Source organism: Aquarana catesbeiana, linkage group LG12, assembly GCF_042186555.1.
Source record: "Aquarana catesbeiana isolate 2022-GZ linkage group LG12, ASM4218655v1, whole genome shotgun sequence".
Taxonomy (NCBI): domain Eukaryota; kingdom Metazoa; phylum Chordata; class Amphibia; order Anura; family Ranidae; genus Aquarana; species Aquarana catesbeiana.
Window position 1 is genome coordinate 187,153,819 of NC_133335.1, and position 288,358 is coordinate 187,442,176.

Consider the following 288,358-nt stretch of genomic DNA (forward strand, 5'->3'; position numbering starts at 1 on the left):
AAGACTTGGTCGAGTGGATGACCAAGCCGTCCTCATCCTCCTCATCCTCTCTCACCCATGCCCAGGGTGCTTTGTCTGGCAAAGCAGCGGCCTCTTCCCTCAGCTCAATGTCATCAGTGACTCCTTCCCTAGCTCCACCATGTCCTCATGAGGATTCCCTCGAACTGTTTGACCACAGTGTTGGGTACATGCTCCAGGAGGATGCCCAGCGTTTGGAAGGCTCTGATGACGATACTGAGCTCGATGAAGGCAGTAACATGAGCGCGGACAGAGGGGGTGCCCAAGAAGGACAGCAATCTGGCAGTCATGCTCCCCCTGCTGCAGCATACTGCCAGGTTTGCTCCAGTGATGAGGAGGGAGGGGATGATGAGGTCACTGACTCAACGTGGGTGCCTGATAGGAGAGAGGAGGAGGAGGAGGAGGAGGAGGAGGAGGAGGAGGAGGCGGCAGCACATCACCAACGAGGCAGGATGCCCTCCAGGGGCCAGCCTAAGGGCAGCACATTGACTGCATCACACCCCAAAGCTCCACATGTGCAGGGCGCTGCAGTCTCTGCGCGTTATTCAAAAAGTTCTTTGGTGTGGGCCTTTTTTGAGACGAGTGCATCAGATCGCACCGCTGCTATTTGCAACATATGTCTCAAGCGTATCTCGCGTGGCCAAAATATCTCCCGCTTGGGTACCACATGCTTGACCAGACATATGTTGACCTGCCATGCAGTTCGTTGGCAAGCGTATCTAAAAGACCCACACCAAAGAACAAAGAGGATCTCTCCTTGCTCCTCATCAGCTGAGATTTCCAACCCCACTAGACCTTCAGTCCTCTCTGAGACCTGCAGTGAGAGGAATGAAGGTGTAGAATTAGGTGTGTCACAGCCAAGTACTTGTGGGCAATCTGCTTTTGGTACACCGACGTCAGATTGTACCAGGCAAATTTCCCTGCCCCAGCTGCTGCACCGCCGAAAGAAGTTTGCTCCCAGCCATCCACATGCCCAGCGGTTGAATGCTAGCTTGGCAAAATTGCTAGCACTTCAACTGCTGCCTTTTCAGTTGGTAGACTCTGCCCCCTTCCGTGAGTTTGTGGAATGTGCGGTTCCTCAGTGGCAGGTACCCAAACGCCACTTTTTCTCACGGAAGGCGATTCCGGCTCTCTACCGGCATGTGGAAGGCAATGTCCATGCCTCGCTGGACAGGGCGGTCAGCGGTAAGGTGCATATTACCGCTGACTCATGGTCCAGCAGGCATGGACAGGGACGTTACCTAAGTTTCACGGCGCATTGGGTGACTCTGCTGGCAGCTGGGAAGGATGCAGGACAAGGTGCAGTAGTGTTGGAGGTTGTTCCGCCACCACGCCTCCAAAATGCTGATTGTGACACACCTCTCTCCTCCACCCCCTCCTCTTCTTCTTCCTCCATGGCCTCTTCCTCGGAACCAGCGGTGCTCCGTAGGCGTTCAAGGGGCTACGCAAGTACGCAGGCCAAAAGATGCCATGCGGTGCTTGAGCTGGTGTGCTTGGGGGACAGGAGCCACACTGGGGCAGAGGTTCTGTCAGCTCTGCAGGGGCAGGTTCAGAGGTGGTTGACGCCACGCCAACTTAAGGCAGGAATGGTGGTTTGCGACAATGGCACCAACCTCCTCTCTGCCCTCCGACAGGGACAAATGACCCATGTGCCCTGTTTGGCTCACGTCCTTAACTTGGTGGTGCAGCGGTTCTTGGGCAGGTACCCGGGCTTACAGGATGTCCTGAGGCAGGCCAGGAAAGTCTGTGTGCATTTCCGCCGGTCATATAATGCCAGTGCTCGGCTGACGGACCTCCAAAAGGAGTTTAACCTGCCCAAGAACCGCCTAATCTGTGACATGCCCACCAGGTGGAACTCAACGTTGGCCATGCTGCAGCGGCTGCACACGCAGCAGAGGGCCATCAATGAGTACCTGTGCGACTATGGCACCAGGACAGGGTCAGGGGAGCTTGGTTTTTTTTCCCCACGCCAGTGGGCCATGATCAGGGATGCATGCACTGTCCTGTCACCATTCGAGGAGGCCACGAGGATGGTGAGCAGTGACAGTGCATGCATCAGTGACACTGTCCCCCTTGTCCACCTGTTGGAGCACACGCTGCGTGGAATAATGGACAGGGCACTTGAGGCAGAACAGAGGCAGGAAGAGGAGGACTTCCTTAGCTCTCAAGGCCCCCTTTATCCAGACAGTGTTCCTGCGTGCCCGCCGATCACACAGGAAGAGGACGAGGAGGAAGAGGAGGAGGAGGAAGATTGTGTCAGTATGGAGGTGGAGCCTGGCACTCAGCATCAGCAGCAGTCTTTAAGGGATCAGTCCCAAGAAACACATGGACTTGTACGTGGCTGGGAGGAGGTGGCTGCGGACCATGTCGTTCTTAGTGACCCAGAGGACTCCGGACCGAATGCCTCAGCAAACCTACGCTGCATGGCCTCCCTGATCCTGCAAAGCCTGCGTAAGGATCCTCGTATTCGTGGTATCAAGGAGAAGGACCAATACTGGCTGGCAACCCTCCTTGATCCACGTTACAAGGGTAAGGTTGCGGACCTTATCTTGCCATCGCAGAGGGAGCAGAGGATGAAACATCTTCGGGAGGCCTTGCAGAAAGGTCTGTGCAACGCGTTCCCAGAGACTGGGAGGTTACAAACTCCTGTTTCTGGACAACGTGTTGCTGAGGCTTCGGTCAGTCAAAGAAGGAGCGGTGGAGAAGGTGGCCGTCTGACCGATGCGTTCAGACAATTTTTTGGTCCGCAGCCCCAAGGTATGATCGGTTCCAGCAACCATCGCCAGCGTCTGTTTTACATGGTGCAGGAATACCTAGGGGCAAGATCAGACTTGGACACCTTTCCCACCGAAAATCCTCTGGGTTACTGGGTCTTGAGGATGGATCACTGGCCAGAGCTTGCACAGTATGCAATTGAGCTACTGGCCTGTCCTGCATCCAGCGTTCTTTCGGAACGCACATTCAGTGCTGCTGGAGGCGTGGTAACCGATCACAGGGTGCGTCTGTCCACCGACTCGGTCGATCGGCTGACCTTCATAAAAATGAATGAGTCTTGGATCACCACCAGCTACCAAGCACCTGATGCTGATGTAACCGAATAATTTTTTTTGAAATCTCAGATCCCTTCAAAGACTGCCTATGCTGATGCTGAGTGACTATCCCTGAGTAATTATCCTCTTCCTCCTCAATCATCACGCTGATAGCTTGTAAGAACATTTTTGGTTCTGGGCGCCACCACCAGTGCCTAAGGCACAATTTTTCAGCCCCTGTTTAACAGGGGCGTGTAATTACAATTTTTGATGTAATACTTTGCAGCAGGGCTCGTTCCTGCATTCCAACTAGAGTGTCTGTGAGGGGTTGCAGTGTTGTGGCACCAGCACCAGTGCCTAGGGCCCAATTTTTCTGCCCCTGTCTAACAGGGGCGTGTAATTACAATTTTTGATGCAATACTTTGCAGCAGGGCTCGTTCCTGCGTTCCAACTAGAGTGTCTGTGAGGGGTTGCAGTGTTGTGGCACCAGCACCAGTGCCTAAGGCCCAATTTTTCTGCCCCTGTCTAACAGGGGCGTGTAATTACAATTTTTGATGCAATACTTTGCAGCAGGGCTCGTTCCTGCGTTCCAACTAGAGTGTCTGTGAGGGGTTGCAGTGTTGTGGCACCAGCACCAGTGCCTAAGGCCCAATTTTTCTGCCCCTGTCTAACAGGGGCGTGTAATTACAATTTTTGAAGCAATAATTTGCAGCAGGGCTCGTTCCTGCGTTCCAACTAGAGTGTCTGTGAGGGGTTGCAGTGTTGTGGCACCAGCACCAGTGCCTAAGGCCTAATTTTTCAGCTCCTGTTCAACAGGGGCATGTAATTACAATTCTTGATCTAATATTTCACAGCAGGGCCCTGTGAGGGCTTACAGTGTTGTGGCCACAGCAACACCTAAGGCCCAAATTTCTGCTGAGTATATAGGGCAGGACCCTACTTTCAAACATCTAACTTACAAACGACTCCTACTTGCAAACGGAAGGAGACAACAGGAAGTGAGATGAAATCTACCCCTAGGAAGGGAAATTCTCTCCTGTAAGAGTTAATATGGGAAAACAATTTCTCCTTTCCACTGATGCTTTCCAATCCTTGTTCCACAAAAAAACCCAAATTTTCAAAAAACATTTTTCATTGGGACAAAAAAGTGAGGTGAAATCTTCTGAAGAGGAGGAAAGACAGCAAAACAAATGTCACAGGGGTGATAACCCTTCCCTATGTTTTCCAAAAAGCTTAGAAAAGATTTTTTGGCTGGAGCTAAACACGTTAAAAATGTTCAAAATTACAAACAGATTCTACTTAACAACAAACCTACAGTCCCTGTCTTGTTTGCACTGCTGTTCAGAGTATATAGGGCCTGGTGGCCCCACACCTTTCCTTATTTTAATTTGGGTGCGGGGTTCCCCTTAATATCCATACAAGACCCAAAGGGACTGGTAATGGACTGGGGGGTACCCATGCCGTTTGTCTCACTGATTTTCATCCATATTGCCATGACCCGACATGACATTAAACCCGCAAGCAGTTTTAAATGAGATTTTTTCCTTTAAAAATGACATTTGGTGCAGGGACTGTTCTAAACATGGGAAACACGCGTCACTTTACAGGCATACTATAGACACCCCCCAGGTACGATATTTAAAGGAATATTTCACTTTTTTTTTTTTACTTTAAGCATCATTAAAATCACTGCTCCCGAAAAAACGGCCGTTTTTAAAAGTTTTTTTTGCATTGATACATGTCCCCTGGGGTAGGACCCGGGTCCCCAAACCCTTTTTAGGACAATACCATGCAAATTAGCCTTTAAAATGAGCACTTTTGATTTCGAACGTTCGAGTCCCATAGACGTCAATGGGGTTCTAACGTTCGTGCGAACTTTTGGTCCGTTCGCGGGTTCTGGTGCGAACCGAACCGGGGGGTGTTCGGCTCATCCCTATTAAAAAGCTTAATATTGTAAAAAGTATAAATAGTAGTAAAAAAGTTCCATCATTCGCTGAAAGAGCTGAACATTTTTTTCAAAAGTAATTTTTTTTTTCAAAAATGAATTTTTTTTAATCAAAAATGATTTTTTTTTCTTCAAAAATGATTTTTTTTTTCAAAAGTAATTTTTTTTTTCAAAGGTAATTTTTTTTTTCAAAAATGAATTTTTTTATTTCAAAAATATTTTTTTTTTCGAAATTATTATTTTTTTTTAAAGTAATTTTTTTTTCAAAAATAATTTTTTTTTTCAAAAATATTTTTTTTTTCAAATATATTTTTTTTTCAAAAATAATTTTTTTTTTAAAAGTAATTTTTTTTTTCAAAAATATTTTTTTTTTCAAAAATAATTTTTTTTTTTTCAAAAATATTTTTTTTTTTTCAAAAATGATTTTTTTTTTTCAAAAATTATTTTTTTACTTTTTTCAAAAATATTTTTTTTTTTCAAAAATATTTTTTTTTTTTACATGGGGCGGTCATAATGTTTTGGCTGATCATGGGGTGGTCATAATGTGTTGGCTGATCATGGGGTTGTCAGCTTTTGTCACTTCCCACTCTAGTTTTGAACATTTAGCCATTCATTCCTATGGGACCAATTTCGCCGCAAAAACTTCATTTCGTGGACCATTCGGCAAAACATTCCACAAAGTAATAACACACCAATCGGGAACAATCCGCTCGTTTCGGTATATTATTTGTCTCTGTAGTGTGAAAACTGTGGGAGGAGTCTACAAGCATTATCAAGTCTAGCAGATGAAGTCACATGCATTTGGAGTGTCTCAGCATCTTGTGTTTACAACCACTGTTTCCTAGCAACGCTCATGCCCTGTTTATGCTTCCCAAATACTGCTTCATCAAAACTGCCCCATCAGAATTACCCCATCAAAACTGCCCCATCATATTCCTCTATTATAAATCTGTACATGGTGTGTCTGTCCCCTCCCCCAGGCTCTGTAATCAGCTGAGATGCTCCAGCCACCTTCCCCCCTGTGTATAACAGAAGCTTTGGTAACCATGGCAACAAAACAAACACTAACAGTACACTCTGATTAATGGCTAAAATTTCCTGAAATGACCTCTAAACAAATGGCCGTATTTTAAAAATTATACATCCTACAGCGAAGATCTTTATATTGTGAGAATCACAAGACCCAGACCTAGATTTTGATGTATAGTATGTCTCTGAAATATTAAAAATGAAGGCACAGTCGCAGTTTAGAAATTGCCCTTCAAATTTGGAGGGGGCTAGAGTGTAGTTTCAATGAATGTCAATGGACGGCGTGAGTTGCAAACAAATGGTCATATTGTGAAAACTATCAGGACTATGGCTTAGCCGTGGACATGTTTAGTGGCAGCAGGGATAGCTGAACGTTTTGATATAAGTTTTGTGTAGGTGGGCGTGAAAATGAGGGAGTGGCGGCAGTTTAGAAATCATGTTCTAATTTTCCAGCTTTTGTCATCTCCCACTCTAGTTTCCCCATTCATTCCTATGGGACCAATTTCGCCGCAAAAACGACGATATTTCGTGAACCATTCGGCGAAACGTTCCACAAAGTAATAGCACACCATTCGGAAACAATCCGCACGTTTCGGTATATTACTTGTCTATGTAGTGTAAAAACTGTGGGAGGAGTTAGGGTGGTAAATTTGGCTATAATAATAAGAATAATATATATGTGAGATAACAGTAAGTGGTCTTGCTATGCAAGAACACTTAACTAGAAAAGCTACAATTTCTGGGGAAATTGTGTGACGTGTTCTTGCCTCTACAACTGGAGTGGGCGGAATAACTAGGTGGAGTGGCTTGAGTAACTGTGAAAAGTGTTAAAAAGCTTAATATTTTAAAAAGTATAAATAGTAGTAAAAAAGTTGAAGTCCCATCATTAGCTGAAAGAGCTGAACATTTTTTTCAAAAATTATTTTTTTTAAATGATTTTTTTTTTAAATGATTTTTTTTTCAAAAATTATTTTTTTTTCAAAAATGATTTTTTTTATTTTTTCAAAAATATTTTTTTTTTTCAAAAATAAATTTTTTTTTCTCAATAATATTTTTTTTTTTCAAATATTTTTTTTTTCAAAAATAATTTTTTTTTTTCAAAAATATATATTTTTTTTTCAAAAATGATTTTTTTTTTTCAAAAATGATTTTTTTTTTTCAAAAATGATTTTTTTTTTTCGAAAATATTTTTTTTTTATGGGGCGGTCATAATGTTTTGGCTGATCATGGGGTTGTCAGCTTTTGTCACCTCCCACTCTAGTTTTGAACATTTCGCCATTCATTCCTATGGGACCAATTTCGTCGCAAAAACGACGATATTTCGTGAACCATTCGGGGAAACGTTCCAGAAAGTAATAGCACACCAGTTAAATGACATTGAGGCCGGATTCACACTGGTATATTTCAGCTTTTCACAAAGTTCCACAAGGTAATAGCACACCAATTAAATGACATTGAACATTTCACCATTCATTCCTATGGGACCAATATTGCCGCAAAAACGACGATATTTCGTGAACCATTCGGCGAAAAAAGTTCCACAAAGTAATAGCACACCAATTAAATGACATTGAACATTTCGCCATTCATTCCTATGGGACCAATTTCGCCGCAAAAACGACGATATTTCGTGAACCATTCGGCGAAACGTTTCACAAAATAATAGCACACCATTCGGGAACAATCCGCACGTTTCGGTATATTACTTGTCTATGTAGTGTAAAAACTGTGGGAGGAGTTAGGGTGGTAAATTTGGCTATAATAATAATAAGAAGAAGAAGAATAATATATATGTGAGATAACAGTAAGTGGTCTTGCTAGGCAAGAACACTTAATAATATATATGTGAGATAACAGTAAGTGGTCTTGCTATGCAAGAACACTTAACTAGAAAAGCTACAATTTCTGGGGAAATTGTGAAAAGTGTTCTTGCCTCGACAACTGGAGTGGGCGGAGTAACTGGGTGGAGTTGCTTGAGTAACTGTGAAAAGTGTTAAAAAGCTTAGTATTTTAAAAAGTATAAATAGTAGTAAAAAAGTTGAAGTCTCATCATTAGCTGAAAGAGCTGAACATTTTTTTCAAAAATTATGAATTTTTTTTCAAAAATTATGAATTTTTTTTTCAAAAATATATATTTTTTTCAAAAATATATATATTTTTTTCAAAAATAAATTTTTTTTTCAAAAATATATTTTTTTTTCCAAAAATGATTTTATTTTATTTTTTTCAAAAATGATTTTATTTTTTTTTTTCAAAAATAATGTTTTTTTTTTTCAAAAATGATTTTTTATTTTTAAAAAAATTTTTTTTTTTTTTTACATGGGGCGGTCATAATGTTTTGGCTGATCATGGGGTGGTCATAATGTTTTGGCTGATCATGGGGTTGTCAGCTTTTGTCACCTCCCACTCTAGTTTTGAACATTTCGCCATTCATTCCTATGGGACCAATTTCGCCGCAAAAACGACGATATTTCGTGGACCATTCGGCGAAACGTTCCACAAAGTAATAGCACACCAATCGGGAACAATCCGCACATTTCAGTATATTACTTGTCTCTGTAGTGTAAAAACTGTGGGAGGAGTCTACAAGCATTATCAAGTCTAGCAGATGAAGTCACATGCATTTGGGGTGTCTCAGCATCTTGTGTTTACAACCACTGTTTCCTAGCAACGCTCATGCCCTGTTTATGCTTCACAAATACTGCTCAATACACAATAGACAGGATAATGATAGATTTAACAACTGTGCAGTAATTCAAATGGCCGTATTTTAAAAACTATAAATCCTACAGTGAAGATCTTTATATTGTGAGAATCAGAAGACCCAGACCTAGATTTTGATACATAGTATGTCTCTGAAATATTTAAAATGTAGGCACAGTCGCAGTTTAGAAATTGCCCTTCAAATTTGAAGGGGCTAGAGTGTAGTTTCAATGAATGTCAATGGACGGCGTGAGCTGCAAACAAATGGTCATATTGTGAAAACTATCAGGACTATGGCTTAGCCGTGGACATGTTTAGTGGCAGCAGGGATAGCTGAACGTTTTGATATAAGATTTGTGTAGGTGGGCTTGAAAATGACGGAGTGGCGGCAGTTTAGAAATCATGGTCTGATTTTTAATGCTTTTGTCATCTCCCACTCTAGTTTCCCCATTCATTCCTATGGGACCAATTTCGCCGCAAAAACAACGATATTTCGTGAACCATTCGGCGAAACGTTCCACAAAATAATAGCACACCATTCGGGAACAATCCGCACGTTTCGGTATATTACTTGTCTATGTAGTGTAAAAACTGTGGGAGGAGTTAGGGTGGTAAATTTGGCTATAATAAGAATAATATATATGTGAGATAACAGTAAGTGGTCTTGCTATGCAAGAACACTTAATAATATATATGTGAGATAACAGTAAGTTGTCTTGCTATGCAAGAACACTTAATAATAATATATATGTGAGATAACAGTAAGTGGTCTTGCTATGCAAGAACACTTAATAAGAATAATATATATGTGAGATAACAGTAAGTGGTCTTGCTATGCAAGAACAATTAATAATAAGAATAATAAGAATATATATGTGAGATAACAGTAAGTGGTCTTGCTATGCAAGAACACTTAACTAGAAAAGCTACAATTTCTGGGGAAATTGTGAAAAGTGTTCTTGCCTCTACAACTGGAGTGTGCCGAGTAACTGGGTTGAGTGGCTTGAGTAATTGTGTGGTTGGAGTGGCAGGAATAACTGTAAAAAGTGTTAAAAAGCTTAATATTTTAAAAAGTATAAATAGTAGTAAAAAAGTTGAAGTCCCATCATTAGCTGAAAGAGCTGAACATTTTTTTCTTCAAAAATTATTTTTTTTTTTTTAAATGTTTTTTTTTCAAAAATGATTGTTAAATTTTTATTTTTTTTTTCATGGGGTGATCATAATGTTTTGGCTGATCATGTTGTGGTCATAATGTTTTGGCTGATCGTGGGATGGACATAATGTTTAGGCTGATCATGAGGGGGTCATAATGTTTTGGCTGATTATGGCGTGGTCATAATGATTTGGCTGATTATGGCGTGGTCATAATGATTTGGCTGATTATGGCGTGGTCATAATGGTTTGGCTGATCGTGGGGTGGACATAATGTTTTGGCTGACCATGGGGCGGTCATAATGATTTGGCTGATTATGGCGTGGTCATAATGTTTTGGCTGATCATGGGGGGTCATAATGTTTTGGCTGATAATGGGGTGGTCATAATGTTTTGGCTGATCATGTTGTGGTCATAATGGTTTGGCTGATCGTGGGGTGGACATAATGTTTTGGCTGATAATGGGGTGGTCATAATGTTTTGGCTGATCATGTTGTGGTCATAATGGTTTAGCTGATCGTGGGGTGGACATAATGTTTTGGCTGATCATGGGGGGGTCATAATGTTTTGGCTGATTATGGCGTGGTCATAATGATTTGGCTGATTATGGCGTGGTCATAATGTTTTGGCTGATCATGGGGGGGTCATAATGATTTGGCTGATTATGGCGTGGTCATAATATTTTGGCTGATCATGGGGGGTCATAATGATTTGGCTGATCATGGGGGGGTCATAATGATTTGGCTGATTATGGCGTGGTCATAATGTTTTGGCTGATCATGGGGGGGTCATAATGGTTTGGTTGATCATGGGGGGGTCATAATGTTTTGGCTGATCATGTTGTGGTCATAATGTTTTGGCTGATCATGGGGCGGTCATAATGATTTGGCTGATTATGGCGTGGTCATAATATTTTGGCTGATCATGGGGGGGTCATAATGTTTTGGTTGATCATGGGGGGGTCATAATGTTTTGGTTGATCATGGGGGGTCATAATGTTTTGGTTGATCATGGGGGGTCATAATGTTTTGGCTGATCATGTTGTGGTCATAATGTTTTGGCTGATCATGGGGCGGTCATAATGATTTGGCTGCTTATGGCGTGGTCATAATATTTTGGCTGATCATGGGGAGGTCATAATGTTTTGGTTGATCATGGGGGGGTCATAATGTTTTGGCTGATCATGGGGCGGTCATAATGATTTGGCTGATTATGGCGCGGTCATAATGTTTTGGCTGATCATGTTGTGGTCATAATGGTTTGGTTGATCATGGGGGGGTCATAATGTTTTGGCTGATCATGGGGGGGTCATAATTTTTTGGCTGATAATGGGGTGGTCATAATGTTTTGGCTGATCATGTTGTGGTCATAATGGTTTGGCTGATCGTGGGGAGAACATAATGTTTTGGGTGATCATGGGGGGGTCATAATGTTTTGGCTGATCGTGGGATGGACATAATGTTTAGGCTGATCATGAGGGGGTCATAATGTTTTGGCTGATTATGGCGTGGTCATAATGATTTGGCTGATTATGGCGTGGTCATAATGATTTGGCTGATTATGGCGTGGTCATAATGGTTTGGCTGATTATGGCGTGGTCATAATGGTTTGGCTGATCGTGGGGTGGACATAATGTTTTGGCTGACCATGGGGCGGTCATAATGATTTGGCTGATTATGGCGTGGTCATAATGTTTTGGCTGATCATGGGGGGTCATAATGTTTTGGCTGATAATGGGGTGGTCATAATGTTTTGGCTGATCATGTTGTGGTCATAATGGTTTGGCTGATAATTGCCCCATTAAAACTGCCCCATCAGAATTGCCCTATCAAAACTGCCCCATCATATTCCTCTATTATAAATCAGTACATGGTGTGTCTGTCCCCTCCCCTGGGCTCTGTAATCAGAGCTGAGATGCTCCAGCCACCTCCCCCCCTGTGTATAACAGAAGCTTTGGTAACCATGGCAACAAAACAAACACAGTACACTCTGATTAATGGCTAAAATTTCCTGAAATGACCTCTAAACAAAAACCTTTTTCTCAAAATCCTACAGCGAAGATCTTTATATTGTGAGAATCACAAGACCCAGACCTAGATTTTGATGTATAGTAAGTCTCTGAAATATTAAAAATGGAGGCACAGTCGCAGTTTAGAAATTGCCCTTCAAATTTGAAGGGGCTAGAGTGTAGTTTCAATGAATGTCAATGGACGGCGTGAGTTGCAAACAAATGGTCATATTGTGAAAACTATCAGGACTATGGCTTAGCCGTGGACATGTTTAGTGGCAGCAGGGATAGCTGAACGTTTTGATATAAGATTTGTGTAGGTGGGCTTGAAAAAGAGGGAGTGGCGGCAGTTTAGAAATCATGTTCTGATTTTTCAGCTTTTGTCACCTCCCACTCTAGCTTCCCCATTCATTCCTATGGGACCAATTTCGCCGCAAAAACAACGATATTTTGTGAACCATTTGGCGAAACGTTCCACAAAATAATAGCACACCATTCGGGAACAATCCGCACGTTTCGGTATATTACTTGTCTATGTAGTGTAAAAATTGTGGGAGGAGTTAGGGTGGTAAATTTGGCTATAATAATAATAAGAACTAGAAAAGGTACAATTTCTGGGGAAATTGTGAAAGTGTTCTTGCCTCTACAACTGGAGTGGGCGGAGTAACTGGGTGGGGTGGAGTGGCTTGAGTAACTGTGAAAAGTGTTAAAAAGCTTAATATTTTAAAAGTATAAATAGTAGTAAAAAAGTTCCATCATTCGCTGAAAGAGCTGAACATTTTTTTCAAAAGTAATTTTTTTTTTCAAAAATGAATTTTTTTATTTCAAAAATAATTTTTTTTTCGAAATTATTATTTTTTTTAAAGTAATTTTTTTTTCAAAAATAATTTTTTTTTTAAAAGAAATTTTTTTTTCAAAAATATTTTTTTTTTTCAAAAATATTTTTTTTTTCAAAAATATATATATTTTTTTTTTTTCAAAAATGATTTTTTTTTTTTCAAAAATTATTTTTTTACTTTTTTCAAAAAAAATTTTTTTTTTCAAAAATATTTTTTTTTTTACATGGGGCGGTCATAATGTTTTGGCTGATCATGGGGTGGTCATAATGTTTTGGCTGATCATGGGGTTGTCAGCTTTTGTCACTTCCTACTCTAGTTTTGAACATTTCGCCATTCATTCCTATGGGACCAATTTCGCCGCAAAAACGTCATTTCGTGGACCATTCGGCAAAACATTCCACAAAGTAATAACACACCAATCGGGAACAATCCGCTCGTTTCGGTATATTATTTGTCTCTGTAGTGTGAAAACTGTGGGAGGAGTCTACAAGCATTATCAAGTCTAGCAGATGAAGTCACATGCATTTGGAGTGTCTCAGCATCTTGTGTTTACAACCACTGTTTCCTAGCAACGCTCATGCCCTGTTTATGCTTCCCAAATACTGCTTCATCAAAACTGCCCCATCAGAATTACCCCATCAAAACTGCCCCATCATATTACTCTATTATAAATCAGTACATGGTGTGTCTGTCCCCTCCCCCGGGCTCTGTAATCAGCTGAGATGCTCCAGCCACCTTCCCCCCTGTGTATAACAGAAGCTTTGGTAACCATGGCAACAAAACAAACACTAACAGTACACTCTGATTAATGGCTAAAATTTCCTGAAATGACCTCTAAACAAATGGCCGTATTTTAAAAACTATACATCCTACAGTGAAGATCTTTATATTGTGAGAATCACAAGACCCGGACCTAGATTTTGATGTATAGTATGTCTCTGAAATATTAAAAATGAAGGCACAGTCGCAGTTTAGAAATTGCCCTTCAAATTTGGAGGGGGCTAGAGTGTAGTTTCAATGAATGTCAATGGACGGCGTGAGTTGCAAACAAATGGTCATATTGTGAAAACTATCAGGACTATGGCTTAGCTGTGGACATGTTTAGTGGCAGCAGGGATAGCTGAACGTTTTGATATAAGATTTGTGTAGGTGGGCTTGAAAATGAGGGAGTGGCGGCAGTTTAGAAATCATGTTCTGATTTTCCAGCTTTTGTCATCTCCCACTCTAGTTTCCCCATTCATTCCTATGGGACCAATTTCGCCGCAAAAACGACGATATTTCGTGAACCATTCGGCGAAACGTTCCACAAAGTAATAGCACACCATTCGGGAACAATCCGCACGTTTCGGTATATTACTTGTCTATGTAGTGTAAAAACTGTGGGAGGAGTTAGGGTGGTAAATTTGGCTATAATAATAAGAATAATATATATGTGAGATAACAGTAAGTGGTCTTGCTATGCAAGAACACTTAATAACTAGAAAAGGTACAATTTCTGGGGAAATTGTGAAAGTGTTCTTGCCTCTACAACTGGAGTGGGCGGAGTAACTGGGTGGGGTGGAGTGGCTTGAGTAACTGTGAAAAGTGTTAAAAAGCTTAATATTTTAAAAAGTATAAATAGTAGTAAAAAAGTTCCATCATTTGCTGAAAGAGCTGTACATTTTTTTCAAAAGTAATTTTTTTTTTTAAAAATGAATTTTTTTTAATCAAAAATGATTTTTTTTTCTTCAAAAATGATTTTTTTTTTCATAAGTAATTTTTTTTTTCAAAGGTAATTTTTTTTTTCAAAAATGAATTTTTTTATTTCAAAAATAATTTTTTTTTCGAAATTATTATTTTTTTTAAAGTAATTTTTTTTTCAAAAATAATTTTTTTTTTTCAAAAATATTTTTTTTTTTCAAATATATTTTTTTTTCAAAAATAATTTTTTTTTTTTAAAAGTAATTTTTTTTTCAAAAATATTTTTTTTTTTCAAAAATAATTTTTTTTTTTCAAAAATATTTTTTTTTTCAAAGGTGGTAAATTTGGCTATAATAATAAGAATAATATATATGTGAGATAACAATAAGTGGTCTGGCTATGAAAGAACACTTAATAATATATATGTGAGATAACAATAAGTGGTCTTGCTATGCAAGAACACTTAATAACTAGAAAAGCTACAATTTCTGGGGAAATTGTGAAAAGTGTTCTTGCCTCTACAACTGGAGTGGGCGGAGTAACTGGATGGAGTGACTTGAGTAACTGTGAAAAGTGTTAAAAAGCTTAATATTTTAAAAAGTATAAATAGTAGTAAAAAAGTTGAAGTCCCATCATTAGCTGAAAGAGCTGAACATTTTTTTCAAAAGTTTTTTTTTTTCAAAAATGAATTATTTTTTTTCAAAAATGATTTTTTTTTTTTTAAACAAATTTTTTTTTTTCAAAAATATTTTTTTTTTCAAAAACTGCCATCAAAACTGCCCCATCAGAATTGTCCCATCAAAACTGCCCCATCATATTGCCACCATCAAAACTGCCCCATCAGAATTGCCCCATCAAAACTGCCCCATCAGAATTGCCCCATCAAAACAGCCCCATCATATTGCCACCATCAAAACTGCCCCATCAGAATTGCCCCATCATATTGCCACCATCAAAACTGCCCCATCAGAATTGCCCTATCAAAACTGCCCCATCATATTGCCACCATCAAAACTGCCCCATCATAATTGCCCCACCAAAACTGCCCCATCATATTGCCACCATCAAAACTGCCTCATCATAATTGCCCCATTAAAACGGCCCCATCAGAATTGCCCTATCAAAACTGCCCCATCATATTCCTCTATTATAAATCAGTACATGGTGTGTCTGTCCCCTCCCCCGGGCTCTGTAATCAGAGCTGAGATGCTCCAGCCACCTCCCCCCCCTGTGTATAACAGAAGCTTTGGTAACCATGGCAACAAAACAAACACAGTACACTCTGATTAATGGCTAAAATTTCCTGAAATGACCTCTAAACAAAAAGCTTTTTCCCAAAAACTATAAATCCTACAGCGAAGATCTTTATATTGTGAGAATCACAAGACCCAGACCTAGATTTTGATGTATAGTATATCTCTGAAATATTAAAAATGGAGGCACAGTTGCAGTTTAGAAATTGCCCTTCAAATTTGAAGGGGCTAGAGTGTAGTTTCAATGAATGTCAATGGACGGCATGAGTTGCAAACAAATGGTCATATTGTGAAAACTATCAGGACTATGGCTTAGCCGTGGACATGTTTAGTGGCAGCAGGGATAGCTGAACGTTTTGATATAAGATTTGTGTAGGTGGGCTTGAAAATGAGGGAGTGGTAGCAGTTTAGAAATCATGTTCTGATTTTTCAGCTTTTGTCACCTCCCACTCTAGTTTCCCCATTCATTCCTATGGGACCAATTTCGCCGCAAAAACGACGATATTTCGTGAACCATTCGGCGAAACATTCCACAAAATAATAGCACACCATTCGGGAACAATCCGCACGTTTCTGTATATTACTTGTCTATGTAGTGTAAAAACTGTGGGAGGAGTTAGGGTGGTAAATTTGGCTATAATAATAATAAGAACTAGAAAAGCTACAATTTCTGGGGAAATTGGGAAAAGTGTTCTTGCCTCTACATCTGGAGTGGGCGGAGTAACTGGGGGGAGTGGCTGGAGTAACTGTTATGTGGTTGGAGTAACTGTGGAAAGGTTGAACTGGGCAGATGGGCAGAGTAACTGTGTGGAGTGTTTGTAGTGAGTAAAGATAGTAAACATTACACTAACCAATTGATTGATCAAATTTAAAAAGTGCACAAGTGCTAATGATGTAGAAGGTAGAAATATCGGTAAATGACTTTGTCGGACACAGACTTAAGGGTTACCAGGATTTATTCCGCCCCAGCCAAAGCATAGCACCTGATGGACTCGCGTCCCAAAATCAAGTGGGTCAAAAACAGTTTACACAGTGTACATATAATTTCAATATATTGCATCACAAGCGAACTGGCGGTATATTTCCGTTATACTTTGTATTAACATTTTGAACAGTCAACTTTTTGAACTTTTTGGATACAAGGCAATTCATTAAAGCATATACTTTAAACCCTTACAAATTTTCAGTTTCTCTGCAGTTTTGCTCCTTGCTGTTTCTTTATCTGTCTTACTAATCAGCAAGCAGGCTATAGCACAGGAAGGAGAGGGTGAGTGTGATGAGGACAGATGTCTGTGATGGATGGGGGGGAGTAAGTGAGTTCAGTGTCTAACAAGTACACCGAACATGAAATATAGAGAATGATTTTTAGCTAATTGTAAATGGTCCCACATAACTAAAACTGACATAAAACTCACATAACATAAACTGACCCTCATTGCCACTTTATTATCTGTTTGATGACCACTGTCTCACAACCACTGTTTCCTGGCATCACTCATGCCCTGTTTATGAAGGCTCTAAGCGTGTTCACAACCACTGTTCAAAACACAATACACAGGATCATGATAGCTGTAATAACTGTGCAGTACTCCTGACTGGAGACACTGCTGCACCCTGGAGATGTAAATGTGATCCAACAGTGTGTTTTTTTCTGTGGTGGCTGCCCAGACCAGTTGGGTATATCCTCTTGAGTGAAGAAGGTCAGATATTGGCTTCTTTTCTCTGCACAGAAAATCTTCATTGAAATCTCCACAGAGTATTATAGGTTGGCAATCCATTATTTCCAAAGATTCCAAGAGGCCCAGCAGGTTAGTAAGGAATTGGCCAATACTGTAATCCGGTGGCCTGTAAACAACAGCGATCAAAGCTTGTACAGGGGACTCCAGTTTGACAACCAAGAACTCCAAGTCAGTCACATTGTGATGATACTGCTTTTCAAAGGTCTTGAAATGGTTTCTGACATACAAGGCGACACCTCCACCACTTTTACTTGCAATGTCAGGAAGGTTCGTGTACGAGAGGTGTCTGTTGCATTTGAACAGGTTGTAGCCCTCCAGCTGGAGACTTTCAGCAACAGAAGAGCCTGAGAGATGAGTTTCAGTGAAACATAAAACATCTCCAAGTGTCAACTCATGGTGAGATTTGATATCTTCAATGTGAGCTCGTAATCCTTCCGTGTTGTGATGGATAATTGTTAATGTTTGCTGTTTGTCTGTTGTCTGTAGAAACTTTAAGAGGGGCATAACACTTTCCAGTGATGCATTCTTCATTGAATCCAGGGAGGCTGTGATTTCAGGATCAGCAAAGATCTTCTTCTCATCAAAGTCGGTTATGTACAGTCCTTGCAGTGTAGTCGTTCTACTCAGAGCAACATAGGCCATTCCCGGTTGGAAGACCCGTTTCAATGAGACCACTGCTGACTGTATCGACATCCCCTGACACTTATGAATCGTACATGCAAAAGCCAACTTCAGGGGGAACTGCCTGCGAACAACTCCTTTCTGTCTCAGGTTTTCCTCTACCCTTTCTATGTACACCAAGTTGTCAGCATCACAAGATGACGTGTTACGGTATCTCTATCCTGCATTTGGATTGTCCAGCATAAGCCCAAGCTTGTTTACCGTAGTAGTACCATTCTCAGTCTGGATGATCATTCTTGCAATCTTGCCAAATGTCCCGTTAACAAGCCCGTCTTCTACATCAATGTTTCTTGTGATCATGATACGGGCACCTTCAGCTGCTTGCAGTGTGTCAATCAGATTGTCTTTGTGTCCTTTGAAAGGTTGGTGTTGCCTCAGCATCACTCCTGTCTTAGGGTCTTTTCTGTAATCGTCGGCATCTATGTTGGTGACGTTTGAATGGAGAACAGACACAGTTGCAGCATTGTGTTTGTGAACCTCTTTGTTGGTGGCAAATATGTGTACCACGTCATTAGGGCAGTGGGTGGGATCTGTAAAAGCCTGAGCAAGCAGAGCTTTGTCATCATTGCTTAAGGTGACAGTCTGCTTGACTCTGATTCTATTCAAAAGCTCAGCAAATGAAATGTCATCCTTCTGTCGCATGATCTCTGTCAGCGTGATCATCTGAAAGTTGTCTTTCCAGAGGTCATTGGTATTTTTCTCAAACACGCAGAGTGGCTTACTTTTTCCCAGCGGGGGGACCTGGTAAAAGTCTCCTACTGCTAGTACTGACATACCACCAAAAGGTTTCTTACTGCCTTTGATTTGCTGTAATCTCCAGTTGATGTAGGCAAACAGGGGCTTTGAAATCATTGACACCTCGTCAATAACAATGATCTCCGCATTTGACAGCTGTGCCCTCACTTCATCTATTAGATTTCCAAGTCCTTGGTAGGGTGGCTTCAAGCTTCTTGGCAACTTCAGCAGAGAATGCAAAGTGTTGCCTGAAATGTTGAAAGCTGCTGTTCCTGTAAATGCAGTTAGTAAAACGCTGGGCATGGATATGTCTGCTTCCTCACGTAGTCTGGTAAGTTTACAGAGTATCTTTGTCGCCTCAGCATAGATGCACTTTATCAGGTGTGATTTGCCTGTCCCTGCACCACCAGTGACAAAGTAATAGAATGGGTCAGGATTTAGGCCACGCACACGGTTAGTGCACCAGTCACAAACTGAGTAGAATGTCTGAGCTTGTGTCCGGTTAAGGTTTCTGTACATTTTCCAAAGGAAATCAGGGCACATTTGTGGGGCCTTCACAGTAAGCGCAATTCCACCTGTTTGTTTGTGACGTGTATACTCCGGAACATCATCTTGTTCATTCTCATGAAGTGGCTCCCCTTCTTTGCGTTCCTCTTTACATTCCAACTCAGCTTCTGGGGCAAAGGTGTTCCAAGCATCTTCAACAGGGCCGTTTTTTACAAAGTCATCCAAGACTTGTTCCACAATTTTGTTGTGTTGTTTGAACTTCTTTTGGTTGCTGGTAACAATTGCAGACACTGCTCGGATTGCTTCTTCCCCTGGTAAGCTCACACAGGCGCCTTTGTAAAAATCCTGGTGTGTTGGGAACCTTACAGTTTTCAGTGATGACTCTGAACGGTGGGGGAGGTAGAGTTTAAGCAGTCTACCGTAGTAGTTCTCGGGGTCCTTCTTCTCTGAGAAGCGTGCGTACCTGATGATTGCAGGCTTCCCTCTCGTGCGTTTTTGAATCATTCCCATTTCATTCAATAGGCTGACACGCTTGCTGTCTTCCTTTTGCTTGCCATATTCCTTCTGCTTGCCATAGACAACCCTGTAATGGGATGCAAAGTCTGCCAGACACATGGACTCAAACTCTGGTGTTTCGGGTCTGGCTCTGTATTTGTCGACAAAACTCGTCATTCACACATTAAGAGAATCGGCTGGTTTGTTCTGCAATGCACTGAGCGGGAGACTCATTTTCAGTGCGTTGTCACCAGTTGGCAGAAAAACAACCTCACGTGAGCAAGACTTCATTTTCAGGCTGCACGTACGGGCCACAGACTCCTGGGCGCTGACCTCTCTGTGTTTTGAATAAGCCTGAAGAACCTCTTTCATTTCTTCTCGTTCTGTCGCTGTTTCTGGGCTCATTTCTTTGACTATTGCTTTGAGATAGTCACTCAGCTCCCGTTCTCACTTGGATATGTAGGACAACATGTACATGATGCAACCATACTCATCAAGAATGTACTGGATGTCCATGTTGGCGTTCCAGGCCGTCAGCAAATGTGGATTGTAGTTGTTCACCCAGCAGTCCTTGACATCACGCTTCATTAGAATCACGCTTGAGGAGGTCAATGCCTGAATGTACGAGTTGTACTGATTCAAAGTCATATCACACTGTGCCAGTAGCTGTGACATGTCTTTAAGCTGCACTTTTGGGTTATTAAGCAAATCCCAGACTGGTTTCAGTTTGTTTTTGGCTGCTTGTGGTTTCATTGCACAATCTCCTTGTTCTTCTGGCATCGGGTAAGTTATCCTCGTTTTTCTAATAGGTGGCTTTGGAAATCCAAATCTGCATACTCTGTTACCTTTCTTGCATGATTTTACTTGATTTGTTGTAGCCGTATTAGTGCACTTGTGACAGAGAAAATTGAGTACTGTCCGTGATACTTTTTTTATTTGCACTAACATACAATTTTTCAGGACAAGCTTTCGGGGTATGTCCCCTTCTTCAAGGTCCAAGCAGTACTGATTCACAAATTTTTAAGCAGAATGTTAAAGAAAAAGAAGAAAAAAAAAAAAAAAGAAGAGAAAACCAAACACATACAAATCAATGGTAATAAAGATAGCAGCAGAGTTAGTGAGATAAGACAGAGGGAGAGCTAGGGGGGAATGCAAGGGGGGGGGATACTAATCACAGAGCGGTCGTAAAACTTTAGCATAATGTGTAAGGAAACCAATATCTAAATTCAGGCCATTATTCTTCGTGTCAAAAAGAAGTATTCTTAGCTCAAACGTTTTCCTTTCCTGGATAGTTCTGAAATTCCCTTTAAGAACTAAGACATTGAGGTCTTCTATGGTGTGGTCCGATTGTGAGAAATGATGTCCCACAGGTGTGCATAAACTGTCTTCTTTATGTTCTTTGATGGTATGTCTGTGCAAATTCATCCTCGCTTGCAACTTCTGTCCTGTTTCACCAACATAAGATCCTTTGCTGCACCTTTTGCATTGGATGAGGTACACAACATTACTTGAGGTACAGCTGTAAGATCCCATGATATTGAAGGTCCCATTTGCGTGTGTAACACTTTTGGATAGATTTATCTGGTTGCATAGTTTGCAGCGTTTTTTATTGCAGGGTTTGCTACCATTATTTGTGATTTCATAATCAGAGTGAAGTTTCCTGCTGATTAGTTTGTGTCTGAGGTTGGGTGGTTGTCTGAAAGCCAATAATGGGGGTTGTTGGAATATTCCTTTCAGAGTTTCATCCTCTGTTATAATGGGTTGTAAATCTTTAATTATCTTTTTGATCCCTTCAAGTGCTGGGTTGTATGTGGTGACTAGAGGTACTCGGTTATTTGTTTTTTTCTCTGTGTATTGGAGGAGATTTTCTCTTCGGGTTTTCAAGGCTGTGTTTATGCTGTTGTTTATGGTTTTGTCTTTGTAACCTTTCTTATGGAAGGAGTCTGCCAGTGTTCTGAGATGTTATTGATGTTATTTTGAATGAGATCTGCTGTGCATTTGAAGTTCTGTTACAAATCTGTGAAGTAAGGCCTGTTTGGCTTCATCAGGCAGCTGGCATGAGATGTTATGATGTATAAAGGCACACACCTTGTCATCACTGTCTTGTCCAAATATAGGAGCTCCTGCTACCCAACAGAGACAATGTATATGAGGGCTCCCTCTCGCCTGAAATTCAACCCGGTAAAAGTAATCGATAACTTCACCAATTGGCTGTGCAGGACCCAACAGCAGCTCTCGCATCAGAGCATCAACCCGTTTGTCAAACATGCGCATGGTGGTCACTGGGTTGCCTCGAAGAATGTCACACTTTTCAGCCCAGTCTAGCCCCGCAAAATCCACCTTTTGACCTTGTTGTGCCTTTATTGCCATTATTACCTCTGGCCATCTGAATTCTGCAGCAGAGAAGGTAAGAAAAAATGTTGGCTTACCCAATTGTCTGACCATGGCTAGCAAATTCTTCAGATTTTTATCCCAGTAAGCTGGACTCCCTCTCAGTGGTTGCATGAACCTTGTGGCATCTCGGTTTCGCACCAACCTCTCAACCTCACACTTGTCCTGTAGCAGCTTGTTGGATATTTTCCGTCCATCCCTGGTATTGGGTTTTCCTTTACTTAACTGGATGGACATGCTGCTTTTGGCCATGTGTATTTCTGTGACAAACTGCGCAAAGAAGAGGTAGCTTGTGTCTCTTGCAAAACGAGTATCAACACAAAAAAGCCTTGCATTGAAATACATGCTCGGGGACAGTTTGACTTGTCTTGCCTGGTCCAATGTATTCTGTCCAGTAGGGAACTGAACAGGGAAAGCCATTGCCTCAAGCCTAGGAACTTTAAAGAAGCTGACAGGTGTGTTTCCTTGTGCAGGTGCAATGCTGAATATTCCATCACCGTGTGTCAGTGCTTCCTCTCCAAGGTCAGATGGCTGCAAACAACTGTCTAGGCCAATTCCAGGTCTTAGTGCATCCTTCTCATCCTCTGCATTGGGAGGTTGTTGGTCATGGCCTTCCTGTTGCTCAGAAGCAGCCAGTAAACATGCAGACTGTACCTCTGATGGATCACAATTTTCGATGCGTTCAAGTATCTCCATCATTTCAGTTTCGTCACAACTGTCGAGTTCCATCCCATCATCATTATCATTATCATCATCAGCGATTGTCTCATCCACTCTAATTATAATGTCACTGTAGTCGGGGTGTGTGTCAATGAGTTTTGACAGACCTGCTACTACATTTCCCATGTTGACATAATGAAACAGCTGGTGGCCTTTGTAAGTCAGACGTCTTTTCAGCTTCACTCTGTGTAACTGGGATGTGCTGTGCGATCTTGGTAGAGTATTGACCGTGGTTTCCACCTCGGATGGCACACACACTACAGCGCCATGTATAGCTGCCTGTTGACCTTTGGGAAGTGTGATGATCTTGGCAAATGGCAGTATTTTGGCCAAAAGTTGTCTTTCCAGCACATTCAAATCGCAGAGCTCTGGGGGAATGGGCGCCAGCTCCATGTTGTTAGCTACAGCGATGGATGATTTGTGTCCTGCTTTTAAATGTGAATCACAGTTGTGACAAATCCATTCTTTGGTCCTTTCATCTGGTAATACGGTGCATTGTTCAGGTCCTTGACAGTGATTGTTGCACAAATGGACATATTTCCCTGTCAAACAGGCAGCAACAATGTGTAGATTCTTCTTGTAATTGCTGTGAATGCAATGTTTCACTTGGTTAGGGAAAAGGGTGCGATGACACATCGTGCACACAAATGTTGGCCCAGCTTTAATGCATTCATGGAAAGTGGATATAGCTGTCTGCATTAGGCTGTTGTCCACTGGTTGACTGCATTCCCGCATGACACGAGTCCATCGTCTGTATTTCATTCTTATTTTGAAGGCACATTGCATCTTATGGGTTATGCGAAAATCTGCTTGAGTTTGACGCTTCATTTTCATGTAACTCATGCAATGTTGCAAGTGACGTTTTCTGAAAGCAGGATCATTATGATATTTTCTGGTGATGTATTGCTTCTGCTTCAAGTTGAAATCGACATTTGTGGCATATTTTCTGGTGATGTATTGCTTCTTCTTCAAGTTGTAATCTGCATTTGTCGCATATTTTCTGGTGGTGTACTGCTTCTGCTTCAAGTTGAAATCTGCATTTGTCGCATATTTTCTGGTGATGTACTGCTTCTGCTTCAAGTTGAAATCTGCATTTGTCGCATATTTTCTGGTGATGTATTGCTTCTGCTTCAAGTTGAAATCTGCATTTGTCGCATATTTTCTGGTGATGTATTGCTTCTGCTTCAAGTTGAAATCTGCATTTGTCGCATATTTTCTGGTGATGTATTGCTTCTGCTTCAAGTTGAAATTGGCATCTGTTGCATATTTGCGAATGATATATTGCTTCTGCTTCAACTTAAAATCAGCATCTGCTCTGTATCGGCTGGTGATGTATGTCCTTTTCTTATTGGTGACAGACATCTTTGTAGCCTTGGAATCAAGCCTTCTTTCATTTCTGTGTCTTGTCTGTGTCACTTTGTTCTCCACATGCTTTGCATTATGTGGTTTGTCAGATTGCACCGGTGGGGACAGCAAACCATCTGACAGACGTCTTGCACAATGAAATGAGACTGGCATGAAGTCATACTGCAGTCCATCAATAGGGCCTCTGGTGTCTGTAAGGAGCAATTCATACAACTTATAAATCCTTGCCCCCATATCACTCAAATGTGTAAAAGTGATCATAACAGCTTTTCCTTTTCCAGTGGCAGGAAGTCCATCCTTATTTCGACTATGAGAATCAAACAGTCCATATCTCCCAGACTTGTCTCTGAACAATGCAATGCAATATGGCACTACTATAAAAAGTGCATGTGTAACATCTGCATTGAGGCACTGAAGTCTTGTGGAGAGGTCAACAAACCAACCTTGGTTGTCACCGTCTACCGTGGCTCTCATACATCCCGATAACACTGGAGATTTAACAACGTTATACTCATATTTGTCAGTGTTGAGTCTGAGGGGCACTTCTTCCATTGTCAAGTGCTGATGCTGATAGACATTTCTTTGTTTTAGCTGTTTTATTGTTGAGCCATACAAGCTGTTGCCCTTCTTCAGTATTTGATCAAGATCACCTTTTCTCACATCATCAAGCTCACTGTGGTATGCCAAAAATGTCAGAGCCATGCATGTACACTGTTTGTTCCTTAACCTTCCATAGCCATGATGACCCTGATGAAATGATGCCTGCACAGAAATCTCACTTGGTACACATGGTTCTTGCATGCCATGGTTTTCAGAAGTGCCCATCACACTGTCACTGTGCTCTTGAACTTGACACTGAGTTGAACATGAAAATGACACCACAGGTTCACTATGTACCTCCTGGGCACATTCACTGTCACAAACCTCCATATCCACTATGCTGCTGTGGGGCTCCGGATCCAGTTTAGTCCAGCGTATCTTTGCAGCTTTAGATCTCTTTCCTTTAGATGGCATGATGATATTTGTGGAAGGAGCTATAATTCCGCTCAGCGCTTTGTTCGAAGAGCTATAATTCTCCTCAGAGTTGTGTGGGAGGAGCTATAATTCACCTCACAGCGGTGTGGGAGAAACTATAATTCCCCTCAGAGTTGTGTGGGAGGAGCTATAACTTCCCTCCAAGCTGTGTGGGAGGAGCTATAATGCTATAATTGTCCTTAGAGCTGTGTGAGAGGAGCTATAATTCCCCTCAGAGCTGTGTGGGAGGAGCTATAATTCCCCTCACAGCGGTGTGGGAGAAACTATAATTCCCCTCAGAGTTGTGTGGGAGGAGCTATAATTCTCCTCAGAGTTGTGTGGGAGGAGCTATAATGCTAAGCTATAATGCTATAATTCCCCTCTGAGCTGTGTGGGAGGAGCTATAATTCCCCTCAAAGCTGTATTGGAGGAGCTATAACTTCCCTCCAAGCTGTGTGAGAGGAGCTATAATTCCCCTCAGAGCTTTGTGATTTTTTTTTTCAAAAATGTTTTATTTTTTCAAAAATGTTTTTTTTTCAAAAATGATTTTTTTTTTTTGTTTTTTCAAAAATGATTTTTTTTTAAGATTTTTTAAATGATTTTATTTTTTCAAAAATGATTTTTTTTTTAAATGATTTTTTTTTTCAAAAATATATATTTATTTTTTCAAAAAAGTTTTTTTTTTCAAAAATGATTTTTTTTTTTTTAATTTTTTTTTTTTTAATTATTTTTTTTTTCAAATTTATTTTTTTTTTTGATGGGGTGGTCATAATGTTTTGGCTGATCATTGGGGGGGTCATAATGTTAGCTTTTGTCACCTCCCACTCTAGTTTTGAACATTTCACCATTCATTCCTATGGGACCAATTTCGCCGCAAAAACAATATTTTGTGAACCATTCGGTGAAACGTTCCACAAAATAATTTTTTTTTTCATGGGGCGGTCATAATGTTTTGGCTGATCATGGGGTGGTCATAATGTTTTGGCTGATCATGGGGTTGTCAGCTTTTGTCACCTCCCACTCTAGTTTTGAACATTTCGCCATTCATTACTATGGGACCAATTTCACCGCAAAAACGACGATATTTCGTGAACCATTCGGCGAAACGTTCCACAAAGTAATAGCACACCAATTAAATGACATTGAGGCCAGATTCACACTTGTATTTTTCAGCTTTTCACAAAGTTCCACAAGGTAATAGCACACCAATTAAATGACATTGAACATTTCACCATTCATTCCTATGGGACCAATTTCGCCGCAAAAATGACGATATTTCGTGGACCATTCGGCAAAACATTCCACAAAGTAATAGCACACCAATCGGGAACAATCCGCACGTTTCGGTATATTACTTGTCTCTGTAGTGTAAAAACTGTGGGAGGAGTCTACAAGCATTATCAAGTCTAGCAGATGAAGTCACATGCATTTGGGGTGTCTCAGCATCTTGTGTTTACAACCACTGTTTCCTAGCAACGCTCATGCCCTGTTTATGCTTCACAAATACTGCTCAATACACAATAGACAGGACCATGATAGATGTAGAAACTGCAGTAATTCAAATGGCCGTATTTTAAAAACTATAAATCCTAAAATGAAATATTAAAATTAAAGGCACGGTCGCAGTTTAGATATTGCCCTTCAAATTTGAAGGGCTTAGAGTGTAGTTTCAATGAATGTCAATGGACGGTGTGAGTTGCAAACAAATGGTCATATTGTGAAAACTATCAGGACTATGGCTTAGCTGTGGACATGTTTAGTGGCAGCAGGGATAGCTGAACGTTTTGATATAAGATTTGTGTAGGTGGGCTTGAAAATAAGGGAGTGGCGGCAGTTTAGAAATCATGTTCTGATTTTTCAGCTTTTGTCACCTCCCACTCTAGTTTCCCCATTCATTCCTATGGGACCAATTTCGCCGCTAAAACAACGATATTTCGTGAACCATTTGGCGAAACGTTCCACAAAATAATAGCACACCATTCGGGAACAATCCGCACGTTTTGGTATATTACTTGTCTATGTAGTGTAAAAACTGTGGGAGGAGTTAGGGTGGTAAATTTGGCTATAATAATAATAATAAGAAGAAGAATATATATGTGAGATAACAGTAAGTGGTCTTGCTATGCAAGAACACTTAATAATATACATGTGAGATAACAGTAAGTGGTCTTGCTATGCAAGAACACTTAATAATAATATATATGTGAGATAACAGTAAGTGGTCTTGCTATGCAAGAACACTTAATAATATATATGTGAGATAACAGTAAGTGGTCTTGCTATGCAAGAACATTTAATAACTAGAAAAGCTACAATTTCTGGGGAAATTGTGAAAAGTGTTCTTGCCTCTACAACTGGAGTGGGCGGAGTAACTGGGTGGGGTGGAGTGGCTTGAGTAACTGTGAAAAGTGTTAAAAAGCTTAATATTTTAAAAAGTATAAATAGTAGTAAAACAGTTGAAGTCCCATCATTAGCTGAAAGAGCTGAACATTTTTTTCAAAAATGTTTTTTTTTTTTTTTTTTCAAAAATGATTTTTTTTTTTTTTTTCAAAAATATTTTTTTTTTTCATGGGGCGGTCATAATGTTTTGGCTGATCATGGGGTGGTCATAATGTTTTGGTTGATCATGGGGTTGTCAGTTTTTGTCACCTCCCACTCTAGTTTTGAACATTTCGCCATTCATTCCTATGGGACCAAATTCGCCTCAAAAACGACGATATTTTGTGAACCATTCGGTGAAATGTTCCACAAAATATATTTTTTTTTCATGGGGTGGTCATAATGTTTTGGCTGATCATGGGGTGGTCATAATGTTTTGGCTGATCATGGGGTTGTCAGTTTTTGTCACCTCCCACTCTAGTTTTGAACATTTCGCCATTCATTCCTATAGGACTAATTTTCGTGAACGTGATCGTGAACGACGATATTTCGTGAACCATTCGGTGAAACGTTCCACAAATTAATAGCACACCAATTAAATGACATTGATTCCGGATTCACACTGGTATTTTTCAGCTTTTCACAAAGTTCCACAAGGTAATAGCACACCAATTAAATGACATTGAACATTTCACCATTCATTCCTATGGGACCAATTTCGCCGCAAAAACGACGATATTTCGTGGACCATTCGGCGAAACGTTCCACAAAGTAATAGCACACCAATCGGGAACAATCCGCACGTTTCGGTATATTACTTGTCTCTGTAGTGTAAAAACTGTGGGAGGAGTCTACAAGCATTATCAAGTCTAGCAGATGAAGGTATGATCACATGCATTTGGGGGTCTCAGCATCTTGTGTTTACAACCACTGTTTCCTAGCAACGCTCATGCCCTGTTTATGCTTCACAAATACTGCTCAATACACAATACACAGGACCATGATAGATGTAGTAACTGTGCAGTAATTCAAATGACCGTATTTTAAAAAACTATAAATCCTACAGTGGAGATCTTTATATTGTGAGAATCACAAGACTAGGGGCTTTTTTCATGGGGCGGTCATAATGTTTTGGCTGATCATGGGGTTGTCAGCTTTTGTCACCTCCCACTCTAGTTTTGAACATTTCGCCATTCATTCCTACGGGACCAATTTCACAGCAAAAACGACGATATTTCGTGAACCATTTGGCGAAACGTTCCACAAAGTAATAGCACACCATTCGGGAACAATCCACACGTTTCGGTATATTACTTGTCTATGTAGTGTAAAAACTGTGGGAGGAGTTAGGGTGGTAAATTTGGCTATAATAATAATATATATGTGAGATAACAGTAAGTGGTCTTGCTATGCAAGAACACTTAATAAGAATAAGAATAATAATATATATGTGAGATAACAGTAAGTGGTCTTGCTATGCAAGAACACTTAATAATATATATGTGAGATAACAGTAAGTGGTCTTGCTATGCAAGAACACTTAATAACTAGAAAAGGCTACAATTTCTGGGGAAATTGTGTGAAGTGTTCTTGCCTCCACCAGTAGTCTACAAGAATTACAAAAACTGTAAAAGATATCAAACTTAAAAGATATAGCCAGATAGCTGAATATTTTGTTAAAGTTAAAGTTTGTTTGGTGTCTGTAGGTGAAAGTATGAAGGAGCTGAAACTTTTGGGAGCGGAAGAAGATTTTAAGGATCTAAAGCATGCTCCCATTGACTTCAATGTTAAAAAAAGTGTTAAAACGCTTAATATTTTAAAAAGTATAAATAGTAGAAAAAAAGTTGAAAAAGTCCCATCATCAGCTGAAAGAGACGAACATTTTAATAGTTGAATGGTTTTAATAGCTGAAAGTATGCAGAAGTTACGCAGAGCCAAAGAACATACGGAATAAAATTAAAAATAAATAAAATCGAATAACAATAGTGGGACTGCTAAAGCATTCCCACTAAACTAGAAAATGCATTTCCTGGGAAAAATGCGTGGGAATGCTTAATAGTTGAATTACTAAAACGGCTCCCATCAAAACTGCCCCATTATATTGCCACCATCAAAACTGCCCCATCATATTGCCACCATCAAAACTGCCCCCGTCATATTGCCATCAAAACTGCCCCATCAGAATTGCCACCATCAAATCTGCCCCATCAGAATTGCCCCATCAAAACTGCCCCATCATATTGCCACCATCAAAACTGCCCCATCATAATTGCCCCATCAAAACTGCCCCATCATATTCCTCTATTATAAATCAGTACATGGTGTGTCTGTCCCCTCCCCCGGGCTCTGTAATCAGAGATTATATGCTCCAGCCACCTTCCCCCTGTGTATAACAGAAGCTTTGGTAACCATGGCAACAAAAGCAACACAGTACACTCTATTTAATGGCTAAAATTTCTTGAAATGACCACTAAACAAACAGGTTTTTCACAAAAACTGTAAAAGATATCAAACTGAAAAGATATAGCCAGATAGCTGAATATTTTGTGAACATTTTAAGGTTAGTTTGGCATCTGTAGGTGAAGATATGAAGGAGCTGACACTTTTGGGAGGGGAAGAAGATTTTGAGGATCTGAAGCATGCTCCCATTGAGTTCAATGTTAAAAAAAGTGTTAAAAAGCTTAATATTTTAAAAAGTATAAATAGTAGAAAAAAAGTTGGAAAAGTCCCATCATCAACTGGAAGACGAACATTTTAATAGTTGAATGGTTTTAATAGCTGAAAGTATGCAGAAGTTACGCAGAGCCAAAAAAAAGTACGGAATAATAAATAAATACCGTATTTATCGGCGTATAACACGCACCGGCGTATAACACGCACCCCAATTTAGGAGGGAATTTTAAGGAAAAAAAACTTTTAGGAGGGAAGTTGAAGGGAAAAAAACTTACATTTAAATGCCCATCATTGCAGCCTTCTCAGTGCAGCCTTGTCAGTGCAGCCATGTCAGTGCAGCCATGTCAGTGCAGCCATGTCAGTGCAGCCTTCCCCAGTGCAGCCTTCCCCAGTGCAGCCTTCCCCAGTGCAGCCTCCCCCAGTGCAGCCTCCCCCAGTGCAGCCTTGCCCAGTGCAGCCTTCGATCCCCTGTCTTCAAAATCGCCGACCGCGATTTGAAAATGGCGCCGCCGGCGCCGAAATACACAGAGCCGGTCCTCGGCTCTTTCCGGCGGGTCTCGTTCACTTTCGGTTTCACTCGTAGTCCCGAGCGGAGCTATCCGAACCTAGCCGAGTAGGTTCAGATAGCTCCGCTCGGGACTACGAGTGGAGCCGAAAATGAACGAGAGCCGCCGGAAAGAGCCGAGGACCGGCTCTGTGTATTTCGGCGCTGGCGGCGCCATTTTCAAATCGCAGTTGGCAATTTTTGAGTTGTGCAGCTCAGGGGATCGGCGTATAACACGCACCTGCGACTTTCCCCTGATTTTAAGGGGAAAAAAGTGCGTGTTATACGCCGATAAATACGGTAAATAAAATTAAAAACTAGAAAATGCCTTTACTGGGGAAAATGCGTGGGAATGCTGAATTGCTAAAACGGCCCCCAGCAAAACTGCCCCATCATATTGCCATCAGAATTGCCCCATCAAAATTGTCCCCATCAAAACTGCCCCATCATATTGCCACCATCAAAACTGCCCCATCATATTGCCACCTTTAAAACTGCTCCATTAAAATTGTCCCCATCAAAACTGCCCCATCAAATTGCCACCATCAAAACTGCCCCATCAAAACTGCCCCATCATATTGCCACCATCAAAACTGTCCCCATCAAAACTGCCCCATCATATTGCCACCATCAAAACTGCCCCCATCATATTGCCATCAAAACTGCCCATCAAAACTGCCCCATCAAAACTGCCCTATCATATTGCCACCATCAGAATTGCCCCATCATATTGCCACCATCAGAATTGCCCCATCATATTACCACCATCAGAATTGCCCCATCAGAATTGCCCCATCAAAACTGCCCCATCATATTGCCACTATCAAAACTGCCCCCATCAAAACTGCCCCCATGATATTGCCACCATCAAAACTGCCCCCATCATATTGCCATCAAAACTGCCCCATCAAAACTGCTCTATCATATTGCCCCCATCAAACCTGCCACCATCAAAACTGCTCCATCAAAACTGGCCCATCATTTTGCCACCATCAAAACTGCCCTATCAGAATTGCCCCATCATATTCCTATATTATAAATCAGTAGATGGTGTGTCTATCCCCTCCCCCAGGCTCTGTAATCAGAGCTGAGATGCTCCAGCTGCCTCCCCCACCGCCCATCACTGTGTGTAACAGAAGCTTTGGTAACCATGGCAACAAAAGCAGCACAGTACACTCTTTAATAGCTAAAATTTCCTGAAATGACCACTAAACAAACAGCTACTTCAAAAAAACTGTAAAAGATATCAAACTGAAAAGATATAGCCAGATAGCTGAATATTTTGTGAACATTTTAAAGTTTGTTTGGTGTCTGTAGGTGAAAGTATGAAGGAGCTGAAACTTTTGGGAGCAGAAGATTTTAAGGATTTGAAGCATGCTCTCATTGACAACAAATCACATTGTCTGGGGAACTGGTTGACGAAACGTACGTCGGGAGGAGTTGACATGCTGATGTCACCACATACCAGAGTCTCTATTGGACGGGTGTTTTCTGTTTAGCCGGCCGGCTTTCCTTGCTGATTGTTTTAAAATCCTCTGTAAGTGCAATATTTATTTTATCATTAATAAATAATCTTGATGGTATAATGCTATGGCGAGCCTTTCTTTCTGGGTTTTATGTGACGGTATGTCGGAGGTCTCTGGCCCGAGAGAGTTAGCTGATCATTTATATCATCTGATGAACGCTGATTTTCCCTGAGACAACTGCTCTGTCCCTAAGACCAGCTTGGCACTCAGAGTTACCTGCCTGCCTTGGGATAAAGGCCCTGACCGGGTTTAAGGTCACAAGCTTACTTTGCTTGCTGTTTGGTAAGCCTTAATTTCTTATGGTGGTCACTTCTTGGATGCGGTGGTGGATTTGTCACGGAATTACTTTCATCATATTAGAACTTTATACTTTTTGCACCTTTTTGAATAATTCTTTGATTATTCTGTATTTAATACTTATTTATCAATCAATTTTTTGATCTTTCAATTAATCTATACCCCCTTGGGTAAGGTTCACGTTTTAGATATTGTTAACTATTAATTGAGTGATTCATTTATTAATATTGATGCTCACCAATTATCATTATTATTATTATTTTTTCACAATTTTATCAATCTTAGCACTGCTATTGTCTTTTTTCTTTATATAAAATACTGTGTGTCCCAGTTTTGCTCCATAGTGGTGTGTGGCCAACCTATTCAAATGAACATGCTGCATTATTGCAGAGCAGGTTAGTGTACAAGATAATGGGAGTCCACACAGCTGAGCATATAGATCTGAACGGATCTTCAATGTTCAGTTTTCACTGGATTGTCTGAAAAAAAATACATAATTGTGACCTTATGTGCCAGTGGTCATGAAGGCAGGGCTTTACTTCTTTGTGTCAGAGCCTCAAGAAAGGGGAAGAGTGAGCACTCATAAGGGACATCATCAAATCCCACCCCAGAGCCAGAGCCAGAGGTACCAGTGCCTTAAAGAGTAACTCCACTTTTGTTGAGAAAAAAATAATCTGGGTGATCAATGTACAGTGTAGGGATTTTAACAAACTTTGTTGCAGATTCCTACGGTTTGTTATTCTGAAGAAATAGCTGTTTGTCTATGTCCATGTGGGTGAGTTTGTATGGGAGGAGTTTCATAATCAACTGCTGCACCTGCAGGGTTCTAATGAGGAAGATGCTGTGTCTGCACCCCTTTAGACTTATTTCCCTTTGGGAGTATCTCACCACAAATTCAATTTTTGTTGCAGGGGATGCGCAAAATCTGCTCTATAAAAATCTGATTTGTGCATAATTCTGGGAAAATCAGCGAGCCAATCACACAAGAAAAAAAATGGCATATCTGGGGGGCATTCTGTATATCATCTGTGTACAGAACGCCTCCAGGTAGCCATATTGCATCGCATTTTACAGAAAATTACAGTGCTGCAGATTGAAAAGGAAAGGTCATGTTTAATAACATTTAATTACAATACGACTTGTGTCACAATTTTTCCCACAAAAGCAGAGTTACCCTTTAAATCTCACACTGCAAATATGACGCTGTAGGCACACTCACATACCAGTAAGTGCATCACTATTTTTCATAAAAAAGATACATTTTTCTGGGTACTGTATAAGCACAGCCAATTGTTGCAGACATAGTAAATCTTTATTTTTTTGAGTTCCAAGCCAATTAACAATAAAATATGTCAAGATGATACAGAGAAGAATTTTAAACATTATACTGCATATATATTGTTTATTAGACTTTTATGTTGAAGTGTTCTTCATAATTAAATTTCTTTTTAAAAATCAATATGTATTTGTTGAAAACATAGCAGTATGTCAATGAGAAGATATGACTCCAATAAACATCTGGTTACATAAGAAGTGATATGTCTCATAAACATATTGCCCTAACAAAATACCAATCTCAGCATGTTAGTACATAGGACAATCCGAAAATATAAGGGCCCAAACAAGGGCTTAATACCAGAGCTTTCATAGGGGTTAGCAAGCCGAGAAAAATGTATGGAAGGATCTGGGAAGGGGTCAGGGAGGAAGGTAAGGGGAATGAGGGAGTAGGAAAGAGGAGGATGGAGGAGAAAAAGAAAGAGAAAAAAAACAGAGCTAGAGAAGACCTTCATTCCTCATGGGGGAGGAGGGAGAAAGACAGTTAAAATCTTTCAAAACATCCCTAGTGAAGCATTGATAAAATCTGCTTTGAAAAATATGATTTACTCAAAGTGTTCTTCATAATTTTAAACAGTACTTTCCTCCTATGAAATCACAGCTAACAAAAAAATGTTCTATTGATTTGTTTTACTAGGGTGTGAAGAACAATAAATGCCAATGAATTCTCATTTTGGATACAGTGAGGAAGGATTATAACCCCTGTCAGATTTTTTCCCACCTGTTTCCCATTGGGGAGACTTTCCATTGCTTCGTGTCTCATAGCCACAAAGTGAGAGGATAGCCCTCCCAAGCGATGGAAATCTCTGGAAGTCACCAGGGTCACCAGAAGTAGTGTCCCCATTAAAAGATTTCCCCCTATTTCTGTTCTGGTGATCAATCAAAATGTGGGATTTTATTTTGCTTTCATTCTTGGTGATTATGGTCACCAGGACAAGATGAGAGGGTGAATCTCCCTAATTGGGAAACAGACACCTGACAGGTGTTCTAATCCCTTTGAAAGTGTTTGCCTTTTCTTTATACTTTATGCACTAAAATAGTAATATTAAAATAGAAGTCCACCCTAAAACTAAAATCCCTGTATCTATAGACATCCACGATCTAACACTAACCTATCTAACCCTGTAAAGAAAAAAATTAGTATATATACATTTTTTGAAGCCGATCCGACCCGAACTCCAGCAGCGGAAGCTCTGCAGAGGACACAGCAGACAACGGCTGCGAAATGAATGGGGAGTGACGTCACCCATATGCCCTGTACACACGACCGGTTTTCCCGTTTTACGAATTTCCAATGGAATTCCACTCAAGCTGTCTTGCATACACACGGTCACACCAAATTCCAGAACGTGGTGACATACAACACATACGACGGGACTAAAAAAATGGAAGTTCAATAGCCAGTAGCCAATAGCTTCCGTCTAATACTTGCTTCAGAGCATGCGTCCTTTTTGGTACGTCGGAACAGCATACAGATGAGCTGTTTTCCCAATAGGAATTGATACCTTTGTAAAAATGTAGAACATGTTCTCTTTCTAGGTCCGTCAGAATTTTCGACGTAAAAAGTCAGATGGGGCATACACATGATCGGAATATACGATGAAAAGCTCCCGTCTGACTTTTTCTGTCGGACATTCCGCTCGTGTGTACACGACAATAGAGTTAATATGGGGCTTCCTTTGTTGGATGTGTTGGATGTGTCCTCTGCACCCGCCTCCATAGCGAAGCCGCAGCTGACAGCTCAGCATGAGATCAGGTCGGAGCAGCTTCAAAAAAGGTATGTATACTGATTTCTTCTTTACTGGGTTAGTGAGTTTAGTGTTAGATCATGGATGTCTATAAATGCAGGGATTTTAGTTTTAGAGTAGACTTCTACTTTAATTGGCAGTTTCCTGACTTGGTACATGAGAGGAATAGGATTAAACTTTTAAACTGAGTAGAATGATAAAATACCAGAAGTAATGACAGGAAAACTCTTCACCCGAGATCAGTCACAACTCCGAGTATTATGAAAGCAAGATGATTTATTTTAGATGTACCGGTACAAATGGGTGATCCTTACATGCCGAGGAGAAAAGCAGAAGTCACACACGCAGCAGGATGCGTGACCTTTTTATAAGATCAACAGACAGAATCTTATTGGCTAAAAGTTCACTGGTGGCTCATGATGCATAACAGCTTTATTTGCCAATCGCAGTGTACTTTTACAGTTTATTCCCTTATATAGCAAAGCTTGAGGTTTTCTGGCCTTAGGCAGTTAGCAATCACTTTATTACTATTATAGGCGTTAGTTGAGACAAAAGACAAAAAAAAACATGTCCTTAGAAGCCATTATAAAATCAGTTTCCATTTTAGATGCAATAGTCACACAATAAACATTAAAACTTTTCTAACAAGTAACATTCTTGAGGTTGTCATATGGTATATTTTGTAATTTAAGCCAGGAATTTAAGATTCTTTTACCACAATGATCAGGAAACCCTCGAAAGTGACAGTTTTTTTGCCATCAACCACAATGTTTAATTGTTTGGAGCCTGTCATGTAAGGCTTAAATTCAATGGTCACAGTTGTCTTCTCTTTGGGCTTCAGTGAAATTCTGCATCATAAGACAAAAATGCATTTAATTTGGCTTTGTGTGACACATAATATGTTTTTAAAAATACCCTACATTTCAAGGAGTTTCACTTCCACTATCTTTGAGATCAAGCCAGCAGTGGTGAAATGCGTCAAGGTTGGTTTTTGGGCGTAGACATGATTATATGCAGTATTTTGTGGCAATCATGAAATACACGTATCAAGAGTTCAGTTTTGGAGTGGGGCTTATATTTTTTATATTTGTGACAGTCAAACTAGTTCAGATTTGCTTCTAATGGAGAGATGTGTGTGCTTTTGTTTAGCTGCATCCTCTTCTTTTCAGAGCAGAATTATCATCCCAGTCTCAGGCTAATGTTCCAATGGTGATTCTGCTGCTGGCCACACGTCACCAAGGTGCAACGACCATTTCCCACAATGGCATTGCACTAAAAAATTTCACTTGCTATGAACTTGCTTATTCTTCCTTGGTGAGGTGACAACACATCACCCATGTCACAGAAGAACCCTCATTATTGATATAGGTATGGTGGGCCAAGCCTGATCATACTATTGTAGTTCAATGTAGTAGAGATACGGAACACCAATTCAAGATAATGAAGAGGCAAGCATCCAGATTTGAATCCATCTATCAGTAATACTAGCACAAATAAGTAAAATTAGGGAGCACTTTAATCCTAAAACATTTTGACTACTTTTGTTGTATATCCTTATACCTAAAAAGGGGTACATTTTAACCTCTAAAACATGTAGTATGTCTTTAACCCTGAAGAAGGGGTGCATTTGTACCTCTGAAACATGTAGTATGTCTTTAGCCCTGAAAAAGGGGGTGCATTTTTTTAATGCCAAAACATGTAGTATGTCTTTAGCCCTGAAAAAGGGGATGCATTTTTACCCCTGAAGCATGTAGCATGTTTTCAGTCCTGTAGAAGAGGGTGCATTTCTACCCCTTATTTATGTTGTATGTCTTTATCCCTGAAAATGGGGGTGCACTTTTACCCCTGAAACATGTAGTATGACTTTAGCCCTGAGGGAGGGGGTGTATCTTTTTCCTTCAAAACATGATATCTTCTTATCTGATGTCATTATCAATAAATGGATTCAACCCTGGAAGCTTGCCTCCTCATTTGCTCTGTTTGGTGCTCTGCACCTCCAGTATATTGAAGGATTCCCCCAGGTAGGTCTTTTGTGAGTCTATTGTGAGTGGCCTTTATCTGACCTCTTATTTGGAATCCATAGACATGAAAAGCACTTTGCGATCGTATCCAGAGCCATCATAAATACCCACAGAAAATTCTGCTATAAGAACACTCCTGAAAATGCCATTACTTTTATGAACAAAAGACCAAAACACCAAGGGGTTGATTTACTAAAGGCAAATAGATTGTGCACTTTGCAAGTGCACAGTCTATTTGCCTTTAGTAAATCTACCCCAAGTGTTATTACAACTTGCACAATGCACATGAGTGTTTCAACTGCAAATGTACTTCACATGCCTCTCCTATGTCAAAGAACCAAATTGTGTAACCTAATATGCACATTTTTCCTGCCTTAATACTAGTGGAGTTGGAAAAAACACAATTTTTCCTAATTTTATTAGGAGGGAGGAGCATTCATGGGCCCAAAGGTAAGGTGAGTGCATGGGCACACCTGGGCATTGCCCAGGGGCCCCAGGTGCAAGGAGTCTTAATGATAATCTTGCATTATATCATACTTTCCAACTGTCCCGGATCTGCCGGGACAGTCAGGCTTTTACCTGTACTGTGCCCACCTGATCCCAGTATTGTGCCCTTTGTATTATGCCCCTCTGCCTCCCTCCATACTGTGCCCTCTGTGTTGATTAGTCTTTGATTTATGGCATGTTTTCTTATTGTTTAAAATTCATTTTATTGAAAGGACTAATATGTTTCATTCTATCAACTATTTATACTTAAATTCTTGAGAGTAGGTGTGTAAAATTGGAGCAGATTAGTTGGGGCCCCAGGTCATTAATTTGCCCAGGGGCCCATTAAGACAGCCCTGGGTGAGAGTCTTATTTCGAGGCCCCTCTAGAGGGTACTACCTGACCCAAAATTCTCACTTTGCCTTGCCGTATGAAAACTCATGTACAGTAGATGTCATCCATAATGGATCACTGTAGGTACATCATTCTACTTACTTCTTTTCAATCTGATCTTTAATGAGCCCACTGCCTTCTGCAAAAATTGCACAGTCTGTTAGATTCTCATTAAGGGGGTTGGTGAATGTGACTTCAGCAGTTAATGGATTATTTACAACAGCATCTCCGAGAACCTGAGAAAAAAATAAACAAAAAAAATATGGTTACTGGCCATTGTTTGGCCGATTTTCTCCCAATAAACCAATAAAAACATGAAAGACCTTCATAATAATTTTTTACACAGGTGAAACTAAATGTGAACAATTAAAGTTGACGTTTTTTTTTCCCTAATCCCTATCCCTATTCATATTGTGCTAGTATGCATCCCATACTAACACATTATGTGACACTTGCCTTAAAATGAAGCTGTTCCAGCGCCACAATGTCAGCGCTGCAGGGGCTCCCATCTTCACCCATCTTGCTTCTGGGTTTGTGGGCTCCAACTCTGTGACTGGCATGCATGCCGGAGCCACCGGTCACAGCACAGGGTTCTGAAGGAACGGCACGGGTAGCCATTCCTTCAGAGCACATGTGCCTCTGATTTCACTGGCTGCAGGTAATGTAAATATCTCCTAAACGGTGCATGTTTAAGAGATATTTACACTACCTATAGGTAAAATTCTTCCTCTTTAACCACTAGATGACCAGCCGCCTCAGTTATACTGTGGCAGGTTGACTCGCCTGGGCAAATCGCCGTAGGTATACATCGGCCGCTTTAAGATGTAGCCGATGCGCGTGCCCGGCGGCCGTGATGTTCGCCGGGCACCCACGATTGCTTCTGAGAGACACAGAACGGAGATCTGTCAATGTAAACAGACAGGTCTCCGTTCTGTCAGGGGTGAGGAGACACATCTGCTGTTCATACTAAGTATGAACAGTGATATGTCTCCTCCTTCAGGCAGTTCCATCCCCTCACAGTTAGAATCACTCCCTAGGACACACATTTAACCCCTTGATCGCCCCCTAGTGTTAACCCCTTCCCTGCCAGTGACATTTATACAGTAATCAGTGGCGATTTTTAGCTCTGATCGCTGTATAAATGTCAATGGTCCCAAAAATGTGTCAAAAGTGTCTGATCTGTCCGCCGCAATGTCACAGTCCCAATAAAAATCGCAGATCGCCGCTATTACTAGTAAAAAAAATAATAATAATAAAAATGTCATAAATATAGCTTCTATTTTGTAGATGCTATAACTTTTGCGCAAACCAATCAATATACGCTTATTCGCAATTTTTTTTTTACCAAAAATATGTAGAAGAATACATATCAACCTAAACTGAGGAAGAAATTTGTTATTTTATTTTTTTGGGGGGGATATTTATTATAGCAAATAGTAAAACAATATTGCTCTTTTTTCAAAATTGCTCTTTTTTTGTTTATAGCACAAAAATTAAAACCGCAGAGGTGATCAAATACCACCAAAAGAAAGCTCCATTTATGGGAAAAAAAGGACGTCAATTTTGTTTGGCTACAACGTCGCACGACCGCGCAATTGTCAGTTCAGTGCCGTATCCCAAAAGATGGTCTGGTCATTAAGGGGCAAATCCTTTCCGGGGCTGAAGTGGTTAAAGCTTGGCTCACAGTTGCAGTGTGATCCTGCAATGTAAAATTGCTGTTTGGCCAGGAAAAAAAAAAGTAAATAAAAACCAGGCATCAGAAGACAGTAGTAGCGCCTCCTGAAGGCCTATTAGCCATTGCTCTCGTTTCAGAGGGCAGTTTGGATCAACGCAAATAAAACAGAAGCCTAGGGGAGAAGAGGAGAGCGCTGGCGGCCAGGGGAGCAGAGGGTCAGGTAAATAAAACAGATTTTAATTACCCAATAGAGCCAAGCAAGCATTTAACCCCTGCAGTGTGGGGACAGCCCCACTGCAAACAAGCATTTTACTTTCCACAGTGATGAGCTTTAGGCTGGGTTCACACCGCAGCACAGAGCGGTTCACAGCGGGGGTCTGGTGCATCCCCGTTCAGTTTCAGGTCCGATTTTAGAATTTTTTAATTTGAATTCGGACCTGAAATGGACCAGAAGACGGACAGGACTCCTGTGCAATTTGCACCGGAGCCGTCCCCGAGATGTGTGAACGGGCTCGATAGAGAGCCGGTCACAATCTCCTGACATGCGAATTGGATGCAGGTTTCCGCGCATCCAATTCTCATCAGTGTGAACCCAGCCTTAAAGTCTAATGCTGGCTATACATATAACAATACATGATCAATCATAAATATGTTCATTTCAAATGGTTTAGCCCTTCAAAAATATTCAGTCACTTCAATAATTAAAAGGTTTAATTCAGATGAATTTGTTTGAAGTGGCATCAGGCAGTGAGTGCAATAGAGAGGTGCAAGGATGGAAAGGGAGCTGAGTTTGCCAGAGCACAGAACTAACTGGTCTCCTCTGAACTCTATACACATGAAGACGCCATTGATTTCAGTTCACTTCTTGTGTGTGTAGCCCAGTGGAGGCCCGTCTATTAGGAGCGCAGTGGCGCTGCCCCCCTAATTCATGCACCTGGTCCCTAATCTACATGCAGGGCACCGGACGCATGGATTCTAATGGGTTTATTTTTTATTTTTTTGGAGCACATGATTAGAGTCAGAGGCTCTAATTGCCTTAAAAAAAGGGTGGCCCACCCAGTTGTGTGACAATAGCAAATTAATATTCACTATTGTCTTCCTGATTCTCCTCTCGGCCAATCAGGAAGTGGGTGAGACCGAGAGAAGCGATCGTATTGGCTGCCATGCCGAGGAAAGAGGATGGAAGCCTGAGACACAGGAAGGAGCCGAAGCTGCCCGCGACCTTGCTTGCTGCCCCCCCCCCAAAAAATATACAGCACCAGCCGCCACTGTAGCCTCTCCTGCCTTTCACTCCCATTACAAACAACCTGTCCAGTGTAAGAGGTCAGCCATGACATGGAAGGAGGAAGGAGACTGAACTTCCAGCTGAGTTTGCTGCCCCCCCCCCCCCCAAAAGGTGCCAAATGTGGCAGCAAAGGGGAGGAGGAGGCAGACAAGCAGAGCTTCCCCTTTTGGGTGGCGCTCCACTTTAAATGCATTTGCTCTGCTGTGTTGGAGAAAAGGTGCAGATGCACTTTTCTATCAACTCTGAATGAATGGCTGCCTTAACGTGTTACATTTCAGCAAACAACATTATGCATGTTAATGCAACACACCAGAGCAGCAGAGCAGGCACAGCAGAGCACTTAAGGATTTTCACCTTATATATCAATAAGGGGTTATATGTTTGAGTGCTTAAGCAATGTTTTTATTTACCTTAATGTTGAGTGATGGGTTCTTTAATGTAATAACTTGGGATACAAGCAGTTCTTCTTTCTCATCCCACTTACACAGAGCTGTCACCTCTACCACCTTATCATCCAGGAGACTTTGTATATATTTGCTGTAAGGGATTTTGAATGGAATTTCTTTTTCTGAAATAGCAAATGTATCAGTACAATCATATAGTTTATGCACTTTTCTACATTATGTTTTGTGGATGCTGAGGCTTCATATAAAAGGGGACTGTGTATATTTTGTTTTTTTTGTATTCTAGATTGACTTTTCTAGAAGTGGGCAGGGTAAAAAGTAACTATATTTATTATTATATAATTATTAGTTAATAGATCCGTATTTAAAGTGGTCTGTAGGTAGGTAATGAAGAATATTTCTGACATACTACTCTCCTTTGGATGACACAGGATCTCTGAATCAGGGACGGGTGGATATTTGATAGGTCCACTCCATTCATACATCCTGTGTCATTCATAACAAACAAAAAAATACTAAAAATTTTGAAAAAATGTAAAAAAAAAATTGTTTTTTTATTTTTTTTTTTGCAAACAGGTCATTTTTTTCCTTTGCTGATGTGCGCTAATGAGGCTGCACTGATGGGCACTGATAGGCTGCACTAATTGGCACTGATGAGGCGGCACTGATGAGGCAGCACTGATAGGTGGCACTGATAGGCACTGATAGGCACTGATAGGTGGCACTGATAGGCAGCACTGATGGGTGCTGATAGGCAGCACTGATAGGTGACACTGATGAGGAGGCACTGATTGGCAACACTTATGGGCACTGATAGGTGGCACTGATGAGCACTGATTGGCAGCACTGGTGGGCACTGATTGGCAGCACTGAGGGAACTAATTGGCAGCACTGGTGGGCATTGGTGGAACTGCACTGATAATCAGGACACTGATAATCAGTGCCCTGATTATCAGTGCTGATGTCCCTTTAACATAAGCTGGTTATCGGCTTTCTTCTTCTCTCCTCTCGCTGTCATGCCCCATACACACGGTCGGGCTTTGTTCGGACATTCCGACAACAAAATCCTAGGATTTTTTCCGATGGATGTTGGCTCAAACTTGTTTTGCGTAAACACGGTCGCACAAAGTTGTCGGAATTTCCGATCGCCAAGAACGTGGTGACGTACACCACGTACGACGAGACTAGAAAAGGCCGGTTCAGAACCAAGCGTGGCACCCTTTGGGCTCCTTTTGCTAATCTCGTGTTAGTAAAAGTTTGGTGAGAGACGATTCACGCTTTTTCAGACTCGTGGCTTTCAGATCGTTTTCTGCCGTTCAGTTTGTGCTTGTGGGTTTGTATCTGCTCTTCAGTGCGTGCAGTCAGTTCGTATCAGAGTTTTCTGTGCGATCTTGCCCGCTCGTTGCTGTTTTTCAGGTCGCTCTTCACAGGCCTTGCTGTTCTTCAGTGCGTTCTGTTACTTCGTTCTGAGCAGCCGACCGTTTTCTAGCCATGTTTCGTATGCGTACTCCTCGTAGAGTTCGTGCTGTGCGGGAGCTTGGTGTTGGGGTCCTGACCTTGACACAAGTCCAGTCCATGAACAGGGTGGGGAGGAGTTCATAGACCAAGAATTGGTTGCTTCAGCGTGACCAGTTCTCTCATATGCCTTTGCTCCGTGAGATCCGTGAGAATAATCCTGATGATTTCAGGAACTTTCTCAGGATGACGGACCCCGTGTTTCACCGTCTGTTGGCTTCGCTGACCCCCTATATTAGCAGGCAGGATACCTGCATGAGGCAAGCCATCACTCCGGAGCAGAGGTTGGTCGCTACCTTGCGGTATTTGGCCACAGGGAGAAGTCTGCAGGACTTGAAGTTCTCGACAGGCATCTCCCCCCAGGCTCTGGGGATCATTATCCCAGAGACCTGTTCTGCCATCATCCAGGTCCTGCAGAAGGAGTATATGAAGGTAAGATTTTTATCCTTTTATATCACATTTTATTGTATTGAATGTTTGATAATATATTGTATTTCTTCCCTCATTCCCTAATTACCATGATTGTAATATGCTGTGAATGTCCCCTTTGTTCTCATGCATGCTGGATTTTTAGGTAATTATTATTTTATGTCCTTCATACATATTTGCCCTTCACTAACCTCCCCAGCATGGTCTTTCCTGGCCTATATTCACCTCATGTAGTCACTTAATGTATTTTATCAGCTCCATAGTAGTGCTTTACCCCAAACACCCCCTAAAATGTTTGGAATGTTATTTTTGATTTAAATTCAGGCAGAGTGCCAGAGGCTTTTTTTGTGGTGTCCCCAATTTTTTTTTAACCTTCCCCCCCAACTGCTAAGTCAGCTGATCCCAATTCTCTATCCTCAATCATCTATCTGCTGACTTTGCCAAACCCATACACACTATACCCATCTCTTTACTGGTCAGATTTATGGATGAATTCCCCAAAGCATGTAGTGCAAGGGCCTGCCTGTATACTTTTCAATGGTACTGTTTAAAGTTTTTGTATCGTATTATTATCTTGAGAGGTAATAGCAGAATGTTCAAATGTCCTCAAATGTGTACAGTGTGTATTTATATCTTTGTATTATGACACTTCTTACCTGTCCAGTGGTCTGCCAATAGTGTAACTAAGGAGGGGCTGTTCCAAGTAATACCCTGTATTTAGGCATTCATCTCTCAATGAAGTGAAGAGGGTTACCTGTCCAAGAGTTCCCCCCCCCCCCTATAATGTTAGAAATGGCCCATGAGAGGGGGGGAGGGGGAATATGATAGGTGTACCTTATACTTTGTTGTTGTTAAATTCCCCTTAGTAAATGCTATCTGGAGGTTGCCCCATAATGTTTGTGTCTAATCTGCTTGCCATGTTTCTGTGAAAAAATAGTAATGTTTATTTTTTTTTCCTCAACAGTTTCCTTCAACGCCACAGGAATGGCAGACTGTGGCCTCCCACTTTGCCCAGCGGTGGGACTTTCCTAACTGCGGAGGGGCAATTGATGGGAAACACGTCCACATCGTCCCACCACCCAACTCGGGGTCGTACTATTATAATTACAAGGGGTTTAATAGTATAGTGATGTTGGCGGTGGTGTTGGCTAATTACGAGTTCTTGTATGTGGACGTGGGGAAGAATGGCCGGATGTCCGATGGTGGAGTGATCGCCCAGACGGAGTTCTACAGGCGTCTCCAGAATGGCAGCTTGGACTTGCCACCTCCAGAGGACAATGTTGAAGGTCTCCCATTTGTGTTTGTTGCTGATGAAGCATTTGCGCTGGGGGACCACCTGATGCGGCCATTCCCGATGAGGACCCTCACCCCGGAACAGAGGGTTTTTAATTACCGGCTGGCCAGAGCCCGAAGAGTGGTGGAGAACACATTTGGAATCCTGGCCAGCCGGTTCCGATTATTTCTGACACCCATCCATATGGCGGAGTATAAACTGAACCATATAATACTTGCCTGCTGTGTTCTCCATAATTTTTTAAGAAAACATTCAGCCAACTATGCTGGCTCAGTTGGGCCTGAGGCCGGAATCCCTAATCCATCAACACTGACGGCGCTTGAAAGTGGCCGTCCTGGCTTGCCCTCCCTGAATGCCCGTGATGTCCGGTTACGCTACCTGGAGTTCTTTATGGGTAGGGGGGCTATCAATATGCCAGACAATCTGTGACACCTTTTTCAAATAAAAAACAACCAAAAGAAATTCTTTGTGGACATTTACTGCTTGTGTTTGTTTTAGCTGACCCTGACAGAAATGTGTTGAGTGCAGAAAATGTCGTGATTGGGTAACCTTATAAAAAACAGTGTTGGCTGGTACTTCCTAAATGCAAAAACACATTTCACTACAAGTGCACTTGCAACTGCACTGAACCTGCACTTGTAGTGCAAAGAGGATTTGCCCTTAGGAAATAACCCCCATTTTTGCATAAAACAGCAATTACATCACCCCAAAAGTGTTGTAGTGTTGAGACAATAATCCACACATTCTTGAGTAAGGCACTTTTTTATACCTGCACAATCACATGTGCATTTCCCCAAGGTTTTTAAAACAAACCAACATGTTTGTTGTATAACAATGTTTGCAGTAGCATTATCAAAAATCGAAATATCCATTTCAAATAAAACAGGCCTGTGTAAAACCAACAAGAAAGCCAAAAAACTTGAACTTACAAAGTTCACATATGGTAAAACCTGAAGGCTATATCAGACATGAGTATTTATGAACTGTGTTTGATATAGCGTTCAGATGGGGGGAAATCACCCCTGGAAAAGCCAAATTTGGAAGATGCACACCAATTTACGAATGTCAACATGTGCTATCTGCCATCAGGGGGGAACAAGGGACGTGTTTTGGGGGAGCAAGCCCTTCCTCAACGCTACTTTATAATTGAGGAAGGGGTTGCACCCCCAAAACGCGTCCATTGATCTCCCGTGATGGCAGATAGCACATGTTGGCACACTGTGTGCATCCTCCAAATTTGGCTTTTCTAAACATTGAAAAAATTTTGGTACGATAAAACAGGTGATTTTGTGGGGTTTAAATTCGCCCCAAAACATCAATGATGTTATTATTTTTTTTAATAACATCACTGATTTGTTGCTGGATGTTTTGCAATTGGAGATTACACCCCATGATCTCCCCGATCAGTATCTGGGCACTTTCAGATGTAAAGCGTTCTGGATCACGATCACCTAAAAAGAGATAAAGAACAAAAAAAAAGGTCTCAAAAATCTGCCACCATCCATCTCTTTTACCTGAGCCTGTGGTGCCAATCTCCACCACGTCTTCTTCTTCCTCCTGCTCTTCTTGTGTTGGTATTTCCCCTTCTTCCAGAGGGGGGGGGGTCTTTTCTCCCCTATGTAAAACAAAAATGGTATAATTAGCACACAGATATTTGATGGCAGAACTAGAAATAGGAAACATTGCTCGGAAGTGGGGTACAATTGTCTATTTTAGCAGAGTTCCAAGATGTATATTTTTTATTGCCCTTTGTCAAGCTGCAACACTTTACCTGTTTGGTACAAGCTTCACAGATGTAGCCCCCCCTATAGTATACACTGGAGCACCTGTGTGCCCCCCCTAATAAAAATGGTGTTCTTGTGTCCCACACTAGTGCTCCAGTGTCCAGATGTGAAAACAGCTGCTCAGTGTCCTCTCCTTACACAGAATCTAGTTTGCATTTCATTCTAGTAACAAACCCATCTACACAAACAAATATTTGGCATCCAAGTAGGCCCCCAAAAATGTGTGAAAATGCATATGGCCTAAACAATGGTGTTCTAGAGGCCGAAAGAAAAATGTTTGATACGAACGAATAATGTGCCCATGAACATTAAAGTTGACCTTTTTAAACGTTACAACTAATAAAAGCATATGGAGCAGAACGAACGTAATAAAGACAGAAAGAATAGGAACACAGCACAACTACTTACTTTTTTGCAGCACTCTCCGGATCTTTCGGTACTGCTCTGGCTCTCTCAACTTCAGGTCCGACCACCGCTTCCTGAGCTGATCTTTAGACCTTCGTACCCCGAAATTCCGCTCTAGACTCCTGACCACTTTCGCCATGATCTTGGCCTTTCGGATGTTCGGGTTGGGGTAAGGCCCATATTTTCCGTCATAGTCGGACTTCCTCATGATGTCGACCATCTCCAACATCTCCCCAAACGACATATTTGTGGCCTTAAAACGTCTCCTTCTGGATCGGGACGAGCCTGGATCCGCCCTTTCCTCCTCCTCCTCCTCGTTGCTACAATTAGCCCGCACCTGCTGTATGTCCGCCATCATGCTCTTCCCCCACTGCGCCGAACGAAAAGGGGCGGGGAATACACTAGAAAGAACGTCAGGGGCGGGCGGAGTTACACGCATGCGCAGTGTGTATAAAGCGTAACACGCGTGCGTATTACATTTGATCTGTGAGCGGAGGAAGGAGCATTGGACGCGCCGATCGTAAGAACGAAGGTAAGAGACAAACTTGTGCCTATACTGCTTCTAGATTGAGGCCTATATTGTAACAAGATTAGGAGAGTTTTGTGTGACATTAGGCTTTGTCTTGTGTTGTGTCTTGCAGTGAACATGGATATCTTAATGAAAGATAATGACTTCATTTCAGTATTCATAGAGATGCTAAGGGAGCTGCCCTGTCTGTGGGAGATTAAACACCCCCATTACAAGAACCAAGCAAAGAGGAAGGCAGCACTGGAGCAATTGTGTGAAATTGTGAAGCAAGTGATCCCCACGGCAGACATCACTTATTTAAAGATTTTCATTGGTGGCCTGAGGAGCACATATCTGAGGGAGCGCAATAAAGTCCTTGATTCGCAGAGATCCGGAGCAGCAGGTGACATCTATGTCCCCAGGATGTTGTACTACGACAGGCTGCACTTTCTGGCAGGCCAGACTGAACCCAGGCCATCCCTCTCCAGTCTTCCTTCCACGCTTCCTTCCCCCCCAGCTAAGGCTTCTGACGCCCAACCTGGGCCTTCCAGGCCACATGTGGAGGAGCCCAGATTGAGCCAGGTATAGCATTCCTCTAAATATTTCTGCTTGTCCAATCAATGATGTGAACTATATGTTAGTTGGGAGTACTAATTAAGGATTGTGATTGATGATGCAAAACATTACAACTATGTCCCTTTTTCATACACAGGGAAGTCTCAGCCAGGAGGTGGCCGGGCCGAGCCGGCTGGCTGATATCAAGGTCCCTCCACCCCCCCTGAAAACAGAAAGTGGCAGTAGGACGAGTGCCCTAGAGGAGGCGGCTATCAGAATCTTTTGGAGGGCTACAGAGGTCCTGGGAGCACCACACACCAGGCAGGAGAACATTGCTGCATTCATAGCCTATAAAATGCAGAGGATGGAGGAGGGCCAAAAAGCCATGTGTGAGGCCCTCATATCGGAGGCTCTGGAGAAAGGTATGAGGGGCCAAATTACACCTCACACACAGCTTTGGGATGGTCCTCCTCCTCCTCCTGCAGGTCCTACTCCTCCTCCAGGTCCTACTCCTCCTCCTGCCACATCTCCAACTGCACAGCCGGATATGAAGCATGAAAGAAAGACCAGACAGTGAGGATCCTGGATCCAGTCTGTTGGGCAAAAAAATGCAGCCTCTTGTGGTACCACAGCCTGCGGACACACATGTCATCTGCTGCTATCCAAGTCTCTGTGAATCCCGGACCAGACTGCCCTCCCTTACATATGGACTCCTCAGGCCACCAATTTTGATGTTGAAGAATTGATGTCTGCCGTGGGGGTCCCAGGCTTCGCTAATTTCTCTTGTTGATCCAGTGTTGCCTTCCTCTTTGTTTGGTTCTGATCCCTTAATAAAGGATTTTTGTTTTGAATTATACTCTCCTATGTGTTTTACTTCAAAAAGGACAGTTTGTTTGTGAGGATTCAGGTACATTTCAAATATACAATGTGAAATGAACAAGGGACACCAACAACAAACAATCTCCTTGAGATTAAATAATAAAAGATATCAATGGTGTTGGGGTAACTTGACACACAAAACACACCCAAAAATATTCTGGAGTAAAAATAAAAATAACATTGAACAAAGATCAGCCTTGGAAAAAATCCAAACATTAAAGAAAAAAAAAGGCTTAAAATCCAAAATAAAAAAAAATTAAAAAATATCAAACTGTCAGATGTGACAACTAATAACAATATATTCAGGGAATCCCACTAAAAAAACACAAATAAAAGTTTGTGAGAAGTGTGTGTGAATACGAGCAGCAAAACTACTTAATTCTTGTCACATTATAAAGAAGAAGAGAGTGCGCTGTATTAAACCATTTTTAACATTGCAGCGTGACGAAAGTGCTGTATCCATTGCGAACGCTAAGTTTACCAGAACGAGCTGTCCCGTGTTGGAATTTCTTCTGAGCATGCGTGGCACTTTGTGCGTCGGAACAGGCCACACACGGTCGGAATTGACGCGATCGGATTTTGTTGTCGGAAAATTTTATCTCCTGCTGTCCAACTTTGTGTGTCGGAAAATCCGATGGAAAATGTCCGATGGCGCCCACACACAGTCGGAATTTCCGAAAACACGCTCCGATCGGACATTGTCCATCGGAAAATCCGACCGTGTGTACGGGGCATCAGAGTGAGAAAAGAAAAGCCAATAACTAGCTTGTGCTTACATCCTGTGATCAGCTGTGATTGGCTGACAGCAGATCACATTGTAAAGGGCAGCTATGATTGACCCTTTACCTTGATCTGCGATCAGCTAAATCCGAAGGACTCGTGCAGGCAGCGTGATCACAGGAGGACATCCATGGATGCCCTACCGGCATTGGCTGACAGCAGATCACATTGTAAAGGGCAGCAATGATTGGCCCTTTACCTTGATCTGCGATCAGCTAAATCCGAAGCACTTGTGCAGGCAGCGTGATCACAGGAGGACATCCATGGATGCCCTACCGGCAAACTAAGCCTGTACTGTAGCTGTCTTTTGGCTATAGAACAGGCAGGAAGTAGTTAAAGGAGTTGTAAAGGCAGAAGGTTTTTTTATCCTAATGCATTATATGCATTAAGATAAAAAACCTTCTGTGTGCAGCAGCCTCCCCAGCAACCCCCTAATTACTTACCTAACCCCATCCCTCTCCAGCGAGGTCCAGTAATGTCTAAGCCATAGGGGACACTCCTCCTGATTGACTGAGACACAGAAGTGGCGCCATTGGCTCCCGCGGCTGTCAATCAAAGTCAGTCAGCCAATCAGGGGAGAGAGGGGGCAGGGCTGGGTCGGGGCTCTGTGTCTGAATGGACACGGAGCTGTGACTCGGCTCCAGTACACCCATAGGAAGCTGCTGACGGTGGGGGCACTCGATAGAAGGGAGGGGCCAGGAGCACAGAAGAGGGACCCAAAAAGAGAAGGATCTGGCTTGTCCTGTGAAAAACCAACTGCACAAAGGAGGTAAGTGTAACATGTTTGTTATTTTTATTTTTTTTAAATGAGCCTTTACAATCACTTTAAAGAGGAAGTAAACCCGGTGGGTTTTACTTCCTCTTTATTTCCCTTCAAAGGTAAAGCATAATGGGCTACTATGCATCACATAGTAGCCCATTATGTGTCACTTACCTGAAACCGAAGCCTGTGATGTCTCCGCTGTCCCCGCTAGCAGGGAGCGTCCATCTTTGCCCCTCTTCCTTCTAGGACCGCAAACTCCTGCTCTGTGACTGTCCGGAGTCGCGTGACGTCACACCCACGCATGCGTGCGGGAACCGCCAGTCACGACATGACCCCTATTAGAAAGGGCACGATGTGCCCTTTATAAAGTGCGCATGCATGTCATCGGCGCATGTGCCGTAGTCATCGGCGCTCGGCTTTTTCGTAAATGTCTCCTAAACCATGGAGGTTTAAGAGATATTTCCAGCACCTACAGGTAAGCCTTAATATAGGCTTACCTGTAGGTAAAAGTGGTTGTACAGGGTGTACAACCACTTTAAGTATAACTGGAATCAAAGATATTTGTTAAGGAAAATAATTTTCCAATACATAATTATATTACCTTCTTTGGAAGACATTGAAATGGACACAGATTCCATCAACAACTTTGTCATTACTCTTCGAGTGTATCCAGTGATATTGGCATTAAGATTAACTGTTATTTTTTTGTCAGCTGACGCTCCATTTGACAGTACCAATGTGAGATCAATATCTTGGCCAAGCTCTGGAGTTTGAAATTCTTTGAACTTTCCAGTTATGTCCTGTGCGTAGACTGGTCTCACTCTGCTCATCCAGGCCACCTCATTTGATTCTTCAGTTAATTCTCTTATCTCTTCTTCACTGCTTTGCGTGTTTTGCCTTCCATATAAATTTATTAGGGCATTGTGGTACGCTTCTCTTTCAGCTGCGGTGCCTATTAGAAACATAAAACAAAATAATACATTTACACAAATATCTGAAACCAGCCACAGATGGCACAGCAGATGTAGTTATCAGAGTGTTTGTATTGCCTCTTAAAGAAATATGAAATAATTACTGCATTCTAAATAATGGAGAGGCCTTGATATGAGACAACAGAGATTATAAGTGAGATGTTTCTATCAATGGGACAACCTATGTTGCCTAGAAAATCGCCATTACAGAATGGACAATTCATTTTGTGTGTTTATTTTATGAGCGCTAAGGCTAATAAAGCCAAATGTAGTGTAGCACTGCCTCCGAAGGAGCTACTTGTATTTTCCCGGGTCTCCCCTCGTTTCAGCCCTGCAGCCAGGCACACAGTATTTCCCACAGCCAGGTGCACAACTTCTGCTCGTTACTCCAACGACCAGTCTAAGGGTTGTAGTGTTTTTTTGTTGTTTTATTTTAGTTTTGGAACTTGGATAGGAGAAGGGGTATAGTAAGATACTCCATTTGAAATATTCACACTTGAGGACAGCTTTCACAGTAGAACGGTGTACAGAAGGGAGCAAAGTACACTTGTTAATTGTTTTACTTCAAAGCAGAGATATAATATTTTTTTTTTTTTTTGTCCTATGCTGTAAGGAGGTGTTTTTCTTAGGAAAATGGCCGGAGACTCCAGACGTCCAAACTTTGAAGGGGGATATCGTTGTTATGGCAGCAGCTAGCTGCCATAACCCCGGTATCCCCGTTTTCGTGCGGCGGTCCGCTTTCTGATAAAAGTGGTCCCTGCGGTGGATTCGCCTAGAGATCACTTTTATTGGTGGCAGGAGAGGGGCCCCCCCCTCCCACCGTGATCTGGTGCCCTCTGCCGCTTAAAGGAGCTGTCGGTAGAGGCGGAGGCAATCGCGTCCATCTCCCTCCTGTGCCTAGAGACGAGTGAGGCTAAGATGGCGCCCATTCGTCTCCATGACACTGCTGGGCGGAATCGATGTCAAAACGTCACTTCCGCCCACGCCTCTTAAAGGCATATTTTTCTCAATGTCATTTTTTTAAATGACTTTTTTCTTTTTTTTTTTTTATTGCATTTTAGTGTAAATATGAGATCTGAGGTCTTTTTGACCCCAGATCTCATATTTAAGAAGTCCTGTCATGCTTTTTTCTGTTACAAGGGATGTTTACATTTTTTTTTTAAAACAGTGTAAAAATAAATAAAATAATGTAAAATAAATAATAATGAAATTTTTTTTTAAAAACCCCCCCGTCCCGACAAGCTCGTGCGCAGAAGCGAACGCATACGCGAGTAGCGCCCGCATATGAAAACGGTGGTCAAACCACACATGTGAGGTATCGCCGCAATCGTTAGAGCAAGAGCAATTTTGAAGCGTGACATGTTGGGTATCAATTTACTTGGTGTAACATTATATTTCACAATGTAAAAAAAATTGGGCTAACTTTACTGTTGTCTTATTTTTTTATTCAAAAAAGTTAATTTTTTCCAAAAAAGTGCGCTTATAAGACCGCTGCGCAAATACAGTTCAAAAAAAAGTATTGCAACGACCGCCATTTTATTCTCTAGGGTGTTAGAACCCCCAAACATTATATATGTTTTTTTTCTAAGTAATTTTCTAGCAAAAAAAACTGTTTTAAACATGTAAACACCTAAAATCCAAAACAAGGCTGGTCCTTAAGTGGTTAAAGGAGAATTGTACTAAAAAAAACGATTGGTTAAACCCACAAGTGCTTTTTATTACCACTACTATTCCTTAATATTGCCTTTTCGAATTTACATATGCAGAAATTTAGATATTGGATGAAAGGTTTAGCACTGGGAAACAGTTGTTGATAGATAAGTAGTGCATTATATATACAACTATATGGATCTGACCAAAATGAGGGACAAATGAAGGGGAATGAGGGACAGAGGGACATTGCTCCAAATGAGGGACCGTCCCTCGAAATCAGGGACAGTTTGGAGGTATGGCAGATGTCTAATATAAATACCAGCACCCAGCATGCTTAGGGGCACCACTCCCTGTAATTGGCTGAGAGGACATTCATTTTCATGCTACTGATCTGCATGGGTCGCTCCTGTTCACCCAGAACCTTCCAAAGCTGCCTGGATACAGAGAAGCCAATCACAGCAGCAGCACTGTGAGTCACATGGGATACCCTCATTGAACAATTGTGGATTTCCTGTTAAGCAGAAAAGCTGCTATGTTTTACCTAGCAATCTCCTGTTAAAGCGGTGGTCCACCCACCCCTGCAAAAATTAAAAGCCAGCAGCTACACATACTGTAGCTGATGACTATTAATAATAGGATACTTACCTGTCCTGGAGTCCAGCAATGTCGGCACCGCAGCTGATGTTTCCATCAGCTGTCGGGTGCTGCCGCCATTGCCGGTAAGGGAACCCGGCAGTGAAGCATTACAGCTTCACGGTGGATCCCTACTGTGCATGCACGAGGCACTGCTACACTCTCCTACTGGCCCAGCGGCAGGGGAAGGAGGAGGGAGCCAAGCTGCTGACGTAATTGGCCGTTGCCTGGTCTCCTGGAAGTGGGCAGGGTACCTGTCAAAGATAGTTCTGCTCATTTGTCTCCTGCCCCCCGATGCCACATTTGGCACCTTTCAGAGGGGGGGAGGAGACAAATGAGCAGAACTTCCACTTTTGGGTGGAACTCCGCTTTAAGCAGGAGACCACGCTATATTGAACTATCTACATCCTAGCACCTATCTAGGAGGGGGCTACAGTAGCAAACAGCTGCAAACATTTTCAAGTCCAGCCACAGATAACAGCATTGCACCAAACAGTTAGCTTTACATTTCTACTGCCCGCACCTTGTTTTCTGGTTAGTTGTTACAACACCTTCCTTTGCCACTTTCCCCATGCTCCTAGTTAGTCCTGTCAGGTTTTGTGGCAGGACTAACTAGGAAACATCTGGTCACTTTCCTACTGCTAAAGAGGGCTCATCTAGTTTGTCACTGACAACCAGTGTAAAAAAGTGGATAGGCGGTAGCACCTATTTAAAATTGTGTGGCATCTAGTCACTTGCCTCAATTAAGTCTCTCACCACAAAGTCGGGGGGGGGACGCTATTTGTAGATCACACCTTCATGACAGCCCCTACAGATCTCCACCTAGGGTTGCCACCTGTCCGGGATTCACCCGGACAGTCCGCAAACACATTTATAAACATGATTGAAATGTCCTTTATATGTAATAATAAAATCTTTATGGAAAACTGCTAGGGATGGTACAGATTTGTGGACGATGTGTTTGCAGTGTGGGGTGGCGACACTGGAACCCTATTATTGTTTGATCAATATCTGAATTATCTTATTCCTGGTTTGAAATTCAATATGGTATACAGTGGGAAAGAAATTTCCTTCCTGGACACTAGGGATGAGCTTTCTGTTCGGGTCGAACATTGGCTGTTCATCCGTTCGTCGAAAATTGAACATTATGGGCCGTTCGCACCAAATTCGAGCGGCGCGTAACAGCTCATAATGCACTTTGGGAGCGCAGTGCATTGCTGTATGATGATTGGCCACAGCATGCACCGTGGCCTGCATGCTTTTGGCCAATCACAGCGCTAGGGTTGCCACTTGTCCGGTTTTGACCCGACCCGAACAGTACGGGTTTAGGAGCCTGTGCCCGGGTTTCCCTCTGCCTCACACCCGGACACCATTTCCAAATGACAGGGGGTACCATGGGGCCTCCTTTTACGAGCCCCAGCACACAGGGGGACCCGGACAGCAGGGGGATCGGAGTAGCGGGCAGGGGGAGCAATTACAGAACAATCAAAACATAAGGGAGACAGAGGCGACAGGCAGCTGGTGGTGGTGTGGAAGTTTTTAATAAAATAAATGCTTAAAAACAATCCACTCACTCTTCATGTCACAGCTCTATACGTCAGTCTGTGAAGTCGGCTGTCCCATTCTCCCCTCCGATCCACGCTGCTGTTATCACTGAATCGCTGGAGGAAGCCAATGATACAGAGCCACGGGGAAACTGCAGTGAGCTGTCAGCCTGGGATGCTGTGACCAATCAGAGCGTTCCGGAGGCTTAACCACTCCTCCATCATCAGAGGCTGACAGTTCACATGAGTTTCCCGCAGCTCTCTCTCCCTTATGTTTTGACTCCTCTGTGTTTGCTCCCCCCCCCCCTCTGTATTTGATAACTCAACACACAGCCATTGATGTCTAAACTGCTGGCAACAAAAGTGAGTACACCCCTAAGTGAAAATCTCCAAATTAGGTCCAATTAGCCATTTTCCCTGCCCGGTGTCATGTGACTCGCTGGTGTTACAAGGTCTCAGGTGTGAATGGGAAGCAGGTGTGTTAAATTTTGTGTTATTGCTCTCACTCTCTCATACAGGTCACTGGAAGTTCAACATGGCACCTCATGGCAAAGAACTCTTTGAGGATCTGAAAAAAAGAATTGTTGCTCTACATAAAGATGGCCTAGGCTATAAGAAGATTGCCAAGACCCTGAAACTGAGCTGCAGCACGGTGGCCAAGACTTACAACGGTTTAACAGAACAGGTTTCACTCAGAACAAGCCTCTCCATGGTCGACCAAAGAAGTTGAGTGCACGTGCTCAGCGTCATATCCAGAGGTTGTCTTTGGGAAATAGACGTATGAGTGCTGCCAGCATTGCTGAAGAGGTTGAAGGGGTGGGGGGTCAGTCTGTCAGTGATCAGACCATATGCCACACACTGCATCAAATTGCTCTGCATGGCTGTCATCCCAGAAGGAAGCCTCTTCTAAAGCTGATGCACAAGAAAGCCAGCAGTTTGCTAAAGACAAGCAGACTAAGGACATAGATTACTGGAACCATGTCCTGTGATCTGATGAGACCAAGATAAACTTATTTGGTTCAAATAGTGTCAAGCGTGTGTGGCGGCAACCAGGTGAGGAGTACAAAGACAAGTGTATGTAGCCTGCAGTCAAGCATGGTGGTGGGAGTGTCATGGTCTGGGGCTGCATGAGTGCTGCCCGCACTGGGGAGCTACCATTTATTGAGGGAACCATGAATGCCAACATGTACTGTGACATACTGATGCAGAGCATGATCCCCTCCCTTTGGAGACTGGGCCGCAGGGCAGTATTCCAACATAACGACCCCAAACACACCTCCGAGATGACCACTGACTTGCTAAAGAAACTGAGGGTAAAGGTGATGGACTGGCCAAGCATGTCTCCAGGCCTAAACCCTATTGAGTATCTGTGGGGCATCCTCAAACAGAAGGTGGAGGAGCGCAAAGTCTCTAACATGTACCAGCTCTGTGATGTCGTCATGGAGGAGTGGAAGAGGACTTCAGTGGAAACCTGTGAAGCTCTGGTGAACTCCATGCCCAAGGGGGTTAAGGCAGTGCTGGAAAATAATTGTGGCCACACAAAATCTTTGGGCCAATTTGCACATTTTCACTTTTTCACAAGGGTGTACTCACTTTTGTTGCCAGCGGTTTTGACATTAATGGCTGTGTGCTGAGTTATTTTGAGGGGGGGAACAAATTTACACTGTTATACAAGCTGTACACTCACTACTTTACATTGTAGCAAAGTGTAATTTCTTCAGTGATGTCACATGAAAAGATATAATAAAATATTTACAAAAATGTGAGGGGTGTACTCACTTTTGTGAGATACTGTATATATCCACTGTATCCAGTTTAGCTAGATCTGACTGCAGTCCGTTCCTAGTGTACTGTTTCTAATATACTTCAGGTGGTGTACACAGTACACAGTACACAATACCCTAGTGCAGTTGCCACTACTTTTCTTGTGGTGTACACAGTACAAAATACATACAGTGCACCCATAGTTGCTATTAGACTTCTGGTGGTGTACACAATACCGTGCAACTATAGTGTAGTTGCTACTACTTTTCTGGTGGTGTACACAATACAGTACACCCATAGTGGTTATTACACTTCTGTTGGTGTACACAGTACCGTGCACCCATAGTGCAGTTGCTACTACTTTTCTGGTGGTGTACACAGTACACAATACATACAGTGCATCCATAGTCGCTATTAGACTTCTGGTGGTGTACACAATACCGTGCACCCATAGTGCAGTTGCTACTACTTTTCTGGTGGTGTACACAGTACACAATACAGTGTAGTGTGGTGTTGCAAAACAAAATCCCCATCATGTCCGGAAGGCCACCAAGAAGAGGCAGAGACTCACGGGCCACTAAAAGAGGGCAAGCAGGCTCTGTGTCTGACTGAACGAAGCTGTCATGGTTGTGCAGTAATCTTTGTCTCTCAGCTTACCTCTCCTCCATGTGGTCATCTTTAGAGGCCAGCCACTCTCACCTGGCTACTTAAATAATCTCTCCTCAAAGCATGGCTCCACCCCAGCCCCTATCAGGGAACTCTATATTAACCTGTGCACTGCAAGCCTGCCTTGCTGATCAAACTTTGTGTGTTTAGCTTCCGTGTGCATCTTGCTGTGTCTTCTACGTCTGATTCCAGTTACCGATCTTGGCTTGTTCTCGACTATCCCTGCCTGCTTGTGACCCTAACCTTTGGCGTGTTCTATGTTTATCCTTGTCTGCTAGTCGCCCCGACATTTGGCTTATTCCCCTACTATCTCTGTTCTCCTGTAGCCTACTGTGGGCGTGAGCTGGGAGACCCTGGGGGTCGCGACCTGGAACCAGTTGCAGCCCAGTCCCTCCTCACCACTAGAGGCCCTAATGAACACCTGCTGGCCCTTAGACACAGCGCCTTGGGGAATCTTACGCTCTAGCCCCTGTGGGATCTGTGTATTCCCCGTGATGCCACAGGGAAGTCCCGTCAAGTCACTGTGCGTCAGAGGGGGGCGGGGTCACCGGGTGGCCCCCCCCCCATTATTTATGAACCGTCAAAAGAGGAGAAGCGTCACACAGCGGGAGCCTCCCTCCATGCCACCATGGATGCAGAGCGGCCCGGAGAAGAAGATGAAGAGAAGAAGATGAAGAGAAGAAGATGAAGAGAAGAAGATGAAGAGAAGAGCGGGAGCCTCCCTCCATGCCATCATGGATGCAGAGCAGCCCGAGGAGAAGAAGGGAAGAAGACGCCGATGCCGCGGAGGAGATGCTGGACGAGAACACCGGAGGAAGAGCCAGAAGAACCAGAAGAACCAGAAGATGGAGGAAGAAACTGAAGGAAGATAGAAGAAGCATTTAAATAAAGGAATTGTCAAAAACTGTCTCTTATCATTTTTAACATTTTTGACAGTTTTTTAGTGAAATGGTAGGGGTACATTTGTACCCCCTTACCATTTCACACAGGGGGGAGGGCCGGGATCTGGGGGTCCCCTTGTTAAAGGGGGCTTCCAGATTCCGATAAGCCCCCCGCCCGCAGACCCCCACAACCACCGGCCAGGGTTGTGGGGATGAGGCCCTTGTCCTCATCAACATGGGGACAAGGTGTTTTGGGGTTCTACCCCAAAGCACCCTCCCAATGTTGAGGGCATGTGGCATGGTACAGTTCAGGAGGGGGGGCGCTCTCTCGTCCCCCCTCTTTTCCTGCAGCCTGCCAGGTTGCATGTTTGGATAAGGGTCTGGTATGGATTTTTGGAGGGACCCCACGCCGTTTTTTTTTTTTTTTTTTTTTTTTTTTTTTTGGCGCGAGGTTCCCCTTAAAATCCATACCAGACCTGAAGGGTCTGGTGTGGAATTTATGGGGACCCCCCACGTCATTTTTTTTTATTTTGGTTCGGGGTTCCACTGTGGGGAATTCCCATGCCGTTTTTATCAATGAACTTCTATGTGTATTGTCGGACCGCCAATGCATTAATAGCCGCGAGTAGTTTTAAATGACTTTTTTTCCTTTGAAATGTCATTTTGCTGTCAGACTGTTCTAAACACGGGAAACATGCGCCCCTTTACAGGCATACTATAGACACCCCCCAGGTACGAAATTTAAAGGGATATTACACTTTTATTGTTTCACTTTAAGCATTATTAAAATCACTGCTCCCGAAAAAACGTCCGTTTTTAAAACTTTTTTTTGCATTGATCCATGTCCCCTGGGACAGGACCCAGGTCCCCAAACACTTTTTATGACAATACCATGAATATAAGCCTTTAAAATTAGCACTTTTGATTTCTCCCATAGACTTTTAAAGGGTATTCCGCGGCATTCGAATTTGCCGCGAACACCCCAAATTGTTCGCTGTTCAGCGAACTTGTGAACAGCCGATGTTCGAGTCGAACATGAGTTTGACTCAAACTCGAAGCTCATTCCTACTCCTGAAGATGTTTCATCCTCTGCTCCCTCTGTGAAGGCAGGATGAGTTTTGAAACCTTACCCTTGTAGCGTGGATCAAAAAGGGTTGCCAGCCAGTAATGATTCCTTCTCTTTGATAGCGTGTATCCTGGGTTTCTTTACGCTGCATGGCCTTCCTGATTCTGCAAAGCCTGCGAACGTTTGCAGAGGCATTCGATTCTGAGTCCTCTGGGTCACTAAGAATCACATGATCCGTAACAACCTCCTCCCAGCCATGTACAACTCCTTGGGTTTCTGGGGACTGAAAACCATCCCATTGAAGACTGCTGCTGAATGTTATCCTCCACGTCCATGCTGACACAATCCTCCTCCTCCTCTTCTTCCTGTGTGTTTGGCGGGCCTGCAGGAATAATATCTGGATAAAGAGGGCCTTGAGAAGTAAGGAAGTCCTCCTCTTCCTCACACTGTTCTGCCTCAAGTGCCCTGTCCATTATTCCATGAAGCATGTTCTCCAACAGGAAGACAAGAGGGACAGTATCACTGATGCATGCATTGTCGCTGCTCACCATCCTTGCGGCCTCCTCAAATCGTGACAGGACAGTGCATGCATCCTTGATCAGTAGCCACTGGCGTTGCCAAAAAAAGCCAAGCTCCCCTGTCCTGGTGCCATACTCACACAGGTACTCATTTATGGCCCTCTGTTGCGTGTACAGCAGCTGCAGCATTGCCAACGTTGACTTCCACCTGGTGGACATGTCACAAATGAGGTGGCTGGTGAGCAGGTTGCATTCCCTTTGAATGTCAGCCAGCTGAGCACTGGCATTGTATGACCTTTGGAAATGACCACAGACTTTTCTGGCCTGCCTCAGGAGATCTTGTAAGCCTGGGTACCTGCTCAAGAACCGCTTCACCACCAAATTCAGGATGTGTGCCAAACATGGAACATTGGTCAAGTGTCCCTGTTGGAGGGCAGAGAGAAGGTTGGTACCATTGTCGCATACAACCATTCCTGGCTGAAGCTGGCATGGCGTCAACCACCTCTGAGCCTGCCCCTGCAGAGCTGACAGAATATCTGTCCCAGTTTGGCTCCTGTCCCATAAGCAGTGGTTTAACCTTAAACTACGTAGAGGGTTCTTTACTGTAAGAGCATCAAGGATGTGGAATTCCCTTCCACAGGCGGTGGTCTCAGCAGGAGGCATCGATAGTTTCAAGAAACTATTAGATAAGCACCTGAACGACCGCAACATATATACAATGTAATACTGACATATAATCACACAAATAGGTTGGACTTGATGGACTTGTGTCTTTTTTCAACCTCACCTACTATGTACCTATGTAACTCATGCACCGCATGGCATCTTTTTGCCTGAGTGCTTGCGTAGCCCCTTGAATGCTTACGGAGCACCGCTGGTTGAGAGAACAAATCTGCAGAAGAGGCCATAGAGGAAGAAGAGGAGGGGGTTGAGGAGAGAGCTGTGGCAGAATCACAACTAGCATTTTGGAGGGGTGGTGGTGGAACAAGCTCCAACAATACAGAACCTGTCCTGCATCCTTCCCAGCTGCCAGCAGAGTTACCCAGTGCGCTGTGAAGGAAAGGTAACATCCCTGCCCATGCCTGCTAGACCATAAGTCTGCAGTAATATACACCTTACTGCTGACCGCCCTGTCCAACAAGACAAAAACATTGCCTTCCACATGCCAGTAAAGAGCTGGAATGGCCTTCCATGAAAAATAATGGCGTTTTGGAACCTTCAACTGAGGTACAGCACCTTCTACAAATTCACAAAAGGGGGCAGAGTCTACCAGCTGAAAAGGCAGTAGTTGCAGTGCTAGCAATTTGTCCCAGCTGGCATTCAAGCTAGCATTCAGACTATGCACATGGATGGCTGGGACCGAATTTCTTTTTATGGTTTAGCAACTGGGGTAGGGAAATTTGCCTGCTAAAATCAGATGGTGGTGTACTGCTAGCAGATTGGTTGTAAGTACTTGGGACACCTATTGCTATACCTTCAATCCTCTCAGTGCAGGTTTTCGAGAGGACTGGAGTAGGGTTGGAGATCCCAGATGAGGAGCAAGGAGAAGTCCGCCTTTTTCTTTGTGGTTCTACGGACTTGTTACCTTATGAGTTTATGTGAAATCTACATTAATAGCTGTAAAATATTGGAATTATGAATATATTTAATTTATATTTAATTATTTATATTTATATATTTAATTTATTTATATTTAATGAATATATTTAATTTAGCTTTTATCTATGTAGTGAGGAACATATTATCTTCACAGTAATCTCTGGTAGACCAGAGGCTTGTGACCAGTCGGTTCCATAGGCTTGTGTATACAAACAATGGGATCCAAACCTCATTGTTTTACACATACTCACTTCAAAGGATCCCATGCTGGGATATGCAATGAAGGGAGGCCAACCCATATCCAATACTTAACTTCCCGAGAGAATTCAAGTTAAGCTCCTGCTTAGAATAGTCACAAGGATTTGCATTAAAGGGGGCTGACTTATGCAAAGTATAGGGATTGGAGATGTAGCCACTCCTTAACCAGGAATAAGGAAGCTCACCAATCAGACCCATGCTATGCCAACCAATGAGGCATCAGCATGTAATGATATAGACTAGACGGTAGGGAAACACACACTTTTATAGGACAGCAACCATCAGAATGGAACCTTGGTGCAAAGGGTAATTATGGGAAAGGTCTGCATTTTACTTGTAACTAAATATGTTTGCAGATTAATGTTTTCAGGAATATACTCTGTATTTCTTCATGTAATTCTCTTATTTTAACCTAATATTTTCTTCCTTGGTGTAGACTATAGATAGATGGTTGTGTATTAGATAGACTTTCAACTACTCACCAATAAATGTTGTTATTGTGTTAAAGCTTTCACTCATGGTCAAAGAACTCTCATTTAACCCAAATAATTTCTGAGAGATATTAAATCTCAAATATAGTATACGGGGAAAAGACTGCATGGGAGGTCATCATATGTCTGGTCAAGCATGTGGTGCCCAAGCGGCTGCTGTTGTGGCCATGCTTGATCCACTTCAGACATAGGTTGCAAACAGCACGTGCGATCTGCTGCACACGTGTCCAAAAAGGCCCACACCAAGGAACTTTTCAAAATCAGCGGGGAGTCGGCAGCGCCCTGCACCTGCAGAGCTCTGCGGTGTTATGCAGTAGGGTGGCTGCCCTTAAGCTGCCCCTAGAGGACATCCTGCTTCGTTGGAGTTGTGCCTCCTCCTCCTCCTCTATTCTATCAGGCACCCAAGTAGAGTCAGTGACCTCATCATCCCCTCCCTCCTCGTCACTGGAGCAAACTTGGCACTATGCTGCAGCTGGGGGAACATGACTGTCAGTTTCTTGTCCTTCTTGGGCACCCCCTCTCTCTAGGCTTATGTTACTCCCTTCCTCAACCTGGGAGCCAACATTGGAGCCTTCAAATCGCTGCGCATCCTCCAGCAGCATGTACCCAACACTGTGGTCGAATAGTTCGGGGGACTCCTCTGTGCATGATGGTTGGGCTACGGAAGGAGTGACTGTGGACAAGGAGCCGTTGGAATAGACCGCTTTGGCAGCTGCATAGGAAGAAAAACTACTCTGAGCCTGGGTGACAGAGGATGAGGAGGATGAGGACGGCTTTGTTATCCACTCCACCAACTCTTCTGCATGTTCTGGCTCAATAACACAGCCAGCAGCAGAAAAAGGACAAGTGTGCCCCACAGCCACTGGCAGAGGATGCACCATGTCCATGACCAGCACTGTTGACTGTAGACACAGAGCCTGCTTGCCCTCTTTTAGTGGGCTGTGAGCATCTGCCTCTCCTTGGTGGCCTTCTGGACATGATGTATATTTTGTTTTGCACTACACTGTATTGTGTACACCACCAGAAAGGTAGTAGCAACTACACTACGGCTGCACTGTATTGTAATTACAATTTTTGATCTACCACCACTGCCTAAAGCCCAATTTTTTCTGCCCCTGTTTAACAGGGGCACGTAATTACAAATTTTGATCTAATATTTCACAGCAGGGCCTGTTCCTGCGCTCAACAAAAGTATCTGTGAGGCTTTACAGTGTTGTGCCGCCACCACCACCGCCTAAGGCCCAATTTTTCTGCCACTGTTTAGCAGGAGCATGCAATTACAATTCTTGATATAATATTTCACAGCAGGGCCCGTTCCAGCGCCCACCAAGAGTAACTGTGAGGGCTTACAGTGTTCTGGTACCACCAACACCTAAGGCCCAATTTTCCGCAGAGTGTATAGGGCAGGCCGTATAGGGTATACAGGCGGTCCCCTATTTTTAAACATCCGACTTACAAACAACTCCTACTTACAAACGGAGGGAGACAACGGGAAGTGAGAGGAAATCTACGCCTAGGAAGGGAAATTCTATCCTATAAGAGTTAATATGGGAAAAAGGTATCTCCACTGATGCTTTATCACCAATCCTTGTTTCCCTAATAAGCCAAAATATTCAAAAATCCAATTGCCATTGGGACAGAAAGTGAGGTGAAATCTTCTGAACAGGGGCACAAACAGCAAAAAAAAAAATGTTACAGGGGTGATAACCCTGCCCTGTATTATCCAAAAAGCTTGAAAATAGATTTTTGGGCTGGAGCTATACTTAAAAAATGTACCTGTTCCAAATTACAAACAGATTCAACCTAACAACAAACCAACAGTCCCTATCTTGTTTGTAAGCCGGGGACTGCCTGTATACTGCTGTTCAGAGTATATAGGGCCTGGGGTCCCCGCGTTTTTTTTATTTTTTGGGTTCCCCTTAATATCCATACCATACCCAATGGGCCCGGTAATGGTCTGGGGGGGGGGCAACATTACATTACAGCCGCAAGCAGTTTTAAATGACTTTTTTTTCCTTTAGAAATTTCATTTTGTGCAGGGACTGTTCTAAACACAGGAAAAATGTGCCACTTTACAGGCATACTATAGACACCCCCAGGCACGATATTTAAAGGAATATTACACTTTTATTGTTTCACTTTAAGCATTATTGAAATCACTGCTCCCGAAAAAACTGACATTTTTAAAACTTTTTTTTGCCTTGATACATGTCCCCTGGTGCAGGACCCGGGTCCCCAAACACTTTTTTTGACAATAACTTGCATATTAGACTTTAAAATTAGCACTTATGATTTTTCACGTTTTGAGTCCCATAGACTTTAATGGGGTTCGCGTGTTTGCTCAAATTTTTGGTCTGTTCGCATGTTCTGGCCGCCAACCTGAACCGGGGGGTGTTCGTCTCATCCCTACTAGACACCATGTTGAAAATCAACCAGATGAAAATTTATAGCGATCTCTGTGTTAAAAGTACAGATCGCAACCAATTGTTACATGTTGACAATTTTCACCCTCAATCTGTTTTTAATTCTATCCCTAAAAGCCAACTAATGAGGGTTCAGAGAATAGTTAGTGATCCGCAACGTCGTGAAGAGAGATTAAAAGAAATGGAAACTAAATTAATCAACAAAAATTATCCTGAAGCATCAATAAAAAATGAACGTTTAAATTTAAATAAGATTAGTACAAATAAAAAACACACTAAAAGGATACCTTTTGTTGCACAATTCCATCCGTTTTCACATATTGTGTTCAATATAATTAAGAAACACTGGAATTAATTGAGGGAAAGTTATCCCATGTAGCCTGGGGACAGGTAGCAGGTACAAAAGCTTCCTGGGATAAGCAGGCTTTCAGGCACAGATACCAGAACAAGTGAAGTAGTGACAAACAGTGAAGTGTTTAATGGTGATATTTACAAGTTTATAGAGGTGCTGTACAGTCTTCAGATAAAAAAACAAACCGAACAAAATAGCCAAACAAAAACCTAGCCATGTCTCGGCTCTAACTATACACTATGCAGGCCCTAACTACCAGACTGAGCAAGCCTACCGCTTGTCAGTTTCCACATAAACTGCCTAACAACTTTTTACCAACCTTTTTACTCACAGACCAGCGTTGTCTGTGTTTCCCAGGCAGAGAGCAAAGGCTGTCTGCTCAGGTGAGCTTAAGTTAGTCTGGGGAAGAGGACCAAGACCCAAACTGGATCATGGATCAGAGATTCCTGAATGTGTACAAGAGGAGCCTGGGAGATGTATAAACCCCGACCAGGACTTTTCCTGGCTCTCTGGGACACTCTGCTACATATCCCCCCTTGTTTCAACCCCAGGGTTGGAACACCTGTGGCCCAACAGGAGTGAACACGGGACAGGGCATCTACATTCCCCATCTCAACACCTGGCCTGTGTTTTACAGTGAAGGAGTAATCCTGTAGAGCCCAAAACCACCGGTTCACCCATCTATTAGTCTCCTTCTTTTAGGCCATCCATTTCAGGGGAGCATGGTCAGTTATTAAGTCAAACTGGCATCCTAACAAATAGTACCTGAGCGTGTCTACGGCCCACTTTATGGCTAAACATTCCTTTTCAATGACTGCATAGTTTTTCTCATGGTCATTGAGCTTTCTGCTTAGGTACACCACAGGGTGTTCTTCCCCACTGTGTACCTGTGATCGTACTGCCCCAATACCAACATCAGATGCATCCGTCTGAACCAAAAAATCTTTGGAGAAATCGGGGGAGTACAATACTGGCTTTGCACAAAGAGCCTTCTTAAGGACTTGGAAAGATTCCTCTGCTACTGAGGACCATTTCACCATTACAGAGTCTTTCCCTTTCATAAGGTCTGTCAGTCGGGCAGCTATAGTTGCAGGCTCTGACCTGCTTCTTGTTTGCAGGATCTGGCCACTCCTGGATGGCTTCTATTTTCACTTGAGGTTTTATGACACCGCAGCCAATAGTGTAGCCCAAATACTTGGCTTCCTCTAGACCAATGGCACATTTTTTTGGATTTGCCGTAAAACCTTCTTTGAAGAGGGAATCAAGGACAGCCTGGGCACAGGGCAAGTGAGACTCCCAGTAAGTGCTATGTACCACTATGTCATCTAGATAGGCTGCTGCACATAGTCGGTGGGGTCATAGGGTCCTGTCCATGGCTCTCTGAAAAGTTGCGGGGGCATTTTGCAACCCAAAAGGCATTTTTTTATATTGAAAGGAACCCTCCGGGGTCACAAATGCAGTCTTCTCTTTGGCGCTACCAGTCAGGGGTATTTACCAATAACCTTTTGTCAAGTCCAAAGTGGTCAGATAGCGAGCCTTGCCAAGTCGGTCAATAAGTTTGTCTACTCTGGGCATTGGGTACGCGTCAAACTTTGTCACTGCATTAAGCTTCCTGAAGTCGTTACAGAACCTCCAAGTGCCATCCTGTTTTGGGACTAACACGATGGGGCTAGACCAGTCACTATTGGATTCCTCAATGACATCTAGCTCCAACATTCTTTTAACTTCATCGCTGATGTCCTTTCTCCTCGCTTCAGGAATTCGGTACGGTTTGAGCTTGACACGGACCCCAGGTTCAGTGACAATATCATCCTGAACTGCTGAAGTCGTGCCAGGTAACTCTGAAAATTTCTCTCTATTCCTTATCAGGAACTCTCTAGCTTCTTGTTTTTGGGAATATGACAGGGTGTCTAGAATCGTGACCTCAGGGATCAGAGGGAACTCAGTACCCTTAGGCGTTATCGGGAGGGACCTCGCAGTTAATGCCAGGCTATCCTTCCAGGGCTTTAACAGGTTTATGTGGTAAATCTGTTCAGGCTTCCTTTTTCCTGGTTGATATACCTTGTAATTGACCTCCCCAACTCTTTCAATTACTTCAAAGGGACCCTGCCACTTAGCCAGGAACTTGCTCTCAACAGTGGGAACTAACACCAGGAAGGTGAAAAAATGTAGCTCATAGTGGACAAACATATGAAGTATTAAATTAATAATAACAAAATAAAGTCCTTAAGGAACAGTCCTTAAACTTAGTGCAAGACAATCACTGTGTGACAAATCATAAAGTCTAGAACGTAGTGTTGAAATAACAAAGTGTCAGACTGTGCCAGAACACAGAGGCAACCACTCAAGGGTGATGGATATCCAAAAAGGCTGACAAGGAAGATGTAAATCCGTGGGTGAGACCAGCATCAAAAGTAAACAGCATCAATGGGTAAGTAATAGATGGATACTCTTACCAGATCTGATGAACTCCCCTGTCAGCGAAATGGAGTCAAACAGGCAATGTGCCCGACCGGGCGGTTGAGGGTATATCCAGCCCATTGAAACTTCCAGGGTGGACTCCACTGAACCTCCAAGGATCGTCAGGGTAGGTCGGCACAGTTGGAACTCCAATTTGGAAACTTGGAAGTAAGCTAAACCACACAAGGCCAAAGCTGGATAGTCGCTCCCATCAAAGTAATATGTGGAGAGAAAAATAAGGCCTGGCTGGTATCTGTAGGATCACACAGGAGAATCTGTGTAGCAGCCCCCACGGGAGCGACTATCTAGCTTTGGCCTTGTGGACTTCCTCAGGCTCCTCCAGCTCTCCTGCCATAACTGAGAAAGGAACCCCCGGGGAGCCCTGAGAAGAGTCCCCTGAACCCACAGTGTCAGTAGTGGCCAGGAGTTCTGGCTCTGCCACTAAGTCAGCTACTGCGACCGGGTCGGGACAATCCCACAGTTTCCAAAACTTAGGGAAGTCCCAAGTGGGGCACAAGCCCGACCGGATGGGCCATAGTACCAAAGCCAGTTTCAAACTGAACAGTGGCTATAGGATACTCCCCATGTACACAGATCACAGCAACTTTTTTAGCATGAAAATTCACAGTTTGAACCATCTCAGCTGTAACCAAAGTCACTAGACTTCCAGAGTCCAGCAAGGCCGTAATAGGCTTATTATTAACAGTCATTTGGCACATGAGTTTTCCCATATTTGGCGCTGCAGCATATGAAACAGCAGCAAACATAGACTGCCTTCTAATAGATCACACTGCATTGGTTCATCTGTCAATGAACAGTTTGCTGCAACATGTCCCAGTTCTTGGCAATGAAAACACCTGATGTTTCCCCAGTTTGGTTTGCTGACAGGCAGTGGCTTCCCTTGTTTGGGACGCCAAACTTCAGTCCTGGCACCAAAAATCCCCTATTTCCTTGCCATGCTTACCACCCACTTCCCCTGGAACAGTCTTACCGGTTGCCTGAGGAGACCATGGCCTTGGGTGGAAAGTCCGTGCGGCTGTAGGGGTGGTGACCAGGCTCTCTGCAGCAAAGTACCTTTCAATGAGTTCCACCAGGTTGTCCGCCGAGTTGGGGTCTCCTTGGCTCACTCACTTCTGCAGGGGAATTGGTAGTGACCACAGGAACCGGTCCATGACCACACGCTCCACTATTTGTGGCCCAGACAGGGACTCTGTCTGTAGCCATTTCCTCACCAGATGAATTAGGTCGAACATCTGCGATCTTGGGGGCCTCTCGTCTCGAAAGAACCAGCTGTGGACTCGCTGTGCTCGAATGGCCAAGGTGACACCAAGTCGTGCCAGGATTTGCCGCTTGACCTTTTCATAGTATCCCGCTTTTGCTCACTCCAAATCATAGTAGGCCTTCTGCGATTTTCCAGAAAGCAAGGGGGCGACCTGTCCTGCCCACTGGGTTTTAGGCCAACCTTCCCTCTCAGCGGTCCGTTCAAACGTTAGCAGAAAAGCCTCTGGATCATCTGCAGTCATCTTAGAAAGAAAGTGACCCACATGGATGGCTGAGGGCTTGTCTCCAACATCATCAACTTTAGCAGGTGACCACTGTGCTAGCGTCTCCACAACCTCAGTCAAAGTTTTCCTATCCGCTTTTGCATCAGTGGCTAGCTGTTCAAACAGCCTCTGCGATTGCTCCTGTGCGATAGCATTGGCTTGCTTTAGTGCATCGTTTGTTTGCTGCTGCGCAGGGTTGGATAACACCAATTGTTTTAGGATTTCCTCCATGTTTAGTCACTCTAGGTACTGGCCTTTTAGGTAGTAACTTACTACAGCTGGTCGCAGCCTCCACCATATGTAACCTGGGGGACAGGTACAAAAGCTTCCTGGGATAAGCAGGCTTTCAAGCACAGATACCAGAACAAGTGAAGTAGTGACAAACAGTGAAGTGTTTAATGGTGATATTTACAAGTTTACAGAGGTGCTGTACAGTGTTCAGATAAAAAAACAAACTGAACAAAATAGCCAAACAAAACCCTAGCCATGTCTCGGCTCTAACTATACACTATGCAGGCCCTAACTACCAGGCTGAGCAAGCCTACCGCTTGTCAGTTTCCACATAAACTGCTTAACAGCTTTTTACCAACCTTTTTGCTCTCACAGACCAGCGTTGTCTGTGTTTCCCAGGCAGAGAGCAAAGGCTGTCTGCTCAGGTGAGCTTAAATTAGTCTGGGGAAGAGGACCAAGACCCGAACTGGGTCATGGATCAGAGATTCCTGAATGTGTACGAGAGTAGCCTGGGAGACGTATAAACCCCAAACAGAACTTTTCCTGGCTCTCTCTGGGACGCTCTGCTACACCCACCATAGAATAATTTTGGAATTTACCATTACTCCATATAGAAAGGGTAGGACTTTGAGAGATCGATTGGTAAGATCCGATCAATTTTCCCCTCTTATTCCCAGGATAACTTTTCTGGAAGCAAAAAATTTGGGATCATTTCCATGTCTATCATGTATCCAATGTAATTCCATGATAAAGGGAAAGAGTATATCACACCCACTTAAAGGCTTTGATATTCCAATCAAGGGCCACTACACCTGCCAATCATCATATGTGATTTATGTCATAAAATGTCCATGTGGATTATTATATATTGGAGAAACAACCCAAAAGGTTAAAGATCGTATAAACAGACATAGATATTCAATTATAGATAAATTAATACAATTACCACTAGCTAGACACTTTATAGAGAAGGGGCATACAACTTCCCAGTTAAAATAAATGGTGTTGGAAGGTATTAACAAAAATAGGAGAGGAGGTGATCGTGAACTCATTTTAAGAAAACATGAAGCTCATTAGATACATTTTTTTAATACTATTACTCCAAAAGGTTTAAATACAGATTTGGATCTTTATCTATTTGTATGATTTATAATGCATTATCTATAAAAGTTTTTTACAGTATCCTTTTGAATATTTAGATTATGATGTCTTTATATGTATATATTTTTTCTACAGAATGACAATGTGATGGTTCCTGAGTGAATAATGAGATGAGTTTCTACATGGTTAACCATTTGTGTATCAGTATGTGAAATCATTAATGAACGAAGGAATACAATTGTACTAATGAGCAATTAACCATAGATTGATTCCATATGTGACTTTTTTGGGAAAATGTTAAATTGCAATGTCTGTGATCAAAATGTTAGATGTGTTCTGATCTGAGGAAGGGCGTAAGCATGTAAGCCCATAATGAAAATCTTTTTGAACACTTTCTGAGATGTAATTTTACAAATCTCTGAACAAATAAACAGAGTTTTTAAGTGCAGCAATCCTCTGGACTCTTTGCTTATATGTATGGTCAGTGGGAAGACCAGATTGCTTTGCACTAACTGCAGACCGGGTGCAGCTTTCCTCAACCACATTGAAGAGATTTTATATATATAATATATATATACTCTGCATCCAGTGTAGCCTATATCTACAGTGCATTATGTGGTGTACTGTTTCTAATACACTTCAAGCGATGTGCGCATTTTATTAGATACTGTGTACACCACCTGCATTGTATTATAAACTGTACAATGGCTGCACTCTATTTTATACTGTGTACACCACCAGAAGTGTAGTAGGCACTGTACACACTGTATTAGATACTGTGTACATCGCTTGAAGTGTATTAGAAACAGTACACCACATAATGCACTGTAGATATAGGCTACACTGGATGCAGAATATATTTATATATATATATATATATATATATATATATATATATATATACTCTGCATCCAGTGTAGCCTATATCTACAGTGCATTATGTGGTGTACTGTTTCTAATACACTTCAAGCGATGTACACAGTATCTAATACAGTGTGTACAGTGCCTACTACACTTCTGGTGGTGTACACAGTATAAAATAGAGTGCAGCCATTGTACAGTTTATAATACAATGCAGGTGGTGTACACAGTATCTAATAAAATGCGTACAGTTTATACTACACTTCTGGTGATGTACACAGCACACAATACAGTGCAGCCATAAACAGTTGCTAATACAGTGCAGGCGGTGTACACAGTATCTAATACAGTGTGTACAGTTTCTACTACACTTCTGGTGGTGTACATAGTGCACAATACAGTGCAGCCATAGTACAGTTGCTAATACAGTGCAGGCAGTGTACACAGTATCTAATACAGTGTAGTGTGGTGTTGCAAAATAAAATATACATCATGTCCGGAAGGCCACCAAGGAGAGGCAGACTGTCATGGTTATGCAGTAATGTTTGTCTGTCAGCTTACCTCTCCATGTGTTCAGATTAACCACTTGCCGACCAGCCGCTGCAGTTGTACTGTGGCAGAATGGTACGGCTGGGCGAAATGACGTTATGTAGCGTCGCTTCACCCTGTGGCCACTAGGGCTCCCGCAATCGCCGCTGAGACACGGAGAACCCGGACTGTGTGTGTAAACACACAGTTTCCGGTCCTCTGTTGGGAGAAGTAACAAATCGTCTGTTCATACAGAGTATGAACAGCGATCTGTTATCTTCCCTGCACAGTCCCCATCCCCCTTCAGATAGAACACACACTAGGACACATTTAAACCCTTTACTGCCCCCTAGTGTTAACCCCTTCACTGCCAGTGACATTTTTACAGTAATCAATGCATTTTTAATCGCACTGATCGCTGTATTAATGCCAATGGTCCCAAAAATGTGTCAATATTGTCAGACTTGTCCGCTATAGTGTGGCAGTCACGATACAAATCGCAGCTCACCGGCGTAACTAGTAAAAAAAAATTAATAATAAAAATGCTATAAATCTATCCCCTATTTTGTATAACTTTTGCGCAAACCAATCAATATATGCTTATTGCTATTTTTTTACCAAAAATATGTAGAAGAATACATATCGGCCTAAACTGAGGAAAAAAAGAGGTTTTTTTTTTATATATTTTTGGGGGATATTTATTATAGCAAAAAGTAAAAAATATTGCGTTTTTTTCAAAATTGTCACTCTTTTTTATTGTTTATAGCACAAAAAATAAAAACCACAGAGGTGATCAAATACCACCAAAAGAAAGCTATTTGTAGGGAAAAAAGGATGTCCATTTTGTTTGGGTGCAACGTTGCACGACCGCGCAATTGTCAGTTAAAGCGACGCAGTGCCGAATCGCAAAAAGTGCTCTGGTCAGGAAGGGGGTAAAATTTTCCGGGGCTGAAGCGGTTAAGAGGCCAGCCACTCTCACCTGGCTGCTTAAATAATCTCTCCTTAAAGCATGGCTCTACCCCAGCCCCTATCAGGGAACTCTATATAACCTGTGCACTGCAAGCCAGCGCTGCTGATCAATATTGTGTGATTTGGCTTCCATGTGCTCATTGCTCTGTGTCCTACATCTGATCCTGTTTACCAATCGTGGCTTGTACTTGACTATCCCTGCTTGCTTGTGACCCTGACCTTTTGGCGTGTTCTCCGTCTATCCTTGTCTGCTAGTCGCCCTGACCTTTGGCTTATCTCCTTACTATCCCTTGTTGTCCTGGGCTGCTGCTTCCTCTCTGTCCTCCTGTAGCCTACCGTTAGCGTGAGCTGGGAGACCCTGGGGGCCGCGACCTGGAGTCAGTTGCAGCGCAGTCCATCCTCACCACTAGAGGCTCTGGTGAACACCTGCTGGCTCTTAGACTCCGCGCCCTGGGGAATCTTATGCTCTAGCTCCCAGTGGGATCCGTGTTGGTGCTCCAGTGGACCTGCCTTCCTGAACCACCCAGAGTTTCATCTGCAGCAGTCAACCATAGGGTCCACTACCATAGCAGTGCACTCCTGACTCCAACGGTGTGCATCTGTCACCTGGACACAGGTGACCTGACAGTTTGATCAGCCATGGACCCGGCTGACGTGCCGCTACCCGCAGAAGATCCGTTGCAGGGCATAGTCCGCAGACTTGAGACCCAGGAATCTGATCAGACCCACGTGATGCGATTCCTTCAGGATTTGGCCTCCCGTTTTGAACAGGTTTAGGCCTCCTTATGACCCGCGGTTCAACAACCTCAACCGATATCTGCTGCTGCACCTATTCCGGTCACAGCCACATCCACAAAGGATTTGCATTTATCTGCTCTGTCCCATTACTCTGGGCCTGCAGGGGGTTAATAACCAGTGCACAATTCATTTTGAACTCCAGCCCCAAAACTTCTTGTCCGATCGGCGAAGGTAGCCTATATTATATCCCTCCTGTGCGGCGAGGCATTAGCCTGGGCTGCCCCTCTGTGGGAACTGAATGATCCAGTGGTTTCTAGCCTGTCTGACTTCTTGAAACTCTTTCGGAATATCTTCGAGGAACCGTGTCGTGTCCCTTCAGCGGCCAGCACCCTTTTACGTCTCCGTCAAGAGTCCGCTTCTGTGGGACAGTACGCTCTTCATTTTCGTACTTTGACTGCTGAACTGAGCTTGAATAATGAGGCCTTAGTTGCAACCTTTTTACATGGCCTCTCTGACAGAGTGAAGGATGAATTCGTGGGAAGAACCAACCCTGCTGATCTGGACGGTGTTATCACCTTGTGTAACCAGATCGATATTCACTTTCAGGAGAGGACCCTGGAAAAAAGACGCCAGCACTCCCCGGTCTTTAGGCAGCCTGAGCTCTCTGTCCCCTCTCTTGGACTCGAGGAGCACCTCCTGCCAGCTGAGGAACCTATGCAGCTGGGCCGGACCAAGCTATCTCCCGAAGAACGTGCTAGGAACAGAACTCTGGGCTTGTGCCTCTATTGTGGGGCCAACGGTCATTTTTATGACACTTGCTCTCTTTGTCCGGAAAAACGCTCGGGGCTAATACATCTGGAAGGTGGAGTATTGGACCCTGAAATATCACCTTCACCTTCTCGTCTTCTTCTTTCTGTGTTCCTTCATGTCAGCGCTTCCTCTCATTCGGTCTTGGCATATTTGGATTCCGGAGCCGCTGGCAATTTAATGGACTGGGGAACTGCATCTTCCACGAGACTTACCCTTTTGCCCCTCACCACGCCATTGGTTGTCTTGGCGATTGATGGCACTGTTCTCCCAGGGGGCCCTATCCGCTTTCAGACCCTCCCTGTTAAGATGTCATTAGGGACACTCCATCAGGAGTGGATATCCTTTCTTGTCTTACCTAAGGCCTCAACTCCTATCATTTTGGGTCTTCCTTGGTTATGGCTCCATTCTCCACTCGTTGACTGGACTGCTAATCAGATCTTGGCTTGGGGTTCCTCCTGTTCCTTGTCCTGCCTACTCAAGGTAGCCCCAAAAGAGAAACTTCCTGTTGCCACCATCCCAGTATCTTCTGCTCTTCCCGCTGCATATAGCGATTTCTGGGATGTGTTCTGCAATAAAGGGGCTGATGTACTCTCTAGGTCATGTGGCACTCTGGATGAGGAGCCCACCTGTGAACCTGAGCCAATCATTCACTTCAGTCTGCATAACCATTTACCTTTGCCTGTCCCTAAACTCCCTTGGACGCACAGCCAAGCTAACTTGTCTGCTAGTTCCACAGTCGCTACGCCCTGCGATGCGATTGAGGTAGTCTCTACACCTGGCAATGCTATTCATTCGGCCTCTGCACCAGTTATGCCAGTCCAGCCCATGCCCAGTGGGCTTCCTGATTTTTCTTATTCAGGACCTTCTGTAACCTAGCCTCACCCTACTACTACTACGTCCATTCAAACCTATCTAAGAGGTTCAATCCATCCTTTGGATAGACTGCCTCATTCGGCCAGGTGGGGTTTTCAACCTTTTTTTTCAAGGCTCTCTGCATTCTGCTTGTGTTTCAGCTATCCAGCTTGTCTCCTGTGACACGTCACCTTCTAACCAACCTGGCTTCAGGGATCCACTGACCTTTGCCCAGTATGATGGTCCTGTGCTGCATGTCCAGGTCATCTTTAAGGGTCTGGGGAACCCTGCTCAGATTACTGATGGTCTTCTCATGCCCTTACCCATTTCTAAAAAGCCTTTATTCCTCAATAAGTCCTCTCGTACTCTACCTACCTCGGTTCCGGTCTCTGAGGATAATCTAAAGTACGAGGTTAGTCAAGTTCTGGATTCTCGGCTCCGTAAAGGCATTCTTCAGTACCTCGTACATTGAAAAGGGTTTGATCCTGAGGAGAGGTCTTGGATCACTGCATCTGAGGTATTTGCGCCTTGTCTGTTGAGGTTTCATCTGAAGTTTCCCTTTAAGCCTGGGCCCAGGCGGGGGAGGCCTCGTAAGAGGGGGGGTACTGTCATGGTTATGCAGTAATGTTTTTCTGTCAGCTTACCTCTCCATGTGTTCAGATTAAGAGGCCAGCCACTCTCACCAGGCTGCTTAAATAATCTCTCCTCAAAGCATGGCTCCACCCCAGCCCCTATCAGGAAACTCTATATTAACCTGTGCACTGCAAGCCAGCTCTGCTGATCAATATTGTGTGATTTGGCTTCCGTGTGCTCATTGCTCTGTGTCCTACGTCTGATCCTGTTTACTGATCTTGGCTTGTTCTTGACTATCCCTGCTTGCTTGTGACCCTGACCTTTTGGCATGTTCTCTGTCTATCCTTGTCTGCTAGTCGCCCTGACCTTTGGCTTATCTCCTTACTATCCCTTGTTGTCCTAGGCTGCTGCTTCCTCTCTGTCCTCCTGTAGCCTACCGTTAGCGTGAGCTGGGAGACCCTGGGGCCGCGACCTGGAGTCAGTTGCAGCGCAGTCCATCCTCACCACTAGAGGCTCTGGTGAACACCTGCTGGCTCTTAGACTCCGCGCCCTGGGGAATCTTATGCTCTAGCTCCCAGTGGGATCCGTGTTGGTGCTCCAGTGGACCTGCCTTCCTGAACCACCCAGAGTTTCATCTGCAGCAGTCAACCATAGGGTCCACTACCTTAGCAGTGCACTCCTGACTCCAACGGTGTGCATCTGTCACCTGGACTCAGGTGACCAGACAGTTTGATCAGCCATGCACCCGGCTGATGTGCCGCTACCCGCAGAAGATCCGTTGCAGGGCATAGTCCGCAGACTTAAGACCCAGGAATCTGATCAGACCCAAGTGATGCGATTCCTTCAGGATTTGGCCTCCCGTTTTAAACAGGTTCAGGCCTCCTTATGACCCGTGGTTCAACAACCTCAACCGATATCTGCTGCTGCACCTATTCCGGTCACAGCCACATCCACAAATGATTTGCATTTATCTGCTCTGTCCCTTTACTCTGGGCCTGCAGGGGGTTAATAACCAGTGCACAATTCATTTTGAACTCCAGTCCCAAAACTTCTTGTCCGATCGGCGAAGGTAGCCTATATTATATCCCTTCTGTCCGGCGAGGCATTAGCCTGGGCTGCCCCTCTGTCCTGGGCTGCTGCTTCCTCTCTGTCCTCCTGTAGCCTACCGTGAGTGTGAGCTGGGAGACCCTAGGGGCCGCGACCTGGAGTCAGTTGCACCGCAGTCCATCCTCACCACTAGAGGCTCTGGTGAACACCTGCTGGTTCTTAGACTCCGTGCCTCTGGGAATCTTATGCTCTAGCTCCCAGTGGGATCTGTGTTGGTGCTCCAATGGACCTGCTTCCTGAACCATCCAGAGTTCCATCCACAGCAGTCAGCCGTAGGGTCCACTACCTTAGAGGTGCACTCCTGACTCCAACTGTATGCATCTGTCACCTGGACTCAGGTGACCTGACACAGACGCTCACAGGCCACTAAAAGAGGGCAAGCAGCCTCTGTGTCTACAGTCAACAGTGTTGGTCGTGGACATGGTGCATACTCTGCAGGTGGCCGTGGGGCACGCTGGTCCTTTTTTTCTGCTACTGCCCATGTTATTGAGCCAGAACATGCAGAAGAGTTGGTGGAGTGGATAACAAAGCCGTCCTCATCCTCCTCATCCTCTGTCACCCAGGCTCAAAGTAGTTTGCCTTCCAATGCAGCTGCCAAAGTGGGCTATTCCACTGGCTCCTTGTCCACAGTCACTTCTTCCGTAGCCCCACCATCATGCACGGAGTCCCCAGAATTATTTGACCACAGTGTCGGGTACATGCTGCTGGAGGATGCGCAGTGATTTGAAGGCTCCGATGTTGGTTCCCAGGTTGAGGAAGGGAGTAACATGAGCCTAGAGAGAGTGGGTGCCCAAGAAGGACAAGAAACTGGCAGTCATGTACCCCCAGCTGCAGCATACTGCCAAGTTTGCTCCAGTGACGAGGAGGGAGGGGATGATGAGGGGATGATGAGGTCACTGCCTGAGATAAGAGAGGAGGAGGAGGAGCAGACCCAACTCCAATGAGGCAGGATATCCTCTAGGGGACAGCTTAAGGGCAGCCACCCTATTGCATCACACTGCAGAGCTCTGCAGGTGCAGGGTGCTGCTTACTCCCCGCTGTCTTTTAAAAGTTCCTTGGTGTGGGCCTTTTTTGACACGTGTGCACGTGTGCAGCAGATCGCACCATTGCTGTTTGCAACCTATGTCTGAAGTGGATCAAGTGTGGCCAGAACAGCAGCCACTTGGGCACCACATGCTTGACCAGACATATGACGTCCTCCCGTGCAGTCCATTGGCAACAGCACTTGAAAGACCCACATCAAAGAAAAAGGCGGACTTCTCCTTGCTCCTCATCTGGGATCTCCAACCCTAATATACCTCCAGTCCTCTCAAAAACCTGCACTGAGAGGAATGAAGGTATAGCAATAGGTGTCCCAAGTACTTGCAGCCAATCTGCTAGTACACCACCATCTGATTTTAGCAGTCATAGTTCCCTACCCCAGTTGCTAAACCGTAAAAAGAAATTCGGTCCCAGCCATCCACATGCTCAGCGTCTAAATGCTAGCTTGGCCAAATTTCTAGCACTGCAACTGCTGCCTTTTCAGTTGGTAGACTCTGCCCCCTTTTGTGAATTTGTGGAATGTGCTGTACCACAGTGGCAGGTTCCAAAACGCCATTTATTTTCACTGAAGGCTTCTTTTCGACACTCCAGTGGCTACTAATCAAGGATGCATGCACTGTCCTGTCACGATTTGAGGAGGCCACAAGGATTGTGAGCAGCGACAATGCATGCATCAGTGACACTGTTCCTCTAGTCTTCCTGTTGGAGCACACACTTCATGGAATCATGGACAGGGCACTTGAGGCAGAACAGCAGGAGGAAGAGGAGGACTTCCTTACCTCTCAAGACCCCCTTTATCCAGATAGCATTCCTGCGGGCCCGCCAAACACACAGGAAGAAGAGGAGGATTGTGTTAGCATGGATGTAGAGGATAATACTCAGCAGCAGTCTTCCAGGGATGGTTTTCAGTCCCCAGAAACCCAAGGAGTTGTACATGGCTGGGAAGAGGTAGTTACAGATCATGTGATCCTTAGTGACTCAGAGGACTCAGAATCGAATGCCTCTGCAAACTTACGCTGCATGGCCTCCCTGATTCTGCAAAGCCTGCAAAAGGGCCCTAGGATTCGTGGTATCAAGGAGAGGAATCATTACTGGCTGGCAACCCTTTTCATCCACGTTACAAGGGTAAGATTGCAGAACTCATCCTGCCTTCACAGAGGGAGCAGAGGATGAAACATCTTCAGGAGGCCTTGAAGAAAGGTTTGTGCAACGCATTTACAGACCTTGGGAGGTTACCATTTCCACGTTGCTGAGGCTTAGTTCAGTCAGAGGAAGAGCGGTGGAGAAGGTGGCCAGCTGACGATGCCTTTAAACAACATCCAGCGTACTTTCTGAATGCACATTCAGTGCTTCTGGAGGGTTTTGATCAAAGAGTGTGCCTGTCCACAGACTCCATTGATAGGCTCACATTCATAAAAATGAACCAGTCTTGTGCTTTCAAGCACTTGATTCTGATGTAACTGATTGAATTTGCTATGGGGCATGTAATTACAATTTTTGATCTAATATTTCACAGCAGGGCCCGTTCCTGCGCCCAACAAGTGTATCTGTGAGGGGTTACAGTGTTGTGGCACCACCACCACCACCCAAGGCCCAATTTTTCTGCCCCTGTTTAACAGGGGCATGTAATTACAATTTTTAATATAATATTTGATTGCAGGGCCCATTCCTGCACCCATCAAAAGTAACTGTAAGGGCTTACAGTGTTGTGGCACCACCACCACCACCACCAAAGGCCCAATTTTTCTGCCCTGTTTAACAGGGGCATGTAATTACAATTTTTGATATAGTATTTCACAGCAGGGCCTGTTCCTGCGCCCACCAAGAGTAACTGTGAGGGCTTACACCAACACCTAAGGCCCAATTTTCTGCAGAGTATATAGGGCAGGCCGTATAGTATATATACTGCTGTTTAGAGTATATAGTGCCTGGAGGACCCCCACGCCATTTTTTTTTAAAATTTGGGTGTGAGGTTCCCCTTAATATCCATACCAGACCCAAGGGGCCTGGTAATGGACTGGGGGGGTACCCATGCCGTTTTTTTAAATGATTTCCATCTATATTGCCGGGACCCAACAATACATTACAGCCACGAGTAGTTTTAAATTACGTTTTTTCCTTTAGAAATTTCATTTTGCTGTGGTATTGTTCTGAACACGGGAAAAATGCGTTACTTTACAGGCATACTAAGGACACCCTCCAGGCATGATATTTAAAGGAATATTTCATGTTTATTGTTTCATTTTAAGCATTATTAAAATCACTGCTCCCGAAAAAACGGCAGTTTTTAAAACTTTTTTTGCATTGGGGCAGGACCCGGGTCCACAAACACTTTTTATGGCAATAACTTGCATATAAGCCTTTAAAATTAGCACTTTTGATTTTTTATGTTCGTGTCCCATAGACTTTAACGATGTTCGCGTGTTCGAACAAATTTTTTGCCTGTTCACATGTTCTGCTGCGAACCGAACCGGTGGTTGTTTGGCTCATTCCTAATGGTCACCTGGATGTCAACCACATACAGTACTATGGCTACAAGAAAGTGGCAAAAAGCTGAAAGCAATCCTTAAAGTGGTTATAAACCTAAAAAAAAAGATCCTGTTCCCTTATAGCAGATTAAACAGCACAGAGCTTGTGCTGTCTAATCTGCCCTTCTCTAAACTGTAAAAAACCTGGCTGATCCTGCCACTTCCTGTGTCCCCCTCTGTGTGCTGAGCCCTGATTACCGTGGTCAGTGTAAGTGTTTGTTTAAATCAGTAGTTCTCAACCTGGGGTCGGGACCCCACCGGGGGTCGGATGATGATTTGCCAGGGGTCACCGAATCCTGGGCTGTTCCTGAAGTTGCGGTCGCCCAGCTGGGCTGTTCCTGGAACCTGTGGTCGCCCACCCAGCCTCTTCTCAGACACCCATTCAGTTCACGGCAGGGCTGGGAGTCAGAGACTAGAAGTCAGCTGACTGGTGAAGAATGTGAAGTGGGAGGGGCTGGAGGAGACCCTATCTCCTGATTTTGGCATAGGTGTCACTGCTGCGAGACACCACAAAGTCGGAGACGCAGTGAGTAACACTACCTGTGATTATAGTTGCCATTAAAAGTCCCCACTACAGTTCTCAGATCAGCAGATGACCTTGATCAAGAGCACCTAAGTTGGATGGTCAGAACTCCCCCGAGCACTGCCACTCATCCCAACTCCCCACCAGCACTGTCACTCATCCCAACTCCTCACTAGCACTGCCACTCATCCCAACTCCCCAGGAGCATTGCCACTCATCCCAACTCCCCACCAGCACTGCCACTCATCTCAACTCCCCCCACCAAGGAGTAAGAGAAGGAATAAAAATAGAGAATGCATGGAAGGGAGCGGAAAAGAATAAGAGAAAGAACAAGAAAGACGGCTAGAGAGAGAGAGAGAGAGATGGGGGAAAAAAAAGAAATTAGGATAGTGAGAGATAAAAGGTAAAGAAACGAGAACAAAGAAAACGTTTTGGTAGATCCTAAAATGTACCATAAGGAGTTTTAATACTGTACGAGTGGAAGGGAATCGGGGAGCGCTAAATATCCGTGGGTTAGGGGCGCAAATTACTTGTCTTGCCTTGGGTGCTAAAACACCAACGCTACGAAAATAATTTTCTGTGAGGGGGGCCCACAACTTGTTAAATTTTATCCAGGGGTCACAACCCTAGTAAGGTTGAGAACCACTGGTTTAAATTAATGCCTCTAAATACCTTTTTTCAGTTATCTTCAGGCCGATCACGTTACTCCCGGACGCTCTCCTACTACAATCCAGGGCTACAGTGGGAGGGGGTTGGGTGGCCAGCACAGAGGTCACCTGACCTTCCGGCTGACGTCAGAGGGAGATCTCGGCCCCTCCCGCTGTAGCCCATGGATCGTAGTAGGAGAGCATTCTGGAGTCACATGAGCGGCCTGAAGATAATTTAGAAAAAGGTATTTAGAGGCATCGATTTAAACACTTAAACTGTGTGTTATCGCTGGATAAAAGAGAGGGGCTGGCAGTGAAAGGGTTTTTAAGGTAACAACCACTTTAAGTTGAACGTATTGGAAAAGTTACAGGAATGCTACAAAGCACAGTCTTACCTTCTGCATATTTGTAGCTGGAAGTAATATCATTGCGATTTCCAGAGCCAACAGCCTTTGTGCTGGTAAATTTTCCAATGTTGCTACTGTTGGTCTTGATTCTGTTATAATAATCTTTGTCCTTGTAGTAGGTCCAGGATATCGCATCTGCATTCACCTCAGAGAATACAAAAGGACCGTCATACTTTAGGTGAACATCTCCTGCCTTTATTGCCTTGACTGATGTTGGTCCAAGCCGATAAACCCCTAGAAGAAGAAATAATCTGAAAATATTTTCTTTTCACTCGTAGTCAAATTTTGGAGATGATGTAACATGCAATCTGAGTTTGTTGATATACAGCAGTGTTGGCGAACCTTGGCACCCCAGATGCTTTGGAACTACATTTTCCATGATGCTCAACTACACTGCAGAGTGCATGAGCATCATGGGAAATGTAGTTCTAAAACATTCGGGGGGGCCAAGGTTGGCCATCACTGATATACAATATATTAAAGTATATCTAAACCCAAAAACTAAGATGTAATATATTGCTGCTTACCAGTCCTTAGATGTGCCTGACTGCTGTCAGTCGATAGATATGGTGGCTGCATTCGTTTCCTTTTTCACGCTTTACCCCATATTTTTCTCCTGGTGACACTTCCCGTCCCCTGGCATCTACACTCATTTCTCAATTGTATCTAAAGATGGAGCTATGGTTGTCACATAGGCTGGGCTTCAAAAAGGTCTGCTTTTATTAACCTCCATTACATAGTGGATTGATGAGACTAGTAGTTTACACAAGAAATATAAGGATGTCTATGTTTTCTTTTCAGCTCACAGAAAGTGATAAGCTTTTTGAATTGCTGGCAAGATCAACACATATTTTATATACTTGCTGAGAATGCTCCTAATCTGAAAAATGCTTACTAATGCAGCCAGCATTTTAGACTTGGTTTATACCTACAGGTACGACCAAGTGCTGGCATGTTTACATGCTTTTTATGCATATGTGTAGAGCAGCTCATTCATTTTAATGGAAACTCAGAAAAGAAGTCCCTGACTCTTTTCCGAAAATGCGTCACGCCAAACTGAATGGTGCTGCAGCACCACGCGGTCTGGCGTGCGAGAAAATGGGTGCAGGTGTGTGGGGGTGCCATTAACAATTGATGGTACAGCTGTGCATCTGCTAAATGGCAGTGCATTTCTCTGTGTGCTGGGAAGGCACAATTTTGCGCACATTCCCGACATGTATAGATGTAAAACTAGCCTTGGGCTCGGTTCAAACTAGGGGCAGCACGACTTGCAGGTCGCCTCAGCGAGGCAACCTGCAAACGACTTCCGCGGCGACTTGCAAAACGACTTCTGTATAGAAGTCTATGCAAGTGGCCCCAAGTCGCCCCCAAAGTAATACAGGAACCTTTTTCTAAGTCGGAGCGACGCAAGTTCCATTGTACAGAACGGGAGGCGACTTGTCAGGCGGCTAGGTCGCCTGACAAGTCGCTCCTGTGTGAACCGGCTCTTAAGGATTTGTTAGCTGCAAAATATTTATATTATTGTTTTAGGTTTCAATACACTTTAAGCTTTTCACCAGAAGCTGGCTTACAGTTTTTAATTTTACTAGATAACTGTCACCATCTATAGTATATTGTATATGAAACTAAATATGCAGATATTACAATATGCAGAAAAAAAATAGGGAAAGTACTTCTGGGTGTAACAAATACAATCTGTTAATAATAAGTAATCAGCTGAAGATCTTTCTTTTGTATAACTACTGGAATCCTCTATAGTAATCTTTACATTAGTACATTACTTTTACATACAGTGCTTTGAAAGTTGGATTTGGTAGTAAATATGCCTATCGGTTCAAGCCTCTACGTCAAGCCTCCAATCACACCTCCATAAGAAATATTACACTGTAGATGCTAGGAAAGCCTTTGTCTGTGAAGTAGGGTATGCGTCTAGTGAATAGGTGGGCAAGTAGTTAATGCTAATAGTAATTACTCATTAATTTTCAACTCTTCAATTATTTTTTCTTTAAAGCAATAGCTGATTTTGAAGATGAACTCTGGGCACAAAAGCTTTTATTTACATTTATAGTAACAAAGGATATAAATCCACAGTATGAACCAAGTGCCTTTGCAAAGCCAGTTATTGCCTTGTAAAAACACCATCATTGCTGTTTTGCACATGGCATGCGCAGAGAGAGGGTCTGAGAGGGACGCAGCAGGCCCCACTCAATATATCCTGCCTGCATAGAATTAGGCTACTTTCACACTGTAGCCGGGGCCGCGTTATCGTTAAAGCACCACTCGTTTTAGCGGCACTTTAGCGCTGTTTAAGCACTGCTTTTCAGCCGCTAGTGGCCGAAGAAGGGGTTAGAAGCACCCATGTTGCGGCACTTCCGAAGTGCTTTTCAGGCGCTTCTGAAGTGCTGCCCAATGGGCAGGGGCGGTTTAGGAGCGCTGTTTACACCGTACCCACACGGCACCAAAGATACTGCTTGCAGGACTTTTTTTCCTGTCCCGCAAGTTCACTGCCCCAGTGTAAAACCACTCAGGCTTTTACACTCGGGAGGCATGGGAGGCAGTTTTCAGGCACTTTACAGGCGCTATTTCTAGCGCTAAAACGCCTGAAAACTGCCTTCAGTGTGAAAGGGGTCTTACAGGAGGGGGCAGAGACAAGACCAGTCATTGCTGCACATGGAGAGAGTGCAGCAGTGACTGGTCTTTAATACTGGAAGTTTCTGTTTTATACTGTACAGATCTGGGTGTACAAATAGCTCACCATATTTCAAGTAAGAACACACATGCCTCTTTATTTAGACAATAATTGCTTATCCTAGTATTTGACACAATTCCCCACCTGTGGCTAATGTGTAAGGTAAAGTCAACAGGCTTGGAAAAATCAGTTTGTAAATAGATAGAAAACTGGCTAAAAGACCAAATTCAGAGAGTAGTGGTTAATGATGCATACTCTGAATGGTTTACAGTTATTAGTAGTGTACCCCAAGGTTCAGTGTTGGGACCCTTACATTTCAATATATTCATAAATGATATAGGGTATGGGCAGGCCCGGACTGGCCATAGGGTACACAGGCACTTGCCCAATGACCTTGTGGGGCAAAGGCAACTGAGCTGCTCCTTGAGCCCCGCCGCTCACCTGGCCTCTCCATTTTAGTTCAGCCGTTGGGCCGAGGGGTGGAGACTACAGGTCACGTTACCTGTGACCATTAAGAGGGAGGGGATCTACATGAGACACCAGCCAGGAGGGAAAGTTATTGCGGCTCCCCATGCGTGTGCCTTGATAGGAGGAGCAGCTGCATACACAGTAGAAGAATCCATCTCTTTATTTTTCTCCTACAGCCTCTGAATGCCTGCTTGTCATTCTCTCCCTCCCGTGGGCATTCAGAGGCTGTAGGAGAAAAATAAAGAGATGGATTCTTCTACTGTGTATGCAGCCGCTTCTCCCATCCAGCTTCTTTCTACTGCCCCCTAGTGCTCTCAGGCCCCCACCATGCTCTCAGGTGCCGCCTTCCCCGTGCTCTCAGGGTCCCCCACTGCTCTCCAGCCCCTCCCAGTGCTCATCGGTCCCCCAGTGCTCCCCAGCCCCTCTGTGCTCTCAGGCTCCCCTGTGCTTATCGCCCCCCTGTACACTCCGCCCCCCCCAGTGCTCTCCAGCCCCTCTGTGCTCTCAGGACCTCCTGTGCTCATTGCCCCCCCCTGTACTCATCGCCCCCCCCTGTACTCTGCGCCCTCCCCCCAGTGCTCTCCAGCCCCTCTGTGTTTTCAGGCCCCCCTGTGCTCATTGTCCCCCCCTGTACTCTCTGGCCCCCCCAGTGCTCTCCAGTCCCTCTGCTCTCTGGTCCCCCGTGCTCTCGGCTCCACTTGTGCTCTCCAGCCCCCCCATGGTTCCCGTCCCCTCGGTGCGCTCCAGCCCCTCCCAGTGCTCTCAGGCCCCCTGTGCTCTCTGGCCCCCTCAGTGCTTTCCACCCCCTTTGTGCTCTCCAGCCCCCCGTGCTCTTCACCTCCAGTGTTCTCTGCCCCTGCTTGTGCTCTCCAGCCCCCCATGGTCCCCGCCCCCTTAGTGCTCTCCAGCCCCTCCAGTGCTCTCCGGCTCCCCCTAGTGCTCTGCACCACCCATGCTCTTCACCCCCCTGTGCTCTCTGGCCCCCCAATGCTCTCCAGCCCCCCTAGTGCTCTCCATCCCCCTTTAGTGCTCTCCGCTCCCCCCTGTGTTCTCCACCCCCCCACACATTCTCCGCCCCCCCCCTTGCTCTTGGTGCCTCCCAGTAAATATGTCATGGGCTTCTTAGTCTAAAATGCCTGTGCCTATTTTTTGTCCCAGTCCGGGCCTGGGTATAGGATATATCTCCAACTTACAAGCCAACCTCAATGCACTGTTTCAAGTGATACTAAAGTCTAAAGGTTTTTTTCATTAAAAATAACTAACATGTTATACTTACATGCTCCGTGCACTGGTTTTGCACAGAGCAGCCCGATCCTCCTCTTCTCGTGTCCCTCTTCGGCTCTCCTGGCCCCTCCCTCCTGTTGAGTGCCCCCACAGCAAGTAGCTTACTATGGGGGCACCTGACTTGAGCTCCATTCAGACACAGAGCCATGGCCTGGCCCCGCCCCTCTTTCTCCTCATTGGCTCACTGATGTTAATTGACAAGAGTGGGAGCCAATGGCGCTGCGCTGCTGTCTCAGCCAATGAGGAGGGGACAGCCGAGTCTCTCATGCAACATCGCTGGATGGAGATGGGGCTTAGGTAAGTATTAGGGGGGCTGCTGCACACAGAAGGTTTTTTATTGCATTAGGATATAAAACCTTCTGCCTTTACAACCGGTTTAAGGGCGAGTCTGCTAAGCATAATAAAATACCCCAGTACTACCTATCCGTCCCCCCCCCCTTTCCTTATCCAACTATGCCTTCATTCCTACTGTCCATGCTGTCCCTTGAGTCCCCTCCTTCTTTCTCCCCCCTTTCCTCAAATTCTATAATTAATAATGATACATATGAAATAATCAACATGGGTCCCCTCAGCCAATGAGGAGGAGAGTCTCAGACAGCTGAGTCTCTCATGCAACATTGCTGGATGGAGATGAGGCTCAGGTAAGTATTAGGAGGGATGCTGCACACAGAAGTGTATTAATGCATTAAGATGAAAAAACCTTCTGCCTTTACAACCACTTTAATTGGGCAACTATGTGGCAAATGAGGTTTAATGTTGATAAATGTAAAGTTATGCACTTGGGGGCAGAGGCGGCTCTCCAGTTAGGCAAATTAGGCGATCGCTTCAGGCCTCGCCATCATAGGGGCCTCACCTTCGCCGAATTTGCCTGATATGTGCCGCCAGAAATGACAGGAGCGGGTCTGAGGAGACCTCCTTCACTCCCCTGCTCGAGCCGCCGCTAAAAGACTGGAGGGCATTCTCTCTCTCTGCTTCCTACCCATCCCCCCTCCTTCCTCCTGTCAGAGTTGAGCAGAGCAGCAGAAGATCGGAGCGGCTGTGTCTGCGTGGAGAGAGAGAGAAGCTGCTGCGGGCTCTTCTCCCCCCCTCTCCTCCTCTCACCACTGTACTCCTGTTTCTTCCCCCTTCCTTCTTATTGGACAAGGGGGAAAAAAACACTAGAATGAAACAGAGAGGAGGATTGTGGGAAATGTAGTATCGAGTGGTGGACATTGCAAAACAAAGGGAAGAAACTGCAGCCCCCAGCATAAGACGAGGGAGAGAGATCCAGAAGCCCAGGAGAATTTTGGGGAAGTGCACCCAGGACTCCATCAGAGAGAGAATCCCACTGCACTGCACCACCAGAGAGAAATCCCCACAGCCTAGCACCATCCCTTCTGAAGAAAGGCATGAAGTTATTTCCAGAATACAGATCTGGGCACTACCCAGCGGAGTCGCCACAGGCAACCCAGAATGAGCTAACTCCTGATCAGAGGAACCATTGTGTTGCTGTATCCCTGGCTCTGGTAAGAGGGTTGGTCGGCCATTATCTACTGCCATCTATAGGAACTGCCCACCCTGTTATTCTTTGGCCCTAATACTGCCCGCAGGCCCTATTCACAGCTGCAACATTCACCAGCGATTAGAGATGAAGATTTAGGACTTAATGCTAGTTCACACTGCAGCGATGTTCAACATCGGATTTGATTTGACACTCCAAGCAGTTCGCATAGGGCAGTGTTAACTGCCACCAGGAGACATGCGATGCGGGAACCCGCAGCGGATTCTCAGGGTTCCCACATCACTGCAGTGTGAACCAACACTTAGGCTCGGTTCACACTGGTGCGATGCGAGAACCCTGTGAATCATTTTCCCCCTGTTCAAATGATTAGTAATCATTAGAAAGACCTGATCTGGAATATATCTAAACTGAAGAAAGTGCAAAGAAGGGCAACCAAACTGATAGGAGGCATGGAGGAGCTCAGCTATAAGGAAACATTAGCTGAACTGAATTTATTCTGTCTTGAGAAGCAATTAAAGTGATTGTAAGGGTTTGTTTTTTTTTTTTTTTTTTTAATAACAAACATATCATACTTACCTCCACTGTGCAGCTCGTTTTTCACAGAGTGGCCCCGAACCTTGTCTACTGGGGTTCCCCCTCGACTCTCGTGGCTCCTCCTCCACATCAGATAACCCCCTAGGAGAAGCGTTCTCCCGAGGGGGTTACCTTGCGGCGCGCTCCCGAGTTCAGCATTCAGCATCCATAGCCGTCAAATGTATGACTCAGCCCCGACATCCGCGTCAATGGATTTGATTGACAGCAGCAGGAGCCAATAGCTGTGCTGCTATCAATCTATCCAATCAAGAGCCGAGAACCCTGGGCAGAGAGACAGCGTGTCCCCGCCGGGTTAAGTTCCAGGGCTCAGGTAAGTAAAACGGAGGGGGGGGGGGCTGGGGGGCCGGTCACTGCCAGGTGTTTTTTCACCTTAATGGATAGGATGCACTAAGGTGAAAAAAACCATGAAGGTTTACAATCTCTTTAAGGATCAAGATGTATAAATACATACAGTGTCTTAAAATAGTATTCATACTCCTTTAAATTTTTCACATTTTGTCATGTTACAACCAAGAACGTAAATTTGTTGAAAAATCGTCTGGGGTGCCGACATCACGGGATCCCTGAACAGGTAAGCATCCTGATATTAAAATTCAGCAGTTAAAGTAGGGTGGGGGGGGGCTGGAGCTCCACTTTAAAGTGTTACCCAGGACCCTGCATTCACTATCTCTGATCTCCCACAGTACACAGAACATGGAGATGCAATTATTTTAGTAGATTCAAACTGCTAAATACGGTTTTTCATCAGCAGTATATAGCAGTCTTGTGAGTTCTATCAGTGTCTGGCTGAGCACTGGTTAAAGCTTGTAGGAGGAGTTTTTATTCTCCTCTGACTGTCCTATAAGCCCTGACACTCTGTCTGGACAGTGCTGATTGGCCCTGTGCTGATCACATGCACCCTCTCAAAAAAAAAAACTCTTTAACAATACACATCAAACTAAGCATGTGCAGAGTGCCCCCAAGGCTCTGTTCTATCAGCAGATGGCTTGAGGACAGTAAAAGAAGGGGAGGATCAGAGGAGATAGGATCAAACAGATTTTTTTACACAATGTGGAGGATTAACCCCTTAGGTTCCACAGTGAGTATAACAAGCATGCTTTACTGCATATACAGACCGATTTTACTGTTGTGGATTTAGTAACACTCCAATGCAACCCATGTGTTGCGAATCTAGCATAAGAGTGACTGATAGACAAATCATTAGTGAATAGAAGGTGGGGAAGGCAATAAAAACAGGTTATTCATTTGGTTTCTCTTCCTTTTAATCTAGCCCAGGGGTCTCCAAACCCCAGCCTGCGGGCCACATCCGGCCCGCTTGTGTCTTTTGGTCGGCCCGCAGCTGGCATGTCCGGCAAACAAAGCCGCTCCCATCATGTGACGCTGTACGTTAGTATTGGCTGCTGGGACTGCCGATGTCCTAGTAGCCAGAGACGTCATTGGCGTGGCACCTCCCGGCTACCTGCCCGCTGTTTGTATTAAAGATCCTTCTGCGTGTCTAGCAGCGGGAGATGCAGGAGAGCTGAAGTCGGCTCTAGTGCTGAGGCAAGTGCTGAAGATCTACATGTACAGTACACGGCTAATGGGGACACTGCTGATGGGGACACTGATGGGGACACTGCTGATGGGCACACGGCTGATGGGGAGACTCCTGGGGACACTGCTGATGGGAACACACTGATGGGGACACACTGATGGGAACACACTGATGGGGACACACTGATGGGGACACTGATGATGAGACCACTGATGATGAGGAGAGTCTGATGGAGGACACAGATATGGGGGAGAGTCTGATGGAGGACATAGATATGGGGGAGAGTCTGATGGAGGACATAGATATGGGGGAGAGTCTGATGGAGGACATAGATATGGGGGAGACATGCGGAAAGGCTTTGATGAGATTATTGAATTATTTTATTCATTTGTTTATAATGAACACATTTTTTTGGCCCGTGAATATTGGTAAAATCTACAATGTGGCCCTCGGGAAAAAAAAGTTTGGGGACCCCTGATCTAGCCCACTACAATACTGTATAGATAAGTAAGGTGAGCTGAAGCAAAAAAAAGAAAAATTACATGAATAGTCTTTTAAAGAGGAAGTAAACCCTGATGGGTTTTACTTCCTTTCTTTTACCCTGCAAAGTAAAAGCATAATGTGCTAGTATGCATTGCATACTAGCACAATATGTGACACTGACCTGCAAACGAAGCCCGCGCCATCCCTGCTGCAGGCCGCATCCATCTTCGCCCCTCTTCCTTCCGGGGCCGTGGACTCCGGCTCTGTTACTGGTCGAAACCGTGTGACGTCACTCCCACACACGCGCGTGGGAGCTGCCGGTCACGGCACTTGCTCGCGAAGAAACAGTACGGGGGGCTGTTTCTTCACAGCAAATGCGCCGATTACATCATCGGCGCAGTATACAGTAGATATCTCCTAGACGGCGCACATTTAGGAGATGTTTACAGTACCTATAGGTAAGCCTTATAATAGGCTTACCTATAGGTACAACTTGCAAAGGGAGGTTTACAACCTCTTTAAAAGATAAAATATCAAAACCAGCTTTTCCTCAGTCTTTCATCCATTATTTTTCAGCCCACTTCTTTCCAGCCAGCCATGCTGTACAGTGACCTCAAGTGACTGATATCCGGTCAAATACATTTACCAATGTTCAGCTTTAATATTTTTTGTTTTTAGTTTCTATGGACTCTGTTTTCTCCTATTATTACTATTGTATTCATTCTCAGATAAAACTGCAAATGAAAATGTGATTATTCTCCCTGACACATCCTTTAAGATGCTCCAAAAATTTTTTTTTGTAAACTGCTGCCGCTATATAAATCCTGTATAATAATAATAATAATCTACTATGTAAAAAGAGATGTTAGAGTACATGTTGTATAAAGATTTTGTGTTTTTTTATTTTTTTTTATATAATTTACTTGTCACACCAACCAGAGCTTTTCTCTTGTGGGGTTGCATCCAGAACTTGCCATCCATTGTAAAAAGATCCTATATCAGGCCTGGTGAACCAAGACTCATTCCATACATGAAAGTTCCTGTAGAAGACAATGTAAGAAAGTGTGTTCATCATTTTATGAAATGTAAACATTAGCATAGAGTACAGGGATTTACAGTGAAATGAGAAAGCTACAGTACATGGTAGCTTTTAGATAGCAGTCAGCGTAAGTTAAAAATGCTACTTAAAATTCCCACCTAATGATATTTACAGTGCCTTGAAAAAGTATTCATATCCCTTGAAATTTTCCACATTTATTCATGTTTCAACCAAAAACGTAAATGTATTTTATTGGGATTTTATCTGATAGACCAACATAAAGTGGAACATAATTGTAAAGTGAAAGGAAAATGATAAATGTTTTTCAAAATAATACAAATAAATAATACAAATAAATATGTGAAAAGTGTGGTGTGCATTTGTATTCAGCCCCCTTTACTCTGATACCCCTAACTAAAATCTAGTGGAACCAATTGCCTTCAGAAGTCACCTACATAGTGAATAGAGTCCACCTGTGTATAATTTAATCTCAGTAAAAATACTGAGATTAAAGGTTTGTTAGAGAACCTAAGTGAACAAACAGCATCATGAAAGCCAAGGAACACACAAGACAGGTCAGGGATAAAGTGGAGAAGTTTAAAGCAGGGTTAGGTTATGAAAAAATATCCTAAGCTTTGAACATCTCACAGAGCACTGTCCAATCCATCATCCGAAAATGGAAAGAGTATGGCACAACTGTAAACCTACTAAGACATGGCCTTCCACCTAAACTGACAGCCAGGCATGGAGAGCATTAATCAGAGAAGCAGCCAAAAGGCCCATGGTAACTCTGGAGGAGCTGCAGAAATCCACAGCTCAGGTTGGATGCACGACTTTTAGTCGTGCATTCCACAAATCTGGCTTTTATAGAAGAGTGGCAAGACGAAAGCAATTGTTGAAAGAAGGTCATAAGAAGTCCCGTTTGCAGTTTGCGAGAAGCCATGTGGGGGACACAGCAAACCTGTGGAAGAAGGTGCTCTGATCAGATGAGACAAAAATTTTACTTTTAGGCCTAAAAGTAAAACGCTAAGTATGCACATCATCACCCTAGACACACCATCCCCACCGTGAAACATGGTGGCATCATGTTGTGGGGATGCTTTTCTAGTGATTCTTTTCAAGTGCCGGCCACTTTTGCTGCGATTTAGCGGCGCTTTGCGCTGGTTTTTGGGCGATAGCGGGCCATTTTTTTTAAGGTCACGTGAGAAAAAGATCCGTTTTGCAGGGTGCTTTCCGAAGCGGTTTTTAGGCTCTTTGGAAACGCTGCCCATTCATTGCAATAAGTTGGGGTGTTTTGGGAGCGCTATTAACAGCGTACCCAACCTGCACTAAAGATGCTGCTTGCAGGACTTTTTGTAACTTCCCGCAAGCGCACCGCCCGAGTGTGAAAAGACCCATTGTAATGAATGGGAGGCAGTTTTCAGGAGCTTTTCAGAGGCTATTTCTAGTGCTAAAACACCTAAAAACAGCCTCAGTGTGAAAGTGGTCTTAAAGTGAACCTAAACTGTCCTAAAATGTTTCTAAGGCTACTTTCAGACTGGGGAGGGCGGGCGTCAGCAGTAAAGCGGCGCTATATTTAGTGCCGCTTTACTGTCGTTTTAGCAGCGCTATTCGGCCACAAGCGGGGAGGTTTTAATCCCGCTAGCGGCCGAAAAAGGGTTAAAACCACCGGCGGGTTTGTGGCGCTGCCCCAATTTTTTCAATGGGAAGGGGTACTTTAGGAGCGGTGAATACACCGCTCCTATAGCGCTACAAAGATGCGGCTTGAAGGACTTTTTTGACTGTCCTGCAAGCGCACCACTCCAGTGTGAAAGCCCTAGAACCTTTAATGCAAGAAACAATGAAGGCCCCCCTTGACCCTCAGCTAGGGCCCTTCCTTCCAGGCCCAGGGCCCTTTCCGCTGATCCAGGGGCCCTTTACTCCCATTATGGGATCCTTTATTATTGTCTGCAGCGTGCCCCCCACAGCGGCAGAACACCAGGGCCCAGTCACAAGTGCGACCTTTGCAACCCTGGTGTCTGTAGTTTTTTTTTTTGTTATCTTTATAATTTTTTTACATTTTATTTATGTATTTATTTTTACAATTTTCTTTTTTATTATTTTTTACAGTTTTTTTAGGAGTCCAGTCGGGGAGCTTGGTGAAAAAACAGGGGTCTAAACAGACCTCTGATGTTCCACCTTTGAGACAGAGAAAGGAGATTGAGGACACAGCCCTCAATCTCCTTGTCTGCAACCTCAGCTGCACAGATTGAATGGACAGAAATAGCTTTGTACAGAGCTTATTATTCATTCACAAACTGAAGCATAGTAAACACAGTTTGCTATGCCTCAGTTATGAATAGACAGAGTCAGTGATCGGTACTGATATATTTACTGACCCCTTCCCCGCTCTCCATCCTGACACATCCCCTGTAGCAGCCAGGGGAAGAGGGGAGGGAGGAAACTGAAAGCACTGCGGGGGGTGAGGGGGGGGTGCAGGAGAGCACATAGTGGCCTGAGGCATCAGGACCTGGATAAGAGGAGTGGCAGGTGGTCTCCATTTTCCCCCAGCAGCCGCTCGGAAGCTCAGTGTGCTGTTGCTTTTCTTCCCCCCAGCTCTTATGCAGCTGAAAACAGAGGGAACACAGGAAAAAAAAAGGGAAGAAAATAGATTGATAACGTTTTTTAATAGCTTTACACAAATGTTTTGCCTTTTGTTTCTATTTCAAACAAAATGGATTGTTTTACAAGGTGATCATTTAATCACTTTAAGGTTGGTGCTTATCCAATGGCTCCTGTGCTTCCACTGTGTACACAGTTTGAAACCCATAAGTAGGATGGCTTTATATTTACTAACACCTCTTAGTTTTATTGTGGAGGCCTCTATTTTCTATATTACATTCAGCCCAAGAAGGTTTCACCGCCTTCCTGACCAGAGCATTTTTTGCAATTTGGCACTGCACTACAATGTACAACTGCAACAATGTACCCAAACAAAATTGATGTCCTTTTTTTTTTCCCTACAAATAGAGCTTTCTTTTGGTGGTATTTGATCACCTCTGCGTTTTTTATTTTTTGCGCCATAATTTAAAAAAAGACAGACAATTTGAAAAAAAAAAAAAAGTTTTACTTTCTGCTATAAAACACACCCAATAAAAAAAAATAAAAATCTACTGGTAATTTCTTCATAAAATTTAGGCCAATATGTATTCTGCTACATGTTTTTGGTAAAAAAAAAACGTATATTAATTGGTTTACTCAAAAGTTATTGTGTCTACAAACTATGGGATAATTTTATGGGATTTTTATTTTTACTAGTAATGGCGGCGATCAGCAATTTTTAGTGGGACTGCGAAATTGTGGTGGACAAATCTGACACTAAGTTACACTTTTTGGGGACCAGTGACAACAATACAGTGATCAGTGCTAACAAAAAATGCACTGTCACTTTACTAATGACACTGGCAGGGAAGAGATTAACATCAGGGGTGTTCAAAGGAATAAATGTGCTCCTAGGAAGTGTTTGCTAACTGTGTGGGGGATACTTTGACTGGGGGAAGAGAGAGATCTGTGTTCCAACACAGTCTCTTCCCCTCTGACAGAACGGCGATCTGCCTTGTTTACATAGGCAGAACGCCATTCTGCCTCTCTCGGGAGGTGATTGGCTCCTGCTGTGTCCAGTAAATGTGTGGTGGGCAGTCTGGAACTGGTTAAAGCAAGCAACTCTATCATATGGACTGAAATATACAGTAGATAGTGTGGTTATTTTCTCACAATTCAAAGCAAGAAAATACAGTATATTTACTGATGAGGAATTTAAAAAAAAGAAAGAAATATCTTCTCTTGACCAGCTATTCATTCATTCATTACCAAATACTGTCGTTTCCTCCCAGATTGTTACCGTCTGCATCATAAAAAGTATCAATACTGAGATTTTCATCTGTGTCATGAGCAGAGGAAAAATTGGTGACAACGCGATTTGGAATTCCCAGGCATCTCATTACTAAAAGAGATCAAAACATGATGATTGTACATTGTTGGCTTGTTATGCCAGATATACAGCTGTGGCCAAAAGTTTTGAGAATGACACAAATATTAATTTTCACAAAGTCTGCTGCTTTAGTGTTTTTAGATGTTTTTGTCAGATGTTACTATAGTATACTGTAGTATAATTAGAAGCATTTCATAAGTGTCAAAGGCTTTTATTGACAATTACATTAAGTTTATGCAAAGAGTCAATATTTGCAGTGTTGACCCTTCTTCAGAAGACCTTTCCAATCCGCCCTGGCATGCTGTCAATCAACTTCTAGGCCACATCCTGACTGATGGCAGCTCATTCTTGCATAATCAATGCTTGGAGTTTGTGGAGTTTTTCACAAGTTCTCAATGGGATCCCCTTAGGGAGTTTCCTGGCCATGAACCCAAAATGTTGTTTTTCTTTCCCCCAAGCCACTTAGTTATCACTTTTGCCTAATGGCAAGGTGCTCTATAATGCTGGTGTAGCATCCTCTACTTTAGGTACATGGTAGAAGTAGGATTTTTGTAAGTGCAGGTAAATTTAATCAGGCCTAGCTGTGTGGGCTGGGAGTGGCTCAGTGTAGGCTGGTGACTCACAGATAGCATCATCTTTCAGTTACTTCCCTTCTGCTTCTAGAGGATTCTAGAAGGAAGGAGGGGAAGAGAGGTGGAGCTGTCTGGGGTGTTTCAGGAAGCCCTAACCAATCCCCAACTAGGATTGGCAGGGGGCAGGCCTCCTTAACCTCCCTGACGGTATTCCCGAATGTGGCTCAGGGTGGATTTTCAGTACCAAAAGCAGTATTCCCGAGCCATACTCAGGATCGCATCGCAGGATCCAGGAAGAGGTTACTTACCTTGCCCCCGGGATCCTGCGATGCCTCCCCACTCTGTGTGCGAGCCATCCTCTGCCAGATCTATTACAGTGCCAAGCTCCGTTCCCTGCGAGCATTGCAACGCACGGGGACGGAGATGGGCGCCAAATTCTAAAAGTAAAAAACACAATTCATATACAGTACACTGTAATCTTACAGATTACATTACTGTATCAATTTATTTCGCATCTCTTTTGTCCCTAGTGCTTTCTCCAGTGCCTTACATGCAATTTTATATTATAAATAATGTTCTTTTTGCCTGGAAACTGGATATTGTCCATAGCAACCAAAAAGTGTCCCTTCACATCAAAAGTGGTTTTAGACCAGCTAGAAAACAGCGATCACTTGCAGAATTGAGCGATAATGATTTGTGGGGAAATTCATCATCAAACACTGAAAGTAATAACAGTGACAATCCTGCAACTGAGCAAATTTCAGTGTTTTTGATTTGATTACATTATTAAATATTTTATTATTATTATTATTATATTATTATTTGTTATAATTATTTATAGTTATTTATTATATTATAATTTATGATTTCGTTTTTCAAACTTTATCATACCCGGGATGTCTACTAGACTCTTGTTTGGACAGATTTAAGTGAGTTATTCCTAAGAATTACAGGCCTACAATATAAAACGCCAAATTTCCATGCAAAATAATTGTACCGCTTCAAAAATCGGACATAATCATACTGCCAGGGAGGTTAAATACCCAGGGTCAGCCCAGCTGGGGAGGAGTTGTCGGGTGGAAGAACCTGGAGATGGAGCACTAGGTTGTCGGGGGCCTTTGAGGCACTCCCCAGTCTGGGGGGGGGGGGTGACCTTGGGCCTGAGGGGTTCCGGTGCAAGTTGGAGCCTTGCTGAGAAACAAAGAAGAATCTGGACAGGAGGCACAGAGAGGAACAGAGAAAAATTACGGGAGCTAGTGTTGCTGGTCAAGTCTCCAGGAAGGATCCACTGGAGTGCAGCCAGGAGAACTGATGAGTGACAGGCACAGTTGGGAAAGCTGGGGAGGCATGCTGGAGCAGACTGGGAGTGTGAAGTCTGAGATGGATGTAGAGCCAGCAGGAGAGACTGATGTCATGGGCAGTGAAGTCAGGCAGCTGCAGTCAGGAGGGCTGGCAGGGCCAGAAGAGGACTGACTGGGAGCAGTAGTCCACCATAGGACAGCTAGCACTAAAGGACTTTTCTTTCTACCAGTTTGTTGTTACACTAAAGGGGCCTGTGGTCCCTGCCTGCAAATGGCAGCTGCTAAGGCCTGACAGAGTCAGAGTTGGGCCTACCATGTGCTAGCTGTGCCTGGAACCAAGTATTGTACAGGAGAGAGAGAAACAGTCTGCAAATAAGCGTTGTGCTGGAGGAGACTGGAGCTCTAGAAGTATAAATAGACATTCCAACTAATCATCCAATCAATTCTACTATTGACTTTGGGCATCCCATAATTTCCTTTACCCTATCCAAGTTCAAAATCGCTCAATAAAATACAAAACAAACATATGGACTGTTCATTGCCTCAAGAGTGACTGGGAAGTGAATGTCAGGCTGGGCAGGGTGACAGGTGGACCAAAATATCCAGCAGCCCCTTTGGGGGGTACCGCTACACTGGAAAAGGCATTGTTCCTCACCAAACTGTTCTTGGATGGTTGGGAGAAGTTGCTCTCAGAGAATGTTTTTGTACCATTTTTTTATTCATGGCTGTGTTCTTAGGCAAAATTGTGAGTGAGCCCACTCCCTTGGCTGAGAAGCAACCCCAAACATGAATGGTCTCAGGATGCTTTACTGTTGGCCAGTGGCGGCTCATGGGGTTTTTTTTTGGGGGGGGGGGGGGGGGCAGCAAACAACCAGAATATCAGTCTGCCCCTGATGTTTTTCCTAGATAGAAGTGGCTTCTTTGCTGCTCTTTTTGACACCAGGCCATCCTCCAAAAGTCTTAGCCTCACTGTGCATGCAGATGTACTCACACCTGCCTGCTGCCAACTCTGCAATGTTGGGGTCCTGATCCCGTAGCTCAGGGGTGTCCAAACTTTTTTCAAAGAGGGTCAGATTTGATGAAGTGGACATGCGTGAGGGCCGACCATTTCCTCTGACATTCTTTGAACCATTAAAATTAAATGCAAATTAACTAATATACTGACCAACAAGAATTATCTTGCCTTTGTGGATGTGTGTGGTGAAGAGTCTAAGGATGAGCTCAAGCATGTTATTTGGAGATAGATAGATAGATAGATAGATAGATAGATAGATAGATAGATAGATAGATAGATAGATAGATAGATAGATAGATAGATAGATAGATAGATAATATCTTTTGTGGCCCCCAATGAATCCCAGAAGCGCTGCTCAGGACTAAGGAGGTGATTGGGCGTGTTATTTGGATATACCGTATTTATTGGTGTGTAGCACCCTCTACCAATGGGTAGGTGCTAGTAAGGTAATTTTACTAGGTTTATCCAGCACAGGCAAATTTAGGCAGACCTATGCTGCAAGCTAGGCCTGTCTGTTTTGATCTGGGGGCTGGGAGTGGTCAGAGTAGCTGTGGGCGTTACCACCTGCACTTCAGCTCTGAGGCGCCTCCCCTGTTTCTGAGGAGAATGTTCTAGAAAAGGGGCTGGGCCTGGAACTGGAGTGGCAGGCAGCTTGTGTGTGATCCCTGACCAATCCCCATTGAGCTTGGCAGGGGATGGGTCTCATAAATAAGCTGAGGTGATTCTCCACAGGAGACAGAGTCGGCTGGGTGAAGTGAGGAATGGCATATTAGTCAGTCACAGGAAGCCATCCCCATCTGGGGGGGGGGGGTGCGTCGATCGCAGGAGAGGCCCGGGGAGAGCTGTGAAGGGAACATTGCCTCTACACGGTCATTGGCAGGTGAAACTGGCGATAAGCATGGTCCAGTCAAAGTTCCTCATCAAGGACTCAGGGCTGTTGGAAGTTTGGTGAGTGTTACCACAGTGGGGCTGGAGGTGCCAAGGGCTGGAAGTGCCAAGGGGCTGGAAGTGCCAAGGAGTCTGTGAAGGGAACTCTGCTAGTACACGGTCACTAATGGAGTCTTCATCAATACACATGGTGGATGATGGGGAACCCTGGATCAGAAAAGAAACTGTGGGGATCTGTGTCAAATCGATGCTGCCTGCAGGCACATGATTTGCAAGTTGGGCTGGCTGGGAACAGTAGTCCATATTACTTAGAAGATATGCTTTTAACCCACTGGGCCTCTGGGCAGAGGTTCTGCAGGCCTCTAGCCTAGTGGCAGCGAGCAACAAGAACCATAGGAGAGAAGCTTATTCAGAGTGGGCACCTACTATTCAATAGAAGAGGATGTGTCATATTTTATTTCAGTAACTAAGTTTGTGCAGTAGGAACCAAGTGTACAGGAGGAAACAAGTTATGGGCAGGAGGTAAAGAGATCTAAGAACATTGCTTTTACATGGTCATTAGTGATGTGTCTGCCACCACACGGTCAGATGGTAAGGGAACTCTTAGATGGAATAGTCTGCAGGAGTTGAGCCGCAGGAGGAGCAACAGTCTGCATGGAGATGCAAGAGGAACCTAATACTAAATCCTATATGCACATTATATCTTCTGGCTCTGACTTTATTCAAAGTGTATTCAAATCCTTAAAGTGGTTGTAAACCCTTACAGACCACTTTGACCTACAGGTAAGCCTAGATTAAGGCTTACCTGTAGGTCCAAGAAATATCTCCTAAACCTACACGGGTTAGGAGATATTTGCAAAAAGACAGGCAGCGCTGTTTACGGCGCATGCGCCGTAGACAGCGACAGCAGGCGCACTGAGCATGGCGCTATTAATGGCGATATGCCGTTAGTGGCGGCTCCCGTGCACATGCGCGGGAGTGACGTCATCGCGGCTCCGGCTAATCACAGAGCTGGAGCCACGATACCCAGGAAGAAGATGGACGCTCCGTAGCAGAGGGGACAGCGGTGACATCGTAGGTTCCTGTGTCAGGTAAGTGACACATAATGGGCTACTATGCGATGCATAGTAGCCCATTATGCTTTACCTTTGCAGGGAAACAAAGAGGAAGTAAAACCCATCACGGTTTACTTCCTCTTTAAATATGATGGCAAAGATTTATCCTATGGGCATCCCATATTCCTATTCCCATCCAAGTTGTACCCCCCCAATAAAACAACAAAAACAAAGCTTGCAAAAGACTGTTCATTGTCTCTGGAAAGGATATATGAAGTCTGGCAGTGGGGTGATTTGGCAGATTGTTTGTTACTAGCTGCAACACCATGGCTACAGGTGTATAACACGCACAGGCGTATAACACGCACCTTCACTTTAAGAGGAAAGTTTCAGGAAAAAAATAAAATTTTAAATAAAGAACAGTGAAGCAAAATAAGGGTCAGTGCCCATCAATGCAGCCTAATCAGTGCCCATCTGCAGCCTCACCATTGCCATGAATGCAGCCTCATCATTGCCATGAATGCAGCTTCACTATTGCCATGAATGCAGCCTCATAATTGCCATGACTGCAGCCTCACCATTGCCTCAGTGCAGCCTGAGCCATGCCCATCTGCAGCCTGTAAAGGGACAGGGAGGGGGGCAGGATGAGCACCAACAGATTACATACAGGAGAATCTCCTGTTTACTCGGCAGCCTCTTTATTACAAAGTCCCGCCTCCTATGATAGACAGAACAGTCGTCCAATGCCAGCCCAAGAGACAGGACTTCCTATTATAGAGGCCGCCAAGTAAACAGGAGATTCTCCTGTATGTAATCTGACTTGCTGGACTTTCTTGGGCGCCCTGAAGCCTTCTTCACAAATGCAGTGAATTTTTTTTTTTTTTTATGGGATTTTTATGGGAAGTATATATTCATGGCAAAGAAGGACTTTTTTAATTGCAATTCACATGATCACTCTTCATAAAGTTCTGGAGTATATGCAAATTGCCATTATAAAAACTGAGGCAGCAAACTTTGTGAAAATGTATATTTGTGTCATTCTCAAAACTTCTGGCCACGGCTGTAGATAAGTAAGAAATATATGACAACCAATCATAATCCATAATTCAATCATATGACTTTAGTAAACCCATATTCAGTTTTTTTTTTGCATGAGATACTATCCTTCAGCTTTGTTTTTCTGCTATTGACAAATGTGTTATTTGTAAATCATACTGGCTTGTGTTATTATGAGCCCAGTATGTCAATTTGTACAGGGAAACACATTTTTGGTTATATTTTTGTTTTGATGCTGTGGTTTGAGGCATTAAATGTACCTGTACATAGTACTCCAGCAAAGACCCAGCACTGTCCATATCGAACAGGGCCAGATTTTGCCCACTGTTTCAGTATGGCCACACTTCCTGACCAGCTTGAAGGACTGCGACCATCAGCGTATTTCCCATCCCACCTGCCATGAAGCACGCCATTGTCATCATTACTGTTAACCTTTAAAGAAAACAGACAACTTATATATCAAATTGGTAGGAAATGTGTGTAGAATTTTATACTATTGATAATACATCTGTTCTTATCTTTAGAATTCCAAATAAAGCACTAATGATATAGTAACAACAGTAAAACAAAAATAAAATTACCTTATCAATTTATGTAAATGTACAGGAGGAAGGGAATAACTTTGTATGCCTAGAGGGTTTTAGAGACACTATGACATGGACCCAGTAGCATATAGCTCTTTACTAATAGAAGGATCACTTGGGTCTGGGTGAACCCTAGGGATTACTCTATAAATCATATAATATTGTAGCTTACCAGTGCTTAGGACTGGTGACTGCATTTGTTTTTTTTTTACTAGCCATTTTTCTTAATTTTTATCTCCACTCACAAGACATTTCTGGCAAGATCAACATTTTTTTGCACTTATCGAATATAACTAAGTGATTTAACTCTACCTTTTGATTAAAAATTATAATTGCACATTTAAGTACAAAAAAATGTGTTTATTTTTGATTTCCAAATGAGCCTGTAAACCATTGAAACCGTGATCAGTGAATGACATTTGCTCTTGCAGACTTGTCCTCCAGCTGTATGTCCATACTGAGGTACAGACTTTTATAAGTTAGACAGCTGGAGGACGTGTCAATAAACTATAAGTGTGGTCATCACCCCACTTGTATTTCATTGAGAACCACAAGTCTGTTTGCTGGCAGATGAGACTGTGTTTGGTATTCATCTCTGTGAATAAATGACATGACTGCGTGGGGAGAGCTGTATCGAGGGGAGAACCACTCCCTGCATGCTAGAAGGGTGTTATTATGGGTGTTACAGATGGTAAGATGGTGTTAGCCTTTGGTGACAGGTGCTTCTCTGGCCTTCTTTTGTGCTTTGATGCTGCTCTTCTGGCTGGTTCTTATTTCCAGTATTAAGCTGGCCATAGATAGGTCAAGAGTATGGACTGGCCGAATTTTGGTCAGTTGTGGCTGTCCCTGTTCAACAGTAGGGATGAGCCGAACAACCCCCGGTACGGTTCGCAGCAGAACATGCAAACAGGCAAAAAATTTGTTTGACCGCGCAAACACCATTAAAGTCTATGGGACACGAATATGAATAATCAAAAGTGCTAATTTTAAAGGCTTATATGCAAGTTATTGTCATAAAAAGTGTTTGGGGACCTGGGTCCTGGCCCAGGGGACATGTATCAATGCAATAAAAAGTTTTAAAAATGTCTGTTTTTTTGGGAGCAGTGATTTTAATAATGCTTAAAGTGAAACAATAAAAGTGAAATATTCCTTTAAATTTCGTACCTGGGGGGTTTCTACAGTATGCCTGTAATGTGGCACATTTTTCCCGTTTTTAGAATAGTACCCTGCACAAAATGACATTTCTAAAGGAAAAAAAGTCATTTAAAAATACTCATGGCTATAATGAATTGTTGGTCCCGGCAATACAGATAAAAGAAGTCATTGAAAAAAACGGCATGGGATCCCCCCCAGTCCATTACCAGGCCCTTTGGGTCTGGTATGAATATTAAGGGGAACCCCGAACCAAAATTTAAAAAAAAATTGCGTGGGGGTCCCCCAAAATTCCAAACCAGGCCCTTCAGGTCTGGTATGGATATTAAGGGGAACCCCACGCCAAAATTTTTTAAAAAATGGTGTGGGGGTCCCCCTCAAAATCTGGATTTTAAGGGGAACCCCGTGCCAAAATGTAAAAAAAATGGCGTGGGGGTCCCCCAAAAAATCCATAACAGACCCTTATCTGACCCTTATGCAACCTGGCAGGCTGCAGGAAAAGAGGGGGGGGACGAGAGACCCCCAGACCTCTAGAATAAAAAGAAGATGCTACTGATTTTTATAGACCCCACGGTATTTGCACAAATGTTTATCGAACCAATATATTTGCAAAAAATACACTAAAAACATTTTTAGCAGATTAGCACAAAACACAGCTAATTTTACAAAATCCCTGCTAAATCCCTACTAAATATAAAAGCTTAACCTGTATGGAGTTAATAAATAACAAAAAGTTTTAATTTTTACATTGCGCCCTTTTGCAAATTGGTGAAAATCGAACGTACACAAAAATGTAAATATCCACATTTCTCTAAAAATCTGAAGGTTTTAATTTTTCCCCTACAGCTTTCAGAATTTGTGAAAGACCCCCAAAACCATATATTTTCTGAAAGCATATGACCTCTAGAATAAAAAGAAGGTGCTACTGATTTTTTTAGACCCTGCGGTATTTGCGCAAATGTTTATCGAACCAATATATTGGCAAAAAATGCACTAAAACCATTATTAGCAGATAAAAACACAGCTAACTTTAAATAAATCCTGCTAAATCACTACTAAATATAAAAGCTTAACCTGTATGGAGTTATTAAATAAGAAATATTTGTAAATTTTAAATTTGCAAAATGGTGAAAAATCGAACGTACCCAAAAAGTTCTCTAAAAATCTGGAGATTTTCATTTTTCACTTACAGCTTTCAGAATTTGAAAAGACCCCTCAACTGGACATTTTCTAAAAGCACATGGCCAGTAGAATAAAAAAAAGTGCTTCTGATTTTTTGGGCCCCCGCAATTTTCACTAAAAACACATTAAAATCATTAATATTGCACATAAACTCAACGTAACTTACAAAATTTCTGCTAGATTAGTACTATAGCCTCGTTCACATATGGCATACTAAAGTGTACGCCCATGGGGGGGCCAAGTTTACACGCACAGGGATCCACAGGTGTTCAATGTATCCCCATACAGGCAGTCCCATTTATGTCAATTGGGATGCAACAGCTGCACAGGCATAGCTGCTGTTCCCAATCTGACATCTGTGTGGGTACATGACCCCGAACGCAGAAAGTGAGCTCAGGGACATGCATGCGGATCTACATGAATGTAAAATTGGGAGCAACGGCTTTGTTCATGCAGTTGTTACATCCCAAATTACATCAATGGGACTGCCTGCACAGAGATGCATGGAGCACCTGTGCATCCCTGTAAAGGTACGCTGTGTATGCCCTGTGTGAACGAGGCCTTAGGCCGCTTTCACACAAGCACACCGATCGGGTCTGCCTGTCTGTTTTTCTCGGGGGCCTTACTATGCTTGTGTTTTTTTTTTCTTTTATTGACTTTTTACATTTTTTTTTTTTTCACAGTCATTTAATTTTTTTTTTTGAGACAGAGAAAGGGACTGAAGATAGTCCCTTTCACTGTATCACTTTACTTGAATGAATGAGAATCTGTATAGAGATTCCATTCATTCAGAAGATAACAGTCTGATACATTGTAACACTTGCGGTTACAATGTATCAGCTGTCAGTGTCAGTGGGCACATAGCAGCGATCAGTAGTGACCGCTGAATGTGCCCTCTCTTCTACTGGGGGGATCTTAGTAAACACATGTTTACCAAAGCCCCCCAAGCCCCAACTTCACCCACACCGCTGCCCCCTCCCCCCAGCCACGATCCCCAGCCTGACAGATCATAGGAGATCTGGGCAGGGAGAAGATGCAGGCAGAGGGAAGGGAAGGAGAGATGTCGCTCAGAGCGGCCATGGATCGGGGGTGCGGGGGCATTTGGGAAGGTGATCTGACTGGTGGGGGGACACATCTGGACCCCCCCAAAGCCCCATGCAGCACCTGAAGCCGGCGGGAGTGGAAGAGGAGGGATGTCGGCTAATAATGGTCATTGAAGTGACCATAAGCTTATAGGAGAGGGAGAAATTATGCACCTGCAGGCACGTCTATACGTCCATACAGTGTACGGACCTGGCAGTGAAAGGGTTAAAGGCCCAGTTATAGCAGCCAATAGGAGAGACTGTAATGAACTGCAGGAAGCAGCTACAATGGATTCTGGGACATGCAGTTCCCTCACAAAACAGCTCCATAGACTGGTATACAGAGAGAAACTACAAAGCCCTTGATGCTCTGCACAAAAAGGAGCTGAGGACTCCATTTTGTGTCCTGAGGGAATTTCAGTCACGATGAGGCAGTGAGGGAGTTCAAACATGAAGGAGAGATGCAGTCTCTCAGATGATCTGCCTGCGCAATTCAGGCCTCCACCGCCAGTCAGGACATCCAGCCTGGTTATAGGGGGATTCCGTGTACATATCGAAGCGCACCTGCACCGAAGGTGAAGCGTTCCAGTGTGAGGGGACTAGACGGGTCACCAAGAAAGCCTGTTGTCCCAGAACGTTTGTTTGGGCCTTGATCACAGGATTTGATGGAAGGGCATTTTGCCCATCTGCAGGGAACAGAGACACTGCACCATAGGAGGAGTATGAACACTGTCTACAGACATCATTGCTGGTAGTCATCTTGCTGACACTTGCAGTACCACAGGGATAAGGGATAAGGTTATCCATTTCTGGGTCACTGTATACAGACATCATTGTCCTCTCACCTTGCTGAGAAGGATCCTTCCTATTTCACTTGATGAGCTGAGCCAGTTGTGTTGTTTGGGCCCGCTATACAGGAGTTTAAGTGCACCAACGAAAGTGGCTAGCTGAAAATATCAAATCTTATCTTTTACTCAAAAGGACCAAAGTTAATAGTGCCATACAGATCCACACACACATATTCAGGGCTCTGCATATGCATTGGGTGTGTGGGACAGTTTATCAATCCATTATCTGTTGACTTGTATGGAGTGTTTAAAGTTGGGCCTGTGGTTTCAGGGGACAGTGAGCGGCCTGACACAAAGGGAGTCATTCCTCCGCTCTCCGCCTGCCTGGACTCATAGAGCTAACCTGAGTAGAAGTAACCAATCCAATTTAAAGTGTCACTTGTTTGCCATTTGAGTGTGTCTCTGCTCTTGGGGACATTCTCAGGTTTGGAATCCTCTGAGAGCAGCTTGAATATAAGATTGAGATCTATATTGCTCTTAAATCTCAGTTATTGTTCTCTAGTTGAATAATTGAATATATACTGTTACTGTCTGTTTCTTTCCACAGACATATTGCAGTAAAGACAATTTCTGTGTTTTAGCATAACGTGTGTGTTTCTCATTGGTCACTGTACTTACACTATTGCCAGGTGTGCCAGAGGAGGCCGAAACTGTTATTGGGGTTGAGAGGCAGCGTAACGGAATGAACTAACTTAAGCAGCCCCTGCGGGGATATCGCAACAAATGCTTCAATGAGTTTGTCCTGAAGTGGTCTGCCTAGAGCCCTGACTTTAACTCTACAGAATATACCCTTGAAGTGAACTGGAATACCAATGCAAACCAAGTCTTCTCATCCACTGTCAGTACCTGACCTCACAAATACACTGTTAACTAAATGGGTACAAAGTCCCATAAACACACTCTAAAATTACGAGAAAAGCCTTCCAACTTTATATCAATCCCCATGGTTTTGGAATGGAATGTCCAAAAACCTATATATATATGATGGTCAGATGTCCACAAGTCTTTGGTCTTAGTAAATACAGTAGCTTATTTTAGTCTATTTTATTGACCTAACAATTGAACCAAAATTGTTTAAGTACATGTTGACTTACCATTGCACTGCACACTCTTGAAACTTCTTTTGGATCACCAAAAAGTGATATATCTACCAACGTTTGTTTTTCCAGAATTGTCAAACAGATTGACAATATTTCTTCCTCAAACTAGATGAGAAACAGTATATAATTTTAGTGACACAGATACTTCTGATATATGTACATTACTTATCCAAATACTGATTGCAGTAACTATATATAGTTTTTTCTTGGCTGATTTTCGCATTTACCTGTCTATTCTTAGTCACTATCTTGAAGACCTACTGTTTACAGAATTAGTTCAAGCTAAGAATCATACTTGACTAAGGTGATCAGAGCAGTGACAAATACCCCTCCTTGCTGCCTTTCCCTACTCTGTACAGACTTTACATTAAAGAGGAACTGCAATCTGTTCACATAATTTGTAATAAAAACATCTTTACCATTCTGAAGCTTCCCTCCAACCACTTTGCATATTATTTTATATATACTGTGATTCTGAACTTGCCAAATATGCTGCAGAAATCTCCCTCCACTAAGTCTGGCTGCATCCATTTTACCTGTGGGCAGCTGAAGCTGCTGCCTGTTCACTTGTCTGGATTTACACAGACACACAGAGGCACACCTCCAGCTCTGCAGCTCTCATTGGCCCTCTTATGACTCATCCCCCGAGAGTGAGAGAGAGAGCTGTGCATGATGTCATAAGCCTAGGCTTTTTTACCAGACAAGAAACAGGAATTGGGCTGCATAAGGTAGTTCCTGGCAGAAAAAAAATGCTTTACTATCCAAAGTTAAAACAACAAGGGCAGAAGATTTAATAGATGGATAGTTGAAAAAATAACTAAAGGTCTGCTTGAAAGAGAGACCTTCTGAACGCAAACAGCCTCTGCTATGCTCTGTCTTTGGAAATCTCATAATGCTCTGTGACATCAGTATGATACTGTTGTCATGCTGTTTAGGTTTCCCAGGCTTCAGTGCAAAATCCATGCCTTAGTAACATTTCCCTTATCTAAACCAAAAGTGTAGTACACGTTAAAGCACAGAAAGCACACAGTGTATTCATCTGCGTAAATATGTATAAAAATACACATGGTAACTGCTCTGCCTTCCTAAGAATTTTATTTATGTCTTTTAACCACTTGCTTACTGGGCACTTAAACCCCCTCCTGTCCAGACCAATTTACAGCCTTTAGCACTGTCGCACCTTGAATGACAAATAGAGCTTTCTTTTGGTGGTATTTGATCACCTCTGCGGTTTTTATTTTTTGTTAAAAAAATTTAAAAAGACTGAATTTTTTTTTTTTTTTTTTTTTAATTTTGTTATAAAATTTTGCAAACAGGTAATTTTTCTCCTTCATTGATGTACGCTGATGAGGCGCCACTGATGGGCACCAATAGGTGGCAGTGATGGGCACTGGTGGGTGGCAGTAATGGGCACTGATCGGTTACAATGATAGGCACCACTGCTAGGTGGCACTGATTGGCACCACTGGTGGGCATTGATAGGTGGCACTTGTGGGCATTGATAGGTGGAACTCATGGGCATTGATAGGTGGCACTGGTGGGCACTGTGGGCACTGGCAGGTGGCACTGGCAGGGGGTACTGGTGGGCACAGATGAGGCATAATTGCCTCTTCCTCTTCGGGACCGATGTCCCTTGCAGATAAGCCGGTGATCGGCTTTTTTTTCTCCTCACGCTGTCAGCGTGAGAAAAAAAAAAAAAGATTACTGAGCTTTTGTTTACGTCATGTGATCAGCTGTCATTGGCTGACAGGCGATGGTAAGGGGTCGGGACCGGCCCCTTACTCGGATCTGTGATCACCCGAGTCTCAGTGACTCGGTGATCACAGCGCACGCCGCACGCCCTGCGGGGGGCGCGTGCACAGGGGAGGCCGTCATATGATGGCCTCCCAGAAATTCAGGTCCACGCTGTGGCCGTCATTCGGCTATAGCGCAGACGTCAAGTGCTTAAAGTAGATGTAAACCCGATGTATGAAATTTGAGCTGGGCACATATATCTGCAGTGTTTTCTTATCTCTCTTTAAAGCCCTAAGTCCCATGGCTTTCTCCCGCTCCGTTCTTCTGTTATCAGCATGATAACTTCTGACAAGTTCTCTGACACATGTGATAAAACCAGCCTGAAATTTGTGTCAGGGTGGGTGCTATAAATAGATTGACAGACAGCTGGTCAATTCACAGCACAGCTGTGCAAGTCTCTGCCTATGTGGAGGGGTGTGTGTGCCTATCCTCCAATCAGCTGTCTCACAGTGTATGACAAGACTCCCCTCCCCCTGCTGGAATGCGAAGAGAAAATTCTAACAGGATGTGTACTCTCTAAACCATACATAAAGATGAACGCAGCAGATATACATGTAAAACGCATGTAGGGAGATTTGTTTCATCCCTGTGTATCATCTGAGGCTGTTCACTTCACTGGGTATATGTGAGGGTTTACATCCACTTTAATTTCTGAGCTTTACATAGCTTTATCACACAATATTGCCATCCTAGAATCCTGATTTTACTCTGCTGCAGTTGAGCAACAGAGCTAAGCCATCTCCCAACACCCAGCCTGTGATTGGACAGCAAAAGATCAGCAACAGACTGATAAGGTTATTTCACTGCCCTCCTCTATTGTCAGAATGTTCCTTGTTAGCACATGTGAATGCAGGACACATGATTGGCTCGCAGTCTTGTCTTTACCTCTCAGAAACTGTACACTGCTATACAGGAGGTCAAGTCAAATATAGGCATTTATACTAACTGAATTTTAAATATATTTAATAAATGCATATCTGGAATTTTTGCTGTCTTTTTTTTCCCCTGAAGTTTAGCGTTAAAGCATATTTACTAGTCCTTTGATGTGGTGGCTTAATTAGTTGTCTTTTTTCAAGTTTTTTTTTTTTCTTTTCACTTGATGATTCTGTCAAGTCAGTCCTAGGATAACAACCCTTGGGCTTGAGTATCAGGACAAAAGGAACAAGATAGGACTATGGAACCCTGGCTTCTTCTCCTATTGTCCATAACATAAAGGGGCATGGTTCTGTAGTCATCAGAGAACAATGTAACTGATAACAATCAGCGTAGGCAGCGGGCACAGGAAGGTATCAACTCACAAGTTTTCTGGCAAGATCAACAAGTTTTTTAATGTTTTAAACAGATATAAAAAAAGTCTTTCAATGCAATGTTAAGTTCTCTAAGGGCTCTTTGGCGATGGTGTTAAACTTTTCAGAAATTACTGTAGCAGATGAAATATTTTTGATGTAAATTTAGCACCTTTGTGTCAGTGCAGTGGCGGCCGGTCCATAAGGAGCGCATGATCGCCTCCCCCCCACCCAAAGTTCTCAAGGTTAGTTTGCCTATAAAGAAATCTAATCATAGAATGATTTACTTTTAAATAAACTATAATATGACTAATATTTTATTAACTTTCTTTAAGTTAAAAAATGTTAGTCATATTATGATTTATTTAAAAATAAATCATTCTATGTGTGTGCAGGGACTAATGTGTGTCGGAATAATGCGTTTCTATGAGGTCCGTCAATTTTTGACAAGCAAGTGATTAGACCCTGAGGCTCTAATTGGCTTGTCTTAGGTTGTCCCGGGGGCGCAGTGCTCTCCCACTTTGGATTTTAGCGAATCAATATTTGCCATCGCGTCATTTCCAGTTTCCGGCCTGGCCAATCAGGAGGCTGAAGATTTGGAGCCTGGAAAGAAGACCGGGTTAACACGGGAGCCATGACAGCCCAGCGTTCCCTGGTGAGTGCAGACCTGAAGGGGTTTGTTTGCTCCCCCCCAAAATTTAAAGCACCAGCCGCCACTGTGTCAGAGTATGGGTCACACATATTTCGATTTTTTAGGAACTACAATAAAAATTGGTCCAGAGGTCGTGAAGTTTTTAAAAAATGTCCCATTTTCTAATTTAATATTATTAAAGCGCACCACATTTGGCACCTTTTGGGGGGGTGGGAGCAGGTACCTGTTTTTGACAGGTACCCATCCCCCCTTCCGGGAGACCTCGGCGCGGACTTAGCTGCAGGAAGCTCTGCCCTCCTCCTCCTTCCCACCTCCACCGGGCCATTTAGAAAGTGCAGCGCGCTTGGTGCATGCACAGTAGGGAGCCACCTGTAAAGCTGAAAGGCTTCACTGTTGGTTTCCCTTACAAGGAATGGTGGCAGCAGCACCCGAGAGCCGATGGATGGATCGGCTTGGGGTACCGACATTGGACAGGTAAGTGTCATAATATTAAAAGTCAACAGCTACAGTATTTGTAGCTGATGACTTTTAATTTTTGGAGGGGGGGGGGGCTGGAGCTCTGCGTTAAAGAGAAACTATAATGGTTTTAGGTAAATTTTATTGCAATACTTTTAGGTTTTTACATTTTTAGACTGATGTTTTTACAGTATAACTAAAGGCAAAACTTTTTTTTAGTTTTGGATAGAGTGACGGGGGATTAGAATGTTTGTCAGTTTTTATTGTTGTCTGTGCCCCCGATAAGGAGATTCACCTTCTCTATTTGTCCTGTTTACTATTATCATTGAAAGTGAAAGTAAAGAAAATCCTAAATTTTGGGTTGTCCCCAGAAAATTAATAGAGGGGAAATCTTCCAATGGGGACACTTGTTCTTGTGGTCTGGGGTTCCCCAAGATATTCTCTTATTTTGCAGGGATTTCCTCTCACTTCCTGTTTGGCTATGGGACAGGAAGTGGAGGGAAAGCTCTGCAATGGGACATAGACGGTGAAAAAAAATCTGACAGGCATAGGCGTGCGCAGCCTATTGCATTAGGGTGTGCATCCCAATTCTGAAATGCACATGAACGCCACCTGCTGTCACAGAAAAGAGGCTCTCATGGTGGGAGACAGTTGATAGGGAGCATATTACGTTACACCCTAAATACTGGTGTAACGTGTTCCTGCTGTTGAACCTAGTCTTTAATATAATGAGGGCATTTACACTGGTCAATGGCACCCTCAACCACCCACCTGGTGCTGTCCCTGGATAATGCTAATGCACATGGGGTGATTAGGGTGTGCCCAGGCACACCTGGCACACCCTGTGCGCACGCCTATGCTGACAGGGGTTATAGCTCATCAGGCTTTACTCCCTCTTTAACCGCTTCTGGACCAGTCGCTGCAGTTATACTGGGTGAGCCGTCGTAGCTGTACGTCTGCCCTTTAAGACGCTGTAGGAGGCGCGCACTCATGATCGCTCGTGACAGAACGAAAACCGGGATCTGTGTGTGTAAACACACAAATCCCGATTCTCTCAGGGGAGAAAAGACAGATTGTGTGTTCATACTAAGTATGAACACCAATCTGTCTCCTCCCCTAGTAAGTCCCATCCCCCCACAGTTAGAACACACCTAGGGAGCGCAGTTAACCCCTTGATCGCCCCCTAGTGTTAACTCCTTCCCTGCCAGTGACATTTATACAGTAATCAGTGCATTTTTATAGCACTGATCGCTGTATAAATGTCAGTGGTCCCAAAAATGTGTCAAAAGTGTCCGATTTGTCCGCCGCAATATCGCAGTCCCGATAAAAATCGCTGAGCGCCGCCATTACTAGTAAAAAAAATAATAATAATAAAAATGCCATAAATATATCCCCTATTTTGTAGACGCTATAACTTTTGCGCAAACCAATCAATATACGCTTATTGCGATTTTTTTTTTTACCAAGAATATGTAGAAGAAAACATATCGGCCTAAACTGAGGAAAAAAATTTGTTTGTTTTTTTTTTTTTTTTTATTTGGGTTATTTATTATAGCAAAAAGTAAAAGATATTGGGGGTTATTTACTAAAGGCAAATCCACTTTGCACTACAAGTGCACTTGGAAGTGCAGTCGCTGTAGATCTAAGGGGGGCATGCAAGGAAAAAAAAAACAGCATTTTTGCTTGCACATGATTGGATGATAAAATCAGCAAAGATTCCCCTCATTTCAGAGCTTCTCCTCAGATCTGCAGTGATCTACAGCGACTGCACTTCCAAGTGCACTTTGAAGTGCACTTGCAGTGCACTTGTAGTGCAAAGTGGATTTGCCTTTACTAAATAAACCCCATTGTGTTTTTTTCAAAATTGTCGCTCTTCTTTTGTTTATAGCACAAAAAAAACGCAGAGGTGATCAAATACCACCAAAAGAAAGCTCTATTTGTGGGGAAAAAAGGATGTAAATTTTGTTTGGGTACAGTGTTGCATGACTGCGCAATTGTCAGTTAAAGAGACGCAGTGCCGTATCGCAAAAAATGGGCCTGGTCAGGAAGGGTGTAAATTCTTAAGATAAAAAGGGCTGAAGTGGTTAAGATAAAAAATCTTCTGTGTGTAGCATCTCCCCCAGCCCCACTAATGCTTACCTGAGTCCCATCTCTGTCCAGAGATGTCCACGAGTCCCTCGGTCATCCCAGGACTCCCCTCCACTGATTGGCAGAGACATAGCAGCAGCGGCATTGGTCATTGTCAAAGCCAGTTCAGCCAATTCAAAGCCATTCAAAGTCAGTCAGTCATTGAGGAGAGAAAGGGGCCGGGGCCGGGTCATAGCTACGCGTCTGAATGGACACCGGGAACTGTGACTCGGTTCAGGTGCCCTCATCACAAGCTGCTCGCTGTGGGGCTTTCACCAAGAGGGAGGGGCCAGGAGAGCAGAAGAGGGACATGAAAAGAGGAGGATCCGAGCTGCTCTGTGCAAAACCACTGCACAGAGCAGGTAAGTATAAGATGATTGTTATTTTTTTATTTTTTTTTAAATGTTACTTTACAATCAATTTAACAGACTCCTGCACCATATACACTATATTGTATATGGTGCAGCCACTATGCATGCCTCATTACTGCTTTACTTAGGGTGCCCAAAAGTGCCCCAGGCCTTTTACAATCCTTCTATTGGGCTTCCTTGCTGATTCTATTTCTGCAGCAGTTGAAAAACCAGTGTTGGCAACTAGGAGAACCAGGTTGTAACTCCCTTGGCATACCTCCTAACCATCCCGGATTGCCCGTGAAAGTCCCACCTTGGGAGGTCTGTCCCGTGTCCTGGGCACCTTCATTCCGGGACAATACAATGTCCTGGAATTGCCCCCTGGGCCGATTTGATGCCCGCTAAAAATGCCGCCACTGTCCCTCACTGCCTGGTGTACTGCAAGACCCGCGGCGCTTTATTATTAACCCCCAGGTGCTGCCTGGCTCACTGCCCAAACAACTGGTTGCTAGACACAGTCCGCCTGGCGTCTAGCAACCAGTGACGTCATGATGAGGAGGAGAGCAGGGCCCCAGCATTTAAAGCGAGCCGTAGGAGAATCTCCTCCTCACACCTAAGCAGACCCCTGACTCTGCCCCCACTCCGGGTCTTGCCCGATGTCTGTTCCTGTTTTGGAAGAAAGGTAGGAGAAATGCTTCCTGTCCGGAGGATGCTCCCTTCCATACGCTGCCCCCTCCAGTCATGCTGCTGTACAGTCCCCCCCATACTGCCCTCCACTATCCCCCCTCCTCCCATCATACTTCCCTCCACTACCACCCCACCCATCATACTGCCCTCCACTACCACCCCCTCCCATCATACTGCCCTCCACTACCACCCCTCCCATCATACTGCCCTCCACTACCCCCTTCCATCATACTGCCCTCCACTACGCCCCATCCCATCATACTGCCCTCCACTATCCCCCCTCCCATCATACTGCCCTCCACTATCCCCCCTCCCATCATACTGCCCTCCACTACCCCCTCCCATCGTTCTGCCCTCCACTACCACCCCCTCCCATCATCCTGCCCTCCACTACCACCCCTCCCATCATACTGCCCTCCACTACCCCCTTCCATCATACTGCCCTCCACTACGCCCCATCCCATCATACTGCCCTCCACTATCCCCCCTCCCATCATACTGCCCTCCACTATCCCCCCTCCCATCATACTGCCCTCCACTACCCCCTCCTATCGTTCTGCCCTCCACTACCACCCCCTCCTATCATCCTGCCCTCCACTACCACCCCTCCCATCATACTGCCCTCCACTACCACCCCTCCCATCATACTGCCCTCCACTACCCCCCCATCATACTGCCCTCCACTACCACCCCTCCCATCATACTGCCCTCCCCTACCACCCCTCTCATCATACTGCCCTCCACTACCTCCCTCCCATCATACTGTCCTCCACTACTACCCCTCCCATAGTACTGCCCTCCACTACCACCCCTCCCATCATACTTCCCTCCACTACCACCCCTCCCATCATACTGCCCTCCACTACCACCCCTCCCAACATACTGTCATCCAATATCCTCACTCATATTATACTGCCCTCCACTTTCCCCTCTCCCATCATACTGCCTTCACTGCCTCGCCTTCCATTTTACTGCCCTCCATCATATGCCCTCCACCCCATCATACTGCCCACTGCCATCCCCTCCCATCATACTGCCCTCCACTGCTACCCCCTCCCATCATACTGCCCTCCACCCAATCATATGCCCTCCACTGCCACCCCTCCCATCCTACTGCCCTCCACTCCCACCCCCTCCCATCCTACTCCCCTCTACCCCATCATACTGCCCTCCACTGTCACCCCTACCATCATAATTCCCTCCACCCCATCATACTGCCTACTGCCACCCCTCCCATCATACTGCCCTCCACTGCCATCCCTTCCCATCATACTGCCCTCCACTGCTACCCCCTCCCATCATACTGCCCTCCACCCAATCAAATGCCCTCCACTGCTACCTGTCAGGGACGTGCCGGTGCCCGTCAGGCGAATATGCGTGCACGCGTGCGCACGCGGGGCCTGTCCAGGGCGTTACAGTTGAATTCCCCCACTGGGGGGCGCCGGCGCGCTCCCGCACGTGTCCGCGCATCCACGCGTGCTAGCGCTGTTTGGCGCCAAGGGTTCTTTAAAAGAGTGTCAGTTGCACCCATGAGGTGCTGTTCGTCTGCAGCTCTGCACCTGTGTTCCTGAATCTGCCTGCTATTGTTATTCCTGTTATTGACCCGGCTACGTCTGACCTTCCTGCTATCTCCAATCTGACCCGGCTTGCCTGACTTTGCTTAACCTCTTGTGACCCATTGCCGAACACCTGCCTGAATGCCTGACTACTCTGTGATTATCCTTCTGCCAATACCTGCCTGATCTCCTTCCAAACGGACTGCCTGACTCTTCTTTTGCCTGTGTCCTGTGACGCTGCTTTCCAGCCTGCTTATCCAGCTCCAGGTTCTGCTGCTGCTTCACCTCCCACCTGCCTGCCTACTGATCCGCTTCAGCCTGCCAGCATCTGCAGCTCAGCCTTCCCGGAAGGACCTGTGCCGGCCTCCGCAAGAATCTTCACCAGGCACTCCTACCCACTGTGCTCAAGAGACCACTGTTCCCACTCCAGTGGCTCCTGAACCAGCGCTGTAAGAGAGGTCTTCTTCTACCAGTTGGGCTCAACTACCAGGTACCTAACAGTACGAACAGCCATGACTGAGCCTGCAGGAGAGACCTCTCCCATTAAGGAGATCTGCACGCACTTAGCAGCGCTCACCCAGGCCCGTGAAGACCTTGCAAGACAGCTATACCAGACTGGAGGGACAAGTCCTGAATCTCACTGGTCCTGGAGGTGTGGCTTCTGCCTCAGCGGCTGCCCCAACACAGACTGTTTCATCTCCCTCTGTGGTAATGCTTCCACCTGAGCCGAGGGTCCCCATCCCAGAAAGGTTTTCTGGGGACCGAACCAAGTTCCGGGCCTTCCGCAGCGCGTGTCAACTTTACTTTGCCCTGCAGCCACAGACTTTCTCTCTAGAGGCTACTAAGGTGGGATTTGTCATATCCCTCCTACAAGGAAAACCCCAGACTTGGGCCCACCGCTTGCTTGAAACTGACTCTGTACAGATCCAGTCCTTGCCTTCTTTCTTTGAGGCCATGGCCCAGCTGTACGAGGAACCTCAGCGGACTGCCACAGCGGAGTCAGCTCTGTTCGCGCTCCAGCAAGGCCGCAGACCGGCCGAGGACTATGTCACGGACTTCCGACGCTGGAGCGCGGACACTCAATGGAACAATGCCTTACGCCATCAATTCCACATGGGTTTGTCCGAGGGCTTGAAGGATGAACTTGCTCGAGTTGGTATGCCCGATACCCTTGAGGATCTTATTGCCCTAACGATCCAGATTGACCGACGCCTCCGTGAACGCTGGTCTGAACGTTCTTCCCAGCAAGCACACCCCATGTGGATGACAGCAAGAGCTCCGGTTCCTGCTTCCCGTTACTTACCTCCCTCCTGCTCAAACTCGGCCACTCCAACACTTGATGCTTCTGAACCCATGCAGCTAGGACTAATGCGTTCCACTCTGTCTCCAGAAGAACGGGCACGCCGACGCCAGCTAAACCTTTGCCTTTATTGTGGTGGAGCATGCCACTATGTGAACAACTGCCCAGCCAAGACCCGTAAGTGTTTCCCTTCTACTCCGGCCAGTTTATCTGCTTTGACCGCCAATGCCACTCAACTTGCTCTCCCTCTCTCGTTACAGCTCCAGGGAAGGACAATACAAGTCAACGCCATTATTGACTCCGGGGCATGCAGCTGCTTTATAGACTCTGTCTTTGCCACTCAACAAAATCTTCCCCTGAAAAACAAGATACATAAACTTTCAGTTTTCCTGGCCGATGGTTCCCACATAAAATCCGGACAAGTCTCTCAAGAAACCCTTCCTCTGCCTGTCATCAGTTCATCCCAGCATAAAGAAATCCTAACCCTGGACGTGATCTCCTCTCCGCTGTTCCCGATCATTTTGGGCACGCCCTGGCTCCAGGCCCATAAGCCCCACATCAATTGGACCACCGGTGAAGTCAAGTTCTTGTCTCCTTACTGTCAAAGACATTGCTTACATGAATCCTCTAGATCTGCAGCCACCTTACTTTGTATGGACATTGATCAGGATCTACTCCAAACCATACCGGAGGCCTACCGGGAGTTTGCGGATGTGTTTAGTAAAAAGGGAGCAGACTCCCTGCCACCCCATCGTCCTTACGACTGCCCAATTGAGCTACTCCCTGGGGCCGAGATTCCTTTCGGGCGCATCTTCCCGTTATCTGAAAAAAAGCAGGAAGCACTTAAGCTGTACATCAACGAGAATCTCGAAAAAGGATTTATTTGACCTTCTACCTCCCCAGCTGGTCCCGGAATATTTTTCGTCTCTAAGAAAGATCAGACTCTTCGTCCATGTGTGGACTATCGGGAGCTAAACAAAGTCACTGTTAAGAACCGCTACCCGTTGCCCCTGATACCTGAACTGTTTCAGAAGTTAAGATCTGCCATCATCTTTACCAAACTGGATCTAAGAGGAGCCTACAATCTGGTCCGCATTCAGGCCGGAGATGAATGGAAGACGGCCTTCCGGACCCGTTTTGGGCACTATAAGTATTTAGTCATGCCCTTTGGCCTATGTAATGCTCCTGCCACATTCCAGCATCTGATCAATGATGTATTCAGAGACTTCCTGGACATCTTTGTAATCGTTTATTTGGATGACATTTTGATTTTCTCGAGGTCACTTAGTCAACACCGGGAGCATGTTCGCAGAGTCTTAGGTCGCCTTCGTTTGCACGGACTATACGCTAAAGTAGAGAAATGCGAATTTGAACAAAAGGACATTCAGTTTTTGGGGTTAGTGATCTCCCCAACTGGTATCAAAATGGACCCTCAGAAGGTGTCCGCTGTGCTTGACTGGCCAGTTCCCCTGGATAAGAAGGGCGTGCAGCACTTCATAGGGTTCGCAAATTTCTATAGAAAATTCATTAAGGGGTTCTCCACCATCATCTCACCTATCACGCAACTAACCAAGCAGAACTGTCGTTTTCACTGGAGCCCAGAGGCTCAGGACGCCTTTGAAGAATTGAAGAGGCATTTCACTTCAGCTCCAATTCTCAGCCATCCTGACCCATCTTTACCTTTTATCCTGGGGGCTTCTGAAGTGGCCATGGGAGCAGTCATCTCTCAACGGCAGGGCAACAAAGACCTTATGCATCCCGTGGGATTTTTCTCTCGAAAACTTTCGCCAGCTGAACGGAATTACGACGTGGGTGATCGAGAACTACTCGCTATCAAAACAGCATTGGAGGAGTGGAGGTATCTGTTAGAGGGCGCAGTCCATCCGGTACTAATATATACCGATCACAAAAATCTAGAGTATTTAAGATCTGCCAAACGACTGAAACCTCGACAAGCCCGTTGGGCTTTATTCTTTACACGTTTTTGTTTCCATATTACATACCAGCCAGGAACTAAGAATGTTAAGCCAGATGCGCTATCGCGCATGTTCGATAACCCTAAAGACTTTTCTGTACCTGACACCATTCTGCCTGCAAACAACTTTCTACTTCTTCAGACGGATCTCCTGTCTCTGATCAGAGAGGCATCCCCAGAACCTTCAAGCCTCCAGGGGTTCACCTTAACACCTCGAGATGGATTATTGTGGAGAGGAAGCCAAATATTGGTTCCAGAGAGTGTCCGAGTCAAGGTGCTGACTCTACTTCACGACCATCCACTTGCAGGACATTTTGGGGTTCGTAAGACTCTGGAACTCGTGCAACACACGTTCTGGTGGCCTAATTTGAAGGAGTTTTGCAGGAAGTATGTCAGCTCTTGCCCTGTCTGTATCCAGAACAAAACCACAAGGAACCAAGCCTGGGGACTGTTGAGACCCTTACCAGTACCAGATAGACCCTGGAGGATGATAGCAATGGACTTCATAGTTGAACTACCATGCTCAGAAGGGTGTTCAGCGATCTTTGTGGTCATCGACCGCCTGTCTAAAATGGCCCATTTCGTACCCTTAAAGGGAACACCTTCTGCTGTGGAGACGGCCCGTGTGTTCATCAAGGAGATTGTCAGGCTGCATGGAGTTCCTGCAAATATAGTGTCTGACAGGGGGATGCAGTTTACGTCACGCTTCTGGAAGGCCCTGTGTGAGATCCTGAAGATTGAACTAGCCTTGACCTCAGCATACCATCCCCAAACTAACGGGCAAACGGAAAGGACAAATCAGACTTTGGAGCAATACATTAGGTGTTTTACATCTTTTGTACAAGATGATTGGGTGTCCCTGCTGCCCCTAGCGGAATTTGCTTATAACAATGCCAGCCACTCTGCCACCGGTCAGTCTCCCTTCTTTGCCAATTATGGTTTTCATTTATCCTTTTTACCTGATTTTCTTCCAGAATCCTCAGTTCCAGGGGTCCAGGACACATTGCAGTTTCTCAGCCACAATAACCAGATATTACAGGAAGCGGTATCCAAGGCACAAGCAGACAGTAAAAGGACCTTCGATCAGAAAAGAAGAGGGGATCTAAACCGTCAGCTGGGCGATAAGGTATGGCTGTCTACCAATAACATTAAATTAACTTGTCCTTCCAAGAAGCTTGCTCCTAAGTTTATTGGGCCTTTTTCGGTGAAAAGGAAGATTAATGAAGTGTCCTATGAACTGTGTTTACCTGACTCACTTAAAATTCACCCTGTATTTCATGTGTCGCTGTTGAAGCCTGCCGTGCCTGATCCTTTTTCTGATAGGGGTACCAGGGTCACCGAACCTGTCTTGGTGGACGGAAATGAGGAGTATGAGGTGGAGGCCATTTTCGATTGCAGGAAAAGATTGGGGCAAGTACAGTTTTTGATAAAATGGAAGGGGTATGGTCCAGAAAATAATTCATGGGAACCTGACAGCAATATCCACGCTAAACGTTTAATCCATGCCTATTTTGCTGCCCATCCTGAAAAAAAGAGTTACCTGGGCACCGGAGGCTGCCCATTGGGAGGGGGCAATGTCAGGGACGTGCCCGTCAGGCGAATATGCGTGCGCGCGGGGCCTGTCCAGGGCGTTACAGTTGAATTCCCCCACTGGGGGGCGCCTGTGCGCTCCCGCGTGTCCACGTGCGGGCCCGTGCACGCTAGCGCTGTTTGGCACCAAGGGCTCTTTAAAAGAGTGTCAGTTGCACCCATGAGGTGCTGTTCGTCTGCAGCTCTGCACCTGTGTTTCTGAATCTGCCTGCTATTGTTATTCCTGTTATTGACCCGGCTACATCTGACCTTCCTGCTATCTCCAATCCGACCCGGCTTGCCTGACTTTGCTTAACCTCTTGTGACCGTTGCCGAACACCTGCCTGCCTGCCTGACTACTCTCCTTCTGCCAATACCTGCCTGATCTCCTGCCAAATGGACTGCCTGACTCTGCTTTTGCCTGTGTCCTGTGACGCTGCTTTCCAGCCTGCTTATCCAGCTCCAGGTTCTGCTGCTGCTTCACCTCCCACCTGCCTGCCTACTGATCCGCTTCAGCCTGCCAGCATCTGCAGCTCAGCCTTCCCGGAAGGACTTCTTCTCAGCTCCTGTGCCGGCCTCCGCAAGAATCATCACCAGGCACTCCTACCCACTGTGCTCAAGAGACCACTGTTCCCACTCCAGTGGCTCCTGAACCAGCGCTGTAACAGAGGTCTTCTTCTACCAGTAGGGCTCAACTACCAGGTACCTAACACCACCTCTCCCATCATACTGCCCTCCACTCCCACCCCCTCTCATCATACTGCTCTCCACCCCATCATACTTCCCTCCACCCCATCATACTGCCTACTGCCACCCCTCCCATCATACCGCCCTCCACTGCCACCCCCTCCCATCATACTGCCCTCCACTGCCACCCCTCCCATCATACTGCCCTCCACTGCCACCCCCTCCCATCAAAAACTGTAAAAAAAAACTATAAAAAATAAAATTGTAAAATAAAATATAATGGTAAAAAAATAGTAACAAAATAAAATAACAAAAATGAAACTATTGATCCCGTCCACTGCTCTACTGACCATGTCCACTGCCCTACTGACCACGTCCACTGCCTTACTGACCATGTCCACTGCCCTACTGACCATGTCCACTGCCCTACTGACAATTTCCACTGCTCTACTTACCATGTCCACTGCCCTACTGACCATTTCCACTACCCTACTGACCAGTCCACTGCCCTACTGACCAGTCCACTGCCCTACTGACCACGTCCACTGCTGTACTGACTGACACCATTCACAGACCACACTAACACCACCGGCGGAACTACCAGCAAAGGTCTCTGTACATAGATAATTCTAGAACCCTGCACTCTGTACATAGCTTATTCCAGAACCCTACACTCTTTACATAGCTCATCTCAGAACCCTGCACTATGTATATAGCTCATCCCAGAACCCTGCACTCTGTACATAGCTCATGCCAGAACTCTGCACTCTGTACATAGCTCATTCCAGAACCTTGCACTCCTTACATAGCTCATCCCAGAACCCTGCACTCCTTACATAGCTCATCCCAGAACCCTGTACTCTGTACATAGCTCAACCCAGAACCCTGCACTCTGTACATAGCTCATCCCAGTACCCTTCACTCTGTATATAGCTCATTCCAGAACCCTGCACTCTATACATAGTTTGTCCCAAAGCCTTGCACTCTGTACATAGCTCATCCCAGAACCCAGCACTCTGTATATAGCTCATTCCAAAACCCTGCACTCTGTATATAGCTCATCCCAGAACCCTGTACTCTGTACATAGCTCATCCCAAAACCCTGCACTCTGTACATAGCTCACCCCAGAACCCTGCACTCTGTACATAGCTCATCCCAGAACCCTGCACTCTGTACATAGCTCATCCCAGAAGCCCGACTCTGTACATAGCTCATCCCAGAACCCTGCACTCTGTACATAGCTCAACCCGGAACCCTGCACTCTGTACATAGCTCATCCCAGAACCCTGCACTGTGTACTTATCTCATCCCAGAACCCTGCACTGTGTACTTATCTCATCCCAGAACCCTGCACTCTGTATATAGCTCATCCCAGAACCCTACACTCTGTACATAGCTCATCCCAGAACCCTGCACTCTGTACATAGCTCATTCCAGAACCCTGCACTCTGTACATAGTTTGTCCCAGAACCCTGCACTCTGTACATAGCTCATCCCAGATCCCAGCACTCTGTATATAGCTCATCTCAGAACCCTGCACTCTGTACGTAATGCATCCCAGAACCCTGCACTCTGTACATAGCTCATTCCAGAACCCTGCACTCTGTACATAGCTCATTCCAGAACCCTGCACTCTGTACATAGCTCATTCCAGAACCCTGCACTCTGTACATAGCTCAACCCAGAACCCTGCACTCTGTACATAGCTCATCCCAGAACCCTGCACTCTGTACATAGCTCATCCCAGAACCCTGCACTCTGTACATAGCTCATCCCAGAACCCTGCACTCTGTACATAGCTCATCCCAGAACCCTGCACTCTGTAAATAGCTCATCCCAGAACCCTGCACTCTGTACATAGCTCACCCCAGAACCCTGCACTCTGTACATAGCTCATCCCAGAACCCTGCACTCTGTACATAGCTCATCCCAGAACCCTGCACTCTGTACATAGCTCATTCCAGAACCCTGCACTCTGTACATAGCTCATCCCAGTACCCTTCACTCTGTATATAGCTCATTCCAGAACCCTGCACTCTGTACTTAGTTTATCCCAAAGCCTTGCACTCTGTACATAGCTCATCCCAGAACCCAGCACTCTGTATATAGCTCATTCCAAAACCCTGCACTCTGCATATAGCTCATCCCAGAACCCTGCACTGTGTACATAGCTCATCCCAGAACCCTGCACTCTGTACATAGCATATCCCAGAACCCTGCACTCTGTACATAGCTCATCCCAGAACCCTACACTCTGTACATAGCTCATCCCAGAACCCTGCACTCTGTATCTAGCTCCTTTCAGAACCCTGCACTGTGTACATAGCTCATCCCAGAACCCTGCACTCTGTACATAGCATATCCCAGAACCCTGCACTCTGTACATAGCTCATCCCAGAACCCTACACTCTGTACATAGCTCATCCCAGAACCCTGCACTCTGTATCTAGCTCCTTTCAGAACCCTGCACTGTGTACATAGCTCATCCCAGAACCCTGCACTCTGTACATAGCATATCCCAGAACCCTGCACTCTGTACATAGCTCATCCCAGAACCCTACACTCTGTACATAGCTCATCCCAGAACCCTGCACTCTGTACCTAGCTCCTTTCAGAACCCTGCACTCTGTACCTAGCTCATTCCAGAACCCTGCACTTTGTACATAGCTCATTCCAGAACCCTACACTCTGTACATAGCTCATCCCGGAACTCTGCACTCTGTATATAGCTCATCCCAGAACCCTGCACTTTGTACATAGCTCATCCCAGAACCCTGTACCCTGTACATAGCCCATCCTAGAACCCTGCACCCTGTACATAGCTCATTCCAGAACCCTGCACTCTGTACATAGCTCATTCCAGAACCCTGCACCCTGTACATAGCTCATCCCAGAACCCTGACCTCTGTACATAGTTCATCCCAGAACCCTGCACTCTGTACATAGCTCATCCCAGAACCCTACACTCTGTACATAGCTCATCCCAGAACCCTGCACTCTGTACCTAGCTCCTTTCAGAACCCTGCACTCTGTACCTAGCTCATTCCAGAACCCTGCACTTTGTACATAGCTCATTCCAGAACCCTACACTCTGTACATAGCTCATCCCGAAACCCTGCACTCTGTATATAGCTCATCCCAGAACCCTGCACTTTGTACATAGCTCATCCCAGAACCCTGTACCCTGTACATAGCCCATCCTAGAACCCTGCACCCTGTACATAGCTCATTCCAGAACCCTGCACTCTGTACATAGCTCATTCCAGAACCCTGCACCCTGTACATAGCTCATCCCAGAACCCTGACCTCTGTACATAGTTCATCCCAGAACCCTGCACTCTGTACATATCTCATCCCAGAACCCTGCACTGTGTACTTATCTCATCCCAGAACCCTGCACTCTGTACATAGCTCATCCCAGAACCCTGCACTCTGTACATAGCTCATCCCAGAACCCTGCACTCTGTACATAGCTCATTCCAGAACCCTTCACTCTGTACATAGCTCATCCCAGAACCCTGCACTCTGTACAAAGCTCATCCCAGAACCCTGCACTCTGTACATAGCTCAACCCAGAACCCTGCACTCTGTACATAGCTCATCCCAGAACCCTGCACTCTGTACATAGATCATCGCAGAACCCTGCATTGTGTACTTATCTCATCCCAGAACCCTGCACTCTGTACATATCTCATCCCAGAACCCTGCACTGTGTACTTATCTCATCCCAGAACCCTGCACTCTGTACATAGCTCATCCCAGAACCCTGCACTCTGTACATAGCTCATCCCAGGACCCTGCACTCTGTACGTAGCTCATTCCAGAACCCTTCACTCTGTACATAGCTCATCCCAGAACCCTGCACTCTGTACAAAGCTCATCCCAGAACCCTGCACTCTGTACATAGCTCAACCCAGAACCCTGCACTCTGTACATAGCTCATCCCAGAACCCTGCACTTTGTACATAGCTCATCCCAGAACCCTGCACTCTGTACATAGCTCATCCCAGAACTCTGCACTCTGTACATAGCTCATTCCACAACCCTGCACTCTGTACATAGCTCATTCCATAACCCTGCATTCCTTACATAGCTCATCCCAGAACCCTGCACTCCTTACATAGCTCATCCCAGAACCCTGCACTCTGTACATAGCTCATCCCAGAACCCTGCACTCTGTACATAGCTCATCCCAGAACCCTGCACTCTGTACATAGCTCATTCCAGAACCCTTCACTCTGTACATAGCTCATCCCAGAACGCTGCACTTTGTACAAAGCTCATCCCAGAACCCTGCACTCTGTACATAGCTCAACCCAGAACCCTGCACTCTGTACATAGCTCATCCCAGAACCCTGCACTCTGTACATAGATCATCCCAGAACCCTGCACTGTGTACTTATCTCATCCCAGAACCCTGCACTCTGTACATATCTCATCCCAGAACCCTGCACTGTGTACTTATCTCATCCCAGAACCCTGCACTCTGTACATAGCTCATCCCAGAACCCTGCACTCTGTACATAGCTCATCCCAGGACCCTGCACTCTGTACGTAGCTCATTCCAGAACCCTTCACTCTGTACATAGCTCATCCCAGAACCCTGCACTCTGTACAAAGCTCATCCCAGAACCCTGCACTCTGTACATAGCTCTACCCAGAACCCTGCACTCTGTACATAGCTCATCCCAGAACCCTGCACTTTGTATATAGCTCATCCCAGAACCCTGCACTCTGTACATAGCTCATCCCAGAACTCTGCACTCTGTACATAGCTCATTCCACAACCCTGCACTCTGTACATAGCTCATTCCAGAACCCTGCATTCCTTACATAGCTCATCCCAGAACCCTGCACTCCTTACATAGCTCATCCCAGAACCCTGCACTCTGTACATAGCTCAACCCAGAACCCTGCACTCTGTACATAGCTCATCCCAGAACCCTGCACTCTGTACATAGCTCATCCCAGAACCCTGCACTCTGTACATAGTTTATCCCAAAGCCTTGCACTCTGTACATAGCTCATTCCAGAACCCTGCACCCTATATATAGCTCATCCCAGAACCCTGCACTCTGTACATAGCTCATCCCAGAAGCCCGACTCTGTACATAGCTCATCCCAGAACCCTGCACTCTGTACCTTGCTCACCCCAGAACCCTGAACCCTGTACATAGCTCATCCCAGAACCCTGCACTCTGTACACAGTTTATCCCAAAGCCTTGCACTCTATACATAGCTCATCCCAGAACCCTGCACTCTGTACATAGCTCATCCCAGAACCCTGCACTCTGTACATAGCTCAACCCAGAACCCTGCACTCTGTACATAGCTCAACCCAGAACCCTGCACTCTGTACATAGCTCATCCCAGAACCCTGCACTCTGTACATAGCTCATCCCAGAACCCTGCACTCTGTACATAGCTCATCCCAGAACCCTGCACTCTGTACATAGCTCATCCCAGAACCCTGCACTCTGTACATAGCTCATTCCAGAACCCTGCACTCTGTACATAGCTTATCCCAGAACCCAGCACTCTGTATATAGCTCATTCCAAAACCCTGCGCTCTGTATATAGCTCATCCCAGAACCCTGCACTGTGTACATAGCTCATCCCAGAACCCTGCACTCTGTACATAGCATATCCCAGAACCCTACACTCTGTACTTAGCTCATCCCAGAACCCTACACTCTGTACATAGCTCATCCCAGAACCCTGCACTCTGTACCTAGCTCCTTTCAGAACCCTGCACTCTGTACATAGCTCATTCCAGAACCCTGCACTTTGTACATAGCTCATTCCAGAACCCTACACTCTGTACATAGCTCATCCCGGAACCCTCTACTCTGTATATAGCTCATCCCAGAACCCTGCACTTTGTACATAGCTCATCCCAGAACCCTGTACATAGCCCATCCTAGAACCCTGCACCCTGTACATAGCTCATTTCAGAAACCTGCACCCTGTACATAGCTCATTCCAGAACCCTGCACCCTGTACATAGCTCATCCCAGAACCCTGACCTCTGTACATAGCTCATCCCAGAACACTGCACTCTGTACATAGCTCATCCCAGAACCCTGCACTGTGTACTTATCTCATCCCAGAACCCTGCACTCTGTATATAGCTCATCCCAGAACCCTGCACTCTGTGCATAGCTCATCCCAGAACCCTGCACTCTGTACATAGCTCATCCCAGAACCCTGCACCCTGTACATAGCTCATTCCAGAACCCTGCACCCTGTACACAGCTCATTCCAGAACCCTGCACCCTGTACATAGCTCATCCCAGAACCCTGCACTCTGTACCTAGATCATCCCAGAACCCTGCACTGTGTACTTATCTCATCCCAGAACCCTGCACTCTGTACATAGCTCATCCCAGAACCCTGCACTGTGTACTTATCTCATCCCAGAACCCTGCACTCTGTACATAGCTCATCCCAGAACCCTGCACTCTGTACATAGCTCATCCCAGAACCCTGCACTCTGTACATAGCTCATCCCAGAACCCTGCACTCTGTACATAGCATATCCCAGAACCCTGCACTCTGTACATAGCTCATTGCAGAACCCTGCACTCTGTACATAGCTCATTGCAGAACCCTGCACTCTGTATATAGCTCATCCCCGAACCCTGCACTCTGTACGTAATGCACTCCAAACCCTGCACTCTGTACATAGCTCATCCCAGAACCCTGCACATAATGCACTCCAAACCCTGCATGCTTTTATCCTTTTTTTTAAATGAATATGCTGGGGTTTGTATGTATCCATGAGACTTTTGCTTGCGGAACAATACTAAAAGCATATTTTATAGGTACAAGGAAGTCCGAGTTTTGTTTAATGATGCCCTTAAGCTCCTCCCATTGTCAGAAATTTGACCACACCCACATTTGCCCCATGTGCTATGCAAGGTTACTTCCTTTCTCAAGGGTTCCTCATTCTGAAGTTCAAAAGTTGGGACATATGCCCTTGATAATGTGACAGTGTTCTGGCCTAGAGATTGGCTGCTGGGACTTAGCACTTCCATAAAGTAGGAGATCACATGCTTCCGCAAATCTGAGGCTTAGAGTACTATTTCCAGCTGAAACAGTGGAAAAACGTGGATTTAAGCACAGTGGGGGGAGCACTGGCAAGGTGAGTATATAGGCATACCTCCCAACCATCCCAGATTCCGCAGGACCACCCTGAGATTTCAACTAAATCCTGACATCCTGCAGATCCGGGCTGGAGTCCCAGAGCCCAGTGTTGGAACAAGTTCCAGGACTTGGCTTTGTTATTTCACCTAGGCTTGCATCTCCTATGGGGTGCCCTTCTTGGAGATATTTGCTTGTGCATACTAAACAATAAGACAAAAGAAAAAGACTTTTCTTAAAGTGGATGTAAACCCAAATTTTTTTTTTTTTTTTTAAGTCATAATGTAGAGTATAAGATTTCCTATCATTTGAGCCCAGTCTTGCCACAAAGAGTTAATCCAGCTCTGAGCTTTATTGTTCAGTGAGATAAATCTTGATAAACAGAGAAAAACTTTGTCAAATCCTCCCCCCTTGCTGTGAGTGACAGGTGATTTACATATCTCGTGCACTAGCCTAATGCTGGCCATACACTTTACAGAAAATCGGCCGAACACATTTTCGAAAAACGAACGTTCGACCATGACCGCAAACGATCGTGCCATCATGTAATGACCGATAAATTGTTCAGTGGACATGAATAAATAATTTTTTGTTCGTTTTTTTACATATACCTAGTGCAGACAGTTCGGACGGGAAACACATTAACCTTGCAATTTATCGTATGTTCGGCAGAAATTTTCCAAACTTCCCGTTCGTTTTTTTCCCACAAAAACGTCACAAACGATTATCGATTTGTGCCCATTAACTTGCCGAAAAACGAATGAAGTGTCTATACGAACGATTTTTCGGCCGATTTTTCGTATAGTGTATGGCCAGCATAAGACATGCATTATTTTTTAATTCCCACCCCCACTCCTTTCTTCAGCAGCTCTGCAAGGATTGACTGTTCCACACCTCAGCATGATTTGGCATGCTTAAGTCATGTGGTTACTTTCCTGTCTTTTCACTGGATGTTAGAGATCATAGCAGAAGTTCAGTGTAAGAAATACATAGGAGAAAATGCATATTGACAAGGGGAGTGTAGAGGTGGGCGGGGAGTCTACTGACATCATGACTCCACCCACCAAGCTCCAGACAACAGACCCACCCACAGAATATGCAGTTTTTCGGGTCTCATAACATACAGAGGGGAGACATTTGACAGGTAAAGATACATGCAGGAGGCATGTATATCCTTATAGATAACCCCTATGGTAGTAGTTTAGAAAGGATGACATTGGGTTTACATCCACTTTAAGTCTGGAGTCACCTGTCCCAAGTTCCAACCCCGTTGACCAATTTTCGTATCATTCCCGTAGTATAAGATAGTGTTGTCACTTAGTACGTATTCCTTTCGCTCAGATTCATCAGCCATATAAACATCGTCATCTAAAAAAGAAATCATAAGGTTAGTATATTTTACATATTATATACAGTATATTTAGAATATTTGATGTTCATAGTATGATTCACTGTATTTTAGAACTTAATGCTCTGCAGCAACATTTATTGATTTGTAAAGATAGGCTAAAGCCTATTTGAAGTCCATTCCAGCGAAGCCATGGGGCTTAAGCCCCATTTACATCTAACGCCCCCTGAGCAATCCTTGAATACTCATTTTTGCACACTTTTTTGCACATTTTTCATGCGTTTTTGGGCAACATGCATAGGGCGCCAAAGAAGCTCCTGCACCCTTTTTGGGTGTAGAGCTTCATATGTTTTCTTATCATGCATTTTAGCGCATTTGTTGTGTGTTTTGCTGTACACAAACACGCACGCCTGCTTGCAGATCTTGGTGTGCATTTTTGGAACGTGCAGATGTGAATGCAGCCTGAATCTTTTCATCCAGTGGTGGCGGTGGGCAGTTTTCCCACCTGCTTTGAACAACCTTTTTGCATATGCTGTCTGAGCACCGATCAGTGCAGCACTAATTTTAGCCCTGATGTGATGACATCTCCCCAGGGTTGGTTCTTGACAACCTGGGCTTGTAGGAAGTGGGCTGAAAGACGCTGGCCATCATTCAACCTGAAAGACTGCTGGTAACTAATGGCAGAGTATTGAGGAGGAGAGACTAAATAAATTGTACACACTCCTGCGCTGCTCCTCTATCTTGTTTTTGTGCTAGTAGGTTGCTCACACATTGTGTGTTTCTCACATAAACAAATCACAGTTATATCAAATCAATAAGTGCAGCACTACACATCCAAATCTTACAAAAAATACCAAAGAAAAATCTATTAATATAATCTTATGTGCTAGTATTTACTGGTTACTTCCTGGTAAAATGTGATGATGTCACCTGCCTCTGTCCTACATGTTATATCACAAGCTCTGAGGAAGTCACATGACGTGACGTAGCGTGTAACTGGTATACACTAGCAGAGAGTGGTGGGGTTTTGTTTTAATGCTTTTAATCAATGGATTAATACTAAACATGCAATTTATCTGTGTGCATTGAGGTTTAATGAGTGCGATCTTTTATTAAATATTATCATTTTTCTATGGAAAGCGTTCTTTGCCTTGAGTGACAAAATCTGGAGAGGCGATACAGAGTCAGAGAAGCGGAGAATATGATTTAACCCATTACAGGGAAAGGCTTGGTTTGACCTTATAATATACATGTCATCATATCAAGGTGAGAGCACAGCCTGGCTCGAGAGTGACCACAAGTTAGAGGACAGAGTGATTTGCCAAGCATAATATATCATCACGGAAGAATATTTATGCATCGCATCCTAGCCCATTATGTTGCACTTACCTGCAAACAAAGTCTGCAATGTCCCCAAGGTCCCTGCTGGTGGCCGCATCTATCTTCATTCCTCTTCCTCCTGGGGCCATGGACTCCGGCTCTGTGACTGGCCGGAGTCGCAGGATGTCACTGCCGCTTATACACACAGGAGCCAACGGTCACAGCATGGGCCCTATAGAAACGTGCCCTTTCTTCAGTGCGCATGCGCTGATGACGTCGGCGCAAGCCTATATGGTATATATCTCCTAAATTGTGCAGGTTTAGGAGATATTTCCAGTACCTACAGTTAAGCCTTATTATAGGCTTACCTGTAGGTAAAAGTGGTGTGTAAGGGTTTACTTTACAACCACTTTAAAGAGGTTATAAAGCTCCATTTTCATGTTGTACCTATAGGTAAGCCTATAATAAGGCTCATCTATAGGTACAGTAAATATTTCCTAAACATGCACTGTTTAGGAGATATTTACTTTGTACTGCGCCGATGATGTCATCGGTGCATGTGCTGTGAAGAAACGGACCTTCCGTGCCCGCCGTGACTGGCGGCTCTCACGCACATGCGTGCGGGAGTGACATCACGCAACCCCAGCCAGTCACAGAGTCGGAGTCCACACCCCCGGAAGGAAGAGGAGCGAAGATTGATGCGGCCTCCAGTGGGTGAAGCGCAGGCTTAGTTTGCAGGCAAGTGTCATATAATATGCTAGTATGCGATGCATACTAGCACATTATGCTTTTACTTGCAGGGAACAAAAAGGGAAGTAAAACCCATCAGGGTTTACTTCCTCTTTAAAGCCCAATTGAAAGTTCAGTTTAAACAGCTAAATGCTTTCAAGGTACATCAAAACTAAAGGTGTGAAATGTCTTACCATTTCTTTTCTTTGAAAAGCCTGTCCTCTGCCAGCATACTGTAGAGGAGGACCCTTGATCTCTATGTGGAAGGAGTGGTCCATTGGCATAGGTCTGACACACCACCTTGCTGAATCAGAGCTATAGCTATAGCTCTGACTCAGCTGGGGGCATTTAGATCTCTGCAGAGAGACCACTGCTTTCACACAGAGAGCAAAGATTCTTTTCTGTAGCCTACGGTCAGGGGGCAAGCTTAAAGAAATATAATGCACCATAAACGTTTTTAGTCCAACTGAATGTTCCGTTGGGCTTTGTAGGGCCTCCTCACCCAGAAGTTATCTTTTAGTGTGCTCAGCCTGTGGCCCTCAGAGTCCTCTGATGTGGCCCTCAACCTCAAACCAGGGAAGCGCATGCTCTGGGTCAGCACCCCTTTGATCGCGGTCTTGGCTTGCCAATCTGCTATCCCAGAGCATCAGATGCAGCAAAGGAAGCAGGCGGCCACAGAGAGAGCACGAGCTGCATAAGCTGATGCTTCCTCTGTAGCGCTGGCTCCTGTACCAGGAAACCTTTCTAGCAGCCTGGAGACAGAGAGCGATGCCAGCAGAAGCTGAAAGAGGAAAGAAGGTCAGTGTATTAAACACATACACTGTGGTTTTGCAATGGGCATATTAGCACCTATAAAAAGGTTAACAACTATTAGGCTGCTTCCACAGTAATCCGCGGGTGCAGTCCAGTACACCTGCGGCTTTCCTGCGGGTTAGCTGCACTGAGCCATAGACTTCTATTATATCCTGCGAGTTTCGTGCGCTTTCTGAAAGTGCAGCAAAATTCCTGAATGCAGGATCTTTGCTGCACTTTCAGAAAGTGCACCACACCCGCATGATATAATAGAAGTCTATGGTAAACCGCAGTGCATCAGAAAGAAGCATTATAGGGGGCTCAGGACAGTAAGGGCTTGTTTACATTTATGGTTGGGGGGTAAAACCCCATAACTGAGACATGTCTTTATCACCCCAACCACTGGTGTAGCATCAGGGGTCAGTTTTACACTTGGACAGGAGGGACGGTGGGGGCAGAATATACAGGAACCGAATTTTCATTTCTGCAACCACTGAAAGCCGGCTTCTCTCCCTCCCACTGGCATTCAGCAGCTGCTGAAAGAAAACGTTCGCTATGCTGTTAAATAAAATAAAAAAATGTAAATTCTGAGCCCGTGACCGATTACCAAATCACTTAGGTGGCCTTCGCTCTTCAAAAGGTTGAGCACCCCTGTTTTTAGTGTATGGTGGATGCCTGAGAGGCTGTAACTACCTAATGGTTTCTTCTATCTTGTGGGGTGCAATTTTTAGATTTGAGTTCCTTGGCTGTACTTTTGCTGCGGCTAATATGAACCAGTAGCACTATGTGTTGGATGTTTTGGCCAAAAAGATCAAATTTCCCATAAAATTTCCAGAGCAATTCTGTTTTGTTCATCTGTACTCACCAATAGGGACATTGACAGTATATAAAACCCAAGAAAGTTTCAAAGACTTCCTAACTCTACCCAAAACATTAAAAAAGGTTTTGTCTGGAGTTGAGCTTTAAAATTTTCAACATGTAGCGCTATTTAAAGTGGAATTAATGTATAGCCTTAGTATGAGACATTACATGTAGGTAGGCTTTATTGCAGAACAGACTCTGTATGTCTCCTCTGCAGTGTTTTTGCCTGCCTGCAAAGTAATGTTTCTTCTGAACGTAAATGCCTGTGCAGATCAGTGTATTTTCTTGGCATGCCTTGAAGTTACACCATTCAGAACCAGCCAATCAAGAAGGTTAAAGGTACCGAACCCAAATGAGACCAGGCAGAGATATCACAGCCAGTGGGGAGCTCAAAAATATCTTTGCTGGAGTGGAGCTGAGCTTAACAGACTTTAGTTCTATTGTATATTAAAGGAGGGGTAAACTCCCTTGGTTGACTTTTACCTATAGGTAAGCCTATAATAAGGCTTACCTAAAGGTCCAGTAAACATCTCCTAACGGTGCACCGTTTAGGAGACATTTACTTCAAAAGCAGCCGGTGAAGTCACTGGCACATGCGCTCTGAAGTAACGACATTACTGTGCCATTCCTTCAGAGCCCTATGTGGTAAACAGTGACTTCAGTGCGTATGTGTGAGAGTGATGTCATCGTGGCTCGGCCATTCGTACCGCCGAAGCCCGCAAACCTTGAAGGAAAACCGGGTAAAGATGGATGCACCTACAGTGGAACCACTGGAGGGCTTCATTTTCAGGTAAGTCAGCCATAATGTGCTAGTATGCAGTGCATACTAGCACATTATGGCGTAAACTGCCCGTGGCCCAATTTTCTTTTTTTTTATTGTTGCTGTGGTTTACTACCGCTTTACCAAGTGAACCTGTGTTCTCTGCAAACATCCAATGATTTGAATGTAGATTTGAAAAGAACTTTTTTTTACATTATTGGATGTTTTAATCGAACATAGGCCAACTCCTAGTTATTCTGAAAAACAGGCCTCCCATTTAACCAATCCCATAAGCCAAATGTTGAGACAGCGCCTGGTTTAAAAATCATTGATTTGTTGCCCACTCACAACATTTATACATAGATCAGTGTCTCTTTTAATGAGTTAGTAATCTGTGATAGGTTACTCAGGTCTTACCATTGGCCCATGGGTTGAAGAGTAGAGTAAATCCTGGCATCTTATGTGATGTGTATCCTCCAGAGAAGAAGCGGACATTCATTTGATAAGATCCAATGATAGCCGTAACAGGAGGTATGATCCGTACAATCAGAGAGTTTGAGGTGGTAGAGTCGGAAACTGCCCTCCATTTCCCTTTAGAGACTTCTTTTTTCGTTAAAGAGAATGTGGCTTTTGTTCCTTTGGCAACCTTAGGTGATTTCCCTTAAAGAAAAAACATTATACATACCATGAATGTATGGTACAGCAAATGTTAAGCTCTCTAACAGTGGCAGCTGGTCCACCCCCCAGGGTCAGTCAGTAGTCAGGGCCCTGCTTTTACCCCATCTCGTGGCCAATCGGATGATGGGTCTCATGCCTTCTTCCTGATTAGCCGGGAAGAGAATCAGTGTTACAATTCGCTACTGTCACACAACAGGGTGGGCTTTGGGTTCAGTGTTCTGCGCCCCAAGCCCACACTTTTTTTAAGCCCATTGGAGCCTCTGGCTCTAATCATGTGCTTAAAAAAAAAATCCCCGATTGGAATCCATTCGTCCGGCACACTGCATGTAGATTAGGGGGCCAGATGCATGGACTGTCAGGGCGGCGCCCGTGCGCCCCTAATGAATGGGCCACCACTGCTCTCTAATCCAATCCAGAGTGGCTAACCCTTACATAGAGATGGCTAAGCATTACAATGAGATGGATGGGCGAATAGTTCAGCGGTGCTTTTTTTATTGTTTCTATCATATCCAATGCTTTTCAGGGTTTTAATATATGTAGCATGACCCCCTAGGGCGCTGCTTGGATTTACCTGCTCATCTACGCTGCCATGACCTGAACATTCCAACCCACCTGACACTCTGGGTTCATACATCTTTGCACCACCTTAAAGCAATAAGTTAGACAACTCTGTGTGTTTATATGCTGATGATGTTTACTAGGACAGTTCAAAGATGATATTGTCACAAAATGGAGGTAATAGATCTGCTGAGTTTTAGGCAACAGCACCAACTCAGCAAAGGAATTCCTCCGAATAACACAAGTCAAGATATTTGCAGGTAAACAGTCTATTATATACAAATGTACAGTGGAGTACTGCTTGCACCTGGAAGGATAAACAAGGTTAAATGGTTATACTGACAAACTTCTAAAGGGGAAACCTCGCCCAGCCTATAAACCTTTAACCCTAATGAGAGGTCAGACTTAATGGCAATGGTATAAGGACCCTTGTGGCAATAATGACAGCAATATCCCCGCAGATCTGATGGTCTTCACCAACACGTAGGAGCTCATTAATTTTATGCAATAAGGTGTAATAGCAAGCAATAAGATTTCTTGAAACAGTAAAAGCTAAAGGTGTCTATGCAGGGTTCAGTATAGTATTCCCAAGGTAAAGGTGTCTGTGCAAAGTGTTCCAGTGAAACTGCGAGAAAAGGGTTTGTAAAGGTGGGCGACTGCCCTCTCACCAACGACTAGGCCGATTCAATTCCCTCTGGACAGCAGACGCTGTAGCGTGCAATGGATCTGCCGTTTCGATCTCCCAATGTGAAGCTTAGGACACAGGTTGGCAAGCGACCAAGTGGTGCTGGATGGATGTCCGACGAACAGCAAGCAGTGAATAAAGCAGTGAATTATGGTACACCGCGTGGTAGGCTGCGGCTTCTCTATCCCCATGCATGGGGAGGTCTGTCTTAGGTCAGGCCCAGGAGGAAGAGAGCGCAGGGCAGAGCTTTGGCTTCTTATATAGTTCCTCCCAGCAATCTTTCCAATGGCAGCAAAGATCCCTTGGATATGTAGTCCATGTACAGGGTCATGTAAAGCAATTATCAGTCTGTGGAACTACTCACCCCACAATCCCTTTCGCTTGGCTCACAAACATTATGTCAATTGATAACACTGGGCACTAGAGGGACATGCGATGCACAGAAATACTGGAGGAACACTGTACTTTATAGTTGTAGTCCACATTGCTAAGTCCTCCCCCCACTTGAAAGTCTTTGGTCCCTAAAGACAGATTACAACCTGTGGAATCACTTTACTATATCATAAAACTGAATATTTAATCATCTGATAAACTAGAAGTTGTAATAGCTAACAACTGACCCAACAAGGGATCTTCTAACAGCAAATTATATACATCCTCAGGCAAAGTCATATTAATTTTGTGACAAGCCAGTAACAAGTTAGTGGCCCACCCAGTAGTGTCAGGAGGTGGATCAAGGTAGATGTTTTCCAGTGGCCCTGTCCCTGTTCCCCAGAAACTGCATCCAGATTCAGGTTCAAGTTCTACTTCAGGCTCTGGTTCTGGTTCAGGGAGCATCTCTCTCTCTGCGAGGTTAGTAGGAGGTTTGGGAGCATCCATTACACTCAGCACTTCACTGGGTTCCATCTTGACCTCCTCATTTCCCCTCGGTGGAGGTGGATCTGATGTTTAAATTTCAGGCAAAGGGAGACATGTCCTCCTCCTGAGGGATGGTCTTTGACAGTCTTCTTCCTCAGTACCAGGGACTATGGAATCATCTTCCGAAGGAGAAACCCACAACCAATCAACAGTTAATTGTTCATCGTCACTATCCTCTGCAGGGAGTGTGGGTGGGCAAGTTTTCCAGGCCCTAGGCATCAGCGTCAGAGACCGATAAATCTCTAAGCAAGGGGGTGAGGGTACTCGAACAGCCACTAATATAGACAGTAAATGGTTTTGATGCCAAGTCTTGAGAGGACCAGTCTTCCCTTCAGGGGGGTCTGATACACAGGGAGGCCAGGTAGTTGTTTACAAACAATGTAGGGTTGGGAACGCCATCAATCAGCCAGCTTATGCTTCCCTGGCACCCCTAGATTACTGCAACAACACTCGATCTCCAGTTTGTAAATCCTGAACCCTCGCTCTGAGATCAAAGTTTTTCTTGTTCCTTTGTTCTCTGATGGTAGAGGCCTCCTTGGCTTTCTCATAAGCCACTTTTAGATTGTTCCAAAGTCAATGTATCCCCTATAAGAGGCTTGGGAGGTGTGATCTAGGGATGTGTCAGAAACCATGAATCAGACCGAGACAGAAGTACAATTAAATCACACTTGTTTATTAATAAAAAATAAAAAGGTAAATAGAGTAATCGTAGTCAAAGCATAGCCAGAGTTCAGTAACCAGATCGGGTAATCAGCCAAGCCAAAGTTCAGTAACCAAATCGGGTAATCAGCCAGTCCTGAAGTCAGGGATCCAAGTGGAACAGCAAGCAAAGGTGCCAGAATAGATGTCAGCAAGCTGGTCTTCAAACAGATACACAGGAGAATGGTTTCTTATGATGTGATCAAGGCAAAGGCAGGAAAGGAATGAGCTGGACGTCTTTAAGTAGGCATGACTGACGAGCAGATCCACAACAGCTGGTTACCTGTGGAGAGAGAGGAGAGCTGGCAATTAGCCGACAGCTGAACGGCCAGCTCAGAGAAGGAAGGGCTGAGCCAGCCCTGACAGGATGTTCCAAAAGCCAGATCCACAGGTAGATGAGCTTCTCTCCCGAACATTAACCTGTAGGGAGAGTATCCAGTAGAATCATTTGAGGTGCAACTATAAGCATGAACTACTGCAGCAATATGATCCCCCAATGCTGTTTCTTCTCTAATGAGAGAGTCCCCAACATGTTCAGCAGAGTATGGTTGAAACACTCAGGTTGTGGATCCCCTTGAGGATGGTAAAGAGTATTCCTGGATTTCTTTATGCTTAAGAGTTCACATAATCTTCTGATTAGCTTGCTCTCAAAGTCCCGACCTTGATCCCAATGCAGGAGCTGAGGCAACCCGTAATGAACGAAGCACTTCTCCACTAGAGTCTTTGCCATAGTACTAGCTTGTTGATCCCTAGTGGGAAAAGCTTGAGCAAATTGGGTGAAATGAATTGTCACAACCAGGACATTACTTTGTCCACTCAGGTCAGGGTCAAGACAAAAGAAATCAATGCACACCAACTCCATGGGTCCCTGACTTTGAAGATGGCTCATTGGGGCTTCCCTGCTTGGTAAGGTCTTTCTCTGAATGCATCTAGCAGTAGCTTTCCACCTCTGTTCTCATGGACGGCCAGTAAAACCAATCCCTGACCAGCTTGAAGGTTCTATCTGGGCCTAAGTGACCATGATCATCATGAAGAGCGGTCAACACAGTTAGATGATGTTTCTCTGGGAGGAACAGTTGACTCACACCTTCTGCCTCCTCAGAGGGACCTCTTCGATATATGACCCCATCTTCCAGCTTAATTCGTTCCCACTCTCTATGGATTATTTTTGCCCCCTCAATGGGGCTATTCACCAGTCTTAAGGTCTTGGCCAGATAGCGATTTCCTTATCAGACTCCCCAGTGGATCCTCCGTTGATCCCGTCTCATATTCTCTTTTGTCAGCTGAGGCAATTCTTGACTGCGTACTTGGGTTAAATCACAGTAATACTTTGGTTATCCCACGGGGGTGACTCCTACAGCTTCAGCCACTGTGGCTCCTCTGTGTTTGTGCTCTACTCCTTGATACACGGTCTGTACTTCTTTGAGAGGTAAAGTCTAAACTGAACCCTCTCCCCCACTGTTCATCTATATATCCCTTCCCCTTCACTCTCTCTGGTTCATTACTCAGTATGCTGCCTTCATATTCACATTTTACCATGTGGCTAACACTAATGTTTTTTTACCTATGTATATCCTTCATTAAACAGAACATTCAAAAACCTTCAGCGTCTGTCTCCTCAACAGTGAGTTTATTCATCGAGTTAAAGTGTCTGATGCAAGAGATAAAATAGATCACCAGGTCGTGTAAACCCTAAATGTCACTGGAGATAAAGCTTATGGCCTTGGAGTTGAGTCAGAACAGAATGCATTAAGATAAAAAAACTTTTGCCTTTACAACTCCTTTCATTTATTTCACTTAGGGTTTACATCTCATTTCCTCTTTGACTCTATACTCTTACAAATCAAAATTACATGCATATGTGTTGGACAGTATTTTATGAAAATAAATGGCATAAGATGAATGGGACAGTATTACTATTGATTATTTTAAGTTTCATGTAATGGTTTGGAATTTGTCTCATGCATATTAACTAATAATGTTCTCTGCATTTGAATTCCAAAATGTCTTACCTGTTTCAACATCAAATGTAACACTGTCATCCTTTTTCAGGGCTCTGTTTAGAGAGAGAGTCATCTGAAAGGCTTGTCCTCTTCTCACAATGAGTTGCTTGGAGATATAGTCACTAGTGTGATGATCAAGCTTGTTCTTTGCCGTATGAAGGTCAACATTTTTCACATACAGCATGTCTGGGGAAATATATGGCAACATTTAACATCTTATCTTATCTGTATTTTATCCTATGGCTCTCCTCTGATAAAACAATGGCATTGATTCTTAAGGGAAATTTTTCTCGACTTTTGCAGGTCCTTTTTTTACCAGCTGGAGCAAAATATGTAGATGGTGCTTTATGAACCAAGTAGATTACAAATGTGGTTTTTATGTTTCAGATAAAACGTGAAAACAAACCTCTAATTACTAACCTCATTCATTTAAGGCTACCTGCAATTTAAAAAAAAGTGCATTTATCCCTTTTGACCCTTTAGCCTAAACCAAGAGTGTCCAAACTTTCTAAAAAAGGGCCAATTTAATGGCCCCCAGACATTAGGGGGATCATACTGGCCCCAGGGAATCAAAAATACCCCAGCATCAGTTGGACTAAATAATGCCTCAAGCTTGGAGGTTTAGTGCCTGTAGTCATTAGGGGGAGGAATAATGCCCTATCATTGGTATCAGTGGGAGGAATAGTGCCCCATCGTCAGTGTCAGTGGGAGTAATAGTGCCCCTGTTGTTGGTGTCAGTGGGAGGAATAGTGCCCCATCATTGGTGTCAGTGGTAGAAATAGTGGCCCATCATTGGTATTAGTAAGAGGACTAGAGCCCCATTATTGACATCAGTTGACGGAATGCCGAATCATCGTTCCTATCAGAGGGAAGAATAATGTTCCATCATTGATATCAGTGGGAGGAATAGTGTCCCATCAATAGAATCAGTGGGAGGAATAGTGTCCTATCATTGGTATCAGTGAGAGGAATAATGTTCCATCATTGGTATTAGTAGGAACAATAGTATCCCATCATTAGAATCAGTGGGAGGAATAGTGTCTCATTGTTGGTATCAGTGGGAGGAATAGTGTCCCATCATCAGTATCAGTGGGAGGAATAATACCCCATCATTGTTGTCAAATGGAAGAGTAGTACCTCATTGTTGGTGTCATTGGGAGAAATATTGGCCCATTGTTAGTGTCAGTGGGAAGAATAGTGCCCCATCATTGGTGTAAGTGGGAAGAATAGTACCTCATTGTTGGTATGCGTGGGAGGAATAGTGTCCCATCATCACGGTCAGTGGAAGGAATTTTGGCCATCATTCATGTGAGTGAAAATAGTGTCCTATCATTCCCATTAAGGGGAGGAAAACTGCCCTATCATTGATGTCACTGGGAGGAACAGTGCCACATTTCATTGGGAGGAGCAGCACTCAAAGGGCCAGTTAAAGGGAATCAAAGGGCCACAATCAGGAGACCACTGTCGTAAACTAACCTAATTCACCTACCCCCTCCACAGATACATACCAAGACCTCTGCTATTGGTGCACATCCAGTGCTACAACTTTCACTGTTTTGGCCACACCTGCACATTACAGCCCATAGACTTTAATAGAGTTGTGCAAATAAACTAAAGAAAAGAAAAAATTACCAGTTTGGGCTCTACCCTCTTCCTCTTATAATCTAAAAAAGGCTGCAGAATCCTCATAATGCTAACATATTAAGTGATCCACTTCATCAACACACATTGTACAAAAGCTTTATTAACACAAAAAAATGCACACAAACACATACCCTAAAAAAACAAAAACAACTACAAACCCGTCCCCCCTTTAATTATTCCATGAGTGTTGTTCATAGCATGATCGGTTAAAGTGAAGGGAACTCTTAAGGTGTCAGCATACCATTTTGGACAATTTCATGCTCCCACCTCTGTGGGAACAGTTTGGGGATGGCCTCTTCCTCTTACATGACTGCGCACCAATGCACAAACCAAGGTCCATAAAGACATGGATGAGCGAGTTTGGGATGGAGGAACTTCACTGGCCTGCACAGAGTCCTGACCTCAACCCGATAGAACACCTTTGGGATGAATTAGAGAGGAGACTATGAACCAGGGCTTGTTGTTCAACATCAGTGCCTAACCTCACAAATGTGCTTCTGGAAGAATGGTCAAACATTCTCATGGACACACTCCTAAACCTTGTGGACAGCCTTCCCAGAAGAGTTGAAGCTGTTATAGCTGCAAAGGGTGGGCCAACGCAATATTAACACTACAAACTAAGACTGGGATGCCATTAAAGTTCATGTAAGAGCGGCAAGGATGTGGAATTCCCTTCTACAGGCGGTGGTCTCAACAGGGAGCTTTGATAGTTTCAAAAAACTATTAGATAAGCACCTGAACGACCGCAACATACAGGGATATACAGTGTAATACTGACATATAATCACACACTTGGTTGGACTTGATGGACTTGTGTCTTTTTTCAACCTCACCTACAATGTAACTGTATGCGTCTAAAGGCAGGTGTCCCAATACTTTTGGTAATATAGTGTAAAAACTGTCCTGGAAGTAATGCTGGACTTTTTCAACGGATCATAACCCAATTTGTTGGTGCATACTAGGGATGAGCTTTCTGTTTGGGTCGAAGATGAGTTCGACTTGAACATTGGCTGTTTGCCCGTTCGTCGAAAACCGAACATTTTGGGCTGTTCACGCCAAATTCGAGTGACACGTAACAGCACATAATGCACTGCGGGAGCGCAGTGCATTGCTGTACGATGATTGGCCAGAGCATGCACCATGACCTGCATGCTTTGGCCAATCACAGCGCCCTCAGCTAAGAGAGCCATAATTGGCCAAAGGCAGGGTGCCTTTCGCCAATCATGGCTCAGGGTGACTAAGTCCACGCCCACACTATATAAAGCTGACTGCACGTCGGCCTCGTGTAGTGTGTCGTTGCCGGCCTGGACAGAGAGAGACTGTCATTTAGATTGAGCTGGCAGGCAGATTATTCAGTTAGCTGCACTGTATTTCATATATATATATATATATATATATATATACAGTCAGTCTAGTATATATATATATATCCACTGCATACAGTTTAGCTAGATCTCACTGCGGTCCGTTCCTGGTGGTGTACTGTTTCAACTATACGTCTGGCAGGCAGGTGATTCACTTAGCTGCCGTGTATTTCATATATATATATATATATATATATATATATATATATATATATATACAGTTAGTCTTTTATATATATATATATATATATATATTCAAACTTTGGGTGGGTTACTGCCTTTTCTTTGTCCTTGCTGTTGGACTGGAATGGTGTCAAGGTGGACTCCCTGTTCTCCACCGATATCCATTAACATAAACGAAGGGACACGTTCTCCAATGCAAATATATTTACTGAATCTTCAAATCATCAAAATCGTCATGTACATCAATTGCAGCTACTGTATACAGTTGCAAGCATCCCTGCTCTTCCTCAGGCTGTATGGCTTTGTGTGAAAATTCTATGAGTGATTCCCTCTTTTGTTCAAAAACTCTAGTACAAGTGGGTGTTACCCCACAGGTGTGTCCCATGCTTCCAAAATGAAAGGCCCTGGGAGAAAAACATTAACCCCATATCAGTTCCAATTTGTTTCCTACCTAGGCAAACAGATGGCTGCACAAGCCAAATAGATTGAGAAAGAGATAAAACAAATTTTTCAACTCATAGTGTCACAATCAAAACATCAATAATTCCATATAAACATATTTTCATTCATCATCTAGATAAAAATATCTTAAATGAAAAAATCGCATACAGGTGCAATAGACATGTAGTCCACAAATTCCAATCAGGACTTCATAGGATTTTCATCCTTCTGATCAATTCCCACTTATTCCCATGTGTCAAAATGCGACTATCTGAAAATAGAAAATGTAAAAAAGTCGCTAACTGGATCATCATAAAAATAGATGCAACTATCTGAAAATAGAAAATGTAAAAAAGTCGCTAACTGGATAGTCATAAAAATAGGTACAAATCATAGTCCCTATTCATCCCATCTGGATAGAGGGATCGTAACCTGTTGATCCACCAAACCTCTCACTGCTTAAGTCTCAGTATTCTGTCACCCCCTCTTCTGTCTCAGGGAACCTCCTCAAGCACCATAAATCTTAAATCTGAGTCCTGATGCCCTTTCTCCAAAAAATGTCTTGATACTGGCAGCCCTGGTTGTTTCAATCTAATGGTGCTGCGATGCTGTGCGATTCGGTCTTTAATCTTTTGGGTTGTTTCATCAACATACAACAATTTGCATGGGCAGGTCAGAATATAGATCACATAGGAGGATTGGCATGTAAAAAATCCTTTAATCGCAACCTTATCTCCATTTTCAGGATGGACATACTGGTCACCTTTAAGTAAAAGCTTACATTGAATGCAACTCAAGCAGGGAAAGCACCCCTTCCCTTTCTTACCCAGAAATGTCATTTTAGATATGTTTTCCCTTGGTCTATACTCTGATCTCACCAATGCGTCTTGCAGCGTTTTATTCCTTCTAAAGGCTTTAAATGGTGTTTGTTGAAAGACCTCAATCTGTGGATAGGAGCGTTTTAAAAGGGGCCAATGTTTCTTGATGACTCTAAAAACCTGCTCGCTGTAACTGTGAAATTGCATCAAAAACGGTAATCGTCTCGTCTGTGGTCTATGTCTCACTGAAGCTGTACCCATCTCCTCCTGCTCTATCTTTTTTACTTCTTGTGAAAAATGTAATTGGGATATCTTCGTTCCTGAAACTTAGAACACATTTCTTTCATTCTTAAATTCCTCACGGTTTCATTACTAACTATTCTCCTGACCCGCAAAAGTTGGCTTCTTACAATGGAGCGGAAGACATGGGGGGGATAAGAGCTGTCAAACAATAGTAACTGATTCCTATCCTACTCCTATCAGTCGGCTTGATATACAAATCGGATTCCATACGATTGTTATCAATGTAAATCCTGGTCTCCAAAAATGGAACCGATTTCCCCCCAATGTTGATTTTGAATTGGATCTCATGAGAAAAATCGTTCAGCATCACATCAAAGGCAAGTAGCGATTCCATGTTGCCCCGCCATATGACAAAAACATCATCAATGTATCGCCACCAGGTGGCGCAATGGCTTTTAAATAATTCATTCTGAAAGATGTACCTGTGTTCAAAGTCATTCATAAATGTACAGGCATATGGCGGGGCAACATTAGAACCCATTGCAACTCCTTTCAGTTTTCATAAAAAAATTAATCCTTAAACAGAAAATAGTTGTTTGATAATATTATTTTAAATAATTTTTCAAAAAGAGAGATTTGCATGTCTGAAAAGTTATTACATCCTCTAATCAGATCCATCGCCGCATCAATACCAGGTTGATGTGAGATGGATGTGTACAGACTATTGACATCCCAAGTGACTAAAATTTCATTTCCAGAACACTGGGAAATTTCCTTGATTTTACACAAAAAATCATTAGTGTCCTTGATATATGCTCTGGTGTTCTTCACAAGGGGTGCCAAGATCTTGTCTAAGAACTGTGCAGTTGGAACAAAAATAGAATCGCGTCCTGACACTATGGGACGACCAGGTGGAGTATAGCTGTCTTTGTGTGTTTTAGGTAAGGTATACAAAATGGGAATCCGGGTATGAGCAGGTAACAAAAAATCATAAAGATCTCGTGTGATCATTCCCTTTCTAGTTGCTTCCTAATTTGCCAGGTGAGGTCATTCGGCACCTTTTTATAGACAGTTTGGTCACTCAACTGACGTAGGATTTCATTTTCATACAGTTGTGGGTCCATCACCACTACCTGACCCCCTTTATCTGCCAGCTTTACTATAATGTCCTCCCATCGGCTGAGACTTCTGAAAGCAGATCGTTCTGTGTGTGACAGGTTATTGGACACATGGTCTCTATAATCAATTTGAGGGACCAATTCCTTTATTTCCCGGGATACCTCTTTCACAAAAGTTTTAACAGGGACATAGGTAGTGGGTGGTACTGATTTACTTCTATTCTATTTTAAACCCAAAGATTTACAGGTCAAGGCACTATCTGTAACATCCCCGTCAGGAAAGGGTTTAGGAGCAAAATTAACTTTCCATCTGATATTCCGAAATAAACGATACATTATAGTAAAGCCGGCAGATAAAGGGGGTCAGGTAGTGGTGATGGACCCACAACTGTATGAAAATGAAATCCTACGTCAGTTGAGTGACCAATCTGTCTATAAAAAGGTGCCGAATGACCTCACCTGGCAAATTAGGAAGCAACTAGAAAGTGTCTTAAAACCAGCTTTATGATTTTTTGTTACCTGCTCATACCCGGATTCCCATTTTGTATACCTTACCTAAAACACACAATGACAGCTATTCTCCACCTGGTCATCCCATAGTGTCAGGACACGATTCTATTTTTGTTCCAACTGCACAGTTTTTAGACAAGATCTTGGCACCCCTTGTGAAGAACACCAGAGCATATATCAAGGACACTAATGATTTTTGTGTAAAATCAAGGAAATTTCCCAGTGTTCTGGAAATGAAATTTTAGTCACTTGGGATGTCAATAGTCTGTACACATCCATCCCACATCAACCTGGTATGGATGCAGCCATGGATCTGATTAGAGGATGTAATAACTTTTCAGACATGCAAATCTCTCTTTTTGAAAAATTATTTAAAATAACATTATCAAACAACTATTTTCTGTTTAAGGATCCATTTTTTATGCAACTGAAAGGAGTTGCAATGGGTTCTAATGTTGCCCCGCCATATGCCTGTACATTTATGAATTACTTTGAACACAGGTACATCTTTCAGAATTAATTATTTAAAAGCCATTGTGCCACCTGGTGGCGATACATTGATGATGTTTTTGTCATATGGCGGGGCAACATGGAATCACTACTTGCCTTTGATGTGATGCTGAACGATTTTTCTCATGAGATCCAATTCAAAATCAACATTGGGGGAAATCGGTTCCATTTTTGGATACCAGGATTTACATTGATAACAATCGGATGGAATCCGATTTGTATATCAAGCCGACTGATAGGAATCAGTTACTATTGTTTGACAGCTTTCATCCCCCCATGTCTTCCGTTCCATTGTAAGAAGCCAACTTTTGCGGGTCAGGAGAATAGTTAGTAATGAAACCGTGAGGAATTTAAGAATGAAAGAAATGTGTTCTAAGTTTCAGGAACCAGGATATCCCAATTACATTATTTCACAAGAAGTAAAAAAGATAGAGCAGGAGGAGATGGGTACAGCTTCAGTGAGACATAGACCACAGACGAGACGATTACCGTTTTTGATGCAATTTCACAGTTACAGCGAGCAGGTTTTTAGAGTCATCAAGAAACATTGGCCCCTTTTAAAATGCTCCTACCCACAGATTGAGGTCTTTCAACAAACACCATTTAAAGCCTTTAGAAGGAATAAAACGCTGCAAGAAGCTTTGGTGAGATCAGAGTATAGACTAAGGGAAAACATATCTAAAATGACATTTCTGGGTAAGAAAAGGAAAGGGTGCTTTCCCTGCTTGAGTTGCATTCAATGTAAGCTTTTACTTAAAGGTGACCAGTATGTCCATCCTGAAAATGGAGATAAGGTTGCGATTAAAGGATTTTTTACATGCCTAACCTCCTATGTGATCTATATTCTGACCTGCCCATGCAAATTGTTGTATGTTGGTGAAACAACCCAAAAGATTAAAGACTGAATCGCACAGCATCGCAGCACCATTAGATTGAAACAACCAGGGCTGCCAGTATCAAGACATTTTTTGGAGAAAGGGCATCAGGACTCAGATTTAAGATTTATGGTGCTTGAGGAGGTTCCCTGAGACAGAAGAGGGTGTGACAGAATATTGGAGACTTAAGCAGCGAGAGGTTTGGTGGATCAACAGGTTACGATCCCTCTATCCAGATGGGATGAATAGGGACTATGATTTGTACCTATTTTTATGACTATCCAGTTAACAACTTTTTTACATTTTCTATTTCCAGATAGTCGCATCTATTTTTATGATGATCCAGTTAGCGACTTTTTTACATTTTCTATTTTCAGATAGTCGCATCTTGACACATGGGAATAAGTGGGAATTGATCAGAAGGATGAACATCCTATGAAGTCCTGATTGGAATTTGTAGACTACATGTCTATTGCACCTGTATGCGATTTTTTCATTTAAGATATTTTTATCTAGATGATGAATGAAAATATGTTTGTATGGAATTATTGATGTTTTGATTGTGACACAATGAGTTGAAAAATTTGTTTTATCTCTTTCTCAATCTATTTGGCTTGTGCAGGCATCTGTTTGCCTAGGTAGGAAACAAATTGGAACTGATATGGGGTTAATGTTTTTCTCCCAGGGCCTTTCATTTTGGAAGCATGGGACACACCTGTGGGGTAACACCCACTTGTACTAGAGTTTTTGAACAAAAGAGGGAATCACTCATAGAATTTTCACACAAAGCCATACAGCCTGAGGAAGAGCAGGGATGCTTGCAACTGTATACAGTAGCTGCAATTGATGTAAATGACGATTTTGGTGATTTGAAGATTCAGTAAATTTATTTGCATTGGAGAACGTGTCCCTTTGTTTATGTATATATATATATATATATATATATATATATATATATATATATATCCACCTCATACAGTTTAGCTAGATCTCACTGCGGTCCATTCCTGGTGGTGTACTGTTTCTACTATACTTCTGGCAGGCAGGTGATTCAGTTAGCTGCAGTGTATTTCATATATATATATATATAAAGTCAGTCTAGTATATACAGTGAGGACGGAAAGTATTCAGACCCCCTTACATTTTTCACTTTTTGTTATATTGCAGCCATTTGCTAAAATCATTTAAGTTCATTTTTTTTTCCTCATTAATGTACACACAGCACCACATATTGACAGAAAAACACAGAATTGTTGACATTTTTGCAGATTTATTAAAAAAGAAAAACTGAAATATCACATGGTCCTAAGTATTCAGACCCTTTGCTCAGTATTTAGTAGAAGCACCCTTTTGATCTAATACAGCCATGAGTCTTTTTGGGAAAGATGCAACAAGTTTTTCACACCTGGATTTGGGGATCCTCTGCCATATCTCCTTGCAGATCCTCTCCAGTTCTGTCAGGTTGGATGGTAAACGTTGGTGGACAGCCATTTTTAGGTCTCTCCAGAGATGCTCAATTGGGTTTAATTCAGGGCTCTGGCTGGGCCATTCAAGAACAATCACGGAGTTGTTTTGAAGCCACTCCTTCGTTATTTTAGCTGTGTGCTTAGGGTCATTGTCTTGTTGGAAGGTAAACCTTCGGCCCAGTCTGAGGTCCTGAGCACTCTGGAGAAGGTTTTCGTCCAGGATATCCCTGTAGTTGGCCGCATTCATCTTTCCCTCGATTGCAACCAGTCGTCCTGTCCCTGCAGCTTAAAAACACCCCCACAGCATGATGCTGCCACCACCATGCTTCACTGTTGGGACTGTATTGGACAGGTGATGATCAGTGGCTGGTTTTCTCCACACATACTGCTTAGAATTAAGGCCAAAACATTCTATCTTGGTCTAATCAGACCAGAGAATCTTATTTCTCACCATCTTGGAGTCCTTCAGGTGTTTTTTTAGCAAACTCTATGCGGGCTTTCAGGTGTCTTGCACTGAGGAGAGGCTTCCGTCGGGCCACTCTGCCATAAAGCCCCGACTGGTGGAGGGCTGCAGTGTTGGTTGACTTTCTACAACTTTCTTCCATCTCCCCACTGCATCTCTGGAGCTCACCCACAGTGATCTTTGGGTTCTTCTTTACCTCTCTCACCAAGGCTCTTCTCCCCCGATAGCTCAGTTCGGCCAGCTCTAGGAAGGGTTCTGGTCCTCCCAAACATCTTCCATTTAAGGATTATGGAGGCCACTGTGCTCTTAGGAACCTTAAGCAGCAGAATTTTTTTGTAACCTTGGCCAGATCTGTGCCTTGCCACAATTCTGTCTCTGAGCTCTTCAGGCAGTTCCTTTGACCTCATGATTCTCATTTGCTCTGACATGCACTGTGAGCTGTAAGGTCTTATATAGACAGGTGTGTGGCTTTCCTAATCAAGTCCAATCAGTATAATCAAACACAGCTGGATTCAAATGAAGGTGTAGAACCATCTCAAGGATGATCAGAAGAAATGGACAGCACCTGAGTTAAATATATGAGTGTCACAGCAAAGGGTCTGAATACTTAGGACATGTGATATTTCAGTTTTTCTTTTTTAATAAATCTGCAAAAATGTCAACAATTCTGTGTTTTTCTGTCAATATGGGGTGATGTGTGTACATTAATGAGGAAAAAATTAACTTAAATGATTTTAGCAAATGGCTGTAATATAGCAAAGAGTGAAAAATTTAAGGGGGTCTGAATACTTTCCATCCCCACTGTATATATATCCACTGCATACAGTTTAGCTAGACCTCACTGCGGTCCGTTCCTGGTGGTGTGCTGTTTCTACTATACTTCTGGCAGGCAGGTGATTCAGTTAGCTGCAGTGTATTTCATATATATATATATATACACACAGTCAGTCTAGTATATATATATATATCCACTGCATTCAGTTTAGCTAGATCTCACTGCAGTCCGTTCCTGGTGGTGTACTGTTTCTACTATACTTCTGGCAGGCAGGTGATTCAGTTAGCTGCAGTATATTTCCTATATATATCCAGTCAGTCTAATATATATATATATATATATATCCACTGCATACAGTTTAGCTAGATCTCACTGCAGCCTGTTCCTGGTGTACTGTTTCCAGGGCTTTTTTTCAGCGGGAACGTGGGGGGAACGCAGTTCCGGCACCTCTTGGACTGACTGTATGTAATGGCAAGGGGTGCTGGGGTGTGCTACAGGGTATTAATGCTCACTGCAGGGGATCTATTTTTGCAAGGGGGGTCTATTGTTGCTAGGGAGGTCTATTGTTGCTCGTGGGGGGACCTATTGTTGCTGGGGGGTCTTCTGTTGCTTCAGGGGTCAGTTGTTGCTGAAAGAGATCTACTATTGGGGGAGGGGTCTATTGTTGATGGCACCCAGAGAGACTATTAATGCTGGCTGTGTGGAGATCTGTTGATGCTGCCGGGAGTCTATTGTTGCTGGGGGGGATTTTGTTGTGGGTGGTACATTGTTGTTAGCATCTATTGTTGCTGGCTGAGGGGATCTATTTTACTGCTTTTCTTGATGTCATTATCAAATTCCATACAAATTATTTAGCACCTTAAAATGATGTTTGGTTCTATATTGTCTAAAAGGGACAGTACTGGGAGGTGGGAAGGGGCACAGAAAAGGGGTGACTTGGAAAGCGGGAGTTCCTGCACCTATTGTCTGAGAAAAAAAGCCCTGACTGTTTCTAATATATTTCAGGCAGGCAGGCAGGTGATTCAGTGATCTGCAGTGCATAATATATATATATACAGTCTCCTACAAATATATCCACTGCATTCTAGTCTAGCCAAGCCTATATCTGACTGCAGGCCGTTCCTGGTGTACATTTTCAAATACACTTACAGGCAGGCAGGCAGGTGATTCAGTGATCTGCAGTGCATAAAATATATATACAGTCTCCTACATATATATATATATCCACTGCACTCTAGTCTAGCCAAGCCTATATCTGACTGCAGGCCGTTCCTGGCGTATGTTTTCAAATACACTTTCAGGCAGGCAGGCAGGTGATTCAGTGATCTGCAGTGCATAAAATATTTATACAGTCTCCTACATATATATATATATATCCACTGCATTCTAGTCTAGCCAAGCCTATATCTGACTGCAGGTAGTTCCTGGTGTATGTTTTCAAATACACTTTCAGGCAGGCAGGTGATTCAGTGATCTGCAGTGCATAAAATATATATACAGTCTCCTACATATATATATATATATATCCACTGCATTCTAGTCTAGCCAAGCCTATATCTGACTGCAGGTAGTTCCTGGTGTACGTTTTCAAATACACTTTCAGGCAGGCAGGCAGACAGGTGATTCAGTGATCTGCAGTTCATAAAATATATACATGGTCTCCTACATATATATATCCACTGCATTCTAGTCTAGCCAAGCCTATATCTGACTGCAGGCCGTTCCTGCTGTACTTTTTCTAGTAAACTTCAATAAAATTTTACAGCATGTCTGGAAGGCCACCAAGGAGAGGCAGACGCTCACAGGCCACTAACAGAGGGCAAGCAGGCTCTGTGTCTACAGCCAACGGTGCTGGTTGTGGACACAGTGCACCCTCAGCACGTGGCCGTGGGGCACGATTGTCCTTTTTTTTGGCAGCTGGCCGTGTTGATCCACAACATGCAGAAGAGTTGGTAGAGTGGATAACTAAGCCATCCTCATCCTCCTCATCCTCTGTCACCCAGGCTCAGAGCAGTTTGCCTGCCAATGCAGCTGCCAAAGCGGTCTATTCCATCGGCTCAATGTTATCAGTCACTCCTTCCCTAGCCCCACCATCATACACAGAGGAGTCCCCCTAACTGTTCCACCACAGTGTCGGGGACATGCTGCAGGAGGATGCGCAGCGTTTTGAAGGCTCCAATGATGGTACCCAGGTTGAGGAAGGCAGTAACGTGAACCCAGAGAGAGGGGGTGCCTAAGAAGGACAAGAAACTGACAGTCATGTTCCCCCAGCTGCAGCATACTGCCAGGTTTGCTCCAGTGACGAGGAGGGAGGGGATGATAAGGTCACTGACTCTACATGGGTGCCTGATAGAAGAGAGGAGGAGGAGGAGGCACATCTCTAACGAGGCAGGATGCCTCCATGTGCAGGGTGCTGCTGACTCCCCGCGTATTTTGAAAAGTTCTTTGGTGTGGGCCTTTTTTGATACGTATGCAGCAGATTGCACCATTGCTGTTTGCAACATATGTCTGAAGCATATCAAGTGTGGCCAAAACAGCAGCCACATCTCCAAAATGCTAGTAGTGGTGATTCTGCCACACCTCTCTCCTCCACCCCTCCTCTTCTTCTTCCTCTGCAGAGGCGTTCAAGGGGCTACGCAAGCACTGAGGCAAAAAGATGCCATGCGGTGCTTGAGTTGGTCTGCTTAGGGGACAGGAGCCACACTGGGGCAGAGATTCTGTCAGCTCTGCAGGGGCAGACTCAGAGGTGGTTGACAATGGCACCAACCTCCTCTCCGCCCTCCAACAGGGACAATTGACCGATGTTCCCTGTTTGGCTCACATCCTTAATTTTGTGGTGCAGCGGTTCTTGTGCAGGTACCCGGGCTTACGGGATCTCCTGAGGCAGGCCAGGAAAGTCTGTAGGCATTTCTGCCTACATATAATGCCAGTGCTCAGCTGGCTGACCTTCAAAAGGAATGCAACCTGCCCAAGAACCGCCTCATTTGTGACATGCCCACCAGGTGGAACTCAACACTGGCAATGCTGCAGCGACTGCACATGCAGCAGAGGGCCATCAATGAGTACCTGTGTGAGTATGGCACCAGGACAGGGTCAGGGGAGCTTGGCTTTTTTTTGCCACGCCAGTGGCTACTGATCAAGGATGCATGCACTGTCCTGTCACCATTTGAGGAGGCCACGAGGATGGTGAGCAGTGACAGTGCATGCATCAGTGATGCTGTCCCTCTTGTCTTCCTGTCGGAGCACACACTTTGTGGAATATTGAACAGGGCGCTTGAGGCAGAACAGAGGGAGGAAGAGGAGGACTTACTTACCTCTCAAGGCCCCCTTTATCTTGACAGTATACCTGTGGGCCTGCCAATCACACAGGAAGAAGAGAAGGATGAGGATTGTGTCAGCATGGAGGTGGAGCCTAGCACTCAGCATCAGCAGGAGTCTTCAAGGGATCGTTTTCAGTCCCCAGAAACCCATGGACTTGTAAGTGGCTGGGAGGAGGTGGCTGTGGATCATGTCATCCTTAGTGACCCAGAGGACTCCGGATTGAATGCCTCAGCAAACCTTGGCTGCATGGCCTCCCTGATCCTGCAAAGCCTGCGAAAGGACCCTCGGATTCGTGTTATCAAGGAGAGGGATCATTACTGGCTGGCAAGCCTTTTTGATCCACATTACAAGGGTAAGGCTGCGGAACTTATCTAGCCTTCGCAGAGGGAGTATAGGATGAAACATCTTCGGGAGGCCTTGCAGAAAGGTTTGTGCAATGTGTTTTCAAAGCCTGGGAGGTTACAATTTCCTGGTCCTCCTGGACAATGTGTTGCTGAGGCTTCGGTCAGTCACAGAAGGAGCATTGGAGAAGGTGGCCGTCTGACCGATGCATTCAGACAATTCTTTAGTCTGCAGCCCCAAGGTCTGATCGGTTCCAGCAACCATCGTCAGCGTCTGATTTACATGGTGCAGGAATACCTAGGGGCAAGATCAGACTTGGAGACCTTTCCAACCGAAAATCCACTGGGTTACTGGGTCTTGAGGATGGATCACTGGCCAGAGCTTGCACAATATGCAATTGAGCTACTGGCCTGTCCTGCATCCAGCGTTGTTTCTGAACGCACATTCAGTGCTGCTGGAGGCATTGTAACCGATCACAGAGTGCGCCTGTCCACAGACTCAGTTGATCGGCTCACCTTCATAAAAATGAATCAGTCTTTGATCACCAGCTACCAAGCACCTGGTGCTGATGTAACCGATTAATTTTTCTATGAATGTGAGATCCCTTGAAGACTGCCTATGCTCAGTAGGGATGAGCTTCGAGTTCGGGTCGAACTCATGTTCGACTAGAACATGGGCTGTTCGCAAGTTTGCCGAACAGCGAACAATTTGGGGTGTTAGCAGCAAACTTGAATGCCACGGAACACCCTTTAAAAGTCTATGGGAGAACTCAAAAGTACTAATTTTAAAGGCTTATATTCATGGTATAAAAGTCATAAAAAGTGTTTGGGGACCTGGGTCCTGCCCCAGGGGACATGGATCAATGCAAAAAAAAGTTTTAAAAACGGACGTTTTTTCGGGAGCAGTGATTTTAATGATGCTTAAAGTGAAACAATAAAAGTGTAATATCCCTTTAAATTTCGTACCTGGGGGGTGTCTATAGTATGCCTGTAAAGGGGCGCATGTTTCCCAGTCTGACAGCAAAATGACATTTCAAAGGAAAAAAGTCATGTAAACTACTCGTGGCTATTAATGAATTGCCGGTCCGACAATACACATACAAGTTCATTGATAAAAATGGCATGGGAATTCCCCACAGGGGAACCCCGAACCAAAATTAAAAAAAAAAATGACATGGGGGGTCCCCCTAAATTCCATAACAGGCCCTTCAGGTCTGGTATGGATATTAAGGGGAACCCCGCGCCAAAATTAAAAAAAAACGGCATGGGGGCCCCCCAAAAATCCATACCAGACCCTTATCCGAGCACGCAACCTGGCAGGCCGCAGGAAAAGAGGGGGGCGAGAGAGCGCCCCCCCTCCTGAACCGTACCAGGCCACATGCCCTCAACATTGGGAGGGTGCTTTGGGGTAGCCCCCCCAAAACACCTTGTCCCCATGTTGATGAGGACAAGGGCCTCATCCCCACAACCCTGGCCGGTGGTTGTGGGGGTCTGCGGGTGGGGGGGCTTATCGGAATCAGGAAGCCCCCTTTAACAAGGGGACCCCCAGATCCCAGCCCTCCCCCCCGTGTGAAATGGTAAGGTTGTACAAGAGTACCCCTACCATTTCACTAAAAAACTGTCAAAAACGTTAAAAATGACAAGAGACAGTTTTTGATAATTCCTTTATTTAAATGCTTCTTCTTTCTTCTATCTTCCTTCGGTTTCTTCCTCCATCTTCTTCTTCTTCTGGTTCTTCCTCCGGTGTTCTCGTCCAGCATCTTCCTCCGCAGCGTTGGCGTCTTCTTCCCTTCTTCTTCTCGGGCCGCTCCGCATCCATTATGGCATGCGTCACGGGGAATGCCACAGGGAAGTCCTGTCCTGTCCCTGTGCGTCAGAGGGGGTCACCGGGTGGCCCCGCCCACCGTTATTTAAGAACCGTCAGAAGAGGAGAAGCCTCACCCAGTGGGAGCCTCCCTCCATGCCATCATGGATGCGGAGCGGCCTGAAAAGAAGATGAAGACAAGAAGATGAAGAGAAGAAGATGAAGAGAAGAAGATGAAGAGACGAGCAGGAGCCTCCCTCCATGCCATCATGGATGCAGAGCAGCCCGAGGAGAAAAAGGGAAGAAGACGCCGATGCCGCGGAGGAAGATGCTGGATGAGAACCCCGGCGGAAGAACCAGAAGAAGAAGAAGATGAAGGAAGATAGAAGATAGAAAATAGAAGATAGAAGAAAGAAGAAGCATTTAAATAAAGGAATTGTCAAAAACTGTCTCTTGTCATTTTTAACATTTTTGACACTTTTTTAGTGAAATGGTAAGTTACCATTTCACACAGGGGGGAGGGCTGGGATCTGGGGGTTCCCTTGTTAAAGGGGGCTTCCAGATTCCGATAAGCCCCCCACCTGCAGACCCCCACAACCACCGGCCAGGGTTGTGGGGATGAGGCCCTTGTCCTCATCAACATGGGGACAAGGTGTTTTGGGGGGCTACCCCTAAGCACCCTCCCAATGTTGAGGGCATGTGGCCTGGTACGGTTCAGGAGGGGGAGGCGCTCTCTTGTCCCCCCCTCTTTTCCTGCGGCCTGCCAGGTTGCGTGCTCGGATAAGGGTCTGGTATGGATTTCTAGAGGGACCCCACGCCGTTTTTTTTTATTTTGTTGCGGGGTTCCCCTTAAAATCCACACCAGACCTGAAGGGTCTGGTATAGATTTTGAGGGGGACCCTACGCCATTTTTTTTTTACCATACCAGACCCTTCAGGTCTGATATGGAATTTAGGGGGACCCCCACATCATTTTTTTTTTATTTTGGCCGGGGTTCCCCTCAATATCCATACCAGAACTGAAGGGCCTGTTATGGAATTTAGGGGGACCCTCACGTCATTTTTTTTTTAAATTCTGGTTCGGGGTTCCCCTGTGGGGAATTCCCATGCCATTTTTATCAATGAACTTGTATGTGTATTGTCGGACCGGCAATGCATTAATAGCCGTGAGTAGTTTTAAATGACTTTTTTTCCTTTGAAATGTCATTTTGCTGTCAGACTGTTCTAAACACGGGAAACATGTGCCCCTTTACAGGTATACTATAGACACTCCCCAGGTACGAAATTTAAAGGGATATTACACTTTTATTGTTTCACTTTAAGCATTATTAAAATCACTGCTCCTGAAAAACGGCCATTTTTAAAACTTTTTTTTGCATTGATCTATGTCCCCTGGGACAGGACCCAGGTCCCCAAACACTTTTTATGACAATAACTTGCATATAAGCCTTTAAAATTAGCACTATTGATTATTCATGTTTCGTGTCCCATAGACTTTAACGGTGTTCGAACAAATTTTTTGCCTGTTCGCATGTTCTGGTGCGAACCGAACAGGGGGGTGTTCGGCTCATCCCTAATGCTGAGTGACTATCCTGTTATGCTGAGTGACTATCCTATTCCTCCTCAGTGTTCATGTTGATAGCTTCTAAGAACATTTTTATTTCAGGGCACCACCACCAGTGCCTAAGGCCCAATTTTTCTGCCCCTGTTTAACAGGGGCATATAATTATAATTTTTGCCGTAATATTTCGCAGCAGGGCTTGTTCTTGCGCTCAACTAGAATATCTGTGAGGGGTTGCAGTGTTGTGGCACCACCACCAGTACCTAAGGGCCCAATTTTTCTGCCCCTGTTTAACCAGCGCGTGTAATTCCAATTTTTGCTGAAATGTTTCGCAGCAGGGCTCATTCTTGCGCTTAATTAGAGTATCTGTGAGGGGTTGCAGTGTTGTGGCACCACCACCAGTGCCGAAGGAACAATTTTGAACTATTTTTCTGCCCCTGTTTAACAGGGGCATGTAATTCCAATTTTTGCTGTAATATTTTGCAGCAGGGCTCGTTCTTGCGCTCAACTAGAGTATCTGTGAGGGGTTGCAGTGTTGTGGCACCACTTCCAGTGCCTAAAGCTCAATTTTTCTGCCCCTGTTTAACAGGGGCATGTCATTACAATATTTGCTCTAATATTTCACAGCAGGGCCTGTTCCTGTGCTCAACAAGAGTATCTGTGAGGCTTTACAGTGTTGTGCCACCACCACCACCGCCTAAGGCCCAATTTTTCTGCCCCTGTTTAACAGGGGCATGCAATTACAACATTTGCTCTAATATTTCACAGCAGGGCTCGTTCCTGCGCTCAACAACAGAATCTGTGAGGGGTTACAGTGTTGTGGCACCACCACCACTGCCTAAGACCCAATTTTTCTGCCCCTGTTTAACAGGGGCGTGTAATTACAATTTTTGATCTAATATTTCACAGCAGGGCCCGTTCCCGCACCCAACAAGAGTATCTGTGAGGGGTTACAGTGTATTGGGACACCTGTTTTTACACACATATGAACTTTAATGGCATGCCAGTCTTAGTCTGTAGGGTTCAATATTGAGTTGGCCCACCCTTTGCAGCTATAACAGCTTCAACTCTTCTGGGAAGGCTGTCCACAAGCTTTAGGAGTGTGTCTATGGGAATGTTTGACCATTCTTCCAGAAGCGCATTTGTGAGGTCAGGCACTGATATTGGACAAGAAGGCCTAACTCGCAGTCTCCGCTCTAATTCATCCCAAAAGTGTTCTATCTGGCTGAGGTCAGGCCAGTGCAGGCCAGTCAAATTTCTCCACCTTTTTCCTAGAATATAAATCCCCCTGAAGAGACCGAAAAACCGTAAGAGTCGAAATGCATCGGGGTTTTTCATGTGGATACATACGTCATAAATGCAATTGGCAAACCATGCTTGTACATAGGGTGTTCCTTGCTATGAGTGATGTTCCATGTTTGTTTTTGTGTCGCACTACCTATGTTGATTTATCATTGTTCATTTTAAATTATCATTGTCTGTTAATAAATGCTTTTTTATATCAACAACTTTTGTACAAATTCTCTACTGCTAAAAAACCCCTGGGGAAACTTCCTATTTCTTTGTATACATTTGGCTTATGCAGCTTTGGGGGCTCACACATTGTGTTTTTTCCTTCTATATATACCAATTGGGTGGCTAAACACCCGTTCTTCCCCATCCAACACATGTGAGCCCCGATACAAGCCAAGGCATACCGCCAATTTCTTGAATATTTAAATATATACAATGCAGGTATTTTCCTCCAGTCACACTTGAGGTGACAATGAATGGACGCATATCAAGCGTTAATAGCCTATATAGAAAGGCATCTGCAATTGGCTCAGACATGTGAATCACTGTTTGAGCATAGGAGCAAATCCTTTTTCTTGGGGTGCAAAAAGCTATTTTCTTTTTCTCCCCCCACTTTTTTATTTAATTGATGGCACTGTATATGCCCTTGGCTCTTCCGACCAACTATATACCTATATATAATATACGAATATTTGTAAATCATTTTATTTTGTTCATCACTTTGCATGCATTGCAATGTTTTACTTTGTCCATCCTACCTGTGCGAGCCGCTGTGTTCAGCCCTACGACATTGGGTGGGTGCCTCTTTTCCGTCCCGCTTCACGGCACAGTGGGGAGACGCGGATGCCTTCTGCGATTCTCCCCAATGCGTGTTTCCCTACAGTTGAGTCCCCCATGGGCCACTGTGGGGAACCCCTTCTGTGCCGGCGGCGTCCCGTGATCGGACTGTCAATGACGTTGCGCTTTTGCGTCGGAGGTGACGGCTCATGCCGGGGCCATGCCTTCCGGAACACTGAGGGGACCACGCAGACGACGCCTTTTTGGCGCCGCAGACCCATTGGGAGGGTGAGTGGGGAGGGGCCTGACACCTGCAGACAATGGACAATTATGCAAACACTTTAAAACCCCACAGCTCCCAGGAGATCCTGAGGTGTTCCCTGGTAATGCTGTTATATACTAATACAAAACTGATGGAGTGCTTGGTAAGTGCAGCCTTTTGGAATGCTGTTTGACTGGCTAATCTATGTACTTGTGTTATACCCATTTATTGTCATTTTCCAACATCGTGATTTTTTTACCTTACACTATCATCCCTATGTAGTAAAAACCTTAGTCATATCCTCTTTCCTTACGTACTGTATATACTATTCAGTGTCACATCACTTTTTTGGCACCTACATCTATCTCACTTTCATCATTTCATCTTCCCACTTCACATATACAATTGTTTTCACTTTTAACACTTGTTTTTCAGTTTTTCAGTGTTTTTTTGTTTTTTAATTTTTTCACTTTTACACTTGTTTTGCCCCATCATCAATCAATCCCACATCATGCACTTTCACTTCACTAATCACATCACTACACGCCATCCCCCACTCAACCTTTCTTCACTGTTAGCCAACCCTTTTTATAACCAATCCAACTAACGATTAAACTACACTATGTCATGTATAACTTAATTAATTTTTCTATAACATGAATCCACTAGTGACCAAATAACAACCAGCCTACAGCTGCCAAGCACTTCTATACACTCCTCCAATATTATCTAAACGACTATTTACAAAAAGTCTTTGCATGTCCATCCGCAGGTGTTTTACCCCCCATCCTCCTCTCCGGGTCCTAGAACGTGGCCCCCTGCAAGCTCGGTGGACTATGTGCCCACCCGGAGGACGCAGGGGGATGTGCGGCAGCGATGGGATTTTTGGACAACTACAATCCTGCAATGCTGGTTTAGCGATACATCTTCATGTCTTCATCCACCCATTGATAACTATACCTCTATGTGTATGGAGATATCATTTTGCTCAATTTGAAATGCTATACTTACATTCTTTATATTGTCCAATGACTTTAATTAGATACTTTGGTATTTTCCTAGAATATAAATCCCCCTTAAGAGACCGAAAAACCGCAAGAGTCGAAATGCATCGGGGTTTTTCATGTGGATACATACGTCATAAATACAATTGGCAAACCATGCTTGTACATAGGGTGTTCCTTGCTATGAGTGATGTTCCATGTTTGTTTTTGTGTCGCACTACCTATATTGATTTATCATTGTTCATTTGAAATTCTCATTGTCTGTTAATAAATTTTTTTTTTTATCAACTACTTTTGTACAAATTCTCTGCTGCTAAAAAAACCCTGGGGAAACTTCCTATTTTTTTTTTTTTAATTTCTCCACCCCAAACTCACAAGAAGGGGCCATCCCCAACCTGTTCCCACAAAGTTGGGAGCACGAAATTGTCCAAAATGTCTTGGTATGCTGTCGCCTTAAGCCTAGGTTCACACTGTAGCAAAGCGGGAACCAGAGCAATTCCAGCGCCAGTTCCCGCATTGCATCTCTCCCGCAGGCAGTTCTCATTGCCTCTGCGAACCACTGTAGGTGTCAATACAATGTTAATGACACCCCCAGATCGGTTCCAGTGAAGGGAACTCTTAAGGTGTCAGCATACCAAGACATTTTGGACAATTTCATGCTCCCACCTTTCTGGGAACAGTTTGGGGATGGCCTCTTCCTGTTCCAACATGACTGCACACCAATGCACAAAGCAAGGTCCATAAAGACATGGATGAGCGTGTTTGGGGTGGAGGAACTTGACTGGCCTGCACAGAGTCCTGACCTCAACCCAATAGAACACATTTGGGATGAATTAGAGCGGAGAATGCGAGCCAGGCCTTCTTGTTCAACATCAGTGCCTAACCTCACAAATGTGCTTCTGGAAGAATGGTCAAACATTCCCATGGACACACTCCTAAACCTTGTGGACAGCTTTCCAGAAGAGCTGAAGCTGTTATAGCTGCAAAGGGTGGGCCAACACAATATTGAACACTACAAACTAAGACTGGGATGCCATTAAAGTTCATTTAAGAGCGGCAAGGATGTGGAATTCCCTTCCACAGGTGGTGGTCTCAACGGGGAGCTTCGATAGTTTAAAAAAACTATTAGATAAGCACCTGAACGACTGCAACATACAGGGATATACAATGTAATACTGACATATAATCATACAAATATGTTGGACTTGATGGACTTGTGTCTTTTTTCAACCTCACCTACTATGTAACTATGTGCGTGTAAAGGCAGGTGTCCCAATACTTTTGGTAATATAGTGTAAAAACTGTCCTGGAAGTAATGCTGGACTTTTTTACTGGATCATAACCCAATTTGTTGGTGCTTATTAGGGATGAGCTTTCTGTTCAGGTCCAACATGTGTTCGACTCGAACATTGGCTGTTCGCCCGTTCATTGAAAAACTAACATTATGGGCCGTTGGCGCCAAATTTGAGCGGCACGTAATGGCCCATAATGCACTGCGGGCGCGCAGTGCATTGCTGTATAATGATTGGCCAAAGCATGCACCATGACCTGCTGCATGCTTTGGCCAATTCCAGCGCCCTCAGTTAAGAAAGCCATAATTGGCCAAAGACAGGGTGCCTTTTGCCAATCATGGCTCAGGGGGACTAAGTCCACGCCCCACACTATATAAGGCTGCCTGCACGTCGGCCCCGTATAGTGTGTTATTGACGTGGACGGAGAGAGAGTGTCATTTATATTGAGTAGGCAGGCAGGTTATTCAGTTAGCTGCAGTGTATTTAATATATATATATATATATATATATATATATATATATATATACAGACAGTCTTGTATATATATATATATATATATATATATATATATATATATCCACTGTATCCAGTTTAGCTATATCTGACTGCAGGCTGTTCCTGGTTTACTTTTTCTAATATACTTCAGGCAGGCAGGTTATTCAGTTAGCTGCAGTGTATTTAATATATATATATACAGACAGTCTTGTGTATATATATATATATATATATATATATATATATATATATATATATATATATATATATATATATATATATATATATATATATATTCATATGTAGCACTAACTCTCGGTGGAGCTGCTGGTTTAAGCGGGCTTGTTACCTTCACTCTCCTTCCCTCTGTTTTACCGGCACCGGGTCTAGGGTTCCGTTGAGTTTACCTCTGGACGATACACGCACCAACACTTGAATACGTTTTCAATGCTTTATTAAACGATTTACTAAGGAAGTAGCAGGAAAGAGGCAGAAGGGAAACTGCAGAAGAAACTCAAATATCTTCTTATAAGATTCTTGACAAATGTCCTGGTAGAATTTGGATATTACGATAGAATGCGCTCCCCTCGTGGTACACACTCTTTGCTCGCCTGGATAGGCCTCTCTCACTTGCCTAGCAGCCAGTACGTAGCACGAACAAAATTCTCTGCCACAGACTTGGTTGGGATAAACCTGTACGGTCCTCTGCCACAGGATGTACCGTTTTTTTCTGTAGTGAACGTCAGTCACAGTGCTTGAACCTTTAAGCCAACCCGGCAACACTATGCTGTACAGTTACTCTTTAGGATATGTCCTCCAACCGAGTCACCAGGCCCCTCTCCAAACCAGCACGCTGCATGATCCTTCCATGACGGGTCCTCCCCTGGGATCTCCTCGGTTGTCCAGCTTCTTCCCTTCTGGATAGACAGCTCAGGACCATTCCTCGGCTGCTGTGGTAGGCCCCAGACAAGCTTCTGGGCCCACCCCTGCGCCGGAACGGAGGACCACAAGATTGCTCTCTAACGCATACCTGTCGGCCAGGAGGGCCAGCAGGTGGCTGTAAAATGAACACTACAATATGGCGTCTTTACCATAAATACCCTCACCCAGAATGCAACTCGGAGGACCACCTCCACCGAATTGTCTCCGGGACAGAAGAGCATCCATACGCTTCGACTTTACTGACCAGTAATAACAGCGACACCCACCGGTCAGTCTGGAAACACACACAACGTCAGCCAAGCTGGAACAGAGGCAAACAACCTATTTAACGAACAAGTTACTAAATCTACCTAACATATGGTAGATCGAAAATCTACCAGCGCTACATATATATATATCCACTGTGTCTAGTTTAGCTATATCTTAGCTATATCTGACTGCAGGCTGTTCCTGGTGTACTTTTTCTAATATACTTCAGGCAGGCAGGTTATTCAGCTAGCTGCAGTGTATTTAATATATATATATATATACAGACAGTCTCGTGTATATATATATATATATGTATATATCCACTGTATCCAGTTTAGCTATATCTGACGGCAGGACATTCCTGGTGTACTTTTTCTAATATACTTCGGGTATATTACACAGTACACAATACATACAGTACACCCATAGTTGTTATTAAACTTCTGTTGGTGTACACAGTACCGTACACCCCTAGTGCGGTTGCTACTGCTTTCTTGGTGGTGTACACAATACTTACAGTGCACCCATAGTTGTTAATACACTTCTGTTGGTGTACACAGTACCGTGCACCCCTAGTGCAGTTGCTACTACTTTTCTGGTGGTGTACACAGTACACCCATAGTTGTTATTACACTTTTGTTGGTGTACACAGTACCGTGCACCCATAGTGCAGTTGCTACTACTTTTCTGGTGGTGTATACAATACAGTACACCCATAGTTGTTATTACACTTCTGTTGGTGTACACAGTACCATGCACCCCTAATGCAGTTGCTACTACTTTTCTGGTGGTGTACACAATACAGTACACCCATAGTTGTTATCACACTTCTGTTGGTGCACGGTACACAGTACCGTGCACCCCTAGTGCAGTTGCTACTACTTTTCTGGTGGTAAGTGAAGGGTTAATGTGTGGGTGTGGCACTGTCCTCATTCATAGAAATACTTGGTAAATCGTGTGTAGCCACATATAAAGTGTAAACCAAACATAAAACAGCAAAGTGACCCCCTTTGGAGTGTGTAGGTGTAACGTTGTCCTAGTGGAGAAAAAAGTGGAGAAAATGGAAAAAAATGGAAACAATGGAAGAAATCGCATAAAGGACTGCTGCCTCCACAGATGTGATTTCCACCAAGGTGGAAAAAACAGAAGGTAAGTGAAGGGTTAGTGTGTGGGTGTGGCGCTGTCCTAATTCATAGAAATACTTTGTAAATCGTGTGTAGCCAAATCCCATATGTAAAGTTGCATATAAAGTATAAACCAAAATTGCAAATAAAAAATTAAACGAAAATAAAACCAAACATAAAACAGCAAAGTGACCCCCTTTGGAGTGTGTAGGTGTAACGTTGTCCTAGTTTAAAAAATACTTTGTAAGTCGTGTGTAGCCAAATCCCACATGTAAAGTCGCATGTAAATTATAAACAAAATATGAACAAAATCGCATATAGCAAATTTAATGGCTAGGTTGGCCCCCTTTGAATTGGGGGAGGGGGGAAAGGGAACAGGGGATGAAATCAAAAATGACTTTAGCCAAAACTATTCCATCCGCATAAAAACCCCATATAGTGATTGATTTAAAAGTCTTTGACAAACATAACATTGCTGAATAATTACATAGGTTAAATCGTGACTAGTGCTCAGTGCAACTTAAGTGAAAAACTTGACATCTTTGTAAAACAAGGCAGGTATTTGTATTAATCTTGGTGACCAGGTGCTCGTGTCTTGTGATCATGCGGACACTCACCAGCTTCTTTAACCCCTGCGGGGGTAATGCGCAGTCACAGTGTATGCCACTGTGCGGCAATCCACAGGCTGTTTCTGGGTCACAGTGATGTTTTAGGCAGCTTCTTTAACCCCTGCGGGGGTAATGCGCAGTCACAGTGTATGCCACTGTGCGGCAATCCACAGGCTGTTTCTGGGTTATGGTGACGTTTTAGGCATAAGAGAAGAAAGAGGAGATTCCATAGCGTAAAACCATAAAACACTCTTTATTGAACGCAGATGACAGAATGGTACTCACATTTAAGCAGTTTATAATAGGCAACCAAGTGTCATCAAAACAGGAGAGCGTCAGATTTAAGTTGGTGATCCTCTGGGAGATGATGCAAAAGCGTCAAAATAGGCCACGCCCTACGCGTTTCGTCATAGGGACGTCAACTGGGCACGCTCCAGATGACGTCCCTATGACGAAACGCGTAGGGCGTGGCCTATTAGGACAGCGCCACACCCACACACTAACCCTTCACTTTTCTGGTGGTGTACACAGTACACAATACATACAGTGCACTCATGCTATTAGACTTCTGGTGGTGTACACAATACCGTTCACCCCTAGTGCAGTTGCTACTACTTTTCTGGTGGTGTACACAATACAGTACACCCATAGTTGTTATTACACTTCTGTTGGTGTACACAGTACCATGCACCCCTAGTGCAGTTGCTACTACTTTTCTGGTGGTGTACACAGTACACAATACATACAGTACACCCATAGTTGTTATTACTCTTCTGTTGGTGTACACAGTACTGTGCACCCGTAGTGCAGTTGCTACTGCTTTCCTGGTGTTGTACACAATACATACAGTGCACCCATAGTTGTTAATACACTTCTGTTGGTGAACACAGTACCGTGCACCCCTAGTGCAGTTGCTACTACTTTTCTGGTGGTGTACACAGTACACAATACATACAGTGCACCCATAGTTGTTATTAAACTTCTGTTGGTGTACACAGTACCATGCACCCTAGTGCAGTTGCTACTGCTTTCCTGGTGGTGTACACAATACATAGAGTGCACCCATAGTTGTTATTACACTTTTGTTGGTGTACTCAGTACCGTGCACCCCTAGTGCAGTTGCTACTACTTTTCTGGTGGTGTACACAGTACACAATAGGTACAGTACACCCATAGTTGTTATTACACCCTTTGTTGGTGTACACAGTACCGTGCACCCCTAGTGCACTTGCTACTACTTTTCTGGTGGTGTACACACTACACAATACAGTGTAGTGTGGTTTTGCTAAACACAATTTACAACATGTCCGGAAGACCACCAAGGAGAGGCAGACGCTCACAGGCCACTAAAAGAGGGCAAGCAGGCTCTGTGTCTACAGTCGACAGTGCTGGTCCTGGACACGGTGCATCCTCAGCACGTGGTCGCAGGGCACGCTTGTCCTTTTTTTCTGCAGCTGGCCGTGTTATTGAGCCACAACATGCAGAAGAGTTGGTGGAATGGATAACAAAGCCATCCTCATCCTCCTCATCGTCCTCATCCTCTATCACCCAGGCTCAGAGTAGTTTGCCTGCCAATACAGCTGCCAAAGTGGCCTATTTCATTGGCTCCATGTCAACAGTCACTCCTTCCCTAGCCCACCATCATGCACGGAGGAGTCCCCCGAACTATTTGACCACAGTGTCGGGTACATGCTGCAGGAGGATGCGCAGCGATATGAAGGCTCCGATGATGGTACCCAGGTTGTGGAAGGGAGTAACATGTACCTAGAGAGAGGGGGTGCCCAAGAAGGTCAAGAAACTGGCAGTCATGTTCCCCGAGCTGCAGTATACTGCCAAGTTTTCTCCAGTGATGAGGAGGGAGGGGATGATGAGGTCACTGACTCTACTCGGGTGTCTGATAGAAGAGAGGAGGAGGAGGAGGCACATCTCCAACGAAGCAGGATGCCCTCCAGGGGACAGCTTAAGGGCAGCCACCCTATTGCATCACACCGCAGAGCTAAGCAAGTGCAGGGCGCTGCTGACTCCCCACATATTTTGAAAAGTTCTTTGGTGTGAGCCTTTTTTGAGACGTGTGCAGCAGATCGCACCGTTGCTGTTTGCAACATATGTCTGAAGCGTATCAAGCATGGCCAAAACCGCAGCCGCTTGGGCACCACATGCTTGACCAGACATATGACAACCTCCCATGCAGTCCATGGCAACAGGACTTAAAAGACCCACATCAAAGAACAAGGCTGACCTCTCCTTGCACCTCATCAGCTGAGATCCCCAACCCCACTATACCTCACAGGAAGTGAGAGGAAATCTACCCCTAGGAAGGGAAATTCTCTCCTGTAAGACTTAATATGGGAATGTGAAGTGTCTCCACTGATGCTTTATCACCAATCCTTGTTTCCCCAATAACCCAAAATTGTCAATTGGGACAGAAAGTGAGGTGAAATCTTCTGACAGCAAAACAAATGTTACAGGAGTGATGATAACCCTTCCCTATGTTATCCAAAAAGCTTAAAAATAGATTTTTTGGCTGGAGCTACACTTAGAAAATGTACCTGTTCCAAATTACAAACAGATTCAACTTAAGAACAAACTTACAGTCCCTATCTTGTTTGTAACCCGGGGACTGCCTACTGCTGCTGTTCAAAGTATATAGAGCCTGGGGGCCCAGGCCTTTTTTTTTTATTTGGGTGCGGGGTTGCCCCTAATATCCATAGACCCAAAGGGCCTGGTAATGGGCCTGGTAATGGGCTGGGGGGGCAACATTGCATTACAGCTGCAAGCAGTTTTATATGACTTTTATTCCTTTAGAAATGTCATTTTGTGCAGGGACTGTTCTAAATAGGGGAAAAATGTGCCACTTTATAGGCATACTATAGTCACCCCCCCCCCAGGCACAATATTTAAAGGAATATTTCACTTTTATTGTTTTACTTTAAGCATTATTAAAATCACTGCTCCCGAAAAAACTTCTTAATTTCTAAACTTCTTATTTTTAAAATTGTTTTTTGCATTGATACATGTCCCCTGGGGCAGGACCCGGGTCCCAAAACACTTTTTATGACAATAACTTGCATATTAGCCTTTAAAATTAGCATTTTGATTTTTCACATTCGAGTCCCATAGACTTTAGTGGGGTTTGCGTGTTCGCACAATTTTTTTGTCTGTTCGCATGTTTTGCCATTTACCGATACAATATTGCATGCTATGAACTACACTCATAGAATATTTAAAAGCAGGGGTGGGTTTGTAGTTGTTTTTATTGGGGTTTTTTATGTGTTTGTGTGTCATTTTTTTTTTGTGTGTTAATAAAGCCTTTGTACAATGTGCGTTGATGGAGTGGAGAGCTTAAAGTGATTGTAAAGCTTGATAAAAAAAATAAAAAAAATGTCATACTTTCCTGCACTGGGTAATGCTTTTGCAGAGAGCAGCCCTGATCCTCCTCTTCTCGGGTCCCCGCTGGCGCTTCTGGCTCCTCCCTGCTACGAGTGCCCCCATAGGAAACTGCTTGCCCTGGCGGGCACTTGTGTGTGCTTGATTTTGAGCCGGGCTCTTTGGGTCTGTTCAGACACAGCCTGGCTCAGCCCTGCCCCGCCCCCCACTCTCTGCTCATTGGTTTTGATTGACAGGAGCAGGACCCAATGGCTCTCGTTGCTCTCAGCCAAGCCTGTGAGATCGGAGAGAGGGGAGAAGAGCTGCACAGCGCTGGACCAAGATCAGGTTCGGGTAAGTATTTAGGGGGGCTGGGGAGTCTTGGGGAACCACCGTTAAAAGTTTTTTTTAACTTAATGCAAAGAATGCATTAGCATAAAAAAACTTTTACCTTTAGAACCACTTTAATCTGTTAGCATTACTAGGATTATGCAGTCTTTTTTAGATAATAAGAGGAAGAGGGTAGAGTCCAAACTGGTTCATTTTTCTTTTCTTTCGTTTATCTGCACTTAACTTCAACAGTCACTCCCCATTCCTCTTAATATTCAATTTATATCATTTGTTGGACCTAGAGGATTTTAGGTTTATTTTGTTTCACAGAGCTGTGTAATGAGGTTGGAAACAAAAAGAGACAGCTACATAGAAATCTATGGGGCTGTAATGCACAGGTAAGGCCAAGAATTAAAAAAAAAAGACAAAGGCCATGGCCACTGGTTCGAGCTAAGTATACATCGGTGGAAAGAGAAGGCTGGTCAGGTTAGGTCATGGTAAATAGTCAAAAGGATTAAGTGCACTTTGTCTTGAATGCACTTATTCTTTAGTATCTAAAGCCAGAACACTTTTGGTGTTGGAAAAAGTAGGAAATGGTTAAAAGCCCTGTTTTTTTCATGTTGAGGAGACACAACAGAAAGTGAGAGGACATCTAATCATCTTTTAGGCAGTTGTCACCAGAACAGGTCCAATTGGAAGACTCCCCCTCTCTTTCTGTTCCCGTGACAACTTTAAACTTTTAGATTTCCCACCACTTTTTGACCTGGTAATAATGGTCACCAGAAATAACAGCAAGGATGAATCTCCACAGTGGGGTTCCAGACAGCAACAAAGTTTTGATAGAGGCTGTAACCACTCACTGCTATATCCCAAACTAAAGAAAAAAGTTGAGGCTTTATACTTTTACATACATAAAGTCAATTCCATTTATCTAAAAAAATAAAGGAATAGTAAATATTGATGTATAGTATACTGTAATATATATATATATATATATATATATATATATATATATATATTACAGTATACTAAAATCATATATATATATATATATATATATATATATATATATATAATAATTTATGTTTCTGATAGGTTCAGTAAAGTTCTCCTTTAATAATTTCTTTTTTAAATTAATCAAATAGTAAATATTGTATACAGGCATACCCCACTTTTAAGTACACAATGGGGTTTATTTACTAAAGCTGGAAAGTGCAAAATCAGGCTCACTTCTGCATAGAAACCAATGAGCTTCTAACCCCAGCTTGTTCAATTAAGCTTTAGTAACAAAACCAGGAAGCTTGTTGGTTTCTATGCAGAAGTGAGCCTGATTTTGCACTTTCCAGCTTTAGTAAATTAACCCCATTGTGTACTTAAAAGTGCGGTATGCCTGTATGAATAATTTATATTAACCACTTTCAGCCAGAAGGTGGAGGTCTATACAGTTAAAGGAACTCTGTGAGGGATCTTTCTGCGGCTGTTGTACTAAACATAGACTTGAATAGCAGACACTTTCCCTTTCTTTCTAAAATTTCTTGTAGCCTGGCTGTCATGCTGATCCACTGGCTCTGACCCTAAACTTGTCTGTTGATTAGAAGTGTGAACTTAAGTCTGACTTTCTAATCTATATGTCTGTTCTGGATCAGTGACTAAAAAGTATTAAAAGCAGAGACTGCCAGGCATCTAGTATTGCCAGAAGCAGGTGAGCAATGGCATCCCTGTATTTCTTTAAATACAGGTTTCCTTTACGATTATAGCTAAAGCCAGATTTTTATCACTGGAGCCCACCAACATCCCTCTGTTGGCACCATCTGATTGCAGCTATGAAGTTTAGGCTGGGTGTACACTATATTACCAAAAGTGTTAGAACACCTGCCTTTACACACATATGAACTTTAATGACATCGCAGTCTTAGTCCGTAGGGTTCAATATTGAGTTGGCCCACCCTATGCAGCTATAACAGCTTCAACTCTTCTGGGAAGGCTGTCCACAAGGTTTAGGAGTGTGTCTATGGGAATGTTTGACCATTCTTACAGAAGAGCATTTTTGAGGTCAGGCACTGATAAGGATAAGAAGGGCTAACTCGCAGCCTCCGCTCTAATTCATCTCAAAGGTATTCTATTGGGTTGAGGTCAGGACTCTGTGCAGGCCAGTAAAGTTCCCCCACTCCAAACTCACTCATCCATGTCTTTATGGACCTTGCTTTGTGCACTGGTCCGAAATCATTTGGTGCAGGGGGGATTATGGTGTGAGGTTGTTATTCGGGAGTTGGGCTTCACCCCTTAGTTCCAGTGAAGGGAACTCTTAAGGCATCAGCATACCAAGACATTTTGGACAATTTCATGCTCCCGACTTTGTGGGAACAGTTTGGGGACGGTCCCTTCCTGTTCCAACATGACTGCGCACCAGTGCACAAACAAGGTCCATAAAGACATGGATGAGCGAGTTTGGGGTGGAAGAACTTGGCTGGCCTGCACAGAGTTCTGACCTCAAACCGATAGAACATCTTTGGGATGAATTAGAGTGGAGACTGCGAGCCAGGCCTTCTCATCCAACATCAGTGCCAGACCTCACAAATACAATTCTGGAAGAATGGTCAAACATTCCCATAGAAACATTCCTAAACCTTGTGGACAGCCTTCCTAGAAGAGTTGAAGCTGTTATAGCTGCAAAGGGTGGGCCAACTCAATATTAAACCCTACAGACTAATGCCCCGTACACACGGTCGGATTTTCCGATGGAAAATGTCCGATCGGAGCGTGTTGTCGGAAATTCCGACCGTGTGTGGGCTCCATCGGACATTTTCCATCGGATTTTCCGACACACAAAGTTTGAGAGCAGGAGATAAAATTTTCCGACAACAAAATCCGTTGTCGGAAATTCCGATCGTGTGTACACAAATCCGACGGACAAAGTGCCACGCATGCTCAGAATAAATAAAGAGATGAAAGCTATTGGCCACTGCCCCGTTTATAGTCCCGACGTACGTGTTTTACGTCACCGCGTTTAGAACGATCGGATTTTCTGACAACTTTGTGTGACCGTGTGTATGCAAGACAAGTTTGAGCCAACATCCGTCGGAAAAAATCCTAGGATTTTGTTGTCGGAATGTCCGAACAAAGTCCGACCGTGTGTACGGGGCATAAGAATGGGATGCTATTAAAGTTTATGTGAGTATACAGGCAGGCATCTTTTTGGTAATATAGTGTATGTAGGTTCATCAAATATAAACAGATTCCTGCATGGAAGTCACAATAATATAGCAGGTCAAACAGTGGAATGGAGTAACCCTTATTATAAAAAATACTTACTGGCCATGATGTGTGGTCTGTACTTCGCTCTTGCTATACAAAAAGGCACTGGTGAATTATATTTACCGGTACAATACTTATACACTCCAGGTCACGTAAAATAAAATTGTGAAAGTTGGTAGGTGTGGCTTTGGTTTCTAAGTTGGTTGTGGTCTCCTACTGACCAGTGTGATATGGTACTGAGTGTGAAAGGGAATTAGCAAATACATTCAAGGAGATTAAGTCATGATTTTGCTTATCTGAAGCACACTTCTTAAATTTAGATAAACAGGCAGACTTATCTACCCAAAATTGTAGTTGCCACATCATTTAGTTTAACCAATTTGCTACTGGAACATATTTTTTTTTTCATTTTTCACACTTTATTAAAACCTGCATGTTTGGGAAGAAAATGACTTAAAACCCCCAACACATGATATATTTTCTGAAAGCAGAGGCCTTGTAGAAAAAAAGTTGGTAGTTGCAGTTTTTTTCTGCTGCACAATTATCAAATGTTTATTTTCAGTAAGATATACAATAAAGTGATTGTAAAGGAACGTTTTTTATTTTTTTTAAATAACAAATATATCATACTTACCTCCACTGTGCAGCTTGTTTTGCACAGAGTGCCCCCGAACACCCTCTTCTGGGGTCTCCCGTGGGCTCTCATGTCTCCTCCCCACATCAGATAACCCCCTACGAGAAGCGCTTTCCCGAGGGGGTTACCTTGCGGGCACGCTCCCGAGTCCAGCATTTGTGTCCACAGACACGAATGCCGGACTCGGCCCCGCCCCCAGCGCCCGTGTCATTGGATTTGATTGATAGCAGCGGGAGCCAATGGCTGTGCTGCTATCAATCTAACCAATCAAGAGTCAGGACCCCGTGGAGAGAGGGACAGCGCGTCCCCGCTGAGGAGCTCAGGTAAGTAAAATGGGGGGGCTGGGGGGGCCGGTGACTGCCAGGTGTTTTTTCACCTTAATGCATAGGATGCATTAAGGTGAAAAAACATGAGGGTCTACAACCCTTTTACATGAATTTTAGTGCACACAAAACAATATTGAGTTGATCCACCCTTTGCAGCTATAACAGCTTCAGCTCTTCTGGGAAGGTTGTCCACAAGGTTTAGGAGGGTGTTCATGGGAATGTTTGACCATTCTTCCAGAAGAGCATTTGTGAGGTCAGGCACTGATAAGGATGAGAAGGCCTAACTCGCAGTCTCCGCTCTAATTCATCCCAAAGGTATTCCATCAGGTTGAGGTCAGGACTCTGTGCAGGCCAGTCAAATTCCTCCACCCCAAGCTCACTCATCCATGTCTTTATGGACCTTTCTTTGTACACTGGTGCGCAGTCATCTTGGAACAAGAAGGGGCCATCCCCTAACTGTTCCCACAAAGTTGGGAGCATGAAATCATCCAAATGTCTTGGTATGCTGTCGCCTTAAGCCTAGGTTCACACTGTAGCGATGCGGGAACCAGAGACATTCCAGCGCCGATTCCCGCATCGCATCTCTCCCGCAGGTAGTTCACACTGCCTTCTGTGAACTGCTGCGGGTGTCAATACAATGTTAATGACACCCCCAGATCCGTTTACAGATTGCAGTGCGAACTGTGGATTCAGACAGGAATCGGATCGCATGGGTGTTCTCACCCATGCGATTCGATTCAGTGCAGGGGGAAACAAAGTCCCTACACCTTTTTTTTCTGCAAATCCAATGTGAGTTCAGCCATACAAATGTATGGCTGAACTCGCATCGCACAGACATCGCATGTGTTCGGCACCTGTGTTGCGGGTGCGAATCACATGCGATGTCTGAGATCACTATAGTGTGAACCTGGGCTAAGAGTTCCCTTCACTGGAACTGAGGGGCCAAGCTCAACCCCTGAAAAACAACCCCACACCATAATCCCCCCTCCACCAAATGATTTGGACCAGTGCACAAAGCAAGGTCCATAAAGACATGGATTAGCGAGTTTGGGATGAAGGAACTTGACTGGCCTGCACAGAGTCCTGACCTCAACCTGATAGAACACCTTTGGGATGAATTATAGTGGAGACTGCGGGCCAGGCCTTCACATACACATCATTGCCTGACCTTAAAAATGCGCTTCTGGGAGAATGGTCAAACATCCCCATAGACACACTCCTAAACCTTGTGGACAGCCTTCCCAGAAGAGCTGAAGCTGTTATAGCTGCAAAGGGTGGGCCAACTCAATATTGTTTTGTGTGCACTAAAATTCATGTGAAAGGGGTTGGTAAAAAACCCTCATGTTTTTTTACCTTAATGCATATGCATTAAGGTGAAAAAACACCTAGCAGTCACCGGCCCCCCAGCCCCCCCATTTTACTTACCTGAGCCCCTTCATCTCCTCGGCAGGGACACGCTGTCCCTGCCTTCCTGATGTTTATGTACCCCTTTGATGTATTTAAAAGTTTTAATCATGTCTTTCCCTTCTTTCCTCCTACATATTAAGTTCCTGAAGTCGCTCTTGATATGTTTTCTCCCCCAGACCTTTCACCATTTTTGTTAACCGTCTCTGGACTCATTCTATCTTATGGATATCTTTTTGTAAGTGAGGTCTCCAGAACTGGATACAGTATTCTAAGGCCTCATGCACACAGGGCATTTTTACAGCTTCCAGGGCCGATCTCAGGCGGAGTGCACGGGGTGCAGTGCACTCGGGCGCCAGAGAGGTGGGGGCGCCGAAACGCCAGAGTGCTTCCCTCCCTCCTCCTCCTCTTTGTGTCCAGAGGCGACTCCCTCCGCAGGTCACCGCCGTTGCTGTATTTTTCGAGGCTCAAGCCCATCTCCCCTCCCTCCTCCTATCAGAGAAAGAGAGCAGCCACCGGAGATCGGAGTGGCTGGTCTCTGCGTGGAGAGAGACCAGCCGCACAGTGATATCGCTGGGGGGGCAGTCCATGCCTGACGTGTTCTCCTCCTCTGTATCTCACTCCCGCCCAAGCCTGTCTCCATCTGCTCCCACTCTCCGCACACTGTCCTCTCCTCACTAGCTGCCGCCCGGGTGTTTTTATGTACACTAATGGAGGGGGGTCTCTACTAATAGAGGGGAGTCTGTCCTGGGGGGTCTGTACTAATGGAGGGGGGCGGTTTGTCCTGGGGGTTCTGTACTAATGGGGGGTTGTCCTGGGGGTGGGGTCTGTACTAATGGAGGGGGGTTGTCCTGGGGGTGTCTGTACTAATGGAGGGGGGGTTTGTCCTGGGGGGGTCTGTACTAATGGGGGGGCAGTATGTCCTGGGGGGGTCTGTACTAATGGAGGGGGGTTGTCCTGTGGGGTTTGTACTAATGGAGGGGGGTTGTCCTGGGGGGGTCTGTACTAATGCGGGGTTGTCCTGGGGGGTCTGTACTAATGGAGGGGGGTTGTCCTGGGGGGTCTGTACTAATGGAGAGGGGGTTTGTCCTGGGGGTCTGTACTAATGGAGGGGGGCGGTTTGTCCTGGGGGGGTCTGTACTAATGGAGGGGGGTTTGTCCTGGGGGGGTCTGTAGTAATGGAGGGGGGTTGTCCTGGGGGGTCTATACTAATGGAGGGGGTTGTCCTGGGGGGTCTGTACTAATGGGGGGGTTTGTCCCTGGGGGGTCTGTACTAATGGGGGGGCGGTTTGTCCTGGGGGTTCTGTACTAATGAGGGGGGTTGTCCTGGGGGTGGGGTCTGTACTAATGGAGGGGGGTTGTCCTGGGGGGTCTGTACTTATGGAGGGGGGTTTGTCCTGGGGGTCTGTACTAATGGGGGGGCGGTATGTCCTGGGGGGTCTGTACTAATGGAGGGGGGTTGTCCTGTGGGGTCTGTACTAATGGAGGGGGGTTGTCCTGGGGGGTCTGTACTAATGGGGGGTTGTCCTGGGGGGTCTGTACTAATGGAGGGGGGGTTGTCCTGGGGGGTCTGTACTAATGGAGGGGGGTTTGTCTTGGGAGGTCTGTACTAATGGAGGGGGGGTTTGTGCTGGGGTGGTCTGTACTAATGGAGGGGGGTTTCTCCTGGGGGGTCTGTACTAATGGAGGGGGGTTTGTCCTGGGGGATCTGTACTAATGAAGGGGGGTCTGTACTAATGAAGGGGGGTCTGTCCTGGGGGGGTCTGTACTAATGGAGGGGGTTTGTCCTGGGGGGTCTGTACTAATGGAGGGGGGTTTATCCTGGGGGATCTGTACTAATGGAGGGGGGTCTGTACTAATGGAGGTGGGGTTGTCCTGGGGGGTCTGTACTAATGGAGGGGGGGTTTGTCCTGGGGGTCTGTACTAATGAAGGAGGGGGTCTGTACTAATGGAGGGGGGTTTGTCCTGGGGTCTGTACTAATGGAGGGGGGGTTGTCCTGGGGGCTCTGTACTAATGGAGGGGGGTTGTCCTGGGGGGGTCTTTACTAATGGAGGGGGGTTTGTCCTGGGGGGGATCTGTACTAATGGAGGGGGGTTTGTCCTGTTGGGGGGCTGTATTAATGGAGGGGGGGTGGTTTGTTCTGGAGGGGGTCTACACCCAGGAAAGTACACCCAGGACTATCGCTGGGGGGGCAGTCCATGCCTGACGTGTTCTCCTCCTCTGTATCTCACTCCCGCCCAAGCCTGTCTCCATCTGCTCCCACTCTCCGCACACTGTCCTCTCCTCACTAGCTGCCGCCCGGGTGTTTTTATGTACACTAATGGAGGGGGGTCTCTACTAATAGAGGGGAGTCTGTCCTGGGGGGTCTGTACTAATGGAGGGGGGCGGTTTGTCCTGGGGGTTCTGTACTAATGGGGGGTTGTCCTGGGGGTGGGGTCTGTACTAATGGAGGGGGGTTGTCCTGGGGGTGTCTGTACTAATGGAGGGGGGGTTTGTCCTGGGGGGGTCTGTACTAATGGGGGGGCAGTATGTCCTGGGGGGGTCTGTACTAATGGAGGGGGGTTGTCCTGTGGGGTTTGTACTAATGGAGGGGGGTTGTCCTGGGGGGGTCTGTACTAATGCGGGGTTGTCCTGGGGGGTCTGTACTAATGGAGGGGGGTTGTCCTGGGGGGTCTGTACTAATGGAGAGGGGGTTTGTCCTGGGGGTCTGTACTAATGGAGGGGGGCGGTTTGTCCTGGGGGGGTCTGTACTAATGGAGGGGGGTTTGTCCTGGGGGGGTCTGTAGTAATGGAGGGGGGTTGTCCTGGGGGGTCTATACTAATGGAGGGGGTTGTCCTGGGGGGTCTGTACTAATGGGGGGGTTTGTCCCTGGGGGGTCTGTACTAATGGGGGGGCGGTTTGTCCTGGGGGTTCTGTACTAATGAGGGGGGTTGTCCTGGGGGTGGGGTCTGTACTAATGGAGGGGGGTTGTCCTGGGGGGTCTGTACTTATGGAGGGGGGTTTGTCCTGGGGGTCTGTACTAATGGGGGGGCGGTATGTCCTGGGGGGTCTGTACTAATGGAGGGGGGTTGTCCTGTGGGGTCTGTACTAATGGAGGGGGGTTGTCCTGGGGGGGTCTGTACTAATGGGGGGTTGTCCTGGGGGGTCTGTACTAATGGAGGGGGGGTTGTCCTGGGGGGTCTGTACTAATGGAGGGGGGTTTGTCTTGGGAGGTCTGTACTAATGGAGGGGGGGTTTGTGCTGGGGTGGTCTGTACTAATGGAGGGGGGTTTCTCCTGGGGGGTCTGTACTAATGGAGGGGGGTTTGTCCTGGGGGATCTGTACTAATGAAGGGGGGTCTGTACTAATGAAGGGGGGTCTGTCCTGGGGGGGTCTGTACTAATGGAGGGGGTTTGTCCTGGGGGGTCTGTACTAATGGAGGGGGGTTTATCCTGGGGGATCTGTACTAATGGAGGGGGGTCTGTACTAATGGAGGTGGGGTTGTCCTGGGGGGTCTGTACTAATGGAGGGGGGGTTTGTCCTGGGGGTCTGTACTAATGAAGGAGGGGGTCTGTACTAATGGAGGGGGGTTTGTCCTGGGGTCTGTACTAATGGAGGGGGGGTTGTCCTGGGGGCTCTGTACTAATGGAGGGGGGTTGTCCTGGGGGGGTCTTTACTAATGGAGGGGGGTTTGTCCTGGGGGGGATCTGTACTAATGGAGGGGGGTTTGTCCTGTTGGGGGGCTGTATTAATGGAGGGGGGGTGGTTTGTTCTGGAGGGGGTCTACACCCAGGAAAGTACACCCAGGACTCCAGAGGGAGAGGGCAGTGCTGAGAGAACACCATCAGAGAGAGAACCCCGCTGCTCTGCGCCACTAGAGGGAAAGCCACACAGCCTAGCACTATCCCTGGCAGAGAAAGGAATGGAGTCATTGCAGGAATACAGATAAGGGTGCTACCCAGCGGAGTCGCCACGGGAAATTCAGAGTGAGCTGACTCCTGATCAGAGGAACCATTGCTGTATTGTTGGGTCAGGTGAGAGGGCCGATCAGCCATTATCTACTAACGTCCATAGGAACTGCAGTCTCTGACCATCTCCTGTATTATATCTGCAGTCTCTGACCATCTCCTGTATTATATCTGCAGTCTCTGACCATCTCCTGTATCATGTCTGCAGTCTCTGACCATCTGCTGTACTATGATTGCAGTCTCTGACTGTCTCTTGTATCATGTCTGCAGTTTCTGACCATCTCCTGTATCATGTCTGCAGTCTCTGACCATCTCCTGTATCATGTCTGCAGTCTCTGACCGTCTCTTATATCATTCTGCAGTCTTTGACCGTATTATGTCTAGGGGCTCTTTCTAACAGACAGCCCTCTGTGTGTGCATCAGAGAGACTCCCCTCCAGGTCTCATTAGCTTACTCTCTTCCTGTATTTTCTTTATTGTTAAGAGATCATGGGAGGATCCCAAGGTAACGAAGACTTCTAAGGGGAGCATCTCTGTGTTTGATTCGTTGCCATAGAAACATTTGTAAAGGGGAGGAGTTGGTAAGATGACCACCCCCATGTGGGGGCGCCAGAAATATTTCTGCTCCCAGGCGTCTGTGACCCTAGGATCGGCCCTGACAGCTTCTTTTACCTGCGTCATACTTTTTTTTTTTTGCAGCTTAAAAACTCCTCTCCATGTTATTTTATGGCCTCATGCACACACACAGGCTTTTAGGAGCTGTAAGTGGCATAGGCGTTTTTAAGCTGCAAAAAACCCAGGGCCAGCGCATACTGAGGACCAGTGTTACAGCTGTAAAAACATCTGACGCTACTAAAGGCAGCTAAAGGTGGCTTAACGCCGGATACAGTGTTAAGCCGCGTCCAACGTTTTTTTTTTTGACAAATGGTCAGTTTGTCATCCGTTTTTGCATTTGTTGTTAGGGGCAACCAGTCATTGTGTGGGGGGGGGGTTGTGGCAGAGACAGACAGGAGAGCAGTATAGCAGTATACACGGTGAGGGGGCAGTCTGCACAGACAGGCTCCCTAACTTGCCAACATTGACTGTCGCTGGTCGCTGTCAGCTTTTACATTTTTTTCCTTAGGTTTTGGAGCTGTCATTTCGGGGGGGGGGGGGGCAATGTGTGCAAGGAGAAGGGGAGAAGAGATGTACATTTAGTGAGGGAGCAGTGATTGCAATGCGTGCAAGGAGAAGGGGAGAAGAGATGTACATTTAGTGAGGGAGCAGTCTGTACAAACTGTAGTCTGTTTTTTGTGCAGAGCCAGAGCTGTCAAAAAAAAGACATTCCTCAGCACAGAGAGATAATGAAGAGAAACAATGTATCTCTTGGTTCTTAGGACAAAGAAATTAACTTTGGTCTGTAGATGAGGGCAGTTTAACCACTTAAAGACCAAACCTTTTTTTCTGACACTTGGTTACAAGTTAAAATCAGTATTTTTTCTAGAAATTTACTTAGAACTCCAAACATTATATATGTAGGAAGGCCAGTATGGTGGCCTGAATTTATGGGAGGAGCCCGGGGGGTATTTAAGCAGCCCGCTCACCTGTGGTGCTTGTCGGTTTCCTGTGCGCGATTTACGTCACTAGGCCGACTATTCCGATTTCAGCGTTCGCAAATACTTGGCTCCCGCATTTCGTGATCTCCGCGCCCGAGAGTTTTTGAAGTCCGCGTTTACCGATTCGTTCGCACCACGCGTCTGGCTGGGCTGTCGCAGGTAGGGTCCCCTCGGATTTTTGTTTTTTCGTACGTTATGTCATGTCACTAAACCGTGGTATCAGAATTACGAATCACTTGCAAATTTCACGAACGTAACCGCATGTGTATTACTCGCACTGTCGTCATGTTACCATTTCGCGTTATCTGAGGAAACCATAGCGACGCAAGCGTCGCTTCATTTCAGACAGGTCTTAATTGTTAAACATGTGTCAGCAGACAGCCATAGCGATTCGTAAATGCATAAATCTTTTCGAACCACGTCAGTTCGATACCAATCATTTCTCATTTCTGAAACATTTCTAAACTCATTTCTAACATTTCAAATCATTTCAATCATTTCTCATTTCAGTCACCTACCGCGCTCCGATTCGAATCCAGTCGCACCTAAAAGATGCACCGATTCGCTCTGGTGTGCCCCAGTAGTCACGGCCTCATTTCAGTACATGCTCCAGAGTCACGTTATTATCAGTCATTCGTACCTCTGTCATGGTTATCATTTCATTACCACGTATCACGTTCCGACATGAATTCAGTCGCATGGGAATGCACCGATTCATCTCGGCGTGCCCCAGGATTGGCCACATTTCAGTACATGCTCCGGAGTCCGAGTCGTAGTCAGTCGCTACAACAGCACGACCGATTCGCGCCTCCGTCATGGCAAACGATATCTTACACCTGCACTTACCGCGCTCCGCTTCGAATCCAGTCGCATCCTCCATGCACCGATTCGTTACGGCGTGCCCCAGGGCTCGGCCTCATTTCTGAAACATGCTCCAGAGTCCGGATCATAGCTAGTCGTAGATATCGGGCGACTGATCCGCATCTCTGTCATGCCATTACTACCATTTCACTCCCACAGCGCATCACCGTTTCGAAACCAGTCGCATCTGAGATGCACCGATTCGTCACGGAATGCCTCACTTGTTTCGGCCGTATCCATACCTATACCAGAGCTTGGTTCGTTGCCAGTCGCAAAATACGGCACAACCAATTCGAGCCTCGGTCAAGGTAAACATTTCTCTCATTTCATTTCATACTGCGCTCCGATTCGAATCCAGATGCATCAAACAGGCACCGATTCGTCCCGGTGTGCACCAATGTTTTTCAGTTGCCTCATTTCAGTACATGCTCCAGAGCCCGGTTCACGGTCGGATCAGTCACGACACGACCGGGCCGGGCCTCTGTCATTGAGTTCACTCATTTCATAATCAAGGCAAACATTTCAAATCATTTCATTGTCACAAAGATTGCATGCACCATGCAAATTGTCGCTTCAAGTTAGTTAGCAATCCCTTCACGAATTATCACCTTTCATTTTCCTCTAGGTCAGTCAAAGTTCAGTAGGTCCACCCTGCACCAGGTTGGACGATATCCCCCCAGGTAAAAAAAAAAAAAAAAATGGGAGAATAAGTCGGGTAAGTATGACTCAGGGGATCATAGAAAAACTTGAAATTCATGTCACCCCCAATAGGTTACAGTCAACTGGAAAATAAGAGCTCAAGACAGGAGATTCTCACCAGATCAACTATGTCTCAGGCCGGCAGCGAAGACTTCACGGCCCCCCTGTCACCTTCCCCGGTCTCAGAGAGCGGCAGCGTGCAGTCCCTCAGGGGATGGACTATCCCCAAACTGACGGCAGAGCTCAGACGCAGAGGTGTCCCCTTCCCCGCCACAGCGAGGAAAGGCGAGCTCTTCAAACTCCTCTTCCCCCCACCAGCAGCAGGACCCAGTACCCAACAGGCATCCCTCCAGTCAATATCATCAGCTATCTCACAATTACACACGATGGTGTCATCCTTGTCTACCTCGGTTACAGACGTCCAAACCAGGGTGGCACTCCTGGAGGCTCGACCGGCCACGGCTGTCCCTGACCCAATCGCAACTCAAACCTTGACACCCCTTCCTGCAGGTACCTCAGGCTGGAGCCCCATTGTCTACCCCTCCCATTTGGTCCCAACCAGTATCAGGAAGGACATTTTGGACGGCAGGGACATCAACCTGGCCTCTCTCCTTATTTCGGTGCACGATCTGGCAGAAAATAAGGCCTACTCCTGGGGTGACATATCGGTGGTCCTTAAAGCCAAAGACCCCAGATTGAACCGCAAGTTATCGGTCCCAGAATTTACCCTGGCCTTTGGCATGCTCAGAGACGTCTTATGCTCAGCCACCCCCAGCAGACGGGAAGAGCTGGACTTGTATCTCCATACGGTGGTAGACTTGGGCTACAAGTATGGAGGATTTGCGTTTTATGATTACCACCGTTCCTTTTCCGCTAAGGCCGCCGCCAGACTCACACAGTTCCAGACTACGACAAATTGGAGTCTCATGGACACAGAGCTCTTCTGCCGCCACTTTGCCGGCTTACGCTCACCTCTGTGTGCAATTTGTCAGTCCTCCACCCACACTGCCACCTGGTGCGCCAATGCGGCGATCAGACGGCCCTTCGAGTTTCCCTCTACCTCGGGTACAATTCAGGGTCAGTCGCCCCCTGAACCAACGCCTCAGGTGGACAAATTCGGACGTCCAGTCCGAACCGTGGGAGGGGCAGCCATCTGTAATAACTACAACTACGGGTCCTGCAACTTCAGCCAGTGCCGCCTACTCCACATCTGCACCTTATGCCAAAGAGCACACCCAAGGAATTTGTGTGAAGTCAAACAACACAAGAGGGCATGACTAAGCCGGATCAACCTCTTATGGTTAGGACTGTACCTCACCTCACATCCCACCCCTTCCCTGGCCACCTACCTTATCCAAGGCTTCACAGCAGGCTTTCACACCGGCCTCATTTCACTACCCCACAGTACTCACGAATGTGCCAATCTTCGTTCAGCAGCCATTGACGAACAAGCCATAGATCAGCTCTTACAAGCAGAGGTAGATCGAGAGTATGTTATAGGCCCTTTCACTTGCCCCCCTTTCAGCACATGGAGAGTCAGCCCTATCGGGCTTGTCAAGGGCAAGTTCACGAATAAATTGCGTTTGGTGTACGACCTGTCTGCGCCTCATTCTTCCCACATCCCCAGTCTCAATTCCCTGATCCCCTCCGAAGAGTTTTCCCTAAAATATTCCTCCGTCGACATGGCAATACAAGCAATCATCAAAGCAGGTACAGGTGCCTGGCTCTCCAAAGCCGACATCTCGGATGCCTTCAAGCTCCTGCCCATCCACCCATCCCTTTGGTGCTGGCATGGCATCAAGTGGAAGGAAGCATATTATTTTGCCACAAAACTGACCTTCGGTTCGAAGAGTAGTCCGTGGCTCTTCGACACGTTCGCTCAGTCCCTGGTTTGGATACTGTTACACAAGGGTCAATGCCAAGAAGTCATCCATTACCTGGATGACTTCCTACTAATAGAACCTCCCAGCAAGCCACCAGGAGACCTCGACAAACTCAGAGTGATATTTGGAAACCTCAATGTTCCCATCGCCGAGCACAAAGTCGACGGCCCAGCACACATCATCACCTTTCTCGGGGTCAGCTTGGAAACCTGCGTTATGCAAGCCAGTCTCCCCCTCAACAAACTAACACGCATTAGGGCGGTCCTTCACGAATTCACACACACCAAGGGCTGTACCAAAAAGCAGTTGCAATCTCTCCTGGGAATGCTTAATTTCGCCATGCGAATTATTCCACAAGGCCGCACCTTTGTATCACGCCTGCTTAGATTCCTGTCAGAAACTCAAGACCCCGATCAGATCTTAAATCTAGACTCCGCAGCTATAGCGGACCTATCTATGTGGGAGGAATTCTTGTCCGCCTGGAATGGCATATCCCTATTTATACCCATGGTTTCGCCCCTGTCACCCCAGGTAGTGACAGACGCTGCAGCCTCCACAGGTTTCGCGGCAATTTTTGGCCACCATTGGTTTTCAGGACCCTGGCCTCAACAGATACTGTCGATACCCGGTTTTACTCAAACATCTGCCCTCTTTGAACTTTATCCCATAGTGGCAGCTGCACAGCTCTGGGGCCACCACTGGACAGGACAAACCGTAGTCTTCACCACCGACAACCAGGCCACAGCAGACATCATCAACAGAGGCAGGTCCAAGTCCCTAGCAGTCATGTCCTTCCTGCGCAGATTGGTACAACTGTCTTTACAGCGTCAGTTTAATATACACTGTGCATTTATTCCCGGCAGATACAACTTAGCTGCTGACGCACTGTCACGTTTTAATTATACCTCCTTTTTTGAACAGGTTCCCGAAGCCGAACCAATGTCGGCCCCTATCCCTGTCTGGTCACAACTGACCCTGGACTAGTTCAACATTTACACGGAGCAACGCAACTCATTAATCATTCACTCTCGCACAACACACTCAAAGCCTACCAGACAGCTTGGAAGGCGTTCAATAAGTTTCTCACATCCTGCCGTAAAGGACCAACAGATGTCAAACAGGTACTGGCCTTCACTGCGCACTGTCACACGCAGCTGGCCTTATCCTACAATACCATTCGGCTATATCTAACCGGCATCCAACATTTCTTGACGCTTGAAGACCCCACGAAATCTTCACTGTTCTCATCACACGCTATACGAGCCATCCTAAGGGGCATTCAGAAACAACAACCAGTCATCAGCACCAAGCGCTTACCCATTACGGGGCCTATCTTTAGGGACATGTCAACTATTCTGGCTACTTCGCCATTCGGTCTGCTCCCCAGCACGGTCTTACAAGCAGCCATATATTTAGCTTACTATGGGTTCTTGCGACCTGGCGAATTCACCTCTAACAAACCCACAGACCAAGTACTATGCAGACGGCACTTGCTTCCATACCAAGACCATTTCATCTTGCACCTCGAGGTCTCTAAAACCCAGCAAACGGGCTCAGGAGTGAACATTCACCTCTACAAAACCAACAACAGCTGGTGTCCAGTCGCGGTACTCAACCGACTCCGGTCACTCCTGCCTGAGCAACCAGACACCAGTCCCCTTCTACCATTCCCAGTTAAACCCTTAAGCGCCTCTCAGTTTGTGAAACACATAAGGATACTTCTCCGCAATCTTCACCTTGACCCTAGTCAGTATTCCGGACACTCCTTTCGCATCGGAGCAGCCTCCGCAGCATCCCGCCACGGGGTTCCAGACCACATCATCAAAAGACTAGGCAGATGGAAATCAGCCTGCTTCGCCCGGTATATCCCCAATCCGCAAATAGAGATGGCACAGGCATTCTCCAAATTGGCTCAATAAATAACTGAAAACCAATAAATATTATAACCCTACCTGAATGTTTTTGCCCCCTTATTTTGGCATACCGGCCATTAGACCAAGGCACACTTTCAGGTCCATTTTATATGGTAAGTCCACACTTTTAGGTCTATTTCCAATGGTAAGTCTCATCTTTACTATAAGTGTTATCTATGTCCATATCGGACATAGGGCTCCAACCATAAGTAGGAAGGCCAGTATGGTGGCCTGAATTTATGGGAGGAGCCCGGGGGGTATTTAAGCAGCCCGCTCACCTGTGGTGCTTGTCGGTTTCCTGTGCGCGATACCCACCCTCCCATCCCCATTTCACAACATTTCTCAACTATTCATTTCATTCATTTCTCTTTACAGAAAAATCATTTCTTAAACCAGGGTATGCCCCCTTATTTTGGCATACCGGCCATTAGACCAAGGCACACTTTCAGGTCCATTTCATATGGTAAGTCCACACTTTTAGGTCTATTTCCAATGGTAAGTCTCATCTTTACTATAAGTGTTATCTATGTCCATATCGGACATAGGGCTCCAACCATAAATATATATATATATATTTAATATATAAAATATATTTATTTTAATATATATATATATATATATATATATATATATATATTTTTTTTTTTTTTATATATATATTTAGCAGAGACCCTAGAGAATAAAATGGCGGTTGTTGCAATATTTTATGTCACGCGGTATTTGCGCAGCGGTCTTTCAAACTAAATTTTTTGGGAAAAAATACACTTCCATGAATTAAAAAAAACTAAACAGTAAAGTAGTTAGCCCAATTTTTTTGTATAATGTGAAAGATAATGTTACGCCGCGAGAATCGTGAGAGAATCGTGATCTTTATTCTAGAAGAAGATTGTGATTCTCATTTTATCCAGAATCGTGCAGCTCTAATGTAAACCAAAAAATTTGACTCAAGTGGTTAAGGGGATGTAAAGAGCTGATGTAAAAACTGATGAAAAACTGATGAAAAACTAATGCTGAACTGATGAAAAACTAATGCTGAACTGATCAGTTTTTTTTTTGTTGTTGAAAAAATGTGACTGAACAAATGAAACAAACTAAGAAACTAATGAAACAAACTGAAGGCATGTGTGAAAGGGGCCTAAGGGTAAAACATATCTGTCTAAGCACAATAGAAACATGTCTGTGTATACCGTGTGTACATGTATGTGTATACTGTGTGATTGTATACTGTGTGTGTGTATACTGTGTGGCCCCATAATCTCTGATTGCCTGGGGGCCCCCTAATCTCCTATTGCCCGGGGGCCCCATGAGTTGTCAGTCCGCCCCTGGATGGATTATACCTTGTTTATTTCAGGACGAATTGGGCTTTCATTTGGTGGTAACTGGTAATGAAGATCTCCTAATTTATTTTTATATCAAAGAAAAACTAGCCCAAAATAGTAAAAAAAAAAAAATTATGTAGCTGTGTATTTCTTGCTACTACCATAACCTTCCACCAAAGAACAAACCAGAAAACATTTTCCTGCTCCTGACAATTTCAGCGATACCACATATGGGTATGTAAGTTGTTGTTTGTACCCATAGTACAGCCCAGAAACAATTTTGCTTTTTTTTTTTTTTATTCTACCTAAAACACACTGACACTGGCACTAACTGACACTGAGACTAATTAAAAAAAAATAATCCTGTCCAAAAAAATACTGACCCTGACCTTGACCCAAACACTGACCCTGAGCTAGATCATCCCTTGATCTAGGTATTTTTAATTTTTTTATTGTTATTATTATTATTTATCTATTTATTTTTACACACGCTTTTTTTTTCTCTCTGCAAGGAGAGAAAACACGGGGACAGACTTCACAGTAACGGATCACTGTGGTAGGCAATCAGGGGCACGCCATGCGGCACACTACCAGCACAAATGGAGATACGCACATATGTGGCCCCATGGAAAAGAAGCCCAAACTAGTGGGGTTGCATATTTGTGTGAGGTCAGTATCAATGGGGTTAAGCTTCACTTGCAAAGAATACCCAGTCGCATGCAAGGAAAAGTGCATAGTCTATTTGCTTTTAGTAAATCAGCCCATTATGTTTTTGTGAATAAAATTTTTTTGTCAGCTGTGTTGAAAGACAGAAGACAATGGTTTGCTGTCATATTGCGATTGGCGAGTCATTTTAATTTCTGCAAGGGTACAAAACTGTTTTTCATGTGTTTGCAAATACCAACGAATGTCTATCCTTATCTGGTAAACCTGTATTTCAGGTTTTCATATCAGTGTTGTTTTACTTCTTCATTTTTCACCGACACGTATAACTGTTTGAGACTACTGTATTTCAGAAATATCTGTGCAACTTTCTTCATGTGAAATCAGTATCATATAGTAGGCCTCCTATTGCCCTAATGGATTTTGAAATAGCCTGCATTGTACTATTCACAGGTCAATGAACAGAAAGAATTTCTTTTGAATGGTCAATTAATCCAAAACTCATATTTCAGCTTTAAGTGCATTCCACTGAATTAAACAACATTACAGTTTGGATTCTCATATCTCTGTGGGACTCTACTGGTAGTTTATAATATGACTAATGTAGGGGCTGGAGGGGCTGGAACCAGGGGCGGACTGACAACTCATGGGGCCCCCGGGCAATAGGAGATTATGGGGCCCCCGGGCAATAGGAGAAGATTATGGGGCCTGCGGGCAATAGGAGATTATAGATTATGGGGCCACAGAGTATACACACACACACATACAGTATACACACGCAGACACACAATATACACACAGTATACACACACAGAATACACATACACACACTGAAAAGGTACTGGAGAGGCGGGGCAGCTATAATTTTGGGATTTTTAAAAAAACACAGATTTTTACATACTGTCCCTGGTTTTATTGAGGCTGGCAACTCTGATGGGGCCCCTTAGTGGCATGGGTCCCTCGGGCAGTGCCCAAGTGCCCGAATGGTCAGTCTGCCCCTGACTGGAACACTCAAAAGTGGCCAATGAAATCCAAAATTCCATGGTGGAAAGCAACGGAGTTGGAGGGAATATCTTGCTGTTGCAGATTCCAATGTATATAAAAAGACTAAGGCCGGGTTCACATATATGCGATTCGCATGACAGGAGAGTGTGAACGGCTCTCAATGGAGCCAGTTCACACAGTTCCAGGGCAGCCGTGGTCCGCATTTAAAAAGGGTGCTGTGCGTCTTTGGTTACGATTCAGGTGCAAATTCTGGCAAAAATTTGGACCTGAATCGGTGAACAGGGACGCACTGGAACAAATGCTGCGAACCGCAGCTGCAGCATATGTGAACCCAGCCTTAGTGGTTGATTTTCTAAAATTAGAGGGCGCAAAATCTGGTACAGCTCTGTATAGAAACCAATCAGCTTCCAGGTTTTTTGTGGAGGCTTAATTGAACAAGCTGAAGTTAGAAGCTGATTGGCTACCATGCACAGCTATACCAGATGTTTCACTCTCCAATTTTAGTAAATCAACCCCTAGACTGAGAAAAATCTGTTTTAGCAAGACTGACCTGTAACCCTGGTTCACACCAGTACGGCTTTGAAATCACGTTACTTTACATGATCACTGGGCCCCAAGTACAGGGATCCATAATCTGTTGTGTCTGATCACACACAGGGGGGCTCCTAAACTTGGTGTGGGCACATGACATACGTGTAAGTGATTGTGCCTGCACATGACGCCCTGCTGTGGTATATGTATGTTAGCATTGACATCAGAATATGACGAAACGCGTAAGACGGGACTGGATCGTATGATGTAAGAATGCCACTTGCCACGGCCATCTTTGAAATGTGTTTGCTGTGCTTTTTTATTATCTTATTATCTTATGACCATAAGACCTGCATATCGTAGTGACCTGCAGTGATGGATGATGCGAGGATCTTACTGGGATTTTGGTTGTTTCATCTGGCCCTAGATTTTTAACATGCTGCTGTTGACCTCTCTATAATTTGAGGGTCAACAGGTTCTGGTAAGCAGGCTTGCCTCCCTCACACTGGTGACAAGTGTGCATGTACATCTTTTCCACAGAAGCTGGTGTGGGGATTCTACACTATCCATTGTTTATTTTGACTAGTATGTGAATTTTATATTAGAGACTTTTATATTACAAACTCATTTGGTTAGCACTGCACCCTTTTTTGTATTTTGTAATTGTTAGTATTCCCTGTGCTCTTCCTCATTACTGACATACCCTGCCTTATTCTGCACTGTGTCTGTGTGGGGGCAGCCATCTTGGTTGTGACAAAGTTTTGTTTCCTTTTTTCAGAGCTTGCAGCAAGGAGAACAATGAGCGGCACAATAGCCACATCACCAATTCTACCGAGACTGGCAACCAGAGGAAGCAGTGCTTTAAATATCAAACTACAGATATACTATAAAGCTGTAGGCACAGGAGTGCCTAGGCACACCCACATACCAGGAAGTGCATTGTTACTTTTCAGAAGCAATTCCAGAAAAAGGTAACATTTTCAAGATATTGCTTAGGCACAATTAACATTTTTAGGCCCCTTTCACACGGACGGATAGAATGGTGCTTTTAGCTGCGGATTTTTCTAGATTTCTACCGCAGCTAAAAGCACACAATGCTTTCATATGGGCCCATTCACACACTGCGTTTAGCTGCGATTTCGTTACATGCGGTTCCGTGCGAATAGAAAAAATAGAATTGACTGCGTCCAGGAGCGATTTAGCGCAGCTATCTGCACATAACCGCAGGTAATCGCAGTCTTTTGTGTCAACTGCGGATAGCAGCGTGAGAAAAAAAAAAACAGGAAGCACATCATAGAAGCAGCAGGTATACCTGGGAAATGACACAGGAAGTTCAGAGGGATAGAGGAAAGAGTAGAAGAGAGCATGGCGGCATGAGATATCTCCCATGAGGCCATCATAGCACTGGTGCATGCCCGACCGGAGTTATGGGACTCAAAATGCCCAGGATATGCTGACTGAGTGTTGAAGAGATCAAAGTGGGAGGAAGTTTACAGATTTGTCACACCGCACTGGGACGATCTGTCTGTAACAGCACAGGATAACCGAGGTGAGTGCAACGTTTGTCGTGTCTATGTAGCAGGGTACACATGCATCATAGCTGTTTCCTATTCCAACCAAACCTTAACCAGAAGCTGAAGATTTACCCCCTAAAAATGACCAGGCCATTTTGTGGCGATACAGCACTGCGTCGCTGACAATTGTGCAATGCTACAAACCAAAATTGTTCTTTTATTTTTTCTAAACAAATACAGTGTCTTTGGGAAAGGTTGTATTTTTTTGGTCTGTACTAGTATGGTAATTAGTGAAACAAAAATTTGCGGGAGGGACAGTGACATTTTGGCAGACAGATTACACACTTTTGACCCTTTTTTGGAGACCAGTGACAGTAGCAGTCAGAGTTATAGCCACTGATTACTTTCATTTTTATTGATACTTTTATTCATGTCACTTGCATTGAGGGGTCAGTACTAATGGGAAATCAAATAGTTGGTGTCTCCCCTAGAAGTGTTTCTTGGGTGGGGGGTGAGAGCAGATCTCTCTCAACTTTTGTTCCTAATGCGTTATGTTTGATATATAACAAATTTATACAATGAAATATATATTGCAGGAAAGGAGGTTTATACATGATGGAGGTCCCTACGCGACCGGTACAAGAAGGAACTAAACGAAGAGAGGTCTGCAGATAGAAGCGGAGCACCCTCAACTCGACGTAGGCCTAACCCCCATGCAGAGGCTTTGTCATTTTTGAGGCGCACCACTGAGATGCGCTCGTAAGTATATATATATCTATATAAATATATATTTTCATTTTATTTTACTTTGTGGGCGGTATAGCCACACTGTCCCATTGATTGATTTTAATGATACAATGATACACACCGCTCCTTCACCACTCTGCTGCTAGCAGGATTTTTGTTTGCGTCTTGCCAGCACACCGCTCCAGTGTGAAAGGTGTCTAAACCCCTTTTTTTTTTAAATGTTCCCCCCAGCTCCAGATAGAGGTCTACTCTCTAGTTTACACATGACAGTATTCTGTAAACACTAAAACCATGGTATTTTTTTTTTACTTGTACTGTTGTTATTCTTACCTAGAACTGTCTCCAGTGTTCCTGCAAGAGCAAGGCGTGCAAGTTCGTCACCAGAAAATGATCCCGCTGACCCAAGTCAAGAAACCAATTCAGAGGCTGTTTCATCCCAAGATTATCAACCGGTCACTCAAGAACCTGTGATAGACTGAGTCAGACAGCAATGCACTGTGGAAACTGAAGTCCAGAGGAGAGAGACCTACTGTGTAATCAAGAGCTTTTGAACTACATTCCCCAAGGAGAGATTGACAGGAGGAGGGGACAGAGGTGCATTTTCTCAGACTGTACAGGGCACAGCTTCTCCTTGCCATGAGGTAGATTGGAGAGTGCACATCACAGTCCAGTGTGCATCATCACTGCTACATACTGGTGGATTGAGCGGGATCCGGAGTGTTGTGCTTGGGTGTGCCAACAGACAGAGTCACCTGGGTGCAGAGCAGAGAGTGGACTAATTACTGCGTGTGACTGGATGATGAGCTGCAATATCACTGGGACTGGTGTGGTGCTGCTGAAGGCATTTACTATCTGCTGCTAGAGAAAGGATCTGAGCGCTTTGGGAACTGACCTCACAGCCATCTAGTAGCCTTATATGCTGCCTGCAGGCTTGACTGTGACTATTCGTATGTTCACCAATGGTACAACTGGGCCCTAACACTAGCCGGCAAAAGAGTTAGGCCTAAAGACTGCCCTTTTACAGCTGCTACACAGACCTTTACCAATTGCTTATGCTAAGAGGTACCTTTCAGGGGACAATGCATCATATCCGAGCCATTCTCCTTGAGTGCACTCTAGACTAGCTATAGTATTATTATTATTATTATTATACACAATTTATATAGCGCCAACAGTTTGTGCAGCGCTTTACAATATAAAGGGAGACAATATACCAACAATGCAATTAAATACAAGAGGTTTAGAAGGGCTCTGCTCCTGCCAGCTTACAATCTAAAAGGGAGGGGCTGGGGAAACAAAAAGTAGTAACTGTGAGGGATAAACTGATGAGGGAAGTAGAAGATTCAGTTGTCAGCTGGAGGCAGGGTAAGCCTCCCTGAAGAGATGAGTTTTCAGGGATTGCCTAAAAGTGGACAGAGTAGGAAATAACCGTACAGATTGGGGTAGTGAGTTCCAGAGGATGGGAGAGGCTCTGGAGAAGTCCTGGAGACAAGCATGGGAGGAGGGAGAGAGCAGAAGGTCTTAGGAGGAGCAGAGAGGACAGTTTGGGTGATATTTGGAGATAAGAATGGTGATGTAGCTTGGGGCAGAATTGTTTAATGGCTTTGTATGTTATTGTTAATGTTTTGAATTTCATTCGTTAGGCAATGGGAAGCCAGAGGAGGGATTGGCAGAGAGAAATGGTGGACACTAAACGATTGGTAAGGTGCATGTTTCTGGCAGCAGCATTCATGATAGACTGAAGAGGGGGAAAAAAAAAAATTTTGAAAAAAAAAAAATCATTTTGGAAAACAAAAATCATTTAAAAAAAATCATGTTTTTAAAAAAAAAATTTGAAAAAAAAAAATTTTTGAAAACAAAAATTAAAAAAAACATTTAAAAATTTGGGAAAAAAATAATTTTTGAAAAAATTTTTTTTTTGAAAAAAAAAATCATTTTTGAAAAAAAAAATCATTTTTGAAAAAAATGTTCAACTCTTTCAGCTAATGATGAGACTTCAACTTTTTTACTATTTATACTTTTTAAAATATTAAGCTTTTTAACACTTCACAGTTACTCCAGCCACTCCAACCACACAACAGTTACTCAAGCCACACCACCCAGATACTCCGCCCACTCCAGTTGTAGAGGCAAGAACACTTTCCACAATTTCCCAAGAAATTGTAGCTTTTCTAGTTAAGTGTTCTTGCATAGCAAGACCACTTATTGTTATCTCACATATATATTATTATATATAAGCTATCATGATCCTGTGTATTGAGCAGTGGTTATGAAGCATAAACAGGGCATGAGCGTTGCTAGGAAACAGTGGTTGTAAACACAAGATGCCGAGACCCCCCAAATGCATGTGGTCATACCTTCATCTGCTAGGCTTGATAATGCTTGTAGACTACTGGTGGAGGCAAGAACACTTCACACAATTTCCCCAGAAATTGTAGCTTTTCTAGTTAAGTGTTCTTGCAAAGCAAGACCACTTACTGTTATCTCACATATATATTATTATATCCAAATATACCACCCTAACTCCTCCCACAGTTTTTAAACTACATAGACAAGTAACATACCAAAACGTGCAGATTGTTCCCGATTGATGTGCTATTACTTTGTGGAACGGTTCGCCAAATGGTTCACGAAATATCGTAGTTTTTGCTGCAAAATTAGTCCCATAGGAATGAATGGCGAAATGTTCAATGTCATTTAATTGGTGTGCTATTACCTTGTGGAACTTTGTGAAAAGCTGAAAATACCAGTGTGAATCTGGAATCAGTCATTTAATTGGTGTGCTATTACTTTGTGGAACGTTTCGCCGAATGGTTCACGAAATATCGTCGTTTTTGCGGCAAAATTAGTCCCATAGGAATGAATGGCGAAATGTTCAAAACTAGAGTGGGAGGTGACAAAAGCTGACAACCCCATGATCATACCATCCTAACTCCTCCCACAGCTTTTAAACTACATAGACAGTAAATATACATAAACGTGCGGATTGTTCCCGATTGGTGTGCTATTACTTTGTGGAACGTTTCGCCTAATGGTTCACGAAATATCATAGTTTTTGCGGAAAGTTGGTCCCATAGGAATGAATGGTGAAATGTTCAATGTCATTTAATTGGTGTGCTATTACCTTGTGGAACTTTGTGAAAAGCTGAAAAATACCAGTGTGAATCCGGCCTCAATGTCATTTAATTGGTGTGCTATTACTTTGTGGAACGTTTCGCCGAATGGTTCACGAAATATCATCGTTTTTGCAGTGAAATTGGTCCCATAGGAATGAATGGCGAAATGTTCAAAACTAGAGTGGGAGGTGACAAAAGCTGACAACCCCATGATCAGCCAAAACATTATGACCACCCCATGATCAGCCAAAACATTATGACCGCCCCATGAAAAAAAAAATTATTTTGTGGAACGTTTCACCGAATGGTTCACAAAATATCGTCGTTTTTGCAGGGAAATTGGTCCCATAGGAATGAATGGTGAAATGTTAAAAACTAGAGTGGGAGGTGACAAAAGCTGACAACCCCATGATCAGCCAAAACATTATGACCGCCACATGAAAAAAAAAATATTTTTGAAAAAAAAATTTCATTTAAAAAAAAAAAATCATTTTTGAAAAAAAAAATTTCATTAAAAAAAAAAAAATCATTTTTGAAAAAAATAAATAATTTTTGAAAAAAAAAAACTTTTGAAAAAAATGTTTAGCTCTTTCAGCTAATGATGGGACTTCAACTTTTTTACTACTATTTATACTTTTTAAAATATTAAGCTTTTTAACACTTTTCACAGTTACTCAAGACACTCCATCCAGTTACTCCGCCCACTCCAATTGTAGAGGCAAGAACACTTTTCACAATTTCCCCAGAAATTGTAGCTTTTCTAGTTATTATTATTATTATAGCCAAATTTACCACCCTAACTCCTCCCACAGTTTTTACACTACATAGACAAGTAATATACCGAAACGTGCGGATTGTTCCCGAATGGTGTGCTATTACTTTGTGGAACATTTTGCCAAATGGTTCACGAAATATCGTTGTTTTTGCGGCAAAATTAGTCCCATAGGAATGAATGGCGAAATGTTCAAAACTAGAGTGGGAGGAGACAAAAGCTGACAACCCCATGATCATACCACCCTAACTCCTCCCACAGCTTTTAAACTATATAGACAGTAATATACCGAAGGTGCGGATTGTTCCCGATTGGTGTGCTATTACTTTGTGGAACGTTTCACCTAATTTTTCACTAAATATCGTAGTTTTTGCAGATAATTGGTCCCATATTAATGAATGGCGAAATGTTCAATGTCATTTAATTGGTGTGCTATTACCTTGTAAAGCTGAAAAATACCAGTGTGAATCCAGAATCAATGTCATTTAATTGGTGTGCTATTACTTTGTGGAACGTTTCACCGAATGGTTCACGAAATATCGTCATTTTTGCGGCGAAATTGGTCCCATAGGAATGAATGGCGAATTGTTCAAAACTAGAGTGGGAGGTGACAAAAGCTGACAACCCCATGATCATACCACCCTAACTCCTCCCATAGCTTTTAAACTACATAGACAGTAATATACCGAAGGTGTGGATTGTTCCCGATTGGTGTACTATTACTTTGTGGAACGTTTTGCCGAATTTTTCACGAAATATCGTAGTTTTTATGGAAAATTGGTCCCATAAGAATGAATGGCGAAATGTTCAATGTCATTTAATTGGTGTGCTATTACCTTGTGGAACTTTGTGAAAAACTGAAAAATACCAGTGTGAATCTGGAATCAGTCATTTAATTGGTGTGCTATTACTTTGTGGAACGTTTCGCCAAATGGTTCACGAAATATCGTCGTTTTTGCGGCGAAATTGGTCCCATGGGAATGAATGGCGAAATGTTCAAAACTAGAGTGGGAGGTGACAAAAGCTGACAACCCCATGATCATACGACCCTAACTCCTCCCACAGCTTTTAAACTACATAGACAGTAATATAATGAAGGTGCGGATTGTTCCCGATTGGTTCGCTATTACTTTGTGGAACGTTTCGCCGAATTTTTCATGAAATATCGTAGTTTTTGCGGAAAATTGGTCCCATAGGAATGAATGGCGAAATGCTCAAAACTAGAGGGGGAGGTGACAAAAGCTGACAACCCCATGATCAGCCAAAACATTATATCCACCCCATGATCAGCCAAAACATTATGACCGCCCCATGAAAAAAATCATTAGCTGAAAGAGCTGAAATTTTTTTCAAAAATGATTTTTTTTTCAAAATTGATTTCTTTTTTTCAAAAATTTTTTTTTTAAAAAGGATTTTTTTATTTTTTCAAACATGATTTTTTCTTTTCTAAAATGATTTTTTTTTTCAAAAATGATTTTTTTTTTCAAAAATGATTTTCTTTTTTCAAAAATAAATTTTTTTTTTCAAAAATGATTTTTTTTTCAAAAAATTTTTTTCTAGCCCATTCAAATTTATAGGGCAATTTCTAAACTGCGACTGTGCCTCCATTTTTAATATTTCAGAGACATACTATGTATCAAAATCTAGGTCTGGGTCTTGTGATTCTCACAATATAAAGATCTTCATTGTAGGATTTATAGTTTTTAAAATACGGCCATTTGAATTACTGCACAGTTTCTACAGCTATCATGGTCCTGTGTATTGTGTATTGAGCAGTATTTGTGAAGCATAAACAGGGCATGAGCGTTGCTAGGAAACAGGTTGTAAACACAAGATGCTGAGACCCCCCAAATGCATGTGGTCATACCTTCATATGCTGGACTTGATAATGCTTGTAGACTCCTCCCACAGTTTTTACACTACAGAGACAAGTAATATACTGAAACGCGTGGATTGTTCCCGATTGGTGTGCTATTACTTTGTGGAACGTTTTGCCGAATGGTTCACGAAATATGGTAGTTTTTGCGGCGAAATTGGTCCCATAGGAATGAATGGCGAAATGTTCAATGTCATTTAATTGGTGTGCTATTACTTTGTGGAACGTTTCGCCGAATGGTTCACGAAATATCGTCGTTTTTGTGGTGAAATTGGTCCCATAGGAATGAATGGTGAAATGTTCAAAACTAGAGTGGGAGGTGACAAAAACTGACAACCCCATGATCAGCCAAAACATTATGACCACCCCATGATCAGCCAAAACATTATGACCGCCCCATGAAAAAAAAAATTATTTTGTGGAACGATTCACCGAATGGTTCACAAAATATCGTCATTTTTGCGGCGAAATTGGTCCCATAGGAATGAATGGTGAAATGTTAAAAACTAGAGTGGGAGGTGACAAAAGCTGACAACCCCATGATCAGCCAAAACATTATGACCGCCCCATGAAAACAAATTATTTTTGAAAAAAAAAAATCATTTTTGAAAAAAAAAAATCATTTTTAAAAAAAATTAATTTTTGAAAAAAAAATCATTTTTGAAAAAAAAAAATTTTTTGAAAAAAAAATAATTTTTGAAAAAAAAATAATTTTTGAAAAAAAAAATTAATTTTTAAAAAAAAAATAATTTTTGAAAAAAATAATTCATTTTTGAAAAAAAAAATCATTTTTGAAAAAAAAATATTTTTGAAAAAAAATCATTTTTGAAAAAAAAAATTATTTTTGAAAAAAAAATTTCATTAAAAAAAAAAAAATCATTTTTGAAAAAAAAAATCATTTTTGAAAAAAAATAATTCATTTTTGAAAATAAAAAACTTTTGAAAAAAATGTTCAGCTCTTTCAGCTAATGATGGGACTTCAACTTTTTTACTACTATTTATACTTTTTAAAATATTAAGCTTTTTAACACTTTTCACAGTTACTCAAGCCACTCCTCCCAGTTTCTCTGCCCATTCCAATTGTAGAGGCAAGAACACTTTTCACAATTTCCCCAGAAATTGTAGCTTTTCTAGTTATTCTTATTAAGTGTTCTTGCATAGCAAGACCACTTACTGTTATCTCACATATATATTATTATTCTTATTATTATAGCCAAATTTACCACCCTAACTCCTCCAACAGTTTTTACACTACATAGACAAGTAATATACCGAAACATGCGGATTGTTCCCGTTTGGTGTGCTATTACTTTGTGGAACGTTTCGCCAAATGGTTCACGAAATATCATTGTTTTTGCTGCAAAATTGGTCCCATAGGAATGAATGGGGAAATGTTCAAAACTAGAGTGGGAGGTGAAAAAAGCTGAAAAATCAGAACATGATTTCTAAACTGCCGCCACTCCCTCATTTTCAAGCCCACCTACACAAATCTTATATCAAAACGTTCAGCTATCCCTGCTGCCACTAAACATGTCCACGGCTAAGCCATAGTCCTGATAGTTTTCACAATATGACCATTTGTTTGCAACTCACGCCGTCCATTGACATTCATTGAAACTACACTCTAGCCCCTTCAAATTTGAAGGGCAATTTCTAAACTGCGACCGTGCCTTCAGTTTTAATATTTCAGAGACATACTATGTATCAAAATCTAGGTCTGGGTCTTGTGATTCTCACAATATAAAGATTTTCGCTGTAGGATTTATAGTTTTTAAAATACGGCCATTTGAATTACTGCACAGTTACTACAGCTATCATGGTCCTGTGTATTGTGTATTGAGCAGTATTTGTGAAGCATAAACAGGGCATGAGCGTTGCTAGGAAACAGTGGTTGTAAACACAAAATGCTGAGACACCCCAAATGCATGTGGTCATACCTTCATCTGCGAGGCTTGATAATGCTTGTAGACTCCTCCCACAGTTTTTACACTACATAGACAAGTAATATACCGAAACGTGCAGATTGTTCCCGATTGATGTGCTATTACTTTGTGGAACGGTTCGCCGAATGGTTCACGAAATATCGTAGTTTTTGCTGCAAAATTAGTCCCATAGGAATGAATGGCGAAATGTTCAATGTCATTTAATTGGTGTGCTATTACCTTGTGGAACTTTGTGAAAAGCTGAAAAATACCAGTGTGAATCTGGAATCAGTCATTTAATTGGTGTGCTATTACTTTGTGGAACGTTTCGCCGAATGGTTCACGAAATATCGTCGTTTTTGCGGCAAAATTAGTCCCATAGGAATGAATGGCGAAATGTTCAAAACTAGAGAGGGAGGTGACAAAAGCTGACAACCCCATGATCATACCACCCTAACTCCTCCCACAGCTTTTAAACTACATAGACAGTAAATATACCGAAACGTGCGGATTGTTCCCGATTGGTGTGCTATTACTTTGTGGAACGTTTCACCTAATGGTTCACGAAATATCGTAGTTTTTGCGGAAAGTTGGTCCCATAGGAATGAATGGCGAAATGTTCAATGTCATTTAATTGGTGTGCTATTACCTTGTGGAACTTTGTGAAAAGCTGAAAAATACCAGTGTGAATCTGGCCTCAATGTCATTTAATTGGTGTGCTATTACTTTGTGGAACGTTTCACCTAATGGTTCACGAAATATCGTAGTTTTTGCGGAAAGTTGGTCCCATAGGAATGAATGGCGAAATGTTCAATGTCATTTAATTGGTGTGCTATTACCTTGTGGAACTTTGTGAAAAGCTGAAAAATACCAGTGTGAATCTGGAATCAGTCATTTAATTGGTGTGCTATTACTTTGTGGAACGTTTCGCCAAATGGTTCACGAAATATCGTCGTTTTTGCGGCGAAATTGGTCCCATGGGAATGAATGGCGAAATGTTCAAAACTAGAGTGGGAGGTGACAAAAGCTGACAACCCCATGATCATACGACCCTAACTCCTCCCACAGCTTTTAAACTACATAGACAGTAATATAATGAAGGTGCGGATTGTTCCCGATTGGTTCGCTATTACTTTGTGGAACGTTTCGCCGAATTTTTCATGAAATATCGTAGTTTTTGCGGAAAATTGGTCCCATAGGAATGAATGGCGAAATGCTCAAAACTAGAGGGGGAGGTGACAAAAGCTGACAACCCCATGATCAGCCAAAACATTATATCCACCCCATGATCAGCCAAAACATTATGACCGCCCCATGAAAAAAATCATTAGCTGAAAGAGCTGAAATTTTTTTCAAAAATGATTTTTTTTTCAAAATTGATTTCTTTTTTTCAAAAATTTTTTTTTTAAAAAGGATTTTTTTATTTTTTCAAACATGATTTTTTCTTTTCTAAAATGATTTTTTTTTTCAAAAATGATTTTTTTTTTTCAAAAATGATTTTCTTTTTTCAAAAATAAATTTTTTTTTTCAAAAATGATTTTTTTTTCAAAAAATTTTTTTCTAGCCCATTCAAATTTATAGGGCAATTTCTAAACTGCGACTGTGCCTCCATTTTTAATATTTCAGAGACATACTATGTATCAAAATCTAGGTCTGGGTCTTGTGATTCTCACAATATAAAGATCTTCATTGTAGGATTTATAGTTTTTAAAATACGGCCATTTGAATTACTGCACAGTTTCTACAGCTATCATGGTCCTGTGTATTGTGTACTGAGCAGTATTTGTGAAGCATAAACAGGGCATGAGCGTTGCTAGGAAACAGGTTGTAAACACAAGATGCTGAGACCCCCCAAATGCATGTGGTCATACCTTCATATGCTGGACTTGATAATGCTTGTAGACTCCTCCCACAGTTTTTACACTACAGAGACAAGTAATATACTGAAACGCGTGGATTGTTCCCGATTGGTGTGCTATTACTTTGTGGAACGTTTTGCCGAATGGTTCACGAAATATGGTAGTTTTTGCGGCGAAATTGGTCCCATAGGAATGAATGGCGAAATGTTCAATGTCATTTAATTGGTGTGCTATTACTTTGTGGAACGTTTCGCCGAATGGTTCACGAAATATCGTCGTTTTTGTGGTGAAATTGGTCCCATAGGAATGAATGGTGAAATGTTCAAAACTAGAGTGGGAGGTGACAAAAACTGACAACCCCATGATCAGCCAAAACATTATGACCACCCCATGATCAGCCAAAACATTATGACCGCCCCATGAAAAAAAAAATTATTTTGTGGAACGATTCACCGAATGGTTCACAAAATATCGTCATTTTTGCGGCGAAATTGGTCCCATAGGAATGAATGGTGAAATGTTAAAAACTAGAGTGGGAGGTGACAAAAGCTGACAACCCCATGATCAGCCAAAACATTATGACCGCCCCATGAAAACAAATTATTTTTGAAAAAAAAAAATCATTTTTGAAAAAAAAAAAATCATTTTTAAAAAAAATTAATTTTTGAAAAAAAAATCATTTTTGAAAAAAAAAAATTTTTTGAAAAAAAAATAATTTTTGAAAAAAAAAATTAATTTTTAAAAAAAAAATAATTTTTGAAAAAAATAATTCATTTTTGAAAAAAAAATCATTTTTGAAAAAAAAATATTTTTGAAAAAAAATCATTTTTGAAAAAAAAAATTATTTTTGAAAAAAAAATTTCATTAAAAAAAAAAAAATCATTTTTGAAAAAAAAAATCATTTTTGAAAAAAAATAATTCATTTTTGAAAATAAAAAACTTTTGAAAAAAATGTTCAGCTCTTTCAGCTAATGATGGGACTTCAACTTTTTTACTACTATTTATACTTTTTAAAATATTAAGCTTTTTAACACTTTTCACAGTTACTCAAGCCACTCCTCCCAGTTTCTCTGCCCATTCCAATTGTAGAGGCAAGAACACTTTTCACAATTTCCCCAGAAATTGTAGCTTTTCTAGTTATTCTTATTAAGTGTTCTTGCATAGCAAGACCACTTACTGTTATCTCACATATATATTATTATTCTTATTATTATAGCCAAATTTACCACCCTAACTCCTCCAACAGTTTTTACACTACATAGACAAGTAATATACCGAAACATGCGGATTGTTCCCGTTTGGTGTGCTATTACTTTGTGGAACGTTTCGCCAAATGGTTCACGAAATATCATTGTTTTTGCTGCAAAATTGGTCCCATAGGAATGAATGGGGAAATGTTCAAAACTAGAGTGGGAGGTGAAAAAAGCTGAAAAATCAGAACATGATTTCTAAACTGCCGCCACTCCCTCATTTTCAAGCCCACCTACACAAATCTTATATCAAAACGTTCAGCTATCCCTGCTGCCACTAAACATGTCCACGGCTAAGCCATAGTCCTGATAGTTTTCACAATATGACCATTTGTTTGCAACTCACGCCGTCCATTGACATTCATTGAAACTACACTCTAGCCCCTTCAAATTTGAAGGGCAATTTCTAAACTGCGACCGTGCCTTCAGTTTTAATATTTCAGAGACATACTATGTATCAAAATCTAGGTCTGGGTCTTGTGATTCTCACAATATAAAGATTTTCACTGTAGGATTTATAGTTTTTAAAATACGGCCATTTGAATTACTGCACAGTTACTACAGCTATCATGGTCCTGTGTATTGTGTATTGAGCAGTATTTGTGAAGCATAAACAGGGCATGAGCGTTGCTAGGAAACAGTGGTTGTAAACACAAGATGCTGAGACACCCCAAATGCATGTGGTCATACCTTCATCTGCGAGGCTTGATAATGCTTGTAGACTCCTCCCACAGTTTTTACACTACATAGACAAGTAATATACCGAAACGTGCAGATTGTTCCCGATTGATGTGCTATTACTTTGTGGAACGGTTCGCCGAATGGTTCACGAAATATCGTAGTTTTTGCTGCAAAATTAGTCCCATAGGAATGAATGGCGAAATGTTCAATGTCATTTAATTGGTGTGCTATTACCTTGTGGAACTTTGTGAAAAGCTGAAAAATACCAGTGTGAATCTGGAATCAGTCATTTAATTGGTGTGCTATTACTTTGTGGAACGTTTCGCCGAATGGTTCACGAAATATCGTCGTTTTTGCGGCAAAATTAGTCCCATAGGAATGAATGGCGAAATGTTCAAAACTAGAGAGGGAGGTGACAAAAGCTGACAACCCCATGATCATACCACCCTAACTCCTCCCACAACTTTTAAACTACATAGACAGTAAATATACCGAAACGTGCGGATTGTTCCCGATTGGTGTGCTATTACTTTGTGGAACGTTTCACCTAATGGTTCACGAAATATCGTAGTTTTTGCGGAAAGTTGGTCCCATAGGAATGAATGGCGAAATGTTCAATGTCATTTAATTGGTGTGCTATTACCTTGTGGAACTTTGTGAAAAGCTGAAAAATACCAGTGTGAATCTGGCCTCAATGTCATTTAATTGGTGTGCTATTACTTTGTGGAGCGTTTCGCCGAATGGTTCACGAAATATCGTCATTTTTGCGGCGAAAATGGTCCCATAGGAATGAATGGCGAAATGTTCAATGTCATTTAATTGGTGTGCTATTACCTTGTGGAACTTTGTGAAAAGCTGAAAAATATTAGTGTGAATCCGGCCTCAATGTCATTTAATTGGTGTTCTATTACTTTGTGGAATGTTTCGCCAAATGGTTCACGAAATGTCGTCTTTTTTGCGGCGAAATTGGTCCCATAGGAATGAATGGGGAAATGTTCAAAACTGGAGTGGGAGGTGACAAAAGCTGACAACCCCATGATCAGCCAAAACATTATGACCACCCCATGATCAGCCAAAACATTATGACCGCTCCATGAAAAAAAAAAAATAATTTTTGAAAAAAAAAAATCATTTTTGAAAAAAAAAATCATTTTTGAAAAAAAAAAAAAATTTTGAAAAAAAAAATCATTTTTGAAAAAAAAAATCATTTTTGAAAAAAAAAATTCATTTTTGAAAAAAAAATCATTTTTGAAAAAAAAAAATCATTTTTGAAAAAAAAAAAATCATTTTTGTAAAAAAAAAATTTTTTTTTAAAAATTCATAATTTTTGAAAAAAAGAATAATTTTTGAAAAAAAAATAATTTTTGAAAAAAATGTTCAGCTCTTTCAGCTAATGTTGGGACTTCGTCAACTTTTTTACTACTATTTATACTTTTTAAAATATAAGCTTTTTAACACTTTTCACAGGAGCTCCAGCCACTCCAACCACACAACAGTTACTCAAGCCACTCCACCCAGTTACTCCACCCACTCCAGTTGTAGAGGCAAGAACACTTTTCACAATTTCCCCAAAAATTGTAGTTTTTGTAGTTAGTGGGAGTGCTTTAGCAGTCCCACTATTGTTATTCAATTTTATTTATTAGTGGGAATGCTTTAGCAGTCCCACTATTGTTATTCGATTTTATTAGTGGGACTGCTTTAGCAGTCCCACTATTGTTATTCGATTTTATCTATTTTTATTATTCCGTACGTTTTTTGGCTCGGCGTAACTTCTGCATACTTTCAGCTATTAAAACCATTCAACTATTAAAATGTTCGTCTCTTTTAGCTGATGTGTGCTCTTTTTCAACTTTTTTTCTACCATTTATACTTTTTAAAATATTAAGCTTTTTAACACTTTTTTTTTAACATTGAAGTCAATGGGAGCATGCTTCAGATCCTTAAAATCTTCTTCCGCTCCCAAAAGTTTCAGCTCCTTCATACTTTCACCTACAGACGCCAAACAAACTTTAAAATGTTCACAAAATATTCAGCTATCTGGCTATAGCTTTTCAGTTTGATATCTTTTACAGTTTTTGTGAAAAAGCTTTTTGTTTAGAGGTCATTTCAGGAAATTTTAGCCATTAATCAGAGTGTACTGTGTTGCTTTGTTGCCATGGTTACCAAAGCTTCTGTTATACACAGGGGGGGAGGTGGCTAGAGCATCTCAGCTCTGATTACAGAGCCCGGGGGAGGGGACAGACACACAATGTACTGATTTATAATAGAGGAATATGATGGGGCAGTTTTGATGGGGCAATTATGATGGGGCAGTTTTGATGGTGGCAATATGATGGGGCAGTTTTGATGGGGACAATTTTAATGGAGCAGTTTTAAAGGTGGCAATATGATGGGGCAGTTTTGATGGGGGCATTTTTGATGGTGGCAGTATGATGGGGGCAGTTTTGCTGGGGTCCGTTTTAGCAATTCAGCATTCCCATGCATTTTCCCCAGGAAATGCATTTTCTAGTTTATATTAATTTTATTCCGTACGTTTTTTGGCTCTGCGTAACTTCTGCATACTTTCAGCTATTAAAACCATTCAACTATTAAAATGTTCATCTCTTTCAGCTGATGTGTGCTCTTTTTCAACTTTTTTTCTACCATTTATACTTTTTTAAATATTAAGCTTTTTAACACTTTTTTTAACATTGAAGTCAATGGGAGCATGCTTCAGATCCTTAAAATCTTCTTCCGCTCCCAAACATTTCAGCTCCTTCATACTTTCACCTACAGACGCCAAACAAACTTTAAAATGTATATGATGGGGCAGTTTTGATGGGACAATTCTGATGGGGGAATTTTGATGGGACAATTCTGATGGGGCAGTTTTGATGGTGGCAATATGATGGGGCTGTTTTGATAGGGCAATTCTGATGGGGCAGTTTTGATGGTGGCAATATGATGGGGCTGTTTTGATAGGGCAATTCTGATGGGGCAGTTTTGATGGTGGCAATATGATGGGGCAGTTTTGATGGGGCAATTCTGATGGGGCAGTTTTGATGGTGGCAATATGATGGGGGAGTTTTGATGGCAATATGATGGGGGCAATTTTGCTGGGGGCCGTTTTAGCAATTCAGCATTCCCACGCATTTTCCCCAGGAAATGCATTTTCTAGTTATTATTATTATAGCCAAATTTACCACCCTATCTCCTCCCACAGTTTTTACACTACATAGACAAGTAATATACCGAAACGTGCGGATTGTTCCCCAATGGTGTGCTATCACTTTGTGGAACGTTTCGCCAAATGGTTCACAAAATATCGTTGTTTTTGCGGCAAAATTAGTCCCATAGGAATGAATGGCGAAATGTTCAGAACTAGAGGTGACAAAAGCTGACAACCCCATGATCATACCACCCTAACTAAATATTTTTGAAAAAAAAAAAAATTTGAAAAAAAAAAAATATTTTTGAAAAAAAAAATTAAAAAAAATTATTATTGAGAAAAAAAAATTATTTTTGAAAAAATAAAAAAACATTTTTTAAAAAAAAATAAAAAAACATTATTTTTGCAAAAAAAAATTATTTTTGAAAAAAAATTATTAAAAAAAAAATTATTGAGAAAAAAAAATTATTGAGAAAAAAAAATTATTTTTGAAAAAATAAAAAAAAATTATTTTTATGGGACTTCAACTTTTTTACTACTATTTATACTTTTTAAAATATTAAGCTGTTTAACACTTTTCACAGTTACTCAAGCCACTCCACCCAGTTACTCCGCCCACTCCAGTTGTCGAGGCAAGAACACTTTTCACAATTTCCCCAGAAATTGTAGCTTTTCTAGTTAAGTGTTCTTGCATAGCAAGACCACTTACTGTTATCTCACATATATATTATTATTATTATAGCCAAATTTACCACCCTAACTCCTCCCACAGTTTTTACACTACATAGACAAGTAATATACCGAAATGTGCGGATTGTTCCCGAATGGTGTGCTATTACTTTGTGGAACGTTTTGCCAAATGGTTCACGAAATATCGTCATTTTTGCGGCGAAATTGGTCCCATAGGAATGAATGGGGAAACTAGAGGGGGAGGTGACAAAAGCTGAAAAATCAGAACATGATTTCTAAACTGCCGCCACTCCCTCATTTTCAAGCCCACCTACACAAATCTTATATCAAAACGTTCAGCTATCCCTGCTGCCACTAAACATGTCCATGGCTAAGCCATAGTCCTGATAGTTTTCACAATATGACCATTTGTTTGCAACTCACGCCGTCCATTGACATTCAATGAAACTACACTCTAGCCCCTTCAAATTTGAAGGGCAATATCTAAACTGCGACTGTGCCTTCAATTTTAATATTTCAGAGACATACTATGCATCAAAATCTAGGTCTGGGTCTTGTGATTCTCACAATATAAAGATCTTCGCTGTAGGATTTATAATTTTTAAAATACGGCCATTTGAATTACTGCACAGTTGTTAAATCTAACATTAACCTGTGTATTGTGTATTGAGCAGTATTTGTGAAGCATAAACAGGACATGAGCGTTGCTAGGAAACAGTGGTTGTAAACACAAGATGCTGAGACCCCCCAAATGCATGTAGTCATACCTTCATCTGCTAGATGAAGGTATGACAAAAGCTGACCCCCCATGATCAGCCAAAACATTATGACCACCCCATTATCAGCCAAAACATTATGACCCCCATGATCAGCCAAAACATTATGACCCCCCCATGATCAGCCAAAACATTATGACCACGCCATAATCAGCCAAATCATTATGACCCCCCATGATCAGCCAAAATATTATGACCACGCCATAATCAGCCAAATCATTATGACCGCCCCATGATCAGCCAAAACATTATGACCACGCCATAATCAGCCAAATTATTATGACCACGCCATAATCAGCCAAAACATTATGACCCCCCCATGATCACCCAAAACATTATGTCCACCCCACGATCAGCCAAACCATTATGACCACAACATGATCAGCCAAAACATTATGACCGCCCCATTATCAGCCAAAACATTATGACCCCCCATGATCAGCCAAAACATTATGACCCCCCATGATCAGCCAAAACATTATGACCACGCCATAATCAGCCAAATCATTATGACCACGCCTTAATCAGCAAAAACATTATGACCCCCCCCATGATCAGCCAAAACATTATGTCCACCCCACGATCAGCTAAAACATTATGACCACAACATGATCAGCCAAAACATTATGATCACCCCATGAAAAAAAAAAATTAACAATCATTTTTGAAAAAAAAAAACTTTTGAAAAAAATGTTCAGCTCTTTCAGCTAATGATGGGACTTAAACTTTTTTACTACTATTTATACTTTTTTAAAATATTAAGCTTTTTAACACTTTTCACAGTTACTCAAGCCACTCCATCCAGTTACTCCGCCCACTCCAGTTGTAGAGGCAAGAACACTTTTCACAATTTCCCCAGAAATTGTAGCTTTTCTAGTTAGTGGGAATGCTTTAGCAGTCCCACTATTGTTATTCGATTTTATTTATTTTTATTAATTTTATTCCGTACGTTTTTTGGCTCTGTATAACTTCTGCATACTTTCAGCTATTAAAACCATTCAACTATTAAAATGTTCGTCTCTTTTAGCTGATGTGTGCTCTTTTTCAACTTTTTTTCTACCATTTATACTTTTTAAAATATTAAGCTTTTTAACACTTTTTTTAACATTGAAGTCAATGGGAGCATGCTTCAGATCCTTAAAATCTTCTTCCGCTCCCAAAAGTTTCAGCTCCTTCATACTTTCACCTACAGATGCCAAACAAACTTTAAAATGTTCACAAAATAATCAGCTATCTGGCTATAGCTTTTCAGTTTGATGTCTTTTACAGTTTTTGTGAAAAAGCTTTTTGTCTACAGGTCATTTCAGGAAATTTTAGCCATTAATCAGAGTGTACTGTGTTTGTTTTGTTGCCATGGTTACCAAACCTTCTGTTATACACAAGGGGGGAGGTGGCTGGAGCATCTCAGCTCTGATTACAGAGCCCGGGGGAGGGGACAGACACACCATGTACTGATTTATAATAGAGGAATATGATGGGGCCATTCAACTATTAAAATGTTCGTCTCTTTTAGCTGATGTGTGCTCTTTTTCAACTTTTTTTCTACCATTTATACTTTTAAAAATATTAAGCTTTTTAACACTTTTTTTTAACATTGAAGTCAATGGGAGCATGCTTCAGATCCTTAAAATCTTCTTCCACTCCCAAAAGTTTCAGCTCCTTCATACTTTCACCTACAGACGCCAAACAAACTTTAAAATGTTCAGAAAATAATCAGCTATCTGGCTATAGCTTTTCAGTTTGATAACTTTTACAGTTTTTGTGAAAAAGCTTTTTGTCTACAGGTCATTTCAGGAAATTTTAGCCATTAATCAGAGTGTACTGTGTTTGTTTTGTTGCCATGGTTACCAAAGCTTCTGTTATACACAAGGGGGGAGGTGGCTGGAGCATCTCAGCTCTGATTACAGAGCCCGGGGGAGGGGACAGACACACCATGTACTGATTTATAATAGAGGAATATGATGGGGCAGTTTTGATGGGGCAATTCTGATGGAGTAGTTTTGATGGTGGCAATATGATGGGGCAGTTTTGATGGGGCAATTCTGATGGGGCAGTTTTGATGGTGGCAATATGATGGGGCAGTTTTAATGGGGACAATTTTGATGGGGCAATTCTGATGGGACAGTTTTGATGGCAGTATGATGGGGCAGTTTTGATGGCGGCCATTTTAGCAATTTAGCTATTCAGCATTCCCACGCATTTTCCCCAGGAAATGCATTTTCTAGTTCTTCTTCTTATTATTATTATTATTATAGCCAAATTTACCACCCTAACTCCTCCCACAATTTTTAAACTACATAGACAAGTAATATACCGAAACGTACAGATTGTTCCCGATTGGTGTGCTATTACTTTGTGGAACGTTTCACTGAATGGTTCACGAAATATCATAGTTTTTGCGGCGAAATTGGTCCCATAGGAATGAATGGCGAAATGTTCAATGTCATTTAATTGGTGTGCTATTACTTTGTGGAACTTTTTTCGCCGAATGGTTCACGAAATATCGTCGTTTTTGCGGCAATATTGGTCCCATAGGAATGAATGGTGAAATGTTCAATGTCATTTAATTGGTGTGCTATTACCTTGTGGAACTTTGTGAAAAGCTGAAAAATACCAGTGTGAATCCGGAATCAATATCATTTAATTGGTGTGCTATTAGTTTCTGGAACGTTTCGCCGAATGGTTCACGAAATATCATCGTTTTTGCGACAAAATTGGTCCCATAGGAATGAATGGCGAAATGTTCAAAACTAGAGTGGGAGGTGACAAAAGCTGACAACCCCATGATCAGCCAAAACATTATGACCGCCCCATAAAAAAAATATTTTTGAAAAAAAATTCATTTTTGAAAAAAAAAATTCATTTTTGAAAAAAAAAATTCATTTTTGAAAAAAAATAATTCATTTAAAAAAAAATAAAATCATTTTTGAAAAAAAATAATTCATTTTTGAAAAAAAAAACTTTTGAAAAAAATGTTCAGCTCTTTCAGCTAATGATGGGACTTCAACTTTTTTACTACTATTTATACTTATTAAAATATTAAGCTTTTTAACACTTTTCACAGTTACTCCGCCCACTCCAGTTGTAGAGGCAAGAACACTTTTCACAATTTCCCCAGAAATTGTACCTTTTCTAGTAATTATTATTATTATAGCCAAATTTACCACCCTAACTCCTCCCACAGTTTTTACACTACATAGACAAGTAATATACCGAAACGTGCGGATTGTTCCCGAATGGTGTACTATTACTTTGTGGAACATTTCGCCAAATGGTTCACGAAATATCGTCGTTTTTGCGGTGAAATTGGTCCCGTAGGAATGAATGGCAAAATGTTCAAAACTAGAGTGAGAGGTGACAAAAGCTGACAACCCCATGATCAGCCAAAACATTATGACCACCCCATGATCAGCCAAAACATTATGACCGCCCCATGAAAAAAAAAATATTTTTGAAAAAAAAAAATTTTTTGAAAAAAAAAATAATTTTTGAAAAAAAAATCATTTTTGAAAAAAAAATCATTTTTTAAAAAAAAATAAATTTTTGAAAATAAATAATTCATTTTTGAAAAAAAAATCATTTTTGAAAAAAAAAATCATTTAAAAAAAAATCATTTAAAAAAAAAATTCATTTTTGAAAAAAAATAATTCATTTTTGAAAAAAAAAAATCATTTTTGAAAAAAAAAATATTTTTGAAAAAAAAAATTCATTTTAAAAAAAAAATCATTTTTGAAAAAAAAAATTATTTTTGAAAAAAAAATTTCATTTAAAAAAAAAAATCATTTTTGAAAAAAAATAATTCATTTTTGAAAAAAAAAAACTTTTGAAAAAAATGTTCAGCTCTTTCAGCTCATGATGGGACTTCAACTTTTTTACTACTATTTATAATTTTTAAAATATTAAGCTTTTTAACACTTTTCACAGTTACTCAAGCCACTCCATCCAGTTACTCCGCCCACTCCAGTTGTAGAGGCAAGAACACTTTTCACAATTTCCCCAGAAATTGTACCTTTTCTAGTTATTCTTCTTATTAAGTGTTCTTGCATAGCAAGACCACTTACTGTTATCTCACATATATATTATTCTTATTAAGTGTTCTTGCATAGCAAGACCAATTACTGTTATCTCACATATATATTATTATTCTTATTCTTATTATTATTATAGCCAAATTTACCACCCTAACTCCTCCCACAGTTTTTACACTACATAGACAAGTAATATACCGAAACGTGCGGATTGTTCCCGAATGGTGTGCTATTATTTTGTGGAATGTTTCGCCGAATGGTTCACGAAATATCGTCGTTTTTGTGGTGAAATTGGTCCCATAGGAATGAATGGGAAAGCTAGAGTGGGAGGTGACAAAAGCTGAAAAATCAGAACATGATTTCTAAACTGCCACCACTCCCTCATTTTCAAGCCCACCTAAACAAATCTTATATCAAAACGTTCAGCTATCTCTGCTGCCACTAAACATGTCCACGGCTAAGCCATAGTCCTGATAGTTTTCACAATATGACCATTTGTTTGCAACTCACACCGTCCATTGACATTCATTGAAACTACACTCTAGCCCCTTCAAATTTGAAGGGCAATTTCTAAACTGCGACCGTGCCTCCATTTTTAATATTTCAGAGACATACTATACATCAAAATCTAGGTCTGGGTCTTGTGATTCTCACAATATAAAGATCTTCGCTGTCGGATTTACAGTTTTTAAAATACGGCCATTTGAATTACTGCATAGTTACTACATCTATCATTATCCTGTGTTCTGTGTATTGAGCAGTATTTGTGAAGCATAAACAGGGCATGAGCGTTGCTAGGAAACAGTGGTTGTAAACACAAGATGCTGAGACACCCTAAATGCATGTGACTTCATCTGCTAGACTTGATAATGCTTGTAGACTCCTCCCACAGTTTTTACACTACAGAGACAAGTAATATACCGAAACGTGCGGATTGTTCCCGATTGGTGTGCTATTACTTTGTGGAACGTTTCACCGAATGGTTCACGAAATATCATAGTTTTTGCGGTGAAATTGGTCCCATAGGAATGAATGGCGAAATGTTCAATGTCATTTAATTGGTGTGCTATTACTTTGTGGAACTTTTTTCGCCGAATGGTTCACGAAATATCGTCGTTTTTGCGGCAATATTGGTCCCATAGGAATGAATGGTGAAATGTTCAATGTCATTTAATTGGTGTGCTATTACCTTGTAGAACTTTGTGAAAAGCTCAAATATACCAGTGTGAATCCGGAATCAATGTCATTTAATTGGTGTGCTATTACTTTCTGGAACGTTTTGGCGAATGGTTCACGAAATATCGTCGTTTTTGCAACGAAATTGGTCCCATAGGAATGAATGGTGAAATGTTCAAAACTAGAGTGGGAGGTGACAAAAGCTGACAGCCCCATGATCAGCCAAAACATTATGACCGCCCCATAAAAAAAATATTTTTGAAAAAAAAAATCATTTTTGAAAAAAAATAATTCATTTTTGAAAAAAAAATACATTTTTTAAAAGAAAAAATTATTTTTGAAAAAAAAAAATCATTTTTGAAAAAAAAAAATCATTTTTTGAAAAAAAAATCATTTTTGAAAAAAAAATTCTTTTGAAAAAAAAAAAATTCATTTTTGAAAAAAAAAATTATTTTTGAAAAAAAAATTTCATTTAAAAAAAAAAAAAATCATTTTTGAAAAAAAAAAATTCATTTTTGAAAAAAAAAACTTTTGAAAAAAATGTTCAGCTCTTTCAGCTAATGATGGGACTTCAACTTTTTTACTACTATTTATACTTTTTAAAATATTAAGCTTTTTAACACTTTTCACAGTTACTCAAGCCACTCCATCCAGTTATTCTGCCCACTCCAGTTGTAGAGGCAAGAACACTTTTCACAATTTCCCCAGAAATTGTACCTTTTCTAGTTATTAAGTGTTCTTGCATAGCAAGACCACTTACTGTTATCTCACATATATATTATTATTCTTATTAAGTGTTCTTGCATAGCAAGACCACTTACTGTTATATCACATATATATTCTTATTCTTATTCTTATTATTCTTATTATTATAGCCAAATTTACCACCCTAACTCCTCCCACAATTTTTACACTACATAGACAAGTAATATACCGAAACGTGCGGATTGTTCCCGAATGGTGTGCTGTTATATTGTGGAACGTTTCGCCGAATGGTTCACATACTATGTATCAAAATCTAGGTCTGGGTCTTGTGATTCTCACAATATAAAGCTTTTCGCTGTGGGATTTATAGTTTTTAAAATACGACTGTTTGATATACTGCACAGTTGTTACAGCTATGATCCTTTGTATTGTGTATGAGCAGTGGGTGTGAAGCATAAACAGTACATGAGTGTTGCTAGGAAACAGTGGTTGTAAACACAAGATGCTGAAACCCCCCAAATGCATTTGGTCATACCTTCCTCTGATAGGCTTGATAATGCTGATAATTTACCACCCTAACTCCTCCCACAGTTTTTACACTACATAGACAGTAATATACCGAAACGTGCGGATTGTTCCCGATTGGTGTGCTATTACTTTGTGGAACTTTTTTCGCCGAATGGTTCACGAAATATCGTAGTTTTTGCGACGAAATTGGTCCCATAGGAATGAATGGCGAAATGTTCAAAACTAGAGTGGGAGGTGACAAAAGCTGACAACCCCATGATCAGCCAAAACATTATGACCACCCCATGATCAGAAAAAACATTATGACCACCTAATAAAAAAAATATATATATTTTTGAAAAAAAAAAAATCATTTTGAAAAAAAAAAAAAAAAAAATAAAATTAATTTTTGAAAAAAAATAAAATTCATTTAAAGAAAAAAAAAAGAAAAAACAAAAATTTTGAAAAAAAAAATCATTTAAAAAAAAAAAATTTTTGAAAAAAAAAATTCATTTTTGAAAAAAAAAATTCATTTTTAAAAAAAAAAAATTCATTTTTGAAAAAAAAAATTCATTTTTGAAAAAAAAAAATAATAATTTTAAAAAAAAAAAAAATTTTTGAAAAAAAAAAAATCATTTATCATTTTTGAAAAAAAAAATCATTTTTGAAAAAAATAAAATTCATTTTTGAAAAAAAAAAATTCATTTAAAAAAAAAAAATTTTTTGAAAAAAAAATATCATTTAAAAAACAAAACAATTTTTGAAAAAAAAAAATCATTTTTGAAAAAAAAATCATTTTTGAAAAAAAAATAAAATTCATTTTTGAAAAAAATGTTCAGCTCTTTCAGCTCATTATGGGACTTCTTCAACTTTTTTACTACTATTGATATTTTTTAAAATAGTTACTCAAGCCACTCTACCCAGTTACTCCGCCCACTCCAGTTGTAGAGGCAAGAACACTTTTCACAATTTCCCCAGAAATTGTACCTTTTCTAGTTAAGTGTTCTTGCATAGCAAGACCACTTACTGTTATCTCACATATATATTATTCTTATTATTATAGCCAAATTTACCACCCTAACTCCTCCCACAGTTTTTACACTACATAGACAAGTAATATACCGAAACGTGCGGATTGTTCCCGAATGGTGTGCTATTACTTTGTGGAACGCTTCGCCGAATGGTTCACGAAATATCGTCGTTTTTGCGGCGAAATTGGTCCCATAGGAATGAATGGGGAAACTAGAGTGGGAGATGACAAAAGCTGGAAAATCAGAACATGATTTCTAAACTGCCGCCACTCCCTCATTTTCAAGCCCACCTACACAAATCTTATATCAAAACGTTCAGCTATCCCTGCTGCCACTAAACATGTCCACGGCTAAGCCATAGTCCTGATAGTTTTCACAATATGACCATTTGTTTGCAACTCACGCCGTCCATTGACATTCATTGAAACTACACTCTAGCCCCCTCCAAATTTGAAGGGCAATTTCTAAACTGCGACTGTGCCTTCATTTTTAATATTTCAGAGACATACTATACATCAAAATCTAGGTCTGGGTCTTGTGATTCTCACAATATAAAGATCTTCGCTGTAGGATGTATAGTTTTTAAAATACGGCCATTTGTTTAGAGGTCATTTCAGGAAATTTTAGCCATTAATCAGAGTGTACTGTTAGTGTTTGTTTTGTTGCCATGGTTACCAAAGCTTCTGTTATACACAGGGGGAAGGTGGCTGGAGCATCTCAGCTGATTACAGAGCCCGGGGGAGGGGACAGACACACCATGTACTGATTTATAATAGAGGAATATGATGGGGCAGTTTTGATGGGGTAATTCTGATGGGGCAGTTTTGATGGGGTAATTCTGATGGGGCAGTTTTGATGAAGTAGTATTTGGGAAGCATAAACAGGGCATGAGCGTTGCTAGGAAACAGTGGTTGTAAACACAAGATGCTGAGACACCCCAAATGCATGTGACTTCATCTGCTAGACTTGATAATGCTTGTAGACTCCTCCCACAGTTTTTACACTACAGAGACAAGTAATATACCGAAACGAGCGGATTGTTCCCGATTGGTGTGTTATTACTTTGTGGAATATTTCGCCGAATGGTCCACGAAATATCGTAGTTTTTTGCGGCAATATTGGTCCCATAGGAATGAATTGCGAAATGTTAAATGTCATTTAATTGATGTCCTATTACCTTGTGGAACATTGTGAAAAGCTGAAAAATACCAGTGTGAATCCGGCCTCAATGTCATTTAATTGGTGTGCTATTACTTTGTGGAACGTTTCGCCGAATGGTTCACGAAATATCGTCGTTTTTGCGGTGAAATTGGTCCCATAGGAATGAATGGTGAAATGTTCAAAACTAGAGCGGGAGGTGACAAAAGCTGACAACCCCATGATCAGCTGAAACATTATGACCGCCCCATGAAAAAAAAATATATATTTTTGAAAAAAAAATATATATATTTTTGAAAAAAAAAATTATTTTTGAAAAAAAAAAATTATTTTTGAAAAAAAAAAAAAAAATATTTTTGAAAAAAAAAATTACTTTAAAAAAAAAATAATTTCGAAAAAAAAATTATTTTTGAAAAAAATAAAATTATTTTTGAAAAAAAAAAAATATTTTTGAAAAAAAAATTACTTAAAAAAAATAAATAATTTCGAAAAAAAAAATTATTTTTGAGAAAAAAAATTACTTTTAAAAAAAAATCATTTTTGAAAAAAAAAATCATTTTTGAAGAAAAAAAAATCATTTTTGAAGAAAAAAAATCATTTTTGAAGAAAAAAAAATCATTTTTGAATAAAAAAAATTCATTTTTGAAAAAAAAAATTACTTTTGAAAAAAATGTTCAGCTCTTTCAGCTAATGATGGAACTTTTTTACTACTATTTATACTTTTTAAAATATTAAGCTTTTTAACACTTTTCACAGTTACTCCAGCCACTCCACCCTGTTACTCCGCCCACTCCAGTTGTAGAGGCAAGAACACTTTTCACAATTTCCCCAAAAAATTGTAGCTTTTCTAGTTCTTATTATTATTATAGCCAAATTTACCACCCTAACTCCTCCCACAGTTTTTACACTATATAGACAAGTAATATACCGAAACGTGCGGATTGTTCCCGAATGGTGTGCTATTATTTTGTGGAACGTTTCACCGAATGGTTCACGAAATATCGTCGTTTTTGCAGCGAAATTGGTCCCATAGGAATGAATGGGGAAACTAGAGTGGGAGGTGACAAAAGCTGAAAAATCAGAACATGATTTCTAAACTGCCGCCACTCCCTCATTTTCAAGCCCACCTACACAAATCTTATATCAAAACGTTCAGCTATCCCTGCTGCCACTAAACATGTCCACGGCTAAGCCATAGTCCTGATAGTTTTCACAATATGACCATTTGTTTGCAACTCACACCGTCCATTGACATTCATTGAAACTACACTCTAGCCCCTTTAAATTTGAAGGGCAATTTCTAAACTGCGACCGTGCCGTCAATTTTAATATTTCAGAGACATACTATACATCAAAATCTAGGTCTGGGTCTTGTGATTCTCACAATATAAAGATCTTCGCTGTAGGATTTATAGTTTTTGGGAAAAAGCTTTTTGTTTAGAGGTCATTTCAGGAAATTTTAGCCATTAATCAGAGTGTACTGTGTTTGTTTTGTTGCCATGGTTACCAAAGCTTCTGTTATACACAGGGGGGAGGTGGCTGGAGCATCTCAGCTCTGATTACAGAGCCCAGGGGAGGGGACAGACACACCATGTACTGATTTATAATAGAGGAATATGATGGGGCAGTTTTGATAGGGCAATTCTTATGGGGCAGTTTTAATGGGGCAATTATGATGGGGCAGTTTTGATGGTGGCATTATGATGGGGCAGTTTTGGTGGGGCAATTATGATGGGGCAGTTTTGATGGTGGCAATATGATGGGGCAGTTTTGATAGGGCAATTCTGATGGGGCAGTTTTGATGGTGGCAATATGATGGGGCAATTCTGATGGGGCAGTTTTGATGGTGGCAATATGATGGGGCTGTTTTGATAGGGCAATTCTGATGGGGCAGTTTTGATGGTGGCAATATGATGGGGCAGTTTTGATGGGGCAATTCTGATGGGGCAGTTTTGATGGGGCAATTCTGATGGGGCAGTTTTGATGGTGGCAATATGATGGGGCAGTTTTGATGGGACAATTCTGATGGGGCAGTTTTGATGGTGGCAATATGATGGGGCAGTTTTGATAGGGCAATTCTGATGGGGCAGTTTTGATGGTGGCAATATGATGGGGACAATTTTGATGGGGCAATTCTAATGGGGGCAGTTTTGATGGCAATATGATGGGGGCAGTTTTGATGGTGGCAATATGATGGGGCAGTTTTGATGGTGGTAATATGATGGGGCAATTCTGATGGGGCAGTTTTGATGGTGGCAATATGATGGGGCAGTTTTGATGGAGCAATTCTGATGGGGCAGTTTTGATGGTGGCAATATGATGGGGCAGTTTTAATGGGGACAATTTTGATGGGGCAATTCTGATGGGGCAGTTTTGATGGCAGTATGATGGGGCAGTTTTGATGGCGGCCGTTTTAGCAATTTAGCTATTCAGTATTCCCACGCATTTTCCCCAGGAAATGCATTTTCTAGTTTTTTAAGTGTTCTTGCATAGCAAGACCACTTACTGTTATCTCACATATATATTATTCTTATTATTATTAAGTGTTCTTGCATAGCAAGACCACTTACTGTTATCTCACATATATATTATTGAGTGTTCTTGCATAGCAAGACCACTTACTGTTATCTCACATATATATTATTCTTCTTATTAAGTGTTCTTGCATAGCAAGACCACTTACTGTTATCTCACATATATATTATTCTTTTTCTTCTTATTATTATTATTATTATTAAGTTTTCTTGCATAGCAAGACCACATACTGTTATCTCACATATATATTATTCTTCTTATTCTTCTTATTTTTTCAAAAAAATCATTTTTGAAAAAAAAAATCATTTAAAAAAATATCATTTAAAAAAAAATTAATTTAAAAAAAAAAAAAAAAAAATTTGAAAAAAAAAAAATTTTTTTGAAAAAAAAAATCATTTAAAAAAAAATCATTTAAAAAAAAATTATTTTTGAAAAAAAAATAAAATCATTTTTGAAAAATAAAAAAATAAAATCATTTTTGAAAAAAAAAATATTTTTGAAAAAAAAAAATATTTTTGAAAAAAAAAATATATATTTTTGAAAAAAAAAATTATTTTTGAAAAAAAAAAAAATTATTTTTGAAAAAAAAATTATTTTTGAAAAAAAAATATATATTTTTGAAAAAAAAATATTTTTGACAAAAAAATCATTTTTGAAAAAAAATTCATAATTTTTGAAAAAAAAATCATAATTTTTGAAAAAAAAATCATAATTTTTGAAAAAAATGTTCAGCTCTTTCAGCTAATGATGAGACTTCAACTTTTTTACTACTATTTATACTTTTTAAAATATTAAGCTTTTTAACACTTTTCACAGTTACTCCAGCCACTCCAACCACACAACAGTTACTCAAGCCACTCCACCCAGTTACTCCGCCCACTCCAGTTGTAGAGGCAAGAACACTTTTCACAATTTCCCCTGAAATTGTAGCTTTTCTAGTTCTTATTAAGTGTTCTTGTATAGCAAGACCACTTACTGTTATCTCACATATATATTATTATTATTAAGTGTTCTTGCATAGCAAGACCACTTACTGTTATCTCACATATATATTATTCTTATTATTATAGCCAAATTTACCACCCTAACTCCTCCCACAGTTTTTACACTACATAGACAAGTAATATACCGAAACGTGCGGATTGTTCCCGAATGGTGTGCTATTACTTTGTGGAACGTTTCGCCGAATGGTTCACAAAATATCGTCATTTTTGCGGCGAAATTGGTCCCATAGGAATGAATGGGGAAACTAGAGTGGGAGATGACAAAAGCTGAAAAATCAGAACATGATTTCTAAACTGCCGCCACTCCCTCATTTTCAAGCCCACCTACACAAATCTTATATCAAAACGTTCAGCTATCCCTGCTGCCACTAAACATGTCCACGGCTAAGCCATAGTCCTGATAGTTTTCACAATATGACCATTTGTTTGCAACTCACGCCGTCCATTGACATTCATTGAAACTACACTCTAGCCCCTTCAAATTTGAAGGGCAATTTCTAAACTGCGACCGTGCCTTCATTTTTAATATTTCAGAGACATACTATACATCAAAATCTAGGTCTGGGTCTTGTGATTCTCACAATATAAAGATCTTCGCTGTAGGATGTATAGTTTTTAAAATACAGCCATTTGTTTAGAGGTCATTTCAGGAAATTTTAGCCATTAATCAGAGTGTACTGTGTTTGTTTTGTTGCCATGGTTACCAAAGCTTCTGTTATACACAGGGGGGAAGGTGGCTGGAGCATCTCAGCTCTGATTACAGAGCCCGGGGGGAGGGGACAGACACACCATGTACTGATTTATAATAGAGGAATATGATGGGGCAGTTTTGATGGGGTAATTCTGATGGGGCAGTTTTGATGAAGTAGTATTTGGGAAGCATAAACAGGGCATGAGCGTTGCTAGGAAACAGTGGTTGTAAACACAAGATGCTGAGACACCCCAAATGCATGTGACTTCATCTGCTAGACTTGATAATGCTTGTAGACTCCTCCCACAGTTTCTACACTACAGAGACAAGTAATATACCGAAACGAGCGGATTGTTCCCGATTGGTGTGTTATTACTTTGTGGAATGTTTCGCCGTATGGTCCACGAAATGACGTTTTTGCGGCGAAATTGGTCCCATAGGAATGAATGGTGAAATGTTCAAAACTAGAGTGGGAGGTGACAAAAGCTGACAACCCCATGATCAGCCAAAACATTATGACCGCCCCATGTAAAAAAAAAAATAATTTTTGAAAAAAATGAAAAAATAATTTTTGAAAAAAAAAAAAATCATTTTTGAAAAAAAAAAAAATATTTTTGAAAAAAAAAATATTTTTGAAAAAAAAAAAAATTATTTTTGAAAAAAAAAATATTTTTGAAAAAAAAATTACTTTTAAAAAAAAATTATTTTTGAAAAAAAAAAATATATTTGAAAAAAAAAATATTTTTGAAAAAAAAAATTATTTTTGAAAAAAAAAAATTCATTTTTGCAAAAAAAAAATTACCTTTGAAAAAAAAAATTACTTTTGAAAAAAAAAAATCATTTTTGAAGAAAAAAAAATCATTTTTGAAGAAAAAAAAATCATTTTTGAATAAAAAAAATTCATTTTTGAAAAAAAAAAATTACTTTTGAAAAAAATGTTCAGCTCTTTCAGCGAATCATGGAACTTTTTTACTACTATTTATACTTTTTAAAATATTAAGCTTTTTAACACTTTTCACAGTTACTCAAGCCACTCCACCCCACCCAGTTACTCCGCCCACTCCAGTTGTAGAGGCAAGAACACTTTCACAATTTCCCCAGAAATTGTACCTTTTCTAGTTCTTATTCTTATTATTATAGCCAAATTTACCACCCTAACTCCTCCCACAGTTTTTACACTACATAGACAAGTAATATACCGAAACGTGCGGATTGTTCCCGAATGGTGTGCTATTACTTTGTGGAACGTTTCGCCGAATGGTTCACGAAATATCGTCGTTTTTGCGGCGAAATTGGTCCCATAGGAATGAATGGGGAAACTAGAGTGGGAGATGACAAAAGCTGGAAAATCAGAACATGATTTCTAAACTGCCGCCACTCCCTCATTTTCAAGCCCACCTACACAAATCTTATATCAAAACGTTCAGCTATCCCTGCTGCCACTAAACATGTCCACGGCTAAGCCATAGTCCTGATAGTTTTCACAATATGACCATTTGTTTGTAACTCACGCCGTCCATTGACATTCATTGAAACTACACTCTAGCCCCCTCCAAATTTGAAGGGCAATTTCTAAACTGCGACTGTGCCTTCATTTTTAATATTTCACAGACATACTATACATCAAAATCTAGGTCTGGGTCTTGTGATTCTCACAATATAAAGATCTTCGCTGTAGGATGTATAGTTTTTAAAATACGGCCATTTGTTTAGAGGCCATTTCAGGAAATTTTAGCCATTAATCAGAGTGTACTGTTAGTGTTTGTTTTGTTGCCATGGTTGCCAAAGCTTCTGTTATACACAGGGGGAAAGGTGGCTGGAGCATCTCAGCTGATTACAGAGCCCGGGGGAGGGGACAGACACACCATATACTGATTTATAATAGAGGAATATGATGGGGCAGTTTTGATGGGGTAATTCTGATGGGGCAGTTTTGTTGAAGCAGTATTTGGGAAGCATAAACAGGGCATGAGCGTTGCTAGGAAACAGTGGTTGTAAACACAAGATGCTGAGACACTCCAAATGCATGTGACTTCATCTGCTAGACTTGATAATGCTTGTAGACTCCTCCCACAGTTTTCACACTACAGAGACAAATAATATACCGAAACGAGCGGATTGTTCCCGATTGGTGTGTTATTACTTTGTGGAATGTTTTGCCGAATGGTCCACGAAATGACGTTTTTGCGGCGAAATTGGTCCCATAGGAATGAATGGCGAAATGTTCAAAACTAGAGTGGGAAGTGACAAAAGCTGACAACCCCATGATCAGCCAAAACATTATGACCACCCCATGATCAGCCAAAACATTATGACCGCCCCGTGTAAAAAAAAAAAATATTTTTGAAAAAAAAAAAAATTTTTTGAAAAAAGTAAAAAAATAATTTTTGAAAAAAAAAAAATCATTTTTGAAAAAAAAAAATATATTTTTGAAAAAAAATATATATATTTTTGAAAAAAAAAATATTTTTGAAAAAAAAAATATTTTTGAAAAAAAAAATTATTTTTGAAAAAAAAAATATTTTTGAAAAAAAAATTTCTTTTAAAAAAAAAATTATTTTTGAAAAAAAAATATATTTTTGAAAAAAAAAATTATTTTTGAAAAAAAAATTACTTTAAAAAAAATAATAATTTCGAAAAAAAAAATATTTTTGAAATAAAAAAATTCATTTTTGAAAAAAAAAATTACCTTTGAAAAAAAAAATTACTTTTGAAAAAAAAAATCATTTTTGAAGAAAAAAAATCATTTTTGATTAAAAAAAATTCATTTTTGAAAAAAAAAAAATACTTTTGAAAAAAATGTTCAGCTCTTTCAGCGAATGATGGAACTTTTTTACTACTATTTATACTTTTTAAAATATTAAGCTTTTTAACACTTTTCACAGTTACTCAAGCCACTCCACCCCACCCAGTTACTCCGCCCACTCCAGTTGTAGAGGCAAGAACACTTTCACAATTTCCCCAGAAATTGTACCTTTTCTAGTTATTATTATTATTATAGCCAAATTTACCACTCTAACTCCTCCCACAGTTTTTACACTACATAGACAAGTAATATACCAAAACGTGCGGATTGTTCCCGAATGGTGTGCTATTATTTTGTGGAACGTTTCGCCGAACGGTTCACGAAATATCGTTGTTTTAGCGGCGAAATTGGTCCCATAGGAATGAATGGGGAAACTAGAGTGGGAGGTGACAAAAGCTGAAAAATCAGAACATGATTTCTAAACTGCCGCCACTCCCTTATTTTCAAGCCCACCTACACAAATCTTATATCAAAACGTTCAGCTATCCCTGCTGCCACTAAACATGTCCACGGCTAAGCCATAGTCCTGATAGTTTTCACAATATGACCATTTGTTTGCAACTCACACCGTCCATTGACATTTATTGAAACTACACTCTAGCCCCTTCAAATTTGAAGGGCAATTTCTAAACTGCGACCGTATCTTCAATTTTAATATTTCAGAGACATACTATATATCAAAATCTAGGTCTGGGTCTTGTGATTCTCACAATATAAAGATCTTCGCTGTAGGATTCATAGTTTTTAAAATACGGCCATTTGAATTATTGCAGTTTCTACATCTATCATGGTCCTGTCTATTGTGTATTGAGCAGTATTTGTGAAGCATAAACAGGGCATGAGCGTTGCTAGGAAACAGTGGTTGTAAACACAAGATGCTGAGACACCCCAAATGCATATGACTTCATCTGCTAGACTTGATAATGCTTGTAGACTCCTCCCACAGTTTTTACACTACAGAGACAAGTAATATACCGAAACGTGCGGATTGTTCCCGATTGGTGTGCTATTACTTTGTGGAACGTTTCGCCGAATGGTCCACGAAATATCGTCGTTTTTGCGGCGAAATTGGTCCCATAGGAATGAATGGTGAAATGTTCAATGTCATTTAATTGGTGTGCTATTACCTTGTGGAACTTTGTGAAAAGCTGAAAAATACCAGTGTGAATCCGGCCTCAATGTCATTTAATTGGTGTGCTATTACTTTGTGGAACGTTTCGCCGAATGGTTCACGAAATATTGTCGTTTTTGCGGTGAAATTGGTCCCATAGGAATGAATGGCGAAATGTTCAAAACTAGAGTGGGAGGTGACAAAAGCTGACCACCCCATGATCAGCCAAAACATTATGACTGCCCCATGAAAAAAAAAATTATTTTGTGGAACGTTTCACCGAATGGTTCACAAAATATCGTTTTTGCGGCGAAATTGGTCCCATAGGAATGAATGGTGAAATGTTCAAAACTAGAGTGGGAGGTGACAAAAGCTGACATTATGACCCCCCCCATGATCAGCCAAAACATTATGACCACCCCATCAAAAAAAAAAAAAAAATTTGAAAAAAAAAATAATTAAAAAAAAAAAAATAAAAAAAAAAATCATTTTTGAAAAAAAAAACTTTTTTGAAAAAATAAATATATATTTTTGAAAAAAAAAATCATTTAAAAAAAAATCATTTTTGAAAAAATAAAATCATTTAAAAAATCTTAAAAAAAAATCATTTTTGAAAAAAAAAAAAACAAAATAATTTTTGAAAAAAAAAACATTTTTGAAAAAATAAAACATTTTTGAAAAAAAAATCACAAAGCTCTGAGGGGAATTATAGCTCCTCTCACACAGCTCTAAGGACAATTATAGCATTATAGCTCCTCCCACACAGCTTGGAGGGAAGTTATAGCTCCTCCAATACAGCTTTGAGGGGAATTATAGCTCCTCCCACACAGCTCAGAGGGGAATTATAGCATTATAGCTTAGCATTATAGCTCCTCCCACACAACTCTGAGGAGAATTATAGCTCCTCCCACACAACTCTGAGGGGAATTATAGTTTCTCCCACACCGCTGTGAGGGGAATTATAGCTCCTCCCACACAACTCTGAGGGGAATTATAGTTTCTCCCACACCGCTGTGAGGTGAATTATAGCTCCTCCCACACAACTCTGAGGAGAATTATAGCTCTTCGAACAAAGCTCTGAGGGGAATTATAGCTCCTTCCACAAATATCATCATGCCATCTAAAGGAAAGAGATCTAAAGCTGCAAAGATACGCTGGACTAAACTGGGTCTGGAGCCCCACAGCAGCATAGTGGATATGGAGGTTTGTGACAGTGAATGTGCCCAGGAGGTACATAGTGAACCTGTGGTGTCATTTTCATGTTCAACTCAGTGTCAAGTTCAAGAGCACAGTGACAGTGTGATGGGCACTTCTGAAAACCATGGCATGCAAGAACCATGTGTACCAAGTGAGATTTCTGTGCAGGCATCATTTCATCAGGGTCATCATGGCTATGGAAGGTTAAGGAACAAACAGTGTACATGCATGGCTCTGACATTTTTGGCATACCACAGTGAGCTTGATGATGTGAGAAAGGGTGATCTTGATCTTTTACTGAAGAAGGGCAACAGCTTGTATGGCTCAACAATAAAACAGCTAAAACAAAGAAATGTCTATCAGCATCAGCACTTGACAATGGAAGAAGTGCCCCTCAGGCTCAACACTGACAAATATGAGTATAACGTTGTTAAATCTCCAGTGTTATCGGGCTGTATGAGAGCCACGGTAGACGGTGACAACCAAGGTTGGTTTGTTGACCTCTCCACAAGACTTCAGTGCCTCAATGCAGATGTTACACATGCACTTTTTATAGTAGTGCCATATTGCATTGCATTGTTCAGAGACAAGTCTGGGAGATATGGACTGTTTGATTCTCATAGTCGAAATAAGGATGGACTTCCTGCCACTGGAAAAGGAAAAGCTGTTATGATCACTTTTACACATTTGAGTGATATGGGGGCAAGGATTTATAAGTTGTATGAATTGCTCCTTACAGACACCAGAGGCCCTATTGATGGACTGCAGTATGACTTCATGCCAGTCTCATTTCATCATGCAAGACATCTGTCAGATGGTTTGCTGTCCCCACCGGTGCAATCTGACAAACCACATAATGCAAAGCATGTGGAGAACAAAGTGACACAGATGACCAAAGATGCAACACACACTGGATTCCCAGCCAGCAAGCATTCTCCACGGTCACTTGATGCAAAATCCTCACAGGGCATATGGAAGGACAGTAAGGCATTTTCCAAATTAAATGCACAGAGACAAGACACAGAAATGAAAGAAGGAGTGATTCCAAGGCTACAAAGATGTCTGTCACCAATAAGAAAAGGACATACATCACCAGCCGATACAGAGCAGATGCTGATTTTAAGTTGAAGCAGAAGCAATATATCATTCGCAAATATGCAACAGATGCCAATTTCAACTTGAAGCAGAAGCAATACATCACCAGAAAATATGCGACAAATGCAGATTTCAACTTGAAGCAGAAGCAATACATCACCAGAAAATATGCGACAAATGCAGATTTCAACTTGAAGCAGAAGCAATACATCACCAGAAAATATGCGACAAATGCAGATTTCAACTTGAAGCAGAAGCAGTACATCACCAGAAAATATGCGACAAATGCAGATTACAACTTGAAGAAGAAGCAATACATCACCAGAAAATATGCCACAAATGTCGATTTCAACTTGAAGCAGAAGCAATACATCACCAGAAAATATCATAATGATCCTGCTTTCAGAAAACGTCACTTGCAACATTGCATGAGTTACATGAAAATGAAGCGTCAAACTCAAGCAGATTTTCGCATTACCCATAAGATGCAATGTGCCTTCAAAATAAGAATGAAATACAGACGATGGACTCGTGTCATGCGGGAATGCAGTCAACCAGTGGACAACAGCCTAATGCAGACAGCTATATCCACTTTCCATGAATGCTTTAAAGCTGGGCCAACATTTGTGTGCACGATGTGTCATCGCACCCTTTTCCCTAACCAAGTGAAACATTGCATTCACAGCAATTACAAGAAGAATCTACACATTGTTGCTGCCTGTTTGACAGGGAAATATGTCCATGTGTGCAACAATCACTGTCAAGGACCTGAACAATGCACCGTACCAGATGAAAGGACCAAAGAATGGATTTGTCACAACTGTGATTCACATTTAAAAGCAGGACACAAATCATCCATCACTGTAGCTAACAACATGGAGCTGGCGCCCATTCCCCCAGAGCTCTGCGATTTGAATGTGCTGGAAAGACAATTTTTGGCCAAAATACTGCCATTTGCCAAGATCATCACACTTCCCAAAGGTCGATGGGCAGCTATACATGGCGCTGTAGTGTGTGTGCAATCCGAGGTGGAAACCACGGTCAATACTCTACCAAGATCGCACAGCACATCCCAGTTACACAGAGTGAAGCTGAAAGGACGTCTGACTTACAAAGGCCACCAGCTGTTTCATTATGTCAACATGGGAAATGTAGTAGCAGGACTGTCAAAACTCATTGACACACACCCCGACTACAGTGACATTTCAATTAGAGTGGATGAGACAATCGCTGATGATGATAATGATGATGGGATGGACAGTTGTGACGAAACTGAAATGATGGAGATACTTGAACGCATCGAAAATTGTGATCCATCAGAGGTACAGTCTGCATGTTTACCGGCTGCTTCTGAGCAACAGGAAGGCCATGACCAACAACCTCCCAATGCAGAGGATGAGAAGGATACACTAAGACCTGGAATTGGCCTAGACAGTTGTTTGCAGCCATCTGACCTTGGAGAGGAAGCACTGACACACGGTGATGGAATATTCAGCATTGCACCTGCACAAGGAAACACACCTGTCAGCTTCTTTAAAGTTCCTAGGCTTGAGGCAATGGTTTTCCCTGTTCAGTTCCCTACTGGACAGAATACATTGGACCAGGCAAGACAAGTCAAACTGTCCCCGAGCATGTATTTCAATGCAAGGCTTTTTTGTGTTGATACTCGTTTTGCAAGAGACACAAGCTACCTCTTCTTTGCGCAGTTTGTCACAGAAACACACATGGCCAAAAGCAGCATGTCCATCCAGTTAAGGAAAGGAAAACCCAATACCAGGGATGGACGGAAAATATCCAACAAGCTGCTACAGGACAAGTGTGAGGTTGAGAGGTTGGTGCGAAACCGAGATGCCACAAGGTTCATGCAACCACTGAGAGGGAGTCCAGCTTACTGGGATAAAAATCTGAAGAATTTGCTAGCCATGGTCAGACAATTGGGTAAGCCAACATTTTTTCTTACCTTCTCTGCTGCAGAATTCAGATGGCCAGAGGTAATAACGGCAATAAAGGCACAACAAGGTCAAAAGGTGGATTTTGCGGGGCTAGACTGGGCTGAAAAGTGTGACATTCTTCGAGGCAACCCAGTGACCACCATGCGCATGTTTGACAAACGGGTTGATGCTCTGATGCGAGAGCTGCTGTTGGGTCCTGCACAGCCAATTGGTGAAGTTATCGATTACTTTTACCGGGTTGAATTTCAGGCGAGAGGGAGCCCTCATATACATTGTCTCTGTTGGGTAGCAGGAGCTCCTATATTTGGACAAGACAGTGATGACAAGGTGTGTGCCTTTATAACATCTCATGCCAGCTGCCTGATGAAGCCAAACAGGCCTTACTTCACAGATTTGTAACAGAACTTCAAATGCACAGCAGGTCTCATTGAAAATCATGCAAGAAAGGTAACAGAGTATGCAGATTTGGATTTCCAAAGCCACCTATTAGAAAAACGAGGATAACTTACCCGATGCCAGAAGAACAAGGAGATTGTGCAATGAAACCACAAGCAGCCAAAAACAAACTGAAACCAGTCTGGGATTTGCTTAATAACGCAAAAGTGCAGCTTGAAGACATGTCACAGCTACTGGCACAGTGTGATATGACTTTGAATCAGTACAACTCCTACATTCAGGCATTGACCTCCTCAAGCGTGATTCTAATGAAGCGTGATGTCAAGGACTGCTGGGTGAACAACTACAATCCACATTTGCTGATGGCCTGGAACGCCAACATGGACATCCAGTACATTCTTGATGAGTATGGTTGCATCATGTACATGTTGTCCTACATATCCAAGCCAGAACGGGAGCTGAGTGACTATCTCAAAGCAATAGTCAAAGAAATGAGCCCAGAAACAGCTACAGAACGAGAAGAAATGAAAGAGGTTCATCAGGCTTATTCAAAACACAGAGAGGTCAGCGCCCAGGAGTCTGTGGCCCATACGTGCAGCCTGAAAATGAAGTCTTGCTCACGTGAGGTCGTTTTTCTGCCAACTGGTGACAACGCACTGAAAATGAGTCTCCCGCTCAGTGCATTGCAGAACAAACCAGCCGATTCTCTTAATGTGTGGATGACGAGTTTTGTCGACAAATACAGAGCCAGACCCGAAACACCAGAGTTTGAGTCCATGTGTCTGGCAGACTTTGCATCCCATTACAGGGTTGTCTATGGCAAGCAGAAGGAATATGGCAAGCAAAAGGAAGACAGCAAGCGTGTCAGCCTATTGAATGAAATGGGAATGATTCAAAAACGCACGAGAGGGAAGCCTGCAATCATCAGGTACGCACGCTTCTCAGAGAAGAAGGACCCCGAGAACTACTACGGCAGACTGCTTAAACTCTACCTCCCCCACCGTTCAGAGTCATCACTGAAAACTGTAAGGTTCCCAACACACCAGGATTTTTACAAAGGCGCCTGTGTGAGCTTACCAGGGGAAGAAGCAATCCGAGCAGTGTCTGCAATTGTTACCAGCAACCAAAAGAAGTTCGAACAACACAACAAAATTGTGGAACAAGTCTTGGATGACTTTGTAAAAAACGGCCCTGTTGAAGATGCTTGGAACACCTTTGCCCCAGAAGCTGAGTTGGATAGGTTGGAATGTATAGAGGAACGCAAAGAAGGGGAGCCACTTCATGAGAATGAACAAGATGATGTTCCGGAGTATACACGTCACAAACAAACAGGTGGAATTGCGCTTACTGTGAAGGCCCCACAAATGTGCCCTGATTTCCTTCGGAAAATGTACAGAAACCTTAACCGGACACAAGCTCAGACATTCTACTCAGTTTGTGACTGGTGCACTAACCGTGTGCGTGGCCTAAATCCTGACCCATTCTATTACTTTGTCACTGGTGGTGCAGGGACAGGCAAATCACACCTGATAAAGTGCATCTATGCTGAGGCGACAAAGATACTCTGTAAACTTACCAGACTACGTGAGGAAGCAGACATATCCATGCCCAGCGTTTTACTAACTGCATTTACAGGAACAGCAGCTTTAACATTTCAGGCAACACTTTGCATTCTCTGCTGAAGTTGCCAAGAAGCTTGAAGCCACCCTACCAAGGACTTGGAAATCTAATAGATGAAGTGAGGGCACAGCTGTCAAATGCGGAGATCATTGTTATTGACGAGGTGTCAATGATTTCAAAGCCCCTGTTTGCCTACATCAACTGGAGATTACAGCAAATCAAAGGCAGTAAGAAACCTTTTGGTGGTATGTCAGTACTAGCAGTAGGAGACTTTTACCAGGTCCCCCCGCTGGGAAAAAGTAAGCCACTCTGCGTGTTTGAGAAAAATACCAATGACCTCTGGAAAGACAACTTTCAGATGATCACGCTGACAGAGATCATGCGACAGAAGGATGACATTTCATTTGCTGAGCTTTTGAATAGAATCAGAGTCAAGCAGAAGACTGTCACCTTAAGCAATGATGACAAAGCTCTTCTTGCTCAGGCTTTTACAGATCCCACCCACTGCCCTAATGACGTGCTACACATATTTGCCACCAACAAAGAGGTTCACAAACATAATGCTGCAACTGTGTCTGTTCTCCATTCAAACGTCACCAACATAGATGCCGACGATTACAGAAAAGACCCTAAGACAGGAGTGATGCTGAGGCAACACCAACCTTTCAAAGGACACAAAGACAATCTGATTGACACACTGCAAGCAGCTGAAGGTGCCCGTATCATGATCACAAGAAACATTGATGTAGAAGACGGGCTTGTTAACGGGACATTTGACAAGATTGCAAGAATAATCATCCAGACTGAGAATGGTACTACTACGGTAAACAAGCTTGGGCTTATGCTGGACAATCCAAATGCAGGACAGAAATACCGTAACAAGTCATCTTGTGATGCTGACAACTTGGTGTACATAGAAAGGGTAGAGGAAAACCTGAGACAGAAAGGAGTTGTTCGCAGGCAGTTCCTCCTGAAGTTGGCTTTTGCATGTACGATTCATAAGTGTCAGGGGATGTCGATACAGTCAGCAGTGGTCTCATTGAAACGGGTCTTCCAACCGGGAATGGCCTATGTTGCTCTGAGTAGAACGACTACACTGCAAGGACTGTACATAACCGACTTTGATGAGAAGAAGATCTTTGCTGATCCTGAAATCACAGCCTCCCTGGATTCAATGAAGAATGCATCACTGGAAAGTGTTATGCCCCTCTTAAAGTTTCTACAGACAACAGACAAACAGCAAACATTAACAATTATCCATCACAACATGGAAGGATTACAAGCTCACATTGAAGATATCAAATCTCACCATGAGTTGACACTTGGAGATGTTTTATGTTTCACTGAAACTCATCTCTCAGGCTCTTCTGTTGCTGAAAGTCTCCAGCTGGAGGGCTACAACCTGTTCAAACGCAACAGACACCTCTCGTACACGAACCTTCCTGACATTGCAAGTAAAAGTGGTGGAGGTGTCGCCTTGTATGTCAGAAACCATTTCAAGGCCTTTGAAAAGCAGTATCATCACAATGTGACTGACTTGGAGTTCTTGGTTGTCAAACTGGAGTCCCCTGTACAAGCTTTGATCGCTGTTGTTTACAGGCCACCGGATTACAGTATTGGCCAATTCCTTACTAACCTGCTGGGCCTCTTGGAATCTTTGGAAATAATGGATTGCCAACCTATAATACTCTGTGGAGATTTCAATGAAGATTTTCTGTGCAGAGAAAAGAAGCCAATATCTGACCTTCTTCACTCAAGAGGATATACCCAACTAGTCTGGGCAGCCACCACAGAAAAAAACACACTGTTGGATCACATTTACATCTCCAGGGTGCAGCACTGTCTCCAGTCAGGAGTACTGCACAGTTATTACAGCTATCATGATCCTGTGTATTGTGTTTTGAACAGTGGTTGTGAACACGCTTAGAGCCTGCATAAACAGGGCATGAGTGATGCCAGGAAACAGTGGTTGTGAGACAGTGGTCATCAAACAGATAATAAAGTGGCAATGAGGGTCAGTTTATGTTATGTGAGTTTTATGTCAGTTTTAGTTATGTAGGACCATTTACAATTAGCTAAAAATCATTCTCTATATTTCATGTTCGGTGTACTTGTTAGACACTGAACTCACTTACTCCCCCCCATCCATCACAGACATCTGTCCTCATCACACTCACCCTCTCCTTCCTGTGCTATAGCCTGCTTGCTGATTAGTAAGACAGATAAAGAAACAGCAAGGAGCAAAACTGCAGAGAAACTGAAAATGTGTAAGGGTTTAAAGCATATGCTTTAATGAATTGCCTTGTATCCAAAAAGTTCAAAAAGTTGACTGTTCAAAATGTTAATACAATGTATAACGGAAATATACCGCCAGTTCGCTTGTGATGCAATATATTGAAATTATATGTACACTGTGTAAACTGTTTTTGACACACTTGATTTTGTGACGCGAGTCCGTCAGGTGCTATGCTTTGGCTGGGGCGGAATAAATCCTGGTAACCCTTAAGTCTGTGTCCGACAAAGTCATTTACCGATATTTCTACCTTCTACATCATTAGCACTTGTGCACTTTTTAAATTTGATCAATCAATTGGTTAGTGTAATGTTTACTATCTTTACTCACTACAAACACTCCACACAGTTACTCTGCCCATCTGCCCAGTTCAACCTTTCCACAGTTACTCCAACCACATAACAGTTACTCCAGCCACTCCCCCCAGTTACTCCGCCCACTCCAGATGTAGAGGCAAGAACACTTTTCACAATTTCCCCAGAAATTGTAGCTTTTCTAGTCTTATTCTTATTCTTATTATTATTATAGCCAAATTTACCACCCTAACTCCTCCCACAGTTTTTACACTACATAGACAAGTAATATACCGAAACGTGCGGATTGTTCCTGAATGGTGTGCTATTATTTTGTGGAACGTTTCGCTGAATGGTTCACGAAATATCGTCGTTTTTGTGGCGAAATTGGTCCCATAGGAATGAATGGGGAAACTAGAGTGGGAGGTGACAAAAGCTGAAAAATCAGAACATGATTTCTAAACTGCCACCACTCCCTCATTTTCAAGCCCACCTAAACAAATCTTATATCAAAACGTTCAGCTATCTCTGCTGCCACTAAACATGTCCACGGCTAAGCCATAGTCCTGATAGTTTTCACAATATGACCATTTGTTTGCAACTCACATCCTCAATTGACATTCATTGAAACTACACTCTAGCCCCTTCAAATTTGAAGGGCAATTTCTAAACTGCGACCGTGCCTCCATTTTTAATATTTCAGAGACATACTATACATCAAAATCTAGGTCTGGGTCTTGTGATTCCCACAATATAAAGATCTTCGCTGTAGGATGTATAGTTTTTAAAATACGGCCATTTGAATTACTGCACAGTTGTTAAATCTATCATTATCCTGTCTATTGTGTATTGAGTAGTATTTGTGAAGCATAAACAGGGCATGAGCATTGCTAGGAAACAGTGGTTGTAAACACAAGATGCTGAGACACCCCAAATGCATGTGACTTCATCTGCTAGACTTGATAATGTTTGTAGACTCCTCCCACAGTTTTTACACTACAGAGACAAGTAATATACGGAAACGTGCAGATTGTTCCCGATTGGTGTGCTATTACTTTGTGGAACGTTTCGCCGAATGGTCCACGAAATATCGTCGTTTTTGCAGCAAAATTGGTCCCATAGGAATGAATGGCGAAATGTTCAAAACTAGAGTGGGAGGTGACAAAAGCTGACAACCCCATGATCAGCCAAAACATTATGACCACCCCATGATCAGCCAAAACATTATGAACGCCCCATGTAAAAAAAAAAAAATTTTTGAAAAAAAAAAATAATTTTTGAAAAAAAAAAATTATTTTTGAAAAAAAAATAAAATCATTTTTGAAAAAAAAAAAAAAAATCATTTTTGAAAGACTCCTCCCACAGTTTTTACACTACAGAGACAAGTAATATACCGAAACGTGCGGATTGTTCCTGATTGGTGTGCTATTACTTTGTGGAATGTTTCACCGAATGGTTCACGAAATATCGTAGTTTTTGCGGCAAAATTGGTCCCATAGGAATGAATGGCGAAATGTTCAATGTCATTTAATTGGTGTGCTATTACTTTGTGGAACTTTTTTCGCCGAATGGTTCACGAAATATCGTCGTTTTTGCGGCAATATTGGTCCCATAGGAATGAATGGTGAAATGTTCAATGTCATTTAATTGGTGTGCTATTACCTTGTGGAACTTTGTGAAAAGCTGAAATATACCAGTGTGAATCCGGAATCAATGTAATTTAATTGGTGTGCTATTACTTTCTGGAACGTTTCGCCGAATGGTTCACGAAATATCATTGTTTTTGCGACTAAATTGGTCCCATAGGAATGAATGGCGAAATGTTCAAAACTAGAGTGGGAGGTGACAAAAGCTGACAACCCCATGATCAGCCAAAACATTATGACCGCCCCATAAAAAAAAAATATTTTTGAAAAAAAAAAATCATTTTTGAAAAAAAAATTCATTTTTGAAAAAAAATAATTCATTTTTGAAAAAAAAAATTCATTTTTGAAAAAAAAAATAATTTTTTTAAAAGAAAAAATTATTTTTGAAAAAAAAAATCATTTTTGAAAAAAAAAATCATTTTTGAAAAAAAATAATTCATTTTTGAAAAAAAAAAAATTATTTTTGAAAAAAATGTTCAGCTCTTTCAGCTAATGATGGAACTTTTTTACTACTATTTATACTTTTTAAAATATTAAGCTTTTTAACACTTTTCACAGTTACTCAAGCCACTCCACCCCACCCAGTTACTCCGCCCACTCCAGTTGTAGAGGCAAGAACACTTTCACAATTTCCCCAGAAATTGTAGCTTTTCTAGTTAAGTGTTCTTGCATAGCAAGACCACTTACTGTTATCTCACATATATATTATTCTTATTATTATAGCCAAATTTACCACCCTAACTCCTCCCACAGTTTTTACACTACATAGACAAGTAATATACCGAAACGTGCGGATTGTTCCCGAATGGTGTGCTATTACTTTGTGGAACGTTTCGCCAAATGGTTCACAAAATATCGTCATTTTTGCGGCGAAATTGGTCCCATAGGAATGAATGGGGAAACTAGAGTGGGAGATGACAAAAGCTGAAAAATCAGAACATGATTTCTAAACTGCCGCCACTCCCTCATTTTCAAGCCCACCTACACAAATCTTATATCAAAACGTTCAGCTATCCCTGCTGCCACTAAACATGTCCACGGCTAAGCCATAGTCCTGATAGTTTTCACAATATGACCATTTGTTTGTAACTCACGCCGTCCATTGACATTCATTGAAACTACACTCTAGCCCCCTCCAAATTTGAAGGGCAATTTCTAAACTGCGACCGTGCCTTCATTTTTAATATTTCACAGACATACTATACATCAAAATCTAGGTCTGGGTCTTGTGATTCTCACAATATAAAGATCTTCGCTGTAGGATGTATAGTTTTTAAAATACGGCCATTTGTTTAGAGGTCATTTCAGGAAATTTTAGCCATTAATCAGAGTGTACTGTTAGTGTTTGTTTTGTTGCCATGGTTACCAAAGCTTCTGTTATACACAGGGGGGAAGGTGGCTGGAGCATCTCAGCTGATTACAGAGCCCGGGGGAGGGGACAGACACACCATGTACTGATTTATAATAGAGGAATATGATGGGGCAGTTTTGATGGGGTAATTCTGATGGGGCAGTTTTGATGAAGCAGTATTTGGGAAGCATAAACAGGGCATGAGCGTTGCTAGGAAACAGTGGTTGTAAACACAAGATGCTGAGACACCCCAAATGCATGTGACTTCATCTGCTAGACTTGATAATGCTTGTAGACTCCTCCCACAGTTTTTACACTACAGAGACAAGTAATATACCGAAACGTGCGGATTGTTCCCGATTGGTGTGCTATCACTTTGTGGAACGTTTCGCCGAATGGTCCACGAAATATCGTCGTTTTTGCGGCGAAATTGGTCCCATAGGAATGAATGGCAAAATGTTCAAAAGGAAATGTTGCTAGGAAACAGTGGTTGTAAACACAAGATGCTGAGACACCCCAAATGCATGTGACTTCATCTGCTAGACTTGATAATGCTTGTAGACTCCTCCCACATTTTCCACACTACAGAGACAAGTAATATACCGAAACGTGCGGATTTTTCCCGATTGGTGTGCTATTACTTTGTGAAACGTTTCGCCGAATGGTCCACGAAATATCGTCGTTTTTGCGGCAAAATTGGTCCCATAGGAATGAATGGTGAAATGTTCAAAACTAGAGTGGGAGGTGACAAAAGCTGACAACCCCATGATCAGCCAAAACATTATGACCACCCCATGATCAGCCAAAACATTATGACCGCTCCATGTAAAAAAAAAAATATTTTTGAAAAAAATAAAAATTAATTTTTGAAAAAAAAAATATTTTTGAAAAAAAAATATATTTTTGAAAAAAAAATTACTTTTGAAAAAAAAAAATTAAAAAAAAAATCATTTTTGAAAAAAACAAAATTCATTTTTGAAAAAAAAAATTTCATTTTTGAAAAAAAAAATCATTTAAAAAAATCATTTTTGAAAAAACAAAAAAACAAAATCATTTTTGAAAAAACAAAAAACAAAATCATTTTTGAAAAAAAAAATCACAAAGCTCTGAGGGGAATTATAGCTCCTCTCACACAGCTCTAAGGACAATTATAGCATTATAGCTCCTCCCACACAGCTTGGAGGGAAGTTATAGCTCCTCCAATACAGCTTTGAAGGGAATTATAGCTCCTCCCACACAGCTCAAAGGGGAATTATAGCATTATAGCTTAGCATTATAGCTCCTCCCACACAACTCTGAGGGGAATTATAGTTTCTCCCACACCGCTGTGAGGGGAATTATAGCTCCTCCTACACAGCTCTGAGGGGAATTACAGCTTAGCATTATAGCTCCTCCCACACAGCTGAGGAGAATTAGAGCTCCTCCCACACAACTCTGAGAGGAATTATAGTTTCTTCCACACCGCTGTGAGGGGAATTATAGCTCCTTTTAAACAGCTCTGAGGGGAATTATAGCTTCTCCCACACAACTCTGATGGGAAATGTAGCTTCTCCCACACAGCTCTGAGGGGAAATATAGCTTCTCCCACACAGCTCTAAGGGGAATTATAGCTCCTCCCACACAACACTAAGGGGAATTGTATCTCCTCCCACACAGCTCTGAGGGGAATTATAGCATTATTGCTCCTCCCACACAGCTCAGAGGGGAGTTATAGCTCCTCCCACACAGCTCTGAGGCGAATTATAGCTCCTCCTCCAACACAACTCTGAGGGGAATTATAGCTCTTCGAACAAAGCTCTGAGGAGAATTATAGCTCCTTCCACAAATATCATCATGCCATCTAAAGGAAAGAGATCTAAAGCTGCAAAGATACGCTGGACTAAACTGGATCCGGAGCCCCACAGCAGCATAGTGGATATGGAGGTTTGTGACAGTGAATGTGCCCAGGAGGTACATAGTGAACCTGTGGTGTCATTTTCATGTTCAACTCAGTGTCAAGTTCAAGAGCACAGTGACAGTGTGATGGGCACTTCTGAAAACCATGGCATGCAAGAACCATGTGTACCAAGTGAGATTTCTGTGCAGGCATCATTTCATCAGGGTCATCATGGCTATGGAAGGTTAAGGAACAAACAGTGTACATGCATGGCTCTGACATTTTTGGCATACCACAGTGAGCTTGATGATGTGAGAAAGGGTGATCTTGATCAAATACTGAAGAAGGGCAACAGCTTGTATGGCTCAACAATAAAACAGCTAAAACAAAGAAATGTCTATCAGCATCAGCACTTGACAATGGAAGAAGTGCCCCTCAGAGTCAACACTGACAAATATGAGTATAACGTTGTTAAATCTCCAGTGTTATCGGGATGTATGAGAGACACGGTAGACGGTGACAACCAAGGTTGGTTTGTTGACCTCTCCACAAGACTTCAGTGCCTCAATGCAGATGTTACACATGCACTTTTTATAGTAGTGCCATATTGCATTGCATTGTTCAGAGACAAGTCTGGGAGATATGGACTGTTTGATTCTCATAGTCGAAATAAGGATGGACTTCCTGCCACTGGAAAAGGAAAAGCTGTTATGATCACTTTTACACATTTGAGTGATATGGGGGCAAGGATTTATAAGTTGTATGAATTGCTCCTTACAGACACCAGAGGCCCTATTGATGGACTGCAGTATGACTTCATGCCAGTCTCATTTCATCGTGCAAGACGTCTGTCAGATGGTTTGCTGTCCCCACTGGTGCAATCTGACAAACCACATAATGCAAAGCATTGTGGAGAACAAAGTGACACAGATGACCAAAGATGTAACACACACTGGATTCCCAGCCAGCAAGCATTCTCCACGGTCAGTTGATGCGAAATCCTCACAGGGCATATGGAAGGACAGTAAGGCATTGTCCAAATTAAATGCACAGAGACGACAAAAACTGAAGACAAGACACAGAAATGAAAGAAGGCGTGATTTCAAGGCTACAAAGATGTCTGTCACCAATAAGAAAAGGACATACATCACCAGCCGATACAGAGCAGATGCTGATTTTAAGTTGAAGCAGAAGCAATATATCATTCGCAAATATGCAACAGATGCCAATTTCAACTTGAAGCAGAAGCAATACATCACCAGAAAATATGCGACAAATGCAGATTTCAACTTGAAACAGAAGCAGTACACCACCAGAAAATATGCGACAAATGCAGATTACAACTTGAAGAAGAAGCAATACATCACCAGAAAATATGCCACAAATGTCGATTTCAAGTTGAAGCAGAAGCAATACATCACCAGAAAATATCATAATGATCCTGCTTTCAGAAAACATCACTTGCAACATTGCATGAGTTACATGAAAATGAAGCGTCAAACTCAAGCAGATTTTCGCATAACCCATAAGATGCAATGTGCCTTCAAAATAAGAATGAAATACAGACGATGGACTCGTGTCATGCGGGAATGCAGTCAACCAGTGGACAACAGCCTAATGCAGACAGCTATATCCACTTTCCATGAATGCATTAAAGCTGGGCCAACATTTGTGTGCACGATGTGTCATCGCACCCCTTTCCCTAACCAAGTGAAACATTGCATTCACAGCAATTACAAGAAGAATCTACACATTGTTGCTGCCTGTTTGACAGGGAAATATGTCCATGTGTGCAACAATCACTGTCAAGGACCTGAACAATGCACCGTACCAGATGAAAGGACCAAAGAATGGATTTGTCACAACTGTGATTTACATTTAAAAGCAGGACACAAATCATCCATCGCTGTAGCTAACAACATGGAGCTGGCGCCCATTCCCCCAGAGCTCTGCGATTTGAATGTGCTGGAAAGACAACTTTTGGCCAAAATACTGCCATTTGCCAAGATCATCACACTTCCCAAAGGTCGACAGGCAGCTATACATGGCGCTGTAGTGTGTGTGCCATCCGAGGTGGAAACCACGGTCAATACTCTACCAAGATCGCACAGCAAATCCCAGTTACACAGAGTCAAGCTGAAAAGACGTCTGACTTACAAAGGCCACCAGCTGTTTCATTATGTCAACATGGGAAATGTAGTAGCAGGTCTGTCAAAACTCATTGACACACACCCCGACTACAGTGACATTTCAATTAGAGTGGATGAGACAATCGCTGATGATGATGATAATGATGATGGGATGGAACTCGACAGTTGTGACGAAACTGAAATGATGGAGATACTTGAACGCATCGAAAATTGTGATCCATCAGAGGTACAGTCTGCATGTTTACCGGCTGCTTCTGAGCAACAGGAAGGCCATGACCAACAACCTCCCAATGCAGAGGATGAGAAGGATACACTAAGACCTGGAATTGGCCTAGACAGTTGTTTGCAGCCATCTGACCTTGGAGAGGAAGCACTGACACACGGTGATGGAATATTCAGCATTGCACCTGCACAAGGAAACACACCTGTCAGCTTCTTTAAAGTTCCTAGGCTTGAGGCAATGGCTTTCCCTGTTCAGTTCCCTACTGGACAGAATACATTGGACCAGGCAAGACAAGTCAAACTGTCCCCGAGCATGTATTTCAATGCAAGGCTTTTTTGTGTTGATACTCGTTTTGCAAGAGACACAAGCTACCTCTTCTTTGCGCAGTTTGTCACAGAAACACACATGGCCAAAAGCAGCATGTCCATCCAGTTAAGGAAAGGAAAACCCAATACCAGGGATGGACGGAAAATATCCAACAAGCTGCTACAGGACAAGTGTGAGGTTGAGAGGTTGGTGCGAAACCGAGATGCCACAAGGTTCATGCAACCACTGAGAGGGAGTCCAGCTTACTGGGATAAAAATCTGAAGAATTTGCTAGCCATGGTCAGACAATTGGGTAAGCCAACATTTTTTCTTACCTTCTCTGCTGCAGAATTCAGATGGCCAGAGGTAATAACGGCAATAAAGGCACAACAAGGTCAAAAGGTGGATTTTGCGGGGCTAGACTGGGCTGAAAAGTGTGACATTCTTTGAGGCAACCCAGTGACCACCATGCGCATGTTTGACAAACGGGTTGATGCTCTGATGCGAGAGCTGCTGTTGGGTCCTGCACAGCCAATTGGTGAAGTTATCGATTACTTTTACCGGGTTGATTTTCAGGCGAGAGGGAGCCCTCATATACATTGTCTCTGTTGGGTAGCAGGAGCTCCTATATTTGGACAAGACAGTGATGACAAGGTGTGTGCCTTTATAGATCATAACATCTCATGCCAGCTGCCTGATGAAGCCAAACAGGCCTTACTTCACAGATTTGTAACAGAACTTCAAATGCACAGCAGATCTCATTCAAAATCATGCAAGAAAGGTAACAGAGTATGCAGATTTGGATTTCCAAAGCCACCTATTAGAAAAACGAGGATAACTTACCCGATGCCAGAAGAACAAGGAGATGTGCAATGAAACCACAAGCAGCCAAAAACAAACTGAAACCAGTCTGGGATTTGCTTAATAACCCAAAAGTGCAGCTTGAAGACATGTCACAGCTACTGGCACAGTGTGATATGACTTTGAATCAGTACAACTCCTACATTCAGGCATTGACCTCCTCAAGCGTGATTCTAATGAAGCGTGATGTCAAGGACTGCTGGGTGAACAACTATAATCCACATTTGCTGACGGCCTGGAACGCCAACATGGACATCCAGTACATTCTTGATGAGTATGGTTGCATCATGTACATGTTGTCCTACATATCCAAGCCAGAACGGGAGCTGAGTGACTATCTCAAAACAATAGTCAAAGAAATGAGCCCAGAAACAGCGACAGAACGAGAAGAAATGAAAGAGGTTCTTCAGGCTTATTCAAAACACAGAGAGGTCAGCGCCCAGGAGTCTGTGGCCCGTACGTGCAGCCTGAAAATGAAGTCTTGCTCACGTGAGGTTGTTTTTCTGCCAACTGGTGACAACGCACTGAAAATGAGTCTCCCGCTCAGTGCATTGCAGAACAAACCAGCCGATTCTCTTAATGTGTGGATGACGAGTTTTGTCGACAAATACAGAGCCAGACCTGAAACACTAGAGTTTGAGTCCATGTGTCTGGCAGACTTTGCATCCCATTACAGGGTTGTCTATGGCAAGCAGAAGGAAGATGGCAAGCAAAAGGAAGACAGCAAGCGTGTCAGCCTATTGAATGAAATGGGAATGATTCAAAAACGCACGAGAGGGAAGCCTGCAATCATCAGGTACGCACGCTTCTCAGAGAAGAAGGACCCTGAGAACTACTACGGCAGACTGCTTAAACTGTACCTCCCCCACCGTTCAGAGTCATCGCTGAAAACTGTAAGGTTCCCAACACACCAGGATTTTTACAAAGGCGCCTGTGTGAGCTTACCAGGAGAAGAAGCAATCCAAGCAGTGTCTGCAATTGTTACCAGCAACCAAAAGAAGTTCGAACAACACAACAAAATTGTGGAACAAGTCTTGGATGACTATGTAAAAAACGGACCTGTTGAAGATGCTTGGAACACCTTTGCCCCAGAAGCTGAGTTGGATAGGTTGGAATGTGTAGAGGAACGCAAAGAAGGGGAGCCACTTCATGAGAATGAACAAGATGATGTTCCGGAGTATACACGTCACAAACAAACAGGTGGAATTGCGCTTACTGTGAAAGCTCCACAAATGTGCCCTGATTTCCTTTTGGAAAATGTACAGAAACCTTAACCGGACACAAGCTCAGACATTCTACTCAGTTTGTGACTGGTGCACTAACCGTGTGCGTGGCCTAAATCCTGACCCATTCTATTACTTTGTCACTGGTGGTGCAGGGACAGGCAAATCACACCTGATAAAGTGCATCTATGCTGAGGCGACAAAGATACTCTGTAAACTTACCAGACTACGTGAGGAAGCAGACATATCCATGCCCAGCGTTTTACTAACTGCATTTACAGGAACAGCAGCTTTCAACATTTCAGGCAACACATTGCATTCTCTGCTGAAGTTGCCAAGAAGCTTGAAGCCACCCTACCAAGGACTTGGAAATCTAATAGATGAAGTGAGGGCACAGCTGTCAAATGCGGAGATCATTGTTATTGACGAGGTGTCAATGATTTCAAAGCCCCTGTTTGCCTACATCAACTGGAGATTACAGCAAATCAAAGGCAGTAAGAAACCTTTTGGTGGTATGTCAGTACTAGCAGTAGGAGACTTTTACCAGGTCCCCCCGCTGGGAAAAAGTAAGCCACTCTGCGTGTTTGAGGAAAATACCAATGACGTCTGGAAAGACAACTTTCAGATGATCACGCTGACAGAGATCATGCGACAGAAGGAAGACATTTCATTTGCTGAGCTTTTGAATAGAATCAGAGTCAAGCAGAAGACTGGCACATTAAGCAATGATGACAAAGCTCTGCTTGCTCAGGCTTTTACAGATCCCACCCACTGCCCTAATGACGTGCTACACATATTTGCCACCAACAAAGAGGTTCACAAACATAATGCTGCAACTGTGTCTGTTCTCCATTCAAACGTCACCAACATAGATGCCGACGATTACAGAAAAGACCCTAAGACAGGAGTGATGCTGAGGCAACACCAACCTTTCAAAGGACACAAAGACAATCTGATTGACACACTGCAAGCAGCTGAAGGTGCCCGTATCATGATCACAAGAAACATTGATGTAGAAGACGGGCTTGTTAACGGGACATTTGGCAAGATTGCAAGAATAATCATCCAGACTGAGAATGGTGCTACTACGGTAAACAAGCTTGGGCTTGTGCTGGACAATCCAAATGCAGGACAGAGATACCGTAACAAGTCGTCTTGTGATGCTGACAACTTGGTGTACATAGAAAGGGTAGAGGAAAACCTGAGACAGAAAGGAGTTGTTCGCAGGCAGTTCCCCCTGAAGTTGGCTTTTGGATGTACGATTCATAAGTGTCAGGGGATGTCGATACAGTCGGCAGTGGTCTCATTGAAACGGGTCTTCCAACCGGGAATGGCCTATGTTGCTCTGAGTAGAACGACTACACTACAAGGACTGTACATAACCGACTTTGATGAGAAGAAGATCTTTGCTGATCCTGAAATCACAGCTTCCCTGGATTCAATGAAGAATGCATCACTGGAAAGTGTTATGCCCCTCTTAAAGTTTCTACAGACAACAGACAAACAGCAAACATTAACAATTATCCATCACAACACGGAAGGATTACCAGCTCACATTGAAGATATCAAATCTCACCATGAGTTGACACTTGGAGATGTTTTATGTTTCACTGAAACTCATCTCTCAGGCTCTTCTGTTGCTGAAAGTCTCCAGCTGGAGGGCTACAACCTGTTCAAACGCAACAGACACCTCTCGTACACAAACCTTCCTGACATTGCAAGTAAAAGTGGCAGAGGTGTCGCCTTGTATGTCAGAAACCATTTCAAGGCCTATGAAAAGCAGTATCATCACAATGTGACTGACTTGGAGTTCTTGGTTGTCAAACTGGAGTCCCCTGTACAAGCTTTGATCGCTGTCGTTTACAGGCCACTGGATTACAGTATTGGCCAATTCCTTACTAACCTGCTGGGCCTCTTGGAATCTTTGGAAATAATGGATTGCCAACCTATAATACTCTGTGGAGATTTCAATGAAGATTTTCTGTGCAGAGAAAAGAAGCCAATATCTGACCTTCTTCACTCAAGAGGATATACTCAACTGGTCTGGGCAGCCACCATAGAAAAAAACACACTGTTGGATCACATTTACATCTCCAGGGTGCAGCAGTGTCTCCAGTCAGGAGTACTGCACAGTTATTACAGCTACCATTATCCTGTGTATTGTGTTTTGAGCAGTGGTTGTGAACACGCTTAGAGCCTGCATAAACAGGGCATGAGTGTTGCCAGGAAACAGTGGTTGTGAGACAGTGGTCATCAAACAGATAAAGTGGCAATGAGGGTCAGTTTACGTGGCCATAGTTATGTGGGACCATTTACAATTAGCTAAACGTCATTCTCTATATTTCATGTTCGGTGTACTTGTTAGACACTGAACTCACTTACTCCCCCCCATCCATCACAGACATCTGTCCTCATCATATAGTAAGAGGAATACTGCGCTGTAGTGCACCCAAAAAGGGTACCTGTTCCTGAAATATTGTGAATGACCAAATAGGGGATAACCAAAATAGTGATGAAAATAACTTAGTGAAAAAAAATAAAAAAAAACTACATAATAACAAAAGCAGCCACTCTATGTGAGATACACACACTAATACAACAATATAACAAATATAGCAGCGCTGTAAATAGGAGTAAATACTAGTACCAGTGTTGAATAGGACTAATTGGTTAGAACCCAAATTAAATAACTAACACAGTTCTTGAAACCTAAATCAATAAGTGTTCACTGGACAGTCCTAACACAGTGAATAAAGTCCAAATAAATGTTGTGAAAATACATAGGCTCAGACCCCATTTTTTTAAAGCAGGAAATGTAAAATAGAAAAAATTCCTCCACCGCACCACGGTGGTAGCTGAAAATAAAATGCGCGCTTACCAAACGGCAAGCACAAGGGGGCTTGCGACCTTAACCCGGTCAGGGCCTTTCATTGGATGGGCTTCTAGGAAACGACATGCCACTTCATACAGCCAAAGGGTGATGATACCACTAGTCCACCAAGTCACAGGAAATCACTCTTATCATGGAGATTAATAAAAGACTCCTAGCTGGGGGGTTGTTCTCATTTAGGGGTACCCCGGGAAAAGAGAGGGAAACAACATAGCGTAATCCTGGTTTTGAGGTTTATTAAAAGAATTAAAATAACACTTACAGTGTAGCAGATTCAAATAAGCATAAGAAGCCGGCTGGCTAAAACGATCACCCGTCCTACAGACGGTAGATGCAGCACGTCAGCTCGCCCTATCACACTGTCCTCATTACACTCACCCTCTCCTTCCTGTGCTATAGCCTGCTTGCTGATTAGTAAGACAAAGAAACAGCAAGGAGCAAAACTGCAGAGAAACTGAAAATTTGTAAGGGTTTAAAGTATATGCTTTAATGAATTGCCTTGTATCCAAAAAGTTCAAAAAGTTGACTGTTCAAAATGTTAATGTTAATGTTAATGTATAACAGAAATATACCGCCAGTTCGCTTGTGATGCAATATATTGAAATTATATGTACACTGTGTAAACTGTTTTTGACACACTTGATTTTGGGACGCAAATCCGTCAGGTGCTATGCTTTGGCTGGGGCGGAATAAATCCTGGTAACCCTTAAGTCTGTGTCCGACAAAGTCATTTACAGATATTTCTATCTTCTACATCATTAGCACTTGTGCACTTTTTAAATTTGATCAATTAATTGGTTAGTGTAATGTTTACTATCTTTACTCACTACAAACACTCCACACAGTTACTCTGCCCATCTGCCCAGTTCAACCTTTCCACAGTTACTCCAACCACACAAAAGTTACTCCAGGCACTCCCCCCAGTTACTCCGCTCACTCCAGATGTAGAGGCAAGAACACTTTTCACAATTTCCCCAGAAATTGTACCTTTTCTAGTATTAAGTGTTCTTGCATAGCAAGACCACTTACTGTTATCTCACATATATATTATTCTTATTATTATAGCCAAATTTACCACCCTAACTCCTCCCACAGTTTTTACACTACATAGACAAGTAATATACCGAAACGTGCGGATTGTTCCCAAATGGTGTGCTATTACTTTGTGGAACGTTTCGCCGAATGGTTCACGAAATATCGTCGTTTTTGCGGCGAAATTGGTCCCATAGGAATGAATGGGGAAACTAGAGTGGGAGATGACAAAAGCTGGAAAATCAGAACATGATTTCTAAACTGCCGCCACTCCCTCATTTTCAAGCCCACCTACACAAATCTTATATCAAAACGTTCAGCTATCCCTGCTGCCACTAAACATGTCCACGGCTAAGCCATAGTCCTGATAGTTTTCACAATATGACCATTTGTTTGCAACTCACGCCGTCCATTGACATTCATTGAAACTACACTCTAGCCCCCTCCAAATTTGAAGGGCAATTTCTAAACTGCGACCGTGCCTTCATTTTTAATATTTCAGAGACATACTATACATCAAAATCTAGGTCTGGGTCTTGTGATTCTCACAATATAAAGATCTTCGCTGTAGGATGTATAGTTTTTAAAATACGGCCATTTGAATTACTGAATAGTTACTACATCTATCATGGTCCTGTGTACTGTGTATGGAGCAGTATTTGTGAAGCATAAACAGGGCATGAGCGTTGCTAGGAAACAGTGGTTGTAAACACAAGATGCTGAGACACCCCAAATGCATGTGACTTCATGTGCTAGACTTGATAATGCTTGTAGACTCCTCCCACAGTTTTTACACTACAGAGACAAGTAATATACCGAAACGTGCGGATTGTTCCCGATTGGTGTGCTATTACTTTGTGGAACGTTTCGCCGAATGGTCCACGAAATATCGCCGTTTTTGCGGCGAAATTGGTCCCATAGGAATGAATGGCGAAATGTTCAAAACTAGAGTGGGAGGTGACAAAAGCTGACAACCCCATGATCAGCCAAAACATTATGACCACCCCATGATCAGCCAAAACATTATGACCGCCCCATGTAAAAAAAAAAAAATATTTTTGAAAAAAATAAAAATTTATTTTTGAAAAAAAAAATATTTTTGGAAAAAAAATATTTTTGAAAAAAAAATTATTTTTGAAAAAAAAATTATTTTTGAAAAAAAAAATTATTTTTGAAAAAAATATATATTTTTGAAAAAAAAATTACTTTTGAAAAAAAATTTTAAAAAAAATCATTTTTGAAAAAGACAAAATTCCTTTTTGAAAAAAAAAAATTCATTTTTGAAAAAAAAATCATTAAAAAAAATCATTAAAAAAAATCATTTTTGAAAAAACAAAAAAAAATCATTTTTGAAAAAAAAAACAAAATCATTTTTGAAAAAAAAAACAAAATCATTTTTGAAAAAAAAAAAATCACAAAGCTCTGAGGGGAATTATAGCTCCTCCCACACAACACTAAGGGAAATTGTATCTCCTCCCACACAACTCTGAGGGGAATTATAGCATTATTGCTCCTCCCACACAGCTCAGAGGGGAGTTATAGCTCCTACCACACAGCTCTGAGGAGAATTATAGCTCCTCCTCCAACACAACTCTGAGGGGAATTATAGCTCTTCGAACAAAGCTCTGAGGGGAATTATAGCTCCTTCCACAAATATCATCATGCCATCTAAAGGAAAGAAATCTAAAGTTGCAAAGATACGCTGGACTAAACTGGATCCGGAGCCCCACAGCAGCATAGTGGATATGGAGGTTTGTGACAGTGAATGTGCCCAGGAGGTACATAGTGAACCTGTGGTGTCATTTTCATGTTTAACTCAGTGTCAAGTTCAAGAGCACAGTGACAGTGTGATGGGCACTTCTGAAAACCATGGCATGCAAGAACCATGTGTACCAAGTGAGATTTCTGTGCAGGCATCATTTCATCAGGGTCATCATGGCTATGGAAGGTTAAGGAACAAACAGTGTACATGCATGGCTCTGACATTTTTGGCATACCACAGTGAGCTTGATGATGTGAGAAAAGGTGATCTTGATCAAATACTGAAGAAGGGCAACAGCTTGTATGGCTCAACAATAAAACAGCTAAAACAAAGAAATGTCTATCAGCATCAGCACTTGACAATGGAAGAAGTGCCCCTCAGAGTCAACACTGACAAATATGAGTATAACGTTGTTAAATCTCCAGTGTTATCGGGATGTATGAGAGACACGGTAGACGGTGACAACCAAGGTTGGTTTGTTGACCCCTCCACAAGACTTCAGTGCCTCAATGCAGATGTTACACATGCACTTTTTATAGTAGTGCCATATTGCATTGCATTGTTCAGAGACAAGTCTGGGAGATATGGACTGTTTGATTCTCATAGTCGAAATAAGGATGGACTTCCTGCCACTGGAAAAGGAAAAGCTGTTATGATCACTTTTACACATTTGAGTGATATGGGGGCAAGGATTTATAAGTTGTATGAATTGCTCCTTACAGACACCAGAGGCCCTATTGATGGACTGCAGTATGACTTCATGCCAGTCTCATTTCATCGTGCAAGACGTCTGTCAGATGGTTTGCTGTCCCCACTGGTGCAATCTGACAAACCACATAATGCAAAGCATGTGGAGAACAAAGTGACACAGATGACCAAAGATGCAACACACACTGGATTCCCAGCCAGCAAGCATTCTCCACGGTCACTTGATGCGAAATCCTCACAGGGCATATGGAAGGACAGTAAGGCATTGTCCAAATTAAATGCACAGAGACGACAAAATCTGAAGACAAGACACAGAAATGAAAGAAGGCGTGATTTCAAGGCTACAAAGATGTCTGTCACCAATAAGAAAAGGACATACATCACCAGCTGATACAGAGCAGATGCTGATTTTAAGTTGAAGCAGAAGCAATATATCATTCGCAAATATGCAACAGATGCCAATTTCAACTTGAAGCAGAAGCAATACATCACCAGAAAATATGCGACAAATGCAGATTTCAACTTGAAGCAGAAGCAATACATCACCAGAAAATATACGACAAATGCAGATTTCAACTTGAAGCAGAAGCAATACATGACCAGAAAATATGCGACAAATGCAGATTACAACTTGAAGAAGAAGCAATACATCACCAGAAAATATGCGACAAATGCCGATTTCAACTTGAAGCAGAAGCAATACATCACCAGAAAATATGCGACAAATGCAGATTTCAATTTGAACCAGAAGCAATACATCACCAGAAAATATCATAATGATCCTGCTTTCAGAAAACGTCACTTGCAACATTGCATGAGTTACATGAAAATGAAGCGTCAAACTCAAGCAAATTTTCGCATAACCCATAAGATGCAATGTGCCTTCAAAATAAGAATGAAATACAGACGATGGACTCGTGTCATGCGGGAATGCAGTCAACCAGTGGACAACAGCCTAATGCAGACAGCTATATCCACTTTCCATGAATGCATTAAAGCTGGGCCAACATTTGTGTGCACGATGTGTCATCGCACCCTTTTCCCTAACCAAGTGAAACATTGCATTCACAGCAATTACAAGAAGAATCTACACATTGTTGCTGCCTATTTGACAGGGAAATATGTCCATGTGTGCAACAATCACTGTCAAGGACCTGAACAATGCACCGTACCAGATGAAAGGACCAAAGAATGGATTTGTCACAACTGTGATTCACATTTAAAAGCAGGACACAAATCATCCATCGCTGTGGCTAACAACATGGAGCTGGAGCCCATTCCCCCAGAGCTCTGCGATTTGAATGTGCTGGAAAGACAACTTTTGGCCAAAATACTGCCATTTGCCAAGATCATCACACTTCCCAAAGGTCGACAGGCAGCTATACATGGCGCTGTAGTGTGTGTGCCATCCGAGGTGGAAACCACGGTCAATACTCTACCAAGATCGCACAGCACATCCCAGTTACACAGAGTGAAGCTGAAAAGACGTCTGACTTACAAAGGCCACCAGCTGTTTCATAATGTCAACATGGGAAATGTAGTAGCAGGTCTGTCAAAACTCATTGACACACACCCCGACTACAGTGACATTTCAATTAGAGTGGATGAGACAATCGCTGATGATGATGATGATAATGATGATCATGATGGGATGGAACTCGACAGTTGTGACAAAACTGAAATGATGGAGATACTTGAACGCATCGAAAATTGTGATCCATCAGAGGTACAGTCTGCATGTTTACCGGCTGCTTCTGAGCAACAGGAAGGCCATGACCGACAACCTCCCAATGCAGAGGATGAGAAGGATACACTAAGACCTGGAATTGGCCTAGACAGTTGTTTGCAGCCATCTGACCTTGGAGAGGAAGCACTGACACACGGTGATGGAATATTCAGCATTGCACCTGCACAAGGAAAAAACACCTGTCAGCTTCTTTAAAGTTCCTAGGCTTGAGGCAATGGCTTTCCCTGTTCAGTTCCCTACTGGACAGAATACATTGGACCAGGCAAGACAAGTCAAACTGTCCCCGAGCATGTATTTCAATGCAAGGCTTTTTTGTGTTGATACTCGTTTTGCAAGAGACACAAGCTACCTCTTCTTTGCGCAGTTTGTCACAGAAACACACATGGTCAAAAGCAGCATGTACATCCAGTTAAGGAAAGGAAAACCCAATACCAGGGATGGACGGAAAATATCCAACAAGTGCTACAGGACAAGTGTGAGGTTGAGAGGTTGGTGCGAAACCGAGATGCCGCAAGGTTCATGCAACCACTGAGAGGGAGTCCAGCTTACTGGGATAAAAATCTGAAGAATTTGCTAGCCATGGTCAGACAATTGGGTAAGCCAACATTTTTTCTTACCTTCTCTGCTGCAGAATTCAGATGGCCAGAGGTAATAACGGCAATAAAGGCACAACAAGATCAAAAGGTGGATTTTGCGGGGCTAGACTGGACTGAAAAGTGTGACATTCTTCGAGGCAACCCAGTGACCACCATGCGCATGTTTGACAAACGGGTTGATGCTCTGATGCGAGAGCTGCTGTTGGGTCCTGCACAGCCAATTGGTGAAGTTATTGATTACTTTTACCGGGTTGAATTTCAGGCGAGAGGGAGCCCTCATATACATTGTCTCTGGGTAGCAGGAGCTCCTATATTTGGACAAGACAGTGATGACAAGGTGTGTGCCTTTATAGATCATAACATCTCATGCCAGCTGCCTGATGAAGCCAAACAGGCCTTACTTCACAGATTTGTAACAGAACTTCAAATGCACAGCAGATCTCATTCAAAATCATGCAAGAAAGGTAACAGAGTATGCAGATTTGGATTTCCAAAGCCACCTATTAGAAAAACTAGGATAACTTACCCGATGCCAGAAGAACAAGGAGATTGTGCAATGAAACCACAAGCAGCCAAAAACAAACTGAAACCAGTCTGGGATTTGCTTAATAACCCAAAAGTGCAGCTTGAAGACATGTCACAGCTACTGGCACAGTGTGATATGACTTTGAATCAGTACAACTCGTACATTCAGGCATTGACCTCCTCAAGCGTGATTCCAATGAAGCGTGATGTCAAGGACTGCTGGGTGAACAACTACAATCCACATTTGCTGACGGCCTGGAACGCCAACATGGACATCCAGTACATTCTTGATGAGTATGGTTGCATCATGTACATGTTGTCCTACATATCCAAGCCAGAACGGGAGCTGAGTGACTATCTCAAAACAATAGTCAAAGAAATGAGCCCAGAAACAGCGACAGAACGAGAAGAAATGAAAGAGGTTCTTCAGGCTTATTCAAAACACAGAGAGGTCAGCGCCCAGGAGTCTGTGGCCCGTACGTGCAGCCTGAAAATGAAGTCTTGCTCACATGAGGTTGTTTTTCTGCCAACTGGTGACAACGCACTGAAAATGAGTCTCCCGCTCAGTGCATTGCAGAACAAACCAGCCGATTCTCTTAATGTGTGGATGACGAGTTTTGTCGACAAATACAGAGCCAGACCCGAAACACCATAGTTTGAGTCCAAGTGTCTGGCAGACTTTGCATCCCATTACAGGGTTGTCTATGGCAAGCAGAAGGAAGACAGCAAGCGTGTCAGCCTATTGAATGAAATGGGAATGATTCAAAAACGCACGAGAGGGAAGCCTGCAATCATCAGGTACGCACGCTTCTCAGAGAAGAAGGACCCCGAGAACTACTACGGCAGACTGCTTAAACTCTACCTCCCCCACCGTTCAGAGTCATCACTGAAAACTGTAAGGTTCCCAACACACCAGGATTTTTACAAAGGCGCCTGTGTGAGCTTACCAGGAGAAGAAGCAATCCGAGCAGTGTCTGCAATTATTACCAGCAACCAAAAGAAGTTCGAACAACACAACAAAATTGTGGAACAAGTCTTGGATGACTTTGTAAAAAACGGCCCTGTTGAAGATGCTTGGAACACCTTTGCCCCAGAAGCTGAGTTGGATAGGTTGGAATGTATAGAGGAACGCAAAGAAGGGGAGCCACTTCATGAGAATGAACAAGATGATGTTCCGGAGTATACACGTCACAAACAAACAGGTGGAATTGCACTTACTGTGAAGGCCCCACAAATGTGCCCTGATTTCCTTCAGAAAATGTACAGAAACCTTAACCGGACACAAGCTCAGACATTCTACTCAGTTTGTGACTGGTGCACTAACCGTGTGCGTGGCCTAAATCCTGACCCATTCTATTACTTTGTCACTGGTGGTGTAGGGACAGGCAAATCACACCTGATAAAGTGCATCTATGCTGAGGCGACAAAGATACTCTGTAAACTTACCAGACTACGTGAGGAAGCAGACATATCCATGCCCAGCGTTTTACTAACTGCATTTACAGGAACAGCAGCTTTCAACATTTCAGGCAACACTTTGCATTCTCTGCTGAAGTTGCCAAGAAGCTTGAAACCACCCTACCAAGGACTTGGAAATCTAATAGATGAAGTGAGGGCACAGCTGTCAAATGCGGAGATCATTGTTATTGACGAGGTGTCAATGATTTCAAAGCCCCTGTTTGCCTACATCAACTGGAGATTACAGCAATCAAAGGCAGTAAGAAACCTTTTGGTGGTATGTCAGTACTAGCAGTAGGAGACTTTTACCAGGTCCCCCCGCTGGGAAAAAGTAAGCCACTCTGCGTGTTTGAGGAAAATACCAATGACCTCTGGAAAGACAACTTTCAGATGATCACGCTGACAGAGATCATGCGACAGAAGGATGACATTTCATTTGCTGAGCTTTTGAATAGAATCAGAGTCAAGCAGAAGACTGTCACCTTAAGCAATGATGACAAAGCTCTGCTTGCTCAGGCTTTTACAGATCCCACCCACTGCCCTAATGACGTGCTACACATATTTGCCACCAACAAAGAGGTTCACAAACATAATGCTGCAACTGTGTCTGTTCTCCATTCAAACGTCACCAACATAGATGCCGACGATTACAGAAAAGACCCTAAGACAGGAGTGATGCTGAGGCAACACCAACCTTTCAAAGGACACAAAGACAATCTGATTGACACACTGCAAGCAGCTGAAGGTGCCCGTATCATGATTACAAGAAACATTGATGTAGAAGACGGGCTTGTTAACGGGACATTTGGCAAGATTGCAAGAATAATCATCCAGACTGAGAATGGTACTACTACGGTAAACAAGCTTGGGCTTATGCTGGACAATCCAAATGCAGGACAGAGATACCGTAACAAGTCGTCTTGTGATGCTGACAACTTGGTGTACATAGAAAGGGTAGAGGAAAACCTGAGACAGAAAGGAGTTGTTCGCAGGCAGTTCCCCCTGAAGTTGGCTTTTGCATGTACGATTCATAAGTGTCAGGGGATGTCGATACAGTCAGCAGTGGTCTCATTGAAACGGGTCTTCCAACCGGGAATGGCCTATGTTGCTCTGAGTAGAACAACTACACTGCAAGGACTGTACATAACCGACTTATGAGAAGAAGATCTTTGCTGATCCTGAAATCACAGCCTCCCTGGATTCAATGAAGAATGCATCACTGGAAAGTGTTATGCCCCTCTTAAAGTTTCTACAGACAACAGGCAAGCAGCAAACATTAACAATTATCCATCACAACACGGAAGGATTACGAGCTCACATTGAAGATATCAAATCTCACCATGAGTTGACACTTGGAGATGTTTTATGTTTCACTGAAACTCATCTCTCAGGCTCTTCTGTTGCTGAAAGTCTCCAGCTGGAGGGCTACAACCTGTTCAAACGCAACAGACACCTCTCGTACACGAACCTTCCTGACATTGCAAGTAAAAGTGGTGGAGGTGTCGCCTTGTATGTCAGAAACCATTTCAAGGCCTTTGAAAAGCAGTATCATCACAGTGTGACTGACTTGGAGTTCTTGGTTGTCAAACTGGAGTCCCCTGTACAAGCTTTGATCGCTGTTGTTTACAGGCCACCGGATTACAGTATTGGCCAATTCCTTACTAACCTGCTGGGCCTCTTGGAATCTTTGGAAATAATGGATTGCCAACCTATAATACTCTGTGGAGATTTCAATGAAGATTTTCTGTGCAGAGAAAAGAAGCCAATATCTGACCTTCTTCACTCAAGAGGATATACCCAACTGGTCTGGGCAGCCACCACAGAAAAAAACACACTGTTGGATCACATTTACATCTCCAGGGTGCAGCACTGTCTCCAGTCAGGAGTACTGCACAGTTATTACAGCTATCATGATCCTGTGTATTGTGTTTTGAACAGTGGTTGTGAACACGCTTAGAGCCTGCATAAACAGGGCATGAGTGATGCCAGGAAACAGTGGTTGTGAGACAGTGGTCATCAAACAGATAATAAAGTGGCAATGAGGGTCAGTTTATGTTATGTGAGTTTTATGTCAGTTTTAGTTATGTGGGACCATTTACAATTAGCTAAAAATCATTCTCTATATTTCATGTTCGGTGTACTTGTTAGACACTGAACTCACTTACTCCCCCCCATCCATCACAGACATCTGTCCTCATCACACTCACCCTCTCCTTCCTGTGCTATAGCCTGCTTGCTGATTAGTAAGACAGATAAAGAAACAGCAAGGAGCAAAACTGCAGAGAAACTGAAAATGTGTAAGCGTTTAAAGTATATGCTTTAATGAATTGCCTTGTATCCAAAAAGTTCAAAAAGTTGACTGTTCAAAATGTTAATACAATGTATAACGGAAATATACCGCCAGTTCGCTTGTGATGCAATATATTGAAATTATATGTACACTGTGTAAACTGTTTTTGACACACTTGATTTTGGGACGCGAGTCCGTCAGGTGCTATGCTTTGGCTGGGGCGGAATAAATCCTGGTAACCCTTAAGTCTGTGTCCGACAAAGTCATTTACCGATATTTCTACCTTCTACATCATTAGCACTTGTGCACTTTTTAAATTTGATCAATCAATTGGTTAGTGTAATGTTTACTATCTTTACTCACTATAAACACTCCACACAGTTACTCTGCCCATCTGCCCAGTTCAACCTTTCCACAGTTACTCCAACCACATAACAGTTACTCTAGCCACTCCCCCCAGTTACTCCGCCCACTCCAGATATAGAGGCAAGAACACTTTTCACAATTTCCCCAGAAATTGTAGTTTTTCTAGTCTTATTAGTGGGAATGCTTTAGCAGTCCCACTATTGTTATTCAATTTTATTCATTTTTAATTTTAATTTTATTCCGTACGTTTTTTGGTTCTGCGTAACTTCTGCATACTTTCAGCTATTAAAACCATTCAACTATTAAAATGTTCGTCTCTCTTAGCTGAGGTGTGCTCTTTTTCAACTTTTTTTCTACCATTTATACTTTTTAAAATATTAAGCTTTTTAACACTTTTTTTTAACATTGAAGTCAATGGGAGCATGCTTGAAATCCTTAAATTCTTCTTCCGCTCCCAAAAGTTTCAGCTCCTTCATACTTTCTCCTAGAGACACCAAACAAACTTTAAAATGTTCACAAAATATTCAGCTATATATCTTTTCAGTTTGATATCTTTTACAGTTTTTGAGAAAAAGCTTTTTGTTTAGAGGTCATTTCAGGAAATTTTAGCCATTAATCAGAGTGTACTGTGTTTGTTTTGCTGCCATGGTTACCAAAGCTTCTGTTATACACAGGGGGGGAGGTGGCTGGAGCATCTCAGCTCTGATTACAGAGCCCGGGGGAGGGGACAGACACACCATGTACTGATTTATAATAGAGGAATATGATGGGGCAGTTTTGATGGGGTAACTCTGATGGGGCAGTTTTGATGGTGGCAATTATGATGGGGCAGTTTTGATGGGGCAATTCTGATGGGGCAGTTTTGATGGTGGCAATATGATGGGGCAGTTTTGATGGGGACAATTTTTATGGAGCAGTTTTAAAGGTGGCAATATGATGGGGCAGTTTTGATGGGGGCAGTTTTGATGGTGGCAATATGATGGGGCAGTTTTAATGGGGACAATTTTGATGGGGCAGTTTTGATGGCAGTATGATAGGGCAGTTTTGATGGCGGTCGTTTTAGCAATTTAGCTATTCAGCAATTATTTTTGAAAAAATATATATATTTTTGAAAAAAAATATATATATATTTTTGAAAAAAAAAATATATATTTTTGAAAAAAAAAATTTTTTGAAAAAAAAAATTATTTTTGAAAAAAAAAATCATTTTTGAAAAAAAAAAAATTATTTTTGAAAAAAAAAAATATTTTTGAAAAAAAAAATCATTTTTGAAAAAAAAAAAAATCTTTTTGAAAAAAAAAAAAATATTTTTGAAAAAAAAAAATTATTTTTGAAAAAAAAAAATATTTTTGAAAAAAAAAATTATTTTTGAAAAAAAAAAAAAATATTTTTGAAAAAAAAAAAAAATATTTTTGAAAAAAAAATTCATTTTTGAAAAAAAAATTCATTTTTGAAAAAAAAAAATACTTTTGAAAAAAAAAATTACTTTTAGTTTTGATGGGGCAATTCTGATGGGGCAGTTTTGATGGGGACAATTTTGATGGGGCAATTCTAATGGGGCAGTTTTGATGGCAATATGATTGGGGCAGTTTTGATGGTGGCAATATGATGGGGCAATTCTGATGGGGCAGTTTTGATGGTGGCAATATGATGGGGCAGTTTTGATGGGGCAATTCTGATGGTGGCAATATGATGGGACAATTTTGATGGAGCAATTCTGATGGGGCAGTTTTGATGGTGGTAATATAATGGGGCAGTTTTAATGGGGACAATTTTGATGGGGCAGTTTTGATGGGGACAATTTTGATGGGGCAATTCTGATGGGGCAGTTTTGATGGCAGTATGATGGAATATTATGAAATAAAAAAATATATTTTTGAAAAAAAAATTATTTTTGAAAAAAAAAAATTATTTTTGAAAAAACAAATAAAATTATTTTTGAGAAAAAAATATAATTTTTGAAAAAAAAATTATTTTTGAAAAAAAAAAATATTTTTGAAAAAAAAAAATATTTTTGAAAAAAAAAATATTTTTGAAAAAAAAAAATTTTTGAAAAAAAAATTTTTTGAAAAAAAAAAAAAAAAAAATGTATTTTTGAAAAAAAACAAAATTCATTTTTGAAAAAAAAAAACTTTTGAAAAAAATGTTCAGCTCTTTCAGCTAATGATGGGACTTCAACTTTTTTACTACTATTTATACTTTTTAACCGCCTGCCGACCGCTGGCCGTCAATTGACGGCCAGGCGGCACAGCTCTCGTTGCGGGCGGACGTCATATGACGTCCTCGCCTTCTTAGGACACCAGGGGGCACGCGCGCGCCGTGTCACTAAGCATGTTTTACCGGTAATCGCGGGTGCCCGGCGGACATCGCGGCCGCCGGGCACCCACGATTACCAGTAACACAGCAGGACCGTGGTTCCCGATTGGTGTGCTATTACTTTGTGGATCGTTTCGCCGAATTTTTCACGAAATATCATCGTTTTTGCGGCGAAATTGGTCCCATAGGAAAGAATGGTGAAATGTTCAATGTCATTTAATTGGTGTGCTATTACCTTGTGGAACTTTGTGAAAAGCTGAAATATACCAGTGTGAGTCCGGCCTCAATGTCATTTAATTGGTGTGCTATTACTTTGTGGAACATTTCGCCGAATGGTTCACGAAATATCGTCGTTTTTGCGGCGAAATTGGTCCCATAAAAATGAATGGCGAAATGTTCAAAACTAGAGTGGGAGGTGACAAAACCCCATGATCAGCCGAAACATTATGACCACCCCATGATCAGCCAAAACATTATGACCGCCCCATGAAAAAAAAAATTCACATATTTTTGAAAAAAAAAATTATTTTTGAAAAAAAAAAATATTTTTGAAAAAAAAAATTATTTTTGAAAAAAAAAAAGTTATTTTTGAAAAAAAAAATTTTGAAAAAAAAAATTATTATAGAGAAAAAAAATATTTTTGAAATAAAAAAATATATTTTTGAAAAAAAAATTATTTTTGAAAAAAAAATTATTTTTGAAAAAAAAAATTATTTTTGAAAAAACAAATAAAATTATTTTTGAAAAAAAAATATCATTTTTGAAAAAAAAATCATTTTTGAAAAAAAAAATTGAGAAAAAAAAATTATTTTTGAAAAAAAAAATTTTTTTGAAAAAATAAAAAAAATCCTTTTTGAAAAAAAAATTCATTTTTGAAAAAAAAAAATATTTTTAAAAAAAATATATTATTTAGAAAAAAAATTAATTTTTGAAAAAAAAAATTTTTGAAAAAAAAAAATTTTTGAAAAAAAAAATTTTTTTTGAAAAAAAAATTTTTTTGAAAAAAAAATTTTTTGAAAAAAAAAAATATTTAGAAAAAAAAATATTTTTGAAATAAAAAAAAATATTTTTGAAAAAAAAAAATATTTTTGAAAAAAAAAATTTTTGAAAAAAAAAATTATTATTGAGGAAAAAAATATTTTTGAAAAAATAAAAAAAATGTATTTTTGAAAAAAAACAAAATTCATTTTTGAAAAAAAAAAACTTTTGAAAACTATACAGGTGTATTTCGTTTAGCAGCGGCTCGTATGGCGTGCGGTGTGGTGTATATTCCTCTCCTTCCCTGCTGACAGCTCCGTCCCTGGATATCCCCCAGAAGAAGGCACGTGATCCCTGTGCCGAATACGCGTCGGGGAGGGGTAGGACGGAGCTGTCAGCAGGGAAGGAGAGGAATATACACCACACCGCACGCCATACGAGCCGCTGCTAAACGAAATACACCTTTATAGTTTGGTGCACTGTAGCACCTGCATACTGTGAGTACCCTCCTGGAGGAACTTCTTTTACTTTAAATAAATCCCTTACTATATTACACCATGGAGCTTTCTTTTTCTCTTTTATGAATGATGTTTTACCTGTGAGGATTGGACATACATCATTGCATCCTGAGTGACCCCAGGAGTGACCCCAATGCGTGTTTTGACACTGTTTAACTACCGTGTCACACGAATAGAGGTGAGCGTAAGCACAAGTGGGGGATCACGGGAGAGCACATCCAGCTTGTTGTGATTTGGACACTTTTCAGGAGAAGCATGATGAACACTTAATTCATGGACACTGTTTTCTTGCACTTTGTTTCAGTTTGAATCTGCTGATCGTATTTTGTTTGGACACTTGATTGTCACAGGATTTGCACTTATTAATTAGGTCTATATTCATGCATGATGCACTTTCAGCATTTTATATAAGGATTGCACTTTTATGTGGATGCACTTTGTGAATTTTATATATATAAGGAGACCGATGGTGTGTTCCCAGTACAGGGGAACACCGATCGGTCTCCTCCCCTAGTGAGTCCCCGCCCCCTACAGTTAGAATCACTCCCCTAGCAACACAGTTAACCCCTCCATCACCACCCAGTGTTAACCCCTTCACTGCCTGTCACATTTATACAGTAATCAATGCATTTTTATAGCACGGATTGCTGTATAAATGTGAATGGTCCCAAATATGTGTCAAAAGTGTCCGGTGTGTCTGCCGCAATATCGCAGTCACAATAAAAATCGCAGATCGCCGCCATTACTAGTAAAAAAATAAAAAAAAATAAAAATGTTATAAAACTATCCCCTATTTTGTAGACACTATAACTTTTGCGCAAACCAATCTATATACGCTTATTGCGATTTTTTTTTACCAAAAATATGTACAAGAAGACATATCGGCCTAAACTGAGAAAAAATTTGTTTTAAAGAAAACAAAATTGGATATTTATTATCGCAAAAGGTAAAAATGATTGTGTTTTTTTTAAAACTTGTCACTCAGGAAGGGGGTAAAATCTTCCGGGGCTGAAGCGATTAAATTGACAGTCAGTCTTTGTTTATAGCGCAAAAAATAAAAACCGCAGAGGTGATCAAATACCACTAAAAGAAAGCTCTATTTGTGGGGAAAAAATGATAACAATTTCATTTGAGTCGAGTGTTGTATGACCGCGAAATTGTCATTCAAATTGCGACAGCGCTGAAAGCTGAAAAATGGCTTGGGCAGGAAAGGGGCGAAAATGCACAGTATTGAGGTGGTTAAAATATTAAGCTGTTTAACGATTTTCACAGTTACTCAAGCCACTCCACCCAGTTACTCCGCCCACTCCAGTTGTCAAGGCAAGAACACTTTTCACAATTTCCCCAGAAATTGTAGCTTTTCTAGTTAAGTGTTCTTGTATAGCAAGACCACTTATTGTTATCTCTCATATTTATTATTAAGTGTTCTTGCATAGCATGACCACTTACTGTTATCTCACATATATATTATTAAGTGTTCTTGCATAGCAAGACCACTTACTGTTATCTCACATATATATTATTCTTATTATTATAGCCAAATTTACCACCCTAACTCCTCCCACAGTTTTTACACTACATAGACAAGTAATATACCGAAACGTGCGGATTGTTCCCGAATGGTGTGCTATTACTTTGTGGAACGTTTCGCTGAATGGTTCACGAAATATCGTCGTTTTTGCGGCGAAATTGGTCCCATAGGAATGAACGGGGAAACTAGAGTGGGAGATGACAAAAGCTGGAAAATCAGAACATGATTTCTAAACTGCCGCCACTCCCTCATTTTCAAGCCCACCTACACAAATCTTATATCAAAATGTTCAGCTATCCCTGCTGCCACTAAACATGTCCACGGCTAAGCCATAGTCCTGATAGTTTTCACAATATGACCATTTGTTTGCAACTCACGCCGTCCATTAACATTCATTGAAACTACACTCTAGCCCCCTCCAAATTTGAAGGGCAATTTCTAAACTGCGACTGTGCCTTCATTTTTAATATTTCAGAGACATACTATACATCAAAATCTAGGTCTGGGTCTTGTGATTCTCACAATATAAAGATCTTCGCTGTAGGATGTATAGTTTTTAAAATACGGCCATTTGTTTAGAGGTCATTTCAGGAAATTTTAGCCATTAATCAGAGTGTACTGTTAGTGTTTGTTTTGTTGCCATGGTTACCAAAGCTTCTGTTATACACAGGGGGGGAAGGTGGCTGGAGCATCTCAGCTGATTACAGAGCCCGGGGGAGGGGACAGACACACCATGTACTGATTTATAATAGAGGAATATGATGGGGCAGTTTTGATGGGGTAATTCTGATGGGGCAGTTTTGATGAAGCAGTATTTGGGAAGCATAAACAGGGCATGAGCGTTGCTAGGAAACAGTGGTTGTAAACACAAGATGCTGAGACACTCCAAATGCATGTGACTTCATCTGCTAGACTTGATAATGCTTGTAGACTCCTCCCACAGTTTTCACACTACAGAGACAAATAATATACCGAAACGAGCGGATTGTTCCCGATTGGTGTGTTATTACTTTGTGGAATGTTTTGCCGAATGGTCCACGAAATGACGTTTTTGCGGCGAAATTGGTCCCATAGGAATGAATGGCGAAATGTTCAAAACTAGAGTGGGAAGTGACAAAAGCTGACAACCCCATGATCAGCCAAAACATTATGACCACCCCATGATCAGCCAAAACATTATGACCGCCCCATGTAAAAAAAAAATATTTTTGAAAAAAAAAAAAAATTTTTGAAAAAAGTAAAAAATAATTTTTGAAAAAAAAAAAATCATTTTTGAAAAAAAAAATATATATTTTTGAAAAAAAAAATATTTTTGAAAAAAAAAAATATTTTTGAAAAAAAAATTTCTTTTAAAAAAAAAATTATTTTTGAAAAAAAAATATATTTGAAAAAAAAAAATATTTTTGAAAAAAAAAAATTATTTTTGAAAAAAAAATTACTTTAAAAAAAATAATAATTTCGAAAAAAAAATTATTTTTGAAATAAAAAAATTCATTTTTGAAAAAAAAAATTACCTTTGAAAAAAAAAATTACTTTTGAAAAAAAAAATCATTTTTGAAGAAAAAAAAATCATTTTTGATTTAAAAAAATTCATTTTTGAAAAAAAAATTACTTTTGAAAAAAATGTTCAGCTATTTCAGCGAATGATGGAACTTTTTTACTACTATTTATACTTTTTAAAATATTAAGCTTTTTAACACTTTTTACAGTTACTCAAGCCACTCCACCCCACCCAGTTACTCCGCCCACTCCAGTTGTAGAGGCAAGAACACTTTCACAATTTCCCCAGAAATTAAGTGTTCTTGCATAGCAAGCCAAATTTACCACCCTAACTCCTCCCACAGTTTTTACACTACATAGACAAGTAATATACCGAAACGTGCGGATTGTTCCCGAATGGTGTGCTATTACTTTGTGGAACGTTTCGCCGAATGGTTCATGAAATATCGTAGTTTTTGCGGCGAAATTGGTCCCATAGGAATGAATGGGGAAACTAGAGTGGGAGATGGCAAAAGCTGGAAAATCAGAACATGATTTCTAAACTGCCGCCACTCCCTCATTTTCAAGCCCACCTACACAAATCTTATATCAAAACGTTCAGCTATCCCTGCTGCCACTAAACATGTCCACGGCTAAGCCATAGTCCTGATAGTTTTCACAATATGACCATTTGTTTGCAACTCACGCCGTCCATTGACATTCATTGAAACTACACTCTAGCCCCTTCAAATTTGAAGGGCAATTTCTAAACTGCGACCGTGCCTTCAATTTTAATATTTCAGAGACATACTATACATCAAAATCTAGGTCTGGATCTTGTGATTCTCACAATATAAAGATCTTCGCTGTAGGATGTATAGTTTTTAAAATACGGCCATTTGTTTAGAGGTCATTTCAGGAAATTTTAGCCATTAATCAGAGTGTACTGTGTTTGTTTTGTTGCCATGGTTACAAAAGCTTCTGTTATACACAGGGGGGAGGTGGCTGGAGCTTCTCAGCTCTGATTACAGAGCCCGGGGGAGGGGACAGACACACCATGTACTGATTTATAATAGAGGAATATGATGGGGCAGTTTTAATGGGCCAATTATGATGGGGCAGTTTTGATGGTGGCAATATGATGGGGCAGTTTTGGTGGGGCAATTATGATGGGGCAGTTTTGATGGTGGCAATATGATGGGGCAGTTTTGATAGGAATTGTATTGTGTAGAAATTACATTGTGTTGTGTATTGAGCAGTGCGTGTGAAGCATAAACAGTACATGAGCGTTGCTAGGAAACAGTGGTTGTAAACACAAGATGCTGAAACCCCCCAAATGCATGTGGCCATACCTTCATCTGCGAGGCTTGATAATGCTGATAATTTACCACCCTAACTCCTCCCACAGTTTTTACACATTCGCCGAATGGTTCACGGAATATCGTCGTTTTTGCGGCGAAATTGGTCCCATAGGAATCAATGGCGAAATGTTCAATGTCATTTAATTGGTGTCCTATTACCTTGTGGAACTTTGTGAAAATTTTGAAAAAAAATCTGAAAAATACCAGTGTGAATCCGGCCTCAATGTCATTTAATTGGTGTGCTATTACTTTGTGGAACGTTTCGCCGAATGGTTCACGAAATATCGTCGTTTTTGCGGTGAAATTGGTCCCATAAGGAATGAATGGTGAAATGTTCAAAACTAGAGTGGGAGGTAACAAAAGCTGACAACCCCATGATCAGCCGAAACATTATGACCGCCCCATGAAAAAAAAAAATATTTTTGAAAAAAAAAAAAATTTTTTTTGAAAAAAAAAAAATTATTTAAAAAAAAAAAAAAATTATTTTTGAAAAAAAAAAAATTATTTTTGAAAAAAAAATATTTTTGAAAAAAAATTACTTTAAAAAAAAAAATATTTTTGAAAAAAAAAATATTTTTGAAAAAAAAAAAATTATTTTTGAAAAAAAAAAATTATTTTTGAATAAAAAAAATTCATTTTTGAAAAAAAAAAATTCATTTTTGAAAAAAATGTTCAGCTCTTTCAGCTAATGATGGAACTTTTTTACTACTATTTATACTTTTTAAAATATTAAGCTTTTTAACACTTTTCACAGTTACTCAAGCCACTCCACCCCACCCAGTTACTCCGCCCACTCCAGTTGTAGAGGCAAGAACACTTTCACAATTTCCCCAGAAATTGTAGCTTTTCTAGTTATTATTATTATTATTATAGCCAAATTTACCACCCTAACTCCTCCCACAGTTTTTACACTACATAGACAAGTAATATACCAAAACATGCGGATTGTTCCCGAATTGTGTGCTATTATTTTGTTCAAAACTAAAGTGGGAGGTGACAAAAGCTGACAACCCCATGATCAGCCAAAACATTATGACCGCCCCATGTCTCCTTCCGACTTCTCCCGGTGTTCGGCCTCTTCTCCCGGGCCCCGCCGCTATCTTCTTCCAGCTCTATTGCCAGCGAGGGGCCCGGTCTGCTGCCGCTGTCTTGTCGCCGCTGTCTTGTCGCCGCTGTCTCGCCGCCGCTGTCTCTCCGCTTCTTCTCTTCTTTTCTTCTTCCCCGATGTTGACACGACGCTCTCTCCGGCTCGAATGCTGTGTACGAGCTGCGGAGCCATTTATATAGGCGGTAACCCCGCCCCCTTACGACGTCATGGTCCCAGCATGCGCAGGGACTCTGGCGTCATAAGGGGGCGTGGCCCCCTTTTTTTGAAAAAACAAATAAAATTATTTTTGAGAAAAAAATATAATTTTTGAAAAAAAATCATTTTTGAAAAAAAAAATTAAGAAAAAAAAATTATTTTTGAAAAAAAAAAATTTTTTTTGAAAAAATAAAAAAAATCATTTTTGAAAAAAAAATTCATTTTTGAAAAAAAAAAAATATTTTTCAAAAAAAAAAAATTTTTTTTTCAAAAAAAAATATTATTTAGAAAAAAAAAATATTTTTGAAATAAAAAAAAATTAATTTTTGAAAAAAAAAAATTTTGAAAAAAAATTTTTTGAAAAAAAAAATTTTTTTTGAAAAAAAAAAAAAATTTTTGAAAAAAAAAATTTTTTTTGAAAAAAATTTTTTTGAAAAAAAAAATATTTAGAAAAAAAAATATTTTTGAAATAAAAAAAAATTATTTTTGAAAAAAAAAAAATTTTGAAAAAATAAAAAAAAATTATTTTTGAAAAAAAAAATATTTTTGAAAAAAAAAATTTTTGAAAAAAAAAATTATTATTGAGGAAAAAAAATATTTTTGAAAAAATAAAAAAAATGTATTTTTGAAAAAAAACAAAATTCATTTTTGAAAAAAAAAACTTTTGAAAAAAATGTTCAGCTCTTTCAGCTAATGATGGGACTTCAACTTTTTTACCACTATTTATACTTTTTAACCGCCTGCCGACCGCTGGCCGTCAATTGACGGCCAGGCGGCACAGCTCTCGCCTTCTTAGGACACCAGGGGGCGCGCGCGCGCCGTGTCACTAAGCATCCGGTGCGCGTGCCCGGCGGCCGCGATGTCCGCCGGGCACCCGCGACTACCGGTAACACAGCAGGACCGTGGTTCCCGATTGGTGTGCTATTACTTTGTGGATAGTTTCGCCGAATTTTTCACGAAATATCATCGTTTTTGCGGCGAAATTGGTCCCATAGGAATGAATGGTGAAATGTTCAATGTCATTTAATTGGTGTGCTATTACCTTGTGGAACTTTGTGAAAAGCTGAAATATACCAGTGTGAGTCCGGCCTCAATGTCATTTAATTGGTTTGCTATTACTTTGTGGAACATTTCGCCGAATGGTTCACGAAATATCGTCGTTTTTGCGGCGAAATTGGTCCCATAAAAATGAATGGCGAAATGCTCAAAACTAGAGTGGGAGGTCACAAAAGCTGACAACCCCATGATCAGCCAAAACATTATGACCACCCCATGATCAGCCAAAACATTATGACTGCCCCATGAAAAAAAATATATATATTTTTGAAAAAAAAATTCTTATATTTTTGAAAAAAAAAAATCATATATTTTTGAAAAAAAAAATCATATATTTTTGAAAAAAAAAATTATTTTTGAAAAAAAAAAATTATTTTTGAAAAAAAAAAAATTATTTTTGAAAAAAAAAATTTTGAAAAAAAAAATTATTATAGAGAAAAAAAATATTTTTGAAATAAAAAAATATATTTTTGAAAAAAAAATTATTTTTGAAAAAAAAAAATTATTTTTGAAAAAAAAAATTATTTTTGAAAAAAAAATTATTTTTGAAAAAAAAAAAATTATTTTTGAAAAAACAAATAAAATTAATTTTGAAAAAAAAATTCATTTTTGAAAAAAAAATTCATTTTTGAAAAAAAAAATATTTAAAAAAAAAAATATTATTTAGAAAAAAAAATTATTTTTGAAATAAAAAAAAATTAATTTTTGAATAAAAAATTTTTGAAAAAATAAATTTTTTTTGAAAAAAAAAATTTTTTTTGAAAAAAAAAAAATTTTTTTGAAAAAAAAATTTTTTGAAAAAAAAAAATATTTAGAAAAAAAAATATTTTTGAAATAAAAAAAAATATTTTTGAAAAAAAAAAAATTTTGAAAAAAAAAATTATTATTGAGGAAAAAAAATATTTTTGAAAAAATAAAAAAAATGTATTTTTGAAAAAAAACAAAATTCATTTTTGAAAAAAAAAAACCTTTTATAAAAAATGTTCAGCTCTTTCAGCTAATGATGGGACTTCAAATTTTTTACTACTATTTATACTTTTTAACCGCCTGCCGACCGCTGGCTGTCAATTGACGGCCAGGCGGCGCAGCTCTCGTTGCGGGCGGACGTCATATGACGTCCTCGCCTTCTTAGGACACCAGGGGGCGCGCGCGCGCTGTGTCACTAAGCACCCGGTGCGCGTGCCCGGCGGCCGCGATGTCCGCCGGGCACCCGCGATTACCGGTAACACAGCAGGACCGTGGATCTGTGTATGTAAACACACAGATCCACGGTCCTGTCAGAGGAGAGGAGACCGATGGTGTAAACAAACAGGTGGGGTTCTTGCGAGCCACAAGTGGACCAATGCCTCTAAGGAGTAAAACAACTATATTTAAAGCAGCAAACACTTCACCACGTTTCATTCCGTGTATTTGAATATAAATAAAATCAATTGTGCTCGCGCTAAAAATGTGAATTAAAAAATATGAATATATATAAACTGAGTATAAAATATAAACTAATTGTGCAGAAATATTAAACCATAATTAGTATGCTAATAAAAACATATATGTAAAAATATATATATATATAATGTGCAATCCTTATATATAAAATTCACAAAGTGCATCCACATAAAAGTGCAATCCTTATATAAAATGCTGAAGTGCATCATGCATGAATATAGACCTAATTAATAAGTGCAAATCCTGTGACAATCAAGTGTCCAAACAAAATACGATCAGCAGATTCAAACTGAAACAAAGAAGTGCAAGAAAACAGTGTCCATGAATTAAGTGTCCATCATGCTTCTCCTGAAAAGTGTCCAAATCACAACAAGCTGGATGTGCTCTCCCGTGATCCCCCACTTGTGCTTGCGCTCACCTCTATTCGTGTGACACGGTAGTTAAACAGTGTCAAAACATGCATTGGGGTCACTCCTGGGCTCACTCAGGATGCAATGATGTATGTCCAATCCTCACAGGTAAAACATCATTCATAAAAGAGAAAAAGAAAGCTCCATGGTGTAATATAGTAAGGGATTTATTTAAAGTAAAGGAAGTTCCTCCAGGAGGGTACTCACAGTATGCAGGTGCTACAGTGCACCAAACTATAAAGGTGTATTTCGTTTAGCAGCGGCTCGTATGGCGTGCGGTGTGGTGTATATTCCTCTCCTTCCCTGCTGACAGCTCCGTCCCTGGATATCCCCCAGAGGAAGGCACGTGATCCCTGTGCCGAATACGCGTCGGGGAGGGGTAGGACGGAGCTGTCAGCAGGGAAGGAGAGGAATATACACCACACCGCACGCCATACGAGCCGCTGCTAAACGAAATACACCTTTATAGTTTGGTGCACTGTAGCACCTGCATACTGTGAGTACCCTCCTGGAGGAACTTCTTTTACTTTAAATAAATCCCTTACTATATTACACCATGGAGCTTTCTTTTTCTCTTTTATGAATGATGTTTTACCTGTGAGGATTGGACATACATCATTGCATCCTGAGTGAGCCCAGGAGTGACCCCAATGCGTGTTTTGACACTGTTTAACTACCGTGTCACACGAATAGAGGTGAGCGCAAGCACAAGTGGGGGATCACGGGAGAGCACATCCAGCTTGTTGTGATTTGGACACTTTTCAGGAGAAGCATGATGGACACTTAATTCATGGACACTGTTTTCTTGCACTTCTTTGTTTCAGTTTGAATCTGCTGATCGTATTTTGTTTGGACACTTGATTGTCACAGGATTTGCACTTATTAATTAGGTCTATATTCATGCATGATGCACTTTCAGCATTTTATATAAGGATTGCACTTTTATGTGGATGCACTTTGTGAATTTTATATATATAAGGAGACCGATGGTGTGTTCCCAGTACAGGGGAACACCGATCGGTCTCCTCCCCTAGTGAGTCCCCGCCCCCTACAGTTAGAATCACTCCCCTAGCAACACAGTTAACCCCTCCATCACCACCCAGTGTTAACCCCTTCACTGCCTGTCACATTTATACAGTAATCAATGCATTTTTATAGCACGGATTGCTGTATAAATGTGAATGGTCCCAAATATGTGTCAAAAGTGTCCGATGTGTCCGCCGCAATATCGTAGTCACAATAAAAATTGCAGATCGCCGCCATTACTAGTAAAAAAATAAAAAAAAATAAAAATGTTATAAAACTATCCCCTATTTTGTAGACACTATAACTTTTGCGCAAACCAATCTATATACGCTTATTGCGATTTTTTTTTTACCAAAAATATGTACAAGAATACATATCAGCCTAAACTGAGAAAAAATTTGTTTTAAAGAAAAAAAAATTGGATATTTATTATCGCAAAAGGTAAAAATGATTGTGTTTTTTTTAAAACTTGTCACTCTTCTTTTGTTTATAGCGCAAAAAATAAAAACCGCAGAGGTGATCAAATACCACTAAAAGAAAGCTCTATTTGTGGGGAAAAAATGATAACAATTTCATTTGGGTCGAGTGTTGTATGACCGCGAAATTGTCATTCAAATTGCGACAGCGCTGAAAGCTGAAAAATGGCTTGGGCAGGAAAGGGGCGAAAATGCACAGTATTGAGGTGGTTAAAATATTAAGCTGTTTAACGCTTTTCACAGTTACTCAAGCCACTCCACCCAGTTACTCCGCCCACTCCAGTTGTCAAGGCAAGAACACTTTTCACAATTTCCCCAGAAATTGTAGCTTTTCTAGTTAAGTGTTCTTGCATAGCAAGACCACTTACTGTTATCTCACATATATATTATTAAGTGTTCTTGCATAGCAAGACCACTTACTGTTATCTCACATATATATTATTCTTATTATTATAGCCAAATTTACCACCCTAACTCCTCCCACAGTTTTTACACTACATAGACAAGTAATATACCGAAACGTGCGGATTGTTCCCGAATGGTGTGCTATTACTTTGTGGAACGTTTCGCCGAATGGTTCACGAAATATCGTCGTTTTTGCGGCGAAATTGGTCCCATAGGAATGAATGGGGAAACTAGAGTGGGAGATGACAAAAGCTGGAAAATCAGAACATGATTTCTAAACTGCCGCCACTCCCTCATTTTCAAGCCCACCTACACAAATCTTATATCAAAACGTTCAGCTATCCCTGCTGCCACTAAACATGTCCACGACTAAGCCATAGTCCTGATAGTTTTCACAATATGACCATTTGTTTGCAACTCACGCCGTCCATTGACATTCATTGAAACTACACTCTAGCCCCCTCCAAATTTGAAGGGCAATTTCTAAACTGCGACTGTGCCTTCATTTTTAATATTTCAGAGACATACTATACATCAAAATCTAGGTCTGGGTCTTGTGATTCTCACAATATAAAGATCTTCACTGTAGGATGTATAGTTTTTAAAATACGGCCATTTGTTTAGAGGTCATTTCAGGAAATTTTAGCCATTAATCAGAGTGTACTGTTAGTGTTTGTTTTGTTGCCATGGTTACCAAAGCTTCTGTTATACACAGGGGGGGAAGGTGGCTGGAGCATCTCAGCTGATTACAGAGCCCGGGGGAGGGGACAGACACACCATGTACTGATTTATAATAGAGGAATATGATGGGGCAGTTTTGATGGGGTAATTCTGATGGGGCAGTTTTGATGAAGCAGTATTTGGGAAGCATAAACAGGGCATGAGCGTTGCTAGGAAACAGTGGTTGTAAACACAAGATGCTGAGACACTCCAAATGCACGTGACTTCATCTGCTAGACTTGATAATGCTTGTAGACTCCTCCCACAGTTTTCACACTACAGAGACAAATAATATACCGAAACGAGCGGATTGTTCCCGATTGGTGTGTTATTACTTTGTGGAATGTTTTGCCGAATGGTCCACGAAATGACGTTTTTGCGGCGAAATTGGTCCCATAGGAATGAATGGCGAAATGTTCAAAACTAGAGTGGGAAGTGACAAAAGCTGACAACCCCATGATCAGCCAAAACATTATGACCACCCCATGATCAGCCAAAACATTATGACCGCCCCATGTAAAAAAAAAAATATTTTTGAAAAAAAAAAAAATTTTTGAAAAAAGTAAAAAAATAATTTTTGAAAAAAAAAAATATTTTTGAAAAAAAAAAAATTATTTTTGAAAAAAAAAAATATTTTTGAAAAAAAAATTTCTTTTAAAAAAAAAAATTATTTTTGAAAAAAAAATATATTTGAAAAAAAAAATATTTTTGAAAAAAAAAAATTATTTTTGAAAAAAAAAATTACTTTAAAAAAAATAATAATTTCGAAAAAAAAATTATTTTTGAAATAAAAAAAATTCATTTTTGAAAAAAAAAATTACCTTTGAAAAAAAAAATTACTTTTGAAAAAAAAAAATCATTTTTGAAGAAAAAAAAATCATTTTTGATTAAAAAAAATTCATTTTTGAAAAAAAAAATTACTTTTGAAAAAAATGTTCAGCTCTTTCAGCGAATGATGGAACTTTTTTACTACTATTTATACTTTTTAAAATATTAAGCTTTTTAACACTTTTCACAGTTACTCAAGCCACTCCACCCCACCCAGTTACTCCGCCCACTCCAGTTGTAGAGGCAAGAACACTTTCACAATTTCCCCAGAAATTGTACCTTTTCTAGTTCTTATTATTATTATAGCCAAATTTACCACCCTAACTCCTCCCACAGTTTTTACTCTACATAGACAAGTAATATACCGAAACGTGTGGATTGTTCCCGAATGGTGTGCTATTATTTTGTGGAACGTTTCGCCGAATGGTTCACGAAATATCGTCGTTTTTGCGGCGAAATTGGTCCCATAGGAATGAATGGGGAAACTAGAGTGGGAGGTGACAAAAGCTGAAAAATCAGAACATGATTTCTAAACTGCCGCCACTCCCTCATTTTCAAGCCCACCTACACAAATCTTATATCAAAACGTTCAGCTATCCCTGCTGCCACTAAACATGTCCACGGCTAAGCCATAGTCCTGATAGTTTTCACAATATGACCATTTGTTTGCAACTCACGCCGTCCATTGACATTCATTGAAACTACACTCTAGCCCCTTCAAATTTGAAGGGCAATTTCTAAACTGCGACTGTGCCTCCATTTTTAATAGGATTTATAGTTTTTAAAATACGGCCATTTGAATTACTTTACAGTTACTACCATGGTCCTGTGTATTGTGTATTGAGCAGTATTTGTGAAGCATAAACAGGGCATGAGCGTTGCTAGGAAACAGTGGTTGTAAACACAAGATGCTGAGACCCCCAAATGCATGTGGTCATACCTTCATCTGCTAGACTTGATAATGCTTGTAGACTCCTCCTGGTGTGCTATTACTTTGTGGAACGTTTCGCCGAATGGTCCATGAAATATCGTCGTTTTTGCGGCGAAATTGGTCCCATAGGAATGAATGGCGAAATGTTCAATGTCATTTAATTGGTGTGCTATTACTTTGTGGAACGTTTCGCAGAATGGTTCACGAAATATCGTCGTTTTTGCGGTGAATTTGGTCCCATAGGAATGAACGGCGAAATATTCAAAACTAGAGTGGGAGGTGAAATTGGTCCCATAGGAATGAATGGTGAAATGTTCAAAACTAGAGTGGGAGGTGACAAAAGCTGACAACCCCATGATCAGCCAAAATATTATGACCACCCCATTTTCAGCCAAAACATTATGACCACCCCATGAAAAAAAATTATTTTTGAAAAAAAAAATCATTTTTGAAAAAAAAAATCATTTTTGAAAAAAAAAATTAATTTTTGAAAAAAAATAAATTCATTTTTGAAAAAAAAAATTCATTTTTGAAAAAAAAAATCATTTTTGAAAACAAAAAAAATTCATTTTTGAAAAAAAAAATATTTTTGAAAAAAAAAATTACTTTTGAAAAAAAAATATTTTTGAAAAAAAAAATTATTTTTGAAAAAAAAAAACTTTTGAAAAATGTTCAGCTCTTTCAGCTAATGATGGGACTTTTTTACTACTATTTATACTTTTTAAAATATTAAGCTTTTTAACACTTTTCACAGTTACTCAAGCCACTCCATCCAGTTACTCCGCCCACTCCAGTTGTAGAGGCAAGAACACTTTTCACAATTTCCCCAGAAATTGTAGCTTTTCTAGTTATTATTACTCTTATTATAGCCAAATTTACCACCCTAACTCCTCCCACAGCTTTTACACTACATAGACAGTAATATACCAAAACGTGCAGATTGTTCCCGATGGGTGTGCTATAACTTTGTAGAACGTTTCGCCGAATGGTTAACGAAATATCGTCGTTTTTGCGGCGAAATTGGTTCCATAGGAATGAATGGCGAAATGTTCAAAACTAGAGTGGGAGGTGACAAAAGCTGACAACTCCATGATCAGCCAAAACATTTTGACCACCACATGATCAGCCAAAACATTATGACCACCCCATGATCAGCCAAAACATTATGACCACCCCATGATCAGCCAAAACATTATGATCACCCCATGATCAGCCAAAACATTATGACCACCCCATAAAAAAATTGAAAAAAAAATAATTTTTGAAAAAAAAATAATTTTTGAAAAAAAAGTAATTTTTGAAAAAAAAATATTTTTGAAAAAAAAATAATTTTTGAAAAAAAATAATTTTTGAAAAAAAAATAATTAAAAAAAATCATTTTTGAAAAAAAAATTTTTGAAAAAAAATCATTTTTGAAAGAAAAATCATTTTTGAAAAAATAAATCATTTAAAAAAATCATTTTTGAAAAAAAATGTTCAGCTCTTTCAGCTAATGATGGGACTTTTTTACTACTATTTATACTTTTTAAAATATTAAGCTTTTTAACACTTTTCACAGTTACTCAAGCCACTCCATCCAGTTACTCCGCCCACTCCAGTTGTAGAGGCAAGAACACTTTTCACAATTTCCCCAGAAATTGTAGCTTTTCTAGTTATTATTACTCTTATTATAGCCAAATTTACCACCCTAACTCCTCCCACAGCTTTTACACTACATAGACAGTAATATACCAAAACGTGCAGATTGTTCCCGATGGGTGTGCTATAACTTTGTAGAACGTTTCGCCGAATGGTTAACGAAATATCGTCGTTTTTGCGGCGAAATTGGTTCCATAGGAATGAATGGCGAAATGTTCAAAACTAGAGTGGGAGGTGACAAAAGCTGACAACTCCATGATCAGCCAAAACATTTTGACCACCCCATGATCAGCCAAAACATTATGACCACCCCATGATCAGCCAAAACATTATGACCACCCCATGATCAGACAAAACATTTTGACCCCCCATGATCAGCCAAAACATTTTGACCCCCCCATGATCAGCCAAAACATTATGATCACCCCATGATCAGCCAAAACATTATGACCACCCCATAAAAAAATTGAAAAAAAAATAATTTTTGAAAAAAAAATAATTTTTGAAAAAAAAGTAATTTTTGAAAAAAAAATATTTTTGAAAAAAAAATAATTTTTGAAAAAAAATAATTTTTGAAAAAAAATAATTTTTGAAAAAAAAATAATTAAAAAAAATCATTTTTGAAAAAAAAATTTTTGAAAAAAAATCATTTTTGAAAGAAAAATCATTTTTGAAAAAATAAATCATTTAAAAAAATCATTTTTGAAAAAAATGTTCAGCTCTTTCAGCTAATGATGGGACTTCTTCAACTTTTTTACTACTATTTATACTTTTTAAAATATTAAGCTTTTTAACACTTTTCACAGTTACTCTGACACTCCAACCACACAACAGTTACTTAAGCCACTCCTCCCAGTTACTCCGCCCACTCCAGTTGACTACTGTAGGTGGAGGCAAGAACACTTCACACAATTTCCCCAGAAATTGTAGCTTTTCTAGTTACAAATGCTGTGTAACCAGGCACATAGTACCATGAAGATCGCTGAAACTAAAATATTAAAATATCAAAAATATTTTTATCAGGTGCGGGGTGAAGGATTTTTTAAAGGATAACTGTACTGAACACTTGACTGATTTTTTTTTTTTTAGAAAATCGCATCCTTTATTTTATGTTGCACCAAAATAACAGCATTTCTAAGTTGTACCTGTTCTTCCAGTGTAAGGACTACCCACTGTCATACACCCTGCAAACTAAGGACCACTGTGCTTTTTGATTAAGAAGGGTTTACACGCTGGTATCTTTATATTGTGTGTGTTAGGTGGGCCACTGTACACAGCGAGAATTTAGATTCTGCACCCTTGCAGTGTTTCTGCTTTGTATAATAACATGAACTGTAGCCAAGAGCATTGCAGTTAGATGACAATGTGTAATTCTTCCACTAGGGAGTGCCATCTGACACAATTTAGTCCTGGCATATACATTGTTTGTCCTGGCATACTTTGAGTTTATAGCTATACCACAGTAGGTTTCCCCTGATATCACTGTAACATATCCTTAATAAGAACATATTTACATTTGATGGGTCCCACTACCTTCAGGTAGAGGAGGTGGCTATGGGCACGTGCTGTGCACCCTCATATGCCAACCTGTACCTGAGGGGTGGGAATGCACAATATTCTTGAAAAAAATATATGAGGTTCTGGCCGATTATACTGCTCTGCTACCAGTACATAGATGATGATATAATGTTTTGGACTGGAACAGAGCAACAGTTGACTGACTTTATGTCCACTCTACAGGGTATGCACTTAATTTGAAATTCCTAATGCAGAGTGATTACAAGTGGATTACTTCCCCAGATACTAAGTTCTTTACACAAGATGGGAGTGCCCTGAGGACAACTTTATACCGAAAACCAACAGTAGGGAACACAATGCTACATGAGGTGAGATTGTACCCAGAGCCATTAATGTGGAGTATATCTTACAGTCAATGACTTAGTCTTAGGCTGGCCATACATGGTTTGAATCTCGGCCGGCTCAGCAGGAACTGACTGAGTTTTGAACCATTAATGGGCAAGCTGAATGTACCAAGTTGTTCAATCAATCAACTTGGGTACAACCAGCCTGCTGGATTCACTTGCAGGGAAGGCTTCCCCCACCTGATTGGCGGGTGGCTGGTGCATATTTTGGCGCTGTGGGGGGTATATATGGGGGCCACTTGGACGAACAGCTTACTGCAGTGATTGACAGCTAACCTATTTTTTTTACAAAGGAGATGTTGGAGGTGAGAGAGGGGCACTATTGATGGATCCATATAAACACTGGGTGATGCTTCTTTGGTGTGGCTACAGTTTCCAGTGTGTTTTTTTCTGACAAAACTAGGCTTGTCCATGGTAGAAAGGGACTGGCTTCTTTCCCCTCACTCTACCTCCTTTTTCTTTTATGCTGGACTCTGATGTAATTGGAAGCTTTGGCAGTAAATAGAATAAGGTAAGGTAATAGTGTACTAGGAGGATCACTTGTGTAGCCGAGGTGGGGATTGTGTTAATAGCCATCAATATTATATGGTTTTCTTTTCTAGCTCTAGCTTTGAAATAGTCCATATTAGCTACCAGGTTAAATATTGTGGATTGTGGTGATACTTTTTAAGATCATTGTTCCCTATGTACGTCCTCCTTTTATTGTACGTAACATATGGATATACTGTGAGGGTGGACACTTACGCTTTACAGGCACCACAGCACTAAAAATAGCACCTGTAAAGAGCCTCTCCTGTCTCTCCAGTGTGAAAGCCCGAGTGCTTTCACACTGGAGAGGTGCGCTTGCAGGACAGTAAAAAAAGTCCTGCAAACAGCATCTTTGCAGCGCTGTAGGAACGGTGTATACACCGCTCCTAAAGCACCCTTGCCCATTGAAAACAATGGGGCAGCGCCGCCAAACCATCGCTGCAGCGGCGCTTTGCGGGCAGTTTTAACCCTTTTTCGGCCACTAGCGGGGGTTAAAACTGCCCCACTAGCAACCCAATAGTGCCGCTAAAATGACAGTAAAGCGGGGCTAAAAATAGCGCCACTTTCCCGCCGACGCCCACCCGCCCCAGTGTGAAAATAGCCTTAGGCCCCTTTCACACTGAGGCGCTTCTAAACTGCCAGTAAAACACTGAGCGCTTCTGAAGAGCTTTTTGGGTGCTTTTGAGGAGCTTTCCATTCATTTCAATAGAGAGGGGCATTTTTTAACCGCCCGTCAGCGCACTGCCCCAGTGTGAAAGCATTCATTGATTGTAATTGATTTTATTGTAAATAAGTTTTCGTGAGCTTTGCAGGCACTTTTTTAAACATGAAAGCGCCTGAAAATCGCCTCAGTGTGAAAGGGGTCTTAAAGTAGATTTGTGACATTTATGCTACTTTTAGACTGGGGCGGGCATTGGCGGTAAAGCGGCGCTATTTTTAGCGCTGCTGTACCGTCATTTTAGTGGCACTATTGTGCCACTAGCAGGGCGGTTTAACCCCTGTTAGTGGCCGAAAAAGGGTTAAAACCGCCGGCAAAATGCCGCTGCAGCGCTGCGAAAAATGCGGCTTGCAGAACTTTTTTTACCGTCCTGCAAGTGCACTGCTCTAGTGTGAAAGCCCTTGGACTTTCGCACCGGAGAGACAGGAGAGGCTCTTTACAGGTGCTATGCAGGCGCTATTTTTATCGCTGGAGCGCCTGTAAAGCGCCTCACTGTGAAAGTAGCCTTAACCCTATACTTATTTGGATATCACATTTTAACTGAATACTAGGGTCTTATTGGCTGCTCCTCTCCTCCGTGGGTGCCTGCTGCTGCTGCACCTGTATACCCCTACGTCCACTTAGGAGACTGTTATGCGAGTGCTACACTACCTAAAATTGTGAAAGAATGCTTAAATATTTAGAATGTCTTGATTTTCTGCATTAAATATTGTCAATTTAGTGATAGTAATGTTTCTTTTTTTATTATGTATTTTTTATTATGTTTAGTGTACTATTATCACGTACCTGGTAAAGGCTGCAATGTTGTAGAGGCCCCTTTTGCAACTCCTGCCCAACATTCCTGAAGGTGGAGACGGAAAGTGTAAGGGCAACGAGTGGCACAAGTGCTGGAGTAGCTGGCTGGTGAGGTTCGCAGTAAGTAGGTAGAGCTGGTAGTCGCAGTCCTCATCTGGTTTACCTTGCAACTATACAGCAATTGTTTTATCCTGAGGAAGTGTGACCATGAAACGCATTGACAACTGTATGGGAAAGACGCCCTTCTAATTAAGTGTTAACTAGAATACTGCATAAACTTTTGATTATTGATATCCTTGGAGTGTCCTAGCCAGTACATATGAACATTGTTGTACATTTGTTTTATGTATGGTTTTAATAATTTTATACGTATATGCGAAACAATGGCGATTCTTATGCATGTTTTTAAGATTTGTGAATAAAATATATGATTTTATGATAAGTTGAATTGTGTCATGGTGTACCGTTAAATTTTAATATTGCAGAGCAACAGTGATGTTCCTTTATTTGTGGTAGCTATACCACATTATCATTGGGTTTTTAACATATGTTTATCTATAGACAAATTGCAACATACTTGGGGGTTACATAGGCAGCTACATTCTTTAGTCACATGCTACAGGCAGTTTTACCATTAAGAAACCATTAACATACCTTGGATAATATAAATGTATGGCTTGTGTTAATAATGCTATAGTAATGCTAATGGCACAACAAAAAAATGCCAGACATAACTTTATCTTGCAATCAAATTTTGCAATTCCTGTTCGGTTTATTACTTTTGGTAAACAATTACTGTACCGGACAGACATCACATGCCTGAACTGCTTAACACTTCTTAAAAATAGCTCAAACAATTATTATTTTACATTATAAGAGGTTTTATGTACCAGAGTATTTATATTTATATCTAATTGAAGTTCTTGAGAATTTTTATCCTATTTACTAATCTTATACTACCTTCAATTTAATGGAAAACCAGGGACATAATTAAAATCGTGTTATAGGCAAAAAAAAAATTACACATATGCTGCAGTCTGCCATTAGCATTAACATAGTGTTTTTTGTTTTTTCTGAGCCCCCTCTGCAATATAGTTTTATTACTTGCTGATCCTGCCAGCAGGTCCCATTATTTATCTACTTTCTTTAACTGGTTGCATTGAAATTGCACAGAAGCATTGTCACCCTGTGGAAAGAAGGTCTTAGATCAGTGGTTCTCAACCTTTCTAATGCCGTGACCCCTTGCTAAAATTTCCCAAGTTGTGGGGATCCCTAACAGTAAAATTATTTTCGTTGATCCTTCATTGCTGTAATTTTGCGACTGTTATTAATCGAAATATAAATATCTGATATGCAGGATGTATTTTCATTCTTACAACTTTAACATTTTAAAGCGTAGTGATTAATCACAAAAACAATCTGTAATATATAGTGCGCAATATTTCTAATTAACATATAAGTTACAAATGAATAAAATGTTTACAACTTGCGTTTATTTATTTTTTATTCATGCCTGATGGGACTGGGAGCAGTCTAGGATGGATGGAAGGTCAGTCAGGAGGACTGTGGAGTGGGCAGGAGAAAGGGGCAGTTGCAGCCAGGAGGGCTGGCAGTGCCTGAAGAGGTGGTAATGGGCTGCCGGGCAGACGGTGGGCAGGGCACCGTGTTTGATGGCACAGTGGCGGCAATTGATGGGCACAGTGGCGGCAATTGATGGGCACAGTGGCTGAGTTTGATGGCACAGTGGCGGCTTTTGCTGGCACAGTGGCGACAATTGATGGGCACAGTGGCTGCATTTGATGGCACAGTGGCAGCGTTTGCTGGCACAGTGGCGACAATTGATGGGCACAGTGGCTGCATTTGATGGCACAGTGGCGACAATTGATGGGCACAGTGGCTGCGTTTGATGGCACAGTGGCGGCATTATAATGTTTTTTTTTTTCAGATTTTTTCAGTTTGTTTGCGCCCCCACCACTGATTTATATATAAACGTCCCAGTTAATTCCTCAGAAGTGGTTATTCCGTGCCACTGCTAGATATACAAAGTGTATAGCACCCAAACATGTATCTAGCACTGGCACGGAATAACCACTTTTGAGGAACCAACTGGGACGTTTATATATAAATGATATGTATTGTTCCATAATAAAAAAAATTTTGTCATGTCAGCATTTACTTTAAAAAAAATCTATGTCTTGATTGTCCTGGTGACACACAGTACAAAATGCTTTTATAATTACTGTGTCTGACTTACCAAAAATCACAGGTGTTCCTTCAGATTCAGCAAGTAATGTTGCGTCCCCACCCTCTTGATACACTCGTCCGCAGCAAGCGGACTTCGGTGGGTGTAAAAAGATGTCCGCTTGCCGACTTCTAAGTGTAGCCTTACTTCGGATGAGAGTACCAAGATGGCGGCGACGGAACATCACTTCCGTGCGGTCTCTCCTCTCCAGGAAGTGACATCTCCGGCAGTAACTTTGGGTCCATCTCGGCCAGCATTCGCGACCCCTGGCGAATCGGCAATCGACCTCCCAGGGGGCCGCGACCCCCAGGTTGAGAACCGCTGTCTTAGATGGACAGGTAGTTTTAAATGTACTCTAGGTAAGAAACAAATTAAAGCCCAAATTCAAGTAATACGTTTTAAAGTGGGTGTTAGACCAAAACCTTTTTTGTTTTGATGAATTCGAAAAGGATTCGTTTTTATTGCTGTCTGTACCCCCAATAAGTGAAGATAATCAGACGAGATTGGGTTGATTCAGGGTGATGTGGCTCTCCCCCCTCAGCACTTACAGCCCCCGCTCCACCTCACCCCACACAGACTGCACCTCCCCGCTCCATCCTGCACCAGACTTGCAGCACCGGGGACGAGGAGACACTTTCTGTACTTTCTGCAGAGGAGCCTAACACCCGCCACCGTGGACTCTGCTGAGGACTCCATCGCTGGTTTATACACCATGACCACTCTGAAGACGGACAGCAAGCACAACAATAATAACCTGGAAGAAGAGGTTCGTACCCTCTTTGTCAGTGGCCTACCTATAGACATCAAACCCAGAGAACTTTATTTACTATTTTGACCATTCAAGGGTTATTAAGGATCATTGATCAAGTTAACCTAAAAACAGCCTGTAGGCTTTGTTACCTTCGACAATAGAGCTGGGACTGAAGCTGCAAAGAATTCCTTAAATCAGGGCTCACATTGCTGCTAGCCAGACCTTAAAGGTTACTCACCACCAGTTGTCCCATCCAACCCCTACCATGCCCCACCCCTAATCCCGCCCCTATACACGTCCTCATAAATTTTCATGAAATGACACTTAAATATTTTATGCAGAATTAAGTTACACAAATAAATATTAACAACAACTTTATCACCCGTGCCCATTAATGCAGCCTCACCCGTGTCTATCAACACAGCATGACCAGTGCCCACCAACGCAGCCTCACCTCTGTCCATCATTGCAGCCTCACCCATGCAGCCTCACCTGTGTCCATCATTGCAGCCTGACCTGTGCCCATCATTGCAGCCTCACCTGTGTCCATCATTGCAGCCTCACCCGTGCGGCCTCACCTGTGTCCATCATTGCAGCCTCACCAGTGCAGCCTCACCTGTGTCCATCATTGCAGCCTCATCCATGCAGCCTCACCTGTGTCCATCATTGCAGCCTCACCAGTTCAGCCTCAGCTGTGTCTATCATTGCAGCCTCATCTGTGCAGCCTCACCTGTTTCCATCATTGCAGCCTCATCTGTGTCCATCATTGCAGCCTCACCAGTGCAGCCTCACCTGTGTCCATCATTGCATGCTCATCCGTGCAGCCTCACCTGTGTCCATCATTGCAGCCTCACCCGTGCAGAGGGGGCGGCCGGATCATCATAGTGGAAGACGTGTGGAGGAAGAGGAGAGCCAGCTTGATCACAGAGCGGGGTTTGCCCGCTGTAACAGCTTACATTAGGATTGGGCTCAGCCCTTCCTTCTCAAAGCTGGCCACTCAGCTGTCAGCTAATTGCCAGCTCCTTTCTCTCCACAGTGACTCACCTGTTGATGATATCCTGCTCATCAGTCCTGCCTACTTAAGCCGTCCAGCCCAGATGATCTTTGCCTTCACCTTGGCCACATCTCTAGAGACGCTCTCCTGTGTTCCTGTTAAAGAGGACGTAAACCCTGATGGGTTTTACTTCCTCTTTTGCTCCCTGCAAAGCCTGCAAATTAAAAGCATAATGGGCTAGTATGCTTCGCATACTAGCTCATTATGTGACACTTACCTTCAAATGAATCCATCGATGTCCCCTGTGCAGGCTGCATCCATCTTCACCCCTCTTCCTTCCGGGGGGCCACAGACTGATATTTCCACTACCTATAGTTAAGCCTTATTCTAGGCTTACCAATAGTTAAAAGTCAGGAGGGAGGGTTTACAACCACTTTAAAGACTTGCTTGGTTGACATTCCTTCTGGCTCCAGATCCTGCTTGCTGTTCTACTACGCTCATCTCTGGCTCCCTAGCGTTTTGGCTTGTCTGACTTTTCGTTCTGGTTCCTGAACTCTGGCTATGTTTTGACTATGTTTACTCTGTTTACCTTTTTATTATCATTATTATTAAACAAGTGTGATTTAACTGTACTTCTGTCTCAGTCTGATTCATGGTTTCTGACAGTAGGTGAAGGCCATGAATTCAGAAGATGCAGTCAATCCACTTGTTGGTAATATTTTTTCCAGATTGGATGAGCAAGATCACCGCATGGATCAGTTTGCCATGGCGTTACAAATGCTCCTGAGTCGCACAGCTCACCTGGAATCTCCCACTGTAGCTGCTCCGATACAATCTGTGTTGCAGGCTGTCCCTGCTGCTGCTCCAGTCTCTGTGCAGGCACCCGCCTCGAGTATTACCTCTATAAGGGGTATGTCTGGTTCCGCTCTGCTTCCCCAGCGATTTGGAGGCAATCCAGAGGGTTACTCAACTAGGTTGAGATATACTTTGAGATGTTGCCCCAGGCGTTTCCCACGGACAGAAGCAAAGTAGGTTTTGTGATATCTTTGCTTTCTGAGAGAGCCTTTGCCTGGGCAAACCCTCTATGGGAGACACAAAAACCTGTTGTCTTGAGTTACCCAGAGTTTGTGGTTTCTTTTAAAAGGGTATTTGACGTTCCCACATGCTCCGCTTCTGCTGCCAAGTGCCTCATGTCCATCAAACAGAGAACGAGAACTGTTGCCGATTACGCCATTGAATTCTGTACACTGGCAGCAGAGGTTGCTTGTAACAATGAGGCCTTCGTGGCTGCTTCCCAGGAGGAATAGTGCCCCATCATTGGTGTTCCCGGAAGGAATAGTGCCCCATCATTGGTGTTCCTGGGTGGAATAGTTCCCCATCATTGGTGTTCCCGGGAGGAATAGTGTCCCATCATTGGTGTTCCTGGGGGGAATAGTGCCCCATCATTGGTGTTCCTGGGAGGAATAGTGTCCCATCATTGGTGTTCCCGGGAGGAATAGTGCCCCATCATTGGTGTTCCCGGGAGGAATAGTGCCCCATCATTGGTGTTCCCTGGAGGAATAGTGCCCCATCATTGGTGTTCCCGGGAGGAATTGTGCCCCATCATTGGTGTTCCTGGGAAGAATAGTGCCCCATCATTGGTGTTCCCGGAAGGAATAGTGCCCCATCATTGCTGTTCCCAGGAGGAATAGTGCCCCATCATTGGTGTTCCCGGGAGGAATAGTGCCCCATCATTGGTATTCCCTGGAGGAATAATGCCCCATCATTGGTGTTCCCTGGAGGAATAGTGCCCCATCACTGGTGTTCCCGGGAAGAATAGTGCCCCATCATTGATGTTCCCAGGAGGAATAGTGCCCCAGCATTGGTGTTCCCGGGAGGAATAGTGCCCCAGCATTGGTGTTCCCAGGAGGAATAGTGCCCCATCATTGGTGCTCCCAGGAGGAATAGTGCCCCATCATTGGTGTTCCCGGGAGGAATAGTGTCCCATCATTGGTGTTTCCGGGAGGAATAGTGCCCCATCATTGGTGTTCCCGGGAGGAATAGTGTGCCATCATTGGTGTTCCCGGGAGGAGAAGTGCCCCATCATTGGTGTTCCCGGAAGGAATAGTGCCCCATCATTGGTGTTCCGGGTGGAAATAGTGCCCCATCATTGGTGTTCCTGGGAGGAATAGTGCCCCATCATTGGTGTTCCTAGGCGGGGATAGTGCCCTGTCATTAGTTTTCCTGAAAGGGGGAATAATAGTGCCCCACGATTGGTGTTCCTGGGGGATACCTGTATATGGCCTGTGTATACCTGTGTAACACTCCGTTTTTTCATTATTATTTTAAATAAATGAAAAAATGGCATATTACGTTTTTTTTAATTATTTTTTTCAGATTAATTGATTGATTGAAAAAATAATCGGCCCACTAATCGATTATGAAAATAATCGTTAGTTGCAGCTCCAAAGATGAACCCATGCACTCAGGCTGCACAAGTCACTCTGCGGATGAGAGAACCCTTAGCAGGAGGGAGAGATTGTGCCTTTATTGTGGCCAGGCAGGTCACTTTTTGATGTCTTGTCCTACCCGTCCAGGGAACGCCTGAACCTTGAGGTCCTGTCACCTTAGGTGGTGTTGTTTCGTCCCCAGTTATCCAGAAGGATAAGCCCCTGGTTTTGGTTACCCTTTCTTGGGCTGAGTCGTCCGTCTAGATACAGGCTCTAATCGACTCTGGGGCTGCATGCCTGTTCATTGATGCTGCCTTTGTATCGAAGTACTTGATTCCACTGCAGCTGCCTGACACTGCACTTGCCATTGAGGCTATTGACGGGAGACCTCTACAGCCTGCCTATGTGACTCATGAGTAGGGATGAGCCGAACACCCCCCTGTTCGGTTTGCACCAGAACTTGCGAACAGGCAAAAAATTTGTTCGAACACGCGAACACCGTTAAAGTCTATGGAACACGAACATGAATAATCAAAAGTGCTAATTTTAAAGGCTTATATGCAAGTTATTGCCATAAAAAGTGTTTGGGGACCTGGGTCCTGCCCCAGGGGACAAGGATCAATGCAAAAAAAAGTTTTAAAAACGGCCGTTTTTTCGGAAGCAGTGATTTTAATAATGCTTAAAGTGAAACAATAAAAGTGTAATATCCCTTTAAGTTTCGTACCTGGGGGGTGTCTATAGTATGCCTGTAAAGGGGCGCATGTTTCCCGTGTTTAGAACAGTCTGACAGCAAAATGACATTTCAAAGGAAAAAAAGTCATTTAAAACTACTCGCGGCTATTAATGAATTGCCGGTCTGACAATACACATAAAAGTTCATTGATAAAAACGGCATGGGAATTCCCCACAGGGGAACCCTGAACCAAAATTTAAAAAAAAAATGATGTGGGGGGTCCCCCTAAATTCCATACCAGGCCCTTCAGGTCTGGTATGGATATTAAGGGGAACCCCGGCCAAAATGAAAAAAAAAATGGCGTGGGGTCCCCCCCTTAAAATCCATACCAGACCCTTTAAGGGGAACCCTGCGCCAAAATTTTTTTTAAAAAATGGCGTGGGGTCCCCCCAAAAATCCATGCCAGACCCTTATCTGAGCACGCAACCTGGCAGGCCGCAGGAAAAGAGGGGGGACGAGAGAGCGCCCCCCCTGAACCGTACCAGGCCACATGCCCATTGGGAGGGTGCTTTGGGGTAGCCCCCCAAAACACCTTGTATCCATGTTGATGGGGACAAGGGCCTCATCCCCACAACCCTTGCCCGGTGGTTGTGGGGGTCTGCGGGCGGGGGGCTTATCGGAATCTGGAAGCCCCCTTTAACAAGGGGACCCCCAGATCCCGGCCCTCCCCCCTGTGTAAAATGGTAAGGGGGTAGAAAAGTACCCCTACCATTTCACAAAATAATTGTCAAAAATGTTAAAAATGACAAGAGACAGTTTTTGACAATTCCTTTATATAAATGCTTCTTCTTTCTTCTATCTTCTTTCTTCTATCTTCTCTCGGTTTCTTCCTCCATCTTCTTCTTCTTCTGGTTCTTCTGGTTCTTCTCAGGTGTTCTCGTCTGGCATCTCCTCCATGGCGTCTTCTTATCTTCTTCTCCTCGGGCCGCTCCGCATCCATGATGGCATGGAGGGAGGCTCCCGCTGTCTGACGCTTCTCCTCTTCTGACGGTTCTTAAATAACGGGTGGGGCCACCCGGTGACCCCGCCCCCTCTGACGCACGGGGACTTGACTGGGACTTCCCTGTGGCATTCCCTGTGACGTCAGAGGGGGGCAGGGTCACCCGTTACGTAACCCCGCCCCTTCTGACGTCACTGGCGAACAGCCGATGTTCAAGTCGAACATGAGTTCGACTTGAACTCGAAGCTCATCCCTACTCATGAGACTGTTCCGAGCCATAACAGTTCTTTTCAGCTACTTAAGATTAATTATTTGTCAGTCTTTGGAAAATATGCATCTGTGGGTAAGTTAAAATCCAAATGGAGTAACTGGATGTGACTTTTGAAACCATGGTAGAAGACATGGTGCTGCCATTGCCAGACCATGTTCTATGTTCTGTAATGTTACGGGTCTTCCTTCATCGTATGTTGACTTTCTGGCATGAATTATCTATTTAAGTGTGTGTGTGCTTGATAAAATCTATTGCTTGTGTAGCACGAACTGACGGTGGAGCTGCTGATTTAAAGCGGGCTGTTACCGTCACCTTTTTACCTGTAGTTTCACCAATACCAGACTCAGAGTCCGCGTTGAGCGTATGGTGACAACGACACCCACAGGCACAA

The 288,358-nt window shown here is 42.5% G+C and overlaps 1 protein-coding gene across 1 annotated transcript; it reads right to left on the reverse strand.

Moving 5' to 3' along the window:
• Nucleotides 1-34,012: 34,012 nt before the first annotated feature.
• LOC141113284 (protein-glutamine gamma-glutamyltransferase 6-like) lies at nucleotides 34,013-173,589 on the reverse strand. Its single transcript, XM_073606316.1, has 13 exons — nucleotides 173,543-173,589; nucleotides 141,061-141,237; nucleotides 135,928-136,170; nucleotides 130,950-131,068; nucleotides 108,112-108,222; nucleotides 102,430-102,601; nucleotides 96,162-96,294; nucleotides 92,210-92,313; nucleotides 82,709-82,954; nucleotides 51,583-51,933; nucleotides 42,076-42,233; nucleotides 38,808-38,941; nucleotides 34,013-36,653 (listed from the first exon to the last, which is right to left on the reverse strand). The coding sequence occupies exons 1-13, from the start codon at nucleotides 173,547-173,549 to the stop codon at nucleotides 36,506-36,508; spliced, it is 2,103 nt and encodes a 700-aa protein (XP_073462417.1). The 5' UTR covers nucleotides 173,550-173,589; the 3' UTR covers nucleotides 34,013-36,505.
• Nucleotides 173,590-288,358: the final 114,769 nt, after the last annotated feature.

Excerpts from the sequence above, each read along its gene's own strand:
- LOC141113284 (XM_073606316.1), bottom strand. Across the intron at positions 108,223-130,949 it reads GGGGTTGGAACTTGGGACAG|TTTGAGGAAGAAATATTGTC; the intron begins GTGACTCCAGAC and ends TTTCTCATCTAG. Across the intron at positions 42,234-51,582 it reads TTCAATGTCTTCCAAAGAAG|AAAAAGAAATTCCATTCAAA; the intron begins GTAATATAATTA and ends TTGCTATTTCAG.